This window comes from Xenopus laevis, chromosome 4S (assembly GCF_017654675.1).
Source record: "Xenopus laevis strain J_2021 chromosome 4S, Xenopus_laevis_v10.1, whole genome shotgun sequence".
Classification (NCBI taxonomy): Eukaryota; Metazoa; Chordata; class Amphibia; order Anura; family Pipidae; genus Xenopus; species Xenopus laevis.
In genome coordinates, this window is record NC_054378.1 from 49,291,804 (window position 1) to 49,580,161 (window position 288,358).

The window sequence follows — 288,358 nt, forward strand, 5'->3', positions numbered from 1 at the left end:
CTTCCTCCTGTGTCTCTTCAAGTCTATTAAAGTAATTAAAAGTTCTGTGTTTGTTTCAGAAAGACTATTATAGATTATGTAATAAGCAAAAATAAATGTATTAGGTTCCCCAGACCTCATCCTAATAAGCAGTGATGGGTTTATCAATCCTTTGCCCTCTCCTTCCCAAACCTGTTCCCATTTTAAAGGGATGGATCACCTTCAAGTTAACTTTTAGCATGATATAGAATGGCTAATTCATTTTTTATTTTTTTAATAATTTTTAAATCATTTGCATTTTTTCTGACTTTCAAACAGGGGGTGACAGACCGCATCTAAAATCAAATGCTCTGTAAGGCTACATATGGATTCTCATTGTGACTTTGTATTGCTCATCTTTCTATTCAGGTCCTCTCCTATTCACATTCAAGTCTCTTTTTAAAAATTAGGGATGCACAGAATCCACTATTTTGGATTTGGCCAAACCCCCGAATCCTTTGCGAAAGATTCGACTGAATAACGAACCGAATTCTAATTTGCATATGCAAATTAGGATTTGGTTCGGCTGGGAAGAAGGGTTCGGGCGAATCTGAATCCTGCTGAAAAAGGCCGAATCCTGGATTCGGTGCATCCCTATTTAAAATCAATTACCCTAGCAACCATAATGCTGAAATTGAAAACCAGAGACCTCCTGAACAAAACGCAAAATAACTCAAAAACCACACATAATAAAAAAATTAAAACCAACTGCAAACTGTCTCAGAATATCACCATCTACATCATACTCAATGAGGTGAAAAACCCCTTAACGTGTGAGTGAAATTGACGTTGTCCTTCAATTACCATAAGTGATCCCTTAATTTCATCCAGTAAGGGGCACTGAATTAGTGGATTCTAGCATTGATCTATTGATAATGGACCAACAGCGATAACAAGAAGGTCTAAACAGAAGAAAGAAGAAGCTGCTGTCCTAATTTCTGCAAAAACCGCATCCAGGGCCGGATTTACATAGTGGGCGCCCCTAGGCCCATTGCCGTCCGTCTTCTCAGTCCCCTCCCCTTTTTTCATGCAAATTTTCATCATCTGGACCGGAGCAATGAGGATTGGCGCATGGGAATGTAAAAAATTATCTCCAGCGCATCCCCAGTGTTTTGAACCAATGTGGGTCTGGTTGGACAGCACACCGCCCCCCTAAAATCCTGCCGCCCTACGCCCGGGCCTAGGTGGCCTTTCCACAAATCCGAGTCTGGCCACATCCAGATATTTGGAGGAGGCATCGACAGGCCACATTTTCATTCTGTCATCCAATTAGTTAGCAGGGTGATCTATTTGGACCAGCCCATTATCTCACCAAATGGGGTAATATAAAAAGCCCAAAAATATAACTAAAAACTATCCAACCTCTCAGTATAAGGCATTTATAAATATGTTTCTCAATTTCAAAGCCTCTCTTGCTTCCTGCACTAAAAATAGCAGTAATTTCACTTATATTCAGTGACGTTGAAGCCTCTGATTATTACTAATGATGATGATGGGTGGATCTCTTTGTATCATGTTAGTCCCACCCATTACCATTATATCAACAGGAAATTGGCTGTAACTAATTCACCTTGTCAAATGTCTCCCCAATCTGATAAATATATGGGATAGGACAGAAGAAAAACCCATTGGCGACAAAGCCGAGCTAGACACATGTTTCAATTGATATTTCCTCACTAGAGAGACTTGAAAAGGACAGAACTGACTGTTTCCAAAGGGTTGCCTTTGTGGGAAGAGAGATAACTTGTTAGGAATTCAGTCAGGAAGTGGAACACAAATAATCCAGCTTTGTGAGAACATGTCCGAGCCAAAAAATGTGCTGATAAACTGATTGAAGTGCTTAGTCTCCTCTAACCAAGCATTTCTTTTCTGTGCTTGGATAAACCCCGCAGGCTTATAAGCTTCCATGCAAAATATTATTTGCCTGAGATATGACTGAGATGCTATTCATGCTTTTCAGATAGCACACACCATTTATCATACAAACGAAGCAAAAACAGACAGGAAAAACCAGGGGGCGAAAATAAAAGTGTAGTAATTGTGTTTACTAGATTTAAGCAGAATAGACTATTCATCAGGGATACCTAATGTGATACCCTGCCCTCTACCCATTAGAGGCAAAATACATATTTCCATGGGATTTGTCTCCAATTTGTCATCTCAGGAAGGCAATGCTGTTTTACTGCCCAGGAAAATGGAAGAATGGAAGCAGCACTTTCTGTGGTTAATGTACTGTATATTATTATTTGTTGTGTGTAGATAGATAATAGCTGGCTGTATAGAAAGATAGATAATTGGACATCTTAGTGGGAGTCATGAGGTATATTTATCAAAAAGTGAAGTTAGCGGTCGCCACAGTCCTCTAGAGTGAAATTCCGCCACTCTCCATTCATTTCTATAGGATTTTGGTGTATTTATCAAAGGATGAACTTTCACTTTCACCCATTGATAAATACTCTTTTAAAAATCCTATAGAAATTAATGGAGAGTGGCGGAATTTCACTCTAGAGGACTGTGGCAATCTCTAACTTTATTTTTTAATAAATCTACCCCATGGTTTTATAGAAGAAAACTATGGGGTAAATTTACTAAGCGGGGGAAAATTCACCAGCGACGGCTTTGCAGCCATCACAACACCTCGCCAGGCGAAAATTCGCTCAGACAATGCTAATTTACTAAAATGCAAAGTTGTGTCCAGGGCGCCGAGCGCTCGCGTTACTTCGGCAATGCGAGTAATTCTTGCAGGCTATCAATCTGAAAAAGGGAAAAGACGCTAGCGGTTTTTTTTTATCTTTTTTCTAGACTTTTTCCAAGAATATGATGTAAGTAGCAGAAGAATGAGGAAGATCTATGCACTCCATTGCACTTCGCCTGGTCTGAGCTGGCGAAGGCAAGGCTGGTGAAAGATGTAACGTTTCGTAAAATCTGCATCTTAGTGAATTTGTGGAGTAACGTCCATTCACCAGAGAGAAAATTCGTCTGGCAATAGAGTGCGAATCACCGCTAGTGTCTATCTCCTTCGCTAGCGAAGTGATGCCTTTCGCCCGTTAGTAAATCTTCGAAGTCCCTGAAAACGGTTAGTCACTTCGCCCTTTAGTAAATCTGCCCCTGTACTTGAATTCTAGGTTGGCCGGAATTGCCTAGAATGTAACCATTTGACACTTTCCAGTGCACTGCTGGAAAATATAATTACAGAAATGTCACATACTCAATTAACACATTAGCAAAGCTCTGTAATGGTGATAAAAGAAAATCCTTTATTTTTGACCAGATCAAAGAATGAGGCAAAGTATCTGCCGTGTGCCTGCTAGTGATTTATGTATTATGTATTTAACAGACCATATATTACAGTCATCCTAGCCCAGCACATACAATACTTCTTACAAATTTCTAATGCTTTCTTGTTTTACGTTTATGACTGATTTGATTTTCAAAAAATATATAGTTTCTGCTAGAAAGGTGACCAGCACAAGGCAGTGGGTGTAAAAGAGAAAATTTCCCATCCTTATAGAAAGGGCTGACTGTTATGAAACAAAATCTCCCCCCCCCCCACACACAAACTCACATATTATCTGCTCTAGTCATTTGGAGCTCCCAAGCTTTTGTGTGGTCTCCTACCAGTGTCAGTGAGCAATCTCCGATGAAAGAGAGGCCCAGCAGGAGATCTGAGTTTGCAACCAGTTTTATTTTCTACCTACCCCTAGTTCCAGCCCTAATGCCAGCAACTAATGTATCAAATTGTAACTAAAAAGCATTTTAACATGATATAACCCCAATAGGATTGTTTTACCACCAATATGGGATCATTTTCACTAACACTGGAGATAAATATCTCTGGACATGTTCCCCATAGCACCCAATCAGATCTCTGCTTTTGTTTTCTAACTTAATACTTAAATATAGCGTAACCCTTTTTATGTGCCAGCAGAATTTACCATTTCATACCATTTTTTTTAACATTTTGTGCTCTCTCACTTTAGGGGCATTTACTAGTACCAGAGCTTTCTAAATATGCCTTAGTTTTTGTCTATTTCCACTTAGCAATATTTTGAGCTCTAAATACCAAAAAAAAAAAATGCTATTTTTCATGCTATAGGAATTTATACAAGAAAAAAACTATTATTTTATGCCCAAAACTTTGACTAATATGGTAAAGTGGTAAAATCCACCAACTTCTGGCACCTGTTACATTCCACAATTCTTCTGCATTTCTTGCTTTTGCCTCACAAACAACATTTGTTATGTCACCCCACAAGTTTTCTATTGGATTAAGGTCTGGGGATCACTCTGGTCATTCCATAATGTCAATCTTGTTGGTCTGGAACCAACATGTTGCTCTTTACTGGTGTGTTTGGGGTCATTGTTTTGTTGAAACATTAATTTCAAGGGCATTTCCTCTTCAGCATAAGGCAACATGACCCCTTCAAGTATTTTGATGTATTGAAACTGATCCATGATCCCTGGTATGTGATAAATAGGCCCAACACCATAGTATGAGAAACATCCCCATATCATGATGCTTGTGCCACCATTCATCACTGTCTTCACACTGTACTGTGCTTGAATTCAGTGTTTGGGGGTCACGTGACAAACTGTCTGAGCCACTAGACCCAAAAAGAACAATCTTGCTTTCATCAGTCCACAAAATGTGCACCATTTATATTTAGACCAGTCAATGTGTATTTTCTGCCTTCCTTCCTTAAATAAGAGCAGCAACTGACTCCTGTTTTTTCACAGAATGAATAGAATCACTAATTGAACTCCATACTGCTATTATTTTGAACAAGCTCAGTTAATGATTCAATTACACAGGATCAGCAGCATGCATGTCATGTCTGTTGGTTTTCTATTACTCTACTACACCTACTAGTAAATTATTTACCATGGAGAAATGTAATTTCTACCAAAAACAGTGACTGATCAGGTTAGTGATGTCGGACTGCTATTATTCTGAAGACAACTGTATGCTTTGAACATGTGGAACCACAATCCCCTAAAAATGTATATGTATGTGTAAGTGTAAATGCAAGTGTGTATTAGTGGAAAAAGTGTGTGATTGTGTATTTGTGTGTGTGCATTTGATATTGATCTACAATGTTAATAACATGCCCTATGGTTTCATATAATTACATAGTTAAATTGGGTTTAAAAATACCAAAGTCCATCAAGTTCAACCCCTCCAAATGAAAACCAGCACACATACGTACATGCACTCCGACTGAGCCCTCTACCGTATAAAGTCACATAAATTATATATTCCCATACCTATACTAACTATAGAGTTTAGTATCACAATAGCCTTTGATATTATGTCTGTCCAAAAAAATCATCCAAGCCATTCTTATAGTCATTAACAGAATCAGCCATCACAACATCACCCGGCAGTGCATTCCACAACCTCACTGTCCTGACTGTGAAGAACCCCCTACGTTGCTTCAAATGAAAGTTCTTTTCTTCTAGTCTGAAGGGGTGGCCTCTGGTACGGTGATCCACTTTATGAGTAAAAAGGTCCCCTGCTATTTGTCTATAATGTCCTCTAATGTACTTGTAAAGTGTAATCATGTCCCCTCGCAAGCGCCTTTTTTCCAGAGAAAACAACCCCAACCTTGACAGTCTACCCTCATAATTTAAGTCCTCCATCTCTCTAAGCAGTACAAGGTACAGATTTTATTATTATAAAGTAAAAGGAAATTATTTCAAAAATAGAATTATTTGACTAAAATGGACAGTATGGGAGATTGCCTTCCTATAATTAGGAGCTTTCTGGATAACAGGTTTAAAGATATGATATCCATACATCGCTATGAAACAGTTGCGTTCTTGGTTTACTGAGCTGCTACTGGGAAACATGAAAGGTGGTGGAAGCTAAAGAAAACATTTCTAAACATACATTTTAGAAAAAATAAACATTTAAAGATAGAAAGATTTTGAAAAAGTTATTTCACGTTTAATATGTATTATATGCGGAGGTGATCTGCCTGTTTAAAGGACAAGGAAAGTGTAGCAGTACATTTAAGTCCATGGAAAGGCATACCTCTGTCCTCTTTTGTAGTGCTCCTAATTCGCAAAACTCTTTAGCCACTTGCGAGTTTAAAATCCTCTGTTTACAAAAATACACAGACTAAAGTAAAATCCCATAATGCAGCTCTCCATGTCCAAGACCAAGACCAGGAGCATGCACATTGCATAGCATTGCCAATAGACGCATGTGCAGAAAAGAAAAATTTTCAGTGCGCTTGGTCTATTGCAAGCAGGAGCTCATGCAAACATTCACCCGCTATGCCCACCCCTGTTTAGTGCCAGCCAATAGCAACCGATTACAGTGGTTGCTATGGTGATGTGTGACCAAAACAGAAGCATAGACACCGATCTGCAAGTGCATTCTATTCATTGCTGTTGTCTGCTGATTGGTGATCATTCTCCTTCCATTTCTGCCTACTGCCCTGCCTTGATTGCAGTGTTATTTCACATCCAGAGCATGCACATTTGAGGGATGGCAGCCATATTGATGGCGTATGCTAGCTAAAGATGGTACCCGCGACTGAGCTGATACAGAGAAAACTGATCACTGGAACAGCAAGATTTATTATCAAAATTTTGAGAAAAAAACCTAGCTTCAGTAAGGGGTGACTAATTATATACTAGTTTAATAAAGTAAATGGTTTCCTTGTGCTTTAAGTTAAGTAACACTTATTCCAGTGTGTGTTAAGGTAAAGCAAATGTTTCTAGGTCAGACACTCTTTGGGTAATGCAATAATCAACAATTGCACCAATAACCCATATCAACCATATCAGATGTTTATATTCAAACAAATGCTTATAAAATACTGCTTTCTGATAATGTAAAGTATTTGCAAGGACTTCTTAGGTCAAAACTACTGTACCTTGGGTTGCCTTGCTGGTGGCTACAATGCTTGAATTATTTAATTTCCCCTTGAATAACATATAAAAACAATATCTTTTTTGAGCTATGTCAACCTCACAAGCCAGCACCTCAGCTGCTGGCCCCTCACCCCTCATAGCTGTGTCCTGCCTGGCAGACTGATGTATGTTTCATTTGGGAATAAGACAAAGCTGCTAACAAAACCCAGTTTATCCAAAGGATTATCTAAATCATAAATGCAGCAGAAATAGCAATGCAATGCTCAGCAATCTGCAGATGGAGTTCCAAGCCCACCATGAACTGGCCAGCCATTTATAGAGTACACAGAGGATAACTACTGACGCTAGTCCTTCCAGGGGGAACCGAAAAGTTAGATCAAGTTTGGTTCATAAGAGTAGGATGTCACAATTGTAAAGGACCAATTTTGACTCAAGTGCAGGATGCGCCATAATTCCAGTTGCTTCCAATCAAATTGAATGCAACTTGCAACTAACAACTTCCAGTGCTTGGCATTAAAATAACATATGCATGGGATTCTTTGGGTGCAATTCTTTTTCTCCTACTGATTAGGGATGTAGCGAACCGCCGATAATGTGTTCGCGAACGCCGTTCGCGAACACCGGCAAAAAATGCGGACAGTTCGCGAACAGTTCGCGAACTTCGAACATCCGAAAATCGTTGGATTCGAACGATCGAAGGATTTTAATCGTTCGATCGAACGATTTTCGTTCGAATCGAACGATCGAAGCCATTCGATCGAATGATTTCATTCAATCCAATGGCTTCGATCGTTCGATTCGAACGAAAATCCTTCGATTTTAGCGATCGAATGGTCGAACGATTTTGACGCGAACGCCTATTGGCGAACGTCGCGTGACGTTCGCGAACTTGCGGCGGACGCGAACAGCCGATGTTCGCGCGAACAAGTTCGCCGGCGAACAGTCCGCGACATCCCTACTACTGATGCAACCCTCTGTTGGAACAGTGAAGTTATTGACAGGTTTAGGGTGGTGGTTACAACAGGGTGCACTTGCATGCGTTTCAGCAGAAGACGCAGGATGGATGCAATGGCCCATGGAAAGGGGTGTGTTTGGACACAAGTGGCTTTACAGTAAAGCCTTTACTGAATAGTGTCACTACTTGCAACAATTGCATCCATTTAAGTGCAACTTGTACTTGTATATGAACCCTGTAGGGTAAAAATCATCAGAGTTTTATGTGGTCATCCGATCACTTACAAAATGTCGCCATAACCCTGTACAGCAAATTAAACTTTGATAATGCAAATGACTTCTTATACTACAGAACTGCGTAGATTTTCCTTTTTTTTTCATTTAGGCAACTGAATGGAAACAACACAGAAGAAGCTATTTGTATTTTTAGAAATGAAGTGAAAGTTTAAAGGAGAAGAAAAGTGTTTGGGGGTGCCAAGTGATTATATTTACTTACCTGACACTCCGGGGCCGGTGCTCCTATCAGCAGAAAACTGCAACGGCCCAGGGTTCTTCCAGCGAGCACCACGGAGTTATCCTCTTCTGGCTTCCTCAGTCTTCTCGCATCTGCACATGCGCAGTAGATCGAATAGCCGGCAATTTCGTTCATGTGTCTGCCCCGGGAAATTTGAAAAGGAGAGAAGAAGACCATCTTGCTGGAAGAACCCTGGGCCGGTGCTCCTATCAGCAGAAATCTGCTAAGTAATACAATCATTTGGGGGGGGGTGTTACTTTTGGCACCCCCAAGTGTAAATGACATTCCTATTACTTTAAAATAATTTATAATTATAGGGAAGTTCTATTTCTGCTTCATTGTAATCACATTCCCACATATCATGCTGTTGTTGGAAATCATATTATCAATCTCTTTCCAGAGGCAGGTGCAGTCTACAATAACAACTCACTAAATGGACCCTTATTTGATCCATTAAATTGCTCCCAGGATGCTTTTTAGAGAGAAAGTGCTGCTGCCATGTTTAGGGACACAACATATCTGTCCCTGTCACTTAATAAGCATGCCAAAAAAGCATTTGTTCCATGTCCACCAGAATAGGGGGCATCATCAGCAATGTCAACTTTGCATAAAGTATTTTTACTGAAATAGTTGATCCCTCATTTTAAGCAAATGAAAGAACTCTGTCAGGGTGATGGATTGGGAGATCTCCCGGTGCCCACCAGTATAGCCTGACATGAGGTCTTTGGCCTGCAATATATGTTTAAACAGAACTCTTTCATTCATGAAGGCCATAGGGTGTTCAACCCTCCTGGACAATACCATATTGTCTACAAATTTGCTCTATATCATTTTTGTATATAATTCTGCAGACTGGTATTTGCTGTTACGGTTCCATTGTTTTAGAGGTGATTTGGTGACCTTAAAAAATGTCCTGTTCCCTGTGCCTGAAGAATGAATTTCTAAAAGACTTTGCCATTTGTAGTTGTAATGTGTAAAGTATTATAGGCAGGAGTTCTGCTGCTACTGGTGGTGTTATTAGGGCTGGTTATCAAATATTAGTAGTTTTGTTGAATTAGGTACATCCCAAAATGTTTTTACAGGCAAGGGCACACCCTACAGCCCCACTCCAGTATTTATTTGACTTGAGTCCAACCATTTATCTTTCACAACAAACAACAAACAGCCATGATAGATATACAGCCATGGTATTTGTGTGCCCAATTTTTTATTTTTTTGTATTTATTTATTTCTAATTATTTTGTAATATTTTGCAATATTTGCATACAAATGAAATGATTGCACAACGCACAGATTTGCTGAATCATTTCACTGAACCTAAACCCTTTTTTTGTCTTTGTCTTTGCATGCTGTTTAGAACTTTGCAATTTATATGAAAAAGTATTTAGCGAGGCAGAGGTTGAGTGTCTCAGACATGAAGGGGCAAATGTATCAAGGGTCGAATATCGAGGGTTAATTAACCCTCGATATTCAACTGGGGAATTAAAATCCTTTGACTTCGATATTCGAAGTCGAAGGATTTTGCGCAAATAGTTCGATCGAACGATCGAAGGAATAATCGTTCGTTCGATCGAACGATTAAATCCTTCGAATCGAACGATTCGAAGGATTTTAATGTATCGATCGAAGGATTATCCTTCAACCAAAAAAATTCGACTTCGGTAGCTTTTAGGTGGCAAACTAGGGGGTCGAAGTTTTTTCTTAAAGAGACAGTACTTCGACTATCGAATGGTCGAATAGTCGAATGATTTTTAGTTCGAAACGTTCGATTCGAAGTCGTAGTCGTAGTCGAAGTAGCCCATTCGATGGTCGAAGTAGCCAAAAAAAACACTTCGAAATTCGAAGTATTTTTTCTTCTATTCCTTCACTCGAACTTAATGAATGGGCCCCCAAGTGTTACTGCAGAAACACAGAGCAATTTATGCGCCAACATATTGAGAGTAGGAACGCAAAACTAATGAGATTTCACTTGTCAGTAACAAGCTGAGACTTTCGGACTTATAACACCACTGACATGTTGCTACTTTTAGTCCAAAAAGGAACCTAAAGATATGCCTGCGCTTGTATCCTTGCAGGCACTGTGCGTATTCCTGAGCATTCAATGTGCTCCGGATGCCAAGAGTTTAGATGGCTGTTAAACAGCTAGTAAGAATGTTTAGGTGTCATTTGAATGAATGACATAATAAATGGCATAATAAATAATAATAAACAGACGTGTCAATGGATGATTACATATTTTAACTGTTGTTTGGCCTTCTACAATCCTGGGCTCTCAGCACTTGCATGGCCTGCTATTATTTTCATTATACTGATATATATTAAAGGACCAGGGCCTCTTCTTCCACGAGGCAAGGTGATAAGCTTGTCTCTGACTTCAGTGAATGGCCGGTTACCAGGGATGGCAGAAAACTGGAAATTCTGCTCCGCTAGTTCACAAACATTGATAACTAGATGCACTGGGTAATACCAAGGGGCAGATTTACTAATGTTTGAATGATAAATTCGAATTCTCAAATTTTTTTTTGGTCAAAGCTCACAATTTCAAAATGAAAACCGCCAACTCGAATTTGAGTTTGAATGTGAGATTTACTGTATTACAGTCAGACCCTTCAAAAATTCAAATATGCGCCACCTAAAACCTGCCGAGTTCATGTAGAAGTCAATGGCAGTGATCCCTTGAGCTATTTAAAGATGTTAATAGTACTGATGAGCGAAATCTTTCGCCAAGTTTTGCTGCGAAAATGACACCCATAGAATCAAATGGGAGAAAAAAAAATGTTGCACGTCCAAAAAAAAATTTACGTGCAATATTCAAGTTTTTATTCAGAGTTTGAATTCGATTGGAATTTTCGGGTAGGACTAGTCGATTTCATTTTTTCATAAATAATGTATCATTCGATCAAATTTATTACAGTTTAAAAATATCCACATTATTATAAATTACGAACTTTAATAAATAAGCCCCTCCATATTTATATGTACTTGTTTGTGATACTAGTTGGGGCATATGGTGGTTAGTGGATGGCACTGTTTTAAATGTTTTTAACATGATTGTATTGCACATTTTATGGCTAATTTGTTAATAAATAAAGTATTACATTTTTATATCCCTCCTGTGGTGTGATCTTTTTTAGGGAGTAGTATCTTCTATTTTTGGGGTTATATTGAGTTCCTTCCTGAGGTCCCCCACACAAGAAATTAGGCACCTTTTGGGTTAAAAAAAATCATACATGCAGAGGTATTCAAGGGTTGTACTCTTGTAGCATCTTGCAAATAATGGATAGATACCCAAAAATCTAGATTCTAGAATCTAGAAAAATATATACCCTTTCAAATGTTTCCGAGAAAGGGGTTTAAGTCAAGATTAATCTTTATTGCAATCTTTGAGAAATTGGTCCCTTTCTGTTGAGAGAGTATGTCCCTGCCACATACTCAAAAGACTTGGGGTGACGGCATGACAAGCCCATTTTAAGACAAATAATATAATATATAAACAGTAACTGAAGACCTAGGGCAGGACGTAGAAATTGGTCTCACATAATTTGCAGTAAATCTTTAACTATTAGGGTGGTGACACATGCTAAGATTCTGGGGAGATTAGTTGTCCAGTGACAAATTGCCTCTTCTTCTGGTGACTAATCTCCCCTAAATACCTTCCCACCTTCCCACTGGCCCATTTTCTGAAGTCGCCAAAGTTTTCGGGCAATTTTGGAAAATTAAGCGTTCCAAGTGCCATTTCAACGGCGATTTAGATTCTAGCCGACAGGAAGGCATTTAGGGGAGATTAGTAGCCTGAAGAAGAGGCGATTTGTCCCTGGGCGACTAATCTCCCCAGAATCTTAGTGTCACCACCCTAAGAATGAATAATTCTGTCAACTACCTGCTTTCTGATCAATTCTACAAATTTAAACATCAAAGCAATTTGCCCTATACTTTTTTGTCACTATACACATTGAATGGGGAAATTAAATCAAATGAATAAACAAATTACATACTACCGGGGGAGCAGGGGGTGTGAGCGGGCCTGGGCCCGCACCCCCTCAGGGCCCCCCGGCAGCCCCCGCGCCACTGAAAATGCGGGCGGTATGGAGGGGACGGGGCCTGGCTGCGCGTCACGCACCAGGGCCCGCTCCCTTGTAGTTACGCTAAATAAAAAAAAAACAATAAACAAATAAAAACTAAATAAATCTAAAATTGCTTGTTTCCAATTATTATTTTATTCACCCAAAAAGACCACATTTCAGAATTATTTAAGAACTATTCACGTGGGATATTGTGTATACATGTCTTAGATCATAGAACGTGTGTGTGACAAAACACTATATGTGAATATAATACAGGCCTTCCAGTTTTCTGCAGAATGAAAAAGAAATAAGATGCACAACGACTATGCATTCCTGTTTGCTCCAGACTATGCCACTGTTTATATGATTAACAGGATTAAAGTGTCCGGTTTAATGCCACCCCAGCATCACAAGAACCCCTTTCAAAAGATTTGTCTGGATCACAGGTTGGCCCTCTCTAATTTGCATTTTACTCCTCCTAGGTGGGAGACTGTTTTAAACCATTCGACTCTGAAAAATATAAAAATAAAGTATCACATACACACACAAAATCAGCTCACTCTTGCAGAATTTCTGTGCCTGGAGGCAAACAAGAACTTCAGCATAATAGGTGAAATTTATCATTCTTTACCTCCCACTTGTAAAATGCTTTGATGATTTTTATGCAGGACCGTAAAAAAGTACTCAGCCGGAACTTGTTAATGCTAAATACTGACCCATAGCAACGAGCAAGGCTGACGCTTCAGAAATTGCCTATTTGTCAGAGAATATAGACTGCTTTATTCTAGGTGAGCATGCCTACCTGTGATGTGTATAAGAAGCTGAAGAAGTTTCACACACACACTGATCAGATTTTTTAAATCAAAGCCCAAGCAGTGTTTCATTGCCCAGAGCTTAAATATGAAAACACACAAAGTACAATGGACTTCTTGAAAGAGACAAAGTCCCAAAATTCCACTGAATGTACTGAAGGCACGGGGGAGGCCCATTTATCAAGGTCTAATTTCGAATTCATGTAAGTTTTTTTTAAACTTCCATAAACACCCCTAAATTCGAAATTCGACTAGTCAAAATTCATTAATAAAATCAAATGAATAAAACTCAGACTAATTTAAACGACCCGAAAACTCAAATTGAATTAGATTCAAATTTGATCAAATTCCATTCAAGTTCCTTTCAAGTTTTTTCTCCAAAAAAAAAAACTTGAATGTCAGGTAGGCTGTAAACATCTACAAATTGATCTCTGAACCTCTCCCATTGACTTAAACAGTAATTTGGCAGGTTTTAGGTGGCGAATAGTTGAATTTGAATTCTTTTTTTTTTTAAACATGTATTTATTTATTTTTGACACATAGTTCAGTTTGTTTACATTATGCAGTTCCATTCCAAAAATAAATTAAAAATATAAATTCTTAACAATAGTGAATTTGAATTCTTAAAGGGCCAAAGATTGATAAATCTCAAAATTTGAATTTTTTTAAAAAAACTTGAATTGAGTTGGGATGACTCCCTAGTCGTATTTGACAGTTTTGACCATAAAAAAAATTCGAAAATTAAAATTAAAATTTTCAATTCGACCCTTTATCCTTCTCCCTCCAGTCTGAAGGCTTCTAAGGGATCAAGGAAACAAGAAGGTCCCAATTACATGTGCACCCACAGTGGGGTCATGTTCAGGTGGAGAAGGAGCCTAGTGGCCACACATCTCCCTTAGATCAACCCAGAGGTTTATTACACCAAATCCTAAAGTGCTATAAACAAACAAGGATCAGTGTGAACAGCTCAGTATGAAGAGCAGAGTTTCTAATCAGCAAATCCAAATGAAGGCAGACCAGTGAAGATTCAGTCATTCAGCACATTCACTACATGGAGTCTTCTTCAAGCTATTCATCGTAGTGCTAGCCAATCCTTGTCATATACTGGTATTCTTCCAGAGAAAGTGTATTTATCATGAGCTGATTGCATGTGAATATTATTTTCAATGTTTATTCTGTATCTAATTAAATGTATGCCTATTTATTATATATATGGCGGCCTCCATGACACCTGGCAGTGACAGAACAGTTCCAAAATGAGCAAGGCTGCATGACTCAGCTCCGACTCACAGCAGACTCCCTTTAGCAGAACAGCTGAATGAAAGGGGAACTGCAGCCATTAGGAAATACACTAAACTGCTGCAAACAACACACTTTGAAACTAGAAAATAAAACTGTCATCATTTGTTTATATAGTGTCAGCAAGTTACAGATTGCTTTATAATAATTGCTAACATACAGGGGTCTTACAATAATACCTATTTATAAAAACGTGATTATTAAATATCCACTATAGTTTGGGTGCATGTTTATGTCAATGACAAGCCCCCTTTTTAACCCTAGATGTAGCACACCTGTAGGTGGGCCTGAGAATAGTGTGTGAGCTGTGTGACTTGCCGACAGTGTACCCCAGACACAGTAAGCTGTGGGCAACTCCCTTCAACTCCCTTCAACTCCCAGTACCTTGTTTGTTCCTCTTGTCAGTGAAAGATCCAGATGACGGAGGTTTTCTTGCAGCAATTCACTTATTTGTTAACAGTGAATAACTGAATAAATGAAACCAGCAGTTCACATTTTAGTTCTTATGATCTGTGATCCTCAGTCTGGGGTACTGGCACCCTACCTGGTCCTCAACTCACCTACTGAAAATCTCTGTACGAGTGTCTTACACGCCACGGGGTCCTAATCCCACTATTCCTCCTTGTTGGAGCAAAAGACTGCTCACTAACATCCCTAAGCCTCCCTTTCACTCCAGACTACAACTATAAACACTAAGCCTAATCTGAATGGAACTGCAGCCCTGGGCCTGTATCAGTCTCCCAGAGAGGTGATATCCCGCGATCCAACGCGCTGCGCAAAATCGCAGGCGTCACGCCGGATGCGAAGGAAACAAGGTAAGTAATGGCAGTGTCGGATCGTGTCGCATTGTTGACAAATGCCCACATGCAGTAAATATTCATAAATAAATAATATACAGGTTTGGGACCTGTTATCCAGAATGCTTGGGACCTGGGGTTTTCTGGATAAGGGATCTTTCTCTAAGGATCCCCATATCTTTAAGTTGCTTAAAAAAATTATTTAAATAAAGCCAATAGGATTGTTTTGCCACCAATATGGATTCATGCAGTTTAGTTACCTTCAAGTACAAGCTACTGTATTATCATTACAGAGAAAATGGAAACCATTGTTAGAAATGTATTTAATAAAAATGGACTGTGTGGGAATTGGCCTTCTCGTAATTCAGAGCTTTCTAGATACATGTTTTTCTGGCTCACAGATAGGGTTGCCACCTGGCCGGGATTTTACCGGCCTGGCCGGTAAAAATGATGGTTGATCCAATGTTATTAATAGGGAAAAAAGATAAATATATAGGAAGGCTGGTATTTTTTTCCAGAAAAGGTGGCAACCCTAATCACAGATCCCATACCTGTATATTCTAAGAACTTATTTTTAAAAAATCCTTTTTTTCATAATAATATACCTGTAAATAGTTAGAGGGCACACTAGCTATTAGGGATGCACTGAATCCACTATTTTTGATTAAAAAACATTTTTTACTTCCTTGTTTTGTGACAAAATGTCACATGATTTCCCTCCCCATCCATAATTTGCATATGCAAATTAGGATTCGGATTTGGTTCTCCCGGGCAGAAGTATTCGGGTGAATCTGAATCCTGGCTGAATCAAATGCACCAAATCCTGGATTTGGTGCATCCCTACTAGCTATGGATATTACTAATAGCCAGGGACATAACTGATAAGCAGTTCAATATCTTTATTAAACATATCTTATATCCAAAGGTTGGGGGGCCCTAATGATATTTTGCTTTAGGACCCAGTAATTTCTATTTATGGAACACACAATAGGCTGTGTTTATATATACAGGTGGTGTCAGCATAGCTAAACTTCTAATTGTCTTTCCATTCATTGGAATGCCAAGTTATTTACACCCTTTGACCTCAGAGGACTAATGTTCCAGTCTGACATGCTTTGAAGAAGCCCTACGTCATGTGTCATATTTCTAGTGGCTCGACAGTAACTATAATGTAAAAGTCAGACCTACCCTTTTAAACCTTTAAAGCTATATTGACTTTCCTACTCAACTCCTCTCTGAAATAAGGGTACAGGAAACAAGATACACATCACTGAAAACTATAGGGGTTGGGTGCCTGCTAGCAATTGACCTGTGGACTCATTAAACACATCAGGTCTATTATTGTCTCTAATATTTCAGTGCCTTTTAAAATCTCCTACAACTAGACAAGAGGTGTTATTCTATAATGTTTGTGTGACATCTGTGTGTATCTTCCCTATACAGTATATAAATATATATATATATATATATATATATATATATATATATATATAATGTAATTCTTATCCTAAGGCAAACTTATATCACCTTTAAGCAAATTAACTTCAAATTACTAAGAAAAGAGTTTTCAAAACAGGCACACAGTTAAAAGAATGGTTCATTTAGGTTTTCTGAAAAACATTGGCCTTCTTTTGTATGTTTTTAGGTTTTTGGAATGGTGACCCCCCTGCCCCAATAACCATCATTTAAATTCACTCTGACACTAGGACCTGAGTACTGGGACATTTGTAACCTTATCAAATAAATAGCAGTATAAATTACAGATAGATGAGAGATAGAGATGAACAATATAAAAATAAATACAAACACTAACAAATCTAGAACATCTTTCACAGCTCCATACACTGTGTTTTTCCATATTTAGAATTATTTTTGCTAATTCCATAACCTAGAGCGGCTGGTTGGTTGGTAGGCTGTTTGGTTGGACCAATGATTTCCATTCTACTTGCCAGATATGGATTTCACCAATATAAAAAGGCTGTGTAGGAAAAACAACTAATGTTTTACTTTTTCCATCACATAAACTCCTGCATGCAATATTGGCATAGGCATCAAATTAGCCACATGAATAAATCCATAAATGTTATTATTTATAAGCCAATTACATCCAGTTCAACAATCTTCTGTTAATGCTACCAACTAGAAACACTTTTCATCATCATGGGGTGTATTATCTTAATTATAAATTAAATGATAATGTTTTGAGCATAAATGTATTTTGCTGGGTGATTGGAATTTTTAGTTTTCATTATGACTAGCAAAAGTAATGCCCATTGGGCAATCATGGATGTTTTAATACATAAATAGATGTCAGATCAGCATGATTGATGACATTTGTGAGAAGACAATAAAATCATAAGATGTATCAAGAGAGTCCCCCAAGTTTGTATTTAAAGCGGCGTGTTTTAAGATTCTTCTGCAGGATTTGGGCATCTAGGTACATGGAGTGTTGTATTTTCTCTTGCTATGTTATGTAGTATAGTATGCATAAACATATTAATCAGACGGTTACTTGAAGGCATATGACTCAAGTAAATTAGTTATTTTCTTTACAGTAGTTGTTATGTTTTGGTAGCCGAGGATGAGTAGAGTAAAACAGTGTATACCAGACTCATGCAGCCATTACACAACAGTAACTTCCTACTCTAAGCAGTATAGAAAGTACTATATATACACAGTATAGCTCATGTGCACAGTGACACCTGCAGGCCATTTATATAAACACCACATATTCCCCCTATAGTAGGAAAGCATTTGGGCAAATATAATAAACAGCAACAATTAAACAATATGCATCTTAAAGCAATATTATGCATTATTCACATCCCATCCTCGTCGCCAATTTGTTATGTTTTGGTGGCCAAGGATGAGAAGAGTATAACAGTGCTATTAGCAGACTCATGCAGCCATTACACAACAGTAACTTCCTACTCTAAGCAGTATAGAAAGTACTATGTATACACAGTATGCGTCTTACGGCAATATTATGCATTATTCACATCCCATCCTCGTCGCCAATTTGTTATATTTTGGTAGCCGAGGATGAGTAGAGTATAACAGTGCTATTAGCAGGTTCATGCAGCCATTACACAACAGCAACGTCCAACTCTATCACTCTTAACCAGTATAGAAAGTACTATGTATACACAGAGACACCTGCAGGACATTTGTATAAACACCACAGTAGTATATCTGTATCCTGCTGCAACCCCCTCAACCCTTTCTCCCCCCCCCGTGTGTGTACCTTGTCGCATATGCTGTTTTCTCTTTTTGCTGCCACAATCAGGGCTGGGGGAGGTCAGGGGGCAGCATCAATGGCTTCAAAGCGAATACGTCCGGATTGTTGGGGCCTATAAGGGCCAGAGCTGACCATGTTTCTTCCTGGTGTCCCGTCAGCCTAGTCCAACCTTGGCTTCTAGATGTACAGTATATTAATTGGAGTAGTCAAGACTAGGTAGCCAAGTAAAGACTTTTACAGAAGAACACTACAACAGGATTATTATCGATTCATCATTTCAATTACAATATTATGTAATTATTGCACAGTATTTGTAGCATAGCTTTTTAAAAAGGAATGTAAACTTCAGGTATAGGGTCCCTTATCTTGAATAACGGCCACCAGAAGTATGTTGATATGGTTTTTTCCCACTGCTTCCTCTTCCCTTCTGTTGTGGGCCATAAGGAAATTGGAGCACAGGACATGCGCCCAACTCTGAGATCCAGTGAAATCCTGGCTGTGGAGTATTTTTGGATTTAGACTTTGGCCTGAAGTGCTTTTTGTTTCTTTCACTGGTACCTGAACACTGGATAACTTGCCTGATACCTGTGCAATTTTCCAGAAACTGTATGCTTTACTAAGCATCAAACATTCTTCCAGTGGGAAAAAATAATATATTGATAATATGTGTCACTTTTTATGTCTCATGTACAGTAGGATGAAGTTCTGACACTTGGCTCTGGAAGGGTTAAAGATGAACAGTGAGCATATTACATAGGCAGGTTACAATGATAAGGCTGACACAGTAATCCTGTGTTCAGGTCTGTTTATTTAGGCATATGCCTTCCCACAATGGAAACATTATGTCCCTAGGAATACTTATCCACTTTTGTTTTTAGAAGCACTGCATCGGCTATGCTCTGTAGGTTTTGATTCTCACTGCCATGTCATTAGAGCTTGTCAGAAGTAGCAATAAAAGCAAATGTTTTGGAAGCCTGCAGCCAACCAATGACATAAAAGGTTATCTAGCACATAAAAACCTATTGTTTGCTCCCTCCTGTCTCCACATCTGCCTGAACACTGAAGAAAAATCCTTTAACTGAATGATACCATTTCCGTGAATGTATTACATCGAAATAAAACTTTCATGGCACAAATAAGTCTAATAATGATATTAGGAGATACTATGTTATTGCTGTTCCCATGCTTAAAATACATGTTAACTTATATTTAATATTACCGCAGTAACAGTGCATGTTTATAAAAAATATGTTACAAAGAAGACATACATTAAACATAGAATTGCAATAAAAAACACTAAGAAAACCCTGACTGGCCCAACTTCCTTGCCCAAATAGTGTGACTCCAAATTGTCTCAGAAGGCAGACATGGATGTCACCTGTCCACAGCGCCCTGGTGTTACATCCAATCTCTTTGTGAGCCGGAGACCAAGGGGCAAATTCACTAAGATTCGTAGTTGCGCCAGAGTCTGCTTCGCCGCACTTCGCCAGGCGTATTTTTGCCAGCGCTACGCAAATTCACTAAAATCTGAAGTTGCGCTCAAGGGAAGCATAAGGTTGCGAAGTTGCACTAGCTTTAATTCGCCAAGCAAAGCGAAGTTACGCTAGCGATGCTTAATTTGCATACGGAGCCAAATTGAAGTTACAGTGGAGGTATATGTAACATCACTACAAGCCTGGGAAACCTTCAAAACAGCAAATAAAATTTTTATTTTGCCCTACACATGTGCCCCCTGTATAGTTAAGGTGGCATGAGTTAGGAAATGTAGGGGGGAAGGAGGGTAGCCCCAAAAAAAAATTCGATCTTTTTCAGGCTATCACCCATAAAAAAGAAAAAAACGCCAGCGTTTTTTGGGACTTAGAAAAATTTTTTTTTCTAAGTCCCAGCAATCCCTATCTACTCTATTGCACTTCGCCTGGTCTGAGGTGGCGAAGGAAGTCTGGCGTAAAAGGTAGAGTTCAGAAAAATGCACGCACCAGTGAATTTGCGTAGTTACGTCCGTTGCGCAAATTCGCCAGGCGTAAGGGTGCGAAGTAACACTAGCGAATTTACACCAGTGTCCGTTAGTGAATCGGCGAATTAACGAAAATGAATTAACGCTAGCGTTAGGCGCTTCGTCCTTTAGTGAATTTGCCCCCAAATGTTTCCCATGTAATGCCATAATGCCAGCGCAATACTGCTCTGAGATGACAATCATATGGTGGTCATATCTATCATGCACAACGTAGGGAATGACTGTGTACTGGGGTTAGGTGCAAGCTCTCTATCTCAGAAAAGACACCCCCGCTCCAGGTGTAACAGGTAATCCAATAAATCAAAGTAACTGAGAGAGAGCACGCCAGGCAGATTTACTGCTAAGTGGTTTATTGTTCACACAACATGTTTCGGGCTACTCGCCCTTTATCAAGAGTCATATCTATCATACCGATTTTTTTTTTTATATTTGAATGCTTGTGTGTAGGTAAATGTATCCCCCATCAAACTGTTCCACACCAGGCTTCCCATGTTTAAAGACAGCCAGTGCCAACCTGAATATCAATAAGAACTATATTAGGGTGTTGGAATTAGATTAAGCCAAATCTTCAGCAGGTTATATTTCACTGTTTCTGTTATTACAAGTATAGGAAAACTTATCTGTAAACTCCTTATCCACAATTCTAATTTTCAGATGATTTCCTTTGGGTTTATTTAATATTTACATGTTTGTAGTAGACTTGATGTACGGAGAGCCTTATGAGGAAGACCCCAGGTCCCAAGATAAATGATCCCATACCTGTACTGTAAAATCATCTCCCCCCATATTTACTTGGAAGTTATCGTTATTTGGTTATTTTGGTACCCCAAAGGTCAAGATCACCAATAATACTGTCCCTTGCAACTATTTATGAATTTATTTTCCAAGTAGGTTTGCCACCTGGCCGGTATTTTACCGGCCTGGCCGATAAAAATGTTGCTTGATGCCAATGTTATTTTTAGGGAAAAACCATAACAATATAGGAAGGTCGGTATTTTTTTCCAGAAAAGATGGCAACCCTATTTCCAAGTGAGGATTTTGTTTTATTTTGTTTCAAGCCTTTGAAACCAAAATATAATCCCACAATATAATGCTTTATTTCCATTCAATTTGACACTACCAGTAAAAAGCAGTTTAAGGGAATGACTGAGTCAGTTAAAAATGTTTGTGTTCATATACAGCAATAAAGCAGCAAAAATACTGTTTGGCCAAGGTCAGATGACAGTTTTTAATTCATAAGGGCAGCTGTTTTTTTCCTATGGCTAAAGTTAAGCTTTGACAACAGAGAGACTCAGCAGATTAATGTGCAGGGGCAACTCCCCTATAACTCTCCAGTCCTTTACATCAAACATATCAGCAGATAACTCAAATGAATGTAAATATTCCCCAACCCATGAGCAACATTCAGAAGAAAAAGGAGTTGGGGAGCAACACTTTTCTTGGGGTGCCAAATAAGTGCTGTGATTGGCCATTTGGTAGCCCCTATGTGGATTGTCAACCTACATTGAGGCTTTTTTTGGCAGTGCACCTGGTTTTTATACAACCAAAACTTGCCTCCAAGCCTGGAATTCAAAAATAAGCACCTGCTTTAAGGCCACTGGGAGCAACATCCAAGCGGTTGGAGAGCTGTTGCTCATGAGCTACTGGTTGGGGATCACTGCTTTAAACCAACAGGCAGGCCCGGACTGGTAATCTGTGGCTTCTGGCAAATGCCAGAGGGGCTGCTATAAGGTGCCAGTCAGTATTTAGTGGACTGGTGGGGGCTGTTTGGGCCTCTGTGTGGGCTGATTGGGCCTCTGTGTACCTGAAATGCCTGGGCTTATTTTAATTCTCAGTCCGGACCTGCCAACAGGCCATTATTTCTTGTTTGTGTGCAAAGTAATCACCTGCTTTCTGCAATGTTGGTACAGTGAAGGACTCATGAGATTGCAATACACATACCACTTATGTCTAGCGTTGCCACCTGGCTGGTATATCACTGTCCTACCAGGTAAAATGCCAGCTAAGGCCTGGGCAGGTGCAGTATTATGGACTCAACTTGGTTGAGAACAGTAGGTGCAACCTGAGGTGGGAAGGTGCACCTGCCTTTTATTTTGCACTTTCTGCTTTCATTGAATCTCCAAAAGCAAAACCTTTAATAAAATATTATTAATCAAGCAACTCAATTTCATTGTACACACACTGAATTAAATTTCTTTTTTTGTTCTGCAGTTTCAGGTTTGGAAGTTTATCTGCTACCCAAGCAACTAGGAAACAGTTTCAGAGTCAGAATGGAAGATCAATAGGAGATGGGCAGATATGAAATATAAGCAATTACTGTGAGAATAACAAGCAAATTGATCCCTCAAAGTCGATCTAGTTTATTTGTTGTGGTCAGTAACACTGACAATCAGATTTTTAGTTGCACACTGGAAATAGGCAGAGCAGAAAAGTTAATCATTAAAGAACAATCCAAAATAAATAACAAAGACAACATAAATAATACTGACTAAGTAAAAATGTATGTTTGGTCATATTGTTTCAGGCTGGCACCTGATTAAATGGATGCTCTAGAGGTGATATAGCCATATGCAAGTTTGGCCAAGAGTAAGTACTAACATGGTGATGAATAGAGAGATGCTACCCGATTTCTTTTTCAAACTTTTTTTTATTGGAATTTTACACAAACAATTCAAGTAGACCAACTATCTACAAATCATTTTCTAGCTTTTAGATTACCATATCTGAAACGTACAGCTTCCTCCTATACAATTTTAACACCTGTGCTGGAGAGCTAATCATTTTATATTTTGTCAAAAATGCACCCTTACAACTTACAGTATGAATGAACCATCAAGGGAAAATGAAAAGGTATTTAGAAGTAATTTCATGCATTGTACATGTTTATGTTAAGTGTATTTGCCTCCAATCACCCATGAAAATTCCACACTCCCTATGAATTAATATCCAGATGCGTTTGGACATACAGTGTATTAATACAGGTATTGGACCTTTTATTCAGAAGGCTCTGGACCTCTGGTTTTCCAGATAACAGATCCTTCCATAATAAGGAACCTCTTGAGTCTGCTGTAAGCATTAAAATAAATCAAATAGGCAAGTTCTGATTAATTATACCTTAGCTTGGATAATGTACAAGTTACTATTGTATTAAAGCAGAGAAAAAGGAAATTACTTTTAAAAATTTGGATAATTTGGATAAAATGGAGACTGCCTTTCCGTAATCCGGATCTTACTTGATATCTGCTTCCGGATAACAGATTCCATACTTGTAATCCCTGACTCAGTGGGCCATACACTTCTAGGTGTGACATACCAATTTTATTATAATCCGGCCAGTGAAAGTCCAGCATATTAGATTATCAATCCAACACATGGCAAAGGTTAAACTGTATTATATTTAGCACTGCTGTCATGTACTGATGGGTCCTTCTCGGTTTGACCCTGACCTTGATCCAAAGAGAGGTTGATCTGTGTCAAAGACTGCTGAAAGATGTGTTTATGGCTTTTGCAGTTGATCTTAGTAGATGCGGAGAACAGTCTCTTGGAATCAAGAAGAAATTCTTCCCCCCTAAATTGCAGAGGATTCTTATTCCTTCTTCTGCTACAACTAGCATCTAGGCAAGTTTAATATTCACTGATTTTTTGTTGTCTGTATATATTAAAGCAGCCAATATGTGGCCTATTAATAAAGTACATCATCATTATAGGACTCATTTATGATGAAAAGGCACAGGTGCTGGAACAATTAGGGATGCAAAAGCGTACCCTTAGAGCAGTGTTCACCTGCACATAACAGTGTTTTGTGCCTTGCCCATACAGTAAACACTTGCATCTAACTATAGCAGATCACTCACAGGTGCAAGGAAACTCTGTTCTTACACCTGCCCTGAGCATGAAGGGGCATATGAGGGGATGCCTTCTTCCAGCCCCTGTGCCCTCCCTTCTTTTTTTAAGGTGCAAGAAGCACAACCTACAGAGACAGGCACAATTCTGTGTAATCTATTCTAAAGGGCAGGCATACTGTGAGGTGCAATGTGGACACAAAATCATTCTCCTTTCCTTGACAGATGCTATATTAACTCATCACAAAAACCAATAGGATTACTTTTAAAGGAGAACTAAACCCTAAAAATGAATAGGGCTAAAACTGCCATGTTTTATAGACTGAACTTATTGCACCTGCCTTAAGTTTCAGCTTGTCAATAGCAGCAATGATCCAGGACTTCAAACTTGTCACAGGGGGTCGCCATCTTGGAAAGTGTCTGCGACACTCACATGCTCAGTGGGCTCTGAGCAGCTGTTGAGAAGCTAAGCTTAGGGTCGTCACAAATTATCCAGCAGAAAACAAGGTTGGCCTGTAATATAAGCGGATGCTACAGGGTTGATCATTAAATTCTGATGTTAGTTGCACTGGTTTCTGTGCTGCCATGTAGTAATTATCTGTATTAATAACTAATCAGCCTTATATTGTGACATTTATATTCTATGTGTACTGTATATTGTGAGTGGGTCCCTTAGCTCAGTAAGTGACAGCAGCACAGAGCATGTGCAGTGAATCAGCAGAAAAGAAGATGGGGAGCTACTGGGGCATCTTTGGAGACACAGATTTTTACTGCTAAAGGGCTGTGGTTGCCTTGGGCTGGTACAGAAACCCAAAACATAATGTACAACATTTCTAGCTAATTCTTTAGTTTGACTTTCCTTGTCCTTTAAAACTATGCCATGCCCAGAAAGCAATTGCTCCACTAGCACAGTGACCTGCTTGTAAGGACTATGTCACCACCAAATATGCTTTACTTCTTTGTCAAATGTATTAGCCTTATATTGTCTTTTATATGTTGCTTCTCCTTATAGCAAATATGGAGTTGGAAGAATCCCTGTTAGGTTCACAGTTGCTGATTTACCAAATGATTGGTGATACCAAAAATAAAGAACAACACTGGAAGCTTAACTGCAGTTTACTGGTTTTACAAAAAAAATAATTACCATTTTACTTATGTAGCCAACAGACATAACCTCCACTGTTAACATTCACAGCAGTGTCTGAACAGTGTGCATATAATATTACTTGATATAGCCATATACTATATAGACACAATACATAACATGCTTAATAACTCACGGAATAGCAGTTAGCTTCTATTTCTTATTTCACTTAGGAAGAATTATAGATAACCCCTTTTCTTTCATTAACATATAACAATGTTCAACATTTTAATAATACAAAGTAATCCTAAAATATCTTAACAGAACCTGTGCCTACAACTTTAATATAAGAGGACAAACTGCATTAAATACTGGATTATATATTTGCATCATCACCCAGGAGCCCACTTAGTACAGTCACTTGGGTTGCGGGACCTGAATCGAATGGTTGTAAGAGGTTCCGGTTATGAGATGAGAACAGCAGGGGTTTGTGGCAGTCTTTGTGACAGAAGGAGGCACTTAATAAGTGTGGTGTCCACAATGAGTTCTTAAACCTAGTGCCTAGCAAACTTTAGTGTCCATTGAAGACTTTGGCAAAAGAATTGCTAAACTTGTCTCTGGGTAATTGGCACATTAACTGGTTCCAAGATGGGGCCATCTGAGAAGAAAAGGAAAGGATGCTGCTGGGAGGACAGTTCAAAGTTCTGGCCAGAACTGACTAAAATGCATGCATGCAAAAGAGATTAGAAGAAACCTTTATCTCATTGGACAACAAGGGTTAATGATTCCTTGATAATGTGAAGACTTGGGGTACAAGCTGGTACAGTTGCTCACCTATTCTCTGGACCCATCAGGATTAGTATTCCACAGCTGCCTGAAATAATCCTCTGTCCATTGCCTGCTTCTGGTGCTGGAGGCCTCTCAGCTCTTTTACCAATGCAGTTCAATTCTGCTGCTCAGCTATTCCGGCTCTGCTCCTTTCCCTGCACAGAAACTTGTTTGCTTGTCTTTGCACTGCTGCAGTCCTGCTACCTGGTCCAGACAGTCCCTCTCTCAGGTACCTGTAACTCCTTTTATACCCTCTCAGGTCTCCAGTCACTGCTGTATCACTTCCTTTGCATGTGCTGGTCCTCAGTCTGTCCATGTGCCTCTCATCTGCTGATCACATGCAGCCTCCACAGCACTAATACTGCTCTTCCCAATGTTCAGTTTGCATTTTATAGGATGGCATGTTATACAGTACATTATTCAGTACATTTCCTGGATTAAGGCTCTGAAATATATCTGCCATTACCCACTGCTGTTCTTTACTAGGCATTAGAAAATGAAAATATGTCACAAATAACTTATAATGTCTGCTTAACATTGCATGTTAAAATATACACCATTTCTGACTACAATACTGACATTTTCCTTATGTACAGTAGCTTTATCAAACAGATTTAAAAGGTAAATATACAATGGTTACATACAGATACATACTATTTGCTTTATGTTTGGCATGAGTAACACAACCTACCCCTTACATTCCTCCCTTGTTTTCCTTTGTAGTCCTCTACAAGGAACAAACAGCTCAATCCTGGTATCTGAGAGGCAATTGACCTCTGGTGCTTCTTTCAGGGTATCGGTTTTCATTTTCATTGGGTTGGCTCATGTCTGTTATGTTATAGTTAGTATCTCTGCTTTCTGTTTGGCTAAATAAATCAGTTGGCTCTTCACTCCATTGAGAAGATGCTGTTCCTTCTACACCTGCTGAATCTGTTCCCCAACTCCTTTCAAAAGAAGGTGAATAATCCTGATCAGCCGGAGTCATAGGTATACCATACCAGAGGACAGGTACTTTACTCGGCTGTGTATCATGTGAAGTTGTGATTGGTTCAGATGTAGTTTCTGGTGTAAAGATACATGGTCTTAAAAGATTGCGATGGACCATTCTTTTTGGTCCACATCTGACCTCAGACTGGATTTCAAAAATGGGTATTCTTACATCAGGTTGTCGAACTATTACATATGGTTCCTTCTCCCATTTAGGCACAAGCTTTCCCTTGCGTTGCTCAGCTTTATTACGGACTAATACTCTATCACCCACACGAAGAGGCGGTGCCCGCTTTTTGCTGTGGGCATCCCAGCTGTGTTTCTGTAATGTTTGAGCCACCACCCTATGTGCTTCCTCTAATTTTTGTTTGTGGAGTTGCACCCACGTATTAGGGACAACATGGCATTCTGGTTCTGGTCTATCTAGAAGCAAGTCAATTGGAGTTCGCCCATTTCTACCAAACATCATAAAAAATGGGGTATATCCAGTTGTTCTATGAATGGTGTTATTATAGATCCAGCAAAGTTCTTTGACATAATCAGGCCATCTCTCCTGACGCTGTTCCTCTAATGTCCTCAGCATTCCCAAGAGTGTTCTATTAAAACGCTCACAGATTCCATTCCCTTCAGGGTGATAGGGAGTAGTGCGTGATTTACGAATCTGATAGAGACAACATAGTTCTTCAATTAATTTTGATTCAAATGCAGGACCCTGGTCTGAATGGAACCTACGGGGACATCCATAAACCTGAATGAAATCTTTCCATAAGATCTGTGCTGTAGTTACAGCCGTTTGATCTTTGGTGGGGATTACAACTGCTAGCTTGCTGAAATGGTCGGTTAAAACAAGAGCGTATCGATATCCACCTGGTGACTCTTGTATGGTCAGATAGTCCATGGCAACTAGGTCAAGTGGTGAATTAGAAACAATTGGTACTATCTGAGCCTTCTGCTCTGGGCTTTTGTGAATTGCACAAGTAGGACATTTACGGCAGACCTCATCTACACAGCGACCCAGATTGGGATAGTAATAGTATCTGGCTGCCTGCTCTGTAATCTTTTCAGTTCCTAGATGCCCATGTATATTATGCAGAAGAGTCAATATACTGGTTACCTCTTGCTTAGGTAGAACAAGTTGCCAAACTTCTTGCTGATTCCTGATGTCATAGTACTTCCTATACAAGATACCATGATGTTCATAGAGTCTATCCCATTGTCTAAGTAAGGCCTGACCTTCATGCGAAAGCTTAATTCTCTCTCTTCTGGAAGGTTTTTTTCTATTTTGAAGGAATGCTCTTATCTTGCATATATTTTCATCCTGAAATTGTAGTTTCCTCCATTCTGCTTGGGTATGCATCTCAGACGTAGAATGGGTATTTTGTATAAAACATGTGGTACCAAGGTAATATGCGGGAGCATTGACTGGGGGTAACTCAATACATTCTCTTTCAACATCAAGTTCTCCAACAGGTGTATCACACGGGTGTCGAGACAAAGCATCTGCATTGGTATTGCTCTTTCCTGGACGATATTTTATTACAAAATTGAATCTAGCTAAACGAGCTACCCAGCGTTGTTCTAAAGCCCCTAGCTTGGCAGTTTGCAAATAAGCTAATGGGTTATTGTCTGTCAAAACCTCAAATGTGCTGTTAATTAAGTATTCAGAAAATTTCTCCGTTACAGCCCATACTACCGCTAATAGTTCAAGCTTAAAAGAACTGTAGTTTTCAGCATTGCGCTCTGATGGCCTTAAACTGCGACTGGCATAGGCAATAACCCTTTCTTGTCCATCCTGTTTTTGAGATAGTACTGCACCCAATCCCTGAAGACTTCCATCTGTATACACCAAGAATGGTAAGTGATAGTTGGCATATGCTAGAACTGGAGCTGAAACTAATTCTTGTTTCAGAGCAAGGAAGGATTTTTGTTGTGTCTCCTTCCATTCAGCAGAAATATCTACTACCTTTTGGTTTTTCTTATTAGTTCCAGGATATCCACATAATAATTGGTGCAAAGGGGCAGCAATCTGGGCAAAATGCTTTATAAAACGTCGATAATATCCCACCAATCCTAGAAATGACCTCAATTCAGTCACAGTCTTGGGTATCATCCACTCTTGAACTGCTCGTACTTTTTCTGGATCTGGGGTAACCCCTTGAGCACTGACTACATGACCCAGATAGGCTATCTTGGTTTGAAACAGGTGACATTTCCGTGGTTTTAATTTTAGACCATATCGGTGAAGCCTATGGAAAACCTTTTTTAGGTGCTCCAAATGTTCATCAAAGCTTTTTGAAAAGATGATAATATCATCCAAATAGATTAAAACAGATTCAAAATTCTGATCCCCAAGGCATCGTTCCATGAGCCTCTGGAATGTGCCTGGAGCATTTGTTAATCCAAAAGGCATTCTATTGAATTCATAAAGCCCCATGGGGGTCACAAAGGCTGTCTTTTCTTTATCATCCTCTTTTACTGCTACCTGCCAGTAACCACTGGCCAAATCAAGTGTGGAAAAGTACTGAGCTTGAGAGAGGGCCATCAGAGATTCGTCCACTCTAGGAAGGGGGTATGCATCCCTATGAGTACATGAATTTAATTTCCGATAGTCGACACAGAAGCGCAAACTCCCATCTTTCTTTCTCACTAAAACAATTGGTGCCGCCCATGGACTTTTACTTTCTCGGATTACATGGTGTCCAACATTTTCTTAATAAGAACTTTTACTTCTTGATATAGAGGAGGGGGAATGTGTCGATATCGCTCCCGAATAGGGGCAGCCTCAGAAGTATGAATAGGATGAGTTATGGCTGTTGTAAATCCGTAATCATCATCATGTCTGGAGAAAATAGAGATATTCTGCCGCAGTAGTTCATTTACTGCCTGTAGCTTATTAGGTTCCAAGATGTTCTCTTGAATTTTAACATCCTTAATTATGTGCTCTATTTCTTGTTCAGTCAGATTACTGCTGGAATCAAAACCAACATTATCAGCAGTTGCTAATAGTTGCTGAAGAGTCCATGCTTCCAAGGTTGGTCCTTCCTCTATCACAATTTGGTGGGGTATAATTGGATGTACTTCAGCAATTATGATGTTACGTGGTAAACGAACAGTTCCTTCACCCAAATTTGTCAAACGGACAAACACCTTTCCATCTTTTACTGTATTAAGCGAACGAGCTACTACCACTTCCCCTTTTATTGCTGATAGATTTGATGGTTCCACCATAACCACTGCCTGGCGCAATACTCTATAACTTCCTACCTGCAGTGGAATAACCAATTCATGTCTTGAAGGAATTTCTATGATTTTTCTGAAGGGGGTTCGCACTACTCCCAATTTTACCTGTAGAGTTCTGTAGGCACTGCTGCTGGCTGCAAGATTTTTTAAGTCGATGTAATAACTGTTGTTCTGGAACATGTTTGGTCACCAGCTGCCAGTACTGATGGCCATGATTTTTGAAGAGGATACTATCTATATCTTGCAGAATATTCATACCCAAGACAACTGGCACATCAGATGGAGTTGCATCCTGCACTAGAATAATACCTTTGTTCTGCAATTGTTGCCCAAAAATTGTTACATCGCACCAGATAAGCCCTGCCACTGGAATTGGTAGATTATTAGCAGCTCTTAGTTTAATATTTGGCAAAAGGCTGGTAGCTGTCCCTGGTAAGTGTTCAGAGAAATAGTCTAGTGTCATTGTAGAAACTTGTGAGCCAGTATCAATTAAACAGTTAACTTTTTGTCCTCCTATTATTGCCATAACATAGGGGCATTCCCCAGCTACTTTCCCAAATCTGTTCATGGGACCTTTTTCAATAACCCCCACTGTTTGGCCCTCAACAGCAGGATCAGTCAGTTTAAAGATGAGTTCCCTGATTCAGGTAATGCCTTGGGGCATGTTCGGGCCAGATGCCCTAAATCTCCACACTCCCAACAATGTCGGGGGTTGTTCCCAGATTGGAATTTGTATCTATTTGCAGGCTTTGCCCCATATCGGACTGGGACATTCACTTCCCTTCTTAGGTCAGCAACTTCTCTCTTCAGTGCCAAAACACTTTCTTGTAATCCTTTCACAAGTCCTTCTAAAGCATTACTGGGAGGTGCTGTAATAGATGCCTGAGATGGCTGCATTGTCATTTGTTGCATAACTGTATAGGCCCCAATATCATCTTCCTGCACCCTCTCTATGGCCTCTTTTTGCATTTTAAGGAATGTGAGGTCAGGCTGAGCCCTGACTCTCTCTTTTAAGGCTTGTTTTAAGGGAACACTGCGTAGCCCAGCTACAAATTGGTCTCGTAGCAATCTATCCTCTTCCCCTAGGCCACGGTTTTCCTTCCTTCTTAATTTCTCCCAAATTTCTTGTAATGCTAGAGCAAATTGTTGCAGTGACTCCCCTTCCCTTTGAGCCCGAGTAAAAAGTTTTTTTCTCAAAGCAGTTGCTGATGTTGTATCACCATACAATGTTTCAAGATGCCCTATAATCTCTCCAAGAGTACCCCGATCCTCTTCTGGAATAAGAAGCACTGTTTTCCTTGCATCTCCTTCAAGTGAATTCAGTGCTAAATCTGCATGAAACTCAGTTGGTAGCCGGTATAAACGGGCTGTACTTTTCAATTGTTCTGCCCATTCACTGATATCCATATTAGTACCGCTGAACTTTGTCACTCCAATCATAGGCATAGGTAACATTGTCATGGTGGTTCCACTAGCTGGTTCAGCTTGTGAACTGCCGGATCTTTCCATCTTTTCCTAAAGGGCAAAGCAAGCAATACCCTGCTCGCAGCGCCAAATTATGTAAGGACTATGTCACCACCAAATATGCTTTACTTCTTTGTCAAATGTATTAGCCTTATATTGTCTTTTATATGTTGCTTCTCCTTATAGCAAATATGGAGTTGGAAGAATCCCTGTTAGGTTCACAGTTGCTGATTTACCAAATGATTGGTGATACCAAAAATAAAGAACAACACTGGAAGCTTAACTGCAGTTTACTGGTTTTACAAAAAAAATAATTACCATTTTACTTATGTAGCCAACAGACATAACCTCCACTGTTAACATTCACAGCAGTGTCTGAACAGTGTGCATATAATATTACTTGATATAGCCATATACTATATAGACACAATACATAACATGCTTAATAACTCACGGAATAGCAGTTAGCTTCTATTTCTTATTTCACTTAGGAAGAATTATAGATAACCCCTTTTCTTTCATTAACATATAACAATGTTCAACATTTTAATAATACAAAGTAATCCTAAAATATCTTAACAGAACCTGTGCCTACAACTTTAATATAAGAGGACAAACTGCATTAAATACTGGATTATATATTTGCATCATCACCCAGGAGCCCACTTAGTACAGTCACTTGGGTTGCGGGACCTGAATCGAATGGTTGTAAGAGGTTCCGGTTATGAGATGAGAACAGCAGGGGTTTGTGGCAGTCTTTGTGACAGAAGGAGGCACTTAATAAGTGTGGTGTCCACAATGAGTTCTTAAACCTAGTGCCTAGCAAACTTTAGTGTCCATTGAAGACTTTGGCAAAAGAATTGCTAAACTTGTCTCTGGGTAATTGGCACATTAACTGGTTCCAAGATGGGGCCATCTGAGAAGAAAAGGAAAGGATGCTGCTGGGAGGACAGTTCAAAGTTCTGGCCAGAACTGACTAAAATGCATGCATGCAAAAGAGATTAGAAGAAACCTTTATCTCATTGGACAACAAGGGTTAATGATTCCTTGATAATGTGAAGACTTGGGGTACAAGCTGGTACAGTTGCTCACCTATTCTCTGGACCCATCAGGATTAGTATTCCACAGCTGCCTGAAATAATCCTCTGTCCATTGCCTGCTTCTGGTGCTGGAGGCCTCTCAGCTCTTTTACCAATGCAGTTCAATTCTGCTGCTCAGCTATTCCGGCTCTGCTCCTTTCCCTGCACAGAAACTTGTTTGCTTGTCTTTGCACTGCTGCAGTCCTGCTACCTGGTCCAGACAGTCCCTCTCTCAGGTACCTGTAACTCCTTTTATACCCTCTCAGGTCTCCAGTCACTGCTGTATCACTTCCTTTGCATGTGCTGGTCCTCAGTCTGTCCATGTGCCTCTCATCTGCTGATCACATGCAGCCTCCACAGCACTAATACTGCTCTTCCCAATGTTCAGTTTGCATTTTATAGGATGGCATGTTATACAGTACATTATTCAGTACATTTCCTGGATTAAGGCTCTGAAATATATCTGCCATTACCCACTGCTGTTCTTTACTAGGCATTAGAAAATGAAAATATGTCACAAATAACTTATAATGTCTGCTTAACATTGCATGTTAAAATATACACCATTTCTGACTACAATACTGACATTTTCCTTATGTACAGTAGCTTTATCAAACAGATTTAAAAGGTAAATATACAATGGTTACATACAGATACATACTATTTGCTTTATGTTTGGCATGAGTAACACAACCTACCCCTTACATGCTTTGTGCCTACACTAGAAGCTAATAATGCACCAATGGCACGATTATTTCCAGAAATCTTGGTTTCTGCTGACAGTTATTTTAAACTTACCTCCTTCCTCACAGGAATTTTCCTACACACAAGGGACTGAAACAAGGCAGGTTGCATGTAGCAGGCACTGGTGAGTACAGGTTTTAATTTGCAATCCCTGTGTGATTCTTTTTTTTAGTGCAGCCCTTACGCCTGCAGCAGAAACTTAAGTTTCCTATATAATATTAAGCATTAGGATTTTGTACTGCCACCCAGTGCACCCCAATGACTCACAATACAGGTCTCAATGCTAAAACAAGACAGATCTCTTGTGTTAATAACATTGTGCAATAGCTACACCTGGGGCTAATTAATTGCACATATTAGAGGTGTTGGTAGCTTGCAGTATCGTGCACTTAAATCAGATAATTTTTTACTATTTGCAGCTGCACAACAGTACCTTCATTATTATTATAATCCTAAGTAGTTTCCCTGAGGATGCTGAAGATTTGTCCCTACGGGGCGCACACATTCATTCCTTGACTTTTTATCCGCAGCATTGCGGGGTTCTTTTATCTGCCTAAGCTCGGCACAGTCACTTAGGAGCGACTTGTTCTTTAATGCACCGGCATTACCACAGGTTGCTATGCAGACTAAAGTGCTTTCAAAACATTTTTTTTTTTATTATTTTTACCATTGTATTATTTTGTTCTCAACTTGGCCATTAAAATGTCTTTTTGCCTCGGAATATTAATAACACAAATAACTGGGTTGGCAAAGCATTAAAAGGATTTGAAATGTCTGTGTTCTTTTTAAGACATTGTTGATAATTTCAGTGTTTGTTTTTTACAGAATGGCATTCTTCTGAAATGAAGCCATGTGCCTACCTACAAGTTGCAATTGCTTTTGTAAGTGATGAGGTTAAAACGACCCCAGCTATCTATAATTTGAAAAGAGGTTGTCACATAAACTATAAGGTGGGTAAGAATAAAGGCATAGTGCTCTGTATGCTGCTTTCCCTGCTCATATACTTACAGTACAGAGAGTCCCCCTCTAGCTTCTTGCTGCATACTTCAGTAAAATGTTAATCAGCTATCCATCATGAAACTAGGGCACCCTGCAGAAGCATAGAATTCATGCAGAAAACATGTGCAGTACAGAGTCCCTCTGTGTGTGTCTCTTTTGCCCCTGCTCCATGCTTGAAAGTTTCATAGCAGCCTCCATAAGCCAGAGACAAAACAGCCTAGCATACCTGCAGCAGGGTGAACAAGGCTCCATGTTAATTTTCTTGGGTGTAATTTAATGATAGGATCAAATTTTGTTCTAGGGCAAGCAACCGGTCAAATGCTTACTTTTAAACAGCTTACCTGATCATTAGTTGTTATGTGTTACACAGAACACTTCCAGATAAGGAAAGAGAAAGGGAAATAGGGTGGAAGATAGAATACAAAAAAAAGTGTTAGAGGAGAAGAGGGTTTGGTTAAAGGGGAAGTAAAGTCTAAAATAGAATAAGGCTAGAAATGCTGTATTTTGTATACTAAACATAAACATGAACTTACTGCACCACAAAGCCTAATCAGACAAATGATTTATGCTTTAAAGTTGGCTACAGGGGGTCACCATCTTGTAACTTTGTTAAACATCTTTGTAAGACCAAGACTTTGCACATGCTCAGTGTGGTCTGGGATGCGTAAATTATCCTCATAAATTATCAAAACAGCACAAGTAAAATAATATCTGCCAGTAGCTGATACAGCAAGACTGATTAATAATTAATAATCAGAATATACAGACTGCACTGGGTCCTGTGTTGTCATGTAATCTAATGTGGATTTTATAGTTTTTATATTGTTTAATACAAACTTTCTCCAACTCTGCAGAACCAGTGGCTGCAGCAGAATAATCCTTCAAATAGAATCCCAGTTAATCTGTTTAAATCTGGCTCCCTGATATTTGTCCCTGCAGCTGGAGTTGGAAACAGTAAAGGGGATGTAAAGGCAAAAATGATATCTTATACAAATCTCTACTCAGCTTCTGCATGGCTGGTAAGTAAGGCGGGGGCTTCCCCTGCCATTCATAAGTATGATTTCCCTGCAGAGCAGTCAGGGACCGTCTGACAATTCCTATCCACAGCAGTAAATGAAGGGAGAATTTCACTGCATACAGTCAGGTTTCTTATAAACGGTACACATTTTTAATTAAAGTATATTGGAGATAGGTTTCTTTTTCATTAAAGAAAGTAAAAATGGTATTATATTTTTTTGCCTTTACATGCCCTTTAAAGGAATTGTTCAGTGTAAAAATAAAAACTGGGTAAATAGATAGGCTGTGCAAAATAAAACATGTTTCTAATATAGTTAGTTAGCCAAAAATGTAATGTATAAAGGCTGGAGTGATTTGATGTATAACATGTCAGTCAGAACACTACTTCCTGCTTTTCAGCTCTCTTGGTTTACACTGACTGGTTACCCTGGTTACCAGGCAGTAACCAATCAGAGACTTGAATGGGGGCCACATGGGTCATATCTGTTGCTTTTGAATCTGAGCTGAATGCTGAGGATCAATTACAAACTCACTGAACAGAAATGTACCATGTGGCCCCCCTTCAAGTCGCTGACTAACTCAGAGTTCTAGGGGCAAATTCACTAAGCGCCGAAGCGCCGAACGCTAGCGTCAATTCGCTAGCGTCGGGCATTTTCGTTACTTCGCAAATTCACTAACGGACGCTGGTGTAATTTCGCTAGTATAACTTCGCACCCTTACGCCTGGCGAATTTGCGCAACGAACAAAACTATGCAAATTCACTAATGCGCGCATTGTTCTGAACACCACCTTTTACGCTAGACTTCCTTCGCCACCTCAGACCAGGCGAAGCGCAATAGAGTAGATAGGGATTGCTTCAAAAAAAGTGAAAATTTTGTCTAAGTCCCAAAAAACGCTGGCGTGTTTTCTATATTATGGGTGATAGGCTGAAAAAGATCGAAAAAATTTTTGGGGCTCCCCTCCTTCCCCCCTAGATTTCCTAACTCATGGCAACTTAACTATACAGTGGGCACATGTGTAGGGCAAAATAAAAATTTTATTTGATGTTTTGAAGGTTTTCTAGGCATTTGTAGTGCTGATATGTATTCCTCCAATGAAATTTGAATTTGGCGCTGTATGCAAATTAACCATCGCTAGCGAAACTTCGCTTCGTTTGGCGAATTAACGCTAGCGCAACTTCGCAAACTTACGCTACCCCTGTGCGCAACTTCGGATTTTAGTGAATTTGCGGAGCGCTGGCGAAACTACGCCTGGTGAAGTGTGGTGAAGTGCGGCGAAGTGCGGCGAATTTGCGCCTGGCGCAACTACGATTCTTAGTGAATTTGCCCCATAGAGCTGAAAAGCAGGAAGTTGGATTCTGGCTGTTTTATTAGACATCTGTTCACTCCAGCCTTTATATATTACATTTTTGGCTAACTAACTATATTAGAAATATTTTTTATTTTGCACAGCCTATCTATTTACCCAGTTTTTATTTTCACACTGAACTGTTCCTTTAAGGTAAACTAAAAGGAAAAACCACAGATAAAGGGATGGAAAATAATAGTAAGAGCAGAAAAGAATGTCAAAATATGTGAAATAGGTGTAAGGAAGATGGAAATACATTTGGGCCCTGCTTTCTTGTTGTGCCCCTGGATGATCAGTGAGGCACAACACACAGAAGACTGATATAGCTTTTAAATAACAGCAGATTTACTCAAAGTGTCATGAGACCTGTCAAGAAATGGTCTGAGACTGCATTTATCATTTAAACAATACCCCCAAAGCGCTCCTCAGAAGTTCAGATAATGACTCATGCTGACAGTTTGTTTGTTCTCTCACTACTCATTATATTAACTTGGTTTTTAAATTCACTTTCTATAATGGACAAATATAGACCACTGGGTGTTTTTGCAGAGTGAGCACATTTGTGTTTATTCACAGGATGGGCATATTCTCCCTCATCACATCAGCTATTTAAATCTCTTTCCAAGTCTTAAGTGAAACAGCTGACTCTGGTTGCCAAAATGGCATTAAAAGTGATTGAATGACTGCTTCCCTTTTCCAAGAGATGACTGGCCCACTGTGTAACAGAATATTGTCCTTGGACCCTCTGAATCTCTCTCTGTTTAAGGAGCCAATATACACCTACTGTTTGTTCAACATGAGCCAACCTGAAAATGCTAGTGCTTCCTGCCTATCGTTTTAATGTAAATAATCTGTAGTTTAATTAGAGTTATTCTATGTGCAAAGGTGGTTTTTCTCTTCTTTAAATATCTCATTGATTATAATCAGCTATGTATAATGAGCCCCACATAGAACTTCTTTATAAACAGGGGAAGGGGATGAAAATGATGTTCGGGAAGGCTACTGATTTAATTGAAAAACAATTATATAAGAATATATGGCAGGCGGTCTTTTTTTTTAATCTTCTTTAATCTTCTTATAGATATACAGGTTATTATTTTACAAGAAGGAAGATTCAATAGCATCTATTCTTTCCTTAACTATTGCTCTCAAACCAGGGGGCAAATTCCCTAACCGGTGAAAATTCGCCAGAGACAGCTTCGCAGCCATCACAACACTTCACCAGGCGTAAATCTGCTAGGACAACGCTAATTCACCAAAGTGCGAAGTTGCATCCAGAGCGCCGAACGCTGCCGAATTTTGGCTAGCGTTACTCTGCAATCAAAGCGAAGGTGTGCTAGCGTTACCTAATTTGCATACGGCGGGAAATGATGAAGTTACATGGACGTATATGTTGCAGCAAATACATTATATTACACAAGCCCAGGGAACGTTAATAAATAAAATAGAGTTGTTATAATGCCCTACACATGAGTCCACTGTATGTTAGAAAATGGAGGGGGAACCCGGTTACCCAAAAAAAAAATTTACGGACCTTTTCAGGCTATCACTCTGAAAAAAGGAAAAGACACCATTGTTTTTTGGGACTTTTTTTGCACTAAAAATTGAGGAAGTCCTATATACTCCATTACACTTCACCTGGTCTGAGCTGGCGAAGGCAAGTCTGCTGAAAGAGGTAACGTTCGGTAAAATCTGCATCTTAGTGAATTTGCAGAGTTAGGTCCATTCGCCAGAGCGAAATTTCGCCTGGCGTTAGAGTCGAAGCAATGCTAGCGTCTATCTCCTTTGCTAGCGAAGTGCCGCCTGAGCCCGTTAGGAAATCAGCAAAGTCCCTGTAGGCGGTAACACTAGCGAATTGATGCTAGCTCTAGCCACTTCGCCCTTTAGGGAATATGCCCCCAGGGGACATGGGATTAGAATCATAAACACCGATGGGCAGAAGAAGTAAATATTTCCAGGTCTCAAAAGTGAAAAACACTCACCAGTTTAGGGAAGAGGTCCAGGTGCACCGTCCTGAACCTTCAGCTGAGGGAGCCCAGGGGAGATGGGTCCAAGAGTAAAATAAAATTTATCTTGAATTGCGTTGTTCATAACACCCAGCAATAAATAACTGTATATATTGGACTTGCAACACAATTCCTTTTTATTATTCTGGTGTTGAACACACATGTTTATTTTCTTAAATAAGAATCTGCAAGTCATTTGGAATAACTGGGGGGGGGGTGGTATCTCAATGAGTGGCATTTTATTTTCTGCAAGATCAGCTCAGGTTGACAGACCATTGGCCGGGAAATGGCATGCTCAGTGAGGCCTGCTACCCTTATCTATAAAGAGAGAGAAGCAGGGCTGGCACTCTTTCTTCTGCCACATTGACAATTATCAGAGTTAAGATGTGAAAATGTCTGTATCTTTTTTTCATGTTATTGTGTTCCTCCTACCAAAAAGCTACAATCTAATCAGCACTGCGGATTTAAACAAGCATCTGAACATCCATCCTCATTGCTTCTGCCTGGACGGACTATTTATCCAGCTGCAGTGGCTCCTGTTTGTTACAGCTGCGAGGACCCTTTGATTTTTACTAAGAACCAAAAAATATTACTGAATTTAACATGCCCGGGTCAGACTTCCTACGATTTCTTTAGATTTTCAGGAGCAGTGTTGCTGTTTCAACATTTTTTTCACATTGAGTGGGTGGGAGAGAGAAGAAATCACTCTTTGAAATCTAGAATGGCAAAAGGAAAAGACATGCAAACCTAATTATTAAAGCAAGGACCTAACTACAAGGAGTGCAGGGATAAAGGACCCAAAGGACTCCCAGTAATTCAAAGAATTCAATAGTTAACCACAGAAGAAACAACAATGGAGTATTAATACAGTCAACGAACAGACCCATATGCAGGGGTTATGTAACATGGGAGTATATATGTGATGGGATTAAGTCAATGAAGGTAAACGGGAAATGAAAATGGGCCAATGACCTTTAGTTAAAGGCAGTGCCCTGCAGTCACTGTACCACCTGTTAGTGCCTGTCTAGGATTATGCCAGGGGTGTATCTTCATAGCAGACCCTGTCTGGGGTCAAGGAGGTAAAGGGGGCCCCATGAAGCCCTAATTAATGAGCAATGTCAATATATATTGGTAAAACAGGAGAACCTTTGGATATTTTGGGGACCCTAAAATAAATTTGCTGTGGGGCCCAGAACATCTAGTTATGCTAATGATTATGGTCAACAGTGGTAACAGTGGTCTAGCATGTTTCCAGTTACAAACAAGCATCAATATAGAACTATATATCAATATAGAATATAGTCTACTGCATTGCTTGGTGGATACACCTTCCAAAATGTCTTCATCTGGCTTTTTCTTGGCCGAAGCAAAAATATAGCCTTTTACAGAATCTCTAAACACATTCTATAAGTGTTTAAACAGTACTTGAGTTCAAGTTCCCTTTTGTGCTTCAACATTTACTAAGGGCAGCCCTTACTTACATAACTATGATAATATGGTTGTATCACTCATCCTTCTATACTCAATTTATAAAGCCTAGTCTTCGGGTTAATGTATAAGGAGGAGGTGGGTAAAGTATTATTATTATTATTATTAACATGTATTTATATAGCAGCAACATATTGCGTAGCACTGTAAAGTAAATGTGATTATACAACTAAATCACATGAATTATATGCATAGAACATATGGAGTTACATACATCACAATCAATACCGGTACAAAAGGTTAGGAAGGCCCTATGCAAGAGAGCTTACACTCTAAAGGGAAGGGAGTAATACACAAGGTGTGGGAGTGGGCAAGATCGAATTAAGTGGGTGAGAAATGTGGCACTGTATGTGATGTTGTGGTTTTGGTAGTTAAGCAGAGTGAGGGTAGGCTTTCTCGAAATAAGTAAGGGATTTCTTGAAAGCAGAAAGGTTGGGAAAAAGTCAGACAGACCGTGGGAGAGAGTTCCAGAGGAGGGGTGTATTATATACATTTTATAGAGTAAAGGTAAAGGATCTGTTATCCAGAATAATTGACATAGCACAAAAGGTTCTTGATGAAGGAAGTCCAGCTTCCATGCGTGATTTGGTGTGCACAAGACAGTATGCTCCCACAACTGGTACTGACTGAGAGAACCCTGGAGCTACCAACATGTTCAGGGTAAACTCTTTAATGAATAATATGTGTGACCACAACTGCAGTTGCTCATAACCACCCCTAAATGTATTAAACATGTCCCAGTATAAAATCATTAAAGCCATATTCTCCTCAAGGAAGAACAACTATTAATTCATATCATATCAAAAGTAGCAGAATTTCTATAAGCAGTGCAAAAAGTACCTTGATACCAAAAGAAAAGACACAGTGCAGCTTGGTCCATTAAGTCAATAGTAAAGGAACTTATGAGAGTGCTCAAAGTCTAAAGTGAAAAAAAAGTGAAATACAATGGAAGTACAAATGGTTTTGCCAGTTTTACTACAAACTTACAAATGAGAGGGTTTGATCAATGCACAAGCACATTTCATTCAAATACCTGTTGCTATTGCCCAGCTATAAGTACATAACCTAAGTGACCACTCTTGACAGTGCACACAGGTGTCACAACTACCAGCATAGTAATAAAACAGACATATATACAGGCAAAAATAACACATCATCAGGGTCGGACTGGGGGCCCCAGGGCCCACCGGAACTGTTGTCCAGGGCCCCATGCTTACTGTGAAAACGTGCTCGGCGTGCATGCGCGAACGCGGCTCCTCCACTGTGATGTGTGCTCAGCTCGGCACACCTGCGCGAATGTTGCCCTGTGCATGCACAAGCTGCCACTGGGTGCACAGCGCTGAAAAATATATATTATTTTTTGTAGTACTTATCGTTGGGAGAGGGGGGCACGGCGGTGGCCCATGTGGGTTGGAGCCCACCGGGTTTTTTCCCGGTGCCCCGCCGGGCCAGTCTGACGCTGCACATCATGCTTAGACATGTGTGCAATTCCTGGGTATGTAGTCCTTTCACAACACTTAAGGTGGCCATAGACGTAGATATCCGCTCTTTTGGCGATGTCCCAATTGAGTGGATCTCTGCCCGAACTGAAGTGGGCAATATCGGGCTGATCCGATCAGATCATAATGCAGTAGACCGGGCCGGGCCGTTGGATCGCAGGGCCGCATACACGCAGAGATACGGCCACGATCCGACAGGATTTTTTAACCCGCCCAATCGAGATCTGGCAGACTTTCAGACAGATATCAATCGGGAAAGCGCGTCGGATGGCCCCACACACAGGACTCGGTCTGTCGGCAGCTTATATCGGCCCGTTATGGGGGCCTTTAGTCTGGTCATAATCAAAACAAACCATTCTGATGGTGAATAGCACTATTTAATCCTTATGATATGGCATGTTTTAGGAAAATCTGCTATGCTCCGCCTATTTGCATATGGTTTTAGAGGCCTATTGATCAAAAGGTGACCACATGAGTCCATGGAAAAACAGGTCATAAAAATTCCATACACGTAAACAGAGAGTCGTGGGATTTCCCTTTAGCAACACGTGGTAATTTCTATTTCATTTTCATCATTATGCCCCCTTGTTTGAGCTTGCATAGTTCAGAGTGATACAATTCCCAGGGGTGTTTTGTCAAGCTGAGAAATAAAAAAATAGCCACCTCTCATAAGTGTAAGAGCAGAATGTCAGTTTGTTTACCAGACATTCTGCTCTTTCATTGCACTTTCTGCACCACCCCTTGCCCTGATCTGACCATGAGAAAGTTGAAGGGATTCTGTCATAGGAAAACATGTTTTTTTCAAAATGCATCAGTTAATAGTGCTGCTCCAACAAAATTCTGCACTGAAATCAGTTTTTCAAAATAGCAAACTGATTTTTTTTTTATAATTCATTTTGACATAGGGCTAGACATATTGTCAGTTTCCCAGGTGCCCCCAGTCATGTGACTTGTGCTCTGATAAACTTTAGTCACTCTTTACTGCTGTGCTGCAAGTTGGAGTGATATCATCCCCTTCCCCCCAGCAGTCCATCAGCAGAAAAATGGGAAGGTAACATAATAACAGCTCCCTGGTAAATATAAGAAAAGCACTCAATAGTAGAAACCCATGATCCACTGCGAAACATTCAGTTACATTGAGTAGGAGAAACAACAGCCTACCAGAAAGCAGTTCCATCCTAAAGTGCTGGCTCTTTCTGAAAGCACATGACCAGGCAAAATGACACACCAGCATTACAACTATAAAAAATTCACCTGTTGAATTAGGAATGAACTTTGATATGGCAGAGTGAATATTTGCAGTGTAAACAGTGTAATTAAGGAATAAAAAGTACACCATAAAAATCATGACAGAACCCCTTTAAGAACAAGGGAAAGCTGCATGGCATAGGGTCTGCTGTCTGAGACATCAGTCAAACCTGACTGTATGTAGTGAAATTCTCCCTTCATTTACTGCTGTGTATACGAATTAGAGTCAGATGGTCCCTAACTGCTCTGCAGGGAAACAATCATACTTATTTCCCAGCCCATGCAGAACTCAAGCAGCTTTGTTTGTTTCCCTGTAGAGCAGTCGGCAACTGTGTAGAGATTTGTATTGGATTTTATTTTTTCATGTACATTCCGGTTATTGTTTTCAACTCCAGCTGCAGATCATGGAGCCATATTTAAACAGATAAACTGGGATTCTATTTGGAGGATTATTTTGCTGCAGCCACTGGTTCTGCAGCGTTGGAGAAAGAATTATGGAAATATCAGATGGCACTCACCACACGGAAATTGGGACTATATTGGAGTTGGAGAAAGTTTGTATTAGACAATACAAAAACTATAAAATCCACATTAGATATTATTGGACTTGTGCTGTTTTGATCATTTATGACAATCCCTAAGCAGCCCAGACCACACTGAGCATGTGCACAGTCTTGGTCTTGCAAAGATGTTTAACAACGTTACAAGATGGTGACCCCCTATGGCCAACTTTGAAGGCATAAATCATTTGTATGATTAGGCTTGTGGTGCAGTAAGTTTATGTTTAGTATAGAAAATACAGCCTTTCTATTTTAGACTTTACTTCCCCTTTAAACTGTTTTGTGGGCTGAATAAAATGACAATATGAATTCTATACAACTGGTGACCAAGTTGCACATGACTGAACCTGATTTCTTGCTTCTCCCAGTTTGTGAAGGCTCATGGCTCATCCGTGTGTCTATAACACAAATAACAGCTTTCAAAACTCTTAAATTGTTAGTCTGGGCCAAAACCCTGTGCAAAAATGTGGTTTCCTTAAGCTAATCTTTAGATTTCAGTAAACCTTCCTTACTACCGTCTTTGTAAATATGATTTTGTGTATTTTAAACTGACGATGAATGATTTTGCTATGACTCTTTAATGACTAATGTTATAAACATATCTGTCATCTCATGTCACCGGATGCTGTTTTTAGTAGGAATGTTTTTGATGAATTCATATATCTACCAGAACATAAGCTTCTCTAAACAAGTAGAATCATGACTATAATTTCTTAATGATTACAACACCTCACTGTCTTTATTCATGATTATTTCAAGGAAACATCCTTTTTCAGGCTCAGTAGCATCAACATACATTATACTAAAATATTGAAATCCATGCAGTATTTATTAACAGTGTCCAACAATGAACAGTGTCAGACTTGACTTGAGTGTCAGGGGACCACCAGAAAACATTCCTGAGATACTGACCGATCATATTTGGTTGCCGCTGTCTAAGATGGGTGTCAACCTTGATAGTAAGGGCAATCAGTTTCTCAAGTTGTTCAGGGAGGTCCCTGGTAACCTGATCCTACTTTAATTTGCAAGACAGCCCCTGATAAATGGCTGCCACATAGACCTCTTTATTCCAGGAGGTTTCCACAGCCAAAGTCCAGAACGCTATGGCGTACTGACTTGCACTGCAATTTCACTAGGCAAATCTGCACAAGCTGAGAAGAACTGGACTTCTGACCCTCCACTTTGTTCCTGACATTTGATTTCTGCTTGCCTTTCAATCTTTGCCTGAATACGACTATGGCCGTTCTTAACCCCTACCAACACTGGGCTTTATATCTAATGCTTCCTCATTGGTCTGGACTTCTCCACTAATTGAGCTGTTAGGCCCTGACAGTATTTTCAGGCCATAGACCCTAATGAGAAAGCTCCATCTGAGTTGGAAAAGGCCCTGCAAGGTATGGAAGCCTATGAAGCCCAACAGACTCATATTGGGCAAAACCTTCTTTGATGCTCCAGGATGAACAATTTCACATGTACGAGTAAGGGTGGCTTCTAGTGAGATAAGCACAAGAAAGGAGTGTGTAGGTGGTGGTAGATGGTATACGGAGGATGTCCTAGGAGCATGGTTATTGTAAATTCAGGGCTCTTTTCTGTGTCTGTACCTGGAGGCACTGTGTGGGCCTGGGTGGAGACACATGGATTAGATTTTGGCAATTTTTCCGATTCAGTGCTTCTGAATGGGGAAGAGAGAGGAGGCTACTGCCCATGGTAGGGCAGTAGGGCCAGTGTATTTCTGCTATCTGATTTGGCCCCATTGTGGCAATAGCCTTAGCACTTTCCACATTCCGGAAAAAAAAGCAGAGAGTTAAGGCTGGAGAAAACAAGTGTCAAACAAAAGCTGACCCCCTGCTGTGCACTTTCACATTACTTTCAAGGCACCACCTGCTGTCTGAAAACAGAATTACAATCTAAGAAGACTTTTCTCCCCCTGACACTGCAGCAAAATGATGTGAGATAAGACAAGATAACACAACCTGTCCTGTTTTAAACAAGTTTTGTTTTGGAATAGCTGCCTCTTCATCTGTATGTAGCCCAAACAGATGCAGATTGTGCAAACTCAAAGTATATGCCACCATTAACCCAAACTATGCAGAATTAGCCAAAGTCAAAACGAGAAGCCATCATCACGTGCCATTCAAACACAACAGTGAAAACCCTAGTGACTAGGTGAGACTTTCCGTGGCTGGGGCACAGCCAGCCTTTTACTTGACAAAGAATGTGACTAAAATGAAAATATTGAGTGTCTGCATGCCAGGAATGCTATTGTTTGACTTTTCCTACATTATTTCAAGCACCGGTTAATGCAGCCTTAAGCCACGCAATGGCTCCAAGAAGCTGTTTTAACATCACTTCTTTATCTAAATATGGCATAACAATCCACTGATACGCACACAAGTGCTCATTATGCAAATACAACAATACACATTCTAACACATTTATAGCTGCAGATCCTTTAAGAAACAAACTATAATCATCAACGGATTACAATCTGCATAGATTGGAATTTTATGTGCTTTAAGAGCAGGTTGATGAGTATGTGAATAGTAGTTAACTAATGGATATTTAGCATTGTAAAAGTGGTTAATTAACCCTTCGAGGTACTTGGATTACAAACCTAAGAGTTTGAACAATATCTCACCTGGCATTCCTATCTGACTGGTGATCTTACTACTGTAATCATCATACAAAACATGTGGGTTTCTCATGCAAAATGTCTCTGCCAAGTACTTGATATAAGCAACTAGTCTGGCCAGTCTGTTCCATACACAGCCTGCTTTTCTGTAGTTAGTGAAAAGATTTTTAGTGTAACCTGTGATACATGAATGGTGCAGCTACAGTGGTAATGGTCAACAAATATAAAACAGGAAGTATAAGGTTATATCCATTATGATACCTTTGTTTTGCTACGCCCAGGAACAGTTAACTGACCGAGGATGCAGCCCATTGATTAATGCCTAGAGGAGGTCTACGCTTCAAACCTAGTTAACTTTGAATTCCTGGAACTTTAGTCAATCGTGTAAGGAAGCACTGGTCATCTAGACACTCATATTTGGCTCTTTAAATTATTTGTAATACCATCACACTGCTACATAACTTAAAAAAGCAATTTGCAATGACATGAGTTCACATCCATAGATTTAATCAAATAATTAGCTGGGCTTCCTGGGGCTGCTTTGTAACAGGAAAAGCTCTCGTTCTTTGCATCCATCCGAGAAATTCTAAAAAAAAAAAAAATTCATAAAAGAAAATTGCAAAACGCATTGAAGTCAATGGACGTCCAAATAATCTTGAAGTGTGACAGTTTTGACGAGCAACAATTTTTTTGTCGCAGTGAATTTTCTCACAGCAGTTTTGGGAAATCATTCACCGTCTGTGCGAAATTCAGAAATTCACCTACAAATCTATGCCTGGCGAATAAATTCGCCCATCACTATTAATGGGTTATTATAATTGAAATTGTCAATTCATTTATTATTGATGCATCCCAACCTCAATGTTCCACTTTTGTTATTTTTTATTTTCTCATTTGTTATATGTCTTGTGCCAATGTCTACTGTATATAACATGCAGGCGTGAGATTTTTCAACCTGTGCATTTTAGGGTGCCAAAACTGTGGAAGTCTTGGGAGGTAGTTGTGTGTTGTAATTTTTTCACAAGCAGAGATTCTTACATGAAGGGCGAAGACACATGTGGCGATTTGTCGCAGCGACTTGTGTATTAATATACAGCCACTACGTTGCAGCGACGAATTGATACGCGTCTCTGAACCCTTAGTCAACCCAGTGTTTGGCAAACTTTAGCCTTCCTAAACAAAAAAAAAAATCCACCCTCTGCCTATGAGTTTGAGTGAAATAGAGGCTTTAGACTGTAAGCTCCGATGGGGCAAAAATGTATGTGAAAGATATACGATGTCTACATAGAGCTGTTCAAATATTCATAAATTCATAAACAATCATTTAGCAGTCTATACACTAAACATTGGAATCATTTTGCTATCTTTTTATGTTCAACCACTAACAATATGGTTACTGGTGACATCTAGTGTCAAATGTTTGACAGTGTATCCAACTGTTAATATGCAAAAAACAGACGGTCACATAAACAGGCTGACAACTTGTAAGCCAAGTTTTAATTATTATAATTTTTTTTTTTTTTTTTAAACAGATGCCTTCCATCAGAGAGAAGCGTTCAAGCTACAGCACGTGGCAGGTCCTTATAATCCTAGTAGGACAGAGAATTGCACAATCAACAAAAGGATAATCTATGACAATGCACTGTGCAAAAAATGGGCACAATCTGTCATTTTATTTGCACGATTCACACTGCCTTTCTGGTTTTAAAGCATTGCTGCAGGTTTCTGTGCTGCATTTCAGAGCAAAAAAACCTGTGACTGCCCCCATAAATACAGCATTCAGCAGCACAGTATGAATGTGTACTTTTGGTACCCTTGTGCGTCATTCAGATGCAGGCTGCAGCGGTGTCCCATACTGCCATATCATAGGAGACAGGGCTGGTCTGTGCCTGCTAACAATGCGCTTTGCATGTCATGCGGACAATAAGCTCTTAAGAACCTTAGTCATTCATACATCAATGTCCTCTGTACAGTAAAAAACACAATTTTACATTTTTCAGGTGAAAAAATGGTGTAAAATCCAGGTAATGTTAAAACTGGGTTATGTAAAATTGGGGTTTCACTGTATTTGATTGGTATTCTTTCCCACTTTAGGCTTGCAACTCAAGAATCCACTACTCTGCTGCTGTTCTGTCCATTTGCCTATACCGGAAACATTGGGGCTCATTTATTGACGCAGCGCATAATTGGACGCAAAATTTGACTGCGCCATCACAAGCGACACCGCTAATATATTGGCGTGTTATTGCGCTTATCACTTAGCTTTTGCGATGGCTTTTTTTTATGCGCTTTGCGCAAAAGATCGGGCATTTATGTCGCAAACTATGCCGTGTTTGAGAGGGGCGTGTCTGGGGGCGTGTCTACAATGCGCTTGTACTCACAGAGTTGCGTCTATATATTCGCACATTTGCGCCCACACAACAGCACCACAATTTTTAAGACAGCCTCTTGGTGGCATAATAGTAACGCTCTTCAAAATAGCTGCGCTAGTTTGTTCGCATTTTTGCGATTCATGTTGATTGAATGTCAATTTTACTTATGTGTGCAGGGCAATACTGCTAAATTGGGTTCTGGCAATTAGTGTCTGCTGCCTGTTGGTGGGGATGTTTGTTTTTCAGATGACAAATGCTGTGTCTATTACTCCAGTTTCTATTGAAAGCCTAACCTTTTCATATCTGAATCTATTACTGAAATCAATGCATGTTTGCTAGGGTAATTTGGACCCTAGCAAACACATTGCTAAAACTGCAAACAAGAGAACTGCTAAATAAAAAGCTAATTAAAACACACTCTACAACTAATGGAAAATGATAACCACTAACCAAATGTTAAACTAAAAGATAACTCAAAGGAGAACAAGCAACCAGGTCTCACCCCCAACATTTTAAAAGAGACCAAGGTTCCTTTAAGAGTTCCAGGATGCCGAAAAACCTTTGGAAGCAAAGAAATATTTTCGTAAAAATAAACGCAGGTGGGGCACATTGAACGCAATATGCGCGATAGGTAGCGCAACTAAAATAATATGTGCGTTCATACATGCGCACAACTAAGCCTTACCTTTGCGGACTTCCAGAGCGCACAATTTATTATAAGCATTGCGACAACTGAGACGCAGTTCTGCACCGTCTCAACTGCCTGCGTCTACAACAGCGCACAATCGCACTTTTTAAGGTATCTTGCAGGGTTGTGCGTAACATTAATAAATACTCGCATGCTCTGGGCAAATATCAGACCTCTGCGCTTTTTAGCGCTGCGTTAATAAATGAGCCTCATTGTCTCCTCCCGGGTGCAGGCAGATACGGCAGATATTGGTAAAAGAAGTTTGCTTTTCACAGCTGATATAAATAGGCCCTAGGTCTATTTCTTATAACTGGTCCAGTCTTAGAGCTTTTCTGTTTATTTTACTCATTCTGTTTGCCCTGAATTTGGTAGAATATGGTTTGTGTTATACACAGGGAGAGGCACTGCAATCAGATAGAACATGGAGTCCTTCTTGTAGGACCCACGACCCTAAATGCAACAAGCAAGGTGAACGTGTGGATATTCTAGCTTAAACCCAGTAGAGATGACAAAATATGTTACATATAAAATCACTTTATAATTAAAAAAAAAAAAAAAGAAAAAAAGGGAAGCAGTTGATGAAAACATATAAAGGGATGAGATATACAGTATAAAGTCCATTGTGGGCAATAAACCACAACAAGTACCATCGCTGTTAATTGGTTCCGTTACTGTAGCACTTGATTAATAGGAGTACTCCCAAAAGTCTTGTTTATTTTCATAAATATCTCTGTATGTTTCCTGGGATCAGTCAGCTTTATAGCTGAAAATGTTGTAACATTTTAAACAGTTTCTTGCCTGTTACACATCATGTTGCAGAGCAGTCTCTTTGTAAAGCACCCACACCATATCTAGCAGAACAGTCAAATTGTAAAAATTGCTCCAACTTACTAGTTGTAGGTTGGTCAAAATCTGCAGACATTGAGCGTTTTCATAGATGCTTCCCGCACGGTTTAGTGCAGATTTATGTAGGATTCTTGGATAACACCAGATACATTATTCACTGCTTGATCTCTGGCTTTATGTTATTTTTTTATGCTTGCCCCAACTTAAGCTCAATATGACTTTTTGCTCTTCTGCCCTGAAAATATAGCTACATCTGACCAAAACAGTCGTTCTTCCTCTACCACATCTCATGCAGAGGGTCCTACAGACAGTGGTTTAAACCAGTCTGAAATGTCCTCAAGTTTTGTGGTTTACAGAAATAAGCCTTGCTTCCTCCTCTGGTTAAGGTTGAACACATTGACATTCTTGCCCATTGTTAAATTCAGAGAGTACCTTGGCAATATAGTCATGTGCAGTTATCCAGAACTATTAAATCACATGACTTTGTGGTTTGGATTCAGACAAATCCACATTTTTTCATAAAGTGCTCTGGTTCAGATAAAAACCAGATTTGGAACATCCCTAAATTTTTTGGCCAGACATCACAAGAAATTGTCAAATTGTTAAAGACTATACTGAAGAAATACCACCAAGAACAATTGCATATTTTTTTTTTTTTAATTATGTAAACAGACATTTCACAATAATCATTGAATGTAAAAGAAAAACATAATAATATGGGTATTCAGGTGACTTAAAAGGACACTATTCTCGGTTTTTAGGAAACTGAGGGTGCATGGCTAACAGGACATGTTTGTCCCGACATCTGGACAGACAGATTGTCTTTAGACAGTAGCTTCATCCCCAGACTGCTTCAAACTAGAAGACACACAACAGTTACAATTACAAGAGAACAAACTACAATAGGAAAGTGCTTTTTTGCAGAAAGCCAAGAAAAGGGCACGATAACACCAGGTTTGCAGCTGAACTGATCAGGTTTAGCTTCTGTGCTTCTTGATGAAGTTGATGAGTCCATTGGTGGAGCCATCATGAGATGTTATAGTTGCATCAGATTCCAGTTCAGGCTCAATTTTCTTTGCCAGTTGTTTCCCAAGCTCAACACTGTAAAGTGAAAATACATAATAGGTGGGGGTGCAATGAACTTACAGCTAGTAAGTTGCAGGTAAAACTTAGTCCCTTTGTAAAATGTATAATTAAGCAATTGAATTCTTACTGAATCAGATGAAAATTAAGCGTAGGACTGGCCAGATATGGGATGACTTTGTCGTAGTTGGCCAGCTTAAATATATTGCAATATATTCTATTGCTTCATTAAGCAATAATGAATAATTAAAATTAAAAATTAATGAAGCAATAGAATTCTTAATGAATCAGATGCAATGTGAGTGTAGGACTGGCCAGATATGGGATGACTTTGATGTAGTTGGCCAGCTTAAATATATTGCAATATATGGACAAACAATCCCTGTTTTATTTAAAGGGTAAGGCATTTTTCAGTAGCAGTATGCACAAAATGTCTCTGTCTTAAATATATTGATAATGGGTTGAGTGCAGAGGACTCTTGTAGTTGACTATATGTATTGTATGTATTTTGTGGTCACAGCCTCATTGCACCCCAGCCTAATGGTTTTAAAAAAAATAGTCTCTCTCTCTCTCTCTCTCTCTCTCTCTCTCTCTCTCTCTCTCTCTCTCTCTCTCTCTCTCTCTCTCTCTCTCTCTCTCTCTCTCTCTCTCTCTCTCTCTCTCTCTCTCTCTCTCTCTCTCTCTCTCTCTCTCTCTCTCTCTCCTCTCTCTCTCTCTCTCTCTCTCTCTCTCTCTCTCTCTCTCTCTCTCTCTCTCTCTCTCTCTCTCTCTCTCTCTCTCTCTCTCTCTCTTCTCTCTCTCTCTCTCTCTCTCTCTCTCTCTCTCTCTCTCTCTCTCTCTCTCTCTCTCTCTCTCTCTCTCTCTCTCTCTCTCTCTCTCTCTCTCTCTCTCTCTCTCTCTCTCTCTCTCTATATATATATATATATATATATAGAGAGAGAGAGTTTATCTTAAAATATAAACAGAGTTCAAAGACTAGAAGATTAGAAGGACGTTCGTGACCAAGACCACAGAACCTCATGGTCAAGTCTATAATAATTCCTACATTTTGCATGTCATGTGGCATCAACATTACCTTGTATAAATGGTGACATCACCGACTAAATTTTAGGATACATTGGAAAAATAAAATGCTTTTCTTTTAAATACACTTCCAAAATTGCCATAGTAATGAATAGAAAGTGGGTTGTTCTGAACAGAGAGTTTTTATGAGGTGAGCACTAATCTTAAATGTGTATTTAGCACATACAGTATAAACACAGTAATGGAATGGAAAGTCTGATTTACTTATTTTATTCTAACTCAGGAAACTTTTGCAGTCATTTTATTTAAACACTGTGCCTCTTTAAAAAAAAGACTGTACACGACCATGCACTACATATTGCCCTAAAAATGTAGGCAAATAATGCAGAATGTAACATATGAAATAGTGGTGACTTACCCCCATTGGTCATAAGTGTTTATGTCCCACACAACTCCCTGAACGAAGATTTTATGTTCATACATAGCTGCAGGAAGAAAAAGAAGAATTGGCCAACTAGAATATAAATTAATACATAAAACGCCCTTAGTAATGTTTAGTATTTACCAATTAGAGCTCCCAAAATGAATGGATTAAGTTTTGTAAATACAATGGAATTTGTTGGTCTGTTTCCTTCAAAAACCTGCAGAAGAGAAAAGGTCATGGAGTAAATTAAAATATGAATGCAGAAAGCCCACCAAACAGGAAAAAAAATACACTAAGGGGGTTATTTATTAAAATGTATTATTTATTAAAATCTAAAAAGATCTTTTAAAAAATCTTTACCTCTATGGCCATCTTAACTGTTAAGCGGACCATAGACGTGCAGATTTATCTTTCTGTCTGACGAACAATCTCCCTTGCAATCTTCCGACCTACCACTAACCATTCAGATTTAATATAGTAGTATCCAAAAGTAGACGTAAGATGTTTGAAAGTACAGTAGATGTTTGCTAAAAAGCCATGTTACATGAACTGCAGCAGGCAAACTTGCCAAACTACGTAGCATGAGTGTCAGCTTCATTATCACATTACTCATTGCTCTTCTCCATCCCTCATCAACAGTATCGGTCAACCCAACACGCTCTCCTCAGATTTCTTTAAAAATATCCGAAATCAGATTCCCACCTCTACTAATGCAACCCAGCTCCTCCTTCCAAAGCCCCCTTCTGTATACCTTAATTCCTTACATCCTGTAACATCTAAAGTCTTAAAGCTTCTCTTGTTCTCCTCTCTCACAACTTGCTCAATTGACCCTATGCCTTCTTCTCTGCTTAAACACAAGCTTACTCCGGCACTTCACATCTTAAATTCTTCTCTGGCTTCTGGAACCTCCCCCTCACTGTTCAAACAGGCCTGCATAAAGCCTATTCTAAAAAAGGCCATCCTATCTGTTGAATCACCATCCTCTCTCACTTCTACCGCTTGCGTCTAAACTCCTAGAACATATTGTGTTCTCCCATGTTACCAACGTTCTACACACCCATAATCTGAGACCCTGTGCAATCTGGTTTCAGGCTTGCACACTCGGAGACTGCCTAGTGCATAGTTACAAATGATCTTCAGGTTGCCAAAGCCAAAGGTCACTTTTCCATCCTTATCCTCCTTGGCCTATAATTTGCATTTGATACAGTTGACCACTCTCTCTACAGTGGACCACAAATTCTGTATTCACTTTCTATCTGCAACCAGGGTGCATTTTGGCTCTCTTCTTACCTCTCTAACCGTTCATTCACTGTCTCTTGTGCCAAAAAAACCTCATCTCCAGTTACACTTAATGTAGGGGTGTCACAAGGCTCTGTACTTGGTCAGTTGTTCTCCCTGTACACTCTGTCTTTGGAAGATCTCATCTGCTAATATGGCTTTAATTTTCATTTGTATGCTGATACCCAAATATATTTATCCATCCCTTCATTAAAATGATACCAACACTAAAAAAAATATTCAAAATATATTAATGTGCATCAAAAGTTACTTATAGCTCATGTTTTTTATTGATAGTTCTGCTTTTGTAAGTAATTGTTACTTGAGGCTGAAGCTCAAATACGGCAGCCCCCTCATAGAGGAACATGGGGGATCAGATGAGTAATGTAAAAGCATCAGGCAAATACTTTTATGGCAAAATTATATCTAGCATGCAAAGACAATATTATGATAGATGTAAAAAAAAGGTTTAATTTCTGGTGTCAGTATCTCTAACAGCGGAAACCAAAGCTCAAATCTCTAACTGCCTCCTAGTAATCTCCAGCTGGATGAACCAGCACCAACTCAAACTCAAACAAAAACTGAACCAATCATCATTCCACCTAAGCCTGGCTCCTACTCCCCCACATGTCTATTGATGGCATGCTCATTAACCCCGTCAACTCGGCTCACTGTCTGGGTGTAATCTTTCAGTATATTAACACTACTGTCAAGACCTCTCACTTTTTGTCTTATGCAAGATTACCAAAATCCATCACTTTCTTTCACCTGCTACAGCCAAAACACTCATGCATGCTCTCATTCTCTCCAGATTAGATTACTGTAATCCTCTACTAACTGGCCTTCCTAACTTCCATCTCTCCCCTCTACAGTTTGTATTAAATATCGCTGCCAGAATTCTCCTCCTCTCATCCAAATGGGTACAGGCCCCTCCCCTGCTGAAGTCCTTATCCTTCCCGTAAAACAAAGAATAATTTACAAACTCTTCATTTTAACCTTTACAGCCCTTAATTTCTTCGCACCTTACTACATCTTTTTTTTGTCCTTTTATATGTTCCTGGCCAAGTCCTTGCTCTTCTCAGAGTAACCGCTTGGTTGCACCCCCTCCACTGCTAATGCAGTTTCCATCATTCCCTTCTGTTTTACTGCTCCTTATATTTGGAATGCCATTCCTGAATTTCTCCAGGGAAAATCCTCCCTCAATGTCTTCAGACCTAAACTCACAGACTCTCTTGGAGCAATTATACAACACGTTAAATGGAACGTATATGGCAGTGTTACCCACTGTAACCTAAATAAACAAAAGGAATCCTGGGAAAGAATTCCAAACAAGCTCCAAGAAAATCCCATTTACATGGGTTTATCCTATAGGCTAAAGCTCACCCACCCAGAGGCCAGGATAATAGCGGATCAGATTCCCAACTACAGGCTGGTTTCGCCTTTCTTTAGGCTCATCAGTGTAGTGCAGGGTCCACTGTAACCTAAAGCACTTAATATCCCCCGATTTGTGTCTGTAAGTTAGCCTTTTAGACTGTAAGCTCTATGGGGCAGGGACCTCCATCCTTCTGTCGCCTTGACACTAAGCACTTAAGCTGTATTTTAACAGTACTTTATATTTATGTGAATTTTATTTTTATACTTTTTTTTGTATTTATTATCACAATGACCCCCTGCTTGTTTTACTGTGTATTGTTCTGCTGTAGAATGCTTTGCCCTCAAGGAGCACTATAGAAATAAAAATATACATACATTTGACTACCGGTAGAAGATAAAGTAAAAGGTATCAACAGAATGCTCAGGATACGGGTTTTTCCAAAAAAGGAAAAGTGATTTGGATCTACAGAACGCAAGTAAATATAAACATAAAATAAAGCCACAAATTGGCTTGCCTCCAATAAGGCTTTTTTTAGATCTTAATTGGGATCAAGGTACTATTTTAGTATTACAGAGAAAGAGATTATATTTTTTAACACTTGAATAATTTGGTTAAAAAGGAATCTATGGGAGATTGCCTTCCCATAATTCAGAATTTTTCTGAATAAAGGGATCCCATACCTGTACTGTATTATAGAATTATTTTTTAAGGCCCCAGCACAGACAAAAGGTTATTAAAGTTATGCTGTATTAAATAGATCACATTAATAACTGCTGCTTACCTTGTGAGGGAGCAATTTGTCCAAAGCTTCCCCAGTGAGTCCAGAAGCCTGCAATTCCTTTTTGGCCTCATCTGTGGATTTTCCCTTCATGAGGGCTTCTGTCTGAGCAAGGAAGTTGGATAGAAGAATCTAGCAAAACATCAAGAGAGTTTTTAGTTTGCAGAAAAAAACAGCAAAAAAAAAAAAAAAAAAAAAAAAAATGGTTCACTCTCTACCTAAACAAACAAACAATATGAGTTCATATGTACACAAAATGCATGCAGTGACTCCACTGGAATGTTCATTAAACTGACCACTCTTTAAACTATTCTTGATGTAAGTATACAAATGTGTTATTTAATGGGACAGGAGTGTACTGGGCAAAGATCTCTGTAAACAGATTTTGTTCCACTAAGCCAGTAAACCTGTCTCAGCTTAAAGCACAACATGAGTGAAAAGCATTTACTTTTGACATTTACACGTATTATAAACATATTTGCAAATAGCATTAACTTTTATCTTTGTCTTAACTTCCCTTAAATGAGTCTCCATTGCAGCACAGTAGGCCTTCAGCTAAATTTAAACATAACCGGAAACTAACTTCACCTTGTGATGCAAGCCGTTTCTAATTGGATTCTGGGTCTGCACAGGAATCAAGAAGTCACAAGGAATTTTGCGAGTTCCTATACAAATTTAGGAAAAAAAAAGTCAGATTAAACACCCTCATTACATATTAAACAACTGTGAACAGCTACAGAAAATGTAATGCACCCCTAAAGTGCCCAGTGCTAACCTGGCAGCAATTCAACATTATTCCCCAACATTTGGAAACATGCCCAACCAGCACCCTGTGCCAAGAATTTATTTCCAGTTGTAATTCATGTCAAACTTAGCAAAACATGGCATATTGGTACATTGGACCCACCAAGCCAGACGTCAATTATAACTTTCCTGTTCTTGAAGTCATGTCAAAACTGGTGGATAGTGGAGGGCACCTTTATATAGACACAACATGACAAATTCTATTTAAAAAAATTCACAGAAATAAAGCCAGATAAAGAAAATGAAAAAGAGAATACTTTTACTTTGTGTAAGCTGTATGTATGTATGTATGTATGTATGTATGTATGTATGTATGTATGTATGTATGTATGTATGTATGTATGTATACCTACATGGGCACATGGCTGCCCTGTCTATACATTATACAGTAACTGCATCTAACCCTCAACCCCTCTTTGTGTAGCCCTCCACATGAAAGTCTGCCTACTGTGACTGCTTACCTTATGTAAACTTTAAAAGGTATTACTAACTGGCCCCTACATTGTTTACACCTCAAATTCGGACTGTAAAATCCGGCATTGTTCAGTGTTCACACCTGTAATCCCCCCCCCCAAATTGTTCACACCTGTAACACCTCTATTGTTCACCCCCTAAAGCCCTGCACTGGTCATACCTCAGACTAAAACTGTGCAAAGTGCCCACATTGTTCATACCTCATACAAACTACTGGAGGGGCACCAGCATTGTGTCACTGTATGTGCTGTTCATTTTAAGAGTGGTCCTGATAGCTTTCACCGTCTCCTGCTCTACTCTGCCTGCCCTACACTCCCTGGGTGTGCCATACGCTGTCTGTCCTATGCTCCATGTGCGTGCCATACTCTGCCTTTCCTATGCTCCATGTGTGTGCCATACTACCCTATGCTTCCTGTGTGCCACATTCTGATAACTAGTGATGAGCAAAATTTGTCTCCAAGTCTTGCTACAAAAATGACACCCATAGACTAATGGGTGAAAAAATGTGTTGCACATCAAAAAAAAAATGCACTTTGGCGAATTTTTACTCTTTCGTGAATCTTTGGCAAAGCAAAACTGGTCAGATTCGCCCATCACTACTTATATGGATCAGCATTAAAAATAAACGCTATCAGATGATATCTGTAAAATTGATACCAGACTTGTAGCCTGGAACACATCATAATCTTGATAAAAGGTGTATTCAAAACTAAGGCAAGAGTTAAACAAAAAAACTGTACTTTTATTACCTTGATGTATGAGCTGATAGAATGCATGCTGTCCATTGGTTCCTGGCTCCCCCCACACCACAGGGCCGGTGTTGTAGTTCACACGAGCCCCTGTTTTAGTGATATACTTCCCATTTGATTCCATATCACCCTGAAAGGATAAAAACACAAAAAAGCAACCATTTTTGTTTCTCAGCCATACAATCTAAAGTTGCTAAATGGATTGGTGTGGTCCCCCAACTTACCTGCTGAAAATAGGCAGCAAAGCGATGCATGTACTGATCATAGGGAAGAAGGGCATGAGTCTCACATCCATAAAAGTTGATGTACCAAATACCCAGCATGGCCAGTATTACAGGGACATTATTCTCTAGTGGAGTTTTGTAAAAGTGATTGTCCTATTAAAAAAAAAAAAAAAAAAAAATCTTACATTCTGACAAAGGATGCAAAAGATCAGTTTGTCAAAAACACTCATTAGGTGAGGTGTTTGTGTTATATCACAACATTCCATTGATGAAAAATGAAGTCAAACATTTTAAAACTCTATTTAGAAATATATTTGAAATACTGTTTTTAATATACCAACTGGTTTTACAGAAATTGCAATACAGTGAAACCTCAATTTTATATTCCCTGATTTCAAGTTTTCCCGCATTTACATTTTTTGTAGTGCCACAAAATGAAAAAGCATTTTAATGGGTTCTTGTTTTTCTAGAATTAGGTTTGTCCTAGTGTTTAAAAAAATGGTGATGTCCTCTGTGAATGTTGTTATTAGAGAAATGAATAGGTTTAAAATACTAACCAGATTCATATTTTTCCATGTTTCTAAGTCCAATAAGTCTGCACCTCATGCAGCCATTCACAATCACTTCTTGCTTATTCACAATCACTTCTTGCTTTAGGTTAGCACTAAGGCACTGCTGCTCCTATTGATGCAGAGGAACCCTGATGCTCCCATTTTTTCCTGACCACATGGTATCTCCAGGGTTCCCACTGTGCCCTGCATCAATTGGTGCAATGCAGTTGGCAAAAAGAATAGGGTGTACCGATCACTTGCACATTTGAAAGAAAAATACTGGCGCAAAGCAGTTGTGTCAGATTCAGCACCTCTTTGAATCAATAATGACACAAGAATTTTATGAAACTGGTATTCTGGGGGGGGGAAGAGACAAGCTGGTTGCACTTGAAATTGCACTTTGCTCATTGCACTTATATCAGCCCTTATTCCATATGAATATGAACAGTACTACAAAAACCTACCATCCAGTGGGCTCCTGCCAAAAGCTTTTCAAAGTTATCAAACCCTACAAGAAAGAATAGATACAGTAAGCATCATGTAATTTGCATGAATATACCGAACATACTGGGAATCAATACCAACCGACATGAAGTGCAATGGATAACCCAATGGCTGACCACAAAGAGTAACGACCACCAACCCACTAGAAAGAAATGGGAAAGAAAAACAATTCTTTTTTTATGCATGTAAAAATCAATACGTTAAAACAAATCTAAGTTGCCGTGAGGTTAAGAATGTGACCGATCCACTGACCTTTATCATTTACAGTACAAGGGCTTTCCTGAAAACTGTAAAAGGTAAAAGCTGAGAATAACCAGGAGAGACTCAGCCAAGGACTGACAGCAGCTCATGTTTCCAACAGCTGCCTGTACAGCAAGTGGCTAAGAAATGTTTAAAGCAAGTCTCACATGGACTGCATCTTAAAACTATTTAATACAATATACTTAAATAATGCGATCACAAGAAAACTGCAGGCCAAGATAATCATTGGCCAAAAAGGAAGATGCCAATGATCTGAAAAGTTGCTGTTTAAACAAGAACATTTCAACAGACTTGTAAGAGTGTCCACACTTCCACATGAGCTATTACAATACTTTGTTGCAGACTGCCTGCAAGACATTGCAGCTCTGTTTCCCCTTCTGTCTATAAAATGCACAGAGCTGCAAGAGCGTGTTGTCCAGATGAAATACTGCATGACATATTCAAATACATAGTAAAGAATGTGGCAGGGAGGAAAATGATATGGAAAAGACAGCAGCAAATACTGCTTCACAACCGGACAACCTGAAACTTGACTGCCATGGAATCCTGGGGGTTTCATATCAGAAAAAGCTATGAGAGCTATAAATTACAAGACCTTTTATAAAGCCATGTTATTAGTTTTACTTACATAATTCAGCTTGCATAACTATGTACTATGTCCCAACTTGTAAAATAACAGTTCAGTGTAAAAATAAAAACTGGTTAAATAGATAGGCTGTGCAAAACAAAAAAAATTTCAGATATAGTTAGCCAAAAATGTAATGTATAAAGGCTGGAGTGACTGGATGTCTAACATAACAACCAGAACACTACTTCCTGCTTTTCTGCTCTCTTGGTTGCTGATTGGTTGCCAGGCAGTAACCAGAGACTTGGTGGGGAGGGGGGCATATGGGTCATAACTGTTTGATTCTGCATCTGAGCTGCATGCCAAGGCTCAATTAAAAACTCACTGAACATTTATGTCCCATATGGCCTCCCTTAAAGTCGCTGACTAACTCAGCAAGAAGTTGTGTTCTATTATGTTAGACATCCAGTCACTCCAGCCTTTATACATTACATTTTTGGTTAACTAACTATATTAGAAACATTTTTTTATTTCGCATGGGTTATCTATTTACCCAGATTTTATTTTTACACTGAACTGTTCCTTTAATCCCTTATCTCTACCATACTCCTTTTAATATCAATATAGGCCCATCCAAGGAGGAAAGCCAGCTACAGACAGAGGGAAATCCTGAGCCTTATCTGAATAAAGTATAAACTGGCCTTGCCACAGGGATTTTGTTCTGCTTTTAATACACATCTTCTAGAGCGTAAACAGGAAAGGAATTTTTGCCAAAATTCAAGGTGATACAGGGCAATCAAATGAAATACTTACATCCCAGAATTCAAACATATTTGCGGTGTCTATTCCAAAATCTTTAACTTTAGGCTGGAGAGAAGGAGGGAAAAGTATATATTAATATTAAAAATATATAAAATTGCTTCCTTAACAAAATAGAAATTAGTAAATAAGGTAAATACTCACTGCATTGGTGGACAGGGCAACAAAATGTTTGGCCACTGCAGATGCCTGGAAAAAATTGTGCAGAAATAAATACAAATGTACTAACAAATTTGGATGGTATCTTCTGCCAATGCTATATAATGAATACCTGGGTGCCAGCATGGGAAATAAGCAGTGAAAAAGGATTGCGGCACTCACAGGGTTTTAGTGAAAAAACAAAAAATGTTTTATTATTAAGCCTCAACGTTTCGATCCCCCACAGGGATCTTCGTCAGGAGCAAAAACGAAGATCCCTGTGGGGGATCGAAACGTTGAGGCTTGATAATAAAACATTTTTTGTTTTTTCACTAAAACCCTGTGAGTGCCGCAATCCTTTTTCACTGCTTTAGTGAAAAAACAAAAAATGTTTTATTATTAAGCCTCAACGTTTCGATCCCCCACAGGGATCTTCGTTTTTGCTCCTGACGAAGATCCCTGTGGGGGATCGAAACGTTGAGGCTTAATAATAAAACATTTTTTGTTTTTTCACTAAAACCCTGTGAGTGCCGCAATCCTTTTTCAATATATATATATTGAAAAATATATATATATATTTTTTTTTTATTGGTCACAATTAGACAGCTATAGCTTTTGGTTTCCAAATGCATGCCAGCAAAAATCAGTTTAAGGTTATACATAAGGCTGCAGATTGAAATAGGAACAGGAGAGGTTAGCCAGCCTGCTTGCAACCCCCTATCTGTAACTAAATGGAATGTTAAATGTCAAAGTGAGACATTTCCGTCTTTTTAGCCTTTATTGCCATGCAACATAATGTAAAGTTTTCTGAAAACAGAAGGTATTTACTTGCCATATAGATAACGCTGCCTAAATACAGCAAACAAGGCACATGAGGCATCATGGGCAGAGACATGCAAATCACTCCTTTATGCCCCTTTGGCAAACTATGCATCCAGAACCACTGGTTTTATAGCACATATATAACCAAATCGTTCGGAGCCTACAACCAAACTTCCAGACAGTCTGTTTTGATCTTATTATATCTCATCAGCACAAGATATTGGAATATGGCTTTTGAGTGGGTAGGACTTTTGGAGTAGTGAAAGTAGAGAACCTAGCCTGGTTAGGGTGAGCCGGCTAAACGAAGCCAAAAAGCCGTGCGAGACATGCAACATAAAGCCTTCTAAAATCAGAACATGGCTTCTGAGTGTGTAGGACTTTTGGAGTAGCGAAGTAGAGAAAATATTTACATAAAGGAGCGATTTGCACGTCTCCTCCCACAATGCCTGATGTGAGATTTAATCTCTTGTTTGTGATATTAAAGGCAGTGTTGTGTATGGCATGAGGCAAGTAAATACCTTCTGGTTTCAGAAGGCTTTATGTAGCTTGTCTTGCACATGAAGATGGAGCTGCCGCTTTGCCAACTCTGTAATAAAGGACAATGAATGACAGAAGGCCACACTGAGAATTCAGACCCTGATAAATATTATTCAAACGGTCATTCCTGCTTGTGCTCAAAAGGCAGAACAGAGATAACCACAGGCTTGTCCTAGCACTTGCCAAATGTAGTTACATTGCTGTCCTATCAAAAAAAATATAATTGCAGAGTATTTTTGAAAGGTGTAGTTTACCTTTAAGGGTTAACTTCTATAATGCTATTGAATGGCATATGCTTAACTTTTTTTTTTTTCTTATAGTTGTGAATTATTTTCAATCTCATCTGCGTTTTTCAGCTTTCAAATGAAGGTCATTGCCACAAACAGGTGGGTGGAAAATGGAATGTGTGGTGCATAAGGTAAAAGTCCCGAAGTGTGAATTTTATTTTTTTGGGGGGGTATACTAAACTTTTACATGCAACTTATTATTCCAACACCTCTTATTTTACTCAATGCTATACTACAGTAAGCAAAATAAGTGATCTGATTTTATAACATGACAAAGTGTTAGAGCGTTCACATGTAGGTTTCCTTGCAATGTCAATTAGGTCTGCATAAAGGAATGACCAATTATCAAAGGGAAAGTTGGCCTTTTTTGGAGAAAAAGGTTAGTGTTTTTAAATCTAAGATTTTTGTAATTTGTTTTAATACATACATTCTAGTGTTGCTCTCACTATAAGCAAGCCAATTCTACCCACTAGCCAACAATATATCTGATAAACAGAGCTGCAGTGACAGGAACTGACTAACTGCGAGAGCCCTGGGATATATGTGCAGAATGCATGGGTTCTTCTCCACTCCAGATCTGAATTGTCAGGCAACTAGGGGGTGAGGAAAACTGCACATAAGAATATCTCTTCAGTCAGAGCTCTCAGGACAAGGTTGCCAACTGTTAGGCAGAGGCTACACTGTGAATAATATAACATTTAAGGCTAAATTAAAATGTACTTTAATTGAACGTAATTGACCTGGCATTAAAAGGAGGCACCGGCAAAAAAAAAAAAAATTGTATTTCTCTGCCATCATCAGCAGCCCAATAACAGGTTTGTATATTTTTATTTTCTCAAAATACTCACATCTTTGGCAGAATGCAGGAACCACTCCCTGGCAGTTTCAGCATTAGTTATGGTTTCCTGGGTGGTAAAAGTCTAGAAAGGGAAACAAAAATAACATACAATTTATATTCAGTTAGGCTTAATAGAAATGTTGTGGATCTGGGAAAAAGGTGACAAGGAAACAAGACCTTGTTCTCCACAAATCTGTGGATGGATTTCCGCATAATGGATCCCATGCCAGTAGTAAGATACATAGTTACATAGTTAGATTGGGTTGAAAAAAGACAAAGTCCATCAAGTTCAACCCCTCCAAACGAAAACCCAGCATACAAAGTTATCCTACCAATAATCAGGATTGTAATTGAACTTATGCAAAGTGCCTCGCCCAGTATACAAATTGAAGCAGTGGCAGAAAAAAGTAGCTTAGAACTGCCAAGTCATTACACATTTGCAGAAATAAATGCTAAATTGTAGCAACAACAAGAGGCTGCAAAATAAATATGGACACGCTTCATATGGCAAGGCTGGGAGGACATGGCGGATTTTAAAAATGTAAAATCTACAAATACAAAGTATTTGATTTGAGTTTACCTTTGATGCAATAATGAAGAGTGTAGTTTCAGGGTTCAGTTCAGCCAGAGTTTTGGCAATGTGAGTGCCATCAATGTTCGATACAAACCACACACGAGGTCCTCCTTTAGAATAGGGCTTTAGCGATTCAGTTACCATCAAAGGTCCCTGAAAAATACCAGGAGGTTAAGAGTCAGATCATTACATGCAGAATTTTGAGAAAAAAAAGGTTTACAGAACTCACCAGGTCAGAGCCACCAATGCCAATGTTAACCACATCAGTAATGGCTTTTCCGTTGTAACCCTTCCAGTCCCCACTGCGGACTTTCTAAATGCAATTAGAAGGAGAAAAAAACATTAAAGGGGAGCCAAAAAAATTATTCAAAATCCTATTTTATCACATCAGTCAAGCAAAATGAACTTTAATTACACTATAAATTAAATCTCGTTTCCTTCAGTCTGGGATGTCCTAATTATAGCAAGTAGGCAGGGGCCATTTTGTGGACACGGCTATTAAGTTATTATTCTGGTGCACAAACAAGAATCTTGTTTGTGCACCAGAATGGGGGACCTGATGTCCATCCCCATGCCCTGGCTACACAATTAAACAGTGAACAGAACGGGGTGAACAGAATGTGTGAAGAGCAGTGACATCTAGGAAGTGCTGAATGGATAGTAAAAAAAGTAATTGTCTGCCCCGCCTCTATGCCTAAGGCATAGATGAGGGGCAGACAATATTTGATTGACAGCTGAGATTTTTAAATGAGCTTAAACAGCTATGAATGCTTTAAATGGATGACTGAGGCAGCTGAGAAACTGACAATATGTCTAGCCCCATGTCGGATTTCACAATTGAATATAACAAAATCTGATTGCTCTTTTGAAAAATTGATTTCAGTACAGAATTCTGCTGGAGCAGCACTATTAACCTATGCGTTTTTAAAAAAACATGTTTTCCCATGACCGTATAAACATTAGAAAAAGGACTTTTATTATACAGTTTTTTGTGTCTGAGTGACAGGTCCACTTTAAGGACAGGAAGGAATGATGAACATTGCATCCAAATGCCTTTAAAAATATATTTGAAAAAAGCCAACTTTGTAAGCATTTTAAAGCAGCTATGTCAAATAGATTTTTAACAGCTTTCTTTTAAAATGCAAAATGTAATACAGATGATATGTTATGCACCCAAAATCTATACCTGGCAGAAAGCTTTCATCTTCTCCAAGACTGCATTAACTTCAGGCATGACATCTTTACCATCCAGCGGGATTGGTGTATTTGACCTGTTGCGAAGAGCAATGTGCAGAACAGCCCGGTTCTATGCAAAGAGACATTAGTAAAAATTGGAAGGATATAAAAGCAAATAATAATGTAGATACCTAAAAATTGATTAATAGATGGAACAGACCTTATCAGTGACTTATATGCAACCTCGACAAGTCTGTATTTTTTTTTCTGATTTTGACTTTACCATTCTCGGGGTTTAATAAATCCCGAAAAAAAAATGATTTTTTAAATGTCCGATTTTATTTAAAAAGAAAACAAACTAATTTTTCGTGAATTTTGCATTCTGAGTTTAGTAAATAACCCTCTTGGCGTACTGCATTAATTTAGGGGGTTATGTAACAAAAGACACTAAGTTTGCCCATGGGCAGTTACCCATAGCAACCAACCAGCAGGTAGCATTTACTGGTCACCTGTTTTAAAGCAAACATCCTATTGGTTGCTATTAGTTACTGCCCCTAGGCAAATTTAGTGCCTTTTTATTACATATGGGGGTATGTACTTTAACTTTTCCTGTGTAATATGTGTGTACATTGTGCTATGATGTGTCTAGTTGGCAACATTCAATTGGTGTCACTGTGGAGGAAGAGTTGAACCAAAAGGGCCCCATTTGTTTAGATATCAGTGAATGCTGATAATTAGATTAACTGTATACCACTGCCTCCCTTAACCTATTTGTTGTGACTGTTTTGGATAAACAGGCGTCTCAGGGAGATTATCCGAGCAATGGTAAACTAATTATATAATTTGCAAGGATAAAAACATGGAATACGTTAAATCTCCCTTCTTAGCTCAAGAAACAAACCACAAATTTTTCATGAGTAAACAAAGCAAAGTTTGTATAACAAACCCTATTGATTCAACAAATGTTTTTCAAGGAGGTACATCGCTCCTTTAAGAGGTTTTAAAATGCATCCAGAATGGCTAAAAGGCAGAAACAAAATGTTTTAACAGTTTCACCTAACATGCTCCTATAGTAGTTTTACAACCAGCAAAGGTCCAACATGTGAACCCTATTATACTATTAAAACAAAACCACACCCAAAAGATTTAGCAAAATATATGCCTACTTGCCAAGACAAGTTACATTATCATCATTGGTAAACAATGGATAGATTTATTTCCCCAACCTTCCTAGCAAAGTTTTTAACTCCAAGGCTCTCACCTTCTTCATTATTAGAAGCTTTCTGCAAAGTCATACTTTTAAAGCTAAATTGCCTAAAGGAACAGTAACACCAAAAAAACTTTTTTTATATATTGTTTTTCAAATAATACAAATATAACGTGTCATTGCCTGCACAAGTAAAGCAGATGTGTCTGCTTCTGAAACACTACTATTGTGTATACAAACAAGCTGCTATGTAGCAATGGAGGCAATTGGAATAGGGCTAAATTAAATAGCAGAAAATAGATCAGGTCTGTAGAATCTCATTCTACGGAGCTTAGCTGCTATTTAACAGAACCTTAACCCCTTTAAATGGCTACACAGCAGTTTATTTACATACTACTAGATTAGTAGTGATTCTGAAGAAGAAAAAAAAACCAGCAGACAGGGCCAAAATCAGCTGATCGCAACAAGCATCAATACTGTTTAGACAGGTTTTTTTGTAAGCTTGAAATGCGTCCATGCATCTTGTCCCTCTCCCCCAGTCTGCGAAAAAAATTTTTTTACTTAAAACTGGTCCATCGTGCAAAAAAGGTGGGGGACCACTGGGTTGTATGCTAAATGGGAACAGTTATGGCTGCCACCTGGGTGCCAGTCAGCAGAAAATGCCTAATATATGTGGTCATGTAAAAGTTGCTTCCATGTTTAATGCACTACTCCCAAACATGGATTGTTTGCAGAAGGTAAAAACTAATTTAGGTTGAAAAAAATAACATTTATATCTCAAAAGACATGGGGCAGATTAATGCACAGGCTCCACTAGGTTATAGCCCAGTGTGATCAAGGGATTTTTTAAAATTTCTATTTATTTTCTTTTAATATTTATTTTTTTTGCACTGCTGGGACCAGTCAAGCTTGCCTGCTGGGAGGAGTAGGTAGGCAAGGCATATGCGTGCACCTGGATATGTGCAGATCCAGCTAAATCACGGATGCATGCCAAACATGAACCGTCATACAGGGCTCACGTGCATGCGTGCCTGGATCTGAATGCATTGAGACCCGGCAGTAGCCTAGAAGGGGTCACTGCATGTTATTAAAAAAAAAAATAAAAAAAAAAAAGAGACCTATTTTAGAAAATTAATTAAGAATCCACTATAGTTTTGGTGCATTTTATATCAAAGAGAGTTCCTGCTTAAAAATATTGGTGCACAGGTTATACAGCACAAGCAAATGTATATTTGACCAAAACCATGATTGTAAAGATACACACAAATGCAATAAAACAAGATAATGGGATAAATTAGCTGCTGTGTTTAGGTGTGCTCTAACATAAGAAAAAAAAAAAAACAATACACACCCATAAGGGTTTCACTGGAGGAAAAAATATTTGGTTTGGATTATATCTGTGCAAGGAGGTTCATAGAAAAGGAAAAATATACCCCCCCTTTTTGGGCTTATCTTTAACAAGGGTGCAAAAAAAAAAAAAAAAAGCTGAAATAAACTTACAGAAATAAAATACATAAAAAAAATTATATTTAGCACAGACAAACCTAATTCCACAGTCGAAAGGAAACCATGATAGTTGGCCTGTGCGTCCAACCATTTTTCCTTGTCAAAATAAATGTTAAATAAGATTCATGCACAAAGCTTAGCTTCTCAACAACTGCTCAAAGTCCAGAGCCCACTGAGCATGTGAGTGTAACAGACACTTTCCCAAGATGGTGACCCTGTGTGAGAAGTTTGAAGTCCTGGATCGTTGCTGCTATTGAGAAGCTAAAACTTTAGGCTGGTGCAATAAGTTCAGTATATAAATATGATTTTTAGGGTTTACGTCTCCTTTTAACACTACACATAACGATGAAAGTTACAGAATTTATAACATGGATAAAAACATAATCCAAGGTAGGGACTAACAATGTATTACTATAACAGTTTGATATACATCATAGATGTAAGGCTTAATTTATAAATTATTTGCAAGTCACTGCAAACAAAAAATTATTTATAAAAACGTTTACGGATTGTACCTCAGTGAAGTTTATCTTCTCAGCAGAGAACATCTTCTGTCTTGCACTCTCAACACCTCTTGAACGGGCCTGTAAATTCAAAACTGGAAATCATTTCAAGCCTATTTCAGGTTGATCATTTAGGTTTTAAGTCCCTTTTAAGATTAAGTGTTCTTCAGCAATAACGGAGATCCTTAAGGTAAGTTTAAAACATCTACACTGTCAGAACTTAAACTTAAAGATATTTGTTGGAATCTACACCCTAAAAAGCTATATAAAATTAAGGGATGTAACTGGAATTGTTAACTGAACAAAAGAATTAAACTTGCGCACACACATTGAAAATTAACTAGACTATGATACTTATACCTATCTTTCCTCTCCTGAACTCAACCGAGAGTTCTTAACTTGGGTCTTTTCCTACCTTTCTGCTACAGTATTTCTATTTAAATGCCCTGTGAAATACCTGCAAAGTGGTCAAGTTTTGGGCAGAAATACCCCAATTCCTTGACCATGTGGGCAGTTTCCCAGGTACTCTTATCTAGGTAGAAGATTCAAATTCCCCGCACTTCCTCAAGTCAAAACTAGCATTTTCCCTCCCCAAAGTGGTTGCAACTGCTCCTCCTCTGCCAATTCCTGCACTGGCTTCCACTGCCATACAAAAAAAAAAAAAAAAAAGAAGTCACTGATCCTCACATTCAAAGCAGTCCATAACTCTGCCCCACTCTACAGCTTTGAACTCATCAAACCCCTTGCAACGCTCCTCAATTCCTCTCATTACCGCCTCACACACTCGCATTCAAGACTTAAAATGAGCTGCACCCATGCTCTGGAATTCTCTTCCTTATTCTGGCTTTCTCCTAAAGATCTCTTTATCCATTTTATCATTACTTCAGTATGCACTATATCCCACACCTTGTGTCTTAACCCCCTCTACTTTTAGACGGTAAGCTCTTTTGGGCAGGGCCCCTTTTATTGGTTATCGCTGGGTTTTGTGCGTCCTGTATGTCTAATGTATACACCCATTTATTGTACAATATTTATCATACAACAGCTGCAGAATATTTTGGCATTCTTTAAAGGAGAATTCAATCCCCTAATTTGCATCCCCCTTCCCCTAAATAGGCCCTCCTCCCCCCTGGCCTACCTGGCACCCTGGGCAAATGCCCCCAACTTTCTACTTACCCCTCCTTGCAGGTCCTGTCCAGTGGAGTTCACAGCAGCCATCTTGTCTCCTTCAGTCTTCTTCCAGTAGTGATCGGCATTGTCGGGCGCATGCGCAGTTGGAGGAATCTTCCGTTGCGGAGCTACTGGGCATGCGCCGAAAGTCACAAAAATTTCCAATTTTTTCCCCTGCATATTTTGTGACCTTCGGCGCATGCGCAGTAGCTCCACAACAGAAGATTCCTCCAAATGCGCTCGAAAAAGCCGATCACTACTGGAAGTAGACTGAAGGAGACAAGATGGCTGCTGTGAACTACACTGGACAGGACCTGCAAGGAGGGGTAAGTAGAAAGTTGGGGGCATTTGCCCAGGGTGTCAGGTAGGCCAGAGGGAAGGAGGCCTATTTAGGGTAGGGGAGATGCAAATTACTGGGTTGAATTCTCCTTTAAATACATGACAATGATAATAAAAGACTAATACTGCTGATGAATACAGGTGCTTTACCAGTTCTATCAGAAGCTTCAGGACATCTTCATTAATAAGGTTCTTCGAGTAGTCAAGCAGAATATCGCCATCATCAGTCACAAGTGTTTTACTACAGAAGGGGGATGACAAAAAGCAAAGCGTACTCTCATTTTAGAACCAGAAATCTAAATCAGATAAAAAGTAGAGCATTGGTCATAACTGTAGAGACACACAGAGAAAAGTTCATGGTAACACACACAATTTACAAGTTGCTGCATAGCACAGCCATCATCAGAACATTTATTTTTACGGTGTAGTCATGTGATTGTCACAGAATATAGTTTTGGTTTTTTTTTTACTTTCTGACTTGTAGGATGGAACTGCAAGTCTGCCCATGGTCCATGGTAATCCTTAAAGGGATTCGGTCATGATTTTTATGATGTAGTTTTTATTTCTAAATTACACTGTTTACACTGCAAAAAATTCCTTCTACCATATAAAATTTAATTCCTGGACCAGCAAGTGTATTTCTTTTTAGTTGTGATATTGGCGTGTAGGCAGCTTTCTCAGGTCATTTTGCCTGGTCATGTGCTTTCAGAAAGAGCCAGCACTTTAGCATGGAACTGTGGCAGGCTGTGGTTTCTCCTACTCAATGTAACTGAATGTGTCGCAGTGGGACCTTGATTTTACTATTGAGTGCGGTTCTACCAGGCAGCTGTTATCTTGTGTTATCGAGCTGCTCTCCAATTACCTTCTCATTGTTCTGTTAGGCTGCTGGGGGGCAAGGGAGGGGGTGATATCACGACAACTTGAGGTACAGCAGTAAAGAGTGACTGAAGTTTATTAGAGCACATGATAAGCCCCATGTCAGATTGAAAATTAAATATAAAAAATTCTGTTTGCGCTTTTAAAAAAAATGGATTTCAGTGCAGAATTCTGCTGGTGCAGCACTATTAACTGGTGCATTTTAAAAAAAAAAAATGTTTTTCCCATGAAAGTATCCCTTTAATTTTCTTAACTTTTAAATATGAATGTGAAAGAATGAGGTTACTTCTGTATTCAGCGCAGTTTGATTTGTCAGCATAGTGGATAAAAATTCAGTAGGCAAGTAAAACGGTAGGTTGGCAAGTTTCAATATACAGTACTTCTTACTAAAACAAAATAACACAATAAGCCACAGAAAGGGCTTGAAAACCCCATGTTCAAAATTCAGCACTTCCTCCTTTCCTAAACACTGTTGAGAAAGTGGGGGTAACTGCTAATGAATGTGCAACACTTCACCACATATTACAAAAGTAATTTAGGCAAGTGTGCTTCTTAGCAAATAAAAATCTCATTGTGCAATGCAGATATGCGTTTAGCAATAAGTTAAAACATACAGTGGCAGAACGACTAGGGCGTATTCATCATGACTGGGCAAATATTCACCTGTGGAGTAACCCTTAGCAATGAGCAATTGGCTTTTTTTTTTTTAAACCAGCTGCAGACACAGGTATGGGATCCCCTATACGGAATTACAGGAAGGCCATCTTACATAGAGTGCATTTAAAGCAAATATTTCTAATTTTTAAAAATTTCCATTTCCTTTGCAAAAATAAACAGGTGCTTGTACTTGATTATAACTAAACAGCATGAAGCCATATTAGTGGCAAAACAATCCTACTGGGCTTATTTAATGTTTACATCAAGACAGATATTGGTTCAGCTTAAACCATATAAAAGAAAGTAAGAACTTCTTAAGAAGACTGGACCTTCATAGACACTACAATTAGTTCCCCTTGAAGTAGAATAAACACATGGAATACAAATATTTTGTTGTCACAGTGTGTATTCAAGAGATAAGGACTCTTTGTAGGAATCAAAGCAACTGGAACTTTATTATATAAATGATCCACTATCAGACAGAACATTAAAGGGGTTGTTCACCCTTGAGTTAACGTTTAATATGATGTAGAGAGTGATATTCTACGGCAATTTGCAACTGGTTTTCATTTATAATTATTTGACATTGAGTTATTTAGCTATTTATTCAGCAGCTCCAGTTTGCAATTTCAGTACTGTGGTTGCTAGGGTCCAAATTACCTTAGCAACCATGCACTGATTTGAATAAGAGACTAGAATATTAAAGGGGTTGTTCACCTTCCAAACACCACTTCGAGTTCAGCTGTTTTCAGATAGGTCACCATAAACAAACAAAACACTTTTTTTCCCCAATTGCTTTCCACCTTTTATTTTTTATTTATCCCAAAACTCAGTCTGACAGCTCAGTGATCCAGGAGCAGATTCTGAACTGTTACAATTTGCTACATTTAGGGGCAGATTTACATAGGGTCGAATATCGAGGGTTAATTAACCCTCGATATTCGACTGCTGAAGTTAAATCCTTCGACTTTGAATATCGAAGTCGAAGGATTTAGTGCGAATCGTTCGATTCGAAGGATTTTAATCCATCGATTGAACGATTTTTCTTCGACCAAAAAATACTTAGAAAGCCTATGGGGACCTTCCCTGTAGGCCAACATTGACTTCGGTAGGTTTTAGGTGGCGAACTAGGGGGGTCGAAGTTTTTTTTTTTTGAAACAGTACTTCGACTATCGAATTGTCGAATAGTTGAACGATTTTTAGTTTGAATCCTTCGATTCGAAGTCGTAGTCGAAGTAGCCCATTCGATGGTCGAAGTAGCCAAAAAAAAAAATTTGAAATTCGACGTTTTTTTTATTCATTCCTTCACTCGAGCTAAGTAAATGGGCCCCATAGTTGATACATTTCTCAGCAGTATCTGTGGGATATTAGCAACGATTATATCAATTCTAACAGCTGCCTTTGATCAAACTCAGGGATTCTGCTCAGCAGGGACAAAGATAACTAATGATTTAAATAAATATATCAAGGAAAGTCATTTTCTCACACACAAATTATATGATTGGCCACCACTTCCCCTCCAGGTTTGCAAGGGTTTCACAAACACCACTTCTGAAAGCCGCTGGTTCCAAGCATTCTGGATAACAGGTCCCACACCTGTGTAGCTTTTTATTCAGAGACTCTCCAGTTTGCAATTTCGGTTTGTTAGGAGCCAAGTCACCCTAGCAACCATGAATTGATTTTGAATAAGAGAATGTGATATGAACAGGAGAGAGTCTGAATAGAAAGAAGAGTAATAAAAAGTAGCAATAACAAATGTGTAGTCTCACTGAGCATTTGTTTTCTAGATTGGGGTCAGTGACCCCCTTCAAAAATCTGAAAAGAGTCAGAAGAAGTAGGCAAATAATACAAAAACGTTAACTAAATAATGAAGACCAATTGAGAAGTTGCATAGAATCAGCCATTCTATAACCTATTAGAAGTTAATTTAAAGGTGAACCGCCCCTTTAACAATTTTCACTATTTCCATTCGGTTTTTCTGGTTTTTATGCTCTAACAATTGAATTGTGGGTAAAGAACACACACAGACTATGGCAATTCATGATAGAATATACATACTAGTGCTACTAATCAAACATCAGGCCCGGACTGGCCACATCTGTGGGTTCTGGCAAATACCAGAGGGGCTGCTGTAAGTTGCCATAGACCGTCACTATGTATTGGGCTGGTGGGGGCTGCTTTGGCCTCTGTATTTTGAATGCCAGGGCCTATAGCGAATCCCAGTCCAGACCTGTCAAACTTGCACATCGTCCTGGAGACTAGAGTATGTTTAGCCTTAGTTGGGCATTCTGTAAGAAGTCCAAAAGCAGCAGAGCCATCGATTTAAAGGGGTGGTTCACCTTTAAGGTAACTTTAAAAGTATTTTATAGCAATTCAAAGCAACTTTGTAATTGGTCTTCATTATTTTTTTATTTTTTTTATAGTTTTTGACTTGTTTGCCTTTTTCTCTGGCTTCTTCTATGCTTTCAAATGGGGGGTCACTGACCTCATCTAAAAACAAATGCTCTGTAAAGCTACACATTTATTATTTTGGCTACTTTTTATTACTCATCTGTCTATTCAGGTCCTCCCCTATTCATATTCCAGTCTCTTGTTCAAATCAGACCATGGTTGCTAGGCTAATTCGGACCCTAGCAACCCGATGGCTGAAATGGTCTACTGGAGAGCTGCTGAGTAAAAAGCTTAAATAACTCAAAAACCACAAATCATAAAAAAAAAAAAAAATGAAAACCAATTGCAAATGGTCTCAGAATATCACGCTCTACATCATACTAAAAGTTAATTTGAAGGTGAACAGCCCCTTTTAAGGCTTGAATATGACTTAAAAGTGGAAAAGGTTAAAGGGATACTGTCATGGGAAAACAGGTTTTTTTCCAAAACGCATCAGTTAATAGTGCTGCTCCAGCAGAATTCTGTACTGAAATCCATTTCTCAAAAGAGCAAACAGATGTTTTTTTATATTCAATTTTTTTAAATCTGACATGGGGCTAGACATATTGTCAATTTCCCAGCTGCCCCCAGTCATGTGACTTGTGCTCTGATAAACTTCAGTCACTCTTTACTGCAAGTTGGCGTGATATCACCCCCAGCAGCCTAACAACAGAAAAATGGGAAGGTAACGAGATAGCAGCTCCCTAACACAAGATAACAGCTGCCTGGTAGATTTAAGAACATCACTCAATAGTAAAAACCCATGTCCCACTGAGACTGATTCAGTTTGGAGACTGATTCAGTAGGAGAAATAACAGCCTTGCAGAAAGTAGTTCCATCCTAAAGTGCAGGCACAAGTCACATGACCAGGGGCAGCTGGGAAATTGACAATATGTCTAGCCCCATGTCAAATTTCAAAATTGAATATAAAAAAATCTGTTGAGAATTGGATTTCAGTGCAGAATTCTTTTGGAGCAGCACTATTAACTGATGCGTTTTGAGGAGAAAAAAAAATATGTTTTCCCATGACAGTTTCCCTTTAAGTACAGTAATCTGCTGCTGCCCAAGATTACAGGTGCAGTGAGCATCGGTTCACCACATCAAGAAGCAATGACTATTTTTGGGGAAATAATGGGTTCCTAAAGCTGAGATGGGATGTGCAGCAGCGCACGTAGTAACTAAGGGTGAATGAAGGTCACGGTCCTGCTAGGCAGAGATGACAGTTAGAGCTAAGTACCAGCTGCCAATAAGGCTGGGTACCACCCCGCTACACCCTCTCCTGCTACATGAACCGAGTAAAGCCGCAGCCGGCCAATCACTGTTCTGTTTCTTCCTTCAGTTCCAGAACAAAACATGGCCGTCTGCAAGCAGGAAATAGAGCGCTGACTCACTGCATGTCCCTGGCCACACCGATGCCGTGTTGAAGAGAGCTTGCGCCTTCACAGCACTATTACCTGTATTTGCTGAACCTGTCCTTGTCAGCTTCAAACATCTGCCTCATGTTAAGGCCGGCATGGTGGGCTTCGTACCACTGACTCAGCTTCTGGTACACTGGGTCGCAGGTGAGTGCCATTGCTGGGCTTATACTAGGGGCGAAGTTCAGCGCTGCACTAAACACGAGCAGAAGCTAGAAGAGGAGAACCAGCGAGACAGGGGCAGCAGCTCTTATACTGATCGCTCTGAGACAGCGGAAGGTGAGCGTCACGCCCATTCAGGGTTGCAACATGTGGTCCAAACTTGACCAATAGGATTCTTCATTTGGCACCAGCCCTTTCCCCACGCATCAAACCCCGCCCTTCATTGGTTGCGGTATTAATCTGCTCTCAGAGGCAGCAAAAACCAAGTGAGGAATGGAGAGAATCATAACGTCGCATGAACTCTAGTGTTGTTATCGTGCCTAGCTGGACTACAGTCCTCTTTTACTCTCAGTCAGTACCACTCCTAATGTATATAGTGAATATAGTATCCCCTCTTGTAAATTATAAGGATATTAGAAGTTACAGAGGAGTTCCATGACCATATAAAAACACGAGGCCGAAGGCAGAGTGTTTTTATACAGGTCATGAAACTCCGAGGCAACTTCTAATATATCCTCATATTTTGCAACAGGGGGTACTTTATTTAATATAATACACAAGTTTCAGTGAGTCGTGACAGAAATGACATCAGAACTCACCGTTTATAACTGATGACATCAGAACGCACTGTTTATATAGTGAATAAAGTACCCCCTCTCTCTTGTAAAATATAGGGATATTATAAGTTACCGAGAGTTTCCTGTGTTTTTATACAGGTCATGGAACTCCGAGGTAACTTCTAATATCCTCATATTTTTCAACTGGGGGTACTTTATTTATTATAATACACAAATTTCAATGAGTCATGTGACAGAAATGACATCAGAACTCACCGTTTATAACTGATGACATCAGTACTCACCGTTTATAAGGATATAATTTACAGGATATTCATGGCTTTTGTGTATTATAAGGATATAATTTACAAGATATTCATGGCTTTTGTGTATTATATATATATACTGCAGGGTTTTTTTTTTAAAATAGGAGACGAGGCTGGCTGTTGGGTTATCATTTACAGGGCCAGTGACACCAAAAAGAGAAAATGGTTTAAAGGTGATATGTTTTTGGCTAGCCCCTGCATATAAAACATGTTTAGGAGAAATGCTTTTATCTCAACAAGGGAACATCAATCTAGAATTGCAGGCACCCTGGGATACATCTAGGGTTGCAGAAAGAGTCACACGCACATATACTGTGGGGTATATTGAGTCCTACATGCGATATATGGATGATACCAGTGGCGTAACTAGATATTACTGGGCCCCACAGCAAATTATTTTTCAGGCCCCCAAAATTTTTAGCAGTTGACTTGTTTTACCAATATTTATTGAAACTGTATATGAATTAGGGCCTCGTGGGGCCCCTATACCTCCTGGGTCCCCCTGCAGGCGCAGGGTCTGCTTCCTCTATAGTTACGCCCCTGGATGATACGTTCTTCATTTGGAAGGGTTCACAACAACAGTTGAACCTGTTTTTGACTTACTTAAATTCAGTCCATCATACTATAAAATTTACGTTGGAAAATCACCCCACAAACATACATTTTTTGGATGTAAACATATCCCTAAATGAAGGTACATTTTACACCACCCTTTATACCAAGCCTACTGATTGAAACACGTTATTAAGACCTACGAGCTTTCATGCCCATCTATTTAAAGGGTTACCCAAAAGCCAAATGATGAGAATGAGAAGAATAACCAGTACTGACGAATTGTTTAAACAGGAGTCTGACAAAATGATTGAGAAGTTTAGGGATAGAGGATACAAACAAGAAAATTTAAAAAAAAAACCAAGAGGAGGTAGGTACAAAGCCAAGGGAAGTTTTGTTGCAGCAAAGAAAAAAGGACACCACTCAAAGAATACCATTCGTGTCTACTTATGATACCAACTCAAAGTTTATTAAAAAAACAATATTAAAATATTGGGGCATTTTGGAGAAAGATCCTAAGACATCCAGCATCTTCTCTTCACCTCCGACTTTTTCCTACAAAAGAGGAAAAAATATTGAAGATCTGATTAAACAAAATAAGAAAAAAATAACATTTATAAAAATCCCTACAGGTACCCACCCTTGTCATAATTGTGGTCATTGTAATGGTATAATCAAAGGGGATAAGGTGATGCATCCTCTTAAAGGAACACCATACAATATTAAAGGTTTCCACACTTGTAACTCAAAAGGGGTTATCTATTGTATTAAGTGTCCCTGTGGTATGGCGTACGTAGGTCAAACACAGCGGACAATCAAAGTTCGTTTGAACGAACATAAATCCGTTATAAGAAATTTCCAACCAGATATTGAGGAGGAAACAGATAAGAAGAAAAAACAGGAAACCACTTTAGCCAAACATTTCTATGAAAATAAACATAGGGTGTCACAAATCTGTTGGCAGATTTTGGAAAGAGTGATTGAAAAACAGGGACAGGACCTTAAACAAAAATTACTACAGCGTGAAAGCACACAGTCCCCTAGAGGCTTAAATGAAGAATTCAATTTAACTTGTTTTTTGTCATTTATATTTTTTTATATTCTTATTGCTGGTTTAATGAACCATTCTCCTTTATTTTTCAGATATTAATTCGAAAAAAGTCGAATATGCATCCAGGGTGAGGTAAAAAAAATTTTTTTCCCATTAATAGGGATAGTTAAGTACTATGTTGTATAGCTTCTTGAAATGGATACTTTTATCGCCTCAATTTTGGATACTGTTTCTAATATACTCAATTGCAGACTTTGTTGCTATTTTTTGTTACATCACTAATAAGTGGACTTTCACCTGGAGAAATACTGTTGGAAACATTTTTTGATACAATTGGAGACACATTGGACTATTTTTTTCTTGCAGGGGTTGGGTCTAATTGCCTATTTAATGTGGATGCACGTATTCTTTGTATCACCTGACGAAGGGGGAATGCCCTCCGAAACGTTGTTGATGCAATCAACACACCAGGGGTAGGACCCCGGTTTCAATCGCTCCGTGTGCCAGCCTCTCGCTTCTTTATACATCTAGGGTTGCCACCTTTTCTGGAAAAAAAATACCGGCCTTCCTATATCTTTTTTCCCTATTAAGATCAACCATAATTTTTACCAGCCAGGCCAGTAAAATACCGGCCAGGTGGCAAACCTAGTTCCAACCCAGCCATAAATCACCAGCTAGGGCCAGGTCTGTTATTACAAACATACTAGCAATGTACTTGAAGGCATACTCAGAACTAGGGGTAGGCAGAAGTGTCACCTGTCTAGAGCACTGGGCGAGTACCTGTTGAAGGGCTTTTGCCTACCCTAAGGTTGCCACCTGCCCAGTATTTTACCGGCCTGGCCAGTAAAAATTAAGCTTGATTGCAATGTTATTGATAGGGGAAATGCATAAAAATATAGAAAGGCCAGTATTTTTTTTTTTTTGAAGAAAAGAAAAGAAACCCTAGCCTACCCCAGTCCAGGTTCACTTGCTCAGTCTGTTGCTCACCCTTTGTCACCATGGCTTCCCCCCGCATGATGTCATTGCACATGGGGAGCAGGATATTTGCCGTGCTGCCTAGGACGCCCTGTCGGCTTGGCCCACCCGCTCCAATTTGCAGGTAAACTTGTAGTCCCCTATAGATCCATCCCTACCTTGACCCTCTTCACTGCTCCCATTACCACTTACACAGTAACATAGTCAGTTAGGTTGAAAAAAGACACACATCTATCAAGTTCAACCTTTTTACTTTTTTTTAACCTGCCTATCTGCCAGTTGATCCAGAGGAAAATCTGAAGCCTCTCCAATTTGCCTCAGAGGGGCAATCGGACTAGTCCCTGGATCAACTTGTACTATGAGCTATCTCCCATAACCCTGTATTCCTTCAATTGCTAAAAAGCCATCCAACCCCTTCTTAAAGCTATCTAATGTATCAGCCAGTACAACTGATTCAGGGAGAGAATTCCACATCTTCACAGCTCTCACTGTAAAAAAAACCTTTCAGAATATTTAGTTGGAACCTCATAAAGCAGTTATAAGAACAGGAAATCTAAAATTTTCACCAAGCATAATGTTCCCAAACATTATAAGGAAACTCACTAACATGATCCACAGAAATTAAAATATGTGGTACTAATACAAATAAGCCACAAATATAAGGGTGGTGATAGACTTATCAAGCTGCGACAGAGGGAGACATATTGGATTTATAGGTTTAATTCTTTAACTTCGAGAGGTCTTAACATAGACCTGGATTTAGCAGCTTTTTAATTTAACAAGTTGACACAGTTCTTATCTTAATTTTTTAACTTATCAGTCTTAAGAGAACATTTTTGAATAAATATGCATAAATTAGCATCTTTAATGGGTATGGTCAAAACCACTTAAATGATTTGATTAACTGTTATAATCACAATATACTGTTAATGGCTTGGAATATGTTTCTATATTTATTGGGTATTTGCTGTGAATTATGACATTTGAACATCAAGTTGCAGGTAATTATGTCACAATACATGGGTCAGTGGGCAACAGGGAGAAAGAAGCACCGACATGATTAACAACAACTTGTGTGATCATCACACTTAATATGAGGAAGGTCAAGGCAGACTGTGAAAGGTGTCAGATATTGGAGCATTTGGATCTATTCACAATCACAGGCTCAACAGAAGAAGCCTTCCTGGTCCCGGAGAAGTCGTGATTCCTGATTTTTTGTGTTATAATAGGCTAAAAAGTCAGAATATAAAAACATGGCATCTCAAACCTGTTGAGGTTGCATAAAAGTCAACGGGAACAGATTTTTGGTTGTGTCGGGGGTTTCGGGCAATTTCACAATGTTTTCCAAGCTTTTGGGTGAAAATTCACAAAAAAATCATGAAAACCGGAACATTTCCCGCAAAGGTAATTTTCGGGAAAATGTAATAATGAATAAGCATTAAAAACCCGAGTGGCTTAGATCGGAGTTTGTAGCAGCTGATATTGAGATAAATTCGGACCTCGATAAATAACCCCCTATGTGTGCGCTTCCTTTTGCATTCTATTTTAGATTTCCTGTGTCGCATTAACCTGGTGTGAACGGTGATATTCAAGGAAGTAGCCCCTCCATCCTTTTTTTTTTTATTTGCCAATAGTGGAGTGGTGCAGTATTGGTATAAAATAATTATACCTTTTTCTATCTAATTTATAAGAACAGGCCCACCTCTGATTTGCCCACTTAAAAAAGATATAAGATATAAAAAAAATTATGTAATTAATGTAACCCATGTTCTGCTTTGAGTAACCTGGGGGTAATAATAAAACCCATGTTCTGCTATGAGTAAACTGGAAGTATTAATGTAACCCATATTCTGTTTTGAGTAAACTGGGGGTATTAATGTAACCCGTGTTCTGCTGTGATTAATCTAGGGTTATTCATGTAACCCATGTTCTGTTTTGGGTAAACTGTGGGTATTCATGTAACTCATGTTCTGCTGTGATTAAACTGTGGGTATTAATGTTACCCATGTTCCTTTATGAGTAACCTGGGGGTATTCATAAAAGCCATGTTCTGCTGTGAGTAAACTGGGGGTATTAATGTAACCCGTGTTCTGCTGTGATTAATCTAGGGTTATTCATGTAACCCATATTCTGCTATGAGCAACCTGGGGGTATTCAGGTAACCCATGTTCTGTTTTGAGTAACTGGGGGTATTAATGTAACCCATATTCTGCTGTGATTAATCTAGGGTTATTCATGTAACCCATGTTCTGCTATGAGTAAACTGGGGGTATTCATGTAACCAATGTTCTGCTGTGAGTAATCTGCGGGTTTTAATGTTACCCTTGTTCTTCTATGAGTAACCTGGGGTTATTCATGTAACCCATGGTCTTCTGTGAGTAAACCGGGGGTATTCATAAAACCCATGTTCTGCTGTGAGTAAACTGAGGGTCAGTAGAGTTTGCCCTAAGTTCAACTCTACCTACACCTGCCGTGTCACACTGCCCTGTCACTGCTTTATACGGAAGTTGCATCTGTTTTACACAAGTTATTTAAATGAAAGACATTTTAACACTGTGTTCTGCAATTTACACAACTCTATGTTACCTGGATGGGCACCAACTATGGCCAAAATCTGACTGGGCCTTGGGATAACAGTCTCTCCTGTTGTGCTACTCCTAGCTTGTGTCCCCAATTTATATACCCCCTCCCACAGGGCTCTAGTTATACTGCTTTTCCCATGGTAACCTCCACAATATTGTGTCGCTACAGATATAATGATTACACAAATCTAATTTTTTTTAAATTTCTTTTATTAAAAAATATTTTTCATATAAAAATATACATTTTGAGGTTTCTAATTTTTTGCCTTCACTCTCAGTTCTTCTCATTTGATGTTTTTTAGTCTCATCAAATAAAGTTCTCTCAAAGGAATGTCATGGGACCCGGGTCTTATCCACACTCCGAATAGCCCAAAAACAGGTTTGTGGTCCGATTGTCTCATAAGTTCGCAAGAGTCATATTTGAGAACATGGATGTCATCCTCATGCCGGCTCTTGTACATCACTTGGTCGGTGTATGAAGGTGTCCTTTGTTTCTTACTGGTGTCATAGACATCAGATCCGATGTTAAATCTGTATGTGGGACGGACAGGGGCGATCCTGGGCCCTCCGCCGCCTGAGGCAGCAGCAGTTGCTGCTGCCCCCCCTCCCCCGGAAATTTGCTCTTAAAGTACCAGGAGCAGCATTTTTGCTGCCCCTAGTACCTAGTGGGGCGATGCCGCCTGAGGCGACAGCCTCAACTTGCCTCATTGGTGAAGCACCCCTGGGGACGGAAATGGATTCCGCCTTCTTTAAATCCTTTGAATAGAGAACCTTTAGTCACCTCTGCTGACAGCTGGTCGTGCTGCAGGAGGGACCTCATGTAATTGTCTGGAAGGTTCTCTAGGATGGAATCCACTTCACTCTGACTCTTGCTCAAGCGGAAATTGAAGTCCCTGAACCAGAAGACTTCGTCAAATCGACTGGTCACATCGTCTGGATAGAAGTAAATCGGATTAGTGTCTGGAAATTTTCTAAGAAGCTGCAGGTCTTTGATGATCTTCTGGTAGTTCTAGATCCTTTTTTTTCACTTTAGAGGAAAGAGGTTCCAAAGAATGTAAATGAAGCAGCCAGAGCTCCTTTAGTCTTGATCATTGGGAAGAATCTGGTGGTGATGGTTGTACATTCAACCGTGGAGCAGAACCACATGAGATCTCGTCTGATAAACAACGGGACAGGACACCGTGAGCTTCTGAGCAAGACATAATGATGACCCAGTATCAGCTGCAAACGGTATTCCCATTCTTGCACCCCACGAACATACAGGTCTTGTGCAGACTCGGTGCCTGATGGAAATAAGAAATCATCCAGTCACCCAATCAGCACATACATTTTCTTTAAGGAATTATTAAACTTTCAAGTCATATAATTAGTTGTATTGAGGTCATAATATGAATAAGAATTAGAAGTGTCAAATAGCATAAAATTACCTGAAACTTTAACGAAAACAAATAATTATTGGTCTGGAATTTTTTTTTAACATTCAGCTCCTTAGTACAGAGACATACTTCTCAGTGAGAAGTGACTTGTATATTTGTATATCAATCTGTAGTAGAGCTTTGTATTGTATTGTATTGTGTGTGCTCCCTGAATAAAGAGAGCAAGCTGCCAATAGCAAGAGCAGTGAGTGCAGCTATTCAAGAGGCTAGACACAGGTCTCTGTGCTCCCAAACTCTGCAATAGCAGAAAGCAGTGTGTGTAGTGCAAAAATACAGGTGCATTGGGGTCAGTTTTTGCTCTTTGCACATTGCTCAGGAGGTTGTAAATAACCCCTTATAAGCCCCTTTAAAGGGGTGGTTGACCTTTAAATTAAAGGTATTTTTTAAAATATTATAGAATATCCTATCCTTGCAATCAGTCTTCATTCTTCTTCTACTACATCTTTCCAGCTTTTCCATGCCAAAGTCCATTACCAAATATTCATAATATCCGTCACGAGTATTAAAGGCTGTCTTCCATTGTTTCCAAATTAAAATGTATGCGCCGCTCAGATTGAGCTTAGAAAAGATTGTGGCGCCCTTTACTCTATCGAAGAGTTCAGAAAACAAGGAAAGGGGGGTAACGTTTCTTGACTGTAATTTTATTCAGACCTCTATAATCAATGCATGGCCTCAGGCCACCATCTTTCTTCTCTACAAAAAAGAAGCTGACACCCACAGGAGAGGAGGAAGGCCTTATGAACCCTCATTCCAGATTTTCCTTAATATACTGCTCCATGGCCTGAGACTCAGGAAGAGAGAGAGGGTATGTTCTAGTTCTAGGAGGAGAGGAGCCTGGAATTAAATTAATAGCACAGTCATAAGGCCTGTGCAGAGGAAGGGCCTCAGCTGCTTTTATAGAGATGTCTGAGGAGTAGCAGTAGGGTAACCCTTCTACAGACGTTACAGCAAGAAGGTTTTAGACATGATATCTCACAACCTATTTCCCATTGAAGAATCTTGGTAGTAACCCAATGCCCTAGAATCTAAGAAGGCAGAACTTCTAATGCAACCCATTGCCCTTAAAGGTATGTAATGAGAACTTTGGAAGAAAATTGTTGGGAAGTAGGAACAGCATGACCTAAACAGAATGCCATAGACCTGTTTAGGTTCTGTAGTTTTCCTGGCCTCGTCGGACAGGTGTCACCCTTTATCCTCACAATACAGGCACAACCCATTAGTCCACCTACAGCCTTGTTCCTCAGAGGACAAACAGGTAGAGCCCAATTGCATGGGTTCCTGTGAAATCCCAGGGGCTGAAACTTCAGGTTTGGGTGCCAAATCTGATAAGTAGCAGCAGGGGTTCATTCCTGACATCTCTCCCTATGCCTCATACTGCATTGAGGATTCAAAAGAGGACAGAGCAGGAAAAGTAACTATCTTTGATGGCATCAGCTAGCCACAGCCTAAACTGACTACATAGGGAAGTATTATTCCAGCCCATCTCTACCGTCCACTGGCAAAATTCAGTACGATAATCCTCGACCCGCTGTTTACGCTGCTTGAGGTTACAAATTGTCAGCAGAGGCACAATGATTAGAGTCGTCATAGATAATTGCCATAGCCTTAAAGAAGACATCAAGAGAGCTGGGCTGGAATATACAGAAGTCATATTTTTTTCCATGTAGTGTAAGTCCACATCCAAAATTATGTATATTCTTGGGATGGGACTCCAAAGTGAATTTTATATTATTATATTTTATATTATCACTAAAAAGGGACCGATGAGTGTCATTCCAAACAAAAAAAGTCTCATCATATATATAGCACATTTAGGAGTCCATATGAATGGAAAATTCAGTGTCAGAAAAAAATATCCATAAAAATATTGGCAAATGCTTATGCGATATTAGAACCCTTGGCACAGCCATGTATTTGTAAGTAGAACTTATCTTTGTAAGGGAAATAATTATGAGAAATTATAAATTCCAATAGTGAACAAATAAAATGTATTTTATGCATAGGTAGATGTTTGCTACTTTAATATGTACGCACACATTCAGCACCCTTCCCATGTGGTTTTGAAGTATATAGGTCACATACAGCAAGAGAACAAAGTATGCAATCATTTAGCGGGACTTTAACGATTTTCATTCTGACAGGAAGTCTGCTGTGTATGTAAGACAAGGTTTAAAAGTTGGAATAATCTCCTGTAGTGCTAAATCTACACATATATTGTCAAGGGTTGCAATAAAGAACCTATATTAGATATATAATAGGTCTCCCAGGAGGGTCAGTTAAAGATTTGTGTATTTTGGGGAGAAAGTACATGTTAGGAATCTTTCCATTTTTACCCAGTAACAAATCATAAATATCCTCAGATATGATCCCCTCCATCACTTCTTCATAAAGCAAAACATTGATCTCACAACTTATTGTATTATATATGTTTTCGTTACTCAGGAAGGGTGCTGTATGTATTTAACACTGGTAGGAAATGGCTGTGTATCGCCTACGCTACGCCCCCAAAACGTTGTTTTATCAATTGATAAACAACTGGATCCCCTTGCAACTGCTTTATGTGCTGATACCTTGTGTGTTTGTCTCTAAATACTTACACATCCTATTCACTAGGTGGCATTGCAGCCCTCAATTCCCATTTAAGTACAGTCATATGAAAATGTTTGGGAACCCTTCTTTGGAGTTTTGTTTATCATTGGCTGAGCTTTCTAAGTAGCAACTTCCTTTTAATATATAACATGCCTTATGGAAACAGTATTATTTCAGTAGTGACAAAAAGTTTATTGGATAAACAGAAAATATGCAATATGCATCATAACAAAATTAGACAGGTGCATAAATGTGGGCACCCCAACAGAGATATTACATCAATACTTAGTTGAGCCTCCTTATGCAAATGTAACAGCCTCTAGACACCTCCTATAGTCTTTGATGAGTGTCTGGAATCTGCATGTCGGTATTTCTGACCATTCGTCCATACAAAATCTCTCCAGTTCAGTTAAATTTAATGGCTGCCGAGCACGGACAGTCTGCTTAAAATCATCCCCTAGATTTTCGATGATATTCAAGTCGAGGGACTGTGATGGCCATTCCAGAATATTGTACTTCTCCCTCTGCATAAATGCCTTTGTAGATTTTGAAGTGTGTTTAGGGTCATTGTCTTGTTGGAATATCCAACCCCTGCGTAACTTCAACTTTGTGACTCATGCTTGAACATTATCCTGAAGAATTTGTTGATATTGGGTTCAATTCACCCGACCCTAGATTTTAACAAGGGCCCAGTCCCTGAACTTGCTATACAGCCCCACAGAATGATGGAACCTCCTCCAAATTTGACAGTAGGTAGCAGGTGTTTTTCTTGGAATGCGGTGTTCTTCTTCCGCCATGCATATCGCTTTTTGTTATGACCAAATAACTAAATTTTTCTCATCAGTCCAAAGCACTTTGTTCCAAAATGACTGTGGCTTGTCTAAATGAGCTTTTGCATACAATAAGTGACTCTGTTTGTGGCGTGAGTGCAGAAAGGGCTTTTTTCTCATCACCCTGCCATACAGATGTTCTTTGTGCAAATTGTGCTGAATTGTAGAACAATGTACAGATACACAATCTGCAGCAAAATGTTCTTGCAGGTCTTTGGAGGTGATCTTTGGGTTGTCTGTAAACATTCTCACAATCCTTCACATATGCCGCTCCTGTATTTTTCTTGGCCTGCCAGACCTGAGTTTTACAGCAACTGTGCGTGTGGCCTTCCATTTCCTGATTACATTCCTTACAGTTGAAACTGGCAGTTTAAACCTCTGAGATAGCTTTTTGTAGCCTTCCCATAAACCATGATACTGAACAATCTTTCTTTTCAGATCTTTTGAGAGTTGCTTTGAGGATCCCATGCTGTCACTCTTCAGAGGAGAGTCAAACAGAAGCACAACTTGCAATTGGCCACTGTAAATACCTTTTCTCATGATTGGGCACACCTGCCTATGAAGTTCAAGGCTTAATGAGCTAATCCAACCAATTTGGTGTTGCCTGTAATCAGTATTGAACAGTTACATGCATTAAAACTAGCAAAATCACAAGGGTACCCAAATTTTTGCACAGCCAGTTTTTCACATTTGATTTAATTTCATATAACTGAATACTGCTTCACTAAAAATCTTTTTTTAGAAAACACCCCATAACTTTGATGTTCCTGGGAAATGAAAGACATACCACTGTTATCTTTTAAGTTGAAAGTGGAGTTATTATGCAGACTGAAAGGGGTTCCCAAACTTTTCATATGACTTTATGGGGGTCATTTATCAACACTGGGCAAATTTGCCCATGGGCAGTATCCCATGGCAACCAATCAAATTGCTGCATTCAATGTTCTACTGGCAGCTGGCTTCAAAAAGCTAATCACTGATTGGTTGCTATAGGTAACTGCCCATGAGCAAATTTGCCCAGTGTAGATAAATGAGCCCCTATGTGTTTGCCTTACTGATTGTTAAGGGGTAAAACTACACTAACATACCATGAACACAGCTTTTAATCAGCAACTAGATATTAACATATTCTGTGCCTTCTTCACAGAAAAAAAGAGGGAATTCAAACCCAGCTCAGCATATCAAAATATTGTGACAACCGAGTTGTATTGGGAAATGTACAACAGAGTTGAAACATTCATCTGCTTTTCATCTGCCAGTCTGCCATTCAGACATTTCGGTAACATGCTTTCGTTCTTCAAACCTAGTCATCAGGGTATTTTTATTTTATTTTTCTTAATTCGTACAGTAAGCTTTGCTCTAACCATCTGGCTTTTTTAAGGAATATTATTTAGCCCCAGTATCTGAGTGCTTGTAAGTATCCATGAGTCATAGCTGACTTAACACACATGGAACTCACCATTTTATTCTTATAAACATTTTAAGGCTATATACTGTATATATATATATATATATATATATATATATATATATATATATATATATATATATATATATATATATATATATATATATATATATATATTACAGTTAGGGTTGCCACCTTTTCAGAAAATTTCTACCGGCTTTTGGTGGGGGCGGGAACAAACGGGACGGGCTGTGATGTAAAAGGGGCGGACTGTGACATAAAAGGGGCGGAGCTATGTTGCGCGATGGCCAGAAGGCAGAGAAAAGGTAAGTTACGAGCGGAAGGCCAAGGGCTTTTGTTAAGGGTATTACAAATTTAACGGCAACTACATTGCCGACAAAATTGAAATACCGGCCCTGGCAGTTGTTTTACCGGCTAGGGCGGTAAAATACTGGCTGGTTGGCAACCCTAATTACAGCTAAATAATTTATACAATATTTCAATGAACAGTAAACTAATGCTCAGCAAATAATTAGGTTTGAAATTCTGCACACTATATTGCAGGCAGGCCCGGATTTGTGGTGAGGCCACAAAGGTCCAGGCCTAGGGCAGCAAAATTTGAGGGGCAGCTTGCCACATTTAGAAGAGCACTCAGAGTACTACAGAGCGTACACTCGTGGCGGATGTATGCACGCTAGGACCTGGTGGCCAAGGGGTCGATGCATGAGCTCGTAGGGAGGTGCGGGTGTTAGTACCTCCACAAATCCGGCCATGGCTGTGTACAACTTTGAAGGCTGATTACTTTTATAGGGCTGCTAATCCGTCTGGACTGGTATGGTGATATCAGTAAATAAAATACAGAATTTCTAATTAGGTTAATTTTTATTTCTCTTTTTATTCTTTATTTATTTATATTTATTATTTATTTCTAATTAATTTATTTTGTTATACAGTTTTTCCTGGGCTAGTAATTATAATATGCTTAACTGGGATGTGACTGTAAAGTCATGCAATTTTAAGGATTAACTGTGTGTTCATATTAGGGAAGCAATTCATCTGAATCCAAGACTTTTTCTTCAGGATCTATCCAAATTAATGTGTCCAATAAAAACCAAATCCAGTCCCAATCGAGTCAGATTATTTCCAGTATAGTGTACCAGCCAAGGCAGCTGGACCATGTCTCATTTTGGAAGAATGGAGCATAATTTCCCTTTTTCTAAATTTTGGATAGGTTGAAACAGCTTGCCTAACATGCTTGAGAAAATTAAAAGGCTAATGGAAATAAAATATAGCAGCTTCTGTTTATTGTAATCTTCCTGTGCAGTCAAGATTTGTGTGCCTAAAAAAAGTTTTTAAAAAAATCACCATTTGTGTAAGCAATTAGGTTTTTAGTCATCTCAGGTTCCTGATATTAATTTTGAAAGAAAGCATTTTCTTTTGCACGTGGATAAGAAAATTGGATTCCAAAACCCTCAACGGCTTTAAGCACAAATAAGAAAAATGCCTTTTCTAGACAAGTCAGGAAGATTTGTATAAATATGGAGAACAAAGAACACAAAGAACACACAATCTGTAGGAGGGTCATGCCTTGCTCCAAGAGCACTGTGCAGAGCCAGTAAGTTAATACATTTTATCAAAGTTTATTTTTTTTGCAGTTGTTTTTGCACTTGAAGGAACTGCTAGAATGGCTAACTTTTGATATGTTGTATTGTTGTAACAACCAAATCATAGTAGTTGTCTGTTATTCTCCATTCCTCACATGGGAAATCACTGCACATAACGCTTACCATACCTTTCCTTCTTATGAACATAAAATTGCTGGGCATTGTAACATGCAAGCCCAAAAGTATAAGAAAGGAGATCCTTCCCACAGAAGGGGCTTCTTTGTCCTCTAGAGCAAATATCTTAAAACATGCTATGGAGTGGAAAAGACTGTTCCTTCTAAATCATGCTCTTGTGTGATCATGTACTCAGGTCAGACATATCTGATGGGTTGAGCTTAAATGATATTAAACTGTGAAATAAATTCATTGCTTGAAAAGTTACCTTCTGTGCCCATAATGAACGATAAATAAATTAATTTCAAATAATTGCTGGAGTGCTGTCAGTGGAGAAATACTTTGAGAAGTTCAGTGTATAGAAAGACTGTAACTGGCACACATGACCATGAAGTAAGGATTACATGGTGTGCAACTTCAAACTTCCAAAACAACACAAATACTGGTGAGTACAACATATTACGAAGTCATGCATTATCCTGCACACACAGTTCATTGTATATACAGGTAGGTGACTTGTTATGCAGAATGCTCAGGACCTGGGATATTCCCAGATAACAGATCTTTAAAGGGATACTGTCATGGGCAAAAAAATTTTTTCCAAAATGAATCAGTTAATAGTGCTGCTCCAGCAGAATTCTGCACTGAAATCCATTTCTCAAAAGAGCAAACAGATTTTTTTATATTCAATTTTGAAATCTGACATGGGGCTAGACATTTTGTCAATTTCCCAGCTGCCCCTGGTTATGTGACTTGTGCCTGCACTTTAGAAGAGAAATGCTTTCTGGCAGGCTGCTGTTTTTCCTTCTCAATTTAACTGAATGTGTCTCAGTGGGACATGGGTTTTTACTATTGAGTGTTGTTGTTAGATCTACCAGGCAGCTGTTATCTTGTGTTAGGGAGCTGTTATCTGGTTACCTTCCCATTGTTCTTTTGTTTGGCTGCTGGGGGGGAAAGGGGGGGTGATATCACTCCAACTTGCAGTACAGCAGTAAAGAGTTATTGAAGTTTATCAGAGCACAAGTCACATGACTTGGGGCAGCTGGGAAATTGAGAAAATGTCTAGCCCCATGTCAGATTTCCAAACTGAATATAAAAAAAATCAGTTTGCTCTTTTGAGAAATGGATTTCAGTGCAGAATTCTGCTGGAGCAGCACTATTAACTGATTCATTTTGAAAAAAATTTTTTTCCCATGACAGTATCCCTTTAAGTAATTTGGATCTTTATACCTTAAGTCTACTGGAAAATCATGTAAACAATAAATAAACCTAAATGACGAGTTTTGCTTCCAATAAGGATTTGTTATATCTTAGCTTGGATCACATACACGGTACTGTTTTCATTTTATAGAGAAAAAGGAAATCATTTTTAAAATTTTAAATTTTTGGATAAAATGTAGTCTATGGGAGATGGACTTTCCATAATTTGCAGCTTTATGGATAACAGGTGTTCCGACACTTTTCATAATAGTGTAACTGTGTGTAAAACATCTCACAAATATCTAAAAGTCTGCATCATTATTATTGCTCTATAGTGGACTTGACATGTTCAAGCCTAAGTGGAAATGTCAAGAGAAGGAAATAGGGAGTAAAGGAAAGGATTTGCATATAGCAATGGTGGAGTCTCATAACAGTATAAAAAACAGGTTAAGGCATGAAATCAAAGAATCACTGGGAGATCATTGAAGAAGAGTGGTTACTGTATAATTATTTAGCCTGTGAAAGTGTTGGTTCTCTGTGGGAGCAGGTGTTTTTTGCCCACTGTCAGTATGCCAAGTGAAGTGAGGTGTTTTTCTTCCTCAGGAACGACCTCCACCAAGGAGTTTGGATGCAAGATCAGAAAGGAATTCCTTTCGAGATAGAAGATTTTTCAGAGATAGACGTCAATTTAAAGACACAAGACAAAAAAAAAAAATCGATGTTAGCGTGTCTAAACAAGACAAACCTGAGTGCAGGAAGACAATGCAGCCGAAGTCGCTGGATGGTGGCCACAGGATCTGAAGGGAGCAGCCAGGATATTGTAGGAATACGAGACAACAGCATAAACATTTTTCAAGGGTCTGGTGTTGTCTGTATAAACCATACCACCCAAAACCACATCTTCCCCCCAATGTGCTCATATGTTATGGCCAGGGAAACGAAAAGATCAGCTTTCAAAGGTAATTTTCTGTTCTTCGAGTTGTGTCTCAGGCAGTAGAAAATACACTTTGTTGTGGCACTTCAGTGCTGCTCCAGAAGACTTCTGCACTGAAATCCATTTTTCATAAGAGCAGATCTTTTTATATTTAATTTTGACATAAGCCTAGAAATATGGTCCATTTCCCAAATGCCCCAGTCATGTGACTTGTGCTTTGATAAACTTCAGTCACTCTTTACTGCTGTACTGCAAGTTTGAGCGATATCGTACATCGTAGATTAGCACATCGTAGATTAGTTGATCTATGATAATTAAAGGGTTAAACAGAATTTTTTTTTGTAAAGTTCTTCACAAACAGTTTGAAATAAATCGTGTTTATGGGGCTATTTTGTAAATGGCATTGTGGATGGTTTTGTGAAAGGCACAAGTTAAAACTAGATTTTAAAGGGATTCTGTCATGATTTTTATGATGTAGTTTTTATATATAAATTACACTCTTTACGCTGCAAATAATTCACTCTACCATATAAAATTTCATTCCTGAACCAGCAAGTGTATATGTTTTTAATTGTAATATTGGTGTGTAGGAGCATCTCAGGTCATTTTGCCTGGTCTTGTGCTTTCAGAAAGAGCCAGTGCTGCACTATGGAACTGCTTTCTGGCAGGCTGTTATTTCTCCTACTCAATGTAACTTAATGTATCTCAGTGGGACCTAGATTTTACTATTGAGTGCTGTTCTTAGATCTACCAGGCAACTGTTATCTTGTGTTACGGAGCTGTTAACTGGTTACCTTTCCATTGTTCTGTCGTTAGGCTGCTGGGGAGAATGGGAAGGGGGTGATATCGCTCAAACTTGCAGTACAGCAGTAAAGAGTGACTGAAGTTTATCAAAGCACAAGTCACATGACTGGGGCATTTGGGAAATGGACCATATTTCTAGACTTATGTCAAAATTAAATATAAAAAGATCTGCTCTTTTGAAAAATGGATTTCAGTGCAGAAGTCTTCTGGAGCAGCACTATTAACTAATAAGATTTGAAAAATATTTTTTTCCCCCATGAAAGTATTCCTTTAATATATATTATACTAAGTGGTTATTTAGTATACTAATTGAGAATACAGTATTTTTGATCTTAGATGCGAAATATAAATGCAAAGGGAAGGTCTTATGAACAGGATTAAGGAAAAAAAGTGGCCTGTAGTGTAACATTAATTTAAGAAATTGAATATATGCATATATATGATGTTGAGTGAGGTTTTGATAGGATTATGGAAAAAAAATTAAAAACAGGTACGAAGAACAGAAAATGCAGTGATGTGCATAAAACATGTAATAAACTTTATATATTTTTTTTATATTTTAAAAAGTAAACTGTGAAATTAAATAACACTTAAAGTATGTGCAGGTCCCCTCCCCCTGGGCCCCTCCCCCCAAAAAAATAAAACAGGTGTGTAGATGTTAAAAAAAAATAAAATCTGTTTTAGTGTGTCTAAACAAGACAAACCTGTGTGCAGGAAGACAATCTAGCGGAAGTCCTGGATGGTGGCCACAGGATCTGAAGGGAGCGGACAGGATTTTGTAGGAAATCGAGACAACAGCATAGACATTTGTCAAAGGTCTGGTGTTGTCTGTGTAAATCATACCACCCAAAACCACTGCTTCCCCCCAATGTGCTCATATTATATGGCCAGGGAAACGAAGGATCAGCTTTAAAAGCCAATTTTCTGTTCTCAGAGTTGTAAGTGTTTCAGGCAGTAGAATCTACGATTAGTTGATCTTTGATAATTAAAGGGTTAAAACAGAAAAAAAAGTTTGTTTATTTTGTAAAGATCTTCACAAACAGTTCCAAATAAATTGAGTTTATGGGGCTATTTTATTCTGATGTTTTAAAATGTATGTCAGAACTAGAATCACACATATATATATGTCCAAGCTGGTGCACTCCACAGTAAATTGGTTAAATGCCTTGGTGCTGGTAAAACTTACGTATATTCAATGAAAAAAGACCGCAATCACAGGACTTGTCATAAAAAAAAGCCACAAGGGCTCTGATTTTATTCTTCAACATTTCGGCTATCCAACTCTAGCCACAGCACCTTAATACCCCTCTGAATTGTGTCTGTATGTTACCCTCCCATTTAGACTGTAAGCCCTATGGGGTAGGGTCCTCTAGCCTTTTTTTCCCTTGACACTGAGCACTTAATCTGTATTGTAATTATATTTTTTATATTTATGTGAATTGTATTTTTAATGACACCTTGTTTGTTACTACTAATGTATTGTTTTGTTGTACATTGCTTTGCCCTCAAGGAGGGCTTTACAAATAAAAATATACATACATATAATATGCATTATTAAAAAAAAAAAAAAGATTCACAATCGGTTACTACACAAATGAGGCAGTAGAGGCAGGGGCGTAACTAGATTTTAATGGGTCCCACGCAAAATATTTTTCAGGCCCCCAAAATGTTTAGCTTTGACCTGTTTTATCAATATTTATTGAAATTGTAAATGAATTAGGGCCTCATGGGACCCCTATACCTCCTGGGCCCCCTGCAGCTGCAGGGTGTGCTTCATCTGTAGCTATGCCCCTGAGTAGAGGAATTGGAGGTAGTTTCTTTGGCAGCGCAGTAAAATCTGTATGCCCTTAGTTCTTAGCACAACTCAGAAGCAACACCAAGGTGGTTATTTATCAAATGTCTAATTTTAGTTACGTGAGCTTTTTTAAACACCGAATGAACTCACAATTCGAATGGTTTCTTATTTTAGAAATAAACTTGAAACAGTGAGGTCAGGGTTTACACTCTGAAAACTCGAATTGATCAAGTTTTTCAGTGGGAAAAACCCTTGAATTGCTCTAATTTTTAGTGTTTTCGAGCGGAATCCTCCAGAAAAAAACCTGAATATCATGAAGGCTATTAACATATTATAATGGTTTAAGGGACCTTTGCCATTGACTTCTACAGGATCTCAAAAGGTTTTAGATGTGTACTTTTGGATTTGAGCTATTTTCAGGGTCAGGGAATAATAAATCTAGAAGTTTTTGAAAAAAAAAATGTAAATACATTTCTGGTTAAAAAAAAGCCTAAAAGTTAACTTTTGACTAATAAATCTCAACCTTTGATAAAGCCACCCATAAGCATTAAAGCTCATGGCACAGTGAGATAGTTGGGCTTTTTAAGTGCAACATTTACCAGCCAGAAAAAGAGGCATTTAAATCTTTTGTAGCAGACCTGTAGACTTCAAGGCAAGTTGACAGAGTTCATGTCAAGGGTTAAAATGCCACCAGTACCCTTTGTGCCTTTGTCCTTATAGCTCATTACTTCTCCATGTAAAAGAGGATACAAAGAATATAGAATATAGGTATACAAATAGTAACCATTCATACCACAGTCTAAAAAATGTGTCCCATGTAATCATTGTATAAAACAAATCAAAGTTTTTGACAGATTAGCTGGGAGTGGGGTTTAGAAATACCACAAATCATACCTTTATTACCAAAATGTTATCTTCTCAATAACAACAAAGTTGGTCTTATTACTTTCTTCAAAGACATGTATAGCATACATAGCTTCTTCCAGTGAGGCAAACTTTTTCACTAGAGATTTTTCACTGTATTTGGGGCTGATTTATTGAAATTGAAATTCCCCCCATAACCCAACCAGTCCTACCAGCTAAATTGTCTGGCTGTGCAGGGGAGCCGGCAGCACTTAGCACGGGAACCAATCAGCAGCTAGGCTGACCTGATAGGGAACTCAAGCCTGTATAACAGCAAGGCTGAGATTGGCTCTTCCCCTCCTGCTGTGCTTTTGCCAGGGACCGTTAGGACATGCCCATCCCTTATTTGAAACATGGACAATGACTGAAGCAGATCTATAGGGAGCACCAATAAAGGGGCCTTATTTTTTTTAGATCCAAGTAAAACCAGGACTATATATATTATTAATTAATGCCTACAAAGTTAGGTTTTTTTTTTGTTTCACATACATCGGTATGGGAATGGTTATGCAGAATTTTCAGGATCAAGGGTTTTGCAGATAACAGATCTTTCTGCCATTTGGATATCCATACCTTATGTCTACTAAAAAAAAATCATTTAAACCCCAACATGATTGTTTTGCTTCCAGTTAGGATTCATTATATCTCAATTAGGACCAAATACAAGCTACTGTTTGATTATTACAAAGAAAAACGAAATGATGCTTAAAATTTTTAATTACTTGATTAAAATAAAGTCTATGGGAGATGGACTTTCTTAAATTCGGAGCTTTCTGGATAACAGGTTTCCAGATAACAGTTCCCATACTTGTATTAGGTCTCTCATTTTAGAATGGCTTTTAAAAAACTTAAATTTGAGTTTTTGATGGAGACTTTTAGAACATGTATTTTCTCTGTATCTCTATGTCCATGGAACACTATACATAGATAAAAATGAACATGCAACTAATGGGTTTTGGCTAGCTGTTGAAATGTAACCACTATGCAAATCCTTGCTCTTATAACAAAACATTTTCGTGAAGAACTTATGTAGGGGAGAGAAAAAAAAAATGAAATCTCTCAAATCCGCTGTTGTAAAATGAACATAGTAATATAGTAGCAATGCTAATCACTGCATCTACATACCTTAATAAAACCAATTTCTAGTATATAGTGTACTTGGGAGTAAAAGAAAGATTACATCCAAACGTTTAGTCCATTTTATAAACCATAATCTTTTCTTACCATTTCTTGATCTTTGTTAAATTTATTCTCTGTCTCACTATCATCGATCAAGCTCATTCTGACTGTCTTTTCTATTAAAATATATGCCCACGCTAGTAGGCCGTATATTTACGGCGGCCAAACAGACTATTGCCAAGGCTTGGAAAACCAACTCTTTAAATTTACAGGAGGTGAAACACAGACTAGATAACTATATGTCTATGGAAAGGCTTTCCTCACTTGCCAGGGGTGACTTGCGCTCTTTTCACAAGCTCTGGGGCCCCTGGGTTCAATATAGAGGGCTATCAGCACTAGGTTAGCTATGGGTACGTTAGGTGGCTTGTACCCTAGATTTGCCATTTGCCTTTTTTCCCCAAGACACACCTATATTCTTATGTGATCATATTCTTCACTGAATATGCACCCCCTATGGATACGTTCTTTGGTTTCTGTTTTACCACTTCTGTCTATTCTTTCCTGTCTAACTAAGGTTGGTGTCCTATTTTCCTCATTGTTGACTGCAATAATTGTAATCTGTATCTTTGCATTATAGAAGCTTTTTTTTACATGCAATGCATTACTTTCTGTAAGACTTTTCATGGAAAATAGGTGTAATGGCTGTAATTTGATTTTCTTCTGTTTCTTTTTCTTTGTAAAACAAAATAAAAATATTGAGAAAAAAAAAAATATATGCCCACATAAAATATTAAGTTGCCATTGAAAATGTAATATGCAAAATTAGATACCGTATATACTCGAGTATAAGCCGACCCGAGTATAAGCCAAGGTACCTAATTTTACCTACGAAAACTGGGAAAACTTATTGACTCTAGTAAAAGCCTAGACACAACTACAGCCCTGTCTACCAGCAGCGCACATTCCGCCAAAGCGACCCCCCCAGTGATCAACCAGACTTCTTTGCAAAGTTGATGGTGACAGAGAATTGCCAAACGGATTACTGTGTGCATTGTCCCACTGTCCCACTACCATGTGCAGAGGGTGCTGTGTGATATTGCCATCACTGTTAATCTTTCGTATAACCAACAGAGGGTGCTGTGTGATATTGCAGTCACTGTTATTCTTTCATATAACCAACAGAGGGCGCTGTGTGATGTTGCAGTCAGTTATTCTTTCATATAACCAACAGAGGGTGCTGTGTGATATTGCAGTCACTGTTATTCTTTCATATAACCAACAGAGGGCGCTGTGTGATATTGCAGTCACTGTTATTCTTTCATATAACCAACAGAGGGCGCTGTGTGATATTGCAGTCACTGTTATTTTTTCATATAACCAACAGATGGCGCTGTGTGATATTGCAGTCACTGTTATTCTTTCATATAACCAACAGAGGGTGCTGTGTGATATTGCAGTCACTGTTATTCTTTCATATAACCAACAGAGGGCTCACTGTTATTCTTTCATATAACCAACAGAGGGTGCTGTGTGATATTGCAGTCACTGTTATTCTTTCATACAACCAACAGAGGGCGCACTGTTATTCTTTCATATAACCAACAGCTGGCGCTGTGTGATATTGCAGTCACTGTTATTCTTTCATACAACCAACAGATGGCGCTGTGTGATATTGCAGTCACTGTTATTCTTTCATATAACCAACAGAGGGCGCACTGTTATTCTTTCATATAACCAACAGAGGGTGCTGTGTGATATTGCAGTCACTGTTATTCTTTCATATAACCAACAGAGGGTGCTGTGTGATATTGCAGTCACTGTTATTCTTTCATACAACTAACAGATGGCGCTGTGTGATATTGCAGTCACTGTTATTCTTTCATATAACCAACAGAGGGCGCACTGTTATTCTTTCATATAACCAACAGAGGGCGCTGTGTGATATTGCAGTCTCTCCCCAAGCGAACTGTTGGTATAGGAATGATTAAAAGTGACTGCAATCTCAGCTACTACCCGCTGACCCGAGTATAAGCCGAGGTAGACTTTTTCAGCACATTTTGGATGCTGAAAAGCTCGGCTTATACTCGAGTATATACGGTAAGTATTAAATAACAATAATTCATGAAAGTAAACAAAGGGATTGTCATTTTTTTATTTCTGAATTACACAAATATAAATATAATTACAAATACCATTTAAAATTAATTTCTTGAAAAAATAAATGTATAATTTTATAGCTGTAATAATAATGTGTATGCAGGCAATTTGGGTCATTGTGCCCAATTCTGAGCTTTTGGAAAAAGTCAGCACTACACAGTAGAATTGATTTCTGACACGCTATTGTTTTTCCTACTCAATGTAAGGTTGATGGCACGAGGAGAAATTAGTCACCTGTTGTAAAATCTCTGCTACCGAGATTTCCTTTCCCAATGGTCATCATGAAAATTTCCGGTGGGAGAACGCAAGCATTGTTTTATTTTTCAAAAGTCACCCAAAGGAAACCCAAAAGTGACCCGAGTGCCTTTCCATTGGTAACTCACTTTATTGCCGGTGAAAAGGCAATTTCAGAGAGATTAGTTGCCAATGCTAGCAAAGGTTGGCTACACAGCTGCTTTTTTATATAAACTATAGTAGTACTTATCTGTTATCTACAGTGTCTCCTGTGCTTGAATGGCTGCCCACATGGCTACACAGCAGCTTGTTTATATAAACTATAGTAGTACTTATCACATGGAGCTACTACAGTCAGCTACTTGTTGTGGCTACAAAACACCAAAAAAACCCTGCCATAGACAAAACTGAGAATTACCTCTGCTAAAACACACAGCATTTCAGCAAATCCAATTATCACTAATAGTCTATTTTGTGTTTGCCATTGCCCTTAAAGTGTTAAAAGTCCCTGCAAATACATCCTTCTTAGAAATATTTTCTTATACTAGGCACCTCTTAGCACCAGCAACCCCTAAATATGTTTTAACCCTTTAAGGGCCAGCAGAATTTTGTATTTCATTTGTACTCAGTGCCAGAGGTTTTTTTTGAACATTTTGTGCTCTCTCATATTAGGTGCATCTCCTGGTGGGGATATTTAGTTTACATAGGAAAACTATACATTGCTTTTTTTTGGGAGATCAGGAGTTTTCTAAACCAGCCTCAGTTTGCGTATTTCCACAAACTGATTTAGAGCCCTTAATAACGAAACAAAACAAAAATGGAAAGCATTACCATTTTTCACAATATAGGGATTTATACCAGAAAAATATTTTATATTATGCACAAAAATCAAACTGTTTTGGAAAGCCTCAAGTGTCTTGAAAGTAAAATAACAGATATGTAGAGTTTTATGAAGATTTTGACTTTAATAGATCAAAAACTCCCAGTAGTAAATTACTGAAAGCACTACAGTACAATGTGGAACAGTAGGTTTACCCCAGGAAACTATAATTTTTTTTAAAAGACAGATTGTGTCATACTCCCAATTACCAAACAACAAAGCTTTTTTTTCCATAGCGGTTTCGATAAAAATGTATGAAAATTTGGAAAAATCAACGCAAAACTTTTACTTTGCAAGTTCGTATCTCCCACATAGCATTAGGTACCAAGAAAAAAAAAAAAGAAAACATCCTAATTATGATTGCCAGGGGTCCACTGAACAGTTTGATGCCCATTGTGCATAGGATTACCAAAGTATCTGGAATTTTCCTGGCCTATGTGGTGGAAGGCTGATAATGGAAGCGTTGTTGACCACTCCCTATTTTTAAACCACACCCACTTTAAACCACATCCATGTTAAATTTTAAGACCACTAACAAACAATTAAAGCGGCACGGTCCTACAGTGATTGAAAATGTTCATACGGTGTTAATTGTAAGCATCCACCGGAGAAGTAACAATCAGCGTGGAAACCAGCGTATTAAAATTTTTGAAGACTTCTGATGAAGTGACACAACGGTCACGAAATGCGTTGAGCGCATATTCCCCTGCCTGCTACTTGTGTGATTTTAAAAGTGGTGTTCAATAAAGTCTTCAAAAATTTTAATACGCTAGTTTCCACGCTGATTGTTACTTCTCCGGTGGAGTCCGTTTCTAATTTCTTGGATTGTTTAACACTTTCTCACCATGTAACTAGGGATGTAGCGAACCGCCGAGTATGTGTTCGCGAACGCCGTTCGCGAACACCGGCAAAAAATGCGAACAGTTCGCGAACTGTTTGCGAACTTCGAACATCCGAAAATCATTCGATTTGAACGATCGAAGGATTTTAATCGTTCGATCGAACGATTTTCGTTCGAATCGAACGAAAATCGTTCGATTTTAGCGATCGAATGGTCGAACGATTTTGACGCGAACGCCTATTGGCGAACGTCGCGCGACGTTCGCGAACTTGCGGCGGACGCGAACAGTCGAAGTTCGCCGGCGAACAGTTCGCTACATCCCTACATGTAACAACTATGACCTGGGTGTAGAAACCCCAGAGTCCGATGTTTCAGCGTAAATCACAATGAAAGGAAGCCGCCTGAGGACGGGAAAACACTCACCCGACGTATTGAGTGGTCCGGGTGCATCGCCCTGAACCCGTAGCAATGGGTGTTTGTATACGATATGAAGAAGATCAGCAAGCACTCCAGAGACCTCTCTTTAGGTAAAATTCAGCTTTTATTTCCACAGGTTAAAACCATTACATCCTGACGCGTTTCGTATCTGAATGATACGTACTCATAGGCATAAATTCACATAGCTTCTAACGGCTTTTTAAATGACCAGTTAGGAAATGACATCATTAATTAAATCACGGAATGTCTGAACTCTAACAAGTGTTCTGAATCTGTTAACTGTTTTAACATCATAAGCTGGTTTAAAAACAACGCCGCTCAAAAGGAACAACATTGGTTAAGAAAAATATATACAAATGGCGTTACCACTGTTGAAAAAAATTTCATAAGAAATATCCTTAAATAATATATATATCAATAATTTCCTTAAATCAAGCCACTAATTTAATTAATACAAATAAATTAACGAAATTTCCAAATTTTATATATAATATTGTTAAATACTTTTGGACACATTTACTTAGTTCGAGTGAAGGAATAGAATAAAAATAATTTAGAATTTCAAATGATTTTTTCGGCTACTTCGACCATCGAATTGGCTACTTCGACCTTCGACTACGAATCGAACGATTCAAACTAAAAATCGTTCGACTATTTGATAATCGAAGTACTATCTCTTTAAAAAAAACTTCGACCCCCTACTTCGCCATCTAAAACCTACTGAACCTCAATGTTAGCCTATGGGGAAGGTCCCCATTCTGAACTCTCTGCTCTCAGCCAGAAAAACATACAAAGTTTCTAACTTAATTGGCTTTTGGCAGAGAGCCCAGAACAGCCACCAGGTGCAACTAATATACTTTTATAACAAATTTGCAGAAGTCATCTGCCTTCCTCCCTCATTCCTCTGCCTTCAGCCCTCTTTCTTCCGCCCTCGCTCACCGTCCACAGCCCACAGTCATATCCATAACTTTCTAAAGTGGTGAGCGAGGGCTGAAGGCAGATGACTGAGGGACAGAGGGAGGAGGATGGAGGGCTGAAGGCGAAAGACTGAGGGCAGAAAGCTGAGGGCGGAGTTAGGATGACTGACGGCTGAGAAGGGAGGGTAGAGGAGGAGGTTTGACTGCAGGTTTGGACTATGAGTGACGGTAAAAGCACACTATGCGCCATTCAGAAGGCATAGGACATAACAGGAAGGAAGGGTATTTCGCAGCAGGATGTCCTAAAAATGCGTTCCGTATGAATGTCCTAAAAGAATTTGAAGAATGCGCCAAATAAGGCGCCGTGTCACGTGTTGTTAGAGCCGTCCCCAGGCTTAGCGTCACGTGGTCAGCTTAGAGTCACATGTTCGTGACGTCACCCGAGGCCGTTTAGCAACTTGGAACTAGCAGCTACCATCAGGCCAGGGCTTTGACACCCTGCGCATCAGAACTCGGCCAGGGTCGGACCCAGTGACACCCATTCCTCCTCCTCCTGCTGCCGCCAGCAATTACACGGGCGCTAATCCCTTCTGAAAGCCGCCTCTATATAGCTCTGGGGGATATGTTTCCACCGCTGCTTTTTTTTCTTCTTCTAATTTTTGGTCATGTGTATTTGCAGTGACGATTTGATCAATTTATCCCGCATTAGTGTTGTGAGGACTTGGAGGTAAGTGTTCGTCGGTGTATGTGTGTTTGTTAAGCCATAGAACTGCAAGCAACACTGCTCTACTGTACAACTTCTATAGAAGCTGTATCATCTCTCACAAATGTCATCTGCCGACCCATTTGCTTTACTTTATGCTCCATGTTGGTGTTGTGAATGAGTGCTCCAGTGTGGCTAGTATAGTGAGACACTTGGCTTAGAAGCAGTGCAGGCTGGTGTATGAGCTGAGCCAGGTAGCCAACGTGTGGCCTTTCATCTCTTCTCTCAGTTTTTTTTGCCATTTGTTAGTGTGGGGCGGGGTGGGGGGCGAGTTCATACACAGATTTGGAGCCACATGTCAATTTAGAGGCTGTTCCAGTGATGTCTGTGGCAAATGTACATTCTCTTGGGAAGCAGGACTAACAGTTGTGTAACATGAGAATCTGCTTCTGCAACTTCACTAGTGTTCACATATAATACCAATTGGAACTTAGCCTGGTACAGAAATGTAAAGGATAGAACTATTTTTTTAGATTCTGTCCTCAATGATCCCCCACCTTTGCTGGCACTGTTAAACATTTTAGTCGTGTTGCCACATTAGACGTTTTTTTAGGCATTTTAAAATGTACTTGTATTTATTGGCTATATCTGAACTTCCAGTTTGTCAAATGACTTTCTTTGATTTCGCCACCCACCAGGGCTCAAGTGATCAAACCATAATAAGGGGCCCATTAAGGGTCAGTCCATACGAGCAGATTCGGAGAGATTAGTCGCCCCCCAGCAACAAGTTGCCTCTTCGGGGCGAAATCTCCCCAAACTGCCTTCCGCTGGCTAAAATGAAAATCGGCTGAGGCAATGCACACGCAGCGCTTCGTTTTCCGATATCACCCAAAGTTGCCTCGTGAGGCATCTTCGGATGACTTGGGAAAACGAAGCGCCGCATGTGAATTGCCGCAGGTGATTTTCATTTTAGCCAGCGGAAGGCAGCTCAGAGAGATTGTCGCCCCGAAGAAGAGGCGATTTGTCACTCGGGCGACTAATCTCCCGAATCTGCTCGTGTGGCCTGACCCGAAGGCCTGTCCGTTATCCAATTTTCAGCTAAAGCTGCTACCCGAAACCATGGGCCCGCTGTACCATATATATAACTGTGGCCTTCTAGACAGTCCTGTGGTTCGACGCCATCAACAAGCTCAATGTTGAGGGGATGAATCGAGATAATGTTGTCTGTATATGGTCAGCTTAATTTTTGGTGACAACTCCAGCAGTGCAGTGAATTAGTATTTCACATACATAAATTGTAATAAAGCCCGCATTGTGTCTTTTAAGGCTTCCTCTCAGACCCTAAGTCAGTTTCCTTGTTCCTGACCAAAACTCTAGACAGAAATGCAAACTGAAAAATGGGCCTGTATAAAATAAAGCAAATCGAACACAATTGTTCTATGCAGTGAGTAGATTATTCAAGTTGCCATATATTTAATGTCTGGAATACAGTGAAAGATCAGTAACATTGAAAAATTAAACATTTTATATGTATTGTGTTTGCTGCTGAAACTCTATTATATAGATAAGCTACAGTACTGTGAAACAGCATTTGTAGGTGCTAGGTGAACAGATACAGATGAACAAATACAAAATCTAGATGTGAAAAATATAGCTTTATATTGGGTTACTGGACCTTAGAGTAGCTACTCTTAAATGCGCCTTTAGTTTGATGCAGACAGGGATATTCTGAGGCATTTTGTGTTAGGGTTTTTATTTTATGGGGGTTTATAGTTATTTACCCATTCAAAGATATCCAGTTTGAAATATCAACAGCTATCTGGTTGCTAGGGTCCAATTTAACTTGGCAACAAGGAAGTGACAGTGAGAGACTGGACAATAAATAGGAGAAGGTCTGAATAAACAGATAATCCCAAAATTGGAGTGCTGTCACAGGTCTGTATCACCGGGTTGGTGTCAGGTGCCTTCAGGTGTCGGGCTCAATACTGCCCAAAAAGCCCAAAAAATGTATATCGCAAAACAAGAGACCTGCGGCACAACTGTTGCAATTGATTAAGTGATTAGTATTTATTCATCTCATAAACAAAACGGCAACGTTTCGGGCCTCCACTGGGCCCTTTATCAAGCCTATTGGTGTAGACATGTGCCAAACATTTATAGTGGAAGAGGGGTGTAGTCACGCCTCTCATCCCTCCCCCAAGGTCAAAGTTCACAGTGTCCATATTGCATTTTCCGTGATTCATAGTCCATAGCAACCATTATCAAAAAAAGACCTGTTCACTAGCATTTAGAGAGAATCTGGTTATATTATATAGAAAGAGGTTTCCTTCTGTTATTTTCTGTAAAATATAAGGATCATAATTTGTATGCACACCCATTTCTTTTGCATACTTTCATTTAACTGTGCATTACTTTCATATATGCATAAAGCTGGCCATAGATCCAAAAATAAAGTCGTACCAAACAAAGGGTTGTGGATAATCCTGTAATTTTTTGTAACATAGCGATCACCCGTTTAGTTGATCGGAGAGGTTAGAAGATTTCCGTCGGCTAACAATATCTTTGCATGTATTGCCTATTTGAAAACATCAATGAGAGTTTGTCACAACTATTTGTCAGACATTACTTTAGTACCAAATGCTGTCTGTCAATTCATGGCCAGAAAATTGCCTGTTCTTTTTGCTACTTTATTTAATCGCTCGGTTAGTTGGAATATTGCAACAAACAAACAATCGTCTGTTGGACATGAGGATAAAATCTTCATGTCTATACCCAGTTATAGGCCTGATATTCTGAATCTTCTGTCATATTCTGTCCCCTTTGCCAGCACCAATCCTGGTGTAGGAAAGAGAGCACTAACCAGGGGCTTTTCTATGCTGAGCCATTTTTTGTTGTTTTCATAATTTCATAAAATGACTTATTTTTAAGTTCTATAACTTGTTTGTTGATTTATTGTAAGACCCCTGTTTACTATAATATTATTTAGAAGCGTTGCACAACTTGCTAGGGCTATATCAGTAAATAGTGATGAATAGCTTAGTATCCCAGGCTTTAAAGGCTTTAAAGGCCAAGCAAAGTAACATAGTAAGTTAGGTTGAAAAAGACACGCCCATCAAGTTCAACCTTTTAACTTGCTTAACTGCTAGTTGATCCAGAGGAAGGCAAAAAACCCCATTCGATGCCTCTCCAATTTGCCTCAGAGGGGGAAAAAATTCCTTCCTGACACCAAAATGGCAATCGGACTAGTCCCTAGATCAACTTGTACTATGAGCTATCTTCCATAACCCTAAAAAGCCATCCAAATTTTTAAAGCTATCTAATGTATCAGCCTGTACAACTGATGAAGGGATGGAATTCCACATCTTCACAGTTCGCACTGTAAAAAAACCATTCAGAATATTAGAATTTAGAATTTCTTCTAATAGGAATGGGTGGCCTTGCATCATCTGAAAAGACCTACGGTTAAATAAAGCATTTGTGAGATTATTATTCGATCCCCTTATATATTTATACATATTTATCATATCACCCCTTAAGCACCTCTTCTCCCTTATCAACAATCCCAATTTGGCCAGTCTTTCCATACCTTTTACCAGCTTAGTTGCCCTTCTCTGTACTCTCTCTAAGTGTTCAATTCCCCATTAGTCATCAGTCATGCATCAGTGCTTTGCTGTCCAATCTCTTAGCATTCTGCTGTTTACCCAGCAGCTCATATTAAAATGTGCTCAATACTTTGACAACTTCGTGCATGTTACTTCTACATTTTTCTGTAAGCTTCAGTTCAAATCTGGACTGCTAGCGCTCTGAATCCTGCAATCGCCTATATCAAATCATTACTGACTGTGGAGAAGTGCATGCACAGATGAGGAGGCTGCCATTTAGAAAGGCTTTGTACTTATCCATGGTGACTGCAAGTGAGTAGAGGGGTAAAGAAAGAAATCTTTCATATAAGGATATATAAGCACTATTATAGAAAACAAATGTGGTAATTCGGTACCTGTGTTCTGGCAGAAATCAATAGTGAGTTTGCTTGTCCTTTAAGATTTCACTCTTGAATGCTAAGTTTTGTAAGGGCAATGGCAAACGTGAATCCATGAATATCCTGTGAATTTATATCTATATATAAATAGATATATATGGCACCAAGTGATGTAATCAGTCCTTAAAGTGGTGGTTCACCTTCAAGTTAACTTTTAGCATGTTATAGAATGGCTCCTTTTCAATTAGTCTTCATCTTTCCTTTTTTTATTTTGATAGTTTTTGAATTATTTGCCTTCCTCTCCTTATGCTTTCAAATAGGGGTCAGTGACTCCATTAAAATACACGTGCCCGATTAGGCTACAAATGTATAGTTAATTGCTACTTGATTTTTTCTACTCCAGCCCTATTCTAGTTATATTTGTTTCTTATTCTAATCAGTGCGTGGTTGCTTGGGTAATTTGCACCCTAGCAACCGGATTGCTGAAATTGCAAATTGTAAAGCTGCTGAATAACTAAAAAAACACACGGTAACAAATAAAACAAATAAAACAAATTACAAATTAGGATATCATTCTCTTCAGGGATCCCCAACCTTTTGAACCCATGAGCAATATTCAGAAGTAAAAGGAGTTGGGGAGCAACACTACCATGAAAATGCTCTTGAGGTACCAAAGTGCTGTGATTCGACATTTAGTAGCCTTTATGTGGATTGTCAGTCTACATTGAGGCTCTGTTTGGCAGTATACTAAGATTTTATGCAACCAAAACTTGCCTAGAATTCAAAAATAAGCTCCTGCTTTGAGGCCACTGGGAGCAACATCCAAGGGGTTTGAGAGCAACATGTTGCTCACGAGCTACTGGTTGGGGACCACTGCTACATCATACTCAAATAATCAAATAATAAAGGGGAACAACCCTTTTAATAATGTTATTTCCATCGCACAACTTATTGCAACTTAGTACCACTTGTATTACATTGGAAGTCATCTAGGAGTTCCAAGACATGTAAAAGCACTTGGCCTTTGGTCTCTTGCTTTAATGTCCTTATATTTTACAATTGGGGGTCCATTATTCACCATATTAGTGTCAGAGTGTAACAGAACCCTCAGAATCACTGCTCATTCATTTGAACGCTAGTCGCCTATAATCGAGTGTGTTGCTTGAAATCTCTAGCTGCCAGGTTTTCAGATATAAACCCATGAAAAGTTAGTTCAAATGCACCCGCGATTGATGGCCATTTTTTTTTTTAATGTGTAGGATTTGTAGGGCAGCCTTTTAAACTCTATACAGCCCATATAGTTATTTTATTGATTCACACTCAATCAAACTGTTTAAAGTGATCTAGACATATGCAGGAACAACAAAACCGTTTAAAGTGATAGACAAATGCAGGAACATACCCCAATCTTCTGCATTTCAGTAAAAAAACTATAGATGTGTTTTGAGTTGTAAAGAAATATTTCCTTGATTGGTTGCCATTGGCTACTTGAACTGGAGCACACTTTACATTTACAACTGTATAGTTTACAGTAGAGTCCTGCGCGGGTCCATTTTTTGGGACCCGCACCAGACCCGTACTCACAACCCGGACCCGGAACCTACATTCTTACCCGCTTGGACCCGCTACCCGACCCGCAAGTACCTTATACACAACCCAAACCCGCTGACCATCAAGAATCAGGAAGTGCTGTCACTGTAAACCGGAAGTGACATCATGGGAAGTAGCCGTGATCAGAACAAAAGGAGTAAAACAGGAAGTGCTGTCATTGTAAACTGGAAGTGACATCATCAGAAGTAGACGTGGCCAGAAAAAGGAGTAAATATCGCTATTGAGAAGGCCCGACCCGTAACCCGCAGAACCGCCGACCCGCGTCTATATCTGCACCTGGAACTTCTATCCCAACCCCGCAGGTTTTTGCGGGTAACCCGCGGGTTCCCGACCCGCTGCAGGACTCTAGTTTACAGCTGCTGTAATAGTTACATTTACAGCTGCTGTTGTACTACAGTCATCTGCTACAGGGGTTTGTGTCTATGAAATATTTGTATATTTAGACAAAATTTGCAAATTTAAATCTTAAATGACCAATTCAAACTGAATCAATGTTTCTCAAAACATTCAAATTTATTCTTCCACATTTAAAACCGCAGAAATCGGCACAGTATACACCTAACACATTTTATGCCCTCCTATTCCTTTTTTAGGCTATTTTGAGAGATGCAGACTTCTGATGATGTAGCGATTGTAGGTTACGCAGTTTCAATACTAGGTGAGTAGGATGAACGTTGGTTGGCACATTAACCGTTCCCATGAGGGAAGAAGAGATGTCCCCCTGATTGGGTCTGAAGGCTGTTGGCAACAGGCAGTGTGCAGCAAGTGATATACAAAGTCTTGTGATTACAAAGACAGCATATTTAGGGCTGGGGGATTTCAGCAGGACTTGGGAAATGCAGTGATGTCACCCTAGTTCTGCTGTTACCCAGGCAATTGAAAGTGGCTACAGAGTCGTGGGAATGCATTTATGCCATATCAAAAGTGTCTTATGAAGCGACATTCTGCCTTCCTTTAGTTACCAGTAATAACTGTTAATGAATGTATGTTAAAACCTTTGTTAATTGTAAGACCATCTTTTTGTGTTTTTTTTTTTTTTTTTTTACCTGGAAAGTTCGCAACGGCTTAATATGCTTTTCATAATCATCACCAAGACATCATTTATTTGAGGCTTCACAGCTGAAATTGCAGTTTATTTGCAGCTGTCTATATATTTTACATTCTCGCTACGCCATGATCCCCCTAACCTTTTTACACGTGAGCCACATTCAAATGTAAAAATAGTTATGGAGCTACACATATAAGAAAATAGTTGCAGGGGGATGCCGAATGAGGGCTGTGATTGTCTGTTGGCTATTTGGTAGTCCCTATGTGGACTGGCAGCCTACAGGAAGGTCTACTTGGCAGTACGCCTGGTTTTTATGCAACTAAAACTGCTTCCAAAAGTGGAATTCAAAAATAAGCACCTGGTTTGGGGCCACTGAGAGCAACATCCAAGAGGTTGGTGAGCAACATGTTGCTTGTGAGCCACTGGTTGGGGATCACTGCTCCACACAAAAAGCCATATCCATACATTTTTGTTATTTTTTTTTCAATGTACAAATGAAGGTCTTTTGCAACCGTAATTACAGTTTAGATTCCTAGGTCATATGTACGTTTAGTACTGGTAAAGGAAGGGGTGATGAGATTCAGTGAAAAAGTATAAGCAGCAAGCAGTCTTGTTGTGGAGCCTGGGTCAGCTTGAAACACATGTTGTATTTGACAACACACACACACACACACACACACACACCTACCTTTTACTATTTTTTTTTTTTTACACATACTTTCTTAATTCCACAGATTGAAAGGAAGCCATGTTACCTGAACCACTTACCATCCCCTCCTAAGGCTTACAGTGCAATGCAACCCCTTCTTCACCTTGTTTTTTTGTGAAGTGATGAGATCTGGGACTTTAAGACCCTCTGCTTCCCAGAGAATATTTGCACCACCCAGAGGGGAATGCAGAGGGACTTCAAGTCTAAGAATCTTTCGCTTTGCATTGATGCAAGATGAGGAAGGGTTTGGATCAGGTAAGAACCTAAGATGGGATTGGTATTGACCATGTGTCACAGGGAAGCTAATATGGGTTCCTTTCAATTAGTAGGAACAGATATATTTGGATCTTGGAAGTTTGTATACTGTTTATATGCCTTTCTAACATTAGCCCAACTGAATGAGCTCATATTTTTCTTTCATGGAACTGTTGGTGGATATAGAAATACAGTAGAACCCCAATTTAATGTCCCCCTGGATTAAGCAACAATTATTCACTATCCCGCACTTATATACCCGGGTTTTAATTTTTTTCCCATATGTTATGTATGTTTTGCTTGGTCCCTTGAGAAATGTAAAGGCATGCTTGCACTGTGGACTAAACAGATATTTCAGAATTCCATAAATACAATTGGTGATCTTTAATTTTCTTTGTTGGACCAACTAACATAGCCACGTTCAGTGTGAATTGGGCTTAAAGCTGAGACATTTATCATGGTTCAAATGCTAATTCACATTCTAAAAGTGAGATTTTTGTGTGTTTCACATAAGAGTGATATTTATAAGACAGTGCTACTTTTGCATCAATGGATAGCATTGGTGTCATGTTAAACTATTATTTTTAGAATGTAGTATAAGATAATACAAGCTTCTTGTAACCTGAATCTTTACACCTCCAAATATACTTTTTATAAACTTTGCCACCATTCTTATATATTTCTAGTTTATTTACAGCAGAGAAAATAAGTATTGAGACGTCAACGTTTGTCTCGGTTAATATATATGTAATGGGGCTATTGGCATGAAATTTACACCAGATGTCAGTAACAACCCAAGACTCTGCTGTTGAAGCCCGTTTAAAGTTTGCTGTACAACGTTAGGACAAGTCAATGAAATTCTGGGAGAATATAGTCTGGTTAGATGAGACCAAAATCAAACTCTTTGGATTTCATTGCACACATTGTATGTTTAAGGAGAAATGACTGCATATCACCCCAAAAACACCATACCAACCGTGAAGTTTGGAGGTGGGAACATCATGTGTGGGGCTGTTTTTTAGCATATGGTACTGGCAGACTTCATATAATTGAAGGTAGGATGAATGGAGAAATGTACCGGGACATTCTTGATAAGAATCTGCTGTCATCTACCAGGATGCTGAAGATTAAACGAGGGAGGACATTTCAGCAAGACGATGATCCCAAACACAAAGCCAGGTTTCAGAGAAATAAAATAAAGCTGCTACAACGGCCCAATCATTCGTCCCACTTGAATCCAATTGAAAATCTATGGAATGAACTGAAGATCAGAATTCCTTTTCCATAAATTAAGTTATGTGTAGTACTTATTTTATTTTGAGTTCTTTCTATGTGTGGATTACTTGGGTTGTTGCCGACGTCTGGTGTAAATTTCATGTCAATGTATATATTACAGCACACAAAGGGTGAAACGGAAAAGAAAGCTTTTGGAAATGACCTAATTGGAATGCAATGCATTTGCTAACCGTGTGACTGGATATACCCTGAGGCTGCTTGCATACCTCTTAAGAATATACTGAATAGAGTAAGCTTTGTGTTTGACACTTACCCTGTAGTTACAAAGCCAGGAAGTGTAGTGGTTTCCTATTTTACACAAGTTCCAGCTTTTCGGCTGCAGTTGATAATGTCTGCAGCCTGATTGCTTTTGGTTCAATGGAATGAATGGTCAGTGATTTCACTTTTTGAAAAAAAATATATAATTATTTCTAAAATAAAATCCATAGCTACTTTATCCTAAAGATACCTTTTATGGAACTCCACTTTTCCTATTGCTTATAGTTTGGATAGGCCTTCTCAATGACATTTCCTTGCTCATCAGATCTCCAGGCTGCTGCATTTGAAATACTGTTTAACAAGGGTAGACATGCCCCCCGATTCTTTGATAAGACATTCCCTCGTTATGTGTGTGCCCTAGATGGCTGCTCGCATTGGGAGCTTCCAATCAAATGTTGTGCCTATCATGCCTATCATAGGCACAAAATAAACCAAACAGATTGTTTTTGGAGAAAATATTTACCGGTACTTAATTTTTTTCGTGGATGGGGCTGCTCTGGACAACGACATTAGAGGAATGTTTTTTTTTTTGTTTTTTTTTTTAGCATTACTTTGAGTACGATGTAGACACATATTTAAAACTATTCCCCATAGTTTATTCCGTTATACATTTTAATATCAAGTCTTAAGAGTTTTAGGGCTAATGTTTCACAGATACTTTTCAGCACAGTATTTCAGCATGCCAAAAACTACCCATGATGGTCTCCTCCGCTGTCTCCCATTACCTTCAGTGGGAAATGCTGTTGTCACACAATGGTGTAAATATACAGGAATGCGATCCGTTAAAAAAAAAAAAATATATATATATATATATATATATATATATATGGAATGTGTCTCAGTGGGACATGGGTTTTTACTATTGAGTGTTGTTCTTAGATCTACCAGGCAGTTGTTATCTTGTGTTAGGGAGCTGCTATCTGGTTACCTTCCCATTGTTCTTTTGTTTGGCTGCTGGGGGGGAAAGGAGGGAGGTGATATCACTCCAACTTGCAGTACAGCAGTAAAGAGTGATTGAAGTTTATCAGAGCACAAGTCACATGACTTGGGGCAGCTGGGAAATTGACAATATGTCTAGCCCCGTGTCAGATTTCAAAATTGAATATAAAAAAAATCAGTTTTTTTGAGAAATGGATTTCAGTGCAGAATTCTGCTGGAACAGCACTATTAACTGATTTGTTTTGAAAAAAATTTTTTCCCCATGACCGTATCCCTTTAAAGTATCTCATGATGCCTTTTGAGTTATACTTAGGATCATTGTCTTGTTATGGGAGCTATCCCCTTTTCAGCTATTTGACTGACCTTTTCACGTTGGCATCCAGAATTTGCTGAGTATGTAGTGGAATCTATTCTTTCTCTACACACACAATATTTCCTGTGCCACTGTCAGTAAACCTTATAAATGGTGCTTAGTGGTATGAGTTATAATTGGAATTTAGTGATGTCATTTGGTATTTTGCGAGGAATATTCTCCTCTGGAGTTTTAAAAGAAGTCTATTAACTGGTGCATGTTCTTGAAGTCTAGATTGTTTGAAGGTAGCATGCAGTTCTATTAAGAGAAACTTCTGACGGTACATAGGTAACACATGAGAAGATCTCATTTTGTTTTCAAAGGCTATTTTTGTCAGTTCTGACTCTTACAAAGGAAATGCCAGTAAGTTGGTTGTATCCATGTCCCGTAGAAGAAAAATCTGTAAGATGATGGGAGCACACAGTATTTACTTCGTATTTATAATGTTAGACTTTGGATGTTTATGGAAATGGTAAAATGGTGTAACAGAACCTTGGAGATATAAAATTTCAAGTTAAATGTAATACTGTTTCCTATAATGTCTGATGGTTGTGTTTAACTTAGATTCTTTTTTTGGAATCCAATGAATAACGTATATACTAGAGTATAAGCCGCCCCGAGTATAAGCCGAGGTACCTAATTTTACCTCCAAAAACTGGGAAAGCTTATTGACTCGAGTATAAGCCGAGGGTGAGAAATGCAGCAGCTTCTGGTAAGTTTCAATCAAAAAATTGAGGGTTTCTGCTCCCATTGGAGGTGCCGGCGTCTCGTTTTTGGATGCCGGCGAATATTCTTGAAGACTATTCTTGGACGCCGGCGACTATTCTTGGACGCCGGCGACTATTCTTGGACCCTGGCGACTATTCTTGGACCCTGGCGACTATTCTTGGACCCTGGCGACTATTCTTGGACCCTGGCGACTATTCTTGGACCCCGGCGACTATTCTTGGACGCCGGCGACTATTCTTGGATGCCGGCGACTATTCTTAGACCGTTTTTGCGCTTGACCCGAGTATAAGCCGAGGTAGAGTTTTTCAGCATATTTTGGGGGCTGAAAAACTCTGCTTATACTCGAGTATATACTGTACTCAAGAAGGGAACTTCGCACCTTTTTTTATTTTTTAGGAATGCATTACTTTTAATCATTTTGAGTATTTTCTTTAAATTCTTGTTTGCTGCTGTGTTTGAGGTGTAAATGTAAAACATGGTTGTATAATGAACATACAGGTGTAAAATGTATTTTCCATGTACCAGTATCTAGAAACTTAGAAAAATATCAGAATTATGAGCATTTCCCATTGGATCCAATTTAATTCTGTTTGATTTTCAGTTTTCTCTGCAATAATAAAATGGTACATTGTGCTTGAAGGTAACTAGGCTACATGAATTGGCAGCAGATTAATCCTATTTTTAAAAAATAATAAAATAAGGTGATCAAAAATACAAAAAGACTTTAATTGCAAATATTCTAGATATTGAATCCCATACCTTAACTATGTAAATTTCTTTACATTTTTTTTCTTCCCTATCCGTGAGTTTCTCATATCTGTTATCCCATGCATCATTTTTACGAAAGGGCAGTGTAACATAGGGATGTTTTGGGTACCTCCTGGTGTATTGTATTGTCTTTTAGGCAGCTAATATAAGGGCCAATGGAGGGATATTTAAGGCATTTGGCCCTGTTTTTTGCTTCACAAATTGGTCCTGAAAAAACACCCAGGATCACCTTTAATTTTCTCTTACAAAATAGTTTGCAAGTGACTTAAAGGGGTTGTTCACCTTTCAGTATGATGTAGAGCAGGCTATTGAGACTATGTGCAATTGGTCTTATTATTTAGCTTTTTGTTCATGAACTATCCAGTTTTGAATTTCAGCTGCTATCTGGTTGCTAGGGTCCAATTTAACCTAGCAACCAGGCAATGGTTTTAAAGAGACAAGAATATGAATAGAGGATGCCTTGAATAGAAAAATAAGTAATAACAAGTAAATACAACAATTGTAGCCTCTTTGAGCAATAGTTCTTTGGCTGCTGGGGTCAATGACCCCCATTTCAAAGTTGGAAAGAGGCAGAAGAAGAAGGCTAATAATTAAAACATAAATAATAAATAAATAAAACGAATACGAAATGAAAAGTTGCTAAGAATAGGCCATTCTATAACATACTAAAAGTTAACCTGAAGGTGAATGGCCTCTTTAAAATTTCACTCTTGGGGACTGTAAAAAGTGATTTAAAAAAAAAAAAAAAAAAAAATCCCACCTCAGACTTGGCATACTCCAAGGCAATGGGACAGATGAAATTCGACAAAAGTGCTGTCAAAAGAAGTGTAAAAAGCAGTGCAAATATACATGTTTTTTTTATAGTACTGATGTCAGGGTTGACTAAACCCAACCCTAACCTGGCTCAGCAGCACCTGTACCCGACCATAACCCAGTGCACGCCTTTATTATATACCCACATATGCCCTGCCCAGGGTGATGTCACAGATGGAGGCGGGGCGCACCAGCATGAGTATATAAAAAGGCACACATGGAGGTGGAATGAGGCAGTAAAAGTCACAGTAGAAAGGCCCAAAAACATTGTGGGCATGTCAGCCCCACACATCATTATTTTACAGATTTTTTTTTTTAAATAAACACAATTATATATGATGGGAAAATGGGCTGTTAATTGTATGTGAAGATAGTTGCACATTTATTATATAATTTATTTAATTTTGCTTGCTGTTATCACTATCATTTTGGTTGCTGTGGCAACTGGCTTAATTCTAAAACTAATCTGCAAATATAATTCTGTAATTCTGAGGGCTATGTGTATACTCTTGTCCTAGAAAAAGCACATATACTTTCAGGCACATTATCATTTATTATTAATAATATATTTATAGCACCAGCATATTACACGGCACTGTACATGTTTAAATTGTCAGAGTTCATTAACACAAAAAGTCTGTCAATCTCTTTACCACATGCTTGCCCTGCACTGACAGCCTCTCCAGCCAATATTATAAGATTCCTCCTCACTAAGTTTTGGCATTTGTTTCTTCAAGAGAAAACTACTTTGAGACAATTGTCTAACACTAGAGCCTTTTGAGCGTCTGTCGTCTACTATTGGTGTGTCTGAGTTTGTTGGCTGTAATTAGTTTTACTTTTTGCCGTCTTTAGTTGAAAAATGTACAGTAAATGCCTAGGTATAAAAGAAAGTGAAACATCCTTTTGTCCTTTGCTCCCAAGAATAATGTAAACTTTCATGGTTGCAGGAATTTAAAATAATAAAGCCACAGATTATACTTTAACCCCTCTCTTTTTCTTTCCTTTCCCAGGAAATGACCTAGAGGCCTTACAGTTACATTGTGTGCATTCTTGTTACAGACTACCATCCACAGCGGATTCAATCTGGGAGCTGCACTTGTTTCCATTGTAACATTATTAACTACCTCAATAAACACAGAGGAAGAGGAGGGAGCTTCCAACAGCGAATCTCTCATTTTACCTTCTTGCATTTTACCTCTCTGATCAGAGATGAGAAGGACACAATATTAAGGGCACTTCAAGTTTTGCAGACTGGATCTGCTAGAGATTACTTTTTTTTTTTTAAATTTAATTTGCTGTCCCTGCAAGGGAAGAGGGTTTTCATCGCTGTTGATCAGTGTTTTTGTTCTGTTTCCAAGGAGGAGTAGATTCCTTATATGAAACTCCAAGTTGCTTGGCATTTAAAGGATTATTGAAGTTTTTTTCCCCTTAAGTTAATTTAATGTCCATTGACTGGCACTGGACAATTTTTTGAGCTTGTACTTCTCTGGTCGGTGATTGCGCGAAGGGTTGATACAAAACATAAATAACACAGGAGCCTACAACATTTTGCAATTATTTCAGCCGGCTTCAAAAGTTCAAGTTGTAAACTGCAGCAGGACTGCAAGGAATACTACAAAAGTCAGGAAAATCACTGCCTTTATCACTGCTTACACAGATTATCCAGAGCCTGCCTTGTGGAAATGCCTTTTACTAAACCTGTCTTTGCTGACTTCATTTATTATTTGACATAGCCGGTCAACTGAAGGCGTATTTCTGTTGCACCAGCAAGTTAACTTGTGTAGCCTGTGATTTGTAGGACACATATGTATTGCTGTAGTGCTCAGGAAAGTAAAATGGACTACAAGAGGCGGTTTTTGCTTGGCGGGTCCAAGCAGAAGGGGCAGCAACACCAGCAGTACCAGATGCCAGAGCTCAGCCGGACTCTGAGTGCACCTTTAGCATCCACAACTGCCGCATCATCCTTAGTTTCCTTGGGTAACAGTGGCAGTTGCCCCCATTCTGCAGCCCATACAACCCCTATTGCAGACATCCAGCAGGGTATTTCCAAGTACCTGGATGCTCTTAATGTTTTCTGCCGTGCCAGCACTTTCCTAACAGACCTTTTCAGCAGCGTTTTCCGAAATTCGCACTACTCTAAGGCAGCTATGCAACTGAAAGACGTGCAGGAACATGTCATGGAGGCCGCCAGTCGACTTACAGCAGCAATAAAACCAGAGATTGCAAAAATGTTGATGGAACTAAGTGCTGGAGCTGCTAACTTTAAAGATCAGAATGAATTCAGTCTGCAGGACATAGAGGTTAGTGTATTTGGTTATCTTTTCTTTTTTTTTTATACACGTAATATCAACATACATGTAAATCATTGTAGCAGTTATTCTGCATGTATTCTATAGATACAAATTCACAATGTTCTTCTTAGTCTTCTTGACTGTTTATCAAACTGATTTCTGTGTCGGGTCTTTTTTTGAGACTAAAAATGTTGTTCTATCCATTTTACGCCCTGTACACAGGCAACACTTTCTCACTCTTAAGGGCAGATTTATTAACGGTCGAATTAAAATAGTGTACAACGAAAAATAAACACCAAGACAAATTGAACTTTTAAATTGCAAAGCCTTTATTCAGAAATAACTTACTAAAACTCCACTTCCGCTCATCTTCAGAAAAGGCGACAGGGTGACCATCCATCCTGCTGTGCTCGATTTCTCCTCCCTGGCTGGATTCTGCATTGAAGAGAGAAGAGGATGGAGCGTGATGGAGCTGCTGCTCTTCTGCAAATAATCCTCACAGCATTGCCGGTAACAGCGATACATAGAAAGTGTATTTTCTATGACAGATATGATGGCCAATGCTGCGCTTTTTGCCACTATATTTGCCACTACATGCTGTCTTTTGTGTATAAATCCCCAAAGGCTCCACTACTAACACAAAGTAAGTCAACTCTGGCACATAGGGACAAGCGCCATCTCTTCAATGCCCCAGCCCCACTCTTCAATGCAGAATCGCTCAGTTCCGTTGCTCCCTTTTCCTGTAGTAGAGTTTTTTTTTGTAGTGGGGTTCGTGCTGGCTGTACGGGTCCCCTGGGGAAGGGGAGAGGTGGTAGCCCCCCCAAAGCGTTCAAGCTGCTTAGGCTGTTGGCTGTTAGTGCTGCAACTTCACCAACTAGAAACAAGAAAAGGGAGCAACGGAACTGAGCAAGTCTGCTACTTCAGTAGTAAAGGCAGGGTCTGGGTATTGTATAAAATCGTTCCGTGGAATTGGGGGGTTGCCTGAGCACGTGACACCTGACTTGTAATATAATGTGTTGTCACGCAAAGCCCCCCCCCTGCGGGTTTGTATGGGAGCTTCAGTGCCGGTAATGACATCTGCCATCCCGCCTGTGTCTCCAGCCTGACTGACACCCATGCGATTCTCCGGTGAGCTTCTGTAATGGCACCTCTCCCTATGTGCCAGAGGGGGGTGTTCGTGTTAGTAATGGATCCTTTGGGGACGTAGCGATATAGTGGCAGAGAGCACAGCATTGGCCATCATATCTGGCATAGAAAATACACTTTCCATGTATCGCTGTTACCGCCAATGCCGTTAGGATTATTTGCAGAAGAGCATCCGCTCCATCCTCTTCTCTCTTCAAAGCAGAATCCAGCCAGGGAGGAGAAATCGAGCACTGCAGAATGGATGGTCGCCCTGTCGCCTTTTCTGAATAGGAGGGGAAGTGGAGTTTCAGTAAGTTATTTCTTAATAAAGGCTTTGCAATTTAAAAGTTTAATTTGTCTTGGTGTTTATTTTTCATTGTATAGGAACAAATTTTTTAGAAACATCTTCCTATCACTGCACATATGCACCCTTGTGTGTTACCTGCCCAAGATCTGCCCTATGTGTGTAGTGGTAGACTTATACCACTTTAATCACCTTTAAATTAATTATAAGAATGATGTAGCGTGTGCTATTCTGAGACAATTTGTTTTCATGTTTTTGTTATTTGTGTTTTTTAGTTATTTAGGTTTTTATTCAGCAGAATAAACCAAAGATGATTCAATTAGCCCATGATAGCACGACTATAAATCTATGTAAAATGATAAATATAATGAAAATAATAATGAAGGAGAGGAGATCTACTCACAGTTCACCCCAGTCCATGGCTGCATAATACATAGCAGAAATCAAAAATTTTTATTTTTTTTGGAGAAATAACTCAACAGTAATGTAACTAGAGGGGGGCGGGACGTGCAGCCGGGCCCCCACCACTCCGTACGCCATTTTCTGCCGCCGGAGTCAGTGGAGTTTGAGCTGCCGGGGGACCCTGAGGGGGTGCCCTGGCCCAATCGCACCCCCTGCTCCCCGATAGTTACGCCACTGACTCACAATTTTTGATAACTGCTTTTTATTCAGCAGCTCTGCAATTTGCAGTTTCAGCAGTCTGGTTGCTAGGGTCCAAATTACATTAGCAACCATGCACTGATTTGAATAAGAGACTGGAATATAAATAGGACAGGGCCTGAATAAAAATATGAGTAATACAATGTAGCAATAACAAATGTATAGCCTTACGGAACATCAGTGACCCCCATTTGAAAGCCGGAAAGATTTCAAAGAAGAATGCACATACCGTATATACTCGAGTATAAGCCGAGTTTTTCAGCATCCAAAATGTGCTGAAAAGGTCTACCTCGGCTTATACTCGGGTTAGCGGGCAGTAGATGAGATTGCAGTCACTTTTAATCATTCCTATACCAACAGTTCATTTGGGGAGAGACTGCAATATCACACAGCGCCATCTGTTGGTTATATGAAAGAATAACAGTGCGCCCTCTGTTGGTTATTTGAAAAAATAACAGTGACTGCAATATCACACAGCGCCATCTGTTGGTTATATGAAAGAATAACAGTGAGTGCAATATCACACAGCGCCATCTGTTGGTTATATGAAAGAATAACAGTGACTGCAATATCACACAGCGCCCTCTGTTGGTTATATGAAAGAATAACATTGACTGCAATATCACACAGCGCCCTCTGTTGGTTATATGAAAGAATGACAGTGACTGCAATATCACACAGCGCCCTCTGTTGGTTATATGAAAGAATAACAGTGACTGCAATATCACACAGCGCCCTCTGTTGGTTATATAAAAGATTAACAGTGATGGCAATATCAAACAGCACCCTCTGCACATGGTAGTGGGACAGTGGGACAATGCACACAGTAATCCGTTTGGCAATTCTCTGTCACCATCAACTTTGCAAAGAAGTCTGGTTGATCGCTGGGGGGGGTCGCTTTGGCGGAATGTGCGCTGCTGGGAGACAGGGCTGTAGTTGTGTCTAGGCTTATACTAGAGTCAATAAGTTTTCCTAGGTAAAATTAGGTACCTCGGCTTATACTCGGGTCGGCTTATACTCGAGTATATACGGTAATTGAAAAACTATAGCAAATAAATAATGAAGACCAATTGAAAAGTTGATTGGAATAGGAATTCTATAACATTCCAAAATTAACTTAAATGTGAACCACCTCTTTAAATTAAACATTGTTTTTCCCCCCAAAGAATGTACCTCGGCGTATTTAAATTTTGCACTTCAGTTCAGGCAAACAGCTTTCCATAGATGGTAGAGGAAGAACATCTAGCTCATCCAGTAAACATTATGCAACCAAATGGTTTGCTTTTTGCATAAATTATAAATAAATTAAGGCATCTCCTAAGATTTTCCTCTATCTCCTGGCAAATTCTTTCTCTAGAATGAGAGAAACTCCCTTGTTCTCTCCTTGGTGTAGTCTATTTCCTTTCTGCGTTATCATGACCAGGCCAGATTTCCACTGTTCCTTGCCAACAAATATACTGTATACAAACTCCAATCTTTGGTGTGCAAAACTGTGAAATTCCTATGTAATGAATACTGCTGGTTTATGGTTAAAGTTGAAATGAGTCAAGTTCCACCAGTGTTTGCAGCATGAAGCAGAGATTTAATTCTTGTATATTAAGTGTATTTTACCTATTCTTTTAATGAATCTGTATATATTTGTAATTGCTTAAAATGTCGGCTGGTGTGATTATACAAATATTTCCATAACCACTCGTTGAACAGTTAGAAGTATTTTATTGAGGTTCTGCCTTCCAGTTAATGCCACTATGCATTGAATCCCTCAATCTCAATTTTGCCTGATATGCAGAGATGAGGAGCTCTTGTTCATCTACTGACTGGACATGTATAAACCTATCGGTTAGGCGGCGCACTCAGGAGCCCTCTCACTTTCAATTCACAGATTTTCTTTATTTAAACATCTCGGTACACCAAAAACAGCGCCATGAGGTCTGATGCATTTCGTGCTGTGTTTTTTGTGTACCAAGATGTTTAAAGAAAACCTGTTTTATCCGTGAATTGAAAGTGAGCGATTCTATTTTCGAGAGGGCTCCTGAGTGCGCCGCCTAACCGATAGTTGCATGCTGTGAATATGTTTCCCTTAGCGACGGACTCAGGGCGGCAGCACCTGAGTCACAACACAGTCCGGGTAAGAATTTTTATAAGAATATCTTGCGGTGTGCGTGGGGAGTTGATACCAATCCAGTAACATAGTGTAAGGTCCGGGGGTGGAGGCACCCGGGCCACATAGTGAAAACGGTGAGCGAGTTAGAACAATAGTCAAGATAATACCGGGAACTGATGTTACGAATTTTAAATTAATTAAGGAAATCCCTGATATAGCGCTGGATGTGTGTTTGTGTATATTTGAGCAGTGACATGTATAAATCGCTCCAAGATTTATTTGCACTATTTTATTAAGCAAAGTACATTTTTATTGCAAACCCTATTGGTCGGGCAAACCTGCATAGTGTGGGAAATAGTGTGAATCTTGAATAATCGCTTAAGTACTACATAGGAGGTGAGCGCAAAACAGATAATGGGTACAGTCTGCTACATGTCTACCTATAGCCATGAATCTGTTTAAAAGAAAACATCTCATTGGCTGCTTTGTGCTGCTGCATCCAGGCCCCTTCCTTTTTAGAAAGAAAATCAGAGGCAAAAATAATATTTCCATTATATCAATTAGGGATGCACCGAATCAACTATTTTGGAAGATTCGGCCGAATACCAATCCAAATCCTATTTTTCCTATGCAAATTAGGGGCGGGAAAGGAAAAACTGGAAAAAAATTGGTTTACTTCCTTGTTTTGTAACAAGTCATGTGAAATCCCACCCTGCCCACAATTTGCATATGCAAATTAGGATTCGGTTTGGCAAGGCACAAGGATTCGGCAAAATCCGAATCCTGCTGAAAAAGGCAGAATCCTGGATTCGGTGCATCCCTAATATCAATGACAGGAGGAATGAAGATGTATATGGTGATTTCTCTGCCAGCAAGGTGCACTTCGGGTGGTATAAATCCTTAAGTTATCCCGACACCTGTACTAACCCGATAGCACCTTTTTACCAAAACATTAGTTAACATAACGCACATTTTTCAGCACTTTTAGATTAGAGGCTTAAATGAACAGTAACACTAAAAAATTACTGTCCTAAAGTAATGAAAATATAATATACTGTTGCGCTGCACTGGTAAAACTGGTGTGTTTTGCTTCAGAAACACAATTATAATTTATATAAACAAGCCATGGGGGCAGCCATTCATAGCTGAAAAGGCACAGGATACAAATTACACAATGGGATTCTTCAGAAAGTATCTACTGTGTCCTGTGCTTGAATGACTGCCCGCATGGCTACACAGCAGCTTGTTTATATAAGCTATAGTTGTTTTCTGAAGTAAACACACCAGTTTTGCCAGTGCAGGGCACAAGTACATTAAATTCCTTTTCCTTTAAAGCACTTTTCATTTTTTGGTGTTACTGTTCCTTCAAATATGCAGGGCATTATCCATCAATATTTGTATGTTTCATGTACTGTATATACCACGTGGAGCATCTTATGTAATCTTTATTATCAGGGTTTACCAGTTTAAGGTTTCTGGCTCATTAAAAGATGATTATTGTTAAGAGATTCAGAAGCATTGAGGGGTATATTATTCCATGAGAGCATGTTTGTATAGGTATGTCTCATACAATGTTTTTTTTTCTTTTTTTTTTTTCTTTTTTTATATATTAGAGATGTTGCAATAAAATCAAGGCCAAGCAGTGTCCTACCTGTTGTCAAAGATACAAATCTCTTTATATGATACGGATGAGGGAAATTTCAATTCATCCGCTTCAGGGCCAAAAAAATGTAATGCAGAATGTAGGAACTAAGCTGTGCAAAACGAAAAACATTTGAATAGTGAAATAATAACTTCAAAATAACATTGCATTGGAAAGGTTTTTGTACTGTTACTATTCCTTCTAAACTCTGACCTTTTCGTAGACCTGAAAATGTTTTGTTGCCCGTTAAATGTAAAATGGAAATCTATTTCTGACATTTTAAATGGGTTTTGTCAACATTTTCACTATTCTCTCATATTAGACAATATGTATATCAAGTATTTGGTTTATAGTCTCCATTCCATGTTTTTCCTGCCAGCAAAATATATGACGTTAAGTTATTTGAGATTCCTTGCTTCATTGATGTTGTTGCAGGCATCAAGTGACTAAAATAGAATTTCCATTTCCTCCTCTTCAGTAGCCAGCTGTTTTGTAAAGGAAACTGGCTCTCTAAACTATCTCTGTTTGCTTATGTCCATAGCCTGGACTTGCTCTTTAGTCCAGCAAAGCTTCCACCTCAAACTCAGAAAAAAGTTTATAGCTAGGCTATAAGATACAGCCTTCGAAAACACTGAAAGGAACCAAAACCTAAATATCCAGCAAACATTTATTAACCAGTGGCACAGACCCAAGACTGCTGACAAATAAAAAGGCAAGCAGAATTCCGAGGGGTGACTTTCTGAAAAAGGAAAGACAAAAAAGGTCTTTGTCTGTCTTAAAAAATTTTCATATTCTTTATATTAGGTTACCAGATCATGTGAACGTTTCCAGCTTGAAGCTAGAGTCCTGCAGCGGGTCAGGTACCCGCAGGTTACACGGAAAAACCTGCGGGTTGCGGGTATAGACGCAGGTTAGCGGTTCTCCAGGTTTGCGGGTCTTCTCAATAGCGAGTTTTACTCCTTTTTTTCTGATCACGCCTACTTCGAATGATGTCACTTCTGGTTTACAATGATAGCACTTCCTGTTTTACTCCTTTTTGTCTGATCATGCCTACTTCTAATGATGTCACTTCCAGTTTACAATGACAGCACTTCCTGTTTCTTGATGGTCAGCGGGGCCGGGTTGCGGATAAGGTACTTGCGGGTCGGGTAGCAGGTCCAATCGGGAAAGTATGCGGGTTGTGGTTCGGGTTTAACAAATTGGTCCCGTGCAGGACTCTACTTGAAGCTATATTGAATTGCATTTGATAATCTATATGCAATCAGTGCAGCAACTTGTGTTCAATAGAAACAACCCTTATTTTTTTTAATGATCCGGTAATCTTTATATATAACTCTGTTTTCATTCTTATTTGGTTTACTTTATTCAAAAAAACATTTAACGTTTAAAAAGATGACAGGAAGTCCATTCCATATCTAAATTAATTTACAAAATAAGCTTAACAAGTAGGTTACTATGCATTTAGCTAAATAAAGTATCCAGGTTTATATTTGTACCTGAAAACAATGTTCTTTCTAAAGTTGTGTAATTTTGCAAAAAAAATGGGTTTACTTTCAAAAGTTAGACACATTTATGGATGTGTGTAAATGATTCCTCATGCTCATGTGACAAAAAAGTTTTTTCTTCTTTCTTGACAAAGGAAAAGCCCTGCCTTAATTTATAGCAGTGATTCTAGATAGACACTTTGATAGAAGCCGAGATAGAAGCTTATTGTTGTAGCTCTAAAGGAATACTTTAAAAACTGATTTGGAAGTCTTCCACAGCAGACCTCCAGTCTGAGGAGAGTAAAGTGGAAAGTACACGTAATGCATAATTAATTTCAGATGACTGTCTTCTTGTGCTTTGTAAAAGTATGCCAGTCATTAGACACTTCTTTGTTAGAGAAGAAATGTCGCCTTTATTTAAAACACATGTAGATAGGGATCATACATTCACACCATGAGCTTAGCCTAATGCACATGTTTATATGGCCAATATCTATGACATGACATTCTCTGTCCAGATCATGAAACGCACAAAGAACTTAAAGGCACATTTATCAAAGGTCGAATTTCAAATTCATTTCAGTTTTAAAAACTCCCCTAAACTAGAAATTCAACTAATCTAAATTTATTTTAAAAAAAATCTATTTTTTAAAACTCTGTATTAAATCGACCTGAAAACTCTAATCAAATTTGAGTCAAATTCCATTCGAATTTAAAAAAACTCGATTCGGGTTTTTTTCTCCGAAAAACAAATTCGTATGCATTGAAGTCTGCAAACTGCTCCAAATTGATCCCTGGACCTCGCCCATTGACTCAAACTGCAGTTTGACAGGTTGTAGGTGGCAAATTCAAATTCTTTAATATGATAAATATCAAAAATCTAATTTTTTTTAACAACTCTTAATTTGAATAACTTGTCGAATTTGACAGTTTTGACCATAAAAAAAAAATAGAAAACTTGAATTTCCTTGATAAATCTGCCCCTTAGTGTAAGAAACTTTGTATGAACAAATCACATGGATGATCTGGATCCTGGACTTACATTTTATTTCTGCCCATCAGGCCAACATGTAAGTTCTTTGTACATTACTTCTGTTGTCCATGTTAGACACAGGGTGAGCTGCCAACATCTTGGTATCATGAAACAACGATGCAGGGGATACAGGTATATATGGCCCTGGCCTAGCCACTCGCCAGTAGTAAATCCAAGAATAAAAATTGCCGATACCTGTGTTTGCTTTCAACAGGGTGCTCCCACATTTATTCAAGGTGCTTCCAGACACTTTACAATTGATCAAACGTTTCGGGACCGCATGGCCCTTCCTCAGTGATTTTTTTTTCTTGAACATCTTGGTATCAGCATTTTTGTTTCTCATTGTTGATAATTACAGAGTTAGGGTAGCGGCACACAGGAATATTTGTCACCCGCGATTTTATTGATGCTGCATCGGGTGACAAATCTTACAAAAATGCCTCTACTTTTTCAGGTAATCGAAATAGCTGCTGGTATGTCCAACTTGTAGTTAAATTGCCTGAAGTTGCCTCCGGAGGAAACTTCAGCAAATCTTCCCGTGTGCCACTACATTTAACAAGCAAATGTTTAACTTGCTTGTGTATCTGGCCCCAAACGGTGGATGAGAAGATCAGTTCATGCAGCTTTACCACTCTTGAAAGTCACCCTAGCCTTAAAGGAGAAGGAAACCCTGTAGAAAAAAACCCAGTACCCCCCACCCCACGTAGACCCCCCTCCTTCCAGGCTAACTGCCCCCCTGGGGAAATGGGCCATACTTTATACTTACCCCCTCGTCGCAGATTCTGGCAGTGGACTTCATGGCAGCCATCTTCCGGGTCCTCAGTATGCTGACTGGGAGATGGCAATCTTCGTCAATTTTGGAGCATGTCGCAATCTGGCAAATTGCTCCAACTGCGCATGTGCCGACATACATATTTAAACTGTATGGGCATTAGAAGATCCATTCATTTCTTGTGGCCAAATCTTTGCCCAACAACGCTGTGGCAGTATGGTCTGATCTAATTATTTGACAGCAAGCCAGCGATCAGATCATACTGCAAGCCTATGGAGACATGTCAGAAAGGATTGCTTCAGTGTGGGCATCGTATTGTGATTTTTTTCTGTATCATCTGCAGGTACAAATAAATGCAATTCATTGCAAAAACGTGTTTATCCCTTTTCCTCCCCTTAAAATCTCTGTTTTAAATTACCAGGTTTATTTCTGAGGTTCATTATAGGCACATTTCTGTAAGGAGATACATAATTATGATTTGGTAAGCTATAGTAGGAAATGTTTATGGCAGCAAAATGTTATGAGGTTCATGGCAAAAATCTTCCCCTTGTCTTTTTTTCTGGTTCTTCCCAAAAGTTACAGAATGGTTAAAATTCTAAAATCATGATTTTCTTTTTCCACCTTGCATTGCTGTATGATTTGCCGGTACAACTCTTTATCTATCATCATAGACTTTATAGTTCCTTATATTACAATGCATGTAGATAGCTTTATCATACTGAGAAAATATGGTTATGTCTGTCAGGGCAGCTTTTAGTAGTTTTTAACAGAGTGTGGATTTATCCCCTCAAAATGCTGGATTTTCTACACAAGCAAATGGACTTTGAACAGTTACAGTAAGTGTAGGTCCTGCTCTGTTTATGTTCAGTGAGTTGTATGATTGATGCCTGGCAGGGGAACAGGCACACTACTTCTAAGGAGAAGAACGTACACAAGTTTGAGATGGAAAAGTTAAAAGCAAAAAGCATGTTCAGTGTGCATCCAGAAATTGTAATTAGTTTACTCTTCTTTTCATTTATTTTTTGGCAGGTACTTGGTCGCTGTTTTTTGACAGTGATGCAGGTTCATTTTCAGTTCTTGTCCCAAGCTTTGCAAAAAGTTCAGCCAGTGGCCCATTCATGTTTTGCTGAGGCAATTGCACAAGAGCGGAAGAGTTCTTCAGGAGCTTCAGGTCTGAACCCTACAAGAGATTTGGAAGAGGCAGTGAGATCTTGGAGAGGTGCTACGGAGGTGAGTACTTTAGTTGATTTGGGTGCCATAGGAGAGCTTGCTCCTGAATGCTACATATGTATCTGTCTAGAGACCCAAGATACTCTACGTGTAGATTGTACAGTTTTGTAAATTAATTTTCACTTGCGGGCTTTTGTTATTTTATAAAATGCCAACATATAGGGCAGCACGATACATTAAATGGGTGTATACACTGAAAATACAGATTATATACAGGTATAGGATCTTTCCTTTTATTTGGATCTCCATGCTATGTCTTATGTCTACTAAAATATCATTCAAATATTAAATAAACCTGATAAGAATGTTTTGCCTCCAATAAGAATTAAGTATATCTTGGTTACGATTGATTACTGTGTAGTGTTGTATTACTACAGAGAAAAAAAGGAAATCATTCCTAAAATTTTTTAATTTGGTTAAAATGAAGTCTATAGCAGATGGCCTTTCCGTACGTGATAGCTTTCTGGATAACTGGTTTCCAGATAATGGGTCCTATACCTACACAAATAAACTGTTACGAAAGGTAAAGAGGGCCATTTAGCTGTCCTTTACGGTAGTGGTTGCATGCAATGTTATAGATTACATAGTTCAGTTGGGTTGAAAAAGGGCCAAAGTCCATCAAGTTCAACCCCTCTAATTGAAACCCAGCATCCATACACACTCTGACCCATACACCATACGCTCACATATACTGCACATACTAATATCTATACTTACTGTCGATTTTATGATCACAATATCCTAATGATATTATGCTTGTCAAAGAAAACCTGCCCCTCTTAAAGGGGATGTAAAATCAAAAAAATAGAATTCTTTTTCTAGTAAAAATGGGATTTTATCTCCACTACACTTTAATTAAAAAATGTGTACCATTTTTATAATAAACCTGACTGTATGCAGTAAAATTCCTTCTTCGTTTTGCTTGCTCTGACAGCTGCTGATAAGATCCCTAACTGCTCTGCAGGGAAACAATCATATTTTCAAACGGCAGGGGGAACCCCCCACCTTACTTCCCAGAACTCAAGCAACTTTGTTTGTTTCCCTGTAGAGCAGCTGGCGACTGTGTAGAAATTTGTATCTGCAGACTGCATATTCTGATTATTAATCAGTCTTGCTGTATCGGCTTCTGCCAGATATTATCTGACTTGTGCTATTTTGATCATTTATGACGATCCCTAAGCTTAACCTCCCAACTGAAGCCCAGACCACACTGAGCATGTTTGTGGTCTTGGTCTTGCAAAGATGTTTAACATAGTTACAAGATGACAGCCCCCTGTGGCCAACTTTGAAAGCATAAATCATTTGTTTAACCCTTTGCCTGCCAAGAACGTACGCCGTACGTTCTGGCAGGCAAGGGCTCAGACTGCCAAACACGTACATAGTACGTTGTTTGGCACTTCCGCTTTTCTTCTGTGATCTGCGGCTTGCAATGCAGCGAAAAAGCCGCAGATCACTTGGCAACCCCCTCGGCAACGAGCAAAGCGTCCTCAATCGCCTGCTGGCCCCCCCGATCGGCCCCCCCACCCGACCCCAAGATGGCCGACCACATGGACACATGTACCGCATGCACGATGTTATCTTCTGTGATCTGCGGCTTGCGATGCTGTGGAAAAGCCGCAGATCACTTGGCTCTCCCGCAACGAGCTCCGGATCACCTGCTGGCCCCACCGACCGCCCCACCGACCCCACCGACCGCCCCACCGACCCCACCAACCGCCCCACACATGATTAGACACGTGGCTGCTTCTAGGGGCTGCCTCCCAGCACTGCCCCCTTCTCTGTTGGTGTTGATCTGCCTGGGAGCCTCCCTGCTGCGGTCCTCCGGTGTTGCTTGAGAAAGACAGACTTTGCCTGTCCCCAGGTACAAAATTTGCTTTATTTCACATTTGTTTTTATCAAACTTGTCTTTTTTTTTTGCTTTTTCAATTTTTCACTTCTTTCTCCCACTTATTGTTTTACACCCATATACCCACACATATACTCGCACAAATACACACCTACACACACCTATACATACCTATACACCTGTATAATTATATTTATTTGCTGTAATTTTATCGTTATTGCATTTTCTGTGATTTTTTTATTGAATATTATTTTCTGTTTTGCTTATGTATCTTTAGTATAGTTTTGCTGTTTGGTGTTTTGGTATAGAAAGATGCATTTTACTTTGTTTGATCTGTGAGAATTTGTGCTTTCCAAAAATATAGGCGGTTTCTGGGTTTTTTGTTTTTTTTTTACAGTTTGGGTGTCTTACCGCACATAATGCAGTCGGGGCTGAGTTGGCCAGCATGAAAATTCATATGCACTATTTTTATTTGGGGTCCGCACATGCCACCTGCTTTGGTATATCTATGCATATTGGGCATCAAACTGTTCAGTAGACCCTTGGCGTCAATATTTAGGGTGTTTTACAATTGTATGTAAGAAATTGGGTGAGATATATGCGGCCAATTGCAATATTTTTAGGCGATTTTCAGAAATGTCATAAAAAACGCTGCCTTTAGCGTAGATTTGCAGTATGGTAGTTTGGAGTAGAAAGACATTATTACCTATTTTTGATTTGTCAGAATGAGTACTTTCCAAAAATATATGGCTCTGGGGGGTCTTTGTACTGTTAGGAGGGTCTTGTGGCAGACAATGCGCAGTCACAGGTATTTGTTCACAGAAAGCGAAACGGCAGCGGAAAAAAGTCATATGCACTGTTTTTATTTGGGGTCCGCACATGCCAGCTCCTTTGGTATATCTATGCATATTTGGCATCAAACTGTTCTGTAGACCCTTGCCGTCAATATTTAGGGTGTTTTACAATTGTATGTAAGAAATTGGGTGAGATATATGCGGCCAATTGCAATATTTTTAGGCAATTTTCAGAAACGTCATAAAAACCCCTGCCTTTAGCGTAGATTTGCAGTATGGTAGTTTGGAGTAGGAAGACATAATTACCTATTTTTGATTCGTCAGAATGTGTACTTTCCAAAAATATATGGCTCTGGTGGGGTCTTTGTGCTGTTAGGAGGGTCTTGTGGCACACAATGCTCAGTCATAGGTCTTTGTTCACTGAAGGCAAATCGGCAACGGAGAAAAGTCAAATGCACTGTTTTTATTTGGGGTCCGCACATGCCAGCTGCTTTGATATATCTATGCATACAGGGCATCAAACTGTTCCGTAGACCCTTGGCATCAATATTTAGGGTATTTTATAATTGTGTGTTAGAAATTGGGTGAGATAAATGCGGCCAATTGCAATATTTTTAGGCAATTTTAAGAAATGTCATAAAAACCGCTGCATTTAGCGTAGCTTTGCAGTATGGTAGTTTGGAATAGAAAGACATAATTACTTATTTTGGATTTGTCAGAATGTGTACTTTCCAAAAATATATGTTTTTTGGAGTCTTTGTGCTGTTAGGAGGATCTTGTGGCAGACAATGCTCAGTCACAGGTTCTTGTTCACAAAAGGCGAAACGGCAGTGGAGAAAATTCATATGGACTGTTTTTATTTGGGGTCCGCACATGCCAACTGCTTTGGTTTATCTATGCATATTGGGCATCAAACTGTTCAGTCAACCCTTGGTGTCAATATCTAGGGTGTTTTCCAATTGTATGTAAGAAATTGGGTGAGATAAATGTGGGCAATTGCAATATTTTTAGAAATGTAAAAACAGCTGCCTATATCGCCAAATTTAGGTAAGGTTCTGGCTTGGTGCTTTGGAGTAGAAAGACATGCATATCCAATTTGGATTCAGGGGAATGTATACTTTCCGAAAATATATGGTTTTCTGGGGTGAACATAATGTTTTCTACCTTTGCGCCCCCCAAACTATGAAAATGTGTTCATTTTGCAGTACCTGAAATGACATACCATATTGGGGGGGTCTTCATTTTGGGGCCCTTATATGCCACATGCTTGGGTACACCTATACATATTTGACACCAAACTGTTCAGACGACCCTAGGCTTTCATATTTGGGGTGATTTATCTTGATACCTAAAAGTATGTGGGTAATACGATGCTGCAGGGTGGAAAATTTGAGTTGATTTTTGGAAATGTCACCAAAATCACCAAATTTAGGATTGGTTTGCGGCTTGGTACTTTGGAGTACAAAGACATGAATACCCAATTTGGATTCATGGGAATGTGTACTTTCCGAAAATATATGGTTTTCCTGGGTGAACTAACTTTTTCTACCTTTGCCCCCCCCCCCAAAACTATGTAACTGTGTTGATTTTGCAGTACCTGAAATGACAGACCATATGGGGTCTTCGTTTTGGGGCCCCTATATGCCACGTGCTTAGGCACACCTATACATTATGGGCATAAAACTGTTCAGAGGACCCCAGGCTTTCATATTTGGGGTGATTTATCTTGATACTCAATAGTATGTGGGACATACAATGCCGCAGGGTGGAAATTTTGAGGTGATTTTTGTAAATGTCACCAAAATTGCCAAATTTAGGAACGTTTTGCAGCTTGGTGCTTTGGAGTAGAAAGACATGCATACCCAATTTGGATTGGGGAGAATGTGTACTTTCCGAAAATATATGGTTTTCTGGGGTGAACATGTTTTTTCTACCTTTGCCGCCCCCCAAAACGATGTAAATGTGTTGATTTTGCAGTACCTGAAATGACAGACCATATGGGGGGTCTTCGTTTTGGGGCCCCTATATGCCACGTGCTTGGGTACACCTATACAAATTGGGCATCAAACTGTTCAGAGGACCCCAGGCTTTCATATTTGGGGTGATTTATCTTGATACTCAATAGTATGTGGGACATAAAATGCGGCAGGGTGGAAGTTTTGAGGTGATTTTTGGAGATGTCACCAAAATTGCCAAATTTAGGAACGTTTTACAGCTTGGTGCTTTGGAGTAGAAAGACATGCATACCCAATTTAGATTCGGGGGAATGTGAACTTTCCGAAAATATATGGTTTTCTGGGGTGAACGTACTTTTTTCTACCTTTGCCCACCCGAAAACGATGTAAATGTGTTGATTTTGCAGCACCTGAAATGACAGACCATATGGGGTCTTCATTTTGGGGCCTTTATATGCTACGTGCTTAGGTACACCTATACATATTGGGCATCAAACTGTTCAGAGGACCCCAGGCTTTCATATTTGGGGTGATTTATCTTGATACTCAATCGTATGTGGGACATACAATGCGGCAGGGTGGAAGTTTTGAGGTGATTTTTGGAGATGTCACCAAAATTGCCAAATTTAGGAACGTTTTACAGCTTGGTGCTTTTGAGTAGAAAGACATGCATACCCAATTTAGATTCGGGGGAATGTGAACTTTCCGAAAATATATGGTTTTCTGGGGTGAACGTACTTTTTTCTACCTTTGCCCACCCGAAAACGATGTAAATGTGTTGATTTTGCAGCACCTGAAATGACAGACCATATGGGGTCTTCATTTTGGGGCCCTTATATGCTACGTGCTTAGGTACACCTATACATATTGGGCATCAAACTGTTCAGAGGACCCCAGGCTTTCATATTTGGGGTGATTTACCTTCATACTCAATAGTATGTGGGAAATACGATGCTGCATGGTGGATGTTTTGAGGTGATTTTTGAAAATGTCCCTGAAATTGCAAAACTTAGGAAAGTTTTGCAGCTTGGTGCTTTGGAGTAGAAAGACATGCATACCCAATTTGGATTCGGGGGAATGTGAACTTTCCAAAAATATATGGTTTTCTGGGGTGAACGTTCTTTTTTCTACTTTTGCAGCCCCCAAACACAATGTAAATGTGTTGATTTTGCAGCACCTGAAATGACAGACCATATGGGGGCTCTTCATTTTGGGGCCCCTATATGCCACGTGCTTGGGTACACCTATACATATTGGGCATCAAACTGTTCAGTGGACCCCAGGCTTTCATATTTGGGGTGATTTATCTTGATACTCAATAGTATGTGGGAAATACGATGCTGCGTGGTGGATGTTTTGAGGTGATTTTTGAAAATGTCCCTAAAATTGCCTAACTTAGGAAAGTTTTGCCGCTTGGTGCTTTGGAGTAGAAAGACATGCATACCCTATTTGGATTCAGCGGAATGTGTACTTTCCGAAAATATATGGTTTTCCTGGGTGAACTAACTTTTTCTACCTTTGCCCCCCCCCCCCCAAAACTATGTAAATGTGTTGATTTTGCAGTACCTGAAATGACAGACCATATGGGGTCTTCGTTTTGGGGCCCCTATATGCCACGTGCTTAGGCACACCTATACATTATGGGCATAAAACTGTTCAGAGGACCCCAGGCTTTCATATTTGGGGTGATTTTTCTTGATACTCAATAGTATGTGGGAAATACGATGCTGCGTGGTGGATGTTTTGAGGTGATTTTTGAAAATGTCCCTAAAATTGCCTAACTTAGGAAAGTTTTGCCGCTTGGTGCTTTGGAGTAGAAAGACATGCATACCCTATTTGGATTCAGCGGAATGTGTACTTTCCGAAAATATATGGTTTTCTGGGGTGAACGTACTTTTTTCTAACTTTGCCCCCCCCCAATCTATGTAAATGTGTTGATTTTGCAGTATCTGGCATTACAGAACAGATAGCTCAAATGGGTTGTCTACATTTTAGGGCCCCTATACACCACATGTTTAGGTAAACCTCTACATATTGGGCATCAAACTGTTCAGTGAACCCCAGGCTTTCATATTTGGGGTGTGTTACATTGATACCTAATGATGTGTGGGAGATATGATGCTGTAGAATGGAAGCTTTGAAGTCATTTTTTAAAAAATTCACCAATTTCTATAAAACATTATAACGTTAGGAAACAATTGCAACTTTTTAGTTTGGAGTACAAAGATATATTTACACATTTTTGATTCACCAGAATCGGTTCTTTCTAATAATGGGTAGTTTTCTATGGTAAACCTATTGTTAGTGGAATGTTTGGCCTTGAAATCAGAAGTATGCCGTTTGGGGAGCGATGCTTTGGAAATTTGGTAGTTTACTGCTTGTAGATTTTGATCTATACAAGTGAGAAATCTCCATAAAACTATATATATTTTGGTATTGCCGCATTCAGGAGGCATAGACCTTTCCAAATCAGCTGTGTTCTCGTTCATAAAATAAATGATGTTTCTGATATATGTGATTGTTCTTTGTGAAACATGATTTTTTTCATTTTATTAGACACTTAGAAGCCTATATTTTTTTACAGAAGTAGAATTACACCAAAATTCTTGCATATTTTGAAAGTTCAGGTTGTCCTGAAAAAAACAATATATTGGTTTACTGGGTAAACTAAAAGACCGCCCCAGGAAAGGCCCTTAAAGTGAAAGAGTACAAAATGTCTAAAAACTGCTTGGCAGTAGATGTTCGCATCTAGGACAAAACGGCTGGCAGGGAAAGGGTTAATTGGGTTTCTGGTGCAGTAAGTTTATGTTTATGTTTAGTATACAAAATACAGCATTTCTAGCATTATTCTATTTTAGACTTTACTCCCTATTTAAAAGCATTAACAGAATTAACCATCACAACAGTGCATTCCATTACCCCACTGTCCTCACTGTAAAGAAACACCTGCGTTGCTTCAAATTCAATTTATTTTCCTCTAGTCTAGTCTAAAGGGGTGGCCTCTGGAACCTCTTTATGGGTAAAAAGGCCCCCTATTTATCTATAATGTACTTGTAAAGTGTAACCATGTCCCTTCGCAAGTGCCTTTTTTTTTTCAGAGAAAACAACCCCTACCTTGACAGTTTACCCTCATAATTTAAGTCTCGAATTAGTTTAGTTGCATGTCTCTGCACTCTCTCACCGAAACTGCACTTCATACCCCAGGTGAGGCCTTACCAGGGACCTATAAAGAGGCACAATGATGCCCTCTTTTATGCAAGACAGAACTTTATTTGCTTTAGTAGCCACAGAATGACACTGCCTGGAATCAAACAACTTATTATCTACCAAAGCCCCTAGATCCTTCTAAATTAAGAATAACCCCAACACACTGCCATTTAGTGCATTTATATTACTTCTGCCAAAGTGCATTACCTTGCATTTATCAAAATTTTCCAGTTTGCTGCCCAGTTTTCCAATTTATGGTCCCTATGGAATATGACTTTGCTGATTGTTGCAATATTTCCTTCTGGAGGAGTGTAGCAGAGCTGCGAGAAAAGTGAAGAAAAATTAAAAGAATGTTTTAAAGAACAGTCTGAATAATTATTTTAATTGCATTGAGTGGGGTTGTGCTGCAGACAAGCTATTATGAAGCTTCAGTTATTTAATTGCATATTCAGGGTGATTCTGTAATTTGCCTTGGCATACTATAAAAGCAGATATAAAAGCTGTAGAATGTTTAATGGCCAATTTCACTGGGAACATTTAATTGCCATATGACATGCTCATTTAATATGTACTATATAGAAAGTGATGTATTATTACTAAAAATCAATGCATGGTGAAAAAGTAGATTAAAATGCAAAACTTTGTCTAGAACTATTGTACCAGCACAAATCCACCCCAGCAGTGAAGATATTAGCATTCAAGATGCCTCCAGTATATCTCTGTGTTCTTTCTGCTTCACTGTACTTACTCTAGTCTGATGTCCGTTGCCTTGGCTTTGTGATCTACTCACAACTCACTGGTCCACTTGGATTCTCCACTTAATAAGCCTTTTGTATTGGTGCCCTCTTAAAGAAAACAAAATTCTATGCAACTTTGCAATATACATTCATTACACATTTTCTATGGTTAAGTTATTTGTATATGTATAGCTATCGAAAGTAGAATTTTGGCAATTTTCAACGTGAAAATTACTCACAACAAAATTTGTTGTGCGTCTAAAATTTGTCACTTATAGATTTCAATGCATTCACAGTTTTCAGGAACTTTCAGCGAAGCAAAACGGGTCAGATTCACCCATCTTTTAAAACAATGTAACACAAGCCAACAGATTGACAGACCTGTCTAGTTGGAGGAGGCTGGATTTGCAACCCGGTTAAAAAAGTAACCACCGGGAGTTAAGCCAATGCTGCTTTCAATGGCAGTTACATTTACAGATATCGTTTAAAGCACTAACAAATTTTAAATACTGTAAATTCATATGGGTCAGTTGCTTATAATTGTGTTTTTTTTTTATTACGCAAAAAATCTTTGGGTTGACAAGTCTTCTAAAGGAATTGTTCAGTGTAAAAATAAAAACTGGGTAAATAGGCTGTGCAAAATAAAAAATGTTTCTAATATAGTTAGCCAAAAATGTAATTTATAAAGGCTGGAGTGACTGGATGCATAACATAATAGCCAGAACAAAACTTCGTAATGCTGAATTACATTACAATGTATTTAAGGGAGAATTTATGCAAATTTACATACATTTTTAGCAACTTTTTAATCTCAGTTTAGAGAATTTTTAGAATGTTGACAGACCAGATTATAAATTACTTACCCAAGAGGTTCTTAGATGGTGGACATGGTTGGAAACCGTGTGAGTTGTAACTTTTGCTTACTGTATCACTTATCACACCAGCATGATGATGTGCATTTGAGGAAGCACAAAACCTTAGTTGTATTGTGGTTTCAATCGATGACCCTCGATACTGATTTAGTTGTTGGTGCCAGTCGCTGTTGGCCCTGTTATTCTCTTCTTTGCTGCTCATTGTTAATTGTTTCTCTTACAGTAGAACATGCATTCTGACCTTTCTTTCTGTTTTTAGCTGCATTTTAATGGGAGCAGACCTTCAAGTGTGGGAGACCCCGTAGGCGATTGTGCTTTATATGTTTTAAAGCTTTCAATACCGATTGAATAACTTTTTTTTGTTTAATGAAAAGCCTAGAAATGGTTGAAGGAAACAATACAGCAACTGTTACAGCTTGTATAAAAGTTTGTGTTTTAAGGGTGCAGAACACCAAAAATGTACTTGGTAACTTAAAGCAGTGGCGGAACTACCGGGGGAGCAGGGGGTGCGAGCGTGCCAGGGCAGGGCCCCCCGGCAGCACCGTACGCCACTGAAATCGCCACGGCAGCGCGCCGTACGTAGGGGGGCGGGGCCCGGCTGCGCGTCTTGCACCAGGGCCCCCCCCTCTAGGAACGCTGCTGACTTAAAGGGCTTCTGTCGTGACTTTTATGGTGTAGTTTTCATTCCTAAATTACACTGTTTACACTCTACCATATAAAATGTCATTCCTAACACAAGTGTATTTTTTTAGCTGTAATATTGGTGTGTAGGCAGCAGTCATTTCATGTTGCATGGTCATGTGCTTTCAGAAAGAGCCAGCACTTCAGGATGGAACTGCTTAATGGCAGGCTGTTGTTTTTCCTACTCTGTGTAATCGAATGTGTCGCAGTGGGACCTGGATTTTTACTATTGAGATCTGTTCTTATCTAGTGACGTTCCCATTGTTCTGTTGATGGGCTGCTGGGGTGGAAAGAGAGGAGATGATATCACTCCAACTTGCAGTGCAGCAGTAAAGAGCACAAGTTACATGACTGGGAGCAGCTGGGAAACTGACAATATGCCTAGCCCCATGTCAAATTTCAAAATTAAATATAAAAAAAAATCACTTTCTTCTTTTGAAAATCAGATTTCAGTGCAGAAGTCTGCTGGAGCTGCACTATTAACGGAGACCATTTTTCCATGACTGTATCACTTTAACAGTTAATTAGTTCACATCCCAAAAGGGCCTGTAGTACAGATTAGGATTTTTTTCACCTAGGATCTCATTTAAAGCATTATCTCCTCTCCAGCTGTCTTCAGTATTCTATATCATTTTGATGTAAACGTGAATCCGCTCATTCTAGCCTTTATAGATGAAATTTTAACTGGTTTTGATCAAAGCACAATTCCTATAATAAACCTTTCTTTTCAGTGGATGGATGGCACTAAATGTAAACAGCTGCTTGAAAAACCAAGCTTGTTGTTTCTTTGGGCTTTGATTTACTGGTTTGCATCTTTACTAACGCTGTGTCATACCTCCCAACTGTCCCGTTTTGAGCGGGACAGTCCCACTTTTGACAGCCCAACCCGCTTTCACATATTTGTACTGATAAGTCCCGACTTTCTCTTTGATCTGCTGCACTGAACAGCCAGAAACAGATACAAAGTTTCTAACTTAATTGGGTCTTGGCAGACAGCCCAGAATAGATACTTAACATACTTTTGTAACAGTTTGATAAGAACAAAGACTCACAGCTTAAAGGGTAATACACCTTCATTAGCAAAACTGTAATAACATATAAAAACCACAGAAATGTGTACAAACTTTCATAACCTGCCAAATTATGTAAATGAACATAGTAATTAGGGGTGTGGTCACAAAAATGGGTGTGGCCAAACTTTGGTGCAATACGCACACCAAATCTTCGTGTCCCTCTTTCTGTTTCCTAAATATTGGGAGGTATGCTGTGTACAAAGTACAGCTATTTTGGTCCTTAGTCAGTTTTTTTTTTAGTCTGGTTGTTTGTATGAAAGATGTATACACTTATGTTTAGCAAGATTCTGCTTATAGATGCAGTTTCAGTCCTTTATAACTGGAGTACAGTTTATGTAAAGTCTTGATGCATGCTGAAAGCCGTTTAGGAAAGCGTATTTGTCCTTTTAGTTTCCTTAGTTGCATGAGGTGTTTTACTCATAAAAGGGTATCTATACCCAAAAGTTGTTCTTTGCATAAAAAGGAGCATTCCATTATACATTATTACATTTTCTGTTTGAGTTATTTGAAATGTGATTACAGATGAAAACATTACGTGCCTATTTTATTTTCTCTATACTACTGGTTCTAACTGTTTTGTAGTAGAAGCCAGCTGATTAACTTTGAGTAAATATGCCATTTACCCTGTTAGCACTCTTTTATATCAAAGCATCATGCATTTAATAAAGAAAAGTCAATTCCCAGGTTTATTTAAATATTTACAAGAAATGTTCAGGGTGATCAGTTAACAGTAGTATCAGACATTGCTATGACATCCACTATATAAACAGATTATGTCACAGCATTTCTCTAATAATTAGAAAAGAATAAAAGACAATCGCAGATGTGATTTTTTTTTTTTTTTTTTTTTATAGGATTTTTTTTTAACTATAAGGGGGTTTCTTAATGCTATTTTTAACTATGTGCAGGAAAAAAAAAAGCTAAATTTTTTATTTTATACTAGAAGAGAAATGCTGTTAAAATCTGTTTGTATAGTGCAGGGGTTCCCAACCTTTTTTGGACCTGGGAACGATGCCTAGATTTTTTTTTTAGGGGGGGGGGGGTCGGCGGTATGAGGATCGGCAGCAAATTTGGACACGCCGGCGTTTTTGCACACTGGGCTCGACGGCCCAGTGCGGGATTGTCCGTGGCCTGCTTTTGGCCCGGCGGTTGGGGACCCCTGGTATAGTGGACTTCATCATAATGTCTGATTAGTACGGGTATAGGATCCGTTTTCCGGGAACCCGTTATCCAGAAAGCTCTAAATTTTGGGAAGGATGTCTCCCATAGACTGCATGTTTATCCAAATAATCCAAATTTTTAAAAATTATTTCCTTTTTTTCTCTAATAATAAAACACTGCCTTGTACGTGATCCAAAATAAGATATAATTAATCCTTATTGGAAGCAAAACCAATCTATTGGGATCATTAATGTTTCCTCCATCATCTTCTTCAGTCTTCATCGGGTCTTCTGGCGCTTCGGCAATTTTTGTGACTTTTGGCGCATGCGCGGTTGGAGCAGTCTTCATGCTTTTGTCAATTGCGCATGCGCCGAAACTTGCCAAAGCGCCAGAAGAAGACCCGATGAAAACCGAAGAAGATGTTGCCCGTGAATCTGCACCGAGGGGTAAGTAAAAAGTTAGTGGCATTTGCCCGGGGTAGCAGCTAGGTTGGGGTGGAGGGAGGGGGGTCTATGGGGGGTAGGGTTTCTCCTTTAAGGAGTACTAACCTGCTAAATGGTACATTGTATTGTTTGAGTTTGCATATAGTATATATTCTATTGAACTCATTACTATCACCGGGGAGAGTAGCAGTTGATCTAAAACACGGAGTTATTGTATATATAAGTTTAACACGGATTGGGTAAAACTAGACTGAGGAGAACTGATTTTGCTGAAGTGTTTCAATACTCTGAAGCAGGGAATGGAAGGGAATCAACAAAAAATTTTATTAGCAGTTAAAATTGTTTTAATGAACATATTTTTGAAATTGCTTAGAGTTAAAGTTTCTTTCAGTGTGCAAAAACTGTTAGCCTGATGAGGAATTGGCAATTTCTTAGGCCTTCTAATCACTGGAGGGGGGGGGGGCTGGCCTAGCAATTTGGGATCCGTTATCTGGAAAGCCGTTATCCAGAAAGTGCTGAATTACAGAATGCCTGTCTCTCGTATACTCCGTTATAGTAAAATAATCCAAATTCTTAAAAATAATTAAAATTTTCTCCAAAATAAAATATAATGAATCCTTATTGGAAGCAAAGCCAGCCAATTGTTTTATTTTTTTAATGTTTCCATGATTTTCTAGTAGATTTAAGGTATGAAGATCCAAATTACGGAAAGATCTGTTATCCGGAAACCCTCCGGTCCCGAGCAATCTGGATAACAGGTCCCATACCTGTAATAGCAAAATAAATATAGAAATATTGTCATACTGTTTAATGTAGGGGAATAATTTTGATCATGTTTAAGAATAATTGTCATGCACTAAAACTGTAGCCATAGGACTTTCGGGCCACTTTCTTGAATGCCATACCATGGCAATTTACTAGTCACTAATTGTAGAATTAGCAATTTTATGACATGCCCGTGTTTCTTCACTTTTTCCATTTATTAATTAAATGTACTTATTAAAATGACCTTGATTGTCCATAACATCTTATTGTATTTATTACAGGCTACTTGCCGTCTGCGTGAGAGGGGATGTGATGGCTGTTTGGCTGGAATAGAAGTCCAGCAGCTTTTTTGTTCTCAAAGCCTAGCAATACCAGACCATCATCTGAAGGAGCTGAACATGAAAATTGACAGTACTTTACAGGTCTCTTCTACCCTTTTCCATTAGTTTGAATCATAAGTTTCTCTGTGGCACATATACATTGTACCATTTTGTTTATGCCTTTATGCATTCGTTTCTTTTTTAACTTTTATGGTTTTTAAGTAAGCGTAATATAAATGATAGCATCAGTGCACAAGTGCACCATTGAAATACAGTAGCAAAACTAAAAGTTACTCGGCCCACAGCAGAATCTGTTTAGGGCTGCCAAGTTTACAAGGAAGATTTGCCATGTTTTGCATCACACAAATTGAAATAGCTCATCATACAAACATATATGTAAATGCATGTTGGATTACTGAAATATGTTTAGTTTCAGTGTTCCTATTGGTACAATGTCTTAGCTTGCAGCTTTGCTCTTTTCTAATGTTTTATGTGCAAGCACAGTCTGAGGAAAGCTCTAGATAGATGCAGTGTCTGTACATGGAAAAGATAAAAGTGGGTAGCTAATGAGATAGTGGACAGCTAGTGAGATAATAGGTGGAAAATACACTGAGCCACAACACATTTTATCTTTATTTTCTAGGCATATAAAATAGCTTTGGAAAGTTTAGGTCACTGTGAATACGCAATGAAGGCTGGCTTTCACCTAAACCCAAAAGCTATTGAAGAACGTTTGAAGGTAAGTTAATAATAAAACAGCTTTGCTGCTTTTTGACTTATTTCCTTATTGAATGTACCGTAAACAACATTAAGGGTAAGGTCACACCTGGAGATTCGGGGAGATTTAGTCGCCCGGCTACTAATCTCCCGAACTGCTTCCGTCTGCTACAATGAAAAACTGCCTACGGCATGGCCCTCGCGGCGGTTCGTTTTCTGAAGTCGCCCGAAGTTGCCTCACGAGGAAACTTCGGGTGACTTTGGAAAACGAAGTGCCATGCCACAGGCATTTTTTCATTGTAGCAGGCAGAAGACAAGGGGAAGTAGTTCGGGGAGATTAGTCGCCCCAAAGAAGAGGCGATTAGTCGCTGGGCGACTAAATCTCCCCGAATCTCCAGGTGTGTAATTACCCTTAGGCCTGAAAAAGCTGGCCACACATACTCTAATTATTTGGTTTGGTTGATTTCAGCCATACGGCCTAACCATTTGAGCATGTATGACAGCTCCGGGTCAGTTATGACAGACCATCAAAACTACATGGCGTGTTAGCAGATGATGAAATGAAGAGGAGCCACAATAACACAATAGACTAAGTTTTTTTTAGACAACAAATAGAAAATGCACTAGAAGTGAGATACTGCAATAAAAACCAGGACCTGTGCTTAAAAATAGATCATTTAAACGTGCAAAATAAAAATATTGTATGTAGTCAGTATAAGATATACTCGATTTATACCTTGCCTTCATGTTTAACCCATATCACAAGGCTGTTGTAGAGCTTAGAAGCTTTGGCATTGCCGAATGTCCTGTTATTTTTTGGCATACTGAAAGTTTTACTCCTTGGGCCAGATTTGTTTTAGTGTGAAAGCCTAAACATTTCTCAGTGTGTGTGTGACAAGTGGTCACAATTGCTACCACAAAAGTGGGCCAGCTGAGGAATGGGAATGTTCCAGCAATGTACGGGGGGAGCACCAGCGTGCTCTTGCACGTTATATGTGAATGAATAGCAGCCACGTGACTAGAGGAAACAACTGTATATTTTATGTATATAATCTACAGTCTGGTCATTTCCCTATGGGACCAGACTGTAAATTATATCCTTATAAACGGCGTGTTCTGATGTCCGAACGCGCTGTTTATAACGGGCCCCCAGGCCGCCGAATTTTGACGCATCACGTCGGAATTTGAAGCTGCGTGTCCGAAACGGACGTCAGCGAGCCCAAATTTGACGCTGGCGACCAAAATTTGACGCTGGGACCAAAATTTTGACTCCGACCCCCCCACAAAATGTAGATTATAATGCATAATGTACCCCCTACTATAAATTTATAAAGATATCAGAAGTCACCTCGTAGTTACGTGACCTGTATAAAAGCACTGGGCCTGCGGCCTCGTGCTTTTATATGGTCACAACTCCTTGGTGACTTATAATATCTTTATAAATTACAGTAGGGGGTACATTATCCACTATATTATTCCTAAACATTTTAGTGACCCAGAGTCTTTATTTTTATTTTACTATAATATTTAATTATAATGAATGTCTTTTTGGACCTTTCTTTGTAAAATGTTATCTGTACAGTAACTCTGTTTTATACACTAACGTTACCAGTTTAAAATGTTATTCTTTAGGACTGTTGTAACGAAGCTGAGGCACAGCAAGCAGGAAGGAGGCAGACACCACCTCAGCCAATACAGTGTGAGCTTCCAACCATACCTGTCCAAATAGGCCCTCACTTTTTGAAGGGAACATCTTTTAATGAGTCAACAACAGAGAATCTTAAACTGAAAATGGTAAAGGTTTTATTTTTTGCTTTAATAGGTTCTTGCTTGTTTCCATGTAAATAAATAACTTTTAACCATAGATTTATCAGAAAGCATTTAACCCAAAGCTAGTTTTAGATGAGGTGCTACTTTCCATCCCAACTTTGGTATTCGCTGGTAACTGGTACAACATTTGTTCAACATAACCATAGGGAAAAGAATGACCCATTAGATTGCACCTACCCATTCATTGGTCACTGATTCCCACCACAGATAGTTAAAACTTAACCTTTAACAATAACAACCAATATAAAATAAATGTCCAGAAATCATAACTTGAGGTTAACTACCCAGTTTTTACGGAAGCAACTGGCGGGTGACGGGGGCTGTTTCTGGGTAGCTGGGATAACCAATATATTGTGCAGGGGAATGAGTAGTGGACGCATACCTCTTAGCTTAAGCAGGAAGGTCGTCGGAACTCTTAATCAAAAAGTAACCCTTCCTTTGCCTCACGCATGATAAGAGTGGAGGGATATTCTAGATATCTGCACTCAGTGCCTGGCTAATAATATGGGCTAATGTTATTCCGCTGTAGGGGTTTTTGTACTTAGCCAGTACACAAACGCTGTTAACCCTCATTATTTCAGGTGAAATATTAGCTGCAAGCCTAATTAGCGCTCCTTCCTAATATGAATTTTAACCACAAGTCATGATTTTTGGACATTCATTTTATCTTGGTTATTATTAAACGTTAAGTTTTATCTGTCTGTCTGTCTATCTATCTGTGGTGGGAATCAGTGACCAATGAATGGGTATGTGCAATCTAATGGCTCATTCTTTTCCCTATGATTATGTTGAACAAGTATCTTACTTGACCCTGCACGCCATTTATTGTTTCTTAATTTAATGGAAGGTCTCTCTCTCTACGGGGTGGGGTTATGTTTCGGGGGGCAGTTGTGCCTTTTCTGGGTGGGGTTTTAAAATCAGAGGTAGTTATTGGCCAAATCATTGATCCGGTTTCACAAACAAGCTTAAAAGGGCACTCCACAAAAACATAACTTAAGGTTTTTTAAAAGTAAACATAACTTCAAACAACTTTGCAATATACATCATTTAAAAAATATGAAGGCTTTTCATGACTTTTAATAGTTTCTGACAGTTCCCTAAGCCTAGCCCCCTGTTCTCCTGCTGATCTGTCTGACTACTTTGCTGAGCTGACCGAATGCTGTTACTTTGAATCAACAGCCAGCTGTCCTTAGACTGCATCCTCCAAACCCCACAATTCCCTGCACACATGATAATAGTTACATAGTTAAACCGGGTTGAAAAAAGACGAAGTCCATCAAGTTCAACCCCTCCAAATGAAAACCCAGCATCCATACACACACCCCTCCCTACTTTCACATAAGTTCTATATACCCATACCTATACTAACTATAGAGTTTAGTATCACAATAGCCTTTGATATTATGTCTGTCCAAAAAAAATCATCCTCCAAGCCATTCTTAAAGGCATTAACTGAATCAGCCATCACAACATCACCCGGCAGTGCATTCCACAACCTCACTGTCCTCTAAAAAGTTCTTTTCTTCTAGTCTAAAGGGGTGGCCTCTGGTACGGTGATCCACTTTATGGGTAAAAAGGTCCCCTGCTATTTGTCTATAATGTCCTCTAATGTACTTGTAAAGTGTAATCATGTCCCCTCGCAAGTGCCTTCTTTCCAGAGAAAACAACCCCAACCTTGACAGTCTACCCTGATTATTTAAGTCTTCCATCCCTCTAACCAATTTAGTTGCACTTAGTCTCTGCACTCTCTCCAGCTCATTTATATCCCTCTTAAGGACTGGAGTCCAAAACTGCACTGCATACTCCAGATGAGGCCTTACCAGGGACCTATAAAGAGTCATAATTATGTTTTCATCCCTTGAGTTAATGCCCTTTTTTATGCAAGACAGAACTTTATTTGCTTTAGTAGCCACAGAATGACACTGCCCAGAATTAGACAACTTGTTATCTACAAAAACCCCAAGATCCTTCACATTTAAGGAAACTCCCAACACACTGCCATTTAGTATATAACTTGCATTTATATTATTCTGGCAAAGTGCATAAACTTGCATTTATCAACATTGAACCTCATTTTCCAGTTTGCTGCCCAGTTTCCAATTTAGACAAATCACTCTGAAAAGTGGCAGCATCCTGCATGGAACCTATAGTTCTGCACAATTTAGTATCATCTGCAAAAATAGAAACCGTACTTTCAATGCCCACCTCCAGGTCATTAATAAACAAGTTGAAAAGCAAGGGACCTAGTACAGAGCCCTGCGGTACTCCACTAACAACACAGGTCCAATTAGAAAATGTTCCATTTACCACCACTCATTGTAGTCTATCTTTTAGCCAGTTCTCTATCCAGGTACAAATACTATGTTCCAGGCCAACATTCCTTAATTTAACCAGTAACCTTTTGTGTGACACTGTATCAAATGCTTTAGCAAAGTCTAAGTAAATCACATCCACTGCCATCCCAGAATCGAGGTCTCTACTTACCTTCTCATAAAAAGAAATTGTTAGCCTGGCAAGATCTATTACGCATAAAACCATGCTGGCACAAACTCATAGTATTATGATTTGCTATAAAGTCCAGTATCTTATTCTTTATTAACCCTTCGATAAGGAACGGAACATCACAGTGCAATGCATTGTGGGTTATGTAGTTCCTGCATGCTGTCTGTAAACTGTGGAGAAGTTGTTACAATTTGTAACATCAATGTTTTAGTCCCTACTTCCCTGCCAGGATTTGAAATGATGCAGAAAGAGAAGAACTATTATACAGCTGGATTTCATCATAGAAAATGGCATTTATTCATAGTTTTTGAAGAAATAAGTAACTGTGATGGGTATATTAGGGGTTTCTGTGTTATGTGGGCCTCTTTATCACATTTTGGTTTGGAAGCCAGAGTTCCCCTTTTAGAAAAACCAAACTGTTTTGGTCAAACCTGAACAGGTGGCAGCCCTGGGTATTGTACTTAATATTACAGGGTCATTTTTTAAAAAATATATACGATTTAAAGGTGTTCTTAAGCAGACTGTGTGAGCAATTGACCATTCACTGATGAGAGTTGCTCTGGATGGTATATAAATGATTTCCTTTAAATTTAATTTCATCTAAACATATTCACTTTTTTTATTTTTTTTTTAAGCACGCAATGCGACAGTTAATTAAAGATGCTGACAGACACAATGGAATTACTGACAGAGATGAGACTGCGGTGACCGAGGTTCTCAATCAAGTCTGTCCCTCTACCTGGAGAGGGGCTTGTAAAACTGCAGTGCAGTTAATTTTTGGCCAAGCCGGACTGGTGAGCTCAATAAAATTCAGTGTTTTTCATGTAATCCACAAATGCAAAATGGATCAGTAATAACCAACCCTTGAGATTGTAGTTGTGAGATTGTAGTTGCTGTAATCCTTTTTGGAACATGTCAGGCATCTCTTCCTTATATTGTGTAAGCTGTCTATCTGAAAGCATGGTTAACTTAAAACTCACTGTAAACAAAAACTTTTAGTAAACTACATAAACCTTAATGGATCATTTATTCAATAATGAAATAAATTGTATAACCTTTATGAAACCAATTAATCCATTCCCCTGGTAGTAATAGGGCCACTATCAAAGATTGCATGAGATAATCCTATAGCTAAAACCACATTTCATGTTTTATTTAAACATCTTTTAAAAGTACTTCCCTTTCTCATAAAAACAAGAACAGGATACAAGGAGGGGCTTCTCCCCACTAATGTGCTATTATTTAGTAGTAATAAATAAGTAATAGGATATAACCCAAGCATAAATTTTAAACCACAGTACTGAATATAAAAATTCCAAAGGATTATAAGGCAGGATTCAAATCAACCACAGTCTTTAGCTGTACCAATACCAAATGATTTTAGAATAGGTAACATTGCAAAACCACTGTGCTGGACTGTGCAGCCTCCAAGTTATCCATAGTTCAACAATGCATGCACAGGGAGTGCATCCTGGAATTCAAATGCTCCTAAAACACTGTCATGTCCAATAGTCAGTATAGCTCCTGTAAGGAAGTTTATTTAGTCATATTTATCAGAGAGTTGCTCATATCGTACTTCCATTATGAAATTGTATAAATAAATAACATTCCAATTTCCGTACATTTAACACACCAGGCTGGGTGGGAGGATCTAGTGGCTTCAAATTTATCCTTCAGTTTGTGCCAAAAACGCTACTAGTAGATAGGGATGCACTGAATCCAGGATTCAATTCGGCAAGGATTCTGCCTTTTTCAGCAGGATTCAGCCGAATGAAACTTGTCACAGGGGGTCACCATTCTGGAAAGTGTCTGTGACACTCACATGCTTAGTGGGCTCTGAGCAGCTGTTGAGAAGCTAAGCTTAGGGGTTGTCGCAAATTATCAAGCAGGAAAGAGGTTGGACTGTTATATACGCTGATGCTACAGGGCTGATTATTAAATTCTGATGCTAATTGCACTAGTTTCTGTGCTGTCTTGTAGTAATTATCCATATTAATTACTAATTAGCCTTATACTGTGACATTTATATTCTATGTGTACTGTATATTGTGAGTGGGTCCCTAAGCTCAGTAAGTGACAGCAGCACAGAGCATGTGCAGTGAATCAGTAGAAAAGAATACGGGGAGCTTCTGGGGCATCTTTAGAGACACAGATGTTTACTGCTAAAGGGTTTTGGTTGCCTGGGGTTGGTACAGAAGCCCAAAACATAATGTTTTCTATAATTTCTAGCTACTTCTTTAGTTTAACTTTCCTTGTCCTTTAAACTCAATGAAATGCATAACATCTCTTACTGTGAAGCATTTAGTATGTCATGCTCCAAGGTATCCTACAATGCCTGTATGGCATCACTTTAAGACGATAACTTTTCACTGTCTGTTTTTAGCTGCCAACTTGACCACACTAGACCAAGGTAATAGATTATTGACCCATGTATGGTGCCTGCCCAATCAGTATCTAGTCAGGGCCAGACCGGATATCTATCAGGCAGATATCAGAATCCCATCAGGGAGGCAGACAAGCAGGTCTTTAGGTGTAGGGTGAACTGAATTAAGCAAAATACAATAAAAGTCATATAAGGAGTTTCTTCTTGAACAACAAATCTATGCTTTCTTTAAAAAGGTACAACTTTTGGGGAATAAGGGCTAGTTGCTTCCTTGGATACTCCTGGAAGGGCATTTTAAATGTCAATGAAGCTATGGGGATGAAGACTTTGCAAAAAGTTTCAAAAAAGAGTAAATAACGGTCTATAAGCTTTTTATGAGCTAAAGGCATCCCCGGCCAAATGTTGGGTCAAACAGGATTTGACCCAAAAAAGTCTTGAGACAAATGCCTTAAAGGTAGTTTCAAACTAATCTTACCCTTGTTATTCCTAGAATCCTGGGTCCTAGGGATGAGAATTGTTTTCTCAGTTCATTTAATAATGAACCAAATTGTATAACCTTTATGAAACCAATTAATCCGTTCCCCTCTTAGTAACTGGGCCTCTATCAAAGTTTACATGAGATAATCCTATAGATAAAACCACATTTCATGTTTTATTTAAACATCTTTTAGAACCAGAACCCCTTTTCCACCCTTTTTTTTAGGTGCAGCCACCTGAACTTCAGCCCCAAATCCAATACTGCTGTGGTGGAAGTTGTATCACATGACTTATATCGTGGGTAAAGGAATTTGGAGGTTGACGTTCAGAATACTGTACTACCATAAAAATAAAGTTGTTCCTGGTGATGTTAGAAACAGCCAGTATACCTTCAACTAAAAAGTTATTTTCATATAATTTGATGTCTACGAAACTGCACAGACGCTACTTTTAATCTGCTGGTTGGGCATGGTGTTGTGGTACGTTATAGTGTTTGGAAATGCTGTGGTGTAACTGTTTATTGGTTATGTAATTGTTGTTTTATTACCAGGTGGTAGTTGACACGGCGCAAATTGAGAACAAGGAATCGTATGCTCCACAAATAAGTCTTGAAGGATTAAGAATACTTGTACAAGTTCCATCTACATGGTAATTTTTTTCAAGCGCTGTAATTTATGTTAAAAATGTATTGGATCATGCTGCATAGTAGTGATGTCAGTGGATAAAGTAGGTAAGCACGAAAAGCTGTGTGATGCGTGTATATGAGTACTGAAAAGCCAAGACAGAGACTAGTAGTTAATCAACCAGTAACGGAAAAATGAAAGCATTTTATATGCATTGGAATAAATTGTACCATTACCCATTACAATTTAAACGAAATTATTTAAATTTAAACTAAATTTGCTTCAGAAACACTGAAGTTATTATAAATAAGCAGCTGTTGAGTCTTGGTGGCAGCCATTCAAGTTGAAACCAGTTTATGCAGCAGTTAACAGATAAGCTGTGTGGGGTAAAATTGTTCTTTTTCTCAAACAGGAAGATAAATCAGAGGCAATTCATTGCTCTCTGCAGAAGTATAGAATGAAAGCCTTTCTTGTGTAAAGGACATTTCTTAAAGGAGAAGGAAAGTCATTTTACCGACCCTGGGTTCTGCCAGCGAGCACCGCAGAGTGATTGTCTCCTCCTGGGGCAGATGCATGCGCAGCCAGCTTTTTCTTGAAGTTCAGCTTTTCACTCTACTGCGCATGCACATCCATGAGAATAAAGAAGAACAGGAAGAGTTTTGCTCCATGGTGCTCACTGGGAGAACCCTGGCCTGGTGCAGTTTTCTGCAAATACAATAACTTGGGGTGCATATGTTTTGGCATGCCCAAGAAAAAGAAGATTCTCCTTTAGAACAGTGTATATTAAACCATTAAAACAATTTGTTTTTAAAGGTGGCCATACACGGGATGATAAAGCTGCCGATATCGGTCATTTAGACCAATTTGACAGCTTATCTGCCCGTGTATGGGGGCTTCCGACGGGTCTTCCCGATAGATATCTGGCCACGATATAGATTGGGAAGGTTTGATTTTTGACCGACCAGTCGGAGCCCCTTGGCGTATCGTAATTTGATCGTTCGAATTACCCCCGATATAGCCGTGCCGTTAGTGGCATATCAGGGAAAGATCCGCTCGTTTGGCGATGTCTATGGCCAGCTTAAGGCTTTGTTGCTGCATAGCAGTATAAGTAATCTTCCTGTTTGTTCTCTCAGGCACAGTAATGCATGTTCCATAATGCTCAATCTGTTTTTCTAGGTGTTTGAAAGAGGATCCAGCTACTATGTCTCTGTTGCAGAGAAGTCTGGATCCAGAAAAGACTCTTGGGTTGGTTGATGTGCTATACACTGCAGTATTTGACATCACAAGATGGAAAGAAGGCCGGTATGTATCCGTTTTTCCCTTTTAAAATATTCTATTAGTATGCTTACATTTTTATGTGCATTTGTGTATTGCAATTCTCATAGCACTAAAGTTTTCTGCCACCTAATTTTTATGACTTGTAGGCTTGTAGTGTTTACACACTGAAGCAGTGCAATAAATGTGTTTTTTTTTTGTTCATAACTGCTTTGATATTTTTGAATTCTTGGTAATCTGAAATACTTCACAAAATGGTTATCTGTTGAGTATAAAGACCCTCCGATGCTGACCAGTATCCATATATTATCAGGTGATTGAGCAGGTTGAAATGTTCTGATGTGCTTAAATAAAATAAAAACCTTCCATAAAAACTATTTCTGCCTCTCGTTTCCTTCACTGCCTTTACAGTGGGACTCAAGGAAGCAAATGTAGATTTTGTCAATAGAGATATAACAACAATTTCTTATATGAGCTGCCCTTTCAGTGCTACCATTTCAGTGAAGATCTAAGCACCAAATGAAACTCCCATAACTAAAGATAAGATCCAGTCTAATCTGCTACCAGATTCAATTTACTGCTACACACAGCTTGTATAAGAGCTAATAAATAATTGTGTATAGGATATTTTTTACTTTCCAGAGCCAAACATGCAAAGTTTAGTCTTAAATAAGGTAAGAAAGGTTTTTAAATGGAGAACACCTTGTATCTCAAGTGAAGTAGAGGAATGGGCATCAGGAAGAATAGCGCACACACTAACGGCAAGCAGAGTTCAGGAAAACTAAGTCATATATCCCAAAAATTTTAAAAAATGAGTAGACTTCAGAAAAGGGAGTGTCTCATTCAACCCTTAAATGACATACACCTTAAAGCCTACAGTTTGAGGATTCACTTAGATCTATGCCACAACACTTGGCAATACGTGATGCAACAAGAAAAGTTGGCAGAGAAAGGGTTAAACACAGATTTTAATCAAACTGTCATTTGGGTTTTGGAGCTGGACCTGTTTCTGATTTTGTCAATTTTTTTTTTTTTACAGTGAGCAAGCTTTACCAATCATCCAAATCCAGTTACAGCGTGAATCATCTGAATTTGGAAATCAGATGGATCTCCCACATGGGAATGGTAGTAAGTCAACAGGAGGACTTCAGAAGACTTTTTCTAAACTTACTTCAAGGTTCACAAAGAAGGCTTCATGCAGTGGTTCAAATCACAGTGGGAGCTATTCTGTTCCTCAGACACCTTCCAAAAATATCTTAACCACTAATAACTCGGATGAAAAGGCAAAAATCTCCAGTAATATGGACTCAAAGTTGCAGAGCATCTTAAACATTGGTAGTTTTCCCAGGTCCGCAGATGCTTCACATAATGCTCAGAACACAAGCTGCCAGTTAGTAAATGGGTTCCTTGTTGACAGACGTGGAGATCTGTTTAAGGGAGATGAAATGAAAGATGACAAAGGGATGAATTTGCCCACTGACCAAGAAATGCAGGATGTTATAGATTTTCTGTCTGGCTTTAACTTGGGTAAGTCTCAGCAGAGCTCACCTGTGGTCAAAAGAAAGAATTCAGCTACATCATCTGGAGCAACAGAGCAAAAACAGGGTACTGTAAAGCCACAGTCCCAGTCGGTGTCACATGTTCCCATACATCCAACACCACAGGGATTGCTGCAACAACCACCACAGCTGCAGCTGTCGCAGAAACAGCAGCTACAGTACTATCAGCATTTGTTTCAACCAGTTGGTCAGCAACAGCAGCAGCAGCAACAACCGCCACAGTCTCACGGACCTGCAAAATGGCCGAACAATTCCACACAGCAGCCAGCACAAAGTGTTGGAAGTGGAGTACCTCCCCATAACCAGATGAATCAGTGGAATAACCAGGGTGTGTCTGATCTAAGTTCTGACTTGTACAGCTTGGGTCTTGTCAGCAGCATCATGGACAACATGATGTCAGAAATGTTGGGACAGAAACCACAAGGACCTAGAAATAACACCTGGCCAAACCGGGACCAAAGTGAAGGAGTTTTTGGGATGCTGGGAGATAATTTGCCTTTTGATCCTGCAGGTGACTACGCAACTTTTTTTCTGGTGTAAAAATATGACTTCTCTGCTTGCTCTAGCTTCTGCAGCAGACCAAGTCACCTCTATGCTATCTTTGTTTCTTTGTCCACATACCGTAGAGCAGAATCATTTAGAATGCTTTTTTGAACAATTTTTCAATACAAGTGTAACTGTTATATTAACGGCTAGCGCAACTGTGGAGAGGTTTTCACTGCAAGGGTTAATTACTTTAATTACTAATTAACCACAAAGGATAGCATTGTTACTGCTTTTTAAATAATATATAGAGAGAGCTATTGGAAAAGATAGCATCCTTGTTTTACGTACAAAGAAAGCAGGTGGGCCAGCAACAGATATACCATAAAAACAATAGACAAATACAAGGGTCCTCTGCACTCAACCCATTATCAATATATTTAAGACAGAGACATTTTGTGCATACTGCTACTGAAAAATGCCTTACCCTTTAAACAAAACAGGGATTGTTTGTCCATATATTGCAATATATTTAAGCTGACAACTACGTCAAATATATATATATATATATATAAGAATTGGAAGTAGCACACACTCCAAGTTAATTTACTATTTATTTATTATATAAGGCATCAACGTTTCTGTTCTCTGTCTAGAACCTTTGTCAAGTTGCAAAACCAGACCATTATGGTTTTGCATTTTGATAAAGGTTCTAGACACAGAACCAAAACATTGATGCCTTTATATAGTGAATAGTAAATTAACTTGGAGTGCATGCTACTTCCAATTCTTTTATATATTCCAAATTAAGCACAGCACCCAGAATGAATGGAGCTTATTAAATGAAAGAGAACGTGTGCGGACTTAATTATATATTTCTGTGTTTTCTTTCTGTCATATAGTTGGCTCAGACCCTGAGTTTGCTCGGTATGTGGCTGGGGTAAACCAAGCTATGCAACAAAAACGGCAAGCACAGAATGTCCGTTGTCCAAGGAGCACCCGTAGCAACTGGCCCCATCCTGATGATTCTCACAGAACATGGCCTTTTCCAGAATATTACACAGAAGGGTAAGACTATCTCCTTAGCATAAGTGACAGCATAAAGAAATACTTCTGTCTGTTAGCATATGGTCAGTCAAGACTCAGACTATTGCAGTACTTTGACATTAGAACACAACTATATTAAACAGCATGGGGTAATTGTCCACAAATAAGGCTCCCATCATGGGCTGACACACCAGGAGATTAAGTAATTTGTCCATGGTTGCAAAGAGCACCCTAGAAGAGCCTTATACACCCTGCTGGCCTCTAGTTTGATGACCCTGTTTTTGGAGGAATGGAAGCTTTTGCGGGACAATAAATTGTTCATTATTAGTAAAGTATTAGAAAAGGCTATAAAAATCTTTTAGACAACCGGTACTCGGTTGGGGTTCTACTGTATATTTATCCAGCAAGAATGCGAATCGCCAGGCGGGATGGCATATGTATCGCTTTGGTTTTCCCGAAGTTGCCACACGAGGAAACTTCAGGCCACTTTGGAAAACCATTTGGGGAGGTTAGTCTTCCGTAGTAGAGAATAATTGTCACTTGGCGACTAATCTCCCCTTGTGCCACCACCCTTAGGCTTGGAGATCTAAATTACAGAACACCCCAGGTCCCGAGCATTCTGGATAACCAGTCCCATACCTGTACTTGGTATTTATTATATACTGTATTATAATAATGTCTGCTGACCCTTACAGAGGAAATAAATATGCATTTAGTAGCAGTTTATAGAAACAGTTCTACGTTGTGTTTTAAAATGATGATTACTGTTTCACTCACACAGCACTCCATTTTTAATATATAAATCAAATTGTGCACCATCTCCTTTCCTTCTGCAGTGATGTCTTGAACAGGAGCTGGTCGGGTACTCAGGGAGACTCTGCCAGCTCCAGTGATGAAACCTCCTCAGTTAATGGAGACAGTTTGTTCTCTATGTTCTCAGGGCCGGACCTTGTTGCTGCAGTTAAACAGAGGAGGTAAGCACTGAATCATCAATGTATTACTTGGTTTTTTTTTTGGTTTTTTTTTGTCACTTTTCATTGTGACCATTTATTAGCGCCCCTGTTAAATATGCCATATTGTAAAATTAGACCAAAATAATAAAGCCCTACACTGTGCAATAAATGTACGTAATTAATCTTCATTGTAAAAGTGGTGGCACAGTTGGTTACAAATTACTTGTAAAAAAATATGAAATCCTTTCATATTGTTCTTTGAAGGCTGTATTATTATGTGTTGGCTGCTTCTGTAAAATATTTTTTTTGCCTGGATTTCTGCACAAAAACAAATCTTCCTGATTACATTGAGCTTCAGGAAGGTAATGTGAATGAATGAGTGATCAGGGGCTTGTGGGTTGACAAGTGGACAAAGTCATGATATGCTGCACTGAATACAATTGTCCTCCAGACTTTGCCCTTTCCCAATATTATTTACACATTTGTGCTGCTTGTAGGGTTGGCTGTGTTTGATACAGGTCAGTAATACAAGTTAGGGGGAAGGGCTCGAGGGGAATAACTTTAAGGGCAGAGACACTAGAATCGAAATCACCCACGGGATGGCACTCGGAGCGCTACGTTTTCCAAAGTCGTCTGAAGTTTTCTCGTGATGCAACTTCAGGCGACCCTGGAAAACTAAGCACACCGATTGCCATCCTTCCAGCGATTTACATTCTAGCCTGCGGGAGGCAGTTTGGGGAGATTAGTTGCCCAGAAGAGGAGATTTGTCTCTGGGTGATTAATCTCGCCCTGAATCTGAGCGTGTGTCTCTGCCCTAAGGCAAATGGAATTTTTTTCTGCAGGCTGCGAGATTTGGATCTGCTCCTTTCTGCAGCTCTGTTAATCTGCACTGAAAAGTACAGCGTCCGCTTGAGTTCAGGTACACAGAGTAGAGGTCAGCCCAAAAATGCCTGCTTTCTTGTTTTTCAAGCCAATATCTGCTCCACTGTTTTAATATTTTGGTTTCCGGACATGGAGAGGCATAATATAACAACATTATAGAGGCATTAACAGACAGATAAGATCTTTGGTCCATGGAATTTCCAGCCTTGTTATCTGAATACCAGCCTCGATAGAAATGAATTTTAGGCCCCAATGTGGGCCATTACCGTATATACTCGTGTATAAGCCGACCCGCGTATAAGCCGAGGTACCTAATTTTACCTATGAAAACCAGAAAAACTTATTGACTCGCGTATAAGCCTAGCAGCCAGAATGGAAGGGAGGGCAGAGGGTGGTACACATCTGTTCTGACATGGTCCCCTGTAGCTGTTCTGACAGACAGAAGAGCAGAAAGCTATTACTTTGCATATAACATGGATGAAAGGCAGGACACCTGCCCCACAGCCAAAAGTTTATGTCCCTCTACATAAAAAGTGGCAGGCACAGCAAAGAAGCCAGAGTGGCACAGTGACTTCATATTGTGCCCAACTACAACTCCAAACTGGACCAGTGCCCATCAGTGATACCCACAGATATCCAGAAGCACCAGGGGCCATTAGAGCTGCGCCAGAAACCCTTATCAAAGCAATGAATGCAGCCATGACACATCGAGGCAACCCAGAGCCCAACAGAGTAGAAATTGTACAAAGTGGCATCACAGCAAATAGATGAGCAGTCCCATTACGGCCCCCAGACCCCAACAGTTATATGGGCTGAAGCTGACCCCCCTACCTGGGAAAATAATTACCGCTGATGGTCCTGCTCTGGCACGTCCACACTGCCCGGTAACACCATGGCGCGACTGCTCTGCGGTCACTGCGCAATAAAAACTACATCTCCCAGCAGCAGCGCGCGTCATTTCCACGTCGGAAGGCATCAACAGAGCTCGCAAGGAGAGTTGTAGTGCACCAAGCGGGGGCAGGAATACTTCCCGGTAAGTTGAAAAAGGACGTATGACCCGCGGGGGGGAGAGACATTGCTGACCCGCGTATAAGCCGAGGTAGGATTTTCAAGCACATTTTGGGTGCTGAAAATCTCGGCTTATACACGAGTATATACGGTAAGTTGCAGTGACTTAATTGCTGCCAATATCTTGCTGCATATAGCTAGGGTAAGAATGCATGCGATATGTTTGGAAATAATATGTTGTTTTTTTTTAAATACCCTTCAACAGAAAACACAGTAGTGGTGAGCAGGATACTAGCACGTTGCCATCACCACCTTTACTCTCCTCAGTAGATGATTTGAATCAGGTGAGTTAAAAAAAAATCCTTGAAAGGTTTTATGTAAATCTGAATGCAATTTATACAGTATATACCTCACATGGAAAAAAAAAGTGTGTTTCTATTTCAATGGAGAAATAGGTATGTTTGTAAATGTTAAATGTAAAGCTGAATTCTGTTATAGTCGGTTACTTGTTTCCTGCAGTGGCTATATGGGTGCTGTCTTAAAACCAATAAGTAATAATGGAAAATGGTTTAGTTTTTCCCTGAACCCCAACTGCCCGTTATCAGGATCGTTTACATATATAGAGACACTGTAATCAACTCTTTATAAACAAAACCCACCTTTCCATCAGCTACAACCTTCGTCAGGCTTTAAGATAAAGAGGGGCTTATTATAAAGAGGTGTACCTGTGAACTGGTTATATGTTTTACTACCTTCTCCTCCTCAAGCAGAACCAGGAAGATAAAAGGGTTTCTATTTCTTGTTTAGTGCAAAAAAATATATATTTTTCTTTTGTTAAAACAATAGGTAAAAAGTTTAGCACAAGCTTGATACATTGAAGTCATGTTGAATGGGGGTATAGTGGCTCTTCACAGAGATGTACATGTGACAGATGACAGTTTAGTGCAAGACTGAATATCCTTCAAAGATATTACTATTTAACATTATGTAAGCTTAGTATGGAGATAAAGACTCTACAAACCTTGATTTATTTTCTTTCTTTAAACCAGGAGAATAAAACCAAAACATGGCCACCCAAAGCTCCATGGCAGCATTCGTCTCCACTCACCAACACAATGCCCAATCAGAGTTCTTCTATTTACCAAATGGCAAATCCTGTGAGCCAATGGAATGACACCATGCAAATGCTACAGTCACCAGTTTGGTCCACAGCCAGTGACTGCGCTCCTCCAACAGGGATTTCCTCCACATTTGCCTACGCACAGCAACAATCACAGCAGGCAAATAAGGGCTTTAAATCTTTCCCAATGAAGCATGAACGGAGACCCTCGTACCTGCACCAGTTCTGACAGTGACAACAGCAATGGCAAATCGAGACAAACTGTCAGTTTAACACCAATATGTCTGCTTTGTTTCTGGCAAATCCACTCTCTAGAAACACTTATTTATTTTTTTTTCTAAATATGTAAGAGTGAGTTTGTAAGTGTTATGATCTTGTGTTGAGCGGAAGAGAAACAAACGTGTAGCCACGTCTTATACAGAGAGCAGACAACTGCTTTATACACTCACACGTTGTGCTTCGCTATGAAAAAAAAAGCACAGTTAAATTAAAAAAAGGGGGGGGGCTTTCTCCCCTTCTTGAAATGCTCTAGCTTTTGGTTGCAGTTGTGGTGGTCTGATCTTTTCTCAGCAAAACATGCCTCTTTTTGCTAATTTAAAAGCTAGTTTTGAATTTTGTATAACAGAAGTTTCAAAAACAGACATTTTCTATCTATGGGCCTTGCTGGCCTTTACTGACTGTTGAAACCTCTCATGGTATGTTCTGTTTTATTATGTGTGGAGGTATGAAAGGTTAATGCAACAAGAATACTATCCATGTGCTTAGTGAAGTGAGCTCAGTGTGGAAGATCTGACAGATGTTTGGAGTGATTGTTTTTAATACTGATGTCCAGGAAACCGACCTTCCTTAAAGGGGGACTAACGCGAAAATGAAAATGTAATATAAGCTTCAGCATACTGAAATAAGAAACTTTCTAAATACAATCAATGAAATATTCTATACCATTTCTGAAATAGTCAAGTTTATGTTCAGTATCCCTCTCTCAGCATCTGTTTCTCTTCATTCTGTCTTCATGCAGCAGTTGGGTGTCAGATAGTCATTGACAGTTAGATCCAATATATCTTATAGGGGGCTTCCTTTCCTAGCAGATGAATTAGAGCTCATTCAAATAACTGATTCCAATACAAACAAAATCTAACAAAATAACTGCCTTTTGCACAAATTCTGCATGTAGAGAGACAGGATTTCTGGTGACTTTAATAGAGTGAGCTCTAATACATCTTCTAGGCAAAAGGAGCCCCCCTATAAGATATATTAGATCTAACTGTCTTTGATTATCTGACACCCAACTGCTGCATGAAGACAGAATGAAGAGAAACAAATGCTGAGAGAGGAATAGTGAAGATAAACTTGATTATTTTAGAAACGATGCAGAATTTTTAATTGATCGTATTTAGAAAGTTTCTTATTTCAGTATGATGATGCTTAGATTTAATTTTCATTTTGGTGATAGTTCCCCTTTAAGGTTTTGAGTCCAGGCTAATGACTTAATGGAATGAATAGGAATAGGATTTGTTTTGGGTACAGTACTTTAAGGCAACCAGAAGAACAAATTTAGAGCATTTGTGGCACTGCTTCAAGTCAGAATAAAAGTTTTATTTTTTAAGATATGCCATTGGAATGATTTAGTTGGAAAGGACACTCAAACACTTGTTTATTAAAGGGGGTGTAAACCAGAAAATACCATTTGGCCAAGTGGAAAAACAGTGTGATGCTAGGCTTTCAAAATGCACTCATTATAACGTTTTCTAGGGCTTTTAAGTTATTTGTAAACATAGGTGCAATTGAAAGCTTCTTTTTTTGTTTTGCCCTGCTGGTTGTGTCTCTTGAAACTAGGGATGCGCCATACTTAACTGAATCCTAATTTGCATATGCAAATTAGCGGTGGGAAGGGGAAAACATTTTTTACTTCCTTGTTTTGTGACAAAGTCACTAGATTTCCCTCCCCGTCTAATTTGCATATGCAAATTCGGTTCGGCTGGGCAGAAGGATTCGGCCGAATCTGAATCCGGCTGAAAAAGGCCGAATCCTGGATTTGGTGCATCCCTACTTGAAACACTGGGACTGATTTTAGCAAAGGTTGAAGCAAAACTGCTGCCACATACTATTCATTTTTTATGGGATTTGAGTGTATAAATATGCACTCTCAATTTCCCCTATTGGTAAATATGACAGTTGTGTTTCACCATTGGATAAACATCCCCAATGTAGCAGAAGTCAGCCTTGCATGCTTCAGTACAGGTCTGTTACTCAGCTGGCTTCTGCTGCATATTTTTAGAAAAGAGGGAAAATCAGTAGCAATTACATTTACAAATAGCTTTAATACAACTGAAAATGTGTAATAAGTGCATATTGTAATGTTGCTTAGAATTATCTGTCTTTTAGGAAAAATTCTATTCTGGTCACACAGAGCGCTTCGTTTTCTGAAGTCGCCTGAAGCTTCCTCGTGAGGCAATTACGGGCGACTTCGAAAACGAATCGCTCCGTGTGCCTGCCCCCAGGCAATTTACATTTTAGCCGGCGTAAGGCAGATCGGGGAGATTAGTCGCCGCCAAAATAGCAGATTTGTCGCCTGGCGGCTAATCTCCCCAAATCTGCCGTTTGGCCAGACTCTTGGGGGTTTCAAGAAATAGTCATAGTACAACAGCTTTTCATATATAGGATGGTGCTGCTGTTACAAACTCACAAATAGCACTTCCATTCCATTATCCGGCTGCTCTAGCTAGAGGAACCCATGTGTCACCTGTGTAACTGGCAGTTTTGCTTCTAATATTTGCTCAGAATGTGAAAGCAAGTGCTCCATTCACTTCATTGGGGTAGTGTGTGGCAGATACACATGCTCCAGTGAGTATGTACTGCAGGAAGCTGGGAATCTCTAGTGAGTTGCTAAGCCGTATAATAGTGGCTTTCTTAACCTAAAAGTCATGGTCATGGTTAGCTATCACTCATTATTGTTGATCATAGAACAGAAGGAAAGTGTTTATTGTGATACCAGCTTGCTGTTATTGAGAAAACGCCACCTTTGTAACCCTCCTCTTTAAAGGATTGGTTCACCTTTAAGTAAGCTTTTAGTATGTAATAGAATAGCCAATTCTAAGCAACTTTTTCCATTGGTTTTCATTATTTATTTTGTATAGTTTTATAATGATTTACCTTTTTCTTCTGACTCTTTCCAGCATTCAAATGGGCGTCGCTGACCCCATCTCAGAAGCAAATGCTCTGTAAGGCTACAAATGTATTGTTATTGCTAATTTTAATTTATCATCTGTCTAGTGAGGTTCTCTCTTATTCATATCCCAGTCTCAATGCATGGTTGCTAAGGTAATGTGGACCCTAGCAACCCTAATGCAAATTGAAGAGCTGCTGAATAAAAAGCCAATCAACTCAAAAACCTTTAATAAAAAAATGAAAACCAATTGTGAATTGTCTCGGGAATATCACTCTCTGCATCATACTAAAAGTTATCTCAAAGGTGAACAACCCTTTTAAGGTACAGGTATGGGATCCATTACCATGATTTTCTAGTAGACTTAAGGTATGAAGATCCAAGTTACGGAAAGATCCGTTATCCAGAAAACACCAGGTCCCGAGCATTCTGGATAACAGGTCCCATACCTGTATATCCTTCCATTTTGTCACTTGGTAACATTCACATTTTAATATATATCTATCTACCTTTGATATTGTTCTGTATGGCCAAATACATTATGCACACGCAGTTCCTGATGTAGCTGAAAATACTTTTGGGATATTTAAATCTTTGAATTTTTCTTTAGGAGAAAAAAAATGTGAGCTGGCTCAGACAAAAAAATAAATATCTATATATAATAGTAAATTAAAGGAAAAAGTAGCATATAGGTGAAGTGAAAAGAAGCTATATTTTTGAAGAACTGAGCATAATGTCACTTAGTAGATATAAATAAATATATATATATATATATATATATATATATATATATATATATATATATATACACACACGTATGTGCCATGGAAACTGATCAACCTGTGGAATTGGGAATCTTCTTCCAACCAAAGTGCATGGACACACGCTAATGGTGCTTCACAGTGAAATTGAAATCCAATATGCCCGTATTCTATCCCATTGTATCATACTCGAGGTTCAGATATTCTTTATATATAAGTTTCTATGTATTTAAAAAAAAAATTGTCATTTCATCTTTTGGAAAAAAAAAATCTAACAGTTAAAAAAAATCCATATTTTTTAGTACTATTGACAGTATTAATCTTATTTTTGTACTTTCTTAAATTGTTATATCACTAATATATGTGAACTCATTCCCGTGAGTAACAAATTGTGTTTCTAAAAGCGGTATCGCCACTCAAAACGATGGAAATGTTAAAGCACATTTTGTTTTTTCACTTTCCATTTTTTTTTTCCTTACAGATTGAAAGTTTATCTATGAAACCAAAAAAAAATAACTAGAGAAAAAAACAAAATACCGAACACTAAACTATTTAAAGGAACAGTTCAATGTAAAAATAAAAACGGGTAAATAACAGGCTGTGCAAAATAGAAATGGTTTCTAATATGGTTAGCCAAAAATGTAATGAATAAAGGCTGGAGTGGCTGGATGTGTAACAGAACAGAACACATTTCTGCTTTTCAGCTCTCTAGGCCCAGATTTACAAACTGGGCGACCCAGGCCGTCTCTGCTGATCTCCCCCTCTCCATCCGCTTCCCCTTTTTCTTCCTCCTCCGCGTCTCCCTCCCCTTCCCCCTCAGCATCTCTCTCCCCTTCTGCTTCCCCCTCTGTGTCTCCCTCAGTGTCTCTCTCCCTGTCCGCATCCCCTTCTGCTTCCCCCTCCGCGTCTCTCTCACTTTCCCCTCCGCCTCCCCTTCTGCTTCCCCCTCCGCATCTCTCTCCCCTCTGCCTCCCCTTCTGCTTCCCCCTCCGCATCTCTCTCCCCTTCTGCTTCCCCCTCCGCATCTCTCTACCTTCCGCCTCCCCTTCTGCTTCCCCCTCCGCCTCTCTCTCCCCCCTTCCCCGCCCCGTCTGCTTCCCCCTTTGCGTCTTCCTCCCCTTCCCCCTCAGCATCTCTCTCCACGTCTGCCTCCTCTTCTGCTTCCCCCTTCCCACGTGCATGTGAGTATATACGCATATGTTAAAATTGCGCATGTGCAACTGACTTTAATGTGGCATGCTGCCCCTGAATTTTTGCTGGCCTGGGCCTTTGTGGCCTTGCCACAAATCCGGGCCTGCAGCTCTCTAACTCTGAGTTAAGGTGGCCATACATGGATAGATCCGCTCGTTTGGCGATGTCGCCAAACGAGCGGATCTCCCTCCGATATGCCCACCTTGAGGTGGGCAATATTGGGCAGATATGATCGTGGGCCCTATGGCCCAACGATCGGATCCTAGCATCCGCAAACGGGCGGTCGGATCGCATGACCGCATCAACGAACAGATGCGCCCGCGATCCGACGGGATTTTTAATCCCATCCGATCGAGATCTGGCCGACTTTCGGCCAGATCTCGACCGGGGAAGCCCGTTGGGGGCCCCCATACACGGGCCAATAAGCTGCCGACTTGGTCTGTCGGCAGCTTTTATCGGCCCGTGTATGGCCACCTTTAGTCAGTGACTTTAAGATTCAAAAGCAGTAGTTATGACCCATGTCCTTCCCCAAGTCACTGATTGGTTACTGCCTGGTAACCAATCAGTGGAAACCAAGAGAGCTGAAAAGCAGGAAGTAGTGTTCTGGCTATTATGTTAGACATCCAGTCACTCCAGTCTTTATACATTACATTTCTGGCTAACTAACTACTGGTATATTGGTTTTATTACCCAGTTTTTATTTTTTACACTGAACGGTTCCTTTAAAGAGAAAACAGAATGGGGTTAATGGGTTTGGCAGCAGGCCCAGAATGTTACCTGTGTGAGAACGCCAAGGTTCCCTGTATTTATTTGCTCATGTTTTTCGTCAGTCCGATTCTTTACCATGTTTACAGAGACTCGTTTGCTGTATTTAGACTTTTGTAGTGATGTGCTTGGCGTGTTGCTTTTGTCTGTGATTTGTCACAAAAATGGTCCCTTCTAGTTTTGATCTCCTTACAAAGGCAAAGTGGTTGCTTCAGACGTACAAATGGTTTTCTTTCAGTTTCCAAGATGCCGAAAATATTCGAATTCCCAAATCCTTATTTCCCCCCCTGCACTTACAGTATCTCCCCCTTATTTTATTAGGAGAAGTATAGTCTTATTATTGGATAGACGTATATATTTGTACGGAAACAGACGTCTGCAAAGTGCCAACAGTTAAACAGGCTATATATATATATATATTTTTTACTTCTATTTTTTGAGTATTCTAAATTAAATGTGATTAAAGAAAGGAAACTGAAATATGAAACCATTTTTATATACATAAAAGCGTTGAACATGTAGGTGCTATGTTTTCTGCTTCCAATATTTTCTGAACACTGCTCTTTATAACCCTCTAGGTCACCGAAATACTTGGGGAGCTTTTGTAGGACCCCATGTAGGTAACACACAGGAACCAGCAGGCCTTGGCAAGGCTTTTCTACTCTGCTGGCAGTAGAAGAGTTAAACAGTGTTGCTTCTGGTAAAGGCATCATGCCACATCATTTCACTTGGTTTCTTCACACGGCCGAGTGTAAGGGGTGCGGTGCTCTGCTAGGAAGACCTCCCTATTGCAATGCTTCTTGTTTATAAGACGTATAAACTGGACCTGTATATTTTGTATTCTACCATACAGCTTCTGTAAGATAATGATTTGCTTTATTAAAGATATACATTTATTAGTGTGGCCTTTGTTCTTCGCCAATTGGTTCTTCCTAGTTTAAGTAGGAACTGGGAAGTCTCCAATAACGCATGGGTATATTTATTAAAGAGTGAAGTTAGAGATCGCCACTAGGGATGCACCGAATCCACTATTTTGGATTCGGCCGAACCCCCGAATCCTTCACTAAAGATTCGACCGAATACCGAACCGAATCCGAACCCTAATTTGCATATGCAAATTAAGGGTTGGAAAGGAATTTTTTTTTTACTTCCTTGTTTTGTGACAAAAAGTCACGAGATTTCCCTCCCTGCCCCTAATTTGCATATGCAAATTAGGATTCGGATTCGGTTCGGCTGAATCCTGCTGAAAAAGGCCGAATCCCGAACTGAATCCGGGATTCGGTGCATCCCTAATCGCCACAGTCCTCGAGAGTGACATGTGGGTATATTTATTAAAGAGTGAAGTTAGAGATCGCCACAGTCCTCGAGAGTGAAATTCCGCCGCTCTCCATTCGTTTCTATGGGATTTTGAAAGGCGTATTTATCAAACGGTGAACTTTCACTTAAGGATGCACTGAATCCAGGATCCTCCTGCCCGGCGAATCCTAATTTGCATAGGCAAATTAGCGGAGGGAAATTGTGCGACTTTTTGTCATAAAACAAGGAAGTAAAAAATGTCCCCCTTCCCACCCTACCTAATTTGCGTATGCAAATTAGGATTCGGTTCAGTATTCGCCAAATCTTTCGCGAAGGGTTCGGCCGAATCCAAAATAGTGGATTTGGTGCATCCCTACTTTCACCCATTGATAAATGCTCTTTTTAAAAATCCCATAGAAATGAATGGAGAGAGACGGAATTTTACTCTAGGGAACCGTATCAATCTCTAACTTCACTTTTTGATAAATATACCCCATAGTCTCTTCATATGGAACAGTGATCCTCTGGGATCGAGCATTACAAAAAAAAAAAAAAAGCTGTACACTTCTTTTAGTAGGATGTATCCAGTTTTTAGAAAGTTTTTTTTTTTTTTAATCATTTGTTTTTTGGAAAGCCGCTCTCCATTGTAGGAACTTAACAGCTATTTGGCAAGAAAGAGCTAAACAGAAACTTAAACAAGCCCGGATTTGTGGAAATTTTTGAGCGAATAAAAGCGAGGGGACAGGGGCAAAGAATGGCAGCTGGTCTAGGGGCGCCCACTATGTAAATCCGGCCCTGAACTCACACCAAATTGTGTTCAGTGCACCTCCAAACACCTTGCCTGCTGGCAGTGGCGCTACCCAAAGCATATAGTGGCATAGCTACAGTTCATCTAGCTCAGCGCTGTGTCCAACTTCTGTGGTCGAAGGATTTTAATTCCTAGTCGAATATCGAGGGTTAATTAACCCTCGATATTCGACCCTTTGTGAATCAGCCCCCATATGTTTAGAAGAATATATGACACGTCGCATTATCCCGAGGGGATTGCGCATACAACTTTTTCCCTCCTTTGAAGATACACCTCCCGCATTTAAAACACAGTGGGAGGAAGCGTTAAGTGAATGTTCCTACAAACTTAAAACAGTTCAATATAGAGGAAGTAGAGTCTATCAAGGTACAACAAAAGCAACTTTGCGAGCAAATGAAGGAATATGAACTTAATGAAGAATTCAAGAAGTTAGCAACTTTAAAACATTTATGGATAATCTTAACATCGAAATCATGCAGGTAAAAAAACGCAAATTTGAAAGGGACATCTTTGATTATGAGAATATACACATTTATTCGTGGAACAAGAAAAGATAGAAATCGCGCTACACTCAGGGCAGTAATGGTGGCACACGAGGATCCCAAAAGGGACACTCAAAAAGAGGTACACACAGACACTGATCATGACACCCACTCTGAAAGTGAAACGAGTGGCTCTGACACTTCTTATACACATAAACAGATAGATGGTAAGAAACGTAAATTTAACACAGTATTTCACAAAACACATCACTGCACAGACTGTTGAAGAAAGAAGTGACAAAGCTCCTTTCTTGTTCAACCTCATAGGGGGGGGGGGCATGCGGCCCGCGGGCCACAAGTTGGACAGCCCTGATTTAGGGCATACAAAGTATTCCTTCAAAATTGTTGGACCCACTACAAGTATTCACATTTTCCCAGTAACATTCCAACTGAAATCCATTGTCATTCTTCATTCCTCTTAAAGGAAAACTATACCCCCAAAATAAACACTTAAGCAACAGATAGTTCATATCATATTAAGTGGCATATTAAAGAATCTTACCAAACTGGAATATATATTTAAGTAAATATTGCCCTTTTACATCTCTTGCCTTGAGCCACCATTTCGTGATGGTCTGTGTGCTGCCTCAGAGATCACCTGACCAGAAATACTTCAACTCTAACTGTAACAGGAAGAAGTGTGGAAGCAAAAGACACAACTCTGTCTGTTAATTGGCTCATGTGACCTAACATGCATGGTTTGATTTGTTTATGTGCACCGTGAATCCTACGATCCCAGGGGACTGCCCTTATTTTTTAAAATGGCAATTTTCTATTTATGATTACCCAATGACACATACTACTAGAAAAGTATATTATTATGATAATGGTTCATTTACATGAAGCAGGATTTTACACATGAGCTGTTTTATGCAGTATCTTTTTATAGAGACCTACATTGTTTGGGGGGTATCATTTTCCTTTAAAGGAGAATTCAACCATTTTCAAAAAAAAAACCCTTCCCCCAACCCACGTAGACCCCTTTCCCTCTTCCTCCCTTCCCAGCATAGCTTGGAAATGCCCCTAACTTTATACTTACCGCAGATGCACAGTTGTTGCAAACAGGGGAAATTGCTTCAACTGCGCATGCACCGATTCGCCGGTCTCCCACTCAGTTTACTGAAGACCCGGAAGATGACTGTGTGGAACTCCGATGCCTGAATCTGCGCCAAGGGGTTGGTCTGTGCTGGCAAGCAAATAGTATATACAGGATATTATATAGTGGTTAGTAAGTATTGACTAAACAAACAGTACTCAGGTTATTGGGATGCCGCTGGATTCATAAGTATGCACTTTTTACATTTTGGTGTTAAACTGTCATCCCATTCAACAGGTTTATGAGTTTCTTAAAGTTTACAATGATATAAAATATTGTCTATATATGACAATATAAAATGTGCTGCTCACTTAAAGGGGTTTTTCACCTTCAAACACTTTCTTCAGATTGTTCAGCAGAAATAAAGACTTTTTCCAATAACTTTCTATTATCTATTTGTGGCTGTTTTTTTTTAAATATTGTAATGTAAAGTTTTATTTTTCAGCTTCTGAAGCAGCTCTGGGAGGGGGGGTCGCCGACTCTTTCACTGTTCTAAATTGATACATTTAGTTGATACATTTCTTATCTTTAGCCCTGCTGAGCAGAATCCCTTAAATTCAGCTGCGAAAATTGATAGAGAATAGTTGCTAATATTGTACAGATAATGAGAAATGTATCAATTAAACGTTGCAAATGGTAACAGTTCAGAATGTTCCTGGATCACTGAGCTGCCAGACTGAAACACCCAATACAGGAACATTAAACTTTAATTTTGAGAAAGTGGTAAAAAATAAAGGATGGAAAGTAATTGAAAAAAGTCTTGTTTATGGTGAACAATCTGAAAACAACTGAACCGAAAAAAGTGTTTTGAAGGTGAAGAACGCCTTGCGGCATGTGAATACTATAGGTCTTTGGTTTTGCTAACCAGATCACTGGTGTAATGAGGAATATATAAAAGCTGCAGTGATGCATTTATTATCAACAATATATTTGTGTCTGCTAAACAGTGGAGATACAGTGGAATACAGGTCATCAGCCATTTAGCATGAGAGCAACCAGCTCCTGGCCTTGTGGCCCTTAGGGTAGGACTACACGGACATTTTTGGCGTGATCCGACGCGCTGCGACGAAACGCACGCAATGGAAATAAGGTAAGAGATTGAAATGTTGCGTGCAGCATCTGCATCCACCAGTCGTGTTGCGTCAGATCAATGCTGCGACTTCATCCGACATTTCCATCTCTTACCTTATTTCCGTCACATGTATTTTGTCGCAGCGCGTCGGATCACGCCGAAAACATCCGTATACTCCTACCTTTATGAATCTGATTGCTGAGGATTTTGTTGCAAAACAATATAGGTGCTCAAACCTACCAAGATTCGTTCAAACCAATGGGCACACTTGCCTGTTTTAATACAGATTTTTCATGTTCCATGTTTCAAGCCTAAAATATTCCTGGGCAAACTATCCAGGATACAGGCTTTGAAGTGATTATCAGAAGTTTCATAAACACTTTTCCCCAGAAAAATGGTGGCACTGCATTACTCTCATTATGCATCGTTTCAACTAATTCTGGGTTGGTGTGTTGAGTTTCTATCTTCTCCAGTAGAGAATGGTCTCTTAGTGGATGAGAAATCTCCCTTAGAACATAAAAGTCCAGTGTGCGTATTCAAAGTGTTATGTTTAAAATTTGTATCAGGAAGTGCAGTGTTCATCTTTGGAAAGAGTAGGATACCCTGTTATTTGAAGATACCCTGGGATCCCAAATAAACAACATTTGTAAGTAGATTGTACAGATGATTACAAGTATATATCCCTTGCTTCATTAGATGTAGGGATGCACCGCATCCAGGATTCGGCCGAATCCTTGTGCCTGCCTGAACTGAATCCTAATTTGCATATGTAAATTAGGAGAGGGAACTCACGTGACTTTTTCCTTTCCAGACCCTAATTTGCATAAGCAAATTAGGATTCAGTATTTGGCCGGATCTTTCACCAAGGATTCGGCCGAATCCCAAATAGTGGATTCGGTGCATCCCTAATTAGATGGCATAGTCTTTCTACACATATGGCGTTTGGTATTCAAATGTCAGAAAAATTCAAGATTTATTAAGTGAAAAATCTACAAAAACCTCTAAGGCAAAACTTTGCCCAGTAAAAGTTGTAGAGGTGCTTTAGAAGTCAATAGGAGATGCGCTGATCCTATTGGACCGATTAAATCTTTTCGGACTTTGAGGTTTGCAAATTTTTCTCAGCTAGAAATTGTCCGAAAAACTAATTTTTCTAGGTTTTCACTTTTTTTTCGAGCTCATTCAGTGCTTTTTTTTTTTTTTTATTCATACTTTTTTCATTCTATTTGAAATAAATCTCATGACATTTGCCGTTTGGAAGTTAGTCAGTTTAATTGTGGTTTCAAACACCTCTAAAATTCAACCTTTAACAAATAAGCCTCCACAATTCTTTTTCTCAAATCTCTTAAAAAGGTATTGTTTTTCTATATTTTGATTAAACTCCAAATATTTGCGGTTTGAGTGTAGAAACCACAAAAAACGAATCCAAAAATTCACCAGGTAAAAGTGGTCAAGGTCCTATAGAAGTCATTAGGAGCTGCACTGATCCTATTTTAATCAATTCAGGCTGTTAGAGGTGTTCCAATTTTTTTTTGCCATGAATCGTCCAAAATCTTGAATTTTTAGAGCGATATTCTTATTTTTTTCATTGTTCAGAGCTTTTTTTTAAATTTGTGCTTTTTAAATTTGGAACTTTTAATAAATTCCGTCATTCATGGTTTTAGTGTTTGTGAGTTAATTAGTGGTGTCAACAATCGTTGATAAATAGGCCTGTAAAACCTTTGCCCAATTGTGCATAGATACTGTCCACAGCAGCTGCCAAGATTCCAGGACAGAAGGTGGCTGCGGGGTGTTTACTAGGACAGTGCCCAAAGCTGGATTGTTTCAGTAAAAATGATCTGGGGTAAAACAATTTCAATTACTGGGGATGTCTAATGAACTGGCACCCCCCCCCCCAAACTGTTGTAGAAATTATTTGGTCAAAGTTTTTATGTGAACAAGTAGAACCAACAGACGCCATTTTCTTGAACGGTCTCAACAACCTGATCTGATTGTACTATATTATGATCTTTTTTGAGCAATAGGATCTTGGTTTAAAGGAAAACTATACCCCTCAAACAATGTAGGTCTCTATTAAAAGATACTGAGTAAAACAGCTCATGTGTAAAACCCTACTTCATGTAAATGAACCATTTTCATAATAATATACTTTTCTAGTAGTATGTGCCATTAGGTAATCATAAATAGAAAATTGCCATTTTAAAAAATAAGGGCCGCCCCCTGAGATCGTACGATTCACTGTACACACATACAAACCACATGTAAGGTCACATGAGCCAATTAACAGACAGAGTTCTGTCTTTTGCTTCCTCACTTCTTCCTGTTACAGTTAGTGTTGTAGTATTTCTGGTCAGGTGATCTCTGAGGCAGCACAGATAGAGTCACGAAATGGTGGTTCAAGGCAAGAGATGTAAAAGGGCAATATTTATGTAAATATATATTCCAGTTTGGTAAGATTCTTTAATATGTCATTCAATTTGTTATAAACTATCTGTTGCTTAAGGATTCATTTTGGGGGTATAGTTTTCCTTTAAGTGCAGGAAGTGCCTTTTTCACCCCCTTTTTCTTTCTACCCCTGTACCCTGATCTTTATCCTTACTAACAACCCTCCCTTCCCCAATGGTATACTCGGTAATGTGTAAAGAAATGTGTATGATGTATGAATGTATGCTGTGTACTTGCTTTAATTTTTCTTTCTGAAAATCAATAATGTATATTTGGACATTTTCTTTTAACTTTTATTCTGCCTTAGAATAAAAACCTTTTTTTCATGAAGCTGGGAACTCCAAAAGAAATACAATGCTGTTTATTATACAGATACAAAAAGGAAAAATCTCAATTTTCTTTAGTCCAGACTCCAACTTTTACTTAGAACAGCAGTGATATTATTTACAATACATGTTCCTTTCAATTTAAATAGGCCTAACATTTCTTTTAAACACAGTTATACAAAACAAGTCGTGTGTTAAAGCACTCAAGCCGTTCCAGAATCATGATTTTCACCTGGATTACCGTGCAGAAATGTTCACCAAGTCTCAACTCAAGGCAGCCAAATACTGCTGATGTTAATAGTTATTAATGCTGTTTCATAGTGCTGTGGAAGTTGTAAAACTGAACTATTCTGCAGATCACTATAAAGTAGCAGAGTTGAACAGCTTAAGAAATGTAAACGTACAGAGCATTCCTTATTTGCAAGGATACAATTATGGGAACTTGCAGTATTTCAGATGTTCTCTAAGCATTTGACGTTCCCAATCGTGACCACCGAGCAACCCATATAAATGATAAATCTGAACTGCAAAGCCATGTGTGCACTGTAAACTCCTATTTCACAGTTAATACAGAGTGAAATACATGGAACACACCTCACAAGTAAGGATACAACTGCCGGCAGTAGCCTGCAACAAAAAATGCCCCTTTAAACCAATCTATGACATTTCTATGCAAACAAGAATTGCCTTTAAAAGACCAGTAACAAATATTTTTTTAAAAATTTGTTTCTACTTGATAAAAAAACACCAAGACAGTTTTAACTTTAAATTCCCAGTCTTTATTAAGAAATGACTTACTGATTCTCTGCTTGCACTTCTTTTCTGAAACGGCGACAGAGCGATGATCCATCATGCAGCCCTCGATTTCTCCTCCCTGGCTATCTTCTATAGAAGGCAGGGAGGAGAATCAAGCTCCGCACGATGGATCATCACAATGTCGCCGTTTTTGAGGAGGAGCACAAGCAGAGAATCGGTAAGTAATTTCCTAATAAAGACTTTGCGAATTTAACGTTAAAACTGTCTTGGTTTATTTTTTTTCCGTTAAGTAGAAACTATTTAAAAAAAAATAAAAAATCTTACTGGTCCTTAAACAGGCATCCCATTGTTTTAAAGCTGATCTTCAGCTGCTGTCCGTAGTCAAAGGCTTTGGACTCCCACTAAATGAAGTGAATCAGAAAAAGATGGTTAAAGGAGAAGGAAAGCTACGGAGGCATTTTATTGCCAATAGATTAGCTGCAATAGTGCAAGCTAGAATGCTATATTTATTCTGTAGAATGTTTTACCATACCTGAGTAAAAAGCTCTAGAAACTCTGTTTGTTTAGGATAGGAGTTGCAGTATTAATGTGGTGTGACATCACTTCCTGCCTGAGTCTCTCCCTGCTCTGGGCTCAGATTACAGTAGAGAAGGGAGGGGTGGGGGGAGAGGAGCAAACTGAGCATGCTCTTGCCCAGGGCAATGAGGTTTAAGCTGAAGTCAGGAAGTCTGATACAGAAGCCCATGTGTACACAATAGAAGGAAAGAAATGCAGTGTTTCTTTTGACAGGGGACTCAGAGCAACATTACTTTGGGGGTTTACTGGTGTATTTAGATGGACCTGTCTGATAAGGCTTACTTAGTTTTAACCTTTCCTTCTCCTTTAAGAGACAATCTTAAAGGGGAATTATTGCAGAAATCAAAATTTAATGTAAGCTTCATCATACTGAAATAAGTATACATTCTATTAAAAAATCTGTACTGTTTCTGAAATAATTTCTCTTCATTCTGTCTTCATGCAGGAGCTGGATATTGACAGTTAGATCCAATATATCTTATAGGGGGGCTCCCTTTGCCTAGCAGATGTATTAGAGCTCACTTAATTAAAATCACCAGACCAGGTCTCTCTACATGCAGAATTTGTGCAAAAGGCAGTTATTTTGTTTGCACTGGAATCAGTTATTTGAGTGAGCTCTAATACATCTGCTAGGAAAGGGAACCCCCCCCTATAAGATATATTGGATGTAACGGTCAATGAATATCTGACACCCAACTGCTGCATGAAGACAGAATGAAGAGAAACAGATGCTGAGAGAGGGATAGTGAAGATAAACTTGATTATTTCAGAAAGGATGCAGAAGATTTAATTGATTGTATATAGAACGTTTATTTCAGTATGATGAAGCTTATATTAAATTGTCATTTTCGCGATAGTTCCTTTTTAAGAAAACAAACCTTGCAACTCCAAGTCAAGTTTTATTTGGGAAAAGGTTGTGCTTGAGGTAAATAAAGAGAAGCTGTTCTGGCAAAGGTTGCTTCATACAGTAAAAGGGAAGCCAATTATGTGCAACAGTTTTTATGGGGACTTTTATGCCCTCAATGCATACATGGAAGCATTTGCAAGTCCCTTATTATTGTCCTGTGTGGCCGACAGGACAGTCTGATGGAACTACCTCCTAAAGGGCCAATATATCAGTTACTGGACTGGGCAAGAAAACCACTTTTTTTCGCACATTGTATTTATCCAGGGTGGTGAGAACAGTTTGCCTCTTGCCAGACAATAAAACAGAATCTAGAATATATATATATATATATATATAACCCACACCCCCTCCTGACATTTCACACAAAATGTAGATTATAATGCATAATGTACCCCCTACTGAAATTTATAAAGATATAAGTAGTCACCTTGTAGTTATGTGACCTGTATAAAAGCACCCGGCCTTCGCCCTCGTGTTTTTATATGGTCACATAACTCCTGGGTCTATATTAATCAACTTGGGAGTAGAGACCAGTAAACATCAATGTTAGCATGCCGGAGACCTCTAGTGACCAAGAAGAGGTACAACCATGTAAACTTAAATTTTCCAGAACATGCTATTGAATAAAAAAGTTGCGTTTATTACATGTTTGTTAAAAAACAATAGAAAATCCCCTTATAGCCCCTAACGCGTTTCATGCTTACCTAGCACTTAGCCTACGGCCTCGTGCTTTTATATGGTCACATAACTTTTCTCTAGTGTTCCTTCCTAGCGAAACTTTAACTTAGTTACTTACGTCATGTTAAAGTCAGTGGGTACAGTATCGGACTGGGACACCAGGGGCCCACTCTTAGTACTATTATTATTCTTCCTCTTCTCACTCAACCTCTATTCTCCTCTTTTCTTTACATACTATAATCTATTTTTCCATCTATTTAGCCTCTTTGTTCTCATAGAAATAGGGAATGGTCATGAAATAGGCCAAATGTTTAGCAGCATGAGGGCCTAGTGACATAATATCTTTATAAAAGACAGTAGGGATACATTATCCACTATATATATATATATATATTATATATATATTGTATATATACACACACCTTTACAGTAAATGTATCTATACACTATATATATTTATAGGAACACAGACTTGCACTCAATGGGAACTGTCATTTATTTTAAACAAATATTTCCAACGTTTACAATCATAATAAAAATATTCCTATGGGAAAAGTGCGAATCAAACAAACCCTTACCCCCGGTGAAATAGCACCAAAACGAGTTATCACCTTGCAATACCAGCCCAAAAAAAAAAAAATAGGAGCTTAAATTCATTTTATTATGAGTTTTATTTTAGCTGATACTATGGCAACAAACTTGTTTTGGCACCATTTCACAGGGCGGAGGGTTTTTTTTTGATCCACACTTGTTTGTCCCTTGTGATTGAAACTCTGGAATTTTGTCTTTGAAATAAATCAATTTCGACAGCTCGTGTCAAGTGAGGAGCGGTGTTCCTACAAACTTTGACTTCACCAAGACCCAGGTGATTGATGCACACAAGCACTTAACTGATCAGGTCATTAAGAGGTGAAAAACCTTATTGCAAAGTGTGTAGCTAAATGTATCACCATGCCCCTTTCCTGGGTGTGGGTCCCAATGAAGTGCTTCTCTATGACATTTCTTTCCTTGCATCACTGCAATGTGCATGGACATCAAATTGACTTTGTTACCCTGTGCCATTTTCACTTACAGATACAAAAAGCTACACTTGTGCTTTACCCAGTAAACATGGAAGTGTTGCCAGGAAGCCCCTAATAATCAAAGATGAGGTCAGTGATAAACCCCAGTGCAGCGGGGTATTATTATACATACACTATACATTAGGCTGCTATGAGAATTGCTGGACTGAAAACCAAAGAGCAGAAGTAAAAGGCAGAAGGCAATGCATTGCTACAAGTCCAAGGGAAGAAGGCCTAAGATATAGTTTTGCGAAAATCCCATTCAAAAAATAAATCTGAATGGTTAATGCTACTTTTAACAAACAGTGCATTGAACGTGTTCACAAACTAGCACAGACTCCGTCAAGTTAACCTCTGTGAAAGTAAAACATCTTTGGATCCCTTTTTTATATAGTAAATTAATACACAAATGCACCTGCTTTTGTTTTCTAGAATAATTTAACCCCATTCTAAAGCAGATGCCCACATAAATTACAATCGCAGGTGGCAGTAACGCAGTGAAGTGGCAATTAATGCCTTAAGGCTAACAAGACAACAACTTTTTTTGTAGGCTATACTACCCAAATATAGGCAACTTCAATACAATATGTACCAATAGAATTATGTAATATCGCTGCACCTTTCAAAAGGTCAGACTTTAATTGAAGTCAAAGAAAACTTGTTCCAGGAATGGTAGGGATAAAGCTGTACTTGTATTTTTTTTGAAACAGTCTAACATATCAGTCTTTTGACGATTACTAAGATTGAAGCCATTTGTGAGATATTTAAAGGGGAACAATCACAAATATGAAAAATTTAATATACTGAAACAAGAAACTTTCTAAATATAATCAATTAAAAATTCTGAACTGTTTCTGAAATAATCAAGTTTATCTTCACTATTCCTCTTCATTCAGCAGTTGGATGTCAGATAATCAATTACAGTTAGGCTCCTTTTGCCTAGATGTATTAGAGCTCACTCTATTAAAATCACCAGAAATCCTGTCTCTCTACATGCAGAATTTGTGCAAGACAGTTATTTTGTTAGATTTTGTCTGTACAGGAATCATTTATTTGAATGCGCTCTAATACGCTAGGAAAGGAAGTCCCCCTATAAGATATATTGGATCTAATTGTCAATGACTATCTGACACCCAACTGCTGCATGAAGACAGAATAAAGAAAAACAGATGCTGAGAGAGGGACAGTGAAGATAATAAGATGAAGGGATACACTGAATGCAGGATTCAGTTTGGGATTCAGTCTTTTTCAGCAGGATTCAGGCGAATCCTTCTGTGCGTCTGAACGGAATCCGAATTTGCATATGCAAATTAAGGGCCGGGGAGGAAAATCACACGGCTTTTTGTCTCCAAACAAGTAAAAAATGTTTTCCTCTTCCCACGCCTAATTTGCATATGCAAATTAGGATTCAGTTCAGCATTCAACGGAATCTTTCTTGAAGGATTCTGCTGAATCCAAAATAGTGAATTCGGTGCATCCCAAGAAGAAAAACCTGATTATTTCAGAAACGGTACAGAATTTTTAATTGATTGTATTTAGAAAGTTTTTTATTTCAGCAGGCTGAAGCTAATTACATTTTTCATTTTCGTCATTTTTAAGTTTCTGTTTATAGAGACTAAAGTCAATTTTAACGTGCATCTCCCCCCCCCTTTTGACAAATTCATTCTGCTGAAAAAGAGTGCACAACACAATCTGAACAGCCAATAATAAATATACACAATACTACAGATGGGAGGAACCATTATAGATTGTCTGATTTAAAAATGGACCATTACACCATTCTTCCTTAGTCGGCCAGTGGTTATTTAACCCCACCTTCTCCATATTACAGTATCTAGAAGACCATCTGCTTTTCAAGATAATCACAATGAAAATAATAATGACTAAGTGCCATAGAACAAGGTAAGGGATTAAATGACCAGCAGCCTAAAATGGAGCTGGGGAAGTCTGAAGTCAGACTATTGTTGGTCCCCTTTATTTTAATGAAATCAGGTATGCCCTGACCAAAAAAAAAAAAAAAAATGGGTGCATGTGTATATATCCATCTACTTGGCAGCTCAGATAGTGTTTATATACCTTTTAAACAATACTTGCTCATTATATATGTGATGCAAAAAGTGACAATCAAATTGAGTGTTATCACTTTGCAAACCCATTAGATGTGCTGACTTCTAAGATTTATTTTTACAGCTATAAAAAGCTCTCCATGTTTCTTTGGCAGTGGGAATATAATGGAATTGTACAACTATAAAAAAAAATGTCCTTTACCTAAGAAACTCTAGTATGTAGCTACAGTGCTGCTCATGTTACCATCCTCACCCAACACCTATTGCTGCTTTAAAATTTAAAAAAAAGCCAAACCAGTGCAACATTTGGTTGCTCGTTGGACAGCTGCATGTAGCATAAAGCCATTTTTGGATCATATATCGCACAGTACGGACAGCTTTCTGAATAGATCTTGCAGCAATTGAATATAGTTGGGGAAATCCTCAGTGTTGGTAGGAAAAAAAAAAAAACCACATTGCAAAGTACTGCTTCTCTTGTATTTTGTTCAGCTATACATACCAAAACAACTTTTTCAGTTTTCTATTTCAGAAAATGACTTCTATCTGAAATATAGATAATGCTCAACTTTTTTTTTTTTTTTAAAGATTTTTTTTTTTTTTTCAAAAATGAAAAAAGAAAATAGATACAGACTGAGCAAAGCCCATTCTACACCCTTTAGTGTTACAGGGATCCATTGTGCAGAAGTAGCCAATAAACAGAAGGACCCTAAAACACTTTTTTGGCATAAACCCCCCCCCAGTGCTGGTGACAATATACAGCAAGATAAATTTCGTTCTTCACAAGACTGAAAACAAGTTCAATGGACCGCAAATGATTATAAAATCCACTTGGACACTCCTTCATCCTTTACTAGGCTGCTACTTTGTTGTCTTTCTGAAAGAAGCATAAAAAAAAAATAATAAGGAAATGATCAATACAATCAGTAACACGACCAAGCCTGACAATCACATTTGCATCCATAATTGGTATAAGGTACAACTGGTGACCCAATTCTACTGCATACTACTGGGGACATTGAGAGAGAGAGACAGACAAATGTTGAAGGACAAGTTAAAGAAAGGACGTGATTTTTGTGTAGTCATATACTGCACCCTCATTCTAGGTTACTTGTCCAAAGCAACCAAATATTTTCTGTACTCTGAACAGGCAAATAACCGAGTAATGTAATTTTATGCCATCTTCAATATTACTAAAGCACACTTAAGACTTATTTTACTGCTTAAAGGACCAGTAACATCAAAAAAAAATGTTTAAAAACTCGTTAGTGCACAACGAAAAATAAACACCAAGACAAATAAAACTTTTAAAAAGCAAAGCCTTTATTAAGAAATAACTAACAGAAAATCCACTTCCTGTCCTCTTCAGAAACTGCGAAAAGGCGACCATCCACACTGCTTTCTCCTTCCTGGCTATTCACGGACAGGCATCCAGTAGCAGCTGTGTCTCTCCTTCCGCGTGGATCGGCTTCCCTCCTTCGATCTCCTCACCTTCCTCTCTGTCTTCCCTCCTCCCCTACTCAGAGATGAGGCAAAGACAGCAGCAGCAGCCGCGGGGCACAGAGTGGGTAGTGATTTAGGAGTCGGTGTGAGCGGAGGCAGGGGACGGAGCACTTGTCTGTGTGTGAAATCCAATCCATCCATTCGCTTCATACAATGGAAGAGCACGGGAGAACAGCAAACAATCCTAGCACTGTGTATTTGATTGTCTGCTTCTTTTGCCCCCTGCAGACCTGGGCTTCTAGGACAATTAGTCGCATTGAGGTTCCCCGCAGAGAGAAATACAAAACAGGCTGCCAAAGTCCCCAGACTGAGCTAAGTTGCCTGCTCGTTCCTGTGAGGAAAAGATACGTGGAGCTGCTGGGATGGGAGCAATATCGGCAAAGACTTACCAGTATGTGTATAGAGCTCCGTCCCCTGCCTCCGCTCACACCGGCTCCTACATTACTACCTCTAACTCTAACGCTGAATCCCATTTGTCGCCGGCAGCGGCTACAGGAACAGCCCGGGCAGAACGCTCCAGGTCAGCGGCGCATGGTTTATACAGTAATGGGAGCAGCCTGCACCCCCAGAGCCCGGCCATGGTCTGCAGGGGGCAAAAGAAGCAGACAATCAAATACACAGTGCTACCCACTCTGTGCCCCGCGGCTGCTGCTGCTGTCTTTGCCTCATCTCTATCTCTGAGTAGGGGAGGAGGGAAGACAGAGAGGAAGGTGAGGAGAGCGAAGGAGGGAAGCCGATCCACGGGGAAGGAGAGACACAGCTGCTGCTGGATGCCTGTCAGTGAATAGCCAGGAAGGAGAAATCGATTGCTGCAATGTGGATGGTCGCCTTTTCGTCGTTTCTGAAGAGGACAGGAAGTGGATTTTCTGTTAGTTATTCTTAAAGGACCAGTAACATCAAAAATTTTTTTTAAAAAATTCGTTACAATACAACGAAAAAAAACACCAAGACAAATTAAAATTTCAAATTTCAAAGCCTTTATTAAGAAATAACTTACCGAAACTCCACTTCCTGTCCTCTTCAGAAACGGCGATATGGCGACCATCCATAGTGCAGTGCTGGATTTGTCCTCCCTGGCTAGCTCCCATAGTCTGACAGCAGGAAGATGGTGCTGGAATGCGGCCCGGCTGGATGAAGAGCTGAAGTTCCCTCACAAAATGGTCTCTACCTCCCCGGCCCCTGGGTGCTTCACATGCAGTTGTCGTTGGCAGTGACCGGGAGCTGAAGTTTTTTTATCTCTCTGAGCGCTCGTCGGTTTACTGAGGAGCCGTCGTGAGTTTCCGTGGGAGCGAGGGATGTAACTTTGGCGGCGTACAGTGAGGAGGATTCGCTGCTGGGGCTGTGTCTCTGCTTTGTGGCTGAGCGGGGGAGTCGGGAAGGAGCCAGAGCCGTTGGAATGTGTACGATGCTGCTCTTGACGGAGGATCATTTCTTTGCTGCTGCTGAGAGCGTGCGGCTGGTGTCGGACCGGTGTCTATGTGAGGCGCAAACGCGAGCGCACACCGACAGCCGCACGCTTTTTTCACACGCAGCAGCACTCGCCCGTTGTCATGCACGGATCTGCATCCAGCCGCTGCTCGGAAGTCCCGCTCTGGAGAGAAGCCGGCTCCCCTCCTCCTCCTCCGGTTTATCACCACTCCTCCTTTCACCTCCGTCTTCAGCTCCCGGTCACTGCCAACGACAACTGCATGTGAAGCACCCAGGGGCCGGGGAGGTAGAGACCATTTTGTGAGGGAACTTCAGCTCTTCATCCAGCCGGGCCGCATTCCAGCACCATCTTCCTGCTGTCAGACTATGGGAGCTATCCAGGGAGGACAAATCCAGCACTGCACTATGGATGGTCGCCATATCGCCGTTTCTGAAGAGGACAGGAAGTGGAGTTTCAGTAAGTTATTTCTTAATAAAGGCTTTGAAATTTTAATTTGTCTTGGTGTTTTTTTTCGTTGCATTGTAAAGAATTTTTTTTTAAAAAATTTTGATGTTACTGGTCCTTTAATAAAGGCTTTGCTTTTTAAAGGTTTTATTTGTCTTGGTGTTTATTTTTCGTTGTGCACTAACGAATTTTTAAACATTTTTTTTTGATGTTACTGGTCCTTTAATGCAATGAGCAAAAGCTGCCTGGCTTAGGAACGGTTAAGGTCCTACAACACCACTCAACATATAATAAATCCCCTTTAAATGAAATCTTTAAAACAAACAAATATGTGCATGCTGCTGAAATAAAAAGGCAAAAAGAAAAAAACAAACTTACTCTGTATTCATATTCTGCAAATTCTCTACCACCTCTGCCTCCTCTGGAACCACCACGGTAACCCCGAGAAGGTCCAAAGCCACCAACACCTCCTGGTGCACCTCTCCTCTCTCCGCCACGGCCTCTCCCTCCACGGAAGCCCATACCCCCACCTCTCCCTCTGTAACCACCACGACCTCTGTTTGAACGGAGAGGGAGGCCAAATGTTTCAGCATTCATTCTTCTTTCTTCTGCCCACGTCTGTCTTCTATCCCTATAGGGATGACAACATTTAGCGAATTAACTAAAAACCCACAAAGCTATTTAAATTTTAGCATTTGGCTGAATCCACAAGATTTGAGCAAATCCCAAATGGAATACAGACCATAATATGCAAATAAAAGAAAATACAAATAATACTGGCACATATGGAAAAAGTCACCTTGACCAGTAATTAAAAGCATCAGGACGCAACCCCCCCCAGCCCCCCTGCACTACAGAACGTTAAATAGACTTTGGCAAGTGTCTGTCTCAAATGTTTTTCAAATATAGTCAACACTGAAAGAAAGGGTCGGTATAAATGGTGGACTGGACACCATTAGCTAATTTTGATGGAAAGCACAAGAGTTGTCTGACCATCATCACCGTCTTGAGGCACTGCTGGAGATGTGTTAATGTTGTAGATGTATAAAATGCTGGGGTGCTATATTTTACCATTTTTTGTAGACCAGAGATTTCAAAATGGCCAAAAAAGGCTTTAAAACATACCTATTATCATCACAGGAGATGCTATCAAAGAAAGATTTGGTTTTATCATAGTAGCAAACTCCAGCAGCCAATACATCCTCCTCCTCTGCATGGCCTTCACTGTTCTGCGTGTCAACTCCAGAATCGGTTTTATCCTCTCCGTTTAATGGCTTCTCAGGTTTATCATCTGAAGAAAAAAAAAAAAAAATGTTTTTTTGTTCTCAAGCAGGGAAAAGAATAAATAAACACAAAGACCAGAACAACACTATCTATATCAATATCTTGAAGACATTTCACTAATCATCTGAGCAGCTTCTTCAGTTCAACGGACTAGTGTGGAAAAGTAGTGAAGAGTCTTCAATGATAACTCAGCAAGTCCAGTTCTTTAGAGAATTCAACCCTTTAGCAAAAAAAACCCCTACCCCCACCCCACGAAGACCCCCCCCATCTCCTCCCCCCAGCCTAACTGCCGCCCGGCCCAAGACATAAGGCACACTGACCGACATATGCACAAGTACTATATTATTGTGCAACACTAATGATGAAAATGATTGGGATATTAATGGGAGTACCAGACCACAGTGGAATATTTGACATTTACATATAAATGCCTGTGCTCCCATTGCCCTTTCCAAGGTGGTTAAAGTTACCTTTTAATTTCAGTTTATTATGAAATTCTCTGTCAATGTCCTCTTTGTTAAACTGTGCATTAGCACTTTCAAAGTCGAAATCTTTTTCAAATTTCATAGGTCCATCTCTTCTAACTCCAAATCTTCCACGACCACCTCGATTTCCCCCTCGACCTCTCCTAGGCTGAGCAGCACTTAAAACTGTTAAAAAAAAAAAAAAAAGCGTAAAGTGTAAAATGTTTATGAAAATTGCCATTACATTACAAAACAGAAGAATAGGAAGTCTGCATGATCAATTGAATGGCTCATGCAACGTTATAGAAGATTAAACATCTATTCCCTTCCCTCATTTAAATGATAACACTGGAGAGGGATTTACATGACAAAGAACACACGTGATACAAATACTATATACAAACTGAAGAACAGTTGCACTGTGGCTACAGCAATAAGACAAAATTCTCTGTGTACACTCACACACAGCACTCCAGAAGCCATAAAAAAAAGAAAATCCTATTAAGCAGCAGACTCTACTTCAGGCTTCCAGGACAACACCCGGTGTGCAGGTTAATCCTGGAGCAGAAATAGCCTCTGGTCCATAAGCTCCTGAGCATGCTAGATAAAACAAACAGGGCTGGCAAGGGAAAATTAAACAGGGTACCTTGTGCTGCATCATGCTTTGGGGAATGTGACAAAGGAAAATTAACATACTACAATTAACAGGTGACCATTCATATTATGATAGTTTGTGTAACTAAAAGGAGCAAACACATCAACCTATATACATTTGAAGCATCTACTCCATATCAGCCTTAGTCTCATACACACACACACACAAGGGAAGGGATTTCTAAAATGAAATGATAATATAAAATGTTAACATTTTATTTATATAATATACCTGGTTGTCTCCTGCTCAGGTCATTTTTGTAATCGTTTTTTTGCTCCGTGTCTGGCCTCTGGATTTTGTGTAGTTCACCTTTAGAACAACAAACTCAATATATAAAGTAGTACTGGCCATTGGAATTCTTTTAACATTGATACAGAAGTTTAGTTACCTTTCCTTTGTTCGGGACTCTCAGCAGTTTTTTGGCTTGAGGATGGTAAGGGTCTAGACAGAACGGGGCTTCTTCTGCCTACAGCAGCGGAGGATGGGGGGTGAGGGGCTGATGCAGTCTGCACAGCTTGTTCAATGGTTGGGCTCTTTCTTAAGGAATCTAATGGGGAACTTGATCGACCTGTAAGGTGCAGATAAATATTTTGCATGCTTTAAGTATATGTTAACCATTATTCTTATATCTTAAATTAATCTTAGAAAAATGTGTTACAGTATACAAGAACTTATGACTGATTCAAAGATTTGATTTGCTACCCAAGTCAACCCAAGGTAAGAAAGCTTTCCAAAAAAGTTAAACATTTCTGCGGAAATATACCTACGTCTGCAGTGTCTTTCTGTACAGAATATATTAAACAAATACATTGAATTATCATTCAAAGAAGCACTCACAAAAAGTACAATAGTGTTTATTGAGACTCGTGGACCCCTTAAACAAGTGGGCAACAAATCTCCTTATGTGCCAGTAGCATTAAAGGAACAGCAACACCAAAAAATTAAAGTGTATTGAAGGAATGAAAAATATAATGCACGGATTGTGCTGCACTCAGCTGGTGTGTTCTACTATAGTTTCTATAAACAAGCTGCTGTGTAGCCAAGAGGGCAGCCATTCAAGCTGAAAAAAAGAGTCAGGGCATGGGATAATCAACAGATGAGCTCTGTAATAGTGATGTGCAGGGCAGGTTTTTGTAAACAATAACAGTGTTTCTGAAGCATACACACCAGTTTTATCATTATACAACAATTTAATTTTCTGGTGTTACTATTCCTTTAAGCAATTTAAGTCAGTAACATTTTCAGACAGTCTTAAGGAAGAAAGTGTTAAGTAAAGTTTATAAAAATATTGCCCTATGACTTTCAGGATGGGTAGACCGTTCCACTACATTATTCAAATACTGAATCATAAAAACACAGCAAGTACTTGGGATTGTCGAAAGCTCCAAAAGACTAACAACCTGGATCCATATACAGTGTTTTTTTTAAGGAAAACAATATCTCCAAAATGAATATTTAAGCAGCAGTTACAACTATAACAGAAAGAAGTGCGGGAGTAAGACAAAACTTTGTCAGTTAATTGGCTCATGTGACCTAGCATGCATGTGTGCCCTGGTTTGTGTGCACTGTGAATTGTAGAATCCCAGGAGGCAGCCCTTATTTCTTAAAATGGCTATTTTCTATTTAGGCTTAGCCAATGGTACATACTGAAATACAAGTATATTATGGAAATGGTATATATATATATATATATATATACACATTAAAGGGGTTGTTCAACTTCAAACACTTTCATTTCAGTTGGTTTCAGATCATTTGTGACTGTTTTTTTCTAATATATATTATTAGATAATATAATAATATCTAAGTGTAAAGTTTAATTTCCCCTTTTAAAGCAGCTGGGGGGGGTCACCAACTCTTAACTGTTCTAAATGGATACATTTAGTTGATACATTTTTTTTTAATCTATGTCCCTGCTGAGCAGAATCCGAGTTTCATTAAAGGCACCTGTTTAAACTGATACAATAGTTGCTAATATTCCACAGATACTGCTGAGAAATATATCAATTAATTGAATCAACTAAATGTAGCAAATTGAAACGGTTCAGAATGTTCCTGCATTATGGAGCTGCCAGATTGAAACACTAGAGACATGAACATTAACCCTAAATTTTGGGGAAACGGTAAAAAATAAAAGTTGGAAAGCAAATGACTACGTGAATAATCTGAAAATAACAACTGAAAAGAGTGTTTGGAAGCTGAACAACCTCTTTATGCAGGGTTTTACATATAAGCCGTTTTATGCAATATATAGACCAATACTGTTTGGGGTGTAGTTTTCCTTTAAGTGACAGCAAATTATATTAAATCACACCTGTACCAAATGGCTACCCATACCAGATGTGCAGGCTGCACTCAAGTTAAGGGACACTATTTCTATGCCCCACCAGCACTTGCTTATTATGCTCAAACATGGTCGTCAGGGGGAGGTTCTTGAAGATATACTTTTCTCTTTGCCTTCTGGCATGCGGACAGGTTTGTCAACAATATTTATGCGATAGGGGCCCTTTAAATGACGACACACTATGAAACCTGTATATGATCATGACAGAGGGCAGGCCATAAACAAAAACAGAGCTACCAGAATCACGGACAACCTTAGAAACAAAACTAACCTTGGGATAACTGTGTTTTTAAAGTTCTTGCCTCCTGCGTGAAAGTGGATCCAACAACACTGCTTGGGGGTAAAGATGTGCTGCTTGTTGTTTCTGCTCCAAAAGAGGTCAAAGAACTACCTGCTTTAAGACAGTTAATATCAATTTAACGCACAGGGTCTATTAAATACATCTAGACAATACATATAGTTTGTTAAAGCAGACATAAACATTCAATATTCTAAAACTTATCATTTTACAATTATGACAAGAACATCTATTATGCAAATAGCACAAAGGGCACATTTTCTGTAAGCGTATTTCAGCCGGAAGTGAAACCACTGCTTCCCATGATCTTCCCAAACTGCCTGATACTGCTGGAACAGGTGGTTATTGGACTGAAAATACTTTGTCGTGACAGCTTTTTATTGAAGTCAAAAGGGAAGTAGCACAGGCTTTTCCAAAGACAGATGAAATATGCTGGCAGAAAAACTAACCCATGTACTATTATGCTTATTCTTGCTATCATAGTATCTAGAGAAAAATATCCAGAACCCGTTAATCAGGTAGGCACCTACTTTAATATATTTTATTAATGGTAAATATTTTTCGTAAAGGTATACTGTCATGGGAAAAAAAAAATTCAAAATGAATCAGTTAATAGTGCTGCTCCAGAAGAATTCTGCACTGAAATCCATTTCTCAAAAGAGCAAACAGAATTTTTTATATTCAATTTTGAAATCTGACATGGGGCTAGACATATTGTGAATTTCCCAGCTGCCCCAAGTCATGTGACTTGTGCCTGCACTTTAGGAGAGAAATGCTTTCTGGCAGGCTGCTGTTTTTCCTTCTCAATGTAACTGAATGTGTCTCAGTGGGACATGGGTTTTTAATATTGAGTGTTCTTAGATCTACCAGGCAGCTGTTATCTTGTGTTAGGGAGCTGTTATCTGGTTACCTTCCCATTGTTCTTTTGTTTGGCTGCTGGGGGAGAAAGGGAGGGGGGTGATATCACTCTAACTTGCAGTACAGCAGTAAAGAGTGATTGAAGTTTATCAGAGCACAAGTCCCATGACTTGGGGCAGCTGGGAAATTGACAATATGTCTAGCCCCATGTCAGATTTCAAAATTGAATATAAAAAAAATCTGTTTGCTCTTTTGAGAAATGGATTTCAGTGCAGAATTCTGCTGGAGCAGCACTAGTAACGGATTCATTTTGAAAAAAAATGTTTTTTCCCTATGACAGTATCCCTTTAACAATCATATTCGGTTTTTTTTTTTTGCAAATGCATACCACTTCATCCTATTTAAAGCCTGACTTTGGGGTCCAAGATTTGGTCAGGCGCTATTAGAATTCTGCACTAGGAGAACAGTCTCCCCAGCTTTAGTTATTGTTCTAGGGCAGTGATCCCCAATCAGTGGCTCACGAGAAACATGATGCTTACCAACCCCATGGATGTTGCTCCCAGTGGCCTCAAAGCAGCTGCTTATTTTTGAATTGCTGGCTTGGAGGCAGGTTGCATAAAATTCAGATGTACTGCCAAACCGTCTCCTGTAATCTGCCAGTTCACATAGGGGCTTCCAAATGGCCAATCACAGCCCATATTCTATATACTTGTATTTCTGCTCCACTCTATTTTTACATTTGAATGCGGCTCATGGGTAAAAAAAGGTTGGGAATCCCTGATCTAAAACATCACTTAAGCATTCAATGCTTACTGGCCTTCATGTTGGCCACCTTTTCACTTGCTATCAGTTTAGCCCACACCCAAGACAGAATATGATCAAGGTACACAAAAGTAAACTCACCAACAGCACCAAACTGCTGCCCCACAAGAGGACTTGTGCTAAACTGACTGTATGTAGGCATTCTGCCAAATGGCCCATAAGAGCTCACAGACTGGAACGAGGAAGCAGAGGAGGACCCTAATGAAGACTGCAAAGAAAATAGTGCATCAAAACCACTATCATAACACCACTTTAAACGATATACTTGAAATAAATATGCCACAAAGCCAACATCACAGTCACTGCAGAAATGGCATAAACAGAAGGTTATAGGCAAAATGTGTGAAACTCAGAATGATTAACTGGAGCTGTGGTTTAATCTAGTAATTAAACACATGCATAACCTATAACCTCATGTTAAAATGTATGCAAAATATTCTAAATCTTTTAATGCCTTACAGATAATACCTATACTACAGAGCAGCGCACATAAGTAGCACTATATTAATGCAGTTTTATGGCATCTCTGTGTGCGGGTATAAACAAAAAGGGGATTTGTTTTCCTGCTCCATCTTCATTTGCTTTTGGAGACCACACCCAAACACTGAATAGGAACCCCTTTGCCTACAAGGCCAACTAAATTCGGTTTTCACTTAATTTATGAGGATTATCAGATACAGAAGAATTTTAAGCAAGAAATATAAAGTGCAGAAGGTGTGATTCAGAATGAATTTGTGGGACTTCTGCATCTAGGAAACAAAACATTACAGCCTGGTCTAATTTTTGGACCTCTTCACATTTGTAGTACTATACATTTTTCAAATGCCTTTATAATTTACAGGTACATTTTTAAAACATTAACTAACAAGCTCCTCTACTGTATGAGTTTACAATATATCAGTACCATAAATAACCTGTAATTTTTTGTAAACAAATTGCTCAAGTGACACCATCTATAATAAACGTGTCGTATGAATTGTCATGACCCTAGAGAACTTGTGGATTGTATGAAATATACCATACATAAAAAGGTCCATGAGATCGAAAAACTTGGCATAAGGTCTTGTCCCTTTATACACTCGTTGGCAACAAGGGGCTCTTATAACCATAAAATGTTTAGTACTTCAAATATCTACTTTAGATCAAAGTATCAGATCTAAAGTATCTGAAGTTTTAGAAAGTCATGAGTTACTTTTAGTTCATCTTGAAAATGTGTAAATCAAATACCTGTACAATGGCAGGGTCCTGAGGCAAGGAACACTGAGGTTTGGGTGGCTCACAGACAGTAAGGTCTTTAATATCACTTCCACGGAAAATAATATATTCAAATACTTCATCTCGGGGAGGTATGGGTCGGTCAGTCGGCCGGTCCTCTGTTCCGAAGGATCGAACTGATATTAAAAACAAAAACAGAAATTGTATTTTGAATACTGTAGTTTTAAGAGAAAAATATGCTGTTTACAACAAGGTATAACATGTGTCCACTACAAAACATACTGCATTTGATGAGGTAATGAATACATGGCTTAACCACCACCACAGATTCATCATAAAAAAAGGAAATAACATTTGTTGGATATGATGCAGTTCATCGCATTTCTGTGGTGCTATTGTTTGCATTGTTGTGGCCATAAAATATTAACTGCACTGCTGTACCATTAGGCTAGAATCCACGAATATCACTTTCCAATAATGTGCATCAGTTTTTGGGGATTTTGGGGTTGTGTGCAATAATTTAAGTTTGAGCCCACTGTAGGCCAGATACTTTGGTAATTCTACGCATTTACAAATTGTACGGGAGACCCCTGATGTTCCTACATCCTCAGAATGTTTTACCCTTGTATGTAAGGACATGTGGAATATATAAGATTCAGACTTTGTTGTGAATTTTTGAAAATTCGTTCTGAATGCTAAGTTTATCAGAAACTACACTTTCCAAAAGGGGTTTAGTTTCCCTTTGAATTGGACAAATGTCTCAGGTCTCAGTGGTGCGCATTGGAAGGGTGGCCACTAGCAGTCATACATCAACAGTCTTCTAGGGTCATGTAATATGTTTGCTACAGGTCTAGTAACCAATCAGCATTAAGCATTTATTGGTCATCTGTCTAAAACATATTATGAGTTGCTAAGTGTTACTGCACCGAGACAAATAGTGTAACAGATTGAACCTTGTGTAATAAAAGGCATCCTTCTCCATAAGTGAAAACATGCAGATGCCACCCCATGTGTGTAGTAAAAAACAAATAGGAGCTGCAAATTACAGGTGGAAAATTAATTTTTCCACTGGTGAAGAAAATGCGTTGTCTGAGGTTTCCTAGAAAAATGACAAAAGTTACTCAAGTTTAAATAATTTCCCTTAAAGCTACTGTTTTTTTTTTTGAGATAGCACTGGTTTAAGGACAACATATGTAAAACAAATTTGAAAGGCACCCATTCTACAGTTTGTTTGTTTATCCTGCTGCAGACAATGCAACCAATAGCATTTTGAGGTATTCAGTCCTCTCTGTGAATCCGCTTTTGAGGCAGTTTTACACCATTGTAACAGTCAAGCCACAAAAAAAAAAACAGACAGACAACCAGTCATTGCAATAGTACAACAAACAGGCTTCCTGCAATGCTGTCTTTAAAGGTGGCCATACACAGGTAGATCGTGTTCACCGATCAGTCTATGGACATATCTGCCCACATATTGATTGGATGGGTTTAAAAATCTCCTTGGGGCGATTACCTTATTGGTGCAGTCCTCAGCCCGACTTAACTAGGGCCAAACAATCTAATAAGCCCAATATCATTAACAAGGCGTTTATAAGCCCTGTATAATGCAGCCCAAGGTAACAGTGCTTTGAAATGAAAAAGATAAACTAAATGTTAGTGTTCAGTGAATGAGAGCATTGGTCACAAGCTGAAACACTTGTAAAGCTAATGTCACACACTGGTGAAAGAATTAGTCGGTCAGTGCAAATACAGACTAATGCTTCCACGTGCATGTGTGCAGATTTCAGCCCAAAATGTACACGTGTGGATTGATATGTGGCATTACAGAGAAAACATGACATCTGTACAGACCCATCTGAAACAAATTCAAACTTACAACATTCTAGATCTGTGCTGTCCAAATGGTGAACCAGGAGCCCATCCACAGATTTCTATTTGGCTGCATGGACTTTATTTTTTGCAAAAAGTATTTTGAGTACATTTAAACATTAACAATGTGGACCTTTGCATAGAAGAAGTTGGACAAGCCTGCTTTTGCAGTTTATTTATTGTTAGTATGTTACATCAGCCTTGGTCGATAGACGTCTATGCTTTTAAGATGGCCATACTGGTCAGGGTCGCCAAAGAGCAGATGTTTCCCCAATATGCCCAACCTTGATATCGATCTGATCATCTGAACCTCGGGTCAAATGATCAGATCACAGTGACAGGAATGTAGGGCAAGGACTGCAACAACGAGCCAATGTGCTCCCAGACCTGATGGGATTTTTACACCCGACTGCTTATTATATGGCCAATTGTCTGTAAGATACCAGTTGGTCAGGCCAGTCAGAGGGTCCCACACAAAGGCCAATAAACTGCCAACCCAATCTAAAAGAACCAAATCCTGCCCTTTTTGTAATATTTTTTTCTGCATCTTTTACCTGATGAAGACAACAGGTTGAAAACACAGGGCATTTGTTACATAATGTAATAATTAAAACATTTTGAACAGGATTTTTGGAGTGTGCAATTCCCTTCTACAAATGGAAGAACCAAGTTAACACCTTTTATTGGTCCACGTATGGTTACCTTTAGAGAAGATATAAATAGGGCATTGCAGAGAATGCAGCGGGTACAGCTGCTCTCTTGTAGGTCTTACGTTTGATTCCATCTTGGGTACTATCTACAAGGATTTTGTATCTCCTGGTGTCGGTGTGTGCCTTTCCTTAGTACTCCATATATTCCTCACTTTACAAATACATACGGGTTAAATGGCATGTGATAAAACTCTCCCTATTGTTTGTACCCTTAAAGGAAAACTATACCCCCAAAAAGAATAATTGAGCAACAGATAGTTTATATAAAATTAAGTGGAATATTAAAGAAACGTATCAGAAATACTAAAGCTCTAACTGTAAGGGCTAGTCCACACGGGGAGATTATGTCGCCTGGCGATTTATCACCTTGTCTTTTGAGCGACTGTCACCAAACTGCCTCTGCGTTTTTCCCTATAGGTTACAATGCAAAGTCGCCTGCGCTAATGCACACACGGCGATGCGTTTTCAACCTATGGGGAAAAATGCTGAGGCAGTTCGGGGAGATAGTCGCTCAAAAAAAAAAAGACGAGGCGATTAAAATGCCAGTTTTCCATTCATGATTACCCAATGGCACCTACTACAAAAAGTATATTATGAAAATGTTTATTTACATGAAGCAGTGTTTTACATATGAGCGGTTTTATGCAATATCTTTTTATAGAGACCTACATTGTTTGAGGGGTATAGTTTTACTTTAAGGTGGTCATACGCTGGCAGATTAAAGATTAGATTTAGATTCTGCAGCATATCTGCCTGCGTGTTAGGGTAAGGCCCACACTGGGGAGATTGGTCGCCGCAAAGACGAGGCGATTAGTCGCCAGGCGACCAAATCTCCCCAAATGCCCAGTGTGGCCTTACCCTTAGGGCTTCCGACGGGTCTCCCCGATCTAGATCAGGCCAAAAATTGGCCTGATATTGATGGGGCAGGTTTGATTTTTGCTGCAATCGAGGACCACCTCTGCTAGTTGATGCAGTCCTGCAACATGTCGGTGCCCATTTCCTTTGTTGTAATCCAATAGTTTGGCCCTAGGGCTGAACAATGGGATTAACCTAATATTGGCCTGCCTTTGGTGGACAACCTCGCCAAACGAGCGGATCTTATCGTGTATTGCCAGGTCCGGACTTGTGTAAAGACCACACATGCATTTGCATATCTACTGAATTACTTAGACAGGGGCCCAGGGAATGTGCACTGGCCCATTTGGATATGCCAGTAGCACTTTCCCTTGTACTTATATATATTTTTACTTAGCAATGCGGGTGCTCCCACAACCCCCCTTGTGTATTTAAAGACCACCAAGGCCTAGGACGGCAGGATTTTAGGGGGGGGGGGCGACATGCTGCCCAACAACATCCACATCGGTTTGGAAGCTTTAGTGTCGTTCATGAGATACCTGGGATAGCTTTTTAAGTTTCCGGTGCGCCAATCCTCAGTGCTCCTGACCCGATGGTAAAAATTTGTGCATGTGTAAGAATGAAGGAGAGGAGACCGGGGTGACGGCATTGGGGCCTAGGGGTGCCCGCTATGTAAATCCGGCCCTGTGTATAGCAACCTTTATTATCCTGTGTAACACGAAAATCAACAAAATAAAAAAAAAAAGTGTAAAATAAATGGAGTGCGTCATTTTATGGCCATGCGAATTTGACACAGTGAAGCCTGGCGATGAGTGGTATAGGATCTTTTTATACAGCATTATAAATAAGCCCATTTAGACTGTAAGCTCCACTGGGACAGGGAGTTCTGTAAAGTAATGTGGAAAATAGGGGAGAATGTGTATTATTAGCCAGCCCTGGAGAACTGAAATGCAATCAGGCAGAAGGCAACATTGGCATAAAGTGGCTGCCAGCTTTTAACGTGCCCATTTAGATTAGAAGTGAGTCTCCCCCGGCTCATAATGGTACAGTCAGGAAGAAGCCGTGTCTCGCTGGCACTGTAAGCAACCCAATGACAACTCTCATCAACAGAAAGAACATTTCAGGCCTCAAGCAGCACGAGCAGATCCCTACAGCTTCCACTGTAATATACTGGGACACACAGCTTGCACAGTGCTGAGACAATAGAGACACGGCGGAACTGTAGTCAACACACAGGCCTCCTACTCCTCACACAGCCGCCTTCAACTCTATGGTTTTGTCAGACCAACAAGGCCTTCGTCACCGAACAAGCCATAGATAGCGACAAAGCGTTAAACCTTGGCCTTGCGTCTACAAGAAACGACGGACTGTCCGGTGACGCACTCAAAATACAATCCCATTCTCTCCAATTAGCCACAATATCCTCACGTGACGCTGTTTATTACCTTTAGCGAGAGCTACTGTAGAGTTTTCCGTGTCGATAGTATATAAAATGCCTTCATATCGGATTTCAGCCTTGGAGATCAGGCTGATCTTACTACCGATGTATGGAGTACCCCCGCTCATGGTATCTCCCGGATGGATGTGGATTGCGAGAAACCCGGGTCCTCCTTTCCCAATACTATTCTGTCTGCGTTCACTGGTTTAGAACCTAAACCAACATGGCCGCTGCCGCCTTCATGTTCTACGCCGCCTCTAAGCACGCCGGGATTTTCCGTGTAAATTTCTCGCGGGATTTGAAGATTTAGTTGGCTCTCAAGGATTGGTCAATGTTTAAAAAAAACAAGTTCCGTCTAGTAACAAAGATAGTTGTAGTTTGTGTTTGTAAAGTTCGTTTGGCTGTAAAAAAAAATAGCTGTGCTTAGTATCTCCTTACACTGCGTCGTTCTACCCACGTGGGGGGTGGAACAAAATAAGTTGTAAACAGAGTCGACGTTCTCAGTCTTGTTTTTGTTTGGGACGGGTTAGCAAGATGTAGTCTGTAATTGTGAGTAAACTGTGGGACCCTACTGTCCCGTTTTAGAGTGACTGTCCCTCATTTGTGCTGAAAAGTCCTGATTTTCTCTGCACTGAACAGGCACAAAAAGAAACAGAGTTTCTAAGTTAATCGGCTTTTGGCAGAGAGCCCAGAACAGCCACAGTTGCTTATAAGATACTTTTGTAACAATTTCTAGATAAGGAAATAAGTAATTGTAACAATATAAGAGAACAGGTCCCTCACAGCTTAAAGGGCAATTCACCTTCATTACATATTAATGAAGGCGAATTCACAGTTATCACTGTAATAACTGAACAAAAAAACACAGAAATATGTTCAACCTTTCTTAACCTGCCAAATTTTGTAAAATGAACATGGTAATTAGGAAGTGTTGCTACAAAAATGGGCACAGAAACATTTTTGTCCCTCTTTTTATTTTTATTGGGAGGTATGCGGAAGCAGAGATGCCACTATAGATCACATACTACTCGTTTAGAAGGGCCGTTCCCTACGAGGGGGGGGGGGAAGTTATTAAAGGAGACATAGAGGATAAATGAAAAAACCCTAATTTTGTAGGCAATTATAATATAAGTAATATATGGTGTTGCTTTAACATGGTGCTAAAAATTAATATTATCTTTAAAAATAGCCCATTTATTGGAGCTCCCTATAGATGTTCTCTGGTCTCTGTTTCAAATGAGGGGTGGGTGTGTCCTAACAGTGCCTGCCAGAAGCACAGTAGGAGGGGGACAGCCAATCACAGCCCTGCATTCACATGCGCACAGGCTTCAGTTTCCTATCAGGTACTGCAAGCTGCTAATTGGTTCCTGTCCTACTGTGCAGTGAGCTCAGAGCCGCCGGCTCCCTTGCACAGCCTGGGAATTCAGGGAGCAGGAAGTGGAAGAGAAGGGAGCGATTATTAGGGGTTTTGCAGAAATATTCAATAAATCAGCCTGAAACACTACTTTTTTAAGCACAATTCTTCTATATCTAAATGAGTATAATGCACTGATATGTTCTTATTTTTTACACTGAATGTCTCCTTTAAAACATAGTTCACCTTGCTAGGCCTGCTAATAAAGACCATGGAACCCCACCCCAATGTCCCTGAGCTAACCAGTTATGCCCCATAATGTACCAAAACGCTGTTAATGATGCACCCAAATGGTTACTGGTTCTTTGAAGGGGCAAGCCATCCTATATAATAAAGTTGAATCCCCAACAAACCTCCCCAGTTAAAAACCCTCAAGTAAGATTTTTACATAGCTGGACAGTCCTGCTTTGGAATATCCAGTCCTCTATTCTCCGACCCCCTCAAGCAGGATTTTCATTTGTTCTTTTTTAGGGCCTGTCTATTACAAAATATATAAATTATTAACTTTCCTAAAACAGCTGGAAATTAAGGCCACAATAATCAATTTTTTTATCATTTTATGTAGTCATGTGTAATATATACATTGCGTTGTAAATAATTCATTTTGGAAAAACTGCCAGAAAATAGTATCCAATAGAAATTAGTGATATTTGCCTAGTAAATCATTCTAAAAGTAAAATTTTTTACAACTTTATATATTTTTTCTGCTCATGAATTTATTTGTAAATTAAATCTTCAGCCTTAAGACTTTAATTCCTAAAGTACCATAATTAGGTTGTTTGTGTATCTTGGTTATTATAATATAATGAAGGAAAAGACATAATATATGTATATTATGTAGCAGCTGTGTGAGGTTATTGAGCTAGCAAGAAAAATGTCCTGCTGGGGTCTGTGTATCATTATATACAGGCACCGTGTAGTGCTGAACATCATTTGGATCATTTATAAAATGGCAGTGTATACTGCAGCCCTGTACAATAGAAGTTTATATACATTTCACATACAAACACTGACCAATACACAAGCTCAGTAGAGTCTACAATCTAAGTTTTCTAAAGGCTTTAGGAATGTCACATAATAAGCTGCATTTAAAAAACGAAAGATATTAACAATGCCTTTGCAGCTTCCATTTGGCTCAGTAGTAACAGCCTGGCACTAATAACTCGATTGTTGTCAGGGACATATGTAATAGCAACCTATCAGAACGAAGCCAGAAGAAATGAAAAGCATAAAAAAACATACCTTGTCCTAACGTGTATGAATTTTTTTATGTAAATGGCACAAACTGTTATATTTGGAAAAGCTTTATACCTTTATAAAGCCTTATAATGTCTCCGGAGAGACACCTGCTGTCTTAACAACAGCAGTCTCAAAAGAGAGTGCTACGTTTCTAAGGCTACTGACAGGCAGGGAGATAAATCACTTGCATTTAAATCTTTAAAACCATGGGCAATAAATCCCCCTGAAATGTTTTCTCACTGGCAATAAATTAAATCGCTGAATCCATTGAATCCATTCAAGGTGCTTTCTTTTTCAAAGTCACCTGAAGTTTCCTCGTACTTTGTTTTCCAAAGTCACCCACATTTCTTTACATAATAACATAGTAAGTAAGGTTGAAAAAAGATACACGTCCATCAAGTTCAACCTTTTATTTATTTATTTTTTTATATCTGCCTAACTGCCAGTTGATCCAGAGGAAGGCAAAAAACCCATCCAAAGCCTCTCCAATTTGACACAAATTAAGAAGGTGCTATTGTCTTGACTTGGCTTCTGCATTTTGCACCACATTTTTAATGTGGCTGAAGGTGCAGAGCATCCACTTGCCAATGTTACAGGAACAAGTGCTACACGTATTGACCTCAAGGGGTACAGTTTTGCCCCATTGCACCCTGGAAAATATATGAAATATATGTGAAAAATGCACTCAGATGTCTGATGATGTTTAAGTGACAAACATATAACAATAAGCTGATGGTGTGAAACACTTATCTTCAAGGTTCTATATAGATGATTGCGGGGGTGACAAGCACATAGTAGTGGGATGGAAGAAATCGGTGATGAGTTGCATCTAATTACTATAGTTTATCCTGATTGGAAGCTCCTGTAAAGGAGGCGGAGGATGTGTAAATATATGACAAGATCTGACAGAGTTGTTGCCTTTGAGAAAGCACTACTGGGGCAATACACACATCAGATGCAGAGCCACAGTAAAAACGGAAATTTAGCTCATTATTTAGGGGTTGTGTCTTTCTGATGTGTGGCCTGCGAAACAAGGCAAACACAGTGGCATATTACTGATTATTTTAAGCTTCTTTTGACACAATGGGGGTCATTTATCAACACTGGGCAAATTTGCCCATGGGAGAAAGTGTCCAAAGTCTCCGGAGCTTCCCCTTTAATCCGACCCAAAAACTCGTTCTCCACGGGCGTAATATTCAAACAAAAATCAACAGACTGTAGGGGTCAGTGCTAGAAATCAGAATGTAGCAAATAGAGAACTTATGGTGTAATATTTCTTGGCAAGTTGTAATTCAACACCTTCACCTATTCATGCACTATGCAATATTGTGCTCCTGTTTTATATTTAAACACCACGTGCTGATGATAGGTGGGTACTCACAAACGTTTCTCAGCATATATCAAGAGAGAACGTAAACGGAATGGCTTCCTGAAGGAATCTGCTGCAGATAGATGTGGAACACGATAATAGTGTAAAACCTTTATTACGTTAAAACTCTATAAAACAATGCACTCACAATTTTGTGGTTAAGATTGAGCATATCTTATCAGCCCTTTTCTTGCTTCTCGCCTGTGGTTTTCAAAGAAACTGTAGTGTCAGTGGTTTGACCCCGACCTGCGGTGTCAACTAGGACCTAGCCTTTTGTTTTTATTAGCTATATTCTATAGCTGACCACGTTTCCAATCTAGTATCTAGCTGTTCAATAACAATTAGGGTAATAACACAAGGTGATATTTGTCATGCCCCAAAACGCTGTTCAAATAGAACAGTGTAACCCTTACCTATGTAGGTACGCCATCTGTACGTTGCTAGTGGTTTACGTACTAGGTCTAAACTACGTCTAAACCTTTAAAAGTCTGAATTGATTAAAAGTGGTCCAATAAGATCAGTACAGCTCCCATTGACTTCTATTGCACCTCGACAACTTTTACTTGGTGAATTTTTGCATAAGATGTTTTTGTGGTTTTTACACTTAATGAATTTTTAGAGCTTTTAAGAAATATAGTAAAATATTTTTTTTTGGAGATTTGTGGGAAAAATTTAAATTTGATTGTTAGTAAATGGGCCCCTTAGCATAGTGTCCCCTCCTCTAATTCCTCTTACTACTTACTACTCCTCTAATTCCTGTAATTGTTTTGTAACATTGCTAGCATTACAATCCTTGTCTAGCTATGTTAGAATCCAGGTTTTTAATGTCCAAAATATGCCCCCTAATGTGATTCTTGAGTTGATGGGAGATCTGGCCTACATATTGGAAATGGCGATATGTATATTCCATTAAGTAAACTACCAAAGCTGCATTGCTATTAATGTACCATTTGATGTTATATTTTTTCCTAGTAATGTGGCATTGGAAAGTTTTATTTTTTAACATGTGTGCAAGTAAGACAATTCCTGGCTCTGCATTTGAACATGCCTGCCATATGAAGCAAGTCTGAGTTGTTTATGGTGGAGATTCAGACGTTTACCTGAAGTCTTTACCCTATCGTTTCAGGGATAGGCTCCCTACCTAAAGAAACCATTGACACAGCAGGTCGATACGCAGGGCCTCCATTAGAAATCATGGGGCCCCGTACAACAAAAAATGTAAAAAAAAGTTTTAAATTTTTTTATTTTTTAAAAAAAACATTGGTGGCAAGGGCCCCCTTACAAGTTAAAAAAAAATTGGGGCCCCAAAAGAAAATTTCAACATTTTTTTTTTAAATTTTTTTAAAAAATAAAAAACATTGGTGGCAGGGGCCCCCTTACAAGTAAAAATATAATTGGGTCCCCCCCAAATTGTTTTTTTAAAAAAACATTGGTGGCAGGGGCCTATAGAATATTAAAACAATACATTGGTGGCCAGGGGATTAAAAAAAAAAAAAAAAAACACAAACTGGTGTTCAGTAGAATTGAACTCAAGGCTTCAGGACTTCAACTTCGCCTCCTTTCGTGACTTGGGGTCTTTTCGCCGCTTCAGGACTTTAATTTCGGCTCCTTTTGTGACTTTGGGTCTTTTTGCCGCTTCAGGACTTCAATTTCGTCTGTTTTCGTGACTTCGGGTCTTTTCGCTGCTTCGGGACTTTGGCTTTGGCTGTTTTTGTGACTTTGGGATCTGCTTTAAAGGGGTTGTTCACCTTTGAGTTAACTTTCAGTATTATGTAGAGAGTAATATTTTGACACAATCTTCAATTGGTTTTCCGTTTTTATTACTTGTGGTTTTTGAGTTATTTAGCTTTTTATTCAGGAGCACTCCAGTTTGCAATTTCAGTAATCTGGTTGCTATGGTCCAATTACCATAACAACCATGCACTGATTTGAATAAGAGACTGGAAAATGATTAGGAGAGGACCTGAATTGAAAGACCAGTAATAAAAAGTAGCAATAACAATACATTTGTAGCCTTAGAGAGTGTTTGTTTTTAGATAGGGTCAGTGACCCCTATGTGAAACCTGGAAAGAATTAGAAAAAGAAAACAAACAATTCAAAAACTCTAAAAAATAAATAAAGAAGACCAACTGAAATGTTGCTTAGAATTGGCCATTACATTGGCTATAACATACTAAAAGTTCATGTAGATGGATGCAGGTTTGCACTGTACACTGCACTTTGTAATAGTAAAATAACCCGTTAATCTGATTCCAGATTGAGCTCATGAAGGAGACAATTGGGTTATGCTTTATGTTATGAAAGTCATCAATGGGAATATATAATGTCAAGCAACAAAATCAGTTTTTGTTTTGCAAAAATTTAATATGAGTTAAGGTATTATACAAAACAAAAACCTAGTCAATTGCTTTGCAGTTATATGTTAATGTTCACTTTTCAATTAAGTAAGCAGCATTCTGAATATCCATCACTGTGTGGCGCTCTTGCCCCAAATATCATGTATGTAATAATCAACACAAGCAGTTTCAGTGTCCATAAGTAGTCAGGCCACTTTTCATATCATAAGTCACCAGTAGAGGTCTCTAAACCCTTTTTTTGTTTTTCGCAGTCTACTTGTGAAGTGTAGATAACATAAAGGCAAGGTGTTAATTAATATTATAGTGTTTAAGAATGTTGCTACACAATGTAAAATGCAGCGCTGTAAATAATGATAAAATGCATGGTTTTTAGCTTCCATTTATACAGTAACAAAATATTGCAGTACTTTACAGAGATTTGAAAAAGACACTGACAAATGTGCTTAGATGGAAGGAACAGTACTTCCCTTCTCTGCCTTTGAAATCTATACACAATGTCATTTACATTTGCATATACAGGTATGGGACCTGTTATCCCGAATGCTTGGAACCTGGGGGTTTCCTGATAATGGGTTTCCAGATAACGGATTCTATACCTGTATAAACCATAGTCAGCAACCATCTGCTGAATCTTACCTCACAACTTGCTCTACTTGGTCCTTCTCCTCCATGTCCAGCACTTTGTGCAAGCATAACCCTCTACCTGGAGGCAATAGTTACTTTATGATCATTTATGGCTACTGGCTGTGGAAAGTGGAACTACAGTTAAATGTCATGTAGTCATTAAAAAAGGAAAACTTATCTCAGGACTTCGGTTTCACTTTTTAGAACTATAAGGAATTCATCTTGTGAATCCACGCCAGCTCTACTTTTGCTGCTAATATATTTTATTACTTAGTATACGGGTAGGGAAGCACCAAATCCACTATTTGGGATTCGGCTGAATCCCCGAATCCTTGGTGAAAGATTCGGCCGAATACCGAACCAGAACCCGAATCCTAATTTGCATATGCAAAATAGGGTCAGGAAAAGAAAAAAATGGAAAAAAATCATCTTTAATGACTAAAAGTCACATAATTTCCCTACCCCCTAATTTACATATGCAAATTAGGATTCAGATTCGGTTCGGCCAGGCACAAGGATTCGGCAGAATCCGAATCCTGCTGAAAAAGGCCGAATCCTGGCCGAATCCTGAACCGAATCCTGGATTCGGTGCATCCCTAATATCGGGTAATTCTTTTGGATGCAGAAGGGCAAGTGCACAATTTTCACTAAAGGGGGGCATTTGCCTTATTGTTTTGCTTTTCACCAAAAATAACTTTTAGGTAGATTTTTTTCTTTTTTAACTCCAGTTTTTAAAATTAATTATTTTAGTTACTCCATCTCTCATGTTTCACAATAGAAGCTCAAAAAGTTTGACCATCTACTGTCTAATACTAGTTGCTATCATTTCTTTTAGGGCAGAGACAAACGCTGAGATTCAGAGAGATTTAGTCACCCGGTGATAAACCACCTCTACTTCGGGGCGACTAATCTCCTCGAACTGCCTTCCGCTGGCTAGAATATAAATTGCCGGCGGGATGGCACTCAGAGCGCTTCGTTTTCCCAGGCAACTTCGGGCGACTTCGGAAAACGAAGTGCACCGATTGCCATCCCGCCGGCAATTTACATTCTAGCCGACGGGAGGCAGTTCGGGGAGATTAGTCACCCTGAAGAAAAGGAGATTTGTCATGGGCGACTAATCTCCCTGAATCTGAGCGTGTGTCTCTGCTAAGGGTACATGGGCCAAGTGTGTTTCTATGTTAAAGAAAAACTATACCCCCAAACAATATAGGTCTCTTTAAAAATATATTTCATAAAACATCCCATATGTAGGGTGCACTTGTTTTTCCGGTGATTGCTGCTCAGTGTAAACATTTCATGGGCATTTCTCACCACAAGGTGGTTAATTGAGGGAGTCGATCCCTTTTTACCGAGCACCTGACCAGCTTTGTCGTCAGAGGTCAGGGTGTGCTGGTGGGTTTGGACTTGGACATTTCTCACCACAGGCACAGGCCTCTGTGCTTCTAAATGAATTGGAAAGACATGAATGAAGGAATGAACTGTGGGTGGCATGTGGCAAGGTAGCACTGGTGGCCACAGGGTGCTAAGGAGACCTAGTTTTACAGTCTGCATTGTGGCCCTTTGCTTTTTCACACCAATCATTTTAGACCCCCTAATCTTTAGGAATAAGACATTGTCATAAATATATCTTGAAACTGTTAATCATTGCCCTACTGGGCTCCCCAATTCTTCCATGGCCCTTGCCTCTTATTCTACTACTTGGTTTTGAGCTATTTATACATCATTTTTGTCTGCAATAGCTACATTTTCCTTTTTGTCTCCCCCCCCCCAATTTCTCAAGCTTCTCTTTTTCACTCTCTTTCTATGGGTTGTTCCGCTCATTTCATTTTGACTGTGTTTCTTCTCATGTTCTTGTTTCCCCAATCCTTTTCACTTGCTGGGGAGAGGGTAAAATCTTCATATGTGTTAGTCTAATGTTTGTCAAGGGTCTTGTGTGAATAGGTAGGTGTGTCATGTGTTATGATGGGCATGTGTGCATTTGTGGTAAAAAAAAAACTGTATTGTGGGATAATATCAGTTAGGAGGACTAGACAGGAATGACATCACAGACTCCAGGACCTACAGTTTTGCAGTGTGATTTAGTAATTAGTCATAGGCCTCCTCGGGTCATTATGCCATTTATATATATTTGTTGCGTTACAGTTTCAAACAGGCTTCTGAAATCAATAATATTCTATTAAACATAATTATTAAAATTGCTTTTAATTTTGTTTTGCTCATCCTGTTTTTATTTTTGAAAACTTTCTCTAGATATCAGATTTCTGAATTTCAAATAATTTTCTTCTTTTCCTGAGGCAAAAAAACAGTCTTGATGATAGAGGTCAGTTGTAGCTGATTAACTAGGTTAGTCCTGCAGGAAGAATGTATTTTGTTGGTGGGGGAGACGGAAAAAGACGAAAAAAAAAAAAAAGAAGAGTATAATGCTGCAATGATTATGCAAATAATTCATCAAGATGCACTGACAAATCTGTCGTTTTTTCAAAAGCATTAATTAGATTTTCCTAATTACAAATCGCCCACAGCAGTATAGAATGCTTTAACTGGAATTAGTAATTTTGCCTTCCAGGCTAGATTCTAAATCTGTTTGAGATATTTTTATTACCTCTCCTGCCTGTTGTCAAAGTAGGACTGCAGATTGCGAGATGCCCTTACCTCGTCTTTCCATTTGTTTGCTAGGAATAGGAATTGAGCAATGACTGCTGTGTTACCTTTGCAGTTGATTTAATGCTTGATAAATTTTAGTGCATTTCATCCGATGGATTAAATCAAGTTTATCAGCTCAATTGGGTTTATGTGATGAGGGTATAAAAGCTACAAGGCCTTGTTTGGATTCGAGGAAAATTCTAACAGTGTTTTATCCCGTTTATAAATATTCTGACACAATTCTTCAGTGGAATGGATGGATGACTAAGCACAAAGGTCTCTGGGCGGCTTAACACAAGAGTTTTAAGATTGCATATTATATTTTAGTTAAGTGAAATATTTCTAAGGCTAAATTCACAGTGTGTTTCACACAGTTCTTATATACATGGTCTATGGATAACAAAAGCAGACCCAAGGGACACTTGCCCCCCTAGACGGGGAAAGGCACAACGTTGAAATCAAAACTTACATTACATTTACACAAGAGTTATTGATTTGTCGGGGAATATTACACTTTGCAATGTGAATTATACCCTATGTATATCTTAATGGATACCTACCATAAAAGAAACTGTTGATTTTTGATTTCATTTAACACAGTCTGCACTCCAATTGGGGACACAAGAAGAAAGAATGCCCAAAATGCCACATGCACCAGGAGGACAGCCTTGTTGTGACACACAGATGTGCTTAATGAGTGAGGACACCAGCTCGCTCATTATGGACATGCCTGTGACATAGAATCAAAGGGACACATTGACTAATTCTGTATCATACGCATGTGCATAACGAGGGAGCTGGAGTATTTTCTCATCATGCACATGTGTGTGCCCCAACTTTGTTGCTGCATGGGAGCTCCAGAGAGGCATTTCCTATAAAAATATAGTACTGTTTCCCTCAAGTGGAGTGCAAGCACTATTAGATTGGGGGAAACAATTATTTTATGATAGGTGCCCATTACTGTGAAGTTGCTTACATTAATATATTTTTTTTTACATTTTCTGATAGGTACCCATTACTGTTAAGTTGCAATTTACAATACAGGTATGGGATCTGTTATCTGGAAACCAATTATCCAGAAAGTTCGGAATTACGGAAAGGGCATCTCCCATAGGGGCAGATTTACTAAAGGGCAAAGTGGCTAACGCTAGTGACTAGTCAAATTGACCAAACGTAAGATTATAGCGAATTTTCGCTAGGCACAAACGAGCGATAGGGAATCTTCGCTATGAAATGCTCGCACTAAAGAAGTATCGATAGCGAAAAGTCGCCATCGTTCGGCGCCCAGGACACAACCTTGCATTTTAGTGAATTGGTGTAGTGGTAACGAATTTGCACCTGGCGAAGTGGTGCGAATCGGTCGATGGCGACAATTCACCCTTTAGCGAATCTGCACCATAGACTCCATTTTATCAAAATAATCCAAACTTATCTTATAATTATTTCCTTTTTCACTTTAAAAAAAATGGGGTTGTTTATTAAAGTTCGTTTTATTCTGGTCGCAGTTTTAAAGGATAAAACATCATTTTTTTGGAGAAAAAAAAAACTAAAATTTTTTTTGATTATTAAATCCCCATGCTGTTGAAAGTTCAGACAATAATCTGAAAAGCATGAAATCCAAAAAGATCGTACGATCCTGAATTTTTTTTTAATGATTTTATCAAGTCTTTTCCTGCACCAGATTTGAGTTAATTTTTTGAGAACTGCATTAAAAATGTGGGTGGAAGTTTGATCAATGTGGTTTTAAGAAAATAGTGAGAGATTAAAGGATTTTAGTAAATAACCCCCCTCAAAATCCCATCCACCTCGCCATCTTTTTTTCTACTAGGCCCAGATCCATATCTAGGCCATAATCTTTTTATCCATAATCTATATTCCACAGTTCCTACTGCTCCTTCTCTCACATATCTAGTATAAAATTCCCTCTTATCATCTTCTTCCCCAAACAGCTGCACCATAACTTCAAAAGATAAAGCAGACTATGGTATGACATGCTGGCTGTGAATGGTGCACTAGGGCATACCTCCAAACTGTCACGTTTTTAGAGTTTTTGACAGCTCAACCCGCAGTCCCTCATTTGTACTGGAAAGTCCAGTTTTTCTCTGCACTGAACAGCCAGAAAAAGAAACAACGTTTCTAACTTAATTGGCTTCTGGTAGAGAGCCCAGAACAGCCACAGCAGAAGATAAGATATTTTTGTAACAATTCTGAGATAAGGAAACAAGTAATTGTAACAATATAAGATAACAGGTCCCTTGGGAAAAAGCTTAAAGGGCAATTCACCTTCATTAGCAAAACTGTAATAACCGAAAAAAAACAACAGAGAAATATGTTCAAACTTTCATAACCTGCCAAGTTTTGTAAAATGAACATGTTAATTAGGGGGTGTGGCCACAAAAATGGGTGTGGTCAAAAAAATTCGTAGGCAACTTTTTTGTCCCTCTTTTTATGTTGGGAGGTATGCACTAGGGCCAGAACTAAAGGGGAAGGTTTCTAGTGTTACTTTGGGTGGAAGACATTTCCTCTGTCAGAGAGTATTTGCTTCAAAAAGTTTCAATTTCTCACTAAAAAATTCTAAATGTGAAAAGGCATAAAGCTGAAGCGGAAATATTTTAAAAAAGTGACATTTGGGGGTGATGCTATACATATATTTATAATTATTTTCCTCTCAAACATTGCACATAGTTGTTAGACACAATTAAGGACTCTTTATTTTATTGAGATAGTTCAATAAAAGTGTTACCAAAATCTGGAGACAAGCAAATGCATTCTCATGCTTTTTCTACTCTGTGTGTCAGTACCCAGGCTGACGTGGTGCCTATGAGGGAGCTGAGGAAAGCAAATCAGCTCAGTTGTCCGTGTACCCATAGCTCTAGTGTGTAAAATATTATAGCCTGACTGCTTTGCTAATTTGCAGATAGTTAAGTGGGATTCCTGGACAGAACAGTCTTTGATGTAAATTGCTAGAGACAGTACATATAATGATATGGCTTGGTATTTTGCAGAAACAACGGGAAAACGCCAAAAAGGCACCAGAAAGAGACCTAAGTGCTCCAGTTAGAAAAATCTTATTTATGTAACAACACCAGAGGGCAGTATTTAATACTTTTTTTTTTCTTTCAGCTTTTCTAGCAACTGCTTTGAAAGTTTGTCAATGATTAGTATCATAATGCTTTACCTGAAAAACTAATGCAAAGGAGAGCTACCATGCATTTTTAGGTGTAGCTGAACTATCACTCCAATCATACAACTCACTTAAGGTTGCCGGGACATTTGGACAATTTGGTTCCTTGCTCTTCTTCATTCTGTACATTTTTCCATGTTAGAATTGTGTTAATGATAATAAGGAAAATGCTTTTCACTGAATACCAAATGCTCATTATAATGAATATTCTTGGAGGCTACACCTCCTCACATAATGAACGTCATTTTTTGTATTGACTCAAAATGAATGGGGTGTGTTGTGAATGAGGCTGACATCTTATGGGCAACCTGTGCAGATTTGAGGAATTGGGCCTAGGGTAGGATTTCATAATGTGAAGAATAAAGGCTCTTACTGAGGAGCGGTTGTAGCTGCGCTCCCCTGCATTCTGTTTTTCTGCGTTCAGCCGCAGGGGAGCGCAGGAATAGACACATTACATTTTTACCAATGGGGCTGTACTCACACAGGCGGGTGTAGGCGACGAAAACAGGAAAAATGCAGCATGTTGCATCTCAACCTGCGTTCAGTGCCTACACGCGCCTGTGTGAGTACAGCTCTATTGGAAAAAATGAAATGCGTCTATTCCTGCGCTCCCCTGCGGCTGAACGCAGAAAAACGGAACGCAGGGGAGCGCAGCTACAACCGCTCATCAGTAAGAGCCCTAACAGGCTGGAAGTGCTTGTGGCAGCCCCTGCTTCTTGAATTGTGATGCCAAGATCATTGAAAAGTCATTATAACAATCATTATAATGATCATAATCAAGATTGCAAGAATATGGATGTATTCATAGTTATTAGCCTCCTCAAAAACAAACATTACCCTCTGCCTAAAAATGGTCATACAGAGGCTGAAAGCCAACTTGCCCTCTCTAGACCAAGTTGCCATTTTTCTTGGCCCATGTATGGGATCCTCCAGAGGGCCTATAGAACCAATATTGCAGAACCAATATCTAGCAGAAAATTAGGCAGATAATTGGCCTGCAGTAGGATCAGACCTGCTTAATGGACCAGAGCATTGTATCCAACCTATATTGATTATACTCACATGCAGAGATATTAAAGATTAAACTGGGCAATCCATACAGTTTTTTTTATATATTAATCAAAATTTTCATGACAGTCAGGAAAGCTTTTAACAAACTGACCCATTAATCAAAGCTGATACCTCCACATGTGGCATTACCCTAAAGGACAAATGTATGAAGTTCAGAAGACTCCCCTAGGGGCATATTTATTATGGGGGGTTAATACACCACACATCGCCAGGCTTCACCATGTAATAAAACAGTGTAAAAATTTTCTTGTAGTGACTTCCCCTGGAAGCAATGTCAAATAACGACATACACCTGGCGTAAAATTACATACACCATGCCATATTTAACACAGCTTTTAATGCCATTTTTTGCATCAAATTTTGTTGAAAGGGAAAATGCCCCACTTGCCCATTCATTAAAAAGATATTGTATAATGTTTGGTTTATACATTACTATTCCCACATGTATATCACAGTGCTATAGTGCAGTCAATAGTTTAGGTTAGATGAAATGGTAGCAAGTTACATAGTAACTTTCCATTAACAATTCTTAATTAATATGAAATTAAAAAGGCCAGTTCGTTAAATTGCATTGGATACAATAACTAATGGATGGAGAATGCTAGCTACATTTATGTGTAGACATGTAATGTGTAGAGTCCACTTAAAATAATCTCTTTAATTATGCAGAAATCTAGAGCTGTTTTTTTCACAGCCAAATGCATCTTCCATCAAAGGTAAGGGAAGCAGAAGGGCCTGTATGAAAGCAAATCTCTGTGGTACCTGATCTCATATATCTCACATTGCTGTTAGGCGCCTCAGTGGCATGTCTACGGGCCCCTCTTTGGATTCCTGCAGAGATAACAGCTTCAGAGGATCAACCCATTATCACAGGCCTGTGATGCCTTTCTCTGGGTCTTTCAAACAGCCTTGAAACTTTAGTTTAAAATTCTTTCACATCTATATTCACACTGAATCATTATTATTTCCCATACAAGCTATTTGCTGGGAGCTGTAGCTCCTTGTTTTGCGAAGGTAAATTTGGAACCATTTGCTTCCATAAAGATAATATAATACACCATTATTTCTTAATCTTATACATATATTGTGCTTGTTTCCTAGTGCCAACATTCACATGTCTTCTTTCCCCCCTTCTGTTATTAGGAATCAAATGCCAACCTAATAAGAGACACACGTGAAGATTCTGGGAGATTTAGCTGGCGATTTAGATGCTAGCCGCTGGGAAGGCAGTTTGGAGAGATTAGTTACCCAAAGAAGAGGCGATTTGTGGCCCCGAATCTTGCTTGTGTCTCTGCCCTAAGAAACTAGTACTAGGGGCTCATTTATCAACACTGGGCAAATTTGCCCATGGGCAGTTACCTATAGCAACCAATCAGTGATTAGCTTTTTGAAACCAGCTGCAAATAGAACAATGAATGCAGCAATCTGATTGGTTGCTATGGGTTACTGCCCATGGGCAAATTTGCCCAGTGTTGATAAATGACCCCCAGTAGTATCTCTATGAAAATCCAAACCTTTGTATAATTGTAATGGTTAGAGATGGAGGACTAGGACTGCGTCTTTTAAAATGTGCTGTGGTGTTTTCCTTGGAATAACATCACCCAGAGTAAACCTAAAACATATGTAAAGTTATAAAGCTCATTGGATTTAATTCCACCACAGTCAAAATTTCATCCAGAGCACCTAAAGCTGGCCATGTATGCTAATATTTCCAGGTCTCGCTATATTTTCAAGGAATATATAAGAATGTTATGCCTTTGCATAATGTACATGTTAGAAATACATCACTATTTTAATTTAGTTAAATTAGAACTTTTTTTTTGCCCCAGTATCATTACAATCCTTCCTAGCCTAAAATGTGTCCATCTCTAGTATAAAGGGCCATGTAATCAACCCACCATTGCCCTGTTTAGTGTTTAGAGATAGGGTGCCTCAAATATTACACACCATAGCACTAATGCAACAGCATGAGCAGTTTTAATAGTAGAAAGTCTGAAAATACGCGTGCATCAATTGTATCAAATACCTAAAATATTTTGCTACAGAAAATTGTCAAACACTTCATCAATTCCGTGGGGGTTATTTATCAAAGTCCGATTATATCTCAACATTTTCTGCTACAAACTCCGATCAAATCCGCTCAGGTTTTTTACGCTTATTTATTATTACATTTTCCTGAAAATTCGCTTTGAGGGAAAAAAATCAGATTTTCAAGATTTTTTTCGGATTTTTCACCCAAAAACTCAGATTTCTTATGCTTTTTGCCTGAAAACTCTGAAAACTGTGAGGTATTGCACTCAGCACACATCAAAAAATCATTGGGACTTCTTCCAGATTATATCTCAACATTTTCTGCTACAAACTCCGATCAAATCCGCTCAGGTTTTTTACGCTTATTTATTATTACATTTTCCTGAAAATTCGCTTTGAGGGAAAAAAATCAGATTTTCAAGATTTTTTTCGGATTTTTCACCCAAAAACTCAGATTTCTTATGCTTTTTGCCTGAAAACTCTGAAAACTGTGAGGTATTGCACTCAGCACACATCAAAAAATCATTGGGACTTCTTCCATTGACTTATATGCAACCTCGACAGATCTGAGATGCCGGATTTTCTGATTCAGACTTTTCCATCCTTAGGGTTTAATAAATTCCAAAAAATTTGTGAATTTTTAAAAGTCAGATTTTATAAAAAAAAAATCACAGATTTTTCGGGATTTCTGCATTCGGAGTTTAGTAAATAACCGCTGATATGTTTTCAAGATAGCAGACAAACATGTATACTTGCTTCACCAGCTCTGCTGTGGCTTCCTCTTTTTTTGCACTTCAAAATTTGACTTTCCTAGCTCCAAATTCTTTTTCAATATATATATATTGAGAGGTGGCCACATGGGTCATATCTGTTGCTTTTGAATCTGAGCTGAATGCTGAGGATCAATTACAAACTCACTGAACAGAAATGTCCCATGTGGCCCCCCTTCAAGTCGCTGACTAACTCAGAGTTATAGAGCTGAAAAGAAGGAAGTAATGTTCTGGCTATTATGTTAGACATCCAGTCACTCCAGCCTTTATACATTACATATTTGGCTAACTAACTATATTGGAAACATTTTTTATTTTGCACAGCCTATCTATTTGCCCAGGTTTTATTTTCACACTGAACTGTTCCTTTAAAATAGGTTTGCCGTGGTGTCATAGCAGCTGTGTATAAGGAAGGTGCTACTTTTTGACAATATACTTATTTGTCAGTTTTAGCAATGCTGTAATCATATATATATACTGCATAGGAATGGTTCTTGGTGCAGTATCGGTACTAGAATACATTAAAAAGTAAACTTTAAAATACAGAGTAAATGCTGTAACTGGGTTTTTAAGGCCTATGTATTTAGCATCAATGCTAATAATCCTTACTTTTTTCTACACTGAATATATTACGGTTGCTGGAATTGTAGTTGTTTCCCAAGGCAGGAGAAGGCTGAAGGCACTAATTGATAAATCAATAAATCTTTACTGAGTTTTGTAAATAAACTGTCAAGAGCATATGCTATTTGTACTCTTGAGATTCATATAAAATAGCATCTTAGACTTTTTTATGTTTTCTTTGCATCTTACTATTAACTGTTTCCATTCGAATAGGCTCGCAGATCTGAGTAAAATTCCAGATAGCACTAGCATAACGCAGCCATGGGAAAGCATTGTTTTACTCTCCGATGTCCTTATCAGTATAAAATGGCGCTGATGCAATATTAATACTGATATAGCCTATAACAAACAATCAGCAGTTAGCTGTGACTGGTTTTACTTATTGAGAACAAAAATCAGATTGATGTTGGTTAATATATAGAGCAGATTTTGCTTGTGTTAGTGAAACTATTAGATATTTTTGGGTATTTTTAATTACTAGTAAAGTCATTGTACAAGACGTAGTACTGCGAGGGACCCTGAAAGCAATATTTAGGATGATTTATATTTCTTTCACAGAACCAAGCAACATAAACATATTTCCCACAGCAGAAGTGTTATGGCTTATATGCAAACGTGTTCTGGTAATAATAAAAGTTTTTTGTTTTTTATAGTGTCCCTCTAACACAGAAGCTTTTGAAAGCAACACATTAAAGGTCCCTCCTGGCACAGAAACTGTGAAATGTACCGTAGTTTTGTTATGTTGTATTACAGAAGTAAGCTATTCTTTCATCTGTTCGGATGGCTAAAACTGAATTGTGCTTTGTGAAATTAAGGAAGGTACAGATGCTTCTCTCCCCAAATAGGCTTTAAAGATATAAAACAGCATACAACCCTTCACGTCTGAATAGGCCACAACTCAGCTGAACCCGATAGATGCCCTGGCAGCAGTCGGATTCGGATTATATAAACCCACCAAAAAACAAAAAAATATAATTTAGCTGCAGCAGAGATCAAAAACTTTTATGGGGGAGGAGAAATCTTCACAGATGATTCTGTTGTTTGCATATTTTCTTTTTCAACCCCTAACCTTTCCTAAGGACAAATAGATGTCTGAGTATGGAGCCTTGGGGCACAGAGCTGGAAATCTGTATTAATCCTCTGAACGTTGACTAGCATTCCCAGCATGTGTGAAGAATGTGTGAGTAGCCCAGGGGAAAACTGGCATCTTAGTCAAAGCAAGAAAATATTTTTTTTTGTGTTCAAAATAACCCTTTATAAAATGTATTTTGCTCTTAGTGTTTCATTGTTTTCCTAAGACATCTTTTTAAATCTGGCTGGCAACTACATTTATTCAGATCTATGAATAAAATGGAGACATTACTTGCCGGTGTCCTCAGCTGATGGTTTCTTCATCCTTCTGCACATATGCTAAAATAACATTAAGTTTATTCTCTGTGACATTTTAATGTTTCATTTGCACAGGATCTGCTTTTTGTATTGTAATAAATGTTCTGAAAACAAATGCCTCAAGCTTTCACTGTGACATCCGTAAGGTTGGTTCAGGTGTTGACCTAATTTTAACATCCTGTCTCTTGTTGGCATCATTTTAACAATATATATTGAGCTGTTTCTTTTTTTATCAGCTATTCTATCTGTGGACTTGAGGCAGGAATAAAAAAAAAAACAACTAGATAATATTCGTTAAAAATGAAATTCTTGAAAGCATGAGTAATATGTATTCAGAAATTTGGGGCAGATAAAAAATGAATACAGTGAATGTTAACAATATTCCAGTGCTCATATAAAATTACGTTATATTGAAAAAAATATTCATAGAATCATATATACTTTATTTTGTCACCTGCCTAAGCTTACGGAGACCTTTACACTTAAGGGCCCATTCACCAAGCTCGAGTGAAGGATAAGAAATAAAAAAACTTCAAATTTCGAAGTGTTTTTTGGGCTACTTCGAACATCGAATGGGCTACTTCAACCTTCGACTACGACTTCAAATCGAAGGATTCGAACTAAAAATCGTTCGACTATTCAACTATTCGATAGTCGTAGTACTGTCTCTTTAAGAAAAAACTTTGACCCCCTAGTTCGCCACCTAAAAGCTACTGAACCCAATGTTAGCCTATGGGGAAGGTCCCCATAGGCTTGGCTAAGTTTTTTTGGTCGAAGGATAATTCTTCGATCGTTGGATTAAAATCCTTCAAATCGTTCGATTTAAAGGATTTAATCGTTCGATCGAATGATTATTCCTTCAATCGTTCGATCAAACTATTTGCGCAAAAATCCTTCGACTTCGATATTCGAAGTCGAAGGATTTTAAATCCCAGTGGAATATCGAGGGTTAATTAACACTCGATATTCGACCCTTGATGAATTTGCCCCTTAAAACCACTGGATGGCACCTTGACTTCATAAAATATCTGTAAGAACAACTTGCAGGAATTGCATATTAACTCTGAGAGAACTCCAAAGTGATATAATTCAAGACATTTTGAAAAATGTATTAGCCTGGTATAACAAAATAGTAATAATAATCATGACAAATGGATGTGTAAATTTAAATATTTAATGAAAAGAACACACATTAAAATATGTGGAAAAAAGACGATATAATGGGGAGTGCAGCATTGAAAGGTAGAGTCCCTAGAACCAATGCAGTTATTTTAAAAAAGAGGAGCAATTGTTAGGGTTGGACGTAAGCAACTTTAATCACTGGGGGTGCCTAAGAATTTGGAAACCCTCCCCCCATTTATAATACATGTTCCTTTAAAGTTGAATTGTATTTTTAGAATGCAAATAGTTTGATAACCTTATATCTTCTGCAACCTTGTTCTATTCATTATACATAAATAATGATCATAGTTTTTTTTTAAATGACCCTGTATCCATTGTATGCTATATAATACAAGTTATATATCTGTACTCTCCTACAGCATTATTTTTTCTTCCCTTATTCTAAGAAAAAAACTATTTAGTGCTTGCCATGTTTCAAGAAATCTGATTTCTCCCTTTCTTCCATAAAGCAGCCATTCTTTTGGGCTGAGGGTCTAGCTAGGGCCATAACACACTGACTCAAGGTCCAGTCTACAGTAGATTACTATGTAGCCATTTACAAGAAAAATAAGCAGAGTTACTGAGATAAGAAAGTTTATCAAGGCAAAGGAAACAACTCCACAACAGTTAGTTTAAAAATGGTAAATTTTTGGATGATAATAACCATTTAATTTTTAACGTTATTCTTACAATGCTTGGAGGCTTTGCTTTTAGCCTTGTTAAGGTAAAGACAAAGCACCACTTATAATTCATTATGTGTTCTCAATCATTCGAAAATTTAAATCCAACATGGCATGGCTCAAAAAATCAAAGTACTGTTACTGAATAATAGTGAAAGGCTTGCATGCAAATTTTAATTCGTTGCATCCATGTGTTAGGTGAATTAATGTAAAAAGAAACATATTTTTTAACATATGTTTTTCATTGATCCAACAATGATATGGCGATCCAGGCTTTTCAAAGATTCCAGGACTTTTGAAGAAGCATCAACTTAGAGAAATCAAAGCCTTTTTTGTTGTTGAGGTATTTACAGGAAACCTTTGCATGCCACTGCCTAGGGTTGAAAAACAAGTTACTACCTCTTTTAATGTGTCTTGTGGCCTATTTGTCAAAATTATACATCTGATGTATCTATCTGCAGGCATATAATGTTTTAAAAATTGCATAAAACCTAGCGTGCAGTTTTGCTCCTAGCAAGAACTGTGATACATTGCAAAATTCACTTTTGTCTCCATTTTGTTAAAGAAATCAGATTTTGTCAATACTGAATCTTTTATAAATGTTCACCAAATCGGTATGATATTTTATTTGTTGATTTGTGAGTGGAAATTCTTGCAAGAATAGGCCTAGGACAGATTCGCTCATTACTATTATAAACACTACAATAAATGTTGTAAAACCGCAATCCAGAAGGCAAATATAGGAAATGAGGAGTGCACTGTGGCAGAGGCTAAGTCTAACCCCAAAAAGTTTTTTAAGTATATTAATAGTAAAATGTTGCTCCTTTATATAATGGTACCAGTATGGTTGTAACAGATACAGAAAAGGCAAATGTGCTAAATCAGTTCTTTTCTTCAGTGTATATAATAGAGGTGTCAGAGTTCCCAGGCTCACTTCATAGCTGCACTGTTGGCTCAGCTCAATCTAGTCAGTGGCTGACTGGTGAAACGTGTTCAAGAAAAACACAAAAAGTCGATTTGATTTTACTTATTAATACAGATATGACTTTAATAAAAATTTATGTGAACAAGTCGCGTAGGCTTAGATCAGTTTTAGACTGCCTTCTATTTCTGATTTTCTCAGTTTTGCTTTCATCTGGTATGGTACCTATGGATTGGAGGAAAGCTGATGTCATTCCAGTATTTAAAAAAGGAATTACGATCTCAGACGAGCAATTATAGGCCAGTAAATTTCACATATGTGGTGGGCAAATTATTTGAAGACTTGTTAAAGGATTACATTCAAAATATTGTCCTAGTGAATGGCATTATGAGCAGCAACCAGCAGGATGGATCATGATGAGGTAAGTAAGATGCTGGACAGTGGGGGAGGAGTAGATGTGATCTATTTGGATTTTGCCAAAGTGTTTGATACCATGCCCCACAAACAACTGCTTTCTAAACTGTTGGGCTTAATTAAGTCATTTTCACATGGATAGGAAATTGACTACAGGATCAGGTACAGAGGGTGGTTGTTAATGGTACAATTTCTACTTAGAGTAAGGTTCTTAGTGGTGTCCCTCAGGGCACATGGAATTACCACGGTGCCATCCTTCTATGAGTTTTGGGGTATTTATGCATGGAATTTTCATTGTGTCATCCTTCTATGTGTTTTGGGTTATACATGGAATTGCCACTGTGCCATCCTTCTATGAGTTATGGGGTATGTATACATGGAATTGCCACTGTGCCATCCTTCTATGAGTTCTGGGGGTATTTATACGTGGAATTGCCACTGTGCCATCCTGTTGTAAGTTCAACAAAACCAGACAAAGGGGAGAAAGGGAGCAGGGAAGAGGGAGGAATGTGGTAGCCCATTGGTTAAAAGAAATAAGTAAAATAAGCAAAAAAATTCTGTAACAGGGAGAAAAAATACAGAGAGACAGTGCAGCAAAGCAGGAGAGAAAGACAAGAAAACAGAAGGAAATAAAAGCATAAAAAATAAAACAACCAAGGAAGAGAATAGGTTGTTGAGCATTTTATTTACATATAAATATAGTTGTTATGTCTTTATACATGGTTGTGGCCCTGTGCTCTGGTCTGCTTTATGCCTATTGTGTATTATGCATGAAATGAATATGTGTAATAATATTTGGTATGTATACAAGAATAGCATATAGAGTAAAACCTCAATTTTACATACGCTTATCCCCAGGCTTATTTCACATTGTGAGTAATGGGTGAGTTGTAAAAATGTTTAGTTGTACCTTGTCATAAAAGTAACTGAGAAGTAATATCTGGCCCACCACTAAAGAAGTTTACAAAGATGCAGAAGATTTTTCACATACGCAATGGTCCCCCCTTACTTCAATGGTTTTTTATCACTGCAGTCTGTACCAGATTGTTTTCACAATACTGTTACAGTGTTAACTGTACAGCAGATCCCCTGGAAGAACAGAGCAGAAGTGAGGAAGTAAGAAAAAGTAAGAAAGGCTAATTACTAGTAGTGATTCCCTTCGGCAATTTCCGGCACTTTCAGTGAATGCACAGCTGCTACAAACTGGAAAACTACTCCAACTGCGCATGCGCCAATACGGCGTTCACTTCCCGAAGAAGATCGAAGTGCCGGAAGATGGCGCCCGTGAGCCCTGCTGTGCTTACTCTGCACCTATACGTGAGTAATTAATTAGGGGCACTTTCAGGGGTAATCACGTATGTGGGGGGGGGGAGCAGAGAGAGGGACTATGTAGGGTAGTGGGTAGGGATTTTTATTATTGGGTGATTTTTCCTTTAAGGAACATCTTAAAGTTGTCCTTATCTAATTCAAAATAATTAACTATTGAATATGTAAAAAATTGGATGAGCAGTAAGATTAGTTTAAAATTAATAAGGTTTCTATTTGTCTTGAATGTTTTGAAATGTATTGTTAAATAAAGATACTACTGCAAGGAACTGTGTTAGTTAGTACATATTTCTGATACAATTAGACTCTATTAATGTATTATGTTGTTATAACTCCTACCCAGCTTATTAGCATATATTGTAAATAGAAAACTGAAAAACATATTCCTATGTGATATTTGGATTACTGCAATAAGAATGGTAAAACCCATTGTTGTTGAGATTTTGCTATTAATTAATTCATTATAGAAATTTTATGCAGCAGTAGTTAAATACATCTGATAGCATTGCAGCAATAGATATGGCCAGCTAACAAGTGTGGAATATTGACTGGGCTGGTATTAATTACTGAGATGAGTCCGCTATTGTTTGAACCATGTAAGAGTGACAGAAAAGCAACAAACAAGTGGATTTTTTCCCACTATATTCACAGTGAGCTGGGCGATATTGCGCTGATCTGATTGGCCCATGTCCAAAACCATTGGATTACAACTGTGGTAAATTAAGGTCCTTGATCATTGTGGTCCTCACCATAACAATTTTATAATCCTGCCCGATCAACATCTGCCCTGGTTATTTAATTATCAAGGACCAAATTAAGTCATCCTGTCTGGCCCATTTAGCTCAGGAAATAGCAGTTATGTTTGGCAGTAAAGCTTGACAAAAGGCCCTGCGTATGCCCTAATGTTGCCTTTGCTTTGTAAGTGAATAAAAAAACTCATCACCAATTTTATAGCATCAGAAGTGCCATTGATGTTTTTAGTTTCACAAGTTTGTTATAAAAAAAAATGTGCAATATGTTACTTCAACCCAAGTCCTATTCATTCAACTCATGTTAAACAAGTGGGTATGCTGCCCCTTTAACAAATCCTCCCAGTCACAATATGCAGCAGAGTGATTCTGACCTGCTGCTTTCAAGGAAGTTTTAAGGTCTCTGCAGAAGACCTAGACTTTGTGCATTGTATGAGGATTAACCAGAGCAGTGCTGTCCAACTTTTGCTGTTCTGGATCCTATTGTTCATGAGACATATATAAAATTATTATGTCATATGAAGAGGAAGCTATAGAACTTCCTAGGTGGACAACATCTGGCCTAAATACCCTCAGATGGACAGCTGTATTCTAGGGAATAGAACCATAAAAACATATGCAAAACTATACACAAAACTATTCCCATAGAGTATATACAACCTAACCCAGTAGTCCTCTATATTCTTTGTTTTACACAAGCTAATCTAAGATGACAAAAGCCTGAACAGATTTTATGAATTCTGCATCCTCTGGGTTGCTGCTACCTTCTTGTAAACATAGTCTCGTGGGTTTTTCAGTAGCTCCTGAAGAAAAATCAGTTCAACACAAAGAGCTTAGATTAATATTGCTGTGAATGACGAGCGTCCATGCATTTATTTAAGAAAAATAAATATTATTTAATACTTCCCTTATGAATTCCCCCATGTGATATCATATATTGAATAGTGTACCTTCTACTATGAATTATAATGATCAAATATTATATGAAATATAATGATTACATTTTTTAAAAAAAAACTTAAAGAGCGAGGATTTTTTTTAAAGAGCAAGGATTTGGGTGTGTTCATTTTCTGATCACTATTAACTTTCATTCCTCTACTCATTCTCATAGACTTGGGGGCACATTTACTATGGTCGAACGATTCGAAGGATTTTAATCCATCGACCGAACGATTTTCCTTCTATCAGAAATTGCTAGAAAGCCTATGGGGACCTTCCCCATAGGCTAGCATTGGTACTCGGTAGCTTTTAGGTGGTGAAGTAGGTGGTAGAAGTTTTTTTTTAAAGAGACAGTAGTTCGACTATCGAATGGTCAAATAGTCGAACGATTTGTAGTTCGAATCGTTCGTTTCGAAGTCGAAGTCGTAGTCGAAGGTTGAAGTAGCCAATTCGATGGTCGAAGTAGCCAAAAAAGTACTTTGAAATTCGAAGTATTTTTCATTCTAATCCTTCACTCAAGCTAAGTAAATGTGCCCCTTGGTGTCACATCATTGAATCATTGTGTAAAGCATCCAGGATTGTACCTATAGAAGATTGGAATGGCACATAGGTCCTTGGACCTAATTATATCTATAAAGCAGGGCCTTATTGTACCAAACTGAGCAAATCAGGAGGTATAAAGTTTAAAGTACTTATTTTATGCAACCATTTGGGATTTAAAGATTAGAGACAGATTAGATAGAGACAGATAGATAGATCGAATAAGAAAAAACCTTTTATAAGACTTAATAATGAGTATGAATTTAGAAATGCTTCTTACCTATGCAGAGAGTTATAAAAATATCTCCAAAGCACAAGAAAAACAAAGGCTGCAGGTAAAAAATAGAATCTATAGGTCATGTGCCTTGGACTCAAGAATGGAAGCCCAGAGGCCATCACTTCTTACCCATCCATTCATTCATTTGATCTGACAATATTTTCCATGTACTGATGGGGCCTCGTGTGGATAAAGCTTAAGCTTCTGACTCCAGTGCTGCATTGACATATTATGAAACATTTAAAGCCTGTTTATGAATACAGATAATTCCAAAATGAACAAATAGAAATCAAATCACGTTCAGATCTTAGACTGTCAGCTGTGAAATGATTGTCCTCTGATATCAACCTTCTAGGTTCAAATTGGTTTGGAGGAGAAACATACCCTAAATTATTCTACAGGGTACGGTGTAGTTGTAGTTAAACGAGTATTGGGGGTTGCCCCAATTTTTTGGCATAAGGGAATGTAGTTCTCATTTTACAGTTATTTACACATTTGAATGAATGTCATTTTCAACCCCTGATTAAAGGGTAAACAAAAGTCAATGACACAGAATAAATCTGTTCCATTTAATTCCTGTTACAGTAACCAATAGAGTACAAGGTTAAATTATACTGCAGCTAATGGTATATTGTCACTAGATAAAAACTACTTAGTATTGTTGCAGATTGCTTCCCATTATATTGAATGAGACTAAAGGAATACATGAATCATAAGTGTGATCATTGACCAATAGTCCTGGCGAAACGTTGTCCATATGCTAAAAGCAATTAGAGTCCCATTGATTATTCGCTATAATGGGGAGCGATCCATGTTAATTCCAGGTGTTTTGTCACTGCAGCCTGTCCAGGCGCAAATCAATAAGACAATTTCAGATTTAAGCTTTAAGTTCTGCATCATCCCACTGCACATGGTTGGATGTACAAAAAAATTTCTATACACGCAAATATTTCATTATTTACTTGAAACCACACAGCATTCTGTGTATATATTGCTTTATGATGTTAGAGGGGACATTGAAAACTAGCTTGTACCTGTGCTTTAGATACATATATGTACAGCATATATACAGTATGAACAACACATAAATTTTGCTGTGTGTAACACTATGTTGCCTCTAATGTGGATTTTTTTGTTCACATATTTGACTTTTTAGGAACTGGAAGAATTATAAAAAGTACAGATTTCAGGATTTCAAATGCATCAGTACATGGCATACATGACAGTCACACTATTTATTTAAAGCTATTATCTTTTTTATTTTATTTTATCTGATGGTTGCAATAAATAGATATATTCTGTCCCCAGTGTAGATATTATAGATATAACGATAACTTACCCTATGCATTCCTTTGGCTAACAAACTGCTTTAATCAACTTGTTTCATTGTATGCCTTAAGAGAAAATCCTTCCAGTGCCCCCTAGTGGTAAATAGCAGCCCAGTGCCGTAGTATTGGCATTGATTGACTGAGGCAAACCAATTGCTGACAGAAAGCCAAGGGTGAAGATGAAGAATTCCAGTTAATTTTATATTACATTATTAAAATCACAGAAGTAAATATCAACACGAAACTAGTGCTTTCTCTTTCTGTTTTCAACAATTGAATGTGGCACAAAAGAGGGGACTACTATATTAAATCATTATTTGAAAATGCACACACACACACACACACACACACATATACAGTATAATATATATACTGTAGAAGAAGATTCTTATTTTAGATTCATAGCAATACCAAATAAAAAGCAAAACAAAAAAAAGTCAATTCAGTTCTGAAGACTGCAGTCTACCAGTAACCTTCCAACTACCCTTAAAGGTCTTAAAGGGATTTTGCCGTGATTTTTTATGGTATAGTTTTTATTATGCCTGATCTTTTGCTGTCGGAAAGATCTGGTACTTTACAATGGAACTGCTTTCAGATAAGATATTATTTCCCCTACATAGGTTTTCTTGGCTTGGATTTTTACTATTGAGTGCTGTTCTCATACATACCACTAGGTGTGGCATTTTTAACAATGTATTATTGTCAGGGAGCTTTTATCTGGTTACCTTCTAAATTTTCTGCTGATGGGCTGCTGCGGGGACAAGGGGAGGGGTGATATCACTCCAATTACAGTACAGCAGTAAAGAGAGAATAAAGTCACATGTCTGGGGCACCTGGAAAACTGACATGTCTAGTCCCATGTCAGATTTCAAAATAAAATATAAAAAAAAACTGCTTTGTCTTTTGGATTTCACTGCAGGATTCTGCTGGATGAACGCTATTAACAGATGCATGTTGTAAAATCATGTTTAAGCTGCAAGAGGGGAAAGTAAAACTTGAGAAAAGGAAGAAAAAAGTATGTCCCATGCCATTGCACCTTTCTTCTATTTCAACCTGAGATCCCACTACTGTAGGAATAAAACTTAACTTTTACTTATGATCAGCTAAAATTAATATGAATCAAAAGACGTAATTCCATTGCACATTTTAAATGCACTTAACTCTTAAAACTTACATAAAGGTAAGCAAATTCTTTCTCAGTAATAATTTCTAATACATACATTACATTGGTGCAAACTTTTTCTGCTGGCGGATGAGGTCCTACATGTTTTTAAAACTTAAATTACCGACACAAAGGAAACATTTTTGCAGTGTGCAAAACTGGTTCAGTTAAAGAACCCCCATCAGATTCTAGTTATATGCAAATTTATTTCCGATAACTTCTTAATTCTATCATCATTCTTACTTATTAATAGTGTTTAATGCGGTTATGTAATAAAAGGCACTAAGTTTGCCCAGGAGCAGTAACTCATAGGAACCAATCAGCAGGTAGCAATTACTGGTCACCTGTTTAAAAGCAAACATCTTATTGGTGGGGGTACTGCTCCCGGGCAAATATAATGCCTTTTATTACATGGGGGTGATTAACTTTGTGTAAATCACTGACACGTCTATATTATTTGAGCAAATTATTTAAGGTAACAGGGCAAAAAACCCCTGCAAGTGTATAAAGGCAAGGCACTTTGTTTTCCCAATAAATGCTGAAATAACATCACATTTTAGAATCTCTTTAAATTCTAGAATACTTATTAAAACAACTTATTAAATAATGGCAGTCACTGTATCTGCTTAGCACTGCAATTCGCAATGTAATGTTTAATGAATCACACTAATTGTGTGTGATTTTTGTTTTACTTGTTACAACCATGTAATTAAAGCACAAGGTGACTGTGTGTAAATTTCAAGAGATATATACTTAACAGTGTAGCTAGCAGAAGGCAGCGTCTGGGCTTGATCTAAGGAATTTGATGATAAAATGTGTTACGCCTTTTACAGGTTTCTTAACCACTGTTTTTTTTGCTTCATTAGAATTAGTAAGTCAAACATAATAGGAGAATTAACTTGTCTGCTTTTTGTTCCAAATAACGTTTTCATAACCTCAGTATGCTGCTTCTTGCACTGCTGTATGGAAGATATGATTTTAATCACAGAATCTGGTCATTATAAAGAAGAGTGTTGATCAATTACATTTGAAATATGCAGTTAAATGACCAACTTGAGTTTAAACAATGCAATATACTATACATAGAATGTGTTTGCTTTACTGCTGCTCTGCGCGTGCCTTGGGGTTAGCTTGCAATATTAATATTAAGCTAACCTGAGCCTACTGCAGAATATAGCTTCTATTGTAACTAAGGGATACCGGTAACCATAGTAGAATCCATAAACTGTCATGGGCAGGTTACTTGTTCCTGTTTGTAGCTTTGTTTCTCCCCACTTTGCTTTGTGAGATGTGTTGTTGCTTTATTTAATTATTTAAAAAATAAAAAATAAATAATATTTCAATAATTATACGCATAACTCATAATTTTTTGTTTGCATTTTCATTGCTCAACATTTCAAAGTTATGAATGCTTACAAATCACACCTGATGATGGAAATGGTTATCTCTACTAACATTTTGCTAAAATATACAGTATGTAATCAGATTTATGGCCTCTTAAGTCTGTTTCCATCAGTAATAAATATCGTAATTAGTATATTGTTACTAACCCTTTGAATGATGTCTGATGTGCCGCAACCACAAACATAACTAGGTAGATTTTCTTTATAGCTATATATCTTTTAAATTCAGAAGAGTTAAACAGTAAGTAGGGATGTTAAAATATGAAACTGGGTTTTTTCATTCAAATCCAGCGGCACCATCAAGAAGTAAGTACTACTGTATGTTTCCTAAACTCTGAGAAAATTAGTAACGCTCTATAAGAACAATTTAATATCAGCCTACCTATACACATAATTACATGTGCTTTGTAATTAGTATCAGTAGAAATAATGATAATCATATGACTATTATGTACTGTATACACCAGCCTGCTCACTTAAATAAAGTGCTGTAAAAAATGGGAGAGATAACCAATGACGAAACTACTCTATACAGCTTATTCTTATTAGCATATGGCTGCTCACTAGAGGTCATTTACATATTGAAAGGTGCAGCACATATATATAATTGGCAGGGTGAAACTTTTGACACCTTGTGCCAATTATTATTATATGCTGCTAAGTACTGTAGTAAATAGAAAAAAACACCTACTCTAATTGTACGGTTATAGACATTTACTAAAGGAGGTCAGAGAGGCCAAGGGACAAAGCAGAAAGGCAGAGGGAAAGATGGAGGAAAATGAGGAGAAAGAAAAATGTAGGCAGCACTGGGCCAGGTCAGCCGGACGCTGCAGGCTACCCGGTCGGGCACTTTGGGCCAAAGCAGCAATGCGCAACCAAATACGCGCCTGCGTAATTGTGCGCAATCAAGTACGGGCGTGCGTAACCATGCGCAACCGAGGACGCACGTGCGCAGCCGAGTGCGGTTGTGCACAAACCACTTTGACTAGCCGGACTAGGGGTAGGCTGCATGTGAGGTATGTGCCTGGCGCCCCCCAAGTTTTGCACCCTAGGCACATGCCTCTTCTCTTTTGCCTACCCCTAGTTCCAGCCCTCAGTGTGGGTGAGAGAATTGGGTACGAGGGGTAAAGAAGCACATAATTGTAAAGGAAGGTGAAAGGAAGAAAAGCGATACATGGAAGGAGGAAGAAAAACGATATAGCAAGAAAGGGAAAATGAGTGTAAAACATTTTAAATAGAGAGGAACGTTACACAGCGATATACTGATGGTTAGAGCACATTTTTAGGGAGAGAGAGAGAGAACAGAAAGGAAGATCCATACTATTTTAAATAAATTTAAATTTTTAAAATCGGATTTCTAGGTAACTTTAGTGTACTTCGACTAGGGAATAGTCCAAATTCGAATTTGAAAAAATTAGAAAATTCGAATATTGAAATGTATCATGTGCTGTCTCTTTAAAAATTCAACATTGACTTTTCGCCATCTAAAACCTGCCGAATTGCTGTTTTAGCCTATGGGGGACCTCCTAGAACCTATCTGGAATCATTTGGTGGACTTTGAAAAAGAAAAAGTAGAAAGAAAAAGAAAAAGTTTTCTTTTGGAAAATACATCGATTCGAATTTGATTGAATACAGCTTATTCACGCGAAGTCAGGATTCATTGAGATCTGGCATAGTGCCGAGAGACTGGCGAATTGCTAATGTGGTGCCTCTATTCAAAAAAGGATCCCGTTCTCAGCCTCAAAACTATAGGCCAGTAAGTCTGACGCCAGTGGTAGGAAAGCTTTTCGAAGGGTTAATAAAGGATAAGATACTGGACTTCATAGCAAATCATAATACTATGAGTTTGTGCCAGCATGGTTTTATACATAATAGATCTTGCCAGACTAACTTAATTTCTTTTTATGAGAATGTAAGTAGAGACCTCGATTCAGGGATGGCAGTGGATGTGATTTACTTAGACTTTGCTAAAGCATTTGATACAGTGCCACACAAAAGGTTACTGGTTAAATTAAGGAATGTTGGCCTGGAACTTAGTATTTGTACCTGGATAGAGAACTGGCTAAAAGATAGACTACAAAGAGTGGTGGTAAATGGAACATTTTCTAATTGGACCAGTGTTGTTAGTGGAGTACCGCAGGGCTCTGTACTAGGTCCCTTGCTTTTCAACTTGTTTATTAATGACCTGGAGGAGGGCATTGAAAGTACTGTTTTTATTTTTGCAGATGATACTAAATTGTGCAGAACTATAGGTTCCATGCAGGATGCTGCCACTTTGCAAAGTGATTTGTCTAAACTGGAAAACTGGGCATCAAACTGGAAAATGAGGTTCAATGTTGATAAATGCAAGGTTATGCACTTTGGCAAAAGTGCAGTGTGTTGGGAGTTTCCTTAAATGAGAAGGATCTAGGGGTCTTTGTAGATAACAAGTTGTCTAATTCTGGGCAGTGTCATTCTGTGGCTACTAAAGCAAATAAAGTTCTGTCTTGCATAAAAAAGGGCATTAACTCAAGGGATGAAAACATAATTATGCCTCTTTATAGGTCCCTGTGAGGCCTCATCTGGAGTATGCAGTGCAGTTTTGGACTCCAGTCCTTAAGAGGGATATAAATGAGCTGGAGAGAGTGCAGAGACGTGCAACTAAATTGGTTAGAGGGACGGAAGACTTAAATTATGAGGGTAGACTGTCAAGGTTGGGGTTGTTTTCTCTGGAAAAAAGGCGCTTGCGAGGGGACATGATTACACTTTACAAGTACATTAGAGGATATTATAGACAAATGGCAGGGGACCTTTTTACCCATAAAGTGGATCATCATACCAGAGGCCACCCCTTTAGACTAGAAGAAAAGAACTTTCATTTGAAGCAACGTAGGGGGTTCTTCACAGTCAGGACAGTGAGGTTGTGGAATGCACTGCCGGGTGATGCTGTGATGGCTGATTCAGTTAATGCCTTTAAGAATGGCTTGGATGATTTCTTGGACAGACATAATATCAAAGGCTATTGTGATACTAAACTCTATAGTTAGTATAGGTATGGGTATATAGAATTTAATTAAAAGTAGAGAGGGGTGTATGTATGGATGCTGGGTTTTCATTTGGAGGGGTTGAACTTGATGGACTTTGTCTTTTTTCAACCCAATTCAACTATGTAACTATGTAACTATGTACTATGTTAAAAAAAAAATTGATTTTTAAAAAAAATTTTGGTTGGTTTTTTTTATTCGAATTTTGAGGTGATGGGAGTTTAAAAAAAGTCCCATCACCTTGAAATTTGACCCTTAATAAATCTGCCCCTACATGTTCATTATTAGGCAGCATATACAGTAAACGACTGATTTGATGCATTCGACCTTCAGGAATGGACAGACCAAGTGATGTACCATATTCATAAAATCTGGCATTTATATGACCAACATTGTACATTGTATACATCATTGCACTATAACAGCAAAAAACAACACTTGATTTTATTCTGTTTTTTTACTTCTGATTCCGTTCTCATACCTTCCAATATGTCTAATTTCCCTTCACCTTGATCAGGATCACTGCATTTCAGGGTTTTAAAGACAGAGAATACTTTGCATATATTCCACACAAGGGATTGCTTTTCATGGCTTGATGCACTATTGCTAATCACAATTCAGGATTTTCAGTCTCTATTGCGAGTTTTGTCAGAACATCAGGTGACTGTCCGGATGGTTGCAGTGGAGATGGATGATGCCCGTAGCTTCACCTCAGGCCCCATGCACATATGTGTTACCTTGTGATGGACCTATGTTCACAGAATGCACTCATTGCTGACTTTCCATATACTAGCATAGCTCCTGGAAATTTGACTGTAAACTGTAACTTTGCATTTTTCAATTTCTTCTGTTCGTATTTTCATAACGAAAGGCACAAACATATTTAATTTTTAAAAGAGCCCTTTGCCTTCTAACAGACAATTTTCTTGTTGGGTTAAATGATGTCATATCAGCTGTGAGATGCTTATTTGAGTCTGCCAGCAAATTGTACATTAATCCTCCACATCAGCTTTATTCTTAAATTTGTTTTGTTTAGATTATCATGAAAGACTTTCAGATAAGATGGGGGCATGGATTTGGGTAGAACTGTTTTAAACATTGGGGAAATCAACATGTATCCTATAACAAAAATTATAAAATATTATGAAACTGTATATGAATGGCCAGTTGAAGACATAATAGTAATATTAGGTGGAAAAAGCATATGGTTGACATTGATTACCAGTGGAAACGATTCAGTAATATATCAAGACACTTGGGGGCACATTTACAAAGCTCGAGTGAAGGATTCGAATTAAAAAAACTTCGAATTTCGAAGTGTTTTTTGGGCTACTTCGACCATCGAATGGGCTACTTCGACCTTCGACTACTACTTCGACTTCGAATCGAACGATTCGAACTAAAAATCGTTCAACTATTCGACCATTCGATAGTTGAAGTACTGTCTCTTTAAGAAAAACTTCGACCCCCTACTTCGGCAGCTAAAAGCTACCGAAGTCAATGTTAGCCTATGGGTAAGGTCCCCATAGGCTTGCCTGGGATTTTTTGATCGAAGGATATTCCTTCGATCGTTGTATTAAAATCCTTCGAATCGTTCGATTCGAAGGATTTAATCGTTCGATCGAAGGAATAATCCTTCGATCGTTCGATCGCAGGATTTGCGCTAAATCGTTCGACTTCGATATTCGAAGTCGAACGATTTTAGTTCCTAGTCGAATATCGGGGGTTAATTAACCCTCGATATTCGACCCTTCATACATCTGCCCCTTGATGTCAGTATCTTCCACCCAGTAACTTTGAACTGCCTTCCACCCCTCACAATAGTATTCCAGAAGGTATACCATGACACAGTGATAACAGTACTGCTTCTAAAGCAGTGGTTATACCCAGTTGGTCAGATGTTCTGCAGACCTTTATGTTGGATATTGCACAATTTGGCATATGTGTTGATAAGTGACTTGCTCTCTGTCATTTCTAGGTAGCTCAGATACCTTGCACGCATATGCACTGGAGTATTGACCAGATATTCTGCTTGAACAGAGTGGAAGCAGGGCAGTATGGCAGATCTATACGGTCCTGTTTCTCCAAAACTGTCCTGCTTTGGTTTTGTTGGTGTAAACTCAAGCAAGCCCTCGCATAGTGTCTGCATCTGTAATTTTGGAACTCATGTTGGAGCCCTCGTTAATCACCATCTTTTATTTGTATTATTTTAAATCCAGAGCAACACAAAATGTGACTGTAAAATTAATAAAACATGAATGCTTGGGTGTAACCATATTTTCTACACACCCCAGGTGTGGGATGTTTTATAAAGCCCTTAAGCTTAGCCCTAAGGTTTTCATTAATAAAAACAAAATCCTCGGGTGTGGATTCCCAACACCCTTAAATTATGCAGAGTTTTATGCGCAATGCATCACTCCGAAACCATAATTGTAGAACAAACATCCATGTTCCTAGTTATTATGTACTGTGTTTGGATGGGGAACTGGTATCTGGACCAGTTTTGACATCTGTTCAACGTTTCAAAATGTATTTTGCTACTTTTAGAGATGGAGTATGTCATGTAATATACATATGGGTTATATATAGTATAATGCAACTGCTGCTAAACGTGTTCAGTATTCAATGATCACATGCTATGACATTACAGTGGGAATTTCATTATGCTCTTCTAGCAAAGAAATATAATTAAAAGGGAAGTTTTTTTTAAAGGGATCCTGTCATGGGAAAACATGTTTTTTTCAAAACACATCAGTCAATAGTGCTGCTCCAGCAGAATTCTGCACTGAAATCCATTTCTCAAAAGAGCAAACAGATTTTTTTATATTCAATTTTGAATATAGGATTTTTACATCTAAATGTGCATCTATATGCTGTAAGATTGGTTCTGGATTTAAGGGTAACTGGTGGGTTTGGTTAGAGAAAACTATTACTAGACAAGAGTTACATAGTGGTTGCTATAGCACTTGCAGATTATTAAATGAATTACTTAATATAGTAACAAAAATAAGAAGACCACAGGTTGGACATTCCTAATGGTAACAGGTATTTAACAAGTATTTCAAAACATGTTTGGCTTAAAGGGATCCTGTCATCAGAAAACATGTTTTTTTCAAAACGCACCAGTTAATAGTGCTACTCCAGCAGACTTCTGCACTGAAATCCATTTCTCAAAAGAGCAAACATATTTTTTTATATTCAATTTTGAAATCTGACACGGGGCTAGACATTTTGTCAATTTACCAGCTGCCCCTGATCATGTGACTTGTGCCTGCAGTTTAGGAGACAAATGCTTTCTGGCAGGCTGCTGTTTTTCCTTCACAATGTAACTGAATGTGTATCAGTGAGACATGGGTTTTTACTATTGAGTGTTGTTCTTAGATCTACCAGGCAGCTGTTATCTTGTGTTAGGGAGCTGTTATCTGGTTACCTTCCCATTGTTCTTTTGTTTGGCTGCTGGGGGGGAAAAGGAAGTACAGCAGTAAAGAGTGATTGAAGTTTATCAAAGCACAAGTCACATGACTTGGGGCAGCTGGGAAATTGACAATATGTCTAGCCCCATGTCAGATTTCAAAATTGAATATAAAAAAATCTGTTTGCTCTTTTGAGAAATGGATTTCAGTGCAGAATTCTGCTGGAGCAGCACTATTAACTGATTCATTTTGAACAATTTTTTCCCCATGACAGTATCCCTTTAAAAAAGTATTTTGAACATTAACATGAGACAGTTTGTGTTATGTCTTATTTTTCTATTAACAATAACACATTATCTTGGATTAATTTTTTCTACTTTTGGGTAAATATTCCCTTTTTATTTTAGGCATACACAACTGAATGTGTTCCATTCTTTTGCCTTCTGCATAATGAAGAGTCCTTTACTGTATCATCACTGATCTGGATTATTAGAACATACTTTTCACTGACACTTTTTTTAATAGAGTGCTATTAATATAAACTTTAACACCCTCAATATGGTGATGGGCCCAGTTTCCTGTGACTTCTACCGACAGCTACAGAGTGTAAACAAATTAACAGTAACACCTAATGAAAAAGGATCCATACTTCCAAGTAACTAAACCCCAATTAAAAAGGATTCTACCCATGTGTTTCATATTAATCTAAAAACTAATTACTCACATGTTTCTGCTATAAATGATGCCTACGATCAGCTTTGTAACATTTAAGTCTCTAAAGCAGCAGGGTGGAATAACTGGTGTCGGAATTCTCAGTGTGTCAGTTATAAAAGCTGCAAAATGATTTCATGTTTCAAAGGAGCAGTACTTAAAATTGCAAGGACATAGGCCAAAAATGGAGCAGCTGTGGGGGAGGCGTTGCAATCCAGGAATCACATAGAAGGGCTAACCTCATGGCTGGATTAAGCCTAACAGAGTGGGGAAAATGGATATGTTCTTCCTGAAGACATTTGTTTAGTGCATTGTGTTTAATGTATTATTTGTGTGCTCATTAATACCCTGCTCAAGGCTTTGTGATAGAGGTGCATGACCATTAGTAATTTCTGGGAAGGCATATTTATAAAAATTCAAATTTGTGTAATTTTATAGGCTTTTTCTACTTATAAACTTTAAAAAATGTGAATGTTTGCTTATTTATTAAGAAAAGCCAAGTATATAAATTCATGAAAAATAACTAGAATGCCTCAAACTTGTACTCTTTTTAACATTTTCAATGGGTTGAAAAATTCATAAAGCTCCCATTGACTTTACATAAATTTGGCAACTTTTAGATTCCAAAGCTTTACAAATTTTTCAAACTTTCTGCTCTTATGAATGTAGCACATTTGAATTTTTGAAAGCATATTCCAATTCAGGACTTCAAGCACAAAAAAAAAATTGAATCTCAGCGTAAATTTCAACATTGATCAATCACCCCTTAATAACCAGTATTCTGTGGGCCACATATAGAATAGTAGGGAATGACCCTTGGTATGTGCTGAGATGCATAGTGATGTATGAAGGTAAGCAGGGACCTCAATTCTGGGATGGCAGTGTATGTGATTTACTTAGACTTTGCTAAAGCATTTGATACAGTGCCACACAAAAGGTTACTGGATAAATTAAGGTATGTTGGCCTGGAACATAGTATTTGTACCTGGATAGAGAACTGGCTAAAAGATAGACTACAAAGAGTGGTGGTAAATGGAACATTTTCTAATTGGACCAGTGTTGTTAGTGGAGTACCGCAGGGCTCTGTACTAGGTCCTTTGCTTTTCAACTTTTTTATTAATGACCATTGAAAGTACTGTTTCTATTTTTGCAGATGATACTAAATTGTGCAGAACTATAGGTTCCATGCAGGATGCTGCCACTTTGCAGAGTGATTTGTCTAAGTTTGGAAACTGGGCAGCAAACTGGAATATGAGGTTCATGTTGATAAATACAAGGTTATGCACTTTGACAAAAATAATATAAATGCAAGTTATACACTAAATGGCATTGTATTTGGTGTTTCCTTAAATGAGAAGGATCAGGGGTTTATGTAGATAACAAGTTGTCTAATTCTGGGCAGTGTCATTCTGTGGCTACTAAAGCAAATAAAGTTCTGTCTTGCATAAAAAAGGGCATTAACTCAAGGGATGAAAACATAATTATGCCTCTTTATAGGTCCCTGGTGAGGCCTCATCTGGAGTATGCAGTGCAGTTTTGGGCTCCAGTTCTTAAGAGGGATATAAATTAGCTGAAGAGAGTGCAGAGACGTGTTAGAGACTGGTTAGAGGGACGGAAGACTTAAATTATGAGGGTAGACTGTCAAGTTGGGGTTGTTTTCTCTGGAAAAAAGGCGCTTGCGAGGGGACATGATTACACTTTACAAGTACATTAGAGGACATTATAGACAAATAGCAGGGGACCTTTTAACCCATAAAGTGGATCACCGTACCAGAGGCCACCCCTTTAGACTAGAAGAAAAGAACTTTCATTTGAAGCAACGTAGGGGGTTCTTCACAGTCAGGACAGTGAGGTTGTGGAATGCACTGCCGGGTGATGTTGTGATGCTGATTCTGTTAATGCCTTTAAGAATGGCTTGGATGATTTCTTTGGACAGACATAATATCAAAGGCTATTGTGATACTAAATGCTATATTTAGTATAGATATGGGATATATAATTTATGTAATGGTATGGAGGGGTGTGTATATCAATGCTGGGTTTTTATTTGGACGGGCTGAACTTGATGGACATACTTTTAACTCTTCAGTTGTGGCATATGGTCACAAACTCATCAAACAACTCCTTCAACGCATTGTAGCACAACACTGTTATGATGCCAATACAACTGGTGTCATATACAACTTTGTCTCCTTCTATTAATGACTGCCATTAACTGGTGTCAGGTTTACATTAGTCAAAACTCTTCCTACAGCCTCAAAAAAGACAATTTAGAGACAAATAGCCTATCCCTAGTGATCAGGTCTTCAGTGTTGGAAATAACTTGGTTCAATGTAAACACCGGCCACAGGTGTGAAGAAATTGAATAATGGCCCTAATTTGTCCCTATTGAGGCCGAAACCTGCAGGACAATATTGGAATTTAGCCTCTAGTAAAGCCATTTGTCTCTGCACAGATTGCCCTGGAGAGCCCCAGAACTAGAAATTAAGATTGAAGACTCATTTTGTACACACTGTATATGTCAGTGTCAGACATGTAAGGACTGTGTTTCTCCACATTTTGAAGCATATAAACCCACAATATGGCCTTATTCACATGTTGCATTTTGTTTGGCCCACACTGGGAAATACATTCTGAAAAGCAACAAATTTAAGTTAAAGAAAGGTATATTTTCAGCCATTTTGTTTTGCTGTTTTGTTGTTGCTCCCTTTACCATAATTCTTGCATAAGTAACAGTATGTGCAACAACTCAATTATACAGTTAAGGCCACCGATGAAACCTGCACTGAGCTTTTTCACCCTAAGGGAGATGAAATGCCCTACAAACATAATTCTGTCCAGATGTAGGAAAAAGAGTGATTCATCAGATCACATTAACATCCCCTACTCCTGGAAAGGGCAGGTGTGTTGCTTATGCACTGGCTTAGGTAATAAATTGCAACACTACCATAAACAGGAGCTCTGTGGAGCCTAAATGTACAGTTTTCCTTTAGATTGTTTTATTTTCATATGATATTAAGTTTTTTTTGTCATCTTTGAGATTATAGTTTTGGGTGTTTAGGCAGGTAGAGCCTGTTGTTTTTCAGATAGCAGGAAAAAAAAAAGATCTACGGATGAAAGAAAAATGAAAGAAAGCAAAAAAGAAAACAAAAAATAGGCACAACCCTCAAGAATACCTTCCAGGGGTATGTCATTCCTGGACCAAAGTTTTATAACAACACAGTTTTGGCTTAGCATGCTGTGAGAAATCCAGAAGGAATTAATTTTTCCATTCTTATTTAAGAGGCAGTGGGTAATGCAGAGAACTGGAGGCAATCTCAGAAATCAATCAAAGTGTGTGTAAGGTAACACCTCATTGATTTTCTGCTGGAAATGCCACAATGTCCACAACCATTGCCTGTGGTTAACCTTCTAGCTTCGACTACTGGCAGACATACGGTTAATATGTGAGCCAAGAAAAAACATTCCCTGGTAAATTACCGTGTTCCTTTTCTGATTTTTAGCTGAATATTCAGCAGGTTGCAGGGTCAGCCCTATAGACTTGGATTTGCACCTCTGTAATTTTGAAGCATCCCTTCTATGACACCTTGTATAATGTTTACCTTCCTCTGATGTTTTTTTAACATGCTGCACACAGATGAGGGTCTTTATCCATCTGTTAACCCTATTTTTTTCTCACTATTTTTATTCTCTCCCTTTCCATTTTGAGCAGATGTGCTGGAGGTTAAAACACCCTGAGCAAGCATGACTGAAGCATAGAAAAAGAAGGTAAGCAGATCTGGAGATCATTACAATTGCCATACAGCATCAAGGCCTTTCACCGATTAATGTTTTATGCCCTGCTTCTTGCATATCATTAGTGATGGGCAAATTTATTTGGCAGGCACGAATTTGTGGCAAATTTGCACGTTTTGCCGTGGTGAATAAATTCACAAATTTGCCGTGAAAAGTCGCTGCAAAAATTCTCCGGCGTCGCAAAAAAATTGGTCGCTGGTGACAAATCTGACGCCAGCGCCAATTGTGGTGCCGGATATGATTAATGAACGCCCATTGACTTTAATGGGTCATAGGCGTCAAAATCGCTATTTCTATAATTTTTCACCAGTTTTGCGACTTTTACTGGAAATTTCACGGGAAATTTATAAAAAATTGGACTAAAAACTTTATAGGATATATTTGTTGCATTTTACATTTTAATCTTAATGTTGGCAAACTAATACATTAATACATTGAAACCCGGAGGGGAGAATATTTTTGCATATGTGAACATTTTCATTTCCATTTCAGGTAGCTGGAGTATCTCTAAGGTGGTTAATGTCAGCTTAAGTTTTTTTGTGATAGAGGGGAAAGCAGGAAAAATCAGCTCCTAGTAGGGAAATTCTCTAAACAGAAAAGCTAAGCATGGATAGTGCCTGACACTCACAGTTTAGTATGTCAACAAAAGCTGAAGGACTACAGGTTGGACATCCCTGGATTAATATATTTAATGGCTTAAAGACCTTTTAAAAAGACATGTCTCCTTGGAAAATACTCTCTCTGTCTGCCCTAAAATAAACCTCAATGGAGACCACTTAAAGGGATACTGTCATGGGAAAAAAATTTTTTTCAAAATTAATCAGTTAATACTGCTGCTCCAACAGAATTCTGCACTGAAATCCATTTCTCAAAAGAGCAAACAGATTTTTTTATATTCAATTTTGAAATCTGACATGGGGCTAGACATTTTGTCAATTTCCCAGCTGTGACTTCATGTGACTTGTGCCTGCACTTTAAGAGAGAAATGCTTTTTGGCAGGCTGCTGTTTTTCCTTCTCAATGTAACTGAATGTGTCTCAGTGGGACATGGGTTTTTACTATTGAGTGTTGTTCTTAGATCTACCAGGCAGCTGTTATCTTGTGTTAGGGAGCTGTTATCTGGTTACCTTCCCATTGTTCTTTTGTTTGGCTGCTGGAGGGAAAAAGGGAGGGGGGGTGATATCACTCCAACTTATAGTACAGCAGTAAAGAGTGATTGAAGTTTATCAGAGCACAAGTCACATGACTTGGGGCAGCTGGGAATTGACAATATGTCTAGCCCCATGTCAGATTTCAAAATTGAATATAAAAAAAATCTGTTTGCTCTTTTGAGAAATGGATTTCATTGCAGAATTCTGCTGGAGCAGCATAATTAACTGATTCATTTTGAAAAATTTTTTTTTCCCATGACCGTATCCCTTTATATAACATGCAGGAGAAACTAATCAACGTTGAGGGTCAAGTGCAGCAAAAATAATTCAACAGGCTGCCTGGTTCTATTCTGATTGAGCAAGTACATATATTGGATACATAATATATACCGTACCATTATCCTACTACTACCATGCAATTTCTTAAGCTGTTAATACAGTACATACACTCAACTAACTTGGCTCCACCCTGCACTCTTGCTTAATAAATAATCGTACTGTATGTCCTCTCCTTTTGTACCTGCTGTCTGTGTAGTCCCAATTCTGTGTTCTTTTGACTAGTTTATATAGCAGACAGACAGCATTCCATGGATTAGCATGGTAACTGGAAAGGTCAACTAAGGAGGTGTACAAAGGCTCTATCCCTTCATGAGTAGACAGCATTGGATGGCTTGTCCACAATTGACAGGAACCTATGGCAGAACAAATTTTATAATGGCCATGTTAAAGAAATCATGTGAAATATTTTATTCTAAGGCAAGAAACACTTATGAGCAGTACATACACCCTGAAGCAAGCGGATACTGTGATCTAATTGTTCATTAACACATTGCTTACACATGCGTGTGTGGAGACTAGGGGTCCTTTTTTAAACCATCAAGTATTATTCAATTTACTCACAGTAAAAATGCAAACTTTAATGGGCACATAATGTTGCCCAAAGTTGATATATAGCGTTGGGTGACTGGTTGGCAAATGTTAGGCACCTCCCCAGTAATTATAATTGTTTATTAACTGATACCCAGGCCAGTGCTTCTGTTCACTGAAAAATCCATTCTTGGTACTTCTTTGCTCATCTTTTCAGCCTCAGGCCAGGTGCGTATGTGCAGTTAAGCGCACAAACACCCAAACTGGAATATAGAAGGAGATCCAGAAAAAGAAGAACATGGTAGAGTGGTGCTTCTGCAGTAGTACCCTGGGTTGGTGCACTTTTCAGCAAACAGCCCCCCACCCTCAGTGATTATCCATTTCCCTCTCTTTTAAGAGATTGTATGTAGACTGTTCTTTGCTAGCTAGTCAGATATAATACACCCCATGTATTACAGTTTCAGGCACTGAATGTATTAGATGTCTGTTGTTTTTTTTTCTTTTCGTAAATAAATGTTACCATTGTTGCTATAGCTCTATGTTAGTATCTTTTTCATAATAGTTCCCAATTCATACCACTTGGTTGGACCCTATTTGGTTAAGACACTGCACACTTAAATACTAGGTATCCCAGTTCTTGCCACCAGTAATGCAGAAGATCTCCAGGTTTGACTGACCATCTAAAGGTATGTGCGCTGTGTAATCCTGTGTTAGAACGAAGGGGCTACAATAGTTTTGGCTTCTAAATGAAATTGACTGAAATGTGTCAGGTTCAACAAAGCATTATGTAAATCAATGGTAACAATCTCATTTAGTACAACAGTCAGGCTTTTGACCTATGCTAAAAGTAGACACTACTTCAGCAACATTGTTCCAGTGTTGGACTGGCCTGCCAGAGTACAAGAGGATTTCCCATTGGGCCAGGCCCAAGTTGTCCCCAGCCAAATACAATTCAACCATTTCTTATTTCCACCACAGGCCTATATAATGCTTTTAGGATTTAGCATGTAAATGTGCATCTATATGCTGTAAGATTGGGTTCTGGATTTAAGGGTAACTGGTGGGTTTGGTTAGAGAAAACTACTACTAGACAAGAGTTACATAGTGGTTGCTATAGCACTTGCAGATTATTAAATGAATTACTTAATATAGCAACAATAATAAGAAGACCACAGGTTTGACATTCCTAATGGTAACAGGTATTTAATAAGTATTTTAAAACATGTTTGGCTTAAAGGGATCCTGTCATAAGAAAACATGTTTTTTTCAAAACCCATCAATAAATAGTGCTACTCCAGCAGAATTCTGCACTGAAATCCATTTCTCAAAAGAGCAAACAGATTTTTTTATATTCAATTTTGAAATCTGACATGGGGCTAGACATTTTGTCAATTTCCCAGCTGCCCCCAGTCATGTGACTCATGCCTGCACTTTAGGAGAGAAATGCTTTCTGGCAGGCTGCTGTTTTTCCTTCTCAATGTAACTGAATGTGTGTCAGTGGGACATGGGTTTTTACTATTGAGTGCTGTTCTTACATCTATCAGGCAGCTGTTATCTTGTGTTAGGGAGCTGCTATCTGGTTACCTTCCCATTGTTCTTTTATTTGCCTGCTGGGGGGAAAAAGGGAGGGGGTGATATCACTCCAACTTGCAGTACAGCAGTAAAGAGTGATTGAAGCTTATCAGAGCACAAGTCACATGACTTGGGGCAGCTGGGAAATTGACAATATGTCAGATTTCAAAATTGAATATAAAAAAATATGTTTGCTCTTTTGAGAAATGGATTTCATTGCAGAATTCTGCTGGAGCAGCACTATTAACTGATTCATTTTGATTTTTTTTTTTCCAATGACAGTATCCCTTTTTAAGGTCCCATGTTAAACTAATTGTCTGTATCTGATCAGATGTCAGTATTACCTTAGCTCTGGGCAAAGTGAACTATCCATAGCGCTGTAATGAACATTATCTTTTTCCTTTTCACTGATCAATATTTAGTGGAAAGATTAGGCTACCTAAGGAGTCATAAATATGGAACCATGTGCTGCTTGATATTGATGCATCATGTATTGTTTTTTTTTTAATTGGCCAAAAGAAAAACAAAGGAAATGTGTCCCATGCTTCTTCCTGGTTGGACAGTGATCATGCACAGGAGTCATGGCCATGGGCAACCTAATTTTGTATCTTGAGTGATTAGATTCAGTTTGCTGAATTTTAATTCCAAAAATTATTCACTGGCCCCCCATACGAGTTAATACGTTTATAAGCTTCTCTGGGCATCGGAGGTGGAAATATTGAAATGGTAGTTCAAAAAGGGTTCATTAAAATAATTATAGCATGAAGCAAGGACATTCAATTCAGGATTCTAAATTGTATGAGGCAGGTAAATCCTTACTCTGGTAGCCAAATAAGCATATGGCATACAGTTATGATCACTGTGGACCAAATAGATTGGGATTGTTTATCTAGAGAGGTGGAGAGTCATTGGAGAAGCTCAGAAATAGGGTGCATGACATTTTACATAAAAGAGCAAACTTTGATTACTAAGCAGAAGGAATTGATCTATGCAGGAGGTTTGCTTTAAAGCTGTTCTCTTTCACTTGTGTCCAGGGTCTAAGTAAATGACCCCTGCGGTACCTTAATTATTTATTGATCATGGATAAAAGTTTGGCTTGGACATTTTCTTTGTGTTTCTACATTCATGACTTACTGAAGGATGTTTGTACAGTCTAAACTTTTCAGGACCTTTTTTTAAGGTGGTATGAATGGTAGAAGTCTGGATCATCTGGAATTATAACCATATTATGCTCACACTAGAGATTATTTAAATATTGGCTAGGCATTTCTACAGAATTAAATGATTTAAGGGGCAGGGCCAAAAGACCAGTGTTGCCATTCACTGTTACCTATTAAACTTCTTTCTCTTCCTCAATTTTTTTTTATCGCATCCATAATTGTTTTCCTGATGGAGCCTTCCATTTTTGGAATACATAGTTTATACGTTACGAAAATCTGTGTTCAGAAAAAACAAGTGTATTTTGCCTGGAGTAATGAAACAGTTCCTACTCCAGATGTGAAAATACAGTCAGTTTTATAAAACAATTACAAACAAAGGATATTAAATATGAGCCACTTACTAGTACAACCTGTTCTGTTCTACCCTACCCATATCTCCACCCCATTTAATTAACAGGCATTCCTTTATCAAAACAAAAATTAACATCTTGATGACAATCATATTAAAAAAAAAATTTGCTTGGCTTGCTATGTCCGTGCAGGAAAGCCAACTCTGTTTGCCAAGAATATGTAGGCATACAATAATTACACAGTTGAACCATATCTGAGTAAGCTTTAATCGAAAGACATGCCTAGTAAATGTTCTTGCTAAAAGCTGGTTCCAGTTTTCCTTTGGACCAGCAATGCTCCAATTTAACTTCTGACACTTATAGGAAGCCCTAAACTATGTGGCATGATACATTACGGGGTCTAGTTATTAAGCCTCAAATTTTTCTGGTGGAGTTTTTCCCCTTAAAAATTTTTTAGAAAAATTCACAAATTGGACTTTTAGAGGTTTTCAATTTTTTTTGCCAGGATTTGTCCATAAAACTTGAATTTTTAGAGGTATTCTTATTTTTTATCTCATTTTTCAGTGGGTTTTTTTGTTCAGATCTTTAAATAAATTCAATGAAATTCATGGTTTTAGAGTTTGTGAGTTTAGTAGTGGTTTTAAAAACCTCTAAAACCACTAAAATACAAACTTCAATAAACTATCCTCCACGTATTCGTCCATGTATTGTTTTGGTATATGGGCGCACCATTTGGTCAGTATTAGATAAACTAATATATAGAATACAGCTGCTTTTCCCCTAATCTCTGTGAATACTTATTTAGGCTGGATACAATGAAAAAGTTGTTTCTTCTAAGCCTTCAGAATCAAGCCACCCCTCTAGCTATGTGGGAATTCACTGTCAGTTCCAGGTATCTCAAATCTGTGGCTGTCTCCACCTATAAATTATACTCATACTGCTTGCATATCAGAAATGATAAAGTCTTTCTCAGCTATGTCTTGAACGAAAAAGTAAAGGCAACAAAACCTTGGAGTTATCAGTTTAGAATCTATTGCAATACTAATATGCATGAAGCAAAATTATGAACGTGGGTGAGTTTTTATTTATTTAGCTCTAAACTCTGATTTTGAAAAATCTGCCCCTTTGTGTAAAAAAGATTCACAGAAACTAGTGGATACTTTTTACATTTCACTATGGATATGGCACCTATTATCTGAAAACTAGTAATGGAGAAGTCTGCCATGTTTGGACATCATTTCTTATAGAGTTCTCCTGAAACAAGCAATTTTTAATTATTTTCTGGTTTAATATTACTTTGTAACAATATGACCATATAATCCCGTTGGGTCTTTTTAAAATGTTTTTAGTAGCCTTAAGGCATGATGCTCCAACTTACCGAAAATGGCTTTATAATTATATAAAATTATCCAGGAACCTATTATACAGAAAGCTTTCAAATTCCGAAAATCCATTTGATTTAAATAATTCAAAACATTTTCTTTTACTTTCTTTTTCTTTCGAATAACAAAACAAATTGTAGTTACCCAACTAAGTTGCATGAATCCATATTGGTGGCAAAACAATCTTATTGAGTTTAATAAATGTTGAAACTTTTTTTTTGTAGTTGTAAGATCTGCCGATCTAATTATGGAAAGATCCCTTATGTGGAAACCCCCAGTTCCCAAGCATTCTGATTACCAACAAGCCACCATAAAGTTAAAAGTGACATCATCATTGAAAGTGATGATCTACAAGAGTGAAGAAAGGGGACATGGGTGGAGGAGAAATCTACTTTAAGACCCACAACCTGAATTATCAACCCCCTCCCATATCCATATCTGCAGTTTCTACCTAAAAAAAAATATTTACATTTATGTGGGTAACCCATGGGAACCAAACCTTCTGCAAGACTGTATATTGGATATCCATTTAAAAAGTTGATATGAGAGCAAATAAGCTGATGAAGGATTGTTTACTGTGGAGGAAAGGTGCACATTTAATAATATGTGTGTACCACATAAAGTCTCTGATGCCTCATTAACCTGTAAATCTTTCCAGAGTCAAGGGAATCCCATGAAATTGGAAGTAAGGGGAATTCATCTTAAGGTGGTAAAAGTTTTTCTTTTCATTGAGAGCTGTGAAGTGGTTTTACTGGCAGATACATTAGTCAGTGATCCCCAACAAGTGGTTCGTGGGCAACATGTTGCTCACCAACCCCTCGGATGTTGCTCCCAGTGGCGTCAAAGCAGGAGCTTATTTTTGAATTCCTGACTTGGAGTCAAGTTTGGTTCCATAAAAACCAGGTGTACTGCCAAACAGTGCCTCATGTAGGTTGGCAGGCAACATAGGGGCTACCAAATAGCCAATCATAGCCCTTATTTGGCACCCCAGGGAGTTTTTCATGCTTGTGTTGCTCCCCAACTCTTTTTATATTTGAATGTTGCTCACGAGTATAAAAGTTTGGGGATCCCTACATTATATTATTTCAAGGGTAGGATGTAAGAAAATGCAGGGTTATTGATATTGATGTGAATTTAATTTAGGGACTGGTCATGCTTTGGAGCCAGGAAGAACTTGTAAGACAAAACTAAGATAAGGGTTCAGCTAAATGATGAACTCGATGGACATGCCGATTTTGAACTTATGTAACTTTTCATATGTAACCTTCTCTGGTTATCAAGCTAGATCATTCTTGGCAAACACATGTACCTTTCATTCAGTGCATGATGTTTTAGCAGTAGCCTTGGATCACAATCATAGTAAACAGACCTTATGTGGTTGAATGTATACATACCAAGGAGTCAGGCATTAAATGATACCTATTGGAATAGTAAGTACAGGGTTCCTTTTTTTGTGTAAAACCTTTAAAATAGCAGTTGTGTTTGTGTGGGCTGCAGTAGAGTTGTTTTTTTAACCTTTCACTTGGATTTACTGTAAATATTTGTGTATTGAATATCAATTTTAAATAAATTTGAATTATACTTAATTTAATAAAGTGTCGTTCAGCACAATGCTGCAGATATTGAGATAAGAATGTGTGTTTGCCATAACTGATAATGACACTTACATAATAGAATGTTGCACAGACGGTGCTGTCATATACACACTAGCACACATACTCCTGTCAATTACTATGTGGTTTTCAGTATGCAAATACTAATTATGCCGTTGAACATTTCCCTTTGATGGAAGAATTAAAAAATGTTTAGACAGAATTTCAAATTAAACTTGATTACCCATATTTTCGCTGTGAATACATTTATTTATGAATAAATATGTTGTGTCAATTAACAGCACAGCATCTGGGCCAATAAAAGTGAAAATTAGCATCATTAGGTATCAGGGTCCTAATTATGTTTACAATATTACTTGCATGTATTTGTTTGCTTTGATTAGGAAATAGTAATTGTTTTTTATGTGTTATCTTCCCCACATGTCTTAAGCTTTTAGCCTAGAATTTGATCGTGTTCAGAGTTTCACTAATACGGTTTATGAATGTGCTTAGAGTTTAGAATGTTTAGTTCTGTGTTTAGCTTGCTATCTATAACTCTATAGTTTTGATCAAAATGGAAATGGTTACATCTAGTAAAGTTAAAATAAATATATAAAACAGGAGCATCTAGTATCTCATTGTCCCGCACATTATTTATTTATACGGAGCACTCAACAATTAACTACCAGACTAATCCTTGCCAGTTTGGTACCCCCTTCTTCCAACTTAGCAGGACCAATAATGCCTAGTGACTTATATAGTTTAATTCTTTGACTAAGGTATGAGCTCAATTGGGTCACTCTGTACCATTGGGCTTATAATTGTGGTTTGTTGTGTAACTTTGGAGGAAGCGGGAGGAGAGTCGATCTTTCTTTTAAGTAGTTTTAGTGTTTTTGTGTACCATGAATTACTGGCATTTATATTACTAAAGATTGCCTTTTGAAATATTGATACTGGTGCAGAGTTGTAGGGACTTTTCTTGTGTTGTTACTGTTTAGGTTATACCCTTATGCACAATGTCTTTAAATGTATATACTGGTATAGGTGCTGTGCTCTTTCCCTTACGTAATTACTTTGATAAATATGTCCATTCATTAAACACTTTCTGGACAACCAGGAATGTGTGTCTGTGGGGGAATCATTCTGGGAATCTGTTTGGATAAATCAGACCTGTGATCACCCTCATCATTCTTTGTTTTGTCTTAACCATGGTACATATAGATACATTCTTCATTTGGGCTGAAAAAAAAAACCAAAGTCCATCAAGTTCAACCCCTCCAAATGAATCCCAGTACACATATATACACACATACCGATGATTGGTCGCCCAGGAGGTGCAGTTTGTGATTTATGAATTTTGGGTAAAGTGTAAATAATTGATTTTATCCAGTTTTAACACTATCTGCTGAACATGCCATATACCACCGTGCCCGATCTATCCTATACCCTTTGGCTATCCAGGCACGGATGGCTTATACTTAGATTATCTAGTATGTGGGCACGGAGCGAAGTACACCCGCCAGCCATGAGTTAATCCCATGATATGGGCGCTCTTGCACTCCCCCAGATGTAACCCATTCCGCCTTGGTGCGTTTTGTGCCTTGAAATGGATGCTACCAGCTGCAAGCAGTTACTACCTGCTATGAGCTGATGTCAATACCGGGCACCCTGCTCCACTCCGGAGTCTACTGTGGCTGCCGTTAATATACTTATTTGGGTTGCCAGATGACGGGTCCCAGGCAACGGGCGGCTGTACTAATGTTCACAGCGCAAGTGCGCACACCCACCTCCACTAGACGCTATGATTGGCGGAAACAGGCCAGGTAACGGCTCTGATTGGACGGGCCCCCATTGGTCCAGGAGGGCCTGACAGCGCCTCCGATTGGTCAAGGACGTATGGGCACATGAGTGTGTTTTTTTTCTGGCACAGCAATAGTTCATCCTGGCCAAATACTAACCTGCTACTATGCATTTTATTTTCTTCACTCACTATTGCGTCCCACACTGTTTGTCCTCCCTTCCCTCCCTTTTTTTCCCTGTACCTCACGAGTGTATGGGCACTGTATACAGTAGCTGATTGACAGCTAACACGGTTGCCTAGCAGTTCTTGGCGCCATTTTCTGGGATGTGGGTTGTCTGAATGTTTGTTTGTATACTCCTGACGAAGATCCCTGTGGGGGATCGAAACGTTGAGCCATAATAAACATAATTTTTGTTTTTGCAACTTTAAAAAAACTGTGAGTGTTGCTACTTTCTACTTTTGCATTTATCTCAAATTGGCAGGCACCCAGGTACTTTCACCTGTAAACGGTGTGCACCTTCAGACTACACATATATATATACAGTGTCGAACTGGGACACAAGGGGCCCACCTTAAAACATTAGACCAGGGGCCCACCAAAGAACCATAGACCAGGGGCCCACTCTCATTACTATTATTATTCTTCGACTCACTCAACCTTTATTCTCCTAGTCTCTATTCTTTACATACTATATCTATTATTCCATCTATTTAGCCTCTTTGTTCTCAAAGAATTCCCCGGTGGGCAAGTCCGAGAATGTATATATGTATATATAGTTATGGGACATATATATATATATATATATATATATATATATATATATATATATATATATATATATATATATAGGTAAGCTCCAAACTACAGAAAGACTGTCTCCCATAGACTCCATTTTATCCAAATAATCCAAATTGTGTATTAATAAAAAAGTAGCTTGTACTTGATCCCAACTAAGATGTAATTAATCCTTATTAAATATTTAATCCTTATATATATATATATCTATATATATCTATATCTATATATATATATATATATATATATATATATATATATATAGGTATGGGACCCGTTATCCGGAAACCCGTTATCCGGAAAGGCTGTCTCCCATAGACTCCATTTTATCAAAATAATCCAAATTTTTCTGTGTATTAATAAAACAGTAGCTTGTACTTGATCCCAAATAAGATGTAATTAATCCTTATTGGAGGTAAAACCAGCCTATTGGGTTTATTTAATGTTTACATGATTTTCTAATAGACCTACAAAGATCCTAATTACAGAAAGATTCATTATCCGGAACACCCCAGGTCCCGAGCATTCTGGATAATAGATCCCATATATATATATATATATATATATATATATATATATATATATATATATATATATATATATATATATATATATATATATATATATATTTGTGGAGCATTTTCAACGTATACTAGTACTGTATATTTAAGTTCCTGTGCCTTTAAATGACCATGCCTTACATTTTTTATGCATTTATAGCTCCAACTGTTCACCAGACATTGAACAGGGGGCCCATTTAAGAAAGTGGAATTAAAAGAAGTTGGGCGAAGTAAAGGCTAGTCTTGTTTTATTACAGGCTGAAACCACATTTCCCTTATTTTTACACATCATCAATGGCCCTTGTTTGTGATCACTCCCATTTCATGTGATCGCTGGTAAAAATGTATATAAAAAAAGCTCTGGTTTATCCTGAAATTCCCTTTGTTCTGTTCTGTGCTGTAAACGGCAACTTCTGTCACTTAAAGAATATAAATCCTTCTGTACTGATTTCAATTTTCCTGGGGCAATGTTTTCATGGTTTCAGACTGTATATACAGTTTGGCACAACCATTGTCAAACAATGCATAATTCATAGGTGATACGGAACTTTTTAGATTTGAATGATCATCCTTTGAATAGTCCAAGACTTCCTGATAAATGAGTTTACCTCCCTCAGTCAGTGAGGAACTACACAGACCTCTTGCAATTTGGGTAGTGAAGATAAAACACACAGGAGCCTAATTCATTCTGCTTGTGTACATTCCATTAAACTACTGTTTCTTTCTTGCTTGCTGGACTTTCACAGCCGTTATCTAATTAAATAATGAAGTATTGCACTGGGGAAAAATGCTTTCGCCCCTGCAGTTATATATTTTTTTAGGAAGTAAACAATGTGCAATATTACCATTGGTAATGTAAACTGCTTGGTCAGTTCCTCGCTATTTGTTTTTATGCAGTGGGTGAGTATTTCTGCTGCAGCTTTTGTTGTCAAAGAGGCTCTGCATTTCCTTTAGGCCTTTCCTTGAACATTCTTTTGTCTTTTTGTTTTTCTAATGCTGAAGGATGTGCAAATCATAGAGCCTTTTTCTAAAACTTGCTTTGCTGTTTTGGGCCTGAAATGAACTGCATTGTTATCTCCAACTTGACAGCAATCGTCCTTCATCTCTTTAACTGTGTTTGTTTTAAATAATGCTACCGCTATCAAGCATTTTGTATGCCTTATACTTACATTATAGTGCATGTGTAGGATGGACTTGATGCTCCGCTTATGTATTTAGGGGCAATGGCTCTTGAGACTAAAAGATAGGAGCTGTTTCAGAACCTCTTGAGAACCACAGCTGGCACCGTTGTTATGGATTTTTGCATACAACCAGAATTAAAGTACAGGTATTGGACCCATTATCCAGAATGATTGGGACCTGGGCTTTTTTAGATAAGGCATATTTGCATAATTTGGATCTCTGTACCTTAAATCTACTAAAAAAATCATATAACATCATATAAACACAATAGGCTTGTTTTGCCTTCAGTAAATATTAATTATATCTTAGTTTGGACCAAGTAGAAGGTACTGTTTTATTATTATAGAGAATATGGGAATTATTTGATTATAATGGAGTCTACGGGAGACAGCCATCCCGTAATTCTGAACTTTCTGGATAACTGGTTTCCGTACAGGTTTACCGGTACTAGTAAATAAACTGTGGGGCCCATTTACTAAGGGTCGAAGTGAATTCTAAGTGAATTTTCAAATTCAAAAACGTAGAATTTCCAAGTAATTTTTGAGTACTTCGACCATAGAATAGGCCAAAATTCGATTTGAATTGAAAAAACTTTGAATATTCGGCCATTCGAAAATCGAAGTACTGTCTCTTTAAAAAACTTTGACTTCGACACTTTGCCACCTTAAACCTGCCGAATTGCTATGTAAGCCTATGGGGACCTCCTAGAACCTATAGCCAGTATTTGGCTAAGTTTTTAGAAGTCAATTTTTTTTTTTTTAAATTGTTCGATCGATCGATTCGAATGATTTCTACGATCGAACAATTTGATCGAAAGCGGCTAAATTAACGGAAAAAAACTTCGACAAAAATTTTCGAAGTTTTACCACTTCAAAATTCGACCCTTAGAAAATGTGCCCCTATATGTTGGCAACATTCTTATCTGCTGTGTAAGCCTGTACCTTTTTTGCTGTATTCAGCTTGAACGACAGAACTTGGCTACACAGCAATTTTGTTATTTGGAGGCTAATAACACATAGGGGCACATTTAGGGGCAGATTTACATAGGGTCGAATAATTAACCCTCGATATTCAACTGCTGAATGTTTATCCTTCGAATCGAAGGATTTACCGCAAATAGTTCGAAAAATCGTTCGATTGTACGATTAAATCGATTCGAAGGATTTTAATCCATCGATCGAACGTTTTTTTTTCGACCAAAAAAACCTTAGAAAGCCTATGGGGACCTTCCCCATAGGCTAACATTGAGGTTTGGTAGGTTTTAGGTGGCGAAGTAGGGGGTCGAAGTTTTTTTTTAAGAGACAGTACTTCGACTATCGAATGGTCGAATAGTCGAACGATTTTTAGTTTGAATCGTTCAAAGGTCGAAATAGCCAATTCGATGGTCGAAGTAGCCAAAAAAAACCAATCGAAATTCAAAGTTTTTTTTCTTCTATTCCTTCACTCGAGCTAAGTAAATGGGCCCCTTAATAAAGTGTGAATTTTCCCTTCACCTAATTTCACCAAAGTTGATTTCAGTTTTCCAGGTGTATTTTCATAACGCATCTCTATATTTACTAAGAATTGTAAGTTCACTTTTTTCAAGAGAAAAGTGGCAAATTTTCTCCTGGTGTAAATTCTCTGTGAAAATTCAACAGCATATTTCCCCATACAATAGTAGTAAAGAATATTTGTGGTATTGAGAAAATTAGCATGGAAAGGGCGATGTTGATTGCGATTTAAAAGTGGCTGTTCTATCTTTATAATGGAGTTGAACTTGGCCAAGTAGACTTTTAGTGAAAAAGGTAATGAATAGAAACGGTCGCACTTTCATAAATTAGCGGTTTGCAAAATTTCACCTGGTGCAACAGTTCTCTAGTGCTTAGGTTTCTCTAGTGATGTGTCTTATTTGCCTTTTAGTAAATTTGGGATGTCGCTGCGAGTCGGCATTTTGGCAAATTTTCACTAATTTTCTCTTTAGTAAATGTGCCCCACTGTTTGCCAGTGGAGAAACCAGATCCACTGCTATCCCCTCCCTTTATGTATGGGCATGGTGGCACACACACAGCAAGGTTTTTATCATGGCCAATCCCACACCCATGCCCATGTGTACACATACATATAGACCTGTGTGCCCTTCACCTACCTGTTGTAGTATTCTTCATGCAAAAAAGTAATTTTACCAGAGCAAGGTTTTATGGCATTTTTATGGCATATAAAACAGTTTTATTTGTTAGCGTAACTGTCCTTTAATCTGGGCATCTGTACAGAGAAGTACATTTGTCTTTAGTGGCTTTTGACATAGTAAATACTTAAAATCCACATCATGTTGCAATTATATGTAATAAAAACCTTCTCAGACTTGAACGAATCTGCTTTTTTTCAAGGAATATATCTATGCATCCCTATGATTAATCCTGTCCTAGATACGCATTGTATAAATACACAGAGTGCCCTGTATTTTAAGGTGTTAGATGTGGCTGGTAAGTTTTAATGGGAATTTTTGTTTCATATGTGATAGTCATTAGCCCAGTGCTGTAGTGCAGCAGCCATGCAATCTATTTGCGACTGTGTGCGGGTGCTAGTGTTTATCCACCCTGGGGAATAGACAGTATTTTGTGTTTGTGTGTGGGGGGAGGGGGGTAATGTTGTTTTTCAGATAAGGCATACAATAAATGGTTGAGCAGTGTAAAGATGTTTCCACTTTCATCAGAAAAATGGTAGGTTGCTTGATGTCTTACATAACTATACACTGGGCTCATGTGTAGGGCAAAATAACAACTTTATTTTATTTTATTAAGGTTTCTCGGGCTTGTGTAGTGTAATGTATTTGCTGCAACATATACGTCCGTTCAACTTTAACTTCCCGCCGTATGCAAATTAGCCAACGCTAGCGCAACTTCGTTTGGCTTGGCGCAGTAACGCTAGCGCAACTTCGACAGCGTTCGGCGCCCTGGACGCAACTTCTGATTTTAGTGAACTCGCGGTTTCCTGGCAAACCTACGCATGGCAAAGTGCTGCTCTGTGAACGAAGCCGTCGCTGGCCAATTTTCGGAGGTTAGTGAATTTGCCCCTCTGTATAAGAAGACAGTTTTCCTCTAGCCAAGACTCCAGTCCCCAAAATGCATTGGTGCTAAACACCTTCGGGTGAGACCAGCATTCACAAAAACAACCAATAACATTTTTAGTATATTTAAATTTCGAAAGTTTCTTAGAATTATATTTTATCCATTTATTAGGCAAAGTTTTGTTTTGCATGTTTACAAACCCTCAAGATAAAGTGCCAGCCTGACCTAGGGTCTGTATCATGGTGTCTTAGGAAGCCATGAAAGAATCCCAACTGACCAAATTGTGATACAACTACTAAAGAGGTACCAATAGGTGCAGACTACAACCAAATCTATGTAGGCAATTTTACAGTTTTACAGATTGAAATGTCAATGTTAAATGTACGGTCACCACTCCCAACCTTAGTTGAGCTTACCATATAATTTCTCTTGTGAAAATATTCCCCAAAGATTTCTCTTTCCCCTATAACCTCTTGATCATATATAGTTCCTTACTGCTTAATTAGCCTGGATTTTCTGATAACGATCCACAACTCCCCCCCAAACGGGATGTTTACTTCTGGAGACCCGTATGGGCTCCCATGGAGGAAAACCGTCCCTTTAAATATCATATTAAAGTTTATAAAGTTTACTTGTTTATTTGTTAAAATGATGTTGCCCATCTTTTCAATTAACCTGTGTGCAGATACTTCAACGGGAACTTTTGTTCTAAGTCATGGAGGTATCCCAAATAGCATGGTCCTGGGTGTAGGAAGGGAGAACTGGATATCTATCTTAATTGCAATGGTCTATCCAAGGCAATATACTAATTCAGATGACTATCTCCCTTCAAATTGTTTCTCACAACATCCAGGGCTTGAACTCTTGCTTTAAACCACTATTGGAAATTCCATGCTGATATATTATTTTTACAAGAAACGCATTTTTCTACAGATCACGCTCCACGCTTTTTAAGTACATACTTCCCTAATTTATATTTAGCTACTGCATCCTCTAAAACCAAAGGAGTAGCTATTTGCTTCCAGAAAGGGCTTCACTTTCACCACTTGAAGAAAATCTCCGACTCTAATGGTCGCTTTCCCATTTTAGTGGGTGAGCTACAAGACATTATGACTACCTTAGTTTGTTATTATGGTCCAAACAAACAGCAACACCTTTTCTTTCAAACATTACATGGAAAAATTCTAAATAATAAAGAGGAGAGCTAATCTTCCACTTTAGACCATTCCAAAGGGTCACCAGCTTCACACATTATTGATCAGACTTTACTGCAGCAAAGAATATTAAAGATTGTTTAAATTACCTTCAAGTGGCTGATGTCTGGCGTGAACGTCATCCAATCACAATAGATTATACATTTTTTTCACACCCACACTCAGTCTATACTAGAATTGATCATATTTTTTTGTCTGCGGTGCTGATGCCAAACGTTCAAGAGGCGGACATACTATCTACAGTATGGTCTAACCATTCTCCTACAATGGTGAGCCTAACAAATATGATAATTAAACCTAATAACTTTAAATGGCGATTTACATGTTCCCTCTACATTTCAAAAAGCCAAGCAAGCCCTAAAAACGTATTTTTAGGAGAATCTAAATATCGTCACATCCTCAGTGACCCTTTGGGAAGCTCACAAGGCAGTTATGCGAGGTGTATTTATTCAATTAGCTTCCCAGCGGAAAAAGGAGAAAACACTAAAACTCCAAACTTTAACAGAAAAATATTCCGACCTCGACAGTTGTACAAAACTAATCCCACTTCTGAAATAAATTAAAAGACATATCTACCAAATTAACAATGCAACAGCTTTGAAAGGCTAATATGACAATTAGATGGGCTAATCAAAAATTTTATACTAAAAATAATAAAGCCAATACTTTATTAGCTAGAAAATTAAAGGCTTGAATATTTCCTCTAATATTCCCCATGAAATTAAAACAAGTGCAGGATATCTAACGGCTCATCCCCACCCAATATTGGCAGAATTCACAAAATTTTATTCAGACCTTTACAAAATACCCCCTTCTCCTCACAAAAGGCTAGTCAATTCTTACAAGATTTAGCCCTGCCTCCAATTGCTGCAAATCATAAAGAACTGCTAGACAGTCCTATAACCATTGAATAAGTACAACAAGCCATTAAGAGCCTTAAATCTTATACTACTCCTGGCCCTGATGGGTTTTCGTCTTAATATTATAAGAAATTTTCTTAGATTTTATGTCCACATCTCGTACAGGCCTTTAATTTCATTGCCCAGGGCAATTTTTGGCCTAAAGAAGCATTGGCAGCACAAATAGCTGTGATCCCAAAACCAGACAAAGACAACACTCAATGTGCCAATTATTGCCCCATATCCATCCTCAATTTAGATCTTAGAATCTTTGGAAAGATATTGGTGTCTAGACTCAATACCTTCCTTCCTACCCTTATGCACCTTGACCAAATGGGCTTTGTCCCTAGAAGATATACAGGAGACAATATTAGACGAGTTATTCACCTAACCCACATTGCAAACTCAACAAAAACTCCTGCAATGCTTTTAATTCTGGATATCCAAAAAGCATTTGATACTATATCATGGGAATACTTATTTTATATACTGTCAAAATGGGGATTTGACATACAATTTAAGCGATTTATACTTCTCCATCAGCATATATCAAATGGGGGTCATTTACTTCTTCTAATATACATCTAGAGAGAGGCACGAGACAAGGCCGCCCTTTGTCATCTGTGCTCTTCGCTCTTGCCTTAGAGCCCCTAGCTAGACTCATTGATAGACACTCCCAAATCTATGGGATAACTCCTGTTCTGGAAAACAATACAAAGCCTGCTTTTTCGCATATGATATAATTCTCACACTTACTAAGCCTCTCATCTCCTTACCACATTTAACGCATCTATTTGACCAGTTTGCACAAATCTCAGGCCTTTCTGTTAACAATACTAAATCTGAGGCATTAAGTTTAAATCTACCAACCCATGTACTTAAACTTATTCAGATAAACTTTGAATAATCTTGAAAGACCTCACACCTGAATTATCTAGGAATACATCTTACACCTCATTTATCAACTCTTTATAAGAGTAATTACATCCCTATGTAGCAGAAAATGAAATCCTTATTAACACAATGGAACAAACATAATATCTTGTGGTTGGGTAGAATTAACACAATCAAAATGGGGATCCTACCCAAATTACTGTATCTCTTCAGATCATTACCCGTACCAGTTCCTAAAAAATACTTGGCAAAATTACAAAAAAAACATTGCCTTTGGTTTTCATAGAATTTCAGGGTCTACTCTACAGAAAAGTAAAAGAAATGGAGGTCTTGCTTTTCAGAACCTATTGAAATACTATCAAGCAGCCCAATTAGCTCCAATTGCCCAAATGTACTTTTCCTCTCCTCTGGTATGGGTTCAATTAGAGAAAGCATTAATACACCCAGTCAATCCTGCAACCCTCCCTTGGGTCAAAGAGGAACTTCGTCCCAAAGGGATTTCAGAATTTATGAAACATATTCTATCTGTTTGAGATTCTGTCAAACAATCAGCTAATATGATAGCTCCCCACAAACCTGCCACTCCACTTTGGGGTAATCCAGAATTCCCACCCGGTTTAGAAACTGCTTTTTTTATGTGGTGTCGTATAATCCAAATTAAATATGTTAAAGATTTATATCAACCTGCAGGCATAATGTCTTGGGAAAGTTCTGAAAACAAATTTCATCCCCCCATTGAAGAAAAATTCCACTTTCTGCAAGTCCACCACTAACTGCACTTAGTACATAAAACCCAGATTTTACCTTCCTGTTCTGCATTTGAAACATTATGGGGCAGATTAACTAAGCTCGAGTGAATAATTTGAATGGAAAAAAATTAGAATTTCAAAATATTTTTTTGGGTACTTCGACCATCGAATTGGTCAAATTCGATCGAATCGAACGATTCCAACGATTTGAAGTAAAAATCATTCGACTATTCGACCATTCGATAATCGAAGTACTGTCTTTTTAAAAAATACTTCGACTTCATACTTCGCCACTTTAAACCTACCGAGGTGCAATGTTAGCCTATGGGGACCTTCCCCAGCACTTTTCTAAGTTTTTTTTTGATCGAATAAAAATCCTTCGATCGAAGCTTTGCGCTAAAATCCTTCAAATTCAATATTCGAATTCGAAGGATTTTACTTTGAGGGTCAAATTCGAGGGTTTTTTAACCCTCAAAATTCAACCCTTGATAAATCTGCCTCCCTGTGTTACTTACCCTTACACAAATGGCTTAATCTTTCTGCTTTATCAGTCCTTAATGATGCAAGCCAACATAATTCCTCCATTGTATATTAAAACCTGGGAACAGGAATTACACCAAACTCTTGATCCAAAAGCATGTGAGAGTATATGGAAGGGAACAAATAAATGCTCTATTAATTTAAATCAAATAGAAACTTCCTACAAAATACTTACTCATTGGTATTTCACTCCTATGCATTTAAACAAGATGTTTCCATCTCAATCTAAAGATTGTTTTCGGAAATTGTGGGGGAGAAGGAACGATGGCTCATATATGGTGGCAATGCCCTTCTAGTGCAAAAATATTGGTCGCGAATTCATGGAATGATCGACTCTATTACTCACATCCATATTAGAAAGGACCCCTGGGTTGCCCTATTTAATCAATGGATCCCTAATATTAACGCCAACTCTAGTTAATTAAATACATTTATATTCACAGCAGCCAAACAGGTGATCGCTAAGTCGTGGCGGACCCCATTTCTTTCAATTCAAAAATAAAAGGCTTGTGTAACAGAGATTTTGATAAATGAGAAATTGACTTCTCTTTTATCAGGGACCTACAAGAAATTTTTACAAGTATGGCAATCCTGGGCACCCCGGGCTACTTTTCATGGACTAGATACATTTTTTCTCTCAGCCTAATATCGGTAGCTATTATATTGTATTAAATAAAACAAGAAATAGGAAACAAAATTTTGAAAATAGAGGTGACTTAGAAAAAGGGAAGTTTACTATACTTTACTTTACTTTACTAACCTATCTATTATATTATCTGATTTAGGAAAATTACGGAAACCTCTGTGCTTTTATGTCTTTATGTCTTAAACCTGATTATCCATTGTTAGCTGGAAACCGTTCCCTAGTTGAATAACTCTGTACATATATAAAGAATACTAGACGAAAGAAAAAAAGATGGGCACACAAACTTATTTTAAAGTTCATTTATTAAGTCTGGAGTTTTACAAAAATTAAAATTATATTATTTTTTCTTTTTCATGCAAATATACTATTCGCTTTCTGTATGTTCACAATGACAATATGAAACAATTGTATTTTACTGTATTGTAAAAAAGAGAAAAACGTCAATAAAAAGTTATAAAAAAAAAAGAGGTACCAACAAAGTCTCAATAAAACTAAGAACCCAAGAAAGTTTTGAAAGACAAAAAATATTGTACTTGGCTCCAGTGGGGCCCATCCAGGATGGTCTAAAGATCTGCCAAAAGTCACCTGAAACTGCCATGGCTACTAGTAAACCATTAGCAAGTGTTGCATCTACTTATACTTAAAATATACAAAGTATTTTATCTTGTCTTCATACAAAAATGCTGGTTCTCCTCAGCATTTCCATTCATCATCTTGCCCCTGGATAGTTCTGGCAGTTCCACAGCAGTTCAATGAAGTTCAGTAAATGGATACAAAGATTGTATTTTACAGTGTGTCTTTCATTGAATGGTTTCTCATGTCTACACTAATCTGGTTAGGTTGTACAACTATAGGTGGCTCAGCTGTTGTGATTTGTTGTTTTTTGATAATTGCAAAGTAAGCCAGTCAGTTCATCTATAGCTGTAAGTGCCTGTAGCTTACACGCCAGTCAGTCCTCATCCAGTAAGAACTTCTGTCCTGGATTTGCCTTACAGTATATGGATAAAAAAATTGACAGATTTGAGCTTCAGTGGGCACAGACCAGTACCAATATGACAAACAGTAAGTACAGGGCCCCCTGTTATTTTCATCCATTGGCACCCCCTTACGTGCACATCTGAGTAATGCTTTAGTTAGGGGATGGGCGCAGGGGCTGGAGAAGGAACTCTTATATGTCTCCTCAAAGACCTGCAGAAATTCAAGTAACAAGTAAGGCAGTGTGGAAATTAAAACAAATGCCCATTTGCACCCCTTTTTGCTCTTTGCACACCATCGTCCCTAATGTAAATTACCACTTTGTGTCTCTGCATCATACAGGGCAGATTGAGTATAATTTCATCAGGGGTTCCGGAAGAATTCCCAGCAATTTTAACATTTTGACATTTATTTACACCTTCCCAACTGTCAGGAAGTGTTGTATTGACACACTTATAACGCAGCTGAATGTGTCATTTCGACACAAGGTGTTCAGATGTTTTGATACAAATTGCAAGCGGGATTAACGATTCAGACAACTCTATTAAATCTGAATGCATAATTATTTTTTTACTGAGCTGTAAGCATTGTTACGTCTTAGTAATTTTTTTTCCAAAGTTTCAAACTGTCTATTTTCAGTGCCCAACATGTATTTATATGGATACTTGGCTTAGTAGTTAGCAGTGCTGCATTAGGGAGTTCAGTTCCAAACTGGGCACTATCTGGGCATGAAGTTTGTAGGTTCTTTGGTTTCCTCCCACAGTCAAAAAAAATATAAATAGACTGTCAACAGATAAAATTAACCTTATAGATATGTAATCTCCACCGAGGCAGGAACTGATTTAAATGATGAGCAGTGTTGATGATAAAATAATAGGCATATTTTATTATCTGACCTGGACATATGCTTTTACTACAGTGACATCTCGGGGGTTATTTACTAAGCTCCGAATACCCGAAATTCCCTGAAATCCGAAAAATTTGTGATTTTTTGTGTTATAATAGGCTTTTAAAAAAATCCAGAATTTTTCTGAATTTATTAAACCCCAAGTGGCTAAAAAGCCTGAATATAAAAACACTGCATCTCAAACCTGTCGAGGTTGCATAAAAGTCAATGGGAACAGTCCCATTGATTTTTGGTTGTGTCGGGGGTTTCGGGCAATTTCACAATGTTTTCGGAGCTTTCGGGTGAAAACTCCGAAAAATTCGGAGATTTGGGGGAAAATTCATGAAAAAACATGAAAATCTAACCTTTTCCTGCAAAGCTAATTTTCGGGAAAATGTATAAATAAATAAGCGTTAAAAACCCGAGCGGCTTAGATCAGAGTTTGTAGCAGCCGATATCGAACCTTGATATAATAACCCCCTAGTCTCTACTTACCCCAAATATCAGAGTTTACACGTTATGGAGTAAATAAGCTTAATATGCTGTTGCGGCAGGTGATTTTTTGTGTTTTGAAAGTGTGGTCTGTGTTTCCAGATTGGCATTTTTAGGAAATTATTGAAATGTGTTATATAGAAATACTATTAGAAGTATGGGACCTGTTATCCAGAATGCTCGGGTCCTGGGGTTTTCCAGCTAAGGGCTATTTATGTTGTTTGTCTCTCCATCCCTCAAAGGACCAGTAATATCAAAAAATTTAATTGTTTTAAAGTAATAAAAATATCATGTACTTTTGCCCTGAACTAGTAAAACTGCTGTGTTTGCTTCAGAAACACTACTATTGTTTATATAAATAAGCTGCTGTGTAGCCTTGGGGCAGTTATTCAAAGGAGAAAAGTTTCAGGTTACACAGCAGATAGCAGACAAGCTCTGTAGACCATAATTTTGTTATCTGTTATCCACTATCTAACCTGTGCCATATAGCCTTTTTTTCCACCATTACTACACAGCAGCTTGTTTATATGAGCTATAGTAGAGTTTCTGAAGCAAACAGACCAGTTTTACCAGTGCAGGGCAACAGTACATTATATTTTCATTTCTTTAAAACACTTTAATTTTTTGGTGTTACTGTTCCTTTAAGTCTACTAAAAAACTTTTAAACATCAAGAAAAACCAATAGGATTTTTCACCTCCAATAAAGATTAATTATATATTTTTTTTAAAGGTAATGCTTTATTTGTTTAAACATATAAAACATTTACAAACATTAAACAGTTTTATTACAATCTTGTGTCGATGTCGTTATTGTAGCGTAATTGGTACATATTCGTTCTCTCTTTTGGATCATACCACTGCCTTACTTGCGTCAGAGTCATCAGAGGGCCTTTTATTCCCTTGCATCCCTTGATCGCAAGCCCGGCCCCGACTCCCAAAAGATTAATTATATTTAGTTGGGTACAAGGAACTGTTTTATTATTACAGAGAAAAAGGAAATCTTTTTTAAAAAAGTAAATTATTTTATTAAATAGGGAGATGGCCTTTCAATATTTCAGAGCTTTCTGGATAACAGGTTTCCTGGATGATGGATCCCATACTTGAATAAATATATATAGAAATAACATTTAACCAATTCTTCAATGTTTACATTGTTACGGCTTGGGATTAAATTACTAAAGGCAAAGTAGTTTTGTGACAAAATATCCACCCCTTATATCAAAGCCAAACAAACACCCAGTCAATGGACTGCCTTATGTCAATAAATGTGGAGCAATATTTTATTCCCCACCGTGCTGTGATAAATATGGGCATTGGTTGTTTTTATAAATAAAGAATTGATGTTCATACATGTCTTAAGGATGTGATCTGCTTCGGGCTCATTTTATTGTCTTGCCTTTTGGTTTTCTTGCAAAATATTCATAGTTAAAACACTGGTAAGCAAAAAAATATGTTTAACCAGAAAAATGCTATTTTCTCCCTAGCAAGTATAAATCAAGTGTTTTCTTCGGTTTCAGAAATAGCCCCTGGTAGTAATTCTATCTATGCTAAAGAAGCATTAAAATGAATGAGTTTCTCTACAGAGTACATAGCTACAGTCTTTTCTTCGCCTCTTTTAGTTGAGCTCAGTGCATCTTGGTCTAACACTGGGTTACTTTTCTTGTGATACAAACCAAAACTATTTTAAATTGATTTAAGGAGATATACAGTCACCACATCCTAACTGACTTGACTTTCTCTATGCCACTTTAAGAAAATGCCTGTTAGAGTCCTGCAGCGGGTCAGGTACCCGCAGGTACCCACAGTTTAACCGCAAAAACCTGCGGTACCCTGCGGGTTGCGGGTAGAAGTTCCGGGTGCGGGTTTAGATGGTTCTGCTGGGTTTGCAGGTCTCGAGCTGTGCCGTGGGTCTTCTCAATAGCGATTTTTACTCCTTTTTTTGATCACGCCTACTTCCGATGATGTCACATCCGGTTTACAATGACAGCACTTCCTGATTCTTGATGGTCAGCGGGTCACGGGTCCGCGTTGCATATAAGGTACTTGCGGCTCAGGTAGCTGGTCCAAGCGGGTAAGAATGCGGGTTGCAGGTCCGGGTTGCGGATTGCAGGTTGTGGGTACGGGTCGAGTTCCAGAAAAATGGACCCGCGCAGGACTCTAACGCCTGTATCAATATCTGAAACAAAACATATGTTCATGTCAGCCAACATGTATAGGGATGAACTTAATTAAAGATCGAGAACACCTTGACTAAGCTATACATTTTCTTTTATTATTATTAATTTCAATTTTTTAAGGGTTCCCTGTTTCCATGGCAGTGGTATTTTTATTGCCCATTAGACGTCTCAGTTTTCAGGGTTTATTAATTAAAGCAAAAAAATGTATTAAAATATTAAACTAGAGGGGATGACATCAGAAAAACATTTTTATAACCTAGCATGGATACTGATGGCCTATTCTGCCTGCCAGAATGTTTAAAGTTTCCTTTCCTTTGCCTGTCTGAGGGAGCTGTGAGTGCCTGATATATATCCATGAAGGGATTCTTCTCCTCAAACTGTAGGTCTGGGGCATGTGTACCAAGAACCCACAGGGATACTGGTGAATTTAGCCACCTTCTTTTGGAAACACACTTGGGGGATTATTTACTAAAACGTTACTTTTTCTCACTGGCAAAAAAACCCCTCAAATTTATCAGATTATTGAACAAAAGCCAATGCAAACAGCTAAAAACTAGTGATGGGCGAATTTGTCCCGTTTCGCTTTGCCGAAAAATTCGCGAATTTCCCGCAAAAATTGTGAAATCGGAAAGTTCACAAAAAAATCTTGAAATTCAAACGTTTTCACTCCAAAATCATGAAATTTGTAGGTTTTCACAAAAAATCTTGAAATTTGAAGGATTTCACCCAAAAATCGTGAAATTTTAAGGTTTTCACTAAAACATCGTGACATTTGAAGGATTTCACTTAAAAATCTTGAAATATGAAGGATTTCACTCAAAAATCTTGAAATTATAAGGTTTTCACAAAAAAATCATGAAATTTGAAGGATTTCACTCAAAAATCGTGAAATTTTAAGGATTTCACTCAAAATCGTGGAATTTGAAGGTTTTCACAATAAAATTATGAAAACCGGACATTTTTACGAAAAAATTGCGAAAACCGGAAATTGATGCCGGCGAGTTTTCACGGGAGATTTATGAATTTATTCGCTGGCGCCAAAACGCAGGAATTCTCTGCAAATTTGTGCCAGGCGAATTTATTCGCCCATCACTACTCAAAACTCTTGAGAATCCTGAAGGTAAAAAAGATGTCCCAAAGGTTAAAGATTTTGATGAGTTTTAACTGGGGTTTTTTCAGATTTTCCAAATTTTTAGCAGCGTCAGAGCATAAGGAATCTCGGAAAATTCTATTTTTTCCCCTCTAAAAATTCAGATTTTATTGTCCTTTAAAATTCAAGCTTAGACCCCTTAATTTATTTTTTTTTACATTACATAGGGCTGCCTTGAAAACCCTAATATATCTCATTTCTCAAACCAGCATAAGAAAGGAAAAACAGAAAGGCAACCTCCATAGGTTATATGAATAGTTGAAGATCAAGTAACTAAAAAGTCTGACATATAATGCAAGTGGAGTATTCCATTACATTTGTTGTAGGTATTTCTTTCAAAGATAGTTTAGGTTCCTAAAATTGTAACACAAGCCCACCCATTGTTTTAGTGAGTACCGGACAAAGGTGAAGCTACAATTTACAAATACGTGTAAGTATATTCTGTTGGTAAGTGCATAAATATTATGAGCTAGAGTAAGAATGCACATTAAATATGACAAGACAATTGAAGGAAAACTATACCCTCCAAACAATGTAGGTCTCTCTAAAAAGAATATTGCATAAAACAGCTCATATGTAAAACCCTGTTTCGTTTAAATAAATCATTTTCATAATAATATAATATTTTAGTAGTATGTGCCACTGGGTAATCATAAATGGGAAATTGTTATTTTAAGAATTAAGGGCCACCCCCTGGGATCTTACGATTCATGGTGCACACAAAGCAATCAAACCATACACGTTAGGTAACATTTACCAATTAACTGTCTTTAGCTTCCACGCTTCTTCCTGTTACAGTTAGAGCTGCAGTATTTCTGGTCAGGTGATCTCCGAGGCAGCAAATGGGGACTCAAGGGAAAAGATGTTAAAGAGCAATATTTACTAAAATATATATACCATTTTGGTAAAATTCTTTAATATGCCACTTAATATGATATACCGTATATACTCGTGTATAAGCCGACCCGTGTATAAGCCGAGGTACCTAATTTACCTAAGAAAACTGGAAAAATGTATTGACTCGTGTATAAGCCTAGGGGCCCCATGTCAGATTTCAAAATTGAATATAAAAAAATCTGTTTGCTCTTTTGAGACATGGATTTCAGTGCAGCACTATTAACTGATTCATTTTGAAAAAAAAAAAAAAAATTCCCATGACAGTATCCCTTTAAAGTCAGGGAATGTAAAATGTGAGTTCTAGTGTATAATAGAGAGGGTTTTATTTGCAGAGATGAAAGGCAGGTATTTGCTGCACTAATGAGCTGTGATGTCCTCTCAGATAAACAATCTGTACCTGCACCCACTGAATAACAATGAAAGGTAGGCCTGCTCTTAGGGGTCCGTTTACTAAAGTGCGGTAAATCTGACTTTACGTTTTCGCATGTTATCGCTGAGAATATTTTTACGCCAGAATATTCGCAGCGACTAAGTTTACTAAACAGCGATACGCTCAGAAGTCATTGCGATCACTTGCGGTAACTACGTTAAGGAACCAGCTTACGTTAGCGGTAATTTTAGCGAGTTGCGAATTTTCTGGCGAAAAATTAAGTTTTTGCGAATATTTATACTATAAAATAGTCTTGTTTTATGGCGGTTATTATGGCAATTTTTACTGTGACATTTATGGCCAGAAATGCACCTTCAAAACTCATAAACTTTATTGACTGATGATTATACCATCCAACAACATCACCAGAGTAACACCAATCAAACAAGTCTGCATCATATAAACCCTTCTGCCAATAGAATCATAGGAACAAGAAATGATACCAGTCAATCTCTTTGCTTCACAGAAATGCACAGTTTAATGTAGCCAATCACAATGAAACCAAAAAAGTGTAGAGGCTGACGAATCCTTGGACTTTGATGCCCGCTGCCAATAATACACCTCTGAGCTGAAACTGCTGCTGTTGCACCAGATAGAAGCAGAAGCCAAAACATCCTGTCAGCAATAGCTACAGATCTGTCTCCTGCCAGCAAAGAATGATGGGTAAAATATAACAGTATTATGGGATATTTCCTGCCCCTTGAGAATTTTCTGGCGAAAATAATACTTTTACGCCACTACATAGGTGGCGGTAAAAGTTTGCGAATATTCTGGCGTTAATTTTGTCTTTAGCACATTTCGCTGTTTAGTAAACCATGCGTTAATGTGTACGTAGCGTTATTTTCAGCAAATGCGATAACTGGCGAACAATTATTCTTGCGCAAGAAAATTCGCAAATTTATATTTACCGCAGGTTAGTAAACTGGCGATAACATATTTGGCGAAAATTCTGTCTATATATTGTGCGAATATTTTTAACGCACTTTAGTAAACCCCTAGTGTGCCTGCTCTTAGTGTACTTCTTTTATTGATCTAGGCCATTATTGTTATTTAGAACACAGCAGCCCTTCCCTCGTCGGGAAAAGTCACACTGAACCCCAACGACGATAAAAGGCAACGCCGGTTTTGAGAATATACAAACTGATCACCCGGTGCCTTAATATTACGGTACCTTTTTTCTGCTTTTGCTAGGTGCTCCAGCGCCTCATTGATCTTCTGAGCAGCCATGACACCTCTAGCGACAACCTCCTACATCACCAGACAGGAGGAGCTGCGCTACGTCTTCTCCTGATGCGCTATGGGAGAGAGAGGAGTGTTGGGGCCGCAGAAGGAGCCTCGTATCTGCGGCCGGTGAGGGACTGGCTATGTGCAGGGATTTAGGGCACATATGAGAACTGGGGTTCCGCTGGGGAAGGGGGTGACCCGCGTATAAGCCGAGGTAGAGTTTTTCAGCACATTTTGGGTGCTGAAAAACTCGGCTTATACGCGAGTATATACGGTAAATCTGATGCTCAAGTATGTGAATTCTAAGTATCCTCCAGCTGAATACTGAGAAGGTAAGGTGGGTTGTTGGAAACCATAAAAAACATTAGCAGAAAGGGGATACATTTGTTTAAGAAGCTGATGCTACTGGGCTATTTATTACTTCTGATGCAGAATGCACTGGTTTGTATATGCTGTGTGATGTGAATCTGAATTAATTACTAATCACCCTTGGATTGTAAATTGTATATTGCATATATACAGTAAATTGTCAGTTTATCTAAAAGCTCTAATAGGTGACAACAGTCTAGACCACAAGGAAGCTGGGAAGATAATGGGGACATGTTTGGAGGCACTGGTTTTTACTGTGAAGGGAGGGGTGACATTGGGCTAGAGCAGAATCCCAAAATATAATGTGAAACACGTTATAAACAGTTCCTTTGTTCTGCTTTATTACTAAAAATGCTGATTAGGTGGGTTGTGTACTTAAAGGATAACGTAGATCCTCAAATATTTAAAATGAATGAAAATGGACATCTCAGTCTTTTTTCAATTTTTTCAGTAATCAGTAAACTGTTGATTTGCTGCATCTAAAAAAATTTTTTTGTGCAGAATACTTGGGTAAGAAATTAAAAGTGCTGATCGGTTCATCACCTTTCCTTTTCATGTGCAGTACAAAACATGAGCAGAGCAAGTAAGAGGGCAGGGCAAGTAGCGGTTGTACATACTTCTAGAACGCATCTGCTTGAAATTCCAGTCACACCAAAAGATGTCTAGGTTTTGGCCTTAAGCACCAGTGTTCATGCTTTTAGAACAAAGGATGGAACAGTGATTGTACCTGAACTTATCATTATATCCAGGCCCTTTTAGGGATTCTTTGAAGACTTAACTAGAGGTTTTCATACATCACTAAAGATCACTTTCTCTTTCTGCCTTTAACACGGGACCTTTGTGAATGCTCTGTAATGCAGTTCTGTGTTGACTGTAACACGACTATGTCCATTGCATTTTTAAGAGGCTTCTTATAAATGGCTGCGGTTGACTATTACTATTACTACATGTCGAAAGACATAGAAAAAAATGCGTCAGGTTAATTGTGAAATAAAGCTTCGTTTTGTTCCTACCAGTTGCCTGAGTGCGCGTCTTTCTGCTGCTGCTGTGGACTTTATGAATCTAACCCACAATTGTTGATTTATGAAAAATGTTAATATCTACAGTTAGCTGTTGGCAAGAAAGGTATATTTGCCATATTATAGATGCAATATTGTTACAGTTGCTGATATTTTAGGCACAGAGAACATAGGTTACATACAGTATACAGGCATGGGACCTGTTATCTAGAATGCTTGGGACTTGGGGTTTTCCGGAATAATGGATCTTTCCTTAATTTTGTACAGTACTTACGTTCTTTTACTGTATATTGTGTTTGCAGTGCCAATGGCCACTGTTCCTCACTATATAAATCATTACACACTGCCTCTTACTTTATAGTATGCTTGAAGTGTCAGTACTGCATCTCACTATCCCCCATATGTAATAAAATGCTTACCCAGGAGTAGTAATCTATAGCAACCAATTAAATGTTTGCTTTTAAACAGGTGAGCAGTAAATGCTACTTTCTGATTGGTTGCTATAGCTAACTGCACCTGGGCAAACATAGTACTTTTTATTACATAACACCTATATGTCACTATGCATGCTTGGTGTATCAGTATTGCCCCAGTGCCCACTGCCTTTCATTGTATATAATGTGCAGGGAGTGTTCAAACTCACTATATCTCATTGTAATGTAATTCAGTGCCACTTAATATATCTCACTGTATAATGTGCTTGCAGTGCACTGCTCACAGTGTATAATGTAATTGGGGTGGTAGTACCAAATGACTCTTGCTCTAATAATATATATTTTATCCTGTTCTTGCAAGAACCACTGCCATGCTCATTAACTATGCAGGCAATACCATTACCTTCTTGTCTCACTGAATAATGTTAATTTCAATCGCTTGTCCATTATTGTGTGTTGGGGATACAATCACATTACCTATTGCTCTTACAGTATAATGATCTTTGAATGCTAATACCTACAACTGCCACTTTATAATGTGCTGGGGATGCTATGCCATTATCTATTGCTCTCACTTTATCATGTGCTTTGTCTGCTATAAGCTATTTATTTTACTATACTGTATAATGCAGGCACCTCTGCCGAAGATACTGTAATATTGGGTGAGGGGGGCAGGGATAAGTTACTCTACCCCGCAAAACTTTACCTGCATCCCCCGGCTCACTGCCCAGCCAATTGCCCTAACTTGCACAACAGGGGGCTTCAGTTCTGGGACCTGGGAATTTTTTTTACTATAAGGCAATGTGAGAACCATTTTCTTACTCCAATATAAACAAAAGAGAAGAAAGAAATGACCCATCCAATTGCACCACCCCATTCAAATATTGCCAAACTCAAGTGAAGTAATTAATAAAACTTAACTTTTAATGAACTATTAAAAAATAGTCTAGAAAGCACCATTAAAAAGAAGGTAAAGGTAAGGAGGCTGGTAGACTGAAAACCAGGGGGTTGGAGGGGTTTTCTGAGTCAGAAGTGACGGTTGGTTCAGGAGAGCTGATGTATAAACAACCAGCACATTGTTAACACTATATATCTGTACGTACACCAGTAGTGCCCCGCGTGCAGCCACCCCTTCACCCACTTCAGAATCCCTCCCTTCAGGTGTGCGGGCGAATCGCTAAGGATCCGATTAGCAAGCCTCAGTACATTTAAATCGTTCCAGAACTCTGTGTATTGGAGTATTAGCTTCAATTGGTAAACCCACGGATCGTATATTGAGCCAACCCCTTCACCCTCAAGAGTCCCCTCCCGATCCGATTATCCCCGTGATAAATTCTTTGTCCCTACCAGACGCCTACCTAACCAGAGCTAAAAGTGCACCTGACGCGCGTTTCACCCGCCAATTTGCGGGCTTTATCAAAGGCATATACATTTTCTTACTCCAAATTCATCCTTTTATTTAGAGTAGAGAGTGAGTTACGTGTAGGGGTGGGATAGGTTCCTTTTGCTTTAGGTAGCAGCAGCTCTTAAAATGCCCCTGTGAAAACAATGATATCCTGTAGTTGTTATATTCAATCAGGAACTAACGATTTCTTGCAGTTCACCTAGAAAAAGACTGTGATTTATGGGAATTCTTAATCAAATTATAATCAACTGGAACAAAATTTTCTTTTGCATAAGAAGAGCATTCAGAGCCTTTACCTTTAGGTCCATTCTTTAAGGCATGTGACTGCTTAGTGACCAATCCCATTATAACACCTTCATATTCACAGATTGTCTGAGTTTAGTTCCAGAGGAAGGATGTATAAATCCCCAGAAGTGGAAATGTTGCTGGACTACCATGATTCTTTTGTGAGGGGTTCCCAGCTAACACATATACCAATATGCATTTTTATCCTGACCAAATATCTCTGGCACAACAAATGCATAATTGTGGCTGCCATTCTATATTATGCATTTCTGTGCAAATTATGACTTGTATTTCCTTCTTTATGGCCAAAGGTTAGGTTCACATGTCAAACCACATAAACTCTTACAAGGTTTAATAAAGATAAGGCATATCCATCGTCAGAAAGGTGTTCTTAATATCAAAGAGATGTGTCAGACAAGTCAAATAGGCTGTAAAGAGGTGTCATAACATACAAACTGAATATTAGGCTGAACAGGAATCAGGTGTTAATTATTCAGGTAGACAAAATGCCTCAGCACTGTTGTTTTTCAAAGAGAAATGTATCAGGGACAAGAATAAATTGTGCTTTTTGCCCGAAAGGGGCAATCAGAATTCTTTCTTAAGTGCAAATGCAGTTGTGTGCTCTACTAATATAGTATTATCTGCTTAGTAACATAGGGGCAAATTCACGAAGCGCCGAACGCTAGCGTTAATTCGCTAGCGTTTGGCATTTTCGCTACTGCGCAAATTCACTAACGAACGCTGGCGTAGTTTCGCTAGTGTTACTTCGCACCCTTACGCCAGGCGAATTTTCGCTAGCGACGAAACTACGCAAATTCACTAACTTGCGCAGTGTACTGAACGCAGACCTGGCGAAGCGCAATAGAGTAGATAGGGATTGTTTCCAAAAAAGTCAAAATTTTTTCTAAGTCCCAAAAATCGCTGGCGTGTTTTCTACATGATGGGTGATAGGCTGAAAAAGATCGAAAAATTTTTTGGGGCTCCCCTCCTTCCCCCCTACATTTCCTGACTCATGGCAACTTACCTAGACAGTGGGCACATGTGTAGGGCAAAATAAAATTTTTATTTGCAGATTTGAAGGTTTTCTTGGCATTTGTAGTGCAGATACGTGTTCCTCCATTGAAATTTGAATTTCGCGCCGTATGCAAATTAGCCTTCGCTAGCGTAACTTCGCTTTACATAGCGAATCAACGCTAGCGTAACTTCGCAACCTTACGCTACCCCTGTGCGCAACTTCGGATTTTAGTGAATTTGCGGAGCGCTGGCGAAACTACGCCTGGCGAAGTGCGGCGAAGTTGCGCCTGGCGCAACTTCGCATCTTAGTGAATTTGCCCCATAGTGAGAGAACAAGCACTAAGTCACAATTATCATGAAAAATACATTTGATTAAGGTGAGTCCAAATCTCTACTAGAGAAAGAGAAAGACAGGAACTGTATATTTCATGTAATTAAAGTGAAACTATGTAAATCCATAGGAACTTTTGTTTGTTTTTTTATTACTAAAAAAAAAGGTCAGAATATTCTGTCAGTAGAAAAGTATCCCGATCTGTACTCCAGCTGAATGGAACTTACTACAGCCAACATTCTACACGGGGCTGGAGGCAGCACATCTTCCAGTTGCATGGAGTACTAGTTTTATATTGTATGTACCCCGGAATATAGGCTCCTGTGACTTGAGCCAAAGTGATTGTGCGCATTCCTATCAAGTTTCATAGCAAGGTTTCAGTACCCCTGAATAAGGATGAGCTAAAGAAACCCATAGCTGGAAAGCATACCATATAATAATGATGCATTAGGATTAACTTTCCCAAGAAAATACTACTAATACTAACCATTGAAAAATTACATGGGAGAAATAGCTAGGATTTTCATTTTACTATGACATGGATATGATGGCTTAGATAATGATTATGATTATAAATACATTATAGATGTCTATGAAAATTCTCATTTATCCAGGTCAGAACATACAGTATCTAGTAGAATTAAGTCAAAAGCAACTGGACATTTAGAGTTTTTCTTGAAAACATTTCACCACTCATCCGAGTGGTTTCTTCAGTTCAACTGGTGTGGTAGAGAATTCCCTGGCATTTAAACTCTTCGGGGTAATAAAGTAGCAGACATCCAATCACATTAGTTCCATTGAACTTCAGTAAGGTGTTGGCTCAAACTCACAGATGAGTGAAAGTGTGATCAACTTTCAACGTACATGACTGGAAGTGGGAATTGTTTTGAAACCTCCGGGGTAAAGACGTCAAAGCGACATTGTACGTTGATGACAAGTGGTGTTGCAGGCCCTCTAAGGGGATGGTTTTTCCACTTTGACAGAAATTGCCGTTTTTAACATCTCTTTCAAACTACCTGTTCTCTCTATCCAAAAAAATGTGTACATTGTTGTCCTCAAAGGAGTGTCCCTTTTCCTTGAGATGTAGATGTAGAACTGTCTAGTCTTGAGGAGTTAGCCATTTTCTTACAAAGCGGTTGTTTTGTTTCCCCAATGTATAGATCGAAGCACTCTTCACTACACTTGACAGCATAGATCACATTGCACTATCTTCTATCTTAGGGTGTTGCTGGGTTTGAAATATACAGGAATGCAATGTTTCTTGAAGATTCTCTGTTTTTCTGATGTTCCAGCCACATATGGGATGACAGTGTTTATTTGCCTGCTATGCCTCTCTCTTTTACTTCTTGGGTTGGTTATTTAGCTTGACTTTGGTTTTGTTTTAATAAAGGCCCATTCAGGGTATCCACACATTTTCAGAGGTCCTTTCAGATGTTTGTATTCTTTCTCTTTCACTTCTACACTAATTGCTACAGGAGCAATGGGAAGATATATATAATTATATAAATAATATAATTTTTTAGATCTTATGGTAAAAGCAGATCATTATCAATTTTCAAATAGGACTGATTTTAAACAAGTAAATTCCAACTCTTATATAGATGATTGATTTGATCTGATTTGGTAACATGCAGCAGAGCATGTGGTGGTAGTATTGCCCAGACAAGCGGAGTTTGGTGAGACCAAACCTTTTATAGCAGTAAGACAACAGCTAATAGGGTGTTGCCCTCTGTACCTCTGCATCCACTGATGCAAACGTATCTTCGGCATGTTGTTTCTCTTGGCAACTTGGTAAGAAAACATGTGCTTATCCTTTAGAGTGAATGGGAAGCAGCATGGGTTGTTTCGGCCATATCTCTGCTGCATACCAGCATGTGCTATTATCCTGACACAGATCAGTGACAGGAGCGTTGAAAAATGTAACTCCAGGCAGATGAAACCTTCAGGAGAGGTCTCAGGGAAAGCTGTTATCTTGTTACCTGCCCTTTGATTTTGCTCTACTTGCATGATATAAGCTGCTGCTGGAAAGGGAATATTTGAAATCACTCCAGCGTGAAGTGCAGCAGTAAAAAGAGACTGAAATTGATCAGAGCTCAAATAACAAAAATATCTATTTTCTCTTTGGATAATTGGATTTCAGATTCCAGTTTCAGGAGCACTATTAACTGACAAATTTTGAAGTAAACAATTTTCTCCATGGCAGTATCCCTTTAACTAGATATAATATTTTGTGAACTGCATGAATCTTCCATCTACAATAATAGCATGCCAGTTGAGGAGACACATATACAGTTAAAAGTTTTAGCTAATGCTAAAGCCCTTTACCAACCTGACCTTGCAGCAGAGGAGGGTTCTGACATCACTTGCCAAGGATCCAAGTGTCACTATGTTGTCAGTAGGGATGTAGCGAACGTCGGAAAAAAAGTTCGCGAACATATTCGCGAACTTGCGCAAAAATGCGAGCGGTTCGCGAACGGTTCGCGAACCCCATAGACTTCAATGGGAAGGCGAACTTTAACATCTAGAAAAGACATTTCTGGCCAGAAAAATGATTTTAAAGTTGTTTAAAGGGTGCAACGACCTGGACAATGGCATGCCAGAGGGGGATCAAGGGCAAAAATGTATCTGAAAAATCTGCCTGTGTGTGCTTGGAAGAGATAGTGTAGGGGGAGAGCTGTTAGTGATTTCAGGGACAGATGATAGTAAGTTTGCTGGCTAGTAATTTGCTTGATACTGCTCTGTATTGGAGGGACAGAAGTCTGCAGGGATTTGAGGGACATTTTAGCTTAGGTAGCTTTGCTGGCTAGTAATCTACTGTTCTCTTTAAACAACTGCCATACGTTGACCTTGTAGGCATTGTTTGCCCAGTTTTTTTGGACGCAGCCACTGAAGCACAGTTGCCATAAAAAATATGCCATATAAATGCTGAAAATAGTAATTTTTCGCCATACGTTGACCTTGTAGACATTGTTTGCCCAGTTTTTTTGGTTGCAGCCACTGAAGCACAGTTGCCAGAAAAAATATGCCATATAAATGCTGAAAATAGTCATTTTTTGCCATACGTTGACCTTGTAGGCATTGTTTGCCCAGTTTTTTTGGTCGCAGCCACTGAAGCACAGTTGCCAGAAAAAATATGCCATATAAATGCTGAAAATAGTCATTTTTTGCCATATACGTTGAGTCAACGTATGGCAAAAAATGACTATTTTCAGCATTTATATGGCATATTTTTTCTGGCCTCTGTGCTTCAGTGGCTGCGGCCAAAAAAACTGGGCAAACAATGCCTACAAGGTCAACTTATACACTACTACAGCGATGGATACGGATTACGTAAAATATATTATGGCTGCTTGAAAAAAGTCACTCCGGTGTTTTTTCTGGAGACGGTAATATTATGGATATTTAGACAGAATGTGAACAAGGTCACACAGCTAGATGGCGGGTTGAAGAAAACAGTGTGCAAATAATGCCTACAAGGTCAACGTATACACTACTACAGCGGTGGATACGGATTACGTAAAATATATGAATGCTGCTTGAAAAAAGTCACTCCGGTGTTTTTTCTGGAGACGGTAATATTATGGATATTTAGACAGAATGTGAACAAGGTCACACAGCTAGATGGCGGGTTGAAGAAAACAGTGTGCAAATAATGCCTACAGGGCAAATAATGCCTAAAAGGTCAACTTATACACTACTACAGCGGTAGTAAAATAAAAAAAAGTAAAATAAAAAAAAAATGAATATTAAAAAAAAAAATTAAAGTTGGTGCTGCTGAACTACTAGGAGCAGCAGATTAGCACACCAGTCCCACTCCCCAACACTGCTAGACTAATAGCACTGGGCTCTTATAGTAGTAGTAGTAGTAGTAGTAAAACAACAAAAAAATAAATAAAAGCAGTCCTTACAAGGACTACTGTTATTGCAGCAGTCAGCAGATGAGATCAGAAGCAGGACAGCTGCCCACTGCAGCTACATACAGAGCACTGCAGTAGAAGGTAGATTACTAGCCAGCAAAGCTACCTAAGCTTAAATGTCCCTCAAACCCCTGCAGACTTCTGTCCCTCCAATAACAGAGCAGTATCAAAACGATTACTAGCCAGCAAACTTTCAACTGTCCCTGAAATCACTAACAGGCAGCAGCTCTCTCCCTACACTATCTCTTCAGCACACACAGGCAGAGTGAAAAAACGCTGCAGGGCTTCGGTTTTTATAGGGAAGGGGAGTGGTCCAGGGGAGAGCTTCCTGATTGGCTGCCATGTACCTGCTGGTCTGGGGTGAGAGGGCAAAAAAAAGCGCCAACAATGGCGAACCCAAAATGGCGAACGTCGCGCGACGTTCGCGAACTTCCGGCGAGCGCGAACACCCGATGTTCGCGAGAAAAAAGTTCGCCGGCGAACAGTTCGCGACATCTCTAGTTGTCAGTGATTAAGATGCACAGTGGTACGGAACACATGAGACAATTACTCCAAAGTGGACAACTCAAAAGTCATCATACTAGCAGCTGCAATAAAAAGGTTATAGACTCCTTTCAACAGCTTGAGAAGGATAATATCACTGGGATCAACACAGTGTCATTGGTTCACATATGTAGATAATACCTGGGTCAACATTAAAACACATTGGATGAAAAAATCAAGTTCACATGGTACATGGCAACGACAGCAAACCTGAATATTGAGTTATACAGGAAACCCACTCATATGCATCAGTTATTGCTGTTTAATTTCTACCACCCTTCAGAACTTAAACTAGGGGTTATGAGAACTCGACATCAGTCACCAGGCAGAAACAGTAACAACTAATACATAGTCCAAGGGCAATGAATACAACCATTGAAAAAGAGCAAAAACACCAAACCAACACACAAAGATGAAGTGCGTAGCAAAAACAACATAGACATCAAAATGGCTAACATATCTAGGAAACTTTGAATTTTTAACAAACTTTTGCCTGCACTTCTCAAATCAAGCAACACCCTGAGACAGAAGTTGCTACACCCAAAAGACCAAACACCAAAGCAAAGAAAATGAATTTGACCTGTGCTGTTCAGAGTTGTAAAATGTGCCCAGATCTATAGAGAAGAGGGACGTGTAACTTCCAGTAACCCCTGACAGGTAGTTCAAGAAAAGCTGAAGGACAAAGAAAACCTTGTTTTTCAACTAAAGCTCTACAGATTTTCTTTTTAATCTTTTTTTATTTGTGCTTTCTTAATCATGAAAAAATGTGTTCTCCTTTGAAGTGGAGAATTAATATAATAGAACCATTAAGTTGTAAAATGTATTCAAAACGTTTCAGTGACAAAATCTTCGAAGAAACTTTGCTGTGGTCCTGGTGGGATCTGAACCCAACAAGTCAGTAAGTGGTTCCTATAAGATGGTGAAATGATTGTATACCAGCTGGCCTTCATACATTTTTCATTTTTATGAATCTTCGGCATACGGGATATGATGTCACTGAGATAAGATTGAGGAGGATGTGGCTTCATCGTATCAGTTCGCCAGGTCTAAGCTGGCGAAGGAAACGCTGGCAAATGGGGTAACGTTCTGTAAAATTTGAACTTTAGTGAATTTGCAGAGTTACGATCGTTCACCTGCGTGAAAATTCGTTTGGCGATAGGGTGCGAAACTTGGATAGCAGTGTACTCTTTCGCTAGCGAATTGTTCTCTATACCTGTTAAATCGGCTTTGTCCCTGCTAATGGTATTTCTGGTGAATTTTCGCTAGCGATGGCCACTTTGCCCTTTACTAAATCTGCCCATATAGGTACAAAATACACTCAAACAATATAGCATACTGGGATTAGCAGCTCTGCAATAGCTAGATCAGTTAAGATCACCTATAACTGCAATTTGAAATGTTATTCTTAAATACACATATCTTTGTTTTACTTCTGCTACGCTAAAAAACTTCAGAAATGTAAAAGAATGTAATCTTTCTACATGCATTTGCATTCTGCAGAATTTCATACAGAAATGGCTACTAATTATTTATACATACTCACCATGGAGTGTGACAGCGAATTTTTGTCATTGCTGATAGAATTGCTGCTGGGTTTTCTATGAGGGTTGGAGTGCTACATTAACAGTGTATGTATTTATCACTTTTTATAAAAGGAGTAAGAAAAAAAACTTGCCTTACGGTATCAGTAACATTGTGTTGTAGCACAAAAAACGTAGCAGCATGTCGCTTTGTCTTTTTTTTTTTTAGTTGTTGACCAAAAAATCAGTATACCGACACTTTCTTCTGCTTTCCATTGGTTTGTCATGTTCACTAATTAGAGAACTGCTGCATGGTTCACCTTGTTAATTAGAGGGACTTGCACACAAATCCCTTCAGGCAGGAAGAAAGAACAGCCTACCACTACTGCCCTGAAAAGCTGTAGCCTCTGAAGTAATCCTTCTCATCTACCTACAATTTTTTTTTATTTGAAATGAATAAATCATTGAGATTTTCCTTGTGGAGTGAGAATGCAAGAATTCACATCTTTGTAAGATGTAAATTATATGTGATCAATAGAATAGCATGACTACAGTATTGTGCTTACAAGACTCCTTAATTTACTGCTTTCAGCGAGTAAAAGAGAGAGAGAGAGAAAAGAATGACTTGAAATACTTGGTCCCCGTTTTAGCATTTGATGCCCTTGATCAGTAAAGCGAATGCAACGTTTAAATCTGCGTTTTAAACAGATGAGCTATAGGCATCTGAAATTTTGAGTAGCAAATGCAAATGGCTGGTAGCAGCTGAAATGAGGCACTTTATTGTTATATGTCTTCATTGATAATAATGCACAACTTTGCTGGAACTGTGTGGTTTTATATTTTTTTCTTTAGCATTAAATGCATTGCTAGCATTTTCAGGGTTTCTTTTCTAATATTCAAGTGCTAAAATTAAAGACGAGAAGCCAGACTTATCTCCCTCTTTAACTGTAACTAAAACAAGACTGGAAACAAATGTTTTTTACTTTAGCTCGTCAATTAACTGATGAAATAATGGCAGACAAGAGAAGGTGAGATGCCCTTTTAATTGCATTACTGGAGTCTTATTTACTGGACAAGAATAGCCCATAAAATGACCCTTTTCCTAAATGATGCAAGTCCAGCTAGTAACCATGTGATAGTCCAAGTGTTTCCTTTGCAGTATGCATTGCTATCTGGTTAAATTGGAAATACTGGGCCTCTTTTTTGTCTCTTTTACTCTGTTCATGGCTAAAGCACTTGGATTTGGTAAAGCCTTAGCAGAGCTGGGCCAGGCCGGCCAGGTGCCCTAGGCAACCGCATGTGCGAAAACACTGGCGCGCATGTGCGAATAGACGCTGGCAATGTGGAAGCACAAGCTGGTAAGTGCCTGGTTCCCCGCAGCTTTGCGCCCTAGGCACATGCCTACTCTGCCTACCAATAGTTCCAGCCCTGAGCCTTAGTCACTGAAATCATGTTGAACAAGCTTTATATTGTCAATTTAATGATGCACAGCAGCACTAGGTGATGTGGAAATATTTTAAAGTATATAGTTTAGGAACATGGATAGTGCTTGCTATCACTTCTTGTTAGTGCTTGCTATCACTTCGTTGTGGTGGTGAAATGAAATACAGTGCATGAATCCTTAAAACACTATCTCTGCCCTGTGCTCTAGTATTTAAAGTATATTCATATTCTCATTGCATTTTTTGTCCTCTTGTAAAGTCATTTATGGTATATTTTACAAAAGAAAAAAAAGATTCTTCTGTGCTGTATTTGAAAACAAATCAAATCAATTCCCTCATCTTAACTCTGAATCTCATCTTTGAATCCTTGTTCTCTGGACAAACCTTGTCCATCTGTACACTTGCTTCTCACACCACAGATTGCTAAAAAACCCACCCATGGTTCATATATTTTGGAATTAGAAATGGTTTGGACCATCCATCTATCATCTTTGGTTTGGTTTCAGCATGGAAACACATTTCGTTCTCTCTTACTGCACACGGGCACAACAAAGTTGTATATAGCAAAGATTACCACTTTACTGTCCCAGTACACTGTGCAAAACCATTCATAGTTATAAAACTGTGTTATGAATTTTGTGCATTTTACAGCAAAATTGGCATACTTTATGATTGTAAGTTTAGAAATATAAACTTTTTTCAAGCACAGCAGATGACCAAGGTACAGTTAGGTCTTAGTACAGAAAAATGATTTGGACCCTGTCGATTTCCATACACCTAGGGTAATACAGGGTTTTTTGAGCTTTCGGGTGAAAACTCCGAAAAATTTGGAGATTTCGGGGAAAATTCCTGAAAAAATCGTGAAAATTTGAGCTTTTCCCGAAAAGCAAATTTTCGGGAAAATTTAATAATAAATAAGCGTTAAAAACCCGAGCGGGTTAGATCAGAGTTTGTAGCAGCCGATATTGAGATAAATTCGGACCTTGATAAATACTGTATATACTCGAGTATAAGCCGACCCGAGTATAAGCCGAGGTACCTAATTTTACCTACGAAAACTGGGAAAACTTATTGACTCGAGTATAAGCCTAGACACAACTACAGCCCTGTCTCCAAGCAGCGCACATTCCGCCAAAGCGACCCCACCAGCGATCAACTGGACTTCTTTGCAAAGTTGATGGTGACAGAGAATTGCTAAACGTATTACTGTGTGCATTGTCCCACTGTCCCACTACCATGTGCAAAGGGTGCTGTGTGATATTGCCATCACTGTTAATCCTTCATATAACCAACAGAGGGCGCTGTATGATATTGCCATCACTGTTATTTTTTTATATAGCCAACAGAGGGCGCACTGTTATTCTTTCATATAACCAACAGAGAGCGCTGTGTGATATTGCAGTCTCTCCCCAAGCGAACTGTGCGTATAGGAATTAAAAGTGACTGCAATCTCAGCTACTGCCCACTGACTCGAGTACAAGCCGAGGTAGGCTTTTTCAGCACATTTTGGATGCTGAAAAACTCGGCTTATACTCGAGTATATATGGTAACCCCCTAAGTCTACTAGAAAATCATGTAAACATTATATAAACCCAATAGGCTGGTTTTGCTTCCAATAAGGATTAATTATATCTTAGTTTGTATCAAGTAGAAGGTACTGTTTTATTATTACAGAGAATAAGTAAATCATTTTTAAAAATGTTGATTATTTGATTATAATGGAGTCTATGGGAGGCAACCTTTCGGAGCTTTCTGGATAATGGGCTTCAGGATAAAGGATCCCATACCTGTACTAGAAAATATGAAACAAAATCACAGATTTTAATCGGATTAGAAATCATTGAATATCACTAGTATTTCTAATTCCACCAGTGGTTTGCTTCAACAGAAGCCGACCAAGCAATTGGCAAAGGCATGAATTTGCAGTTATGTCATTAATTTGGGTTTAAAAGAGAAAAATAATTTTCCTGGAAAAGTCCATCAAGTTTGACATATCTTCATATACAGATTAATAGAATCAGCCATCACAACATCACCAGGGAGGACATTCCACATCCTCACTGTCCTCACTGTGCAGAACCATTTTCACTGTGTAAAGTTGAACTCTTATTTAAAGTTCCATGGAAAGGTGCTATGTGTAGAGGTTTTGGATGTTGGTGTGCTATATCATAATTTTATATTACAGGAGAATGAATGCTTAACAAAGAATGAATGTAGAAATGTTGTACATTATTTTTTGGTGCCAACCCAAGGTAACCAAAGTCCTTAACAGGGAAGATCTGTGCCTACGAAGATACCCCCAGTATCTCTCCATTCATTGCACATGCTCAGTACTGCTGTTAGGTATTTGAGCTTAGGGACTGATTTCATTACCCTAGCAACTAGGATACAGTTTGGAATTCAGAATGGATAAAAGCATCTGGTTAAAAGATAAGAATAAATTAAACAATAAAGCTAAAATCTATCTTTTTCGATGTTGGGGACAGTATTTTAATTTGCATGCCAGAAAGAGACAGAATATGAAGGGTAATGATTCCCCCAAAAACCATATGAAGTGCAGTTAAAAAGTTATGTAAAACAAGTCTTTGTGGACAATTTGATTTGAGAAAAACATGCTTGCGAGAAATATGTGCAAGTATTCTCTGAAACCACAAATAGTCAGGACTGAAAAAAGTCGCCAAAAAAAGCTTGGTAAATGGAAGCTGCTGAGGTTGTATACAACTCAATGGGAACACCATTATTTATTTACTTATTTACTTATTTTAGAATTTACTTGTGAAAAAAGGAACCACAATAAATACATTTGCTTTTATAAATCAAACTGCTTCCTACAGGATATTTTTCAGCCTCATTAAAAACGGGGACAAATGTGATCGCGGACAATATTTTGTTGCTTTTGGGAAAAAATAATTTGTGAGTTTTGTTACATTTCTTTTTCTGGCACTCACGAATCAGTAAATGAGCCTCCACGTGTAACATACTAAAAGTGTATTGGAAAACCATTTCTCCTTTAAAAACATTCACTTTTCCTTAAAATGGTATATAGATCTGTGAAATTTCCTACAATATATACAGGAGACATTCCAGTAGTAGTAGCTGTTGTTTTTATCTGTGAAGGCATTGTATTTTCATTTTAATTAATTTGAGACATGCCATGGTAGAATTCTACTGCCTCTAGAACTGTATTTCAGATCCCTTGAGGTGGGTAAACGTTTAAGTGCCATACATGTGTCCGAATGCTGAGTTTAATTATCACAGGCTCAGGCTGATGGTTTCCAGAGAATGAGAGAGTAACCAGAGAGCACAGAGGCATCTCATAAAAGAATGAACTTATAACTCTGATGTCAATGCATAGCCTTACATTTCTAACTTTCAGTCCTTATGACAGGTTGCATAAACAGAAGCATGCTGTCTGTACTGATGTCAAGCTGAGAGTCTTTTGGAAAACATCTGCATCATTGTAAAATGAATTGTTAGCACACAACCTAAACAGTTTTACTATTGGTCTGGTGTTTCAAAGAAGATTGATTTATATTGTTATTTTCAATTATTTAAGGACCAATCTCACATTGTCTTAGAGTAACATTGTCTATATCAGCATTAAATTTGTTCTAAGATGAATTTCCCCATTAGGCGGTACTTGTATTGGATACCGTGTCCCTTTATACAGCAATTCCTCTTACCTCCTCCAGTTTTAATTATACTTTTACAATGTGTAATGTGGAATTGATATTTTAAGTGCGATTTTTTTGACCATTCAAGTGCTGTGGAAGAAAAGCTAATAATGCACTCAAATGGTTGAGATATGTTGAAGGAACAGCACAGATTTTGATTCTCATCAGTAGAGTGAAGAAATGACCAGTGCTCTCCTGATCAATTTGGCAATAGTTAGAGGCAATATATGACTGTAGTAAAAAATCCCATTCTTTAAAGATACTTGTGTCAACATGCGCTCCTTGCACCCTCTTGCCGCTGTCTTCCTCCTGCCACCTGTTCCGAATTACATGCAATAGCACCTATTGATGTATCTACCACCACCTCCAAACCAGGCGGTAGCTCTTGGGTTCCCAAAGTGGCCTGTGTCAGTCACCAGTGAAGCTGCACAGAAAGAATAGGTTGCACACGTCACTTTCACATTGAATACTGCAAATCACTCCAACCAATACAAGGATAAAGTTGTGTCCCGTTCCTATCAAAGTGCAAGCACAACTGCTTCAGCTTTGACACAAAGCCCAAAACTGTGTTGAATGTATCTCCCCTGGTGACTACGATTACAAAATTCTTCATTGTGGACAAAAAACACAGAGATTGTGCTTGACATTTCACTAAGCCCGCTGCACTTGCAGTCGTAGAAGACCCTTATTACCTAAATCTGATAAAGCAATAAAACATGTATGTGTGTTATCTATGGTGAAATTAGCCTAACTAAACTGACACTTGGTCATTGCTTGGACATGCAGTGGTGGATCTTTTGGTGGGTGCCTTCTCATCCAAAATGTTTGCCTTCAAATAGATAGTAGTTTACACACTATTCAGGATGCAGGATTTCAAAATCACACACACCAATGTTTTGGGTGTATGTGTGATATTTAGGGACGGAACTAGGGTTAGGCAGAAGAGGCACGTGCCTAGGGCACAACACTGGGGGCCACTAGGTACGTACGTCTTTTGTCATTTACTCCCTAGTCCAAGGGCACACCCCCCCAACTCTGATGTTCTGGTGCACTCCCCATAGGCAAATGGCACAAACCTGCTTGTATGCCCATTTGTGCATGCACAGACTTGGCCTGGGGGGAGGGGGTGATGAGGCAAGGCAGGTTCTACTACTGTGATTGCCAGGCCTGGCCCAGCACTGGTGATATAATTCCTGAACAGGTGGTGCAAGTCTAGACATTTGATGCAAGTCTTTCATTTGTTTTAGGAAGCTGCCTTTTGTTAGAGGTGTATACTGTATGTGACAGCTAGAGCCTCTGATCAAAAAGTAGGAAAGCTTTCTATAAATATATCGAGTATTATTATTTATTAAATATTCATGAAATTATCCTAAATCTAAAAACGGTGCAAAATCATTTTGCTGTAATACTTATGGGCAGATTAATTTAAGAGTCAAATTGAAAATTGAAAATTGAATTTTCACATTTTTTGTATGGTCAACATTGTGAAATTTGACCAGGGATTTATCAAACTCATTTTGAGTTTTTTTTAAAAAATTTGAATTTGATTTTTGAGATTTATCATACTTTAAGAATTCATGTATAAGTCAATGGGAGAGGTCCAGTGACCAATTTGGAGATGTTTGTAGCCTTCCTGACATTCGAGTTTTTTTTTCCGCAAAAAACCTCAAATCGAGTTTGGTCTAATTCGAATCGAATTTGATTAGAGTTTTTGGGATGGTTAAATTTGTCCGAGTTTTAGATATTTGATTTTTTTAATAAGTAACCCCCCAATCGAATTTAGAAGAAAAACTAAGTTAATAGAATGTAAAAAACTCACATGAATTCGAAAGTCGAACCATGATAAATCTGCCTCCCAATGTTCTGATTTATACATGTAGAAAGTACATGGGCACCACATGCTGTAAGGCACCAAAAAACTTGCAAGTTCTAACAGATATTAAACTGTACTGTGGTAAGAGGGCAGATCTTGAGCTTATAAGTGATACTGCTCTGTTGCTTTATATTTCAATCTCAAGGGATATTACTTTTTTTCTACTATGGCTATAATGTCCTCTGATGTGATATCTGGGGGGCTAAGTGACAAAGAAAAGTGCTTTTGGGATTAGACTGTCTTTGTCTGGCAGTGGTTAAAATAGTGGTTTGGTTAATAAATTGTTAATATAATGTGCAGGATTTGTTAGAAAAACACAGAATTATTGCTGGGAATCTGAGCAGTTGCCCAGTTGTAAATCCATGCGTTAAATCAAGCGAGCTTTACTCACAACATCTGATGCCAAACTATCTCTCTCTCTGTCCCTGCATTATCATCAGAGACCTTATCTGATGAATAGTGCCTTCCTGTTTATGACATTTGTTAGCCTGTAGGGACTGATCAAGAGTAATCTCAGTTCATCCCTATGATTTTTCATCCTCAACGTGGTTTCAAGCTCAACGCAGACAGCATTCACTGTCTTTAAAGAGAAAGTCAGCAACAATGGTTCCTTAACCCTCCCTGTAAAAAGGTTTCCTACACTGGTTATATGAGAGAGGGAAACAGCACACAAGTGCTCACTATTTAAATAGCATGTGAGGCCTTCAAAGGAAGTACAGCACAGGCAGTGACTAAAGTTCCCTCTCGTTTGTGTACTTAATACACAGGATTTAATCTATACTCAGTCTTCTTCTTCTTCTTATCCTTTATTTATACATCACTGACAAAGTATGCAGCACTTTATAAATATTATTCATCATTTACACCACTTTGGGGGTTATGTAATAAAAGTCAATACGTTTCCCCTGGAGCAGGACCGCCATCAGAAATCACAGGGCCCCATACGACAACATTTCTTGGGCCCCCTGCGCCCACCGCAAGCCCCACCTACAGGTCCGCCCTCCCCGCCCCACAGGTCCGCCCCCCACCACACAGTAAAAAAAATATTGGTGGCTAGGGTTCCCACATGTTAATAAAAAATAAAAAGATATTGGTGGTCAGGGCCCCCCATAAAAAATATTAGTGGCTAGGACCCCACATGAGAAAAAAAATTGGTGGTCAGGCCCCCCCCCACATTATAAGAAAATTGGTGGCCAGGGCCCCTTAAACGTCCATGCCTTCCCGAAGTCAGCAGCTCTCAGAAAGATTGGGGGCCCAGCTAATCAAGTAAGTGTGGCGTGGCCGGGGCCCCCCTTACCCTCGGCCCCCTACAACTCTCCCCCCTGTCCCCCCCTGATGGCTGCCCTGCCCAGGAGCATTAACCCATAGCAACAAATGAGCAGGCAGCATTTACTGGTCATCTGTTCAAAAGCAAACATCTCATTGGTTACTATGGGTTACTGCTCCTGGGCAATTTTAGTTCCTTTTATTAGATATGGGGGTTTCTGCCCAAATTAACTTTTTGAGTAGGCAAGGAAAGCAGAGAACTTGGTGGAAACCCACACAGCCACAGGATGAACATACAGATCATACACCTTGCAGACAGTGTTCAGTTGGAATTGAAATCAATTCCCCTGCATAGGGTAGTGGCTGATGAGACCCGAATATTGAGTAATCTTGCCTTTGTTGTGGCCCAATGGTTCTGGTGAACATTTCAGACTTATTCCGGTTAATTGTCAAACCAGATAGTTTAGCAAAAGAGGACAGTATATTTCGTGAGATTTGGTAAGGATGTGAGAGGGTTGGTTACATGCATCAGTAAGTCATCCGCAAACAATGAAAGTTTATATTCTTTGCCTCTAATATCTATTCCCTTGATGTCGGTATTCTCCCTTATAGCTCTGGCCAGGGGTTCCATAGCTAGGGCGAACAGGGCAGGGGAGAGGGGGCACCCTTGGCGAGTGCCTCTTTGTATCTTGATAGTGCTAGAGAGCTTGGTTGAGGGTAGATTCAACCCGGCTAGTAGACTTTAATGTGTTGGAGAGGGTAGAACCTAGGTCTAATGATTCTATGGGGCAAATTTACTAATGGGCGAAGTGACTTACTTTTGTTGAAAATCTTTCTAAGTCCCAAAAACGCTGGCGACTTTTCAGTTTTTCAGGGTGATAGGCTGCAAAAGATCGTAAATTTTTTTTTTGGGGTTCCTGGCTTCCCCCCTACATTTCTCAACATATGGCACATAAACTATACACTGGGCTCATGTGAAGGGCAATATAACAACTCTGTTTTCTTTTATTAAGGTTCCCTGGGCTTGTGTAGTGTAATGTATTTGATGCAACATATATGTCCATTGAAATTTAAGTTCCCGCCATATGCAGATTAGCCTACGCTGGCGCAACTTCGCTATGCTTGCCGAATTAACGATAGCGCAACTTCGCAACTGTTCGGCGCCGACGACGCAACTTAGTGAATTAGCGTTGCCTGAGCGAAGTTTCACCTGGCGAAGTGTAGCGATGGCGGCAAGCTATCGCTGGCGAATTTCACTTTAGTGCATTTGCCCCTATAAGGGGGAATAAATATGTCCAATTAAGTGTCCAATTAAGTGTGTTGAATGCTTTTTCAATGTCCAAAGCCAAGAGACGTTGGAACTTTGTTTGTTAGCCTAAGATATTAAATTTAGAGTTTTTCTGATATTGTCTGTGGCTTGATGGGTTGGGATGAATCCGATTTGATTCATGTTACAATTTCGTTTAAACGATTTGCTAGCGAGTGTCTAAATTACGCAGTGATTTAGGATTGTAATTCTTGGGATTCAGGTAGTTGGAATTATTGATATTCCGCCTTTGTTCATTTCTGGAGGTAGGGGTTTTCCGCTAGTGATATGTTGGAAAAGTTTTTGGAGTTGTGGGATGAGCTGGGCTGAGAATTTTTTGTAGTATAGCGAGGAGAACCCAAGTTTGAATACATTTTACATTTTCCCACACGTTATACCAAAGGTGATAGTATGATTCTACTATCCTACTATGATTCAACTGTATGCATGTCTATGCTCTGTTTGCATTTTCTGGCCTTGATCTACCCCATTTGCATGATGACAGGTGGATCTCATTCATTTCTGTCACAAGACAGATTGGCCTATTCTACACTGCCAAGGAAAACATGTGGAGGCCTATTAATTTAAATTCGGATTTTAGCGGTTTTAGATGTTTTTGAAACCACGACTAAACTCAAGCTCTAAAACCATGATTGTTGCTGGATGTATTAAAAGATCTGATTATAAAAAGAACAAAACAAAAAAAAACACTGAGCGATCTGAAAAAAATATCAATACCTTGACATCTTTTACTTGCCAGAGTTTTTTTTACACTATAAATCTCAATTTATTTAGAGCTTTTTAAAAATATAGGAAAACCACAAATTGTTGGAGATTCATGGAAAAAAACACAATTTGACTGTTAGTTAATGAGCCCCATAGTGTGCCAAATACCTAAGAGTTATAAAACATTCATCAAACACGTCTTCCCCTGCTTCACCTGCAGTTTATACCTTATGCTAGATAACGAAACCTAATGCAAGGTGCAGACCCCCTATTGCTGCTCCCTAACTTGTGTCTGAATGATGCACAAGTTAACGGATTAATATAGATCAAGAGTAGTGATTCTATGGAATAGGAAGGCAGTGTGAGTAAAAAATACACCACTGCAACAAGACTGACATCAGAAGAACAGAAAAACATTTCCTTCCCCAGCCATGAAATACAGTAAAGCAAGGCAATGTCACACTGACAATGTGGTGTGCCATAAAGCGTTATATCTTTTCCACAAATAAAAGCTCAGGGGGGTGTCCTGCTTGCAATTGCTCAATTGACCTGTATTCTTGTTTTGTGCATGGAAATTACTGGATGATGCTAATCAGAGATGTAAATACAGGGGAAGCAAGCCCTAATTAATGAGCAATTTCAATATAGAGTATATTGGTAAAACAGAACAAGCTCTGGATATTTGTTGTTGGGCCCAGTAACATCTAGTTAGGCCACTGGTACTGACCCCTCACTTTTACTGAGCACCTGGCAGACACATAAGGAGAGGTCAGGGGTAGCTGGTGAGTTTTTCTTTAAACAGAAACATTCCTGTCCCAATTTCCCATAGTGATATATAGTAAATGCTTTGTCTAATGTACACATAATGTGGGATGTTTTAACCATCACATTAAAGTGATGGTTCAAACTATTTCAATTAGCTATAGAATTGTACAATTTGTGTGGATTTGCCGCAGAAAACGGAGAATCTTTTTAGTCTGATGGCCAAAACCTGCGACTATTTTGGATTAGATAACAAAAACCACAAAATCTTCTGATTATTGAAAAATTGTGTTTTCCCCCTTTAACAGTCAGACCAGAACAAATCTGACTTTAATAAATAACCCCCAAAGAGTGGCTGCATGTAAATTTCTTGTCCATGGCAAGTGTTTTGGAGAAGTTACAAAATGTCTGATTCACTTTGTTAAAGGGCATGTAAAGTCTAAAATAGAATAAGGCGAGAAATGCTGTATTTTGTATACTAAATATAAACATGAACTTATTGCACCACAAACCTAATCAAACAAATAATTTATGCTTTCAAAGTTGGCTACAGGGGGCTGTCATCTTGTAACTTTGTTATACATCTTTGCAAGACTAAGACTGTGCACATGCTCAGTGTGGTCTGGGCTGCTTAGGGATCATCATAAACAAAGCTGTTTCCCTGCTCAGCAGTTAGGGACCATCTGACAATTCCTATCCACAGCAGTAAATAAAGGGAGAATTTCACTGCATGCAGTCAGGTTTCTTATAAAAACAGTACACATTTTTTTAATTAAAGTATAATGGAGATAGGTTTCTTTTTCATTAAAGAAAGTAAAAATGGGAAAAATTGGATTTTATTTTTTTGCCTTTACATGCCCTTTAAATATTAACTTTTTCACTCAATATAGCAGATTAAAAGGCAACGATATCCTGATTCCTTCAGTCTAAAGTTCTCAAAATAAATAAAACAGATTATTATGGAAGTTATACTGTACATACTGTGGATTGCTCTGTCTCTATTGATCCCCTGAAGGTCTGATAGGTTCTTGATTGTAGTCATGTTTTTATCATTCTCCCATATCATCTCCTGGCAATGCCTATTTCTACAGTCCATGGTGTCAGATGTAATCCTGTCCTTAGCTTTGCAAACACAGTTCATAAGAAATATGTCTTTTACCAATGCCCTTTTTTTATTTTCAACCTTTCCAATTTTCACAAAAGAGTCATAATTTCTTCTCTAAGATTTTCCTTGTATCTCGATTTGCCCATCTATTTACAAATGCCTTCAAGCTCCATAATTACAATACAGCAGAAAATGTCCATTTTCTTTTCCTGACTACAAATAAGGATCAATCGAATTTTAAATGACTGCTCACGGGCTACCTTCCGATCATGACCTTTGTAAATGATTAGCGCTCGCCACTGTTCATATCTACCTCGAAAGGGTAAGTAGGCTGGCCTGTCTAACTGGCATTTAGTCTGGAGCACCGCCAAAAATATTTCAGCACAGAGCCTAAGTTGAGTTGGCAATGGAAAGAGAAGTTAGACCTTTTGCAGTGTCATGAAGAACTTTCCTTGCTGTTTTTACTTTCCAGGTTTTCACGTTTGCAGATACACTGGTATGTTCTATATTTAATTGAACACAGAGCAGTCTTCAAAGAAATACTTTTTTGAAATCGGTGGGTGGAAAGTAGAGAAAAATAAATGTTCACTGAAAACTGCTAACCAACGTTAAACATTGCTCTGATTCTGGTTAAAATAACATCCCCAGCATATGGTTTGATTTTATCCAGTCCATTAAAGTAGCAAGGAATAATAGGCAGTTATTTATTATTATAAAATAATGAGTGAATATAATAAGAAGCACATTCACTGCACTTAAAAAACAAATCCAGCCAAGTCCTTGGAATCCTAGAAGATATTATAGCATAATCACCGTGCAATAAACAAAGTTTGACATTCTTTGAAATATATTAGGGGTTTTTTCACTGATAGAGGCATCTCCTAAATTTGGCTCCTTAATGGCTGAGAACCCAAATAATATGGTGCAGAATAAAAGGTAGTCTTACAATCTATCTCACCTCAATGTCTTATATGTAAACAATAATACAGGTGTAGGACTTGTTATCGAAAATGCTCGGGACCCGGAATTCTGTGGATAATTTCGAATGTGAATCATTTGATGAATATGGAGTCCTTTGGGAGATGACCTTCCCGTAATTTGGAGCTTTCCAGATACCAGGGTTCCGGATAACAGATCCCATACCTGTATATTGTTGATATTTAATACATTTTAGGGTTTTTAATGTCACTCAAAAAACAGGCTTTTCTGCCTGCTTCAAACTATAGCACAGTGTAACCATTGCGGGTTGGG

At 38.7% G+C, this 288,358-nt stretch overlaps 3 protein-coding genes and 2 long non-coding RNA genes across 7 annotated transcripts; 1 reads left to right on the top strand and 4 right to left on the bottom strand.

Annotated features, from left to right (window-relative positions):
- Nucleotides 1-51,200: 51,200 nt before the first annotated feature.
- gpi.S (glucose-6-phosphate isomerase S homeolog) lies at nucleotides 51,201-76,197 on the bottom strand. The gene is given in 18 exon segments (NM_001092296.1): nucleotides 51,201-51,663; nucleotides 53,087-53,153; nucleotides 53,234-53,309; nucleotides 56,527-56,655; nucleotides 57,112-57,188; nucleotides 58,551-58,680; nucleotides 58,775-58,927; nucleotides 59,790-59,833; nucleotides 59,911-59,971; nucleotides 61,469-61,522; nucleotides 61,619-61,663; nucleotides 64,107-64,178; nucleotides 64,677-64,823; nucleotides 64,900-64,983; nucleotides 65,857-65,976; nucleotides 69,075-69,143; nucleotides 70,722-70,812; nucleotides 75,989-76,197. Coding segments are annotated over 18 exon segments (1,662 nt in total). The 5' UTR covers nucleotides 76,108-76,197; the 3' UTR covers nucleotides 51,201-51,539.
- Nucleotides 76,198-77,993: 1,796 nt separating this feature from the next.
- Nucleotides 77,994-92,448, bottom strand: LOC121393273. Its single transcript, XR_005960931.1, has 2 exons — nucleotides 92,141-92,448; nucleotides 77,994-78,101 (listed from the first exon to the last, which is right to left on the bottom strand). It is a non-coding gene; the product is annotated as an uncharacterized LOC121393273 (long non-coding RNA).
- Nucleotides 92,449-102,618: 10,170 nt separating this feature from the next.
- garre1.S (granule associated Rac and RHOG effector 1 S homeolog) lies at nucleotides 102,619-159,994 on the top strand. 2 transcript variants are annotated; one of them, XM_018240481.2, is made up of 14 exons: nucleotides 102,619-103,144; nucleotides 116,888-118,177; nucleotides 128,322-128,522; nucleotides 142,338-142,478; nucleotides 143,020-143,115; nucleotides 144,726-144,887; nucleotides 148,061-148,219; nucleotides 150,836-150,933; nucleotides 152,085-152,210; nucleotides 153,223-154,253; nucleotides 155,128-155,293; nucleotides 156,109-156,246; nucleotides 158,381-158,459; nucleotides 159,165-159,994. In XM_018240481.2, the coding sequence occupies exons 2-14, from the start codon at nucleotides 117,683-117,685 to the stop codon at nucleotides 159,462-159,464; spliced, it is 3,192 nt and encodes a 1,063-aa protein (XP_018095970.1). In that variant the 5' UTR covers nucleotides 102,619-103,144; nucleotides 116,888-117,682; the 3' UTR covers nucleotides 159,465-159,994. The 2 variants fall into 2 exon arrangements, with proteins under 2 accessions (XP_018095970.1, XP_041417148.1); XM_041561214.1 differs by having other exon boundaries at nucleotides 116,937-118,177.
- LOC121393274 lies at nucleotides 136,378-138,008 on the bottom strand. The gene is made up of 3 exons (XR_005960932.1): nucleotides 137,925-138,008; nucleotides 137,073-137,169; nucleotides 136,378-136,644 (listed from the first exon to the last, which is right to left on the bottom strand). It is a non-coding gene; the product is annotated as an uncharacterized LOC121393274 (long non-coding RNA).
- Nucleotides 159,995-177,950: 17,956 nt separating the features above from the next.
- lsm14a.S (LSM14A mRNA processing body assembly factor S homeolog) lies at nucleotides 177,951-195,216 on the bottom strand. 2 transcript variants are annotated; one of them, XM_018240443.2, is made up of 10 exons: nucleotides 194,937-195,216; nucleotides 190,070-190,233; nucleotides 188,924-189,050; nucleotides 187,136-187,255; nucleotides 184,909-185,088; nucleotides 184,752-184,829; nucleotides 183,872-184,051; nucleotides 183,243-183,408; nucleotides 182,496-182,748; nucleotides 177,951-179,618 (listed from the first exon to the last, which is right to left on the bottom strand). In XM_018240443.2, the coding sequence occupies exons 1-10, from the start codon at nucleotides 195,055-195,057 to the stop codon at nucleotides 179,595-179,597; spliced, it is 1,413 nt and encodes a 470-aa protein (XP_018095932.1). In that variant the 5' UTR covers nucleotides 195,058-195,216; the 3' UTR covers nucleotides 177,951-179,594.
- Between the last annotated feature and the right edge of the window lie 93,142 nt (nucleotides 195,217-288,358).

Excerpts from the sequence above, each read along its gene's own strand:
- lsm14a.S (XM_018240443.2), bottom strand. The coding sequence starts at position 195,057 with ATGAGCGGGGGTACTCCATACATCGGTAGTAAGATCAGCCTGATCTCC. Across the intron at positions 184,830-184,908 it reads GAGTCCCGAACAAAGGAAAG|GTGAACTACACAAAATCCAG; the intron begins GTAACTAAACTT and ends GTTGTTCTAAAG. Across the intron at positions 179,619-182,495 it reads TTGCAGAATATGAATACAGA|AAAGACAACAAAGTAGCAGC; the intron begins GTAAGTTTGTTT and ends TGCTTCTTTCAG.
- garre1.S (XM_018240481.2), top strand. The coding sequence starts at position 117,683 with ATGTATTGCTGTAGTGCTCAGGAAAGTAAAATGGACTACAAGAGGCGG. Across the intron at positions 118,178-128,321 it reads TCAGTCTGCAGGACATAGAG|GTACTTGGTCGCTGTTTTTT; the intron begins GTTAGTGTATTT and ends ATTTTTTGGCAG. Across the intron at positions 143,116-144,725 it reads CTATTGAAGAACGTTTGAAG|GACTGTTGTAACGAAGCTGA; the intron begins GTAAGTTAATAA and ends GTTATTCTTTAG.